Here is a 288,358-nt window from a genome sequence, read left to right as displayed (position 1 = left end):
CTCCGGAAAATCCCTGCCTTGCTGCTCTCAGTAGCTTTAGCATGCAAGCCTGAGCAGCTGGCATTGCCAATGGGCACTGAAACAGCTGGGAAAGGGCACACTCCTGGGACATTTCTCTTTACAAACGTTTTGTCCCACAGCAGAGAGGCAGTTTCAGGGACCCGTTGGTTTCCTGGAAAACCTGTGATTAAGGCCATTGGTCTTAGTAATTATGAAAATATAAAAATGAGAAAGGAGAGACATGTCTGATGAAATCCTCTGCAAAGAAAATCCTGGGCATTTTAACAGGCATGAAATTTTGGGCTGTGATCACCCCACAAAGGAGGGAAAAGGCACACTCCTCTGTCAGCATTTGTCCCTCTTACCTTGTCAAGTGAGACCCCTTCTACAACTCACAGGGATCCCCCAAAAGGCAGTGCACCTCACCTTATCACAGTGTCTAGGGGCAGCAGAGAGAACCATTCTCTACTGGGCCCTGTCTTAGGGGGGAATATGGCACAGAGCCAATACCTGACTTAAAATGACCACATTTTAGTGAGATGACCCCACCCACCCTTGTACACAAACATTTAGCTCACATGGCTGAAGCATATGGACTGTTGTGTTTATAAGTTCAATACACTCTGTACACCAAATAAGGCAAGTCTAGTTAAAATACACAGAGTAAAAAAGGAATATTTTTCTTCATGTCACCACCCCTCTTCAGCACCACTGCGAACACCACAAATATCACTACATACAAGTAGCTCAAGTGGCCCCAGGATGTCGTGGATTTACTCTCACCTCCAGCTAGAGCATTAAATCAGCAGCTGTGCCTCTGAAGTGAAGGTTAGCCATCACTCAAAAAGTTCCTGATGGGTTGTCATTGGCTTCTAAATCAACAACTTCCCTAAAGAAAAAGAAACTCTTTTAGGAACAAACAACTCCCTTGTCAGCAGAGGCTTGGCCAGCACACAGGCAGATGCTAATGACTTCCAACAGGGAGAAGGGTCAAACTCAAAAATCCCATAAATTTCCTGACCTAGATGTGACCAGGCTCATCATGGTTGAGAATGGTATCACCATTAAGACCCCAAAATAGCGATTATTGTCATGTTTAGCACAAGTAATGAGAAATATCTGTTACATCTGTTTATATTTCTTTGAATAAAGCATTCTTGTCGGCGTGTGTGTAGCAGGAAATTACTTAATCTCTGAGCAAATTGCAGTATGAGGCTGGAGTATGACTTCCCCAGGTGGGAAAGCATTTTACCCTAACAAAGGTTAATGACTTGCTGGCAGTTCAGCCAGGTCATTATCAGTGATATCTGGTCGCTGCCAGGCTGGGAAAGGATGGCCAGTGCCCACGAAAAAAAGCCATCAGCATCCTTAGACAGCTGAAGGCAGACACTAGCCTTGGGGCAGCAGTGTGGATAATGTTCCCGGATAAACTAATACCAATAATCCCGGGAGTGAGAAGTGACTTGAGGAGAAGCCTGGAGTCCCCAAGGAAGGGGAAGTAAAAGAACTGAGGTTTTCTGTCAGGAAAGAGTATTAAAGATGTGAATCTTAAGTAAAAAGTGGGTCTTTAGATACGGCTCATTAAGTGAAAGTTCTTGGACCTGATCGGCTGATAAGCAAATAAGTGCATGTGCTTTTGTCTTCTTCCCCTGTTTCTTGGTCCTTTCAGGGTGCTGTTTGCATTTAGGCTCTGTAAATAGGCACAAGTGTCTGCTATGTGTTAGACTGGTGTTAAGGATGAGGAGAATGTGTCTGAGGCGCCTGGCAAACAGCAAAGCTATTCCCTGTTGTATGGCTGTTGCAATCCTTAACCTTAAACACTCAGTGCCCCAGCTGTGTGCTGAAGTCATTTCTGTGGGCATGACTTTTTTTAGATGGAAAAAGAGGTGTTCTCCACACAAGTGCAGGGGCTGTATATTTAGGAACAAGAAGGAGGAGGATCTGTCTGGACCTTCCCAGCGACCTACATTAGCTGGGGAAGGACGTAACGTAACGCTCCAGCAAAACAGTAGGAGAGGGTTCACACCCCCAGGATTTTGGTAACAGGCACATGTTAGCAAATAATATTGCATTTCAAGTAACAATACTCCAGTTAAAATGAGTAATCATGCAGAAGTTTAGGATCGGATTATTTTCTTTCCCTATAGGAATTTTACATACAAGAATTCTCCATGTTGCCATGGTTTAGCTCATCACAGGTATGTCAACATCTTTAAGGTGGGCATGATTTCCTAAGTCTGTCTTTAAATAAAAGGGCTCTCATTTGTAGACATAATGAGTACATACAGCTCTCAGGGAAATGCCTCTGAAAAAATACAGATCTTCATACCTGTACTGTGAGTTTATCCATGCACACGGGAGGGTATTACAGTGATCCCAGCCAGCCAAAACTTCAAATTAATCTTAGTTCCTTTCCTCCTTTTCATCAGGGACACATCAGCACAAATCAGATGAAATTGTCCCACATAATGTGACCACTGACACCCAGGTAGTGGCTCTGGCTGGGATGGGGTTAACATTCCTCTGGAAGTGCTGTGCTTCGCACTTGTACCTAGGAGGGTGTTGGCCGCTGTGGGCAGCACCCACACAGCACCAAAGCTGTCTTTCCAACACCCCCAAGGGCCGCCAGGAATTCCATTGGAATATTCCTATGGAATATTCCATACCATATGGTGTTGTGCTTAGCAATAAAATGTAATAGAAGATGGGTTGGGGGGATGATTCATTACTGAGGCGTTTGTCTTCTGAAGCAGCCACTTTGCATACTGGAGCCCAACTTCCCAGGAAGCATCTGGACACTGCCTGCTGATTGGAAGTACAGCATACATCTCCTTTGCTTTTGCTTCACTTCTGCATGTAATCTTGGCTTGCCCTTTTTTTTTTTTTTTTTTATTTGACTGCCTTTATCTTGACCCATGAGTTTTTCCACTTTATTTTCTCCCACCCAGTGTCCTGCTGAGGAGCGGGGGTGAGAGAGCAGCTGGGTGTGCATTTGGCATCCAGGCAAGGTCAGCCCACCACACCAGCCGTGGCACATTTGGCCCCAGAAAAATGAGTGTGGCTTTTTGTCATATTCCCAGATGAGTGACTGGGAAAAGTCTGTGTTCAGAAAGACAACTTACAGTTCTTTAAAAATTAAAACAAATGTATGAGGGAGAGAGTACTTCCATCCCATGTTCAGTGGAGCAAGGCTGTCTCTATAGGATTGTATTACTCACTGACTTCTTCTCCTCATGACAACAGGATGAGCAGCCACTTGTGCTAATAAGGCTGCCAGAGGAATGATGTGAGTGGGAGCCATCCTCTCCTGCAGACCTGTTCTTGTGACCCCGTGGGAATTCTCGAGCACCCACCTGTGCCCATGTGTATTTGCCCTGACCAAAAATATGAAGAACAAAATGGGATTCATGTTCAGCTCAGTTAAACTGAAGCAATGTAAATCTAATACTGTCAGTGGCAGTATTTAGTACAGTGACCTGAAAACCTAATCCAAATTCATTTTTTTTTTACATGTTGTATTGGAATTTTTTTCATTTTATAAATCATCTTCTTCAACCCAGATGAATTGTTATGTGATTAAGGGACCTGCTCAGAGATAAGAGATGAGAAATTTGCCAGCCCCATAAATTGATGTGCAATTAACTGAGTAATTTTAGCATCTTAGTGCCGCGGGTATTTTTATTTATAAAGGGATGGTATTTTCCCCTTCCTTCGGTGGAGGGAGTTGCATAGAATGTAGCAAACACCTGTAATGATCTTCAATTATTTCAGCTATGAGCTACAAAACCCACAGTATTAATGGAGCCTCAAAATTTCATCCCAATGGAAGTAAAGACTTATTAAAAAATGACATTAAGGAGAGCATGTCTCAGGCTCTAAGATATATTTAAGGCCTATATTAAAGACTCCATTAAAATTCTATTGATATTATTGGTGATTTTCCTTTTCACTTAGTGGGATTGACTCCATACACAGAGCATACAGAGTATGCTCTTTCAGCTATTATCCCAGGCTGGAGGAGCTGCTGCTCTTTCCTCTTTGCCATAAATACGTAGCTGGAGCTTGTGAGGTCCTTGGCTGTCTGGCAGGGCTTCAAATTACGGCAGGTAAACTGGAGGAGCGTAGCTTCTTTCTCACTCTTCTTATGTAGCCTTTCACGTTTGGATTCCCATGGCAGAGCCAGTGGTGGTTACTGAGTTTTTTCTCTAGTACAGCAGTCCTAGCAAACACTGAAAGCTGCCAGCTGCCTCTGCCTCTGCATCTGCACTGGCGAAACTCACCTCAAACCTTTTGGTGCCTCTTCCACTCCCCGGAGCTTTAGTGACTCATGGATGCGCATGGAGAGGAAAACACTAAACATAACAGCACTTTGGGTATATGGTTTCAAACTTATATCTCTGAAAAGTTACTGGTAGCAGAAACATCAAGGAAATTCAGCTCTGAACTCACTCCTCAGGTCTCTGGCTTGCTGTGGTGCAATAGTCATTGTAACGTGTACAGCCCTGGAGTAACTAAGTGGGTATGAGAGAGTCTGTGGCTCCTGGACGCCTGTTGGATTCACTGTCAGAACCAGAGAAGGCTTATTAAAAGACATGATGTAGTCCATTTATTTTAGTTTGAGGTTTTCAGGCATGCAATTTGATTTGCCTATGTGCGACAGGTTAAACTGGACAGTTCCTTATTCAGCCTCAGTTTTCTAATGTTAATCACAACCTTATCTTGCTTGTTCCAGAGCCCTCCTCCCAGTTCACTCTCCTACACCAGCATACAGTTGTTTTATTTTTAGATAATTAACCTTTTCTTTTGCCAGCAGTAGATAAAGTGCAGGGCTTCATAATTTATGTGCTTGTCTCTGACTTCTCCACACCCCAGTGGGGGCTTTCAATCATTGTTAGAGCTGGAGTCTCAGTTTGAATCCATGACACAGGGCTGTCTTATTACTTACCCTGAGTAGAAATGCAGCAGAGATTGATGAAATGAATGATTTTTAGTACCCAGAACTGACTGGAATTGAGATGCTGAATGATGAACCCAAAAGAAATTTTAAAAAGGCAGAGGTGCACAGAGGCTGTGTAACACCAAGTATCACTCAAAAACACAGTTCTTGTTAAAAGGCAAACATCTGACTGCGACTGGATTTTCAATGCCTAGTTTACAGAAAAATACGAGAGATTTTATTGACTAAAAAATTTCTCAGGAGGCATATTTATAAAAGCAGCACCTAAATATTGCAATAAAACTCTTCTAGTTGAGCCAAGAAGATAAGCAATGTCCTAGGCAAGTCCTGTCCCACAAGCCTAATTTCAACAAGCAGGCCTTGGAAATCAGTTTATTGGATATTGGCTGAACAGAACTTTTATCCAGGGCTGCAGGGGCTTTTACTCTTCAGATCATTGAGGGGTTTGCCTTTTATGAAAGCTGTAAATAGAACATGATTCAGGACTGCACATCATTACTTCTTTGTACTTGTGAACTCTTGGAAAGTCAGTGTGACCTGGGATTGCATCTGATTTTTCTAGGAAACAGGATTCTGTACTGTATCAGGGTGCAATGTCATAAAGTGTGCAGATATCATAAAAGCGAGTTCTTGCTGTGCTCCCTTAATTTGAGTTAATCTGCACTTTGATTAGAAGTAAGCATTATGTGCAGAAGAGAGGAAAGGAAGTCCTTTACTTTCTTCAGCCACAGAGAGGGAAATTCACAGATTGTCTTCAGATTCCTTTCCAAACCTATCATCATTCCCAGTCCTCTGGACAAATACATGATTTTGCTGCAGTGGTCAGGGCCTGTATAGACTTTCAAGCTCCATTTACTGGAAAATGAAGGTGAGATTGTCAGAACAATTGCTTGATGTCCAAGAGACTGAAGTGCAGTCCTTGTTTCTGCTGTGAATGGTCATTCCCTGATGCAGGAAAGGGAGAGAAGACTGTTCATTGGGCTGACCCAGTAATGCAGTTGAGCCCTCGCACCTCACCCCTAAAACTCAAACGCTCTTTCCTCTTTTCCATGCCTCTGCAGAGCAGCAGCTGTGACCTGGTGAAGGTGTCAGGTGGGAAAGCAAGGAACTGCGTGATCTGTTCTCCATCACCTCCAGGTCTCTCCATATTCTTACCCCCTCCCTGCACCAGCCCCGCATCAGCAGCAACACACAAGGGCAGGGGGCAACCATGCAAATGGGAAGGGAGGCAGAGGGCCTTGCCCCAGCCTTGCTCTGCACAGCCTGTCTGGATTTTTATTAAGCCATCCAGGGGCCTGCCTGCCCACACTGGTAATTGCATTTTGTTGTGGCTGTTATAAAATACATTGGAAACATGTGGGTCTAGAAGGGCACATTAAACTCCTGCATCTCAGTTAGTGTGCATTTTTTCTACCCTGTTTTATTCTGATTTAACAGGACAAAGGAGACATTTCAATGAGGAGCTCTGGCTCTCTTGTATTTCTGTTTTCTCCAATGGGCTTCAGGAATGTGTATCAGCTTCAGTGCAAACACAGGGCTTACAGCTTCAAAGGGACTATTTTGTTCTGGCTAAATCACCCCAAATGGCAACCCAGGGTAGCATCCCCTCCCTTTATGACATTTCCAACTGACTTGTGAAAAGGGGCTTCATCTCTAGGGGAGCATTTGATGTCAGGACAATACCTGATGAGGAATATCTGTGGATATTCTATCTGTCAGAGTTGCATTCCTATATCTACTCATGGGACAAGTTTTCTGCATTGCTCAGGGCTCCTGGCTACCTATCTGAATGGGTTATCTCTTGGTTATAGGCAGTGGCACTTAGAACCTGGTTCTATATAAAACACCAAGAAGCTACCTGAGGTTCTGCAGGATCAGTCCCTGGGTTTATGGACAGATCCCATTTTGCCTTTGTTTGGCTCCTCTTTGTGCAGCCCTGAAATCAGGAGCTGATCAAGGAAAGAAGCCAGATATGTCAGGTTTCATCATGTCCTCAGTTCCTGATAAAGGATGAGGATTGAGCAGCCCAGTTCTCACAGTTTCCAGCTTTAATTTACCATTGTGCACAAAGCAGTGTTTAAAATGTTGCTTACACTCTCCCCTGCAAATAAAAGAAGTCTGTGCCTCCGACAGAAGGTATAAAGTATTATGTTTATTCAGTGAAAGATAGCAATCATGAACGTTAGGCTGCATTTAAAAGCCTTGGACTTCATAAGGGAACTTGACTTCAGTTTAATAGGAAAAAAGGGGAGATACGGAGGGGGTGAGAGGAAAAAGAAGGAAGTTTCAAACAAAAATGTTCCAAAACCCCTTGAACAAGAGTTTAATTTTGCCTGTTAAGCTTAAACAACTTTCCATTAACATTCCTTATTGAGTACTGTAAATGGAAAAAGCAAATAAACATTAGTCTGTGGCCTGATATGTCATCAGTGATGCTGTTCATGATTTTTTTCCTCTGTCAATGACAGGGAAGGTGCCAGCAGCACCACTGCTTGCCAGCCTGGTCAGACTCTGACCTGCATCTCTGTGCAAAGCAGGCAAGACAAAAAGCCTTGTTTCACCTCCATGCTGCCTAGAATGGGGATTGATGTGGGGCCTCATAAAATGCACCCTGATGGTTGCCAAAGGAAAGCCTTCTGCCATCACATCCTACATTACCTTCCCTGAGCTGGTCATGTTCTGCTTTGCAAAGTCAGTAGGGTTTTCTGGTACCCACCATTTTCAACTTCACAACTGTAATAAGCAAGGACATCTCTTTAATTTCCAGTCTGCATTTTATTGATTTACTTATTCTTATGCCAGGATTCACTGCAGTAGTTCCATGCTTGCTCGCTCTCTCTTTCTATGTCTCTCTCTCTCTCTCGTGTTTGACCCTTCCTCCTCCTCACTGGTTTAAAACACGTGAACATCAGTTATATCCCCTTTCAAGACTTCACACTGAACTAGATAAAATCCTCTAGATCCTTCTCACGAAAGGTGTGTCATCATTGTGCTCGTGTCTGTATCATGACTCAGCAGACTCATATCACTAAGTACTTAACCCACTTTCTCATAAATACTTGTACTCTTCATCTCATCTGGGAATTTGTCCTACCACTAACGATGCTTTCTCTATTGCTGTATCTTTCTTTGCCTTTTTTTCCTTGCCATTGCTGTGTCTTCCTTTGCTTTGCTTTCCTCTTGCAGTCTGCACAAACTGAGGTGTAGGAGAGATGCTTTCAGACTTGCCCATTCACCTCTCAGTTTAAATTTCTTCTTATCAGGAACAATATTTGAAGGCGAGCAAAAGAAATTTGCTTATGCATAAAATACTTTCAGGAACATTCCGAACTTGTTTCAGTCTTCTCCACACTCCCGACATAAAAAAGTAAGTGTATGAATGTATATGTCTTCATGTGCAAAATGTGACAAAGCTCCCTATATATTTATTGGAAAATCAGAGCTTAATTCTATTGCTTAAGTGTAGCTGTCTGGTGCTATTTGTGACACCAGAGATCATCTAAGGCATCTTCACTAAGCTTGGAGATATGACACAAGAGCACCACACCTTTCTGGAAAAGCATCTCAGACACAGCTGGGCTCCTCAGGGGTGTCTGGAGCCTGTGCTTTGTTAGCAGAGTCAGAGCAAGGAGCACAGAGTTATTCAAGCCACCTGCACTGTCTTCCAAACAGCTCTGCTGGCAGTGGAGCCTGGTGTTAATGAGCCACAGGAGCTGTTGGCAGGGGCAGGAGCTCTGACACACAGTTCCCACGTATGCGTCCAAATACCTCGTCCCTTGGCTGAATGTCGGTGTATGTGCTTAACTCAGCTTGCGGGGCTCTGGGGGGGCATTTCAGAGCATCCATTGACTGGGTAAGGAAATTCTGCTCTTGGGATCAGATGCCTCCAGTGAGATGGTATTTCTGTGGAAGAGTGAATGTGGAGAGGAGGAAGACTGTGAAAAAAACCAGGAATGGAGGAGTTGTATGGGATCTTGCATTACAGAACAGGTGCCTGTGTCAAATATTTATGGAGGGGGGATTATGAGTCAGGCACCTTTCAGTTAAAAGGCAGTATAAGCAAAGAAAAGCTGCTAAGTAAGATTCTTTTTTAATGATTTATTTAAAAGGAAGAAGTCCTGATGGACTGAAGGAGCTAATTATCAAAGACAGTTAATCTGACAAATTGAATATGTGTGTGTGAGTTTCAATCAACTGTAGAAAATACCTTAAACTTCTATTCCAAGAAAGAAGAGAGAAGAACCAGCAGAGAAGGATTGCTATCGTAACTGGATGAATAATCCAAGATGAAGAATCCTAGAAACAAACAGGAAACAGAGAGAGAAAAATAGGAAAATGAAAGCAAGGAAATTCTCTTAAAAGTTATAGAGGTAAAAGCAAGATTTTGCAAGCCCCGAGTAAATTTTAGACTTCAAAAGTTGTGAGAAAGGATGACACATTCACTGGTTATACAAAAAATGGAGAAGTAAGAAAGTTGAGCATTATGGGGCGAACATTAAAGATGTTGTAACTTGTTCTGAAGCCTCTGTTTTCAAGAGCTTGGGGAGAAAGGCAGTGGTTAATGCAAATGAGGTTAACTACGTGGAGCTCAGGTGTTTATGAATTCATGAAGGGATAACTTCCATCGCCGGACTTTGAAAGAACCAGCAAACAACACCAGGTTTGGTAAATAAAATTCACCAAGTTTTTAAAATTCAAAGGTTTTAAATCAAATTCACAGTTTAGGGGTGATATTACAGAAATACAGAACAGCAAAGGTTATATCTATGTTTTAGAAATGTAAAAAATGTGACATGGAAATACACAGGCTTATTTGTCCCATCTCAACCCACCACAGGTCCTTAGAATGAAATAAAAGAATGTGGATAACAGGTAAATGAAGAAATGCAGCACATCAGACTTAAGTGACCTTTCCTTGGAAGGCCAATGAATTTTCTGAGACAAAGAAAATTAAGTGAATCATGCCTGTCTATACTTAAGTGAAGCATTTGAAGGAGGGCTACATAGGCAATTGTTAGGTGAACAGGAGGAATATTGTAGAGAACTGGCTAAACTTGGGCCATAAATGGAGCTAGCATTGAAAGTCAAAGCATGATAAGGAAGGCACTCTCTCTGATGGAGCTGGTGATTTAAGAATTTCTTGCTAATGTAGAGAGAAATCAGAGAATCTGAATAAAAAAGGATGTGATTCAAGGTTCAAATAACAAAAGATTTTGCTGTCAGCGGAGTGTTTTTCTGAAGAAAATGTCCAAAAGACCAGGTGACTAGAAGGCAACTGTGGTGAACAAGTCATGAGAAAGACAAATGTAATCTTAAACGTATCAGTATATCCAACAAAAACAGGAAAGCAGGTATGCAGTTTTAGAAGACAGTGAAATTTGAGGTGCAGTATCTCAGTTAGGTACAACTAGGTTTTATTTGGTTAGGGGTTTTTTAGGCTTTTTTTTTTTTTTTTTTTTTTAGCTTAGTTAAAGCTTTACAGCATGTTAGCTTTGTTTATTCAGCAAAAGGTAAATACTCTCACTCCAGTTTTTTTCATGTGACTCAGAGTCTCTCCTTCACATATCCCAGCAGGTCCTGCCAGCGCTGCCTGGCAAAAGCCTGCCACCTTTGTCCTACCTCTGCTTTCTGCATGATTTTATGTCCCAGATACCAACCATGACTTGTCTGGGAAATGGTAAATCATGACTCTGGACTGACACGTCGTATCTGTAACTGTAATTAAAGTTATTTTAAAAGCATCCCTGTCTCTCCTAGGCGAAGCATTTGGGGGAGTACAGATTACAGTGCATCTGAGGCACAGTAACGGCAGTGGGCTGGGCTGGTTCCCACTCAGGCTTTTGCCCTTCTACTGTTGTCTTGCTCACCCACCGTATCCTGATACAGCTTTGCAGAAAAAACATCTGCTTTGGCTGGCTTTGCAGACTGTTTGACCTGATTATACGTGGTCATAAAACCATCCTAAAACCTTTGCTACTCAAGATTAGTGTGTGAATTTGTGCTAGCTGTTCCTGAGCAACTTCAGAGAAGAGAAAATCAAAGGACATTTCCAGGTTTTAAACCTTAAATTGAGACTCTTGAGGTCAGACCAGAAATAGCTATGAAATCACTACAGATAAAAATTAATGACTGGCCCAAGTTTGGGTGCAAACACTAAATCGCAGAAGATTTTTCTGCAGGCTCTTCTGATCCATCAGGCTTCTTAAAACAAAAAGCATTATTATATTAGAATATTTTATTTATATATATATATATATATATTAGAATAGACATCAAGAGCAAGATTCAGCAAAATTTACCTACAAAAACACAGGTTCTGCCTGAGAAACAGAGGACAGTCTTCTGGAAGCAGTGATGAGCTCTCACTGCAAGTGTGGGGTAAGGAGAGCTAAAAAAACAATTCTTGCTTGTATAAACAGGCAGGTGATAAGTAAGGAACATGGTTCACCCCTATGAAAACACATCTGGTGCTGGTAGACAACTTCAACATCAGTTTCATAAGGGAGGGGACAATAAAGAAGGGCAGTAAAAAAATTACTCCTGGTCTGGGAAAAATGCCTGCAAATGTGAGGTTGAAATTTTAGCAAAGAAAGGGCTGGGAAGTGACTGTACTAGAGTAGGCAATTATGTGGAATCAGTAAAAGATGCTTCTATCTAGTTGCAGCATGAGATGGGAAGAGGTACTCGAGAGAAGTGCAAATTCCTGACCCCATTGCCAGCATGTACGGGTGAACTGATGTATATGGTGCACAGGTAGCACAGCTACACAATCTAATGGTTTTCTTCTTAATCCTAAATTCTGTGAATCTTTGAGTCATAAAGCAAAGACCTTTCCCCATTCAGGATTCCCATCCCTCACCAGAGGAGAGAGCAAAAGTCCTCTGGAAGGCTTTCCACTGGCTTCAGGGGCTGTGGGCCAAGGCCACAACATAGCTGTGACAAACTTCTCTTTAGAGAAATATCAAATTACAGTAGTAGTCTAAAAAATGTCCGTGCTTCCAGGGAAGTGAAATTAAGATTTTGAAAGAGAGATCAGTGCTGTCTTTTCTACCCACACAGACTCAGAAAACCTCACCCAAACAACCCTTACCGATCCTGGGTGTCATGCTGGGGCACTGCTGACAAGACTCTGAGCATCTCTGAGGAATTAGCCCTTCACACTAATTTTCTGGCAGGCAGCTTAGGACCAATCTCTTCTATATATTACCTTTGATCTGCAATTTTATTCCTTTTGCCAGGGCTTAGCTCACTGCACTGCCGTATCCTCAGGTAAAAACCATGTGAGCTCCATTGTGCTGCACAGCTAGAGAGATGAGCTTCTCCTCTCGACCCTTGCACAAGGCTCGAAGGTTAAAGCAGTTATGAGCTCCTCACTGGGACTGACTAGCTAATTATCAACTTCAATTTCATGCACTGTTTTTATCCATTTAGCTCCTAATGAAAGGCTTTGATGCTGCATTTAACAGAAAAATTCCCGTTCATGCTCACCGGCTTTTCAAATCTCCTTTGCCATGTCAGGAGAGACGCACTTTTTTTTTCAGGAGGCTGAGACCTCTCTGCTGAGCTGTTAAATTCAGTGTTAGGTGCTATAGCAGCAAGAGTACATGGTGCTTTTCACCATAAGGGCCTGAAACCAGCCAGATTCTACTTACATATGTGCCACAGAAAAAGACAAGGATGGGGAAAGACCCAGGCGCAGATTTCTCTGTCCAAGTGCTGCTCTGTGGTGGCACATGAGAGGTGGGCAAAGGAGCACAGTCCCTGCTGTGCTCACTGGTGGGAGATTTCAGTGGAGATTGCTCTTCTGGTGGTCCCTCACTCTCCACAGCCATTGTAGTTTTAGATGGCATGCCAAATCTAGGCCGTTGGATTTGGTGATAAAATTGTTAAACCACACAAGGACAAGAACAGCAGTTGGAGTCTGGTGCATTCTGACTCCATAAATCACACCTGAATTTCACCAGACTTGCTTCTTTGAGGAGCATCTTCTTAGGGCCATGTGTAGGACAGCACAGGAATAAACACATGTTTAATCTTAAATGCATAGTTCCCTGGGTGCATCAAGGAGGGGAAACCGATCTCCTGCAGCGCTCTGGTGGATGTGGCCAAGAAAGATTATGTGTAACCTCTGTCTGGCAGTGATCACTATCCAGGCTTGTGACCCTGATTTTCCTCAATTATGTCATCAGGATAATTATTTTTCCCCCATTCTGCCCGAAGACATTTCAGTTCCGATCTGTCCCAGCTGAAACAGCGCAGCTTGGTCTGGCAAAGAGCAGCCTGAATATTTTATTATGCTGGAGGTTTAAATCTGATACTGAGTATCTGAATGAACCCTTTCTTTCTTTTTATGTTTTCAAACACAGTGGAACCTCCTAAATACCATCTTCCTCTACCTCTACAGCACTGCAGGAAGAGCTCTTGCCAACTACATCATCAGCTGATAGTGGGAAAAATGTCCATGTGATTTCATAGAAGCAGTATGAAGGGACAGAGACTCTCCTGCTGTTCCCAGGAGAAGATCATGGGTGCATCTGGAGACTGAGATAACCAAATGGTAGAGTGGGATGAACTTAGGCTTGGAGAGGTTTGGAGCTAGGTTGTGCCTGCACATATGGCACAATGATCTCTTCTCTTTGCTGGGTGATTCTTTACTGGGGGTTCCTCCCAAGAAAATCTCAAATAGAAAGCACAAAAAATTGGGACCTTTTTTGTCCCTTGCTGCAGAAAAGAAAACAGCCAAGCAGCACAGACAGCTCAGTATCAAGGCCTCTGAGCTTACTTGTTTCTAAAACCAGACCACCTGACTTCAGTAAATCCTCCTATTTCAGCATCATTTCAAAGCAAGAGTAAGAATCCTAGGGTTTGACTATGACCTAACTGCTGAGAAGTGCAATTTTGCTCCCCTTAAAATTCAGGCTAAACAGTTTCAAGCCTCCAGACAATTTACTTTACTTGTCAGGTTCTGAAATCACTTTAAAAAAGGTAAATATTCTCTACTAAAGTGACTGCACATCCTGAAGAGGTGTTTACTAGGGCCAACTAAAAGCAGAGCCATAATAGCCTTGGGTAGAACTCCCTTGACACCCCACGGAGCCCTATTCCCCTCCCAGCTGACTAACACTATTTGAAAGTCTACTGCATCCTCATTTTCTGTGTGTGCTTCTGGGGAATAAAGGACAAAGGAGAGGCAAAGTGTGCAATGAACTGCTCCTGAAGATGGCTGGAAAACTGCAGTCAATCTGTCACAGCTCACTTCCCACACAGACCCACAGCAAGGGTTAACAAAAGCAGAGTAGATCACAACCCTCCTCTGGAGTGCCAGTGTTCTGCCATGCAGCAGCTGTACCTCGTGAAGGGAAGGTTTGAAGCTTTAACTGCAACAAGAAAACCTTCCCTACGAAGAAAACACACAAGCAAAAAGGTGAGAGCCTAAACTCTGACACCAGTGACTTTAAACCATGTCTCAATAAGACAGGCAGATTGTCTGGCTGCCATGCTATTCAGAGGTGATATCAAGTATTGATTTATTTCCATGAAACCTTAATTACATTGTTCAAAGTCTTGAAAAAGAAAGAAGGTCTTGGATTTATCAGCAATTCAACACCAGGCAACTGATAACAAAACCCATCAGTGATTTTGAACTGTTTTCATACACTTCTTGATATGTTTCTTAGGAAAAAAAGCCAAAAAAAACCAACAACAAAACAGAAGACAATCATCAACAGATAAGCCCTTTTAATCTAACTAACCAGTGCAGCATGCTGGCTGCAGCTTGTTCCATTACCTCCTCACACTGTCGAGGCTTTATGCTTCACTTATCCGAACAGATGAGCAGACAACCTCTATTTCCAGAGCATCCTTTGGATTTTTTGATGTTTTGAATTAGTGATGCAAATCTAATTTTGCCAAAACAGGCCTAGACTTCATTACTGAAGGAGCACTTTCTACGTGGATCAACAAGGCTGCATTGTGTCGCTGTCTGATGTAAGGTGCAGAAATGCCCGATTTATCAGAATATTAAATGCAAGAGCCTGATGTGATTTCTCTCTGGCCTACAGAGTGTAGGTTTGCTGTTCTGCAGCTGAATTCCCTTCATCAAACACCTCATTACCTTGGCAAAGTGAAGGGAAATAACAACTTAAATACTTCAGTAATATGCTGCTCATATATTAACCCATGAGCTGTAGCCATAGGAATCAGACAAGCACCACAGCGTATCTTTTGTTTAATAGAAAATCAAACCAGAAAAATATATATTTCTGTTGAGTCTGGGATGTCACTCCTGACAGAAGTGAGTGTGAGGGAGGAGGAATGATGTTGGTAAGGAATTCAGTCTATTTCTATTCTGGGGTACCTGAGAGCATGTCTGAGGTGTGTGCTCCCACTCTGTGCCGAAATAAAACACGGGTATGTGCCACCCACCCCCGCCAGGCTCTGGTGTCCCCCGTGGGTGTGCAGGCTGGACAAAAGCTCTGTCAATCTGAAAAGTCTCTCATCTGCACTTCCAAGGGAGTATTGTCCCACAGTATCCCCCCTGCTATTCTACTGGCCAATTTAAAAAAAGATCAGGTTTGGTTTTCTTTCTGATTGACTAAAATCTGAGTGACCTTGTAGAACTGCTTGTTCCTTCGTGGATGAGCTATCTTATGCAAATCAGTGTGGGTAATTTTTGTCTATTTAGCAGAAGTATTTGTAATGGAACAAACATTGGAAATTACAGATGGATACTCCAACAGAAGGAAGCACCTAGGAACACAAGAGCAATCCCCGGGGTCTTGCAAGCCAGCATACCATCCCTTGTGACATTGTCCATTTGCAGTGAAATTGCCAAATAAGAGAAAACTAAATTGCAAAATATCTGTGTGCAGTGAGGATAATGCATAATCCCTTTAGCACAGGGTCACTAGGAAGAGGAGATAGGTCTATTGAGGCTTCAGAAGTTATATTTCATCTCAAAAAGCCTCTTCCTCAGAGGAATGATTGCCCGGAAATTCTGCACCTCTCAAGACAGAAAGTGCTCCCAAATTCATCTTGAAAGCCTTCGTCATTGTTAGCTTTTTAGCTGTGGCAAACAGGGAATGGTTGCCAGCAATCAGCTGAGTAGCTGAGCACTTTGATTTTGTGGCTCATGCTGTAAAGCTCTGCTCTGCTCAGGACTGATATACCTGCCACAAGGCGTAGGAAATATTAGTGCCACGGGCCACTGTGTGCAAACCCAGAGCTGTTATGCAACACTTAATTTCCAGAGAACTGTAAACTCCAGTGAAATGTGTATCTTCTCTGTCTGTTGTTGATGTTGCCTGTTGATTTATCTATCCATCCATCCATCCATCCATCCATCCACCCAAAAGTAACTCACAGCTAGAGACTTCTCAAATGTGGTACGAAAGTTTCCATGTTCCTACTTCCATTCTCCCAGGAGTTATTTTTCTGGCAGTTCACAAAACTCTTTGTCAGTATCTATAAAGTAAAAAAGCTTAATTGTGCAGAACTGGTAGTTATATGCTGATGGAACTCTGTCTACTGGGTACAAAGATGGCCAAAAATCATAAGTAACTTACTTTTGGAATAAAAATTGAAACAGAAACTGCGGATTTTTTATTACACTGTAACAAAAGTCACTGTATTTTCAAAGTGTACCTTCATTTGTACATACTGCTAATTACACATTTAACTAAAGGGGAGAGCTGCTGCAGCAAACCATATAGGGGTTTGAACAACAGGAAGAAAAGGGTTTTCTTATTATGGAAATAATAGGAGTAGGTATAGTTCAAGTTCTTTGTTCGTTCTAGACTGCCCTACACCATATTCTGTAGGGATGCAAAGAACAGCGAGCATCCTCAAAGATACCTGAATCTCACTTTAAAGCCCCTTGAAACATTTTTGAAACTTTCCCAGTGCAGAAACCTTTGAGCATCCCAGCAAGTCCTGTCTGTGCCAGCAGGCTTTGAAGACCTGACCTTGAGGATCCTTGGCCCAGATTGGTAGACACATATAACTCTCACTGAAATGGGACTAAGCAGGGGTTAGCGAGGTGATGAAGAGTCAGATCCTCATTTTCACTGTCTAACTCAAAAAGGTATGGGGACATAAAACTGGGCCACAATCATTTGCCACAATTGCAAATCATTATGTGAGATCAGCACTGAAGGCCAAATCTAAGACAGGCAAATCTAATGATGCATCACTCAAAAGGACCAGGCAATAAAATGTTCTCGATCTTTGAAGATATTATATGCTCATACATTTGCATAAAAATTGTCTTAAAGGGGATGCAATTATTTTAATGATATCCCTAAGCTGTATCTGGGCAGGTGCAAGTGGCAAGTTGTATTTCTGCAAGTGCTTCAGACCTTTCAAAATAATACATTTTTGGAATTTGTGATTATACTGAGAACATTGGCTAGCTGGCTGAAAGATCAGGCCTGAGTAGAATAAAATCTAGTGACTTTGGAAGTCAAACAAAGCAGTTAGCAATTTCTGCTTGAAGAAAGGAGCCCAAGGAAGACAGAATGCCTTTTAATGGGTTTTAGGGTTTTCTTGTTGTGTGCTGTTTTGGGGGTTTTGTGTGGTGTTTTTTGTTTGTTTGTTTGTTTTGGGTTTTTTGGGTTTTTTGGGGGGTTGTTTGTTTGTTTTTTTGTTTTGTGGTGGCTAAATTGCAATTGATCCTTATCCAGATTTAACCTCTGTGTGTGGCTTTCCTCAAGGAGGTTTTGTATTATGCAGACCTGAGTAAGTGTGCTCTGGCTCCCCTTCTTTCTTGTACCTGGTGTGGTTTCCAGTTGTACCTATCTGGTCAGAAGTAAAAGATTACCCAAGCAGCAGCACAGCTTTTCTTCATTCAGCCGGTGTAAGAGTAAATGATTGAATGAAATTAAACACAATTAAACATAAAATTAGAAAATAGTCGGGTCACATATCGCATTTTGTTCCCAGTCTTCAAGCTCTGAAAAATAAAAAGAAATTACGTTTTCTGAAACCATGACTCTTATCTCAATTGCCCAAGATTAATTTCTATGTTCCCTTCCTTCCTCCCCTGCAGCCTTTTGGGCCCAACTGCCTGAAATTTTTCTTATCTCTCTTCCTAAAATGGACCATAACTCCTTCCCACCACCTCTTTCTCACAAGCATTTGTACCACCGTTCCTTTCCACAGCAGGAAGCCCAAGACGGGTCTGCTCTCATGATGATTGTCAGAAGAATCAAGTTGTTTAATTTCTGCTTTGAATTCATTGCTGACCCTGCTTGACTGTCTCCTGAGGTTCCTCCCAACCTGAGTACTTCTCTGAGACAAGCCCTGAGACCCTGACCCCAGGATCACCTCATCAGTTGTCTGCAATTGTGCCCAACATGAACCAAAAATGCACATCACAGCATCGCACACAGAAAGTTCAGGCAGAGGTACAGCTGCCTAAAATCTTTCTGGAAAGGCAGCGGTGGCAGGCCTGAGAGAAATGCTGCCCAGCCCCTTGATCTTGTCAGCTCTTTACACACAGTGAGAGCTGCCTGCATTGCACATCTGGGAGAGCTGCAAGGTGGAAAGACAGACCGGACTCCTCTGAAGTCAGCTACGTGTGGGTTTTATTGCATTCAGAAATCTGGGAGTCTGCTGCAGCATGCGTGCTAGAGAAGTCCGCTTGTAAACACACTCAAAATGCCCCTGCGTCCAAAGCAGGCAGGAACACGTGCACCCAAAGCACTTATTCCGTGGAAAGGAAAGGAACACAAACAAACAGCCCCAGGGCTTGCTTGCCTATGGTCTAGAAGCAGACTTCCTGTGAGATAAAGAAAACTGCTGAGAGTTTATGATCTGATCCTGACCTGCTTGTAACTCCAGGTTCCCAGGAACTTAAGGAGTGATTTGCAGAAAAGACTGAATTCTCTGCCATCACGCAGGTACACAAATCTGTATTATGTTAATTACTGCATTTGGCACATTTGAGAGGTTTTTCAATCATCTCTTCTGCTGATGATATATATACTAAGTCAGAAGTGGAAAGGCCCCAAATTAGCTAAGCGGTTCCCTTCATTTGAGGATGACCTGTTATTCCCCCTCCTGCGAGAAAACACAACATCCTATAGAAGATAGAGAAATAAGGTTTTTAAAGTCACTTCTCAAATCCTTTTGAGCTCCTGTTAAGATTTGAAACTGAGAAGCCCATTTAAAGTCATTTTTTTTCACCCATTGTTAATTTTATTTATGCTGAAATACTTTCAAATAATGTTTAACCAGTGTGCAAGCAATAGATGTGCAGATGGTAGGCAGGTAGGTAGAAGGATCATTTATGTCCCAGAGGAAGCTGTAAGCCAGTTTTACTAGTTATAAACGATGCTCTTTGTGTTTCAGATCTTTGACACTTTACATCCTAGTTAACATATATGATGATTTAGCTCATAAAACAATTTTGCCTTGAGACAATGCATTTCCTTGATTAAAGGGTTCCTTAAGGGAATATTTAATGTATCATATAACAGCAAAACTCTTTTACTTAGCAAATAGTTCCAGATATCCAAAACTGCCTCAAACCAAGGTTGCACTGACAATCCCATATCTGCTTCGTAGAAAGCACTTTTCCCCTGGATTCTTAGAAAGTAATAATAAAATTTTGGAAATGTGAATGAATAAAAATATTCAAGTGTTTCTTGGAAAAAAAAAAAAGGCGTTTAAAGGTAGCTGGTCATATTTTCAGGTATATGGATGCATGCCATTGTTTCACAGAACCGGGGATATGGAGCTCTGGAAGGGATCTCAAGACATTTTCTGGCTTGAGTGTACCAAGACTGTGTGACATTCATCACTGAGGATATATAAAACCATTTCTAGGATGTTCATGAAGGCAGCTCATCTATTTCTTGAGATAAACTTATCCATGCAGATGGTTGCAAAAAACCCAGCAGACAATGCTGAAAAAATAGGCAACATGAGAGATACCAGGAGTGTAAGAAAAAGTGGTGAGAAACCAGATATAATGGCACTGGGATCTTAATGTGCGTTAGGTGTATGTATATATGTGGTAAGAGGAGGATAAAACACCAGAGTAACTATCTTGCTCATTACACTATTGTGACGCCAGGAAACTCACTCAAAAATCTCTTAGGAGACATGTTTCTAAGAACTGGTCTCTAATCAGTTCTTAGAGAACACAATGAAGCTGATTGCTCTACTGCTTTAGCTGTTTTCTTTCCAATGCCTTTCCTGCTGATGTCTTATTTCTCAGGGCTTGATGTGGAAAAACATGAGGTTGGGGAGTCAAACAGATTCTTCTACCAGCTCCTCCTGTATTTCATCAATTTCTCGGCTGTACTCATGCATCTGTGAGCCACTGAGTGCGGGTGGTTTCGTGGTTCTCTTTGCAGCGATAGAAACACAAGTCTCCCGCCCTGCCCACTTCACGGCTCTGTCCTGCTGTCCTGTGCAGGGGTTCTGCCTGTGGAGCAGGGACCAGACCAAGTGGCAAGCTCCACGAAGCCTTTGTCATAGGTGTGCCACAGCAGCAGCAACCCCGGGCCTCAGTGCGTGCTTCAGACAACTCCTGGCACGTCATCTTTGGTGTCAGAAAGCTGTGAGAGGTGATACATGTCCATGTGGAGAGACAGTGTGGATCTCTGTAAAGACAGACACAGCAAGAGGTCAGATCGGTCAGCCAAACGAAATACATTTTTTTTCTAACCACTATGTCTTCCTCATTCTGTTCTTGCATTTACAAAGTTCTGATTTCTTCTTCTGTTATTTTAGTAACCATCTATGTCCATATTTACTTTAAGCACTTAATAGTGCCTTTTTCTTCCTTTATAGAAAACTGGATTGGTATCCAGCCCTAACTGAGGGATTTTCCCAAATCTCTTTTCTTTTAGTGATTCTCAAATGTAAGCCTCAGTCCCATTTCCCACTCTGTATTCCCTTTTCAATCTCCAACTCTGATGTTTTCAGTAATTCCTATCTTTTTTCCCTCTTAACATTTTGAGTTGCATTTATGCATCCTTAACTGCAGTCCACTACCTTTTGCAGACTCTGTAGTATTAATTTATGAACCATAAGCTGGAAACTGTTGCTGTACCATCTTCTCCCTGTTCTAGTAACTGCAAAATTTGATGCATTTGCACCTGAGATTGTGTGTGTTACAAAACACTGTGGGAGCAGAGGTTGTCAGAAATTGCCCGGGGAGCCCAGTAATCATATAGAACAGTCCTTTTTTTTTTTTTTTTTTTTTTTTTTTTAAGGAAGAAGGAAAAAAAGCTGTTTCCAATCAGATTTGGTGCTGTGAAGGTGTTCCCTAGTTTATGCTGCACACCCATCATTTTACTCATACCCACAGGTTTTTTAAAAGCCCCATTCACAGAAATCTAGGGGTGGGATTGCAGAGGTCAGCACTGGTGCTCCTTGGCATGGAGAGAGGTCGGCCGCAGCTCTCTCCGTGACTCAGCCTGCTGGAAATGACAGCCAGGCTCTTGCTCTGTCCTTCCCATGACACAGCAATCTCAGAGGGGATCTCGGATGAAAAGTCAGCAATATTCAAAAGCCCGTGTTCTCTGTGCCCACCCTCAAGTGGCTGGCAGAGATGAGATTTCTTGGCTCACCAGCTGCCTGTTTTCTCCTGCCAAGTGGAAATGCACCCAATCACTTTCGTGCAGGCAGGCTTTACCTTGGCTGTGCTCCTTTAAATCCAAGCATTTGCAGCTCAGTAAGAGCAAAGTACAGTGAAAGCCAGGAGTTTCCTTCAATATGGAAATGTTTCCCAAAATTACTCAAATTAAATTTCATAAGAAGAAATCCATAGTACCATGAAATTTATAGATGCATTACGGACAAAGAAGTATATCACAGGTTAGTTGATTTAGGGTTGATCCTTTGGGCGGCACTCAGCAGAGTAACGGAGGAATGTGATTTGGAAATACACTGGAGGGGATTCATGAGTATGCTGGCAGCACCAAGTTTCATCCAATTTGAGGGGATTTTCACTCTGTTTGGATACTGTAACTAACTGGGTTTACTATCGAATTACATTTCTCTGGATCTCCTGTAAATCTGAGAACTAATGAAAATAAATGCAAATACAGCGGCTTTTGCCTCACTGAGCTGCCATTAAGCCTTCAGCTAGTCTGACATAATTTGTTCCTCTTTTACCATCTCTGTTTTCACGGGTTGTGCATGGAGACCAAAGCTTCCATACTGCAGGAGGACACATATGGAAACAGCCCATTGGGGAGCAGTCCGAAAAGCGCCGCTGGATGCGTTTTAAACAAAGCCTTTTGTCTGGGACCAGTTACTGTGTCTGTGCATGCATGGAGGTGAGGCTGACCTCAGCATCAGGGTTAAAGGAAGGCTCTGGGAGTTTTGGGTGTATTGGGGCCCTTGGTCAACACCTGGCATTTGAAACCAGGACCCCCCCACCTCGGAGGTACAAAAGTTTTGCATGTCGTGTCTGCAGGACACAGCAGACGACACAGGCACCAGCAGGTTACATAGAAGGTGTTGCTGGCCCATATAACATAAACTGGCAACAAAGATAAGGGGCAGTCTGGGTGACTCTTCCTGCTCATTCTGGTGGATGCATTCAGGAAAAATAGAACAGGAAAAACATTTCATATTCCCATGAATTAGATGCCTTACCTTCCATTAGGCACCAGAAGGAGTCTAACCCTGGTGATTGCACACAGCCAGGCTTGCTTAACGTAGCGTGCAAAAAACTTGCAAAAACCCACCCTGAAGCCTGTGGCAGAGGTATCGGTAAGCAGACACTTGAAAAGGCTGGGTGCTTGTTAATGTTTAACAAGCACGTCCTCATCTGACTCAGTGGCGTTGAGCTTTGTTTATCTAATCCCTAAATTCTCCAAGAGAAAAAACCTCTTTTTATTAGCCTATGACAAACAAGTAAAGTGGAGGACCTGGAAGAATCTTGCTGAATTTTCTGTGTCATAGGAAAGCAGCCTATTCTACACAGGCTTCCCTTTACGAGATGAAGTAATATTTTTGACTGATTTAAGCAAATCTTATTCTCTCTAACATGATGGTGAAAGAGACAATATTTGTCTATCCTGGGGTATGCAAATAGATTTGAAAACTGTCTTCAAATTGCCATTTCTGCCAGAGTCATGTGTGGCGAAACTCGGGAGCAAGTGAGGCCCTGTTTTGAGCCACACTTAGTTTAATTTTAGACAGGAACTCATAGCTCAAATCTAAGGCCAAACCATGCCTAAGTGGAATATAGCTGTGGGAAAGGTGGGGAATGTAGGTTTTTCTGGCTACTTTTCAATAATCAGACTTCTGTTCTATTCTAGGGAAAATATAGGTTTATCCCTTCTCCTGAAAGTAATCCTTGTGGAATTCCGTGGGTTCATTCTCCCAGTTTAGTCATTAGGGCAAAGGTTCTTTCTATGGGGAATGACACCAAAATCCTGACTTGGCTGACCAAGGAGTTGCTTTAAAACAAAATTAGACAATGGGTCTCAACCAAGTCTACTGGAATAGGATCCAGTGTCATATTAAAGGCCCAGATTTCAGGGTTTATTTAAGTCTTCATGGCTCAGGCCATGGCTCAGAGCAAGTGCCACAGCTGCTCACAGCTCTGTTTCATAAAATTCATGTCAAAAGTGGGACCATGAGTGGTTTTGCTTGGAAGCAGGGTCGCTGCAGGACACATTCCCCTGTGAAGCAGCATGGAGCAACACCACTCCAGTCAGAGGGAGGATCCCCCACTCCTGACATCTGCTCTAATGGGGTTTATGAGAACCATAGCACTTAATGAAGCTGTGAGTGCTATTTTTAGACTATGGCACAAGTAATTCTGCCAGGTTTCTTTGATACAGAGCAGTCATTTCCTTTAAAACCCTATGCCTGGTTTTACAATCTCACTGCCCATCATGCTTCAGCCAGTGGTTTTGATTTTGTCTTTTGATTCTGACTTTCATCTTTTCTGGTTGCTGTGGTGATAGCAACACAAACATCTCCAAAGGATGAGCTACTTCCCTTGGAAGAAGAGCATCCTACTGTGCACATCAGTACTGCAGAAATGTTTAATGCAACTTTGACCACATGGTAAACTAGTTTGGTCGGTCATAAAGCAAAAATAACCAAGGGTCCAAGGCCATGTCAGTTCCATCAAGGGAACTTTTTATTTTATTCTTTTCCATTCTGAGGACTACATTTTTTTTTCTCACTCAGGCCAAAGCAGGGGTATAACTTATGAAGAGTATTTGGTAATCTAAAGAACTATTTATAGACTAAGTAGAATATTTACTGCCAAAAGAAGTTTCTCCTCAGATTCAGATCTAAATCAGCTTGATTATATCATCTCAGAAACATCCTCCAGTTCATGGTATTTTTCACAGAGAGGGTTGAACAAAACACCTCAGCCCCTCCACAGAGAATTTATAGTTGTCAGCACACACTGCAAATGCAATTCCACATCTGATGAAACTGGGGAGACACTGTGCAAACAACTTGATCAGAGTGTATGTAGGAGATGAGTGCCAGAACCCAGAAAGGGGCTGTCCATGGACTGCATGGTACCTGCTCCCATGCTCAGACTGCTTGAACACAACATTTCAGCAGACATAGTGCTGGTCTCCAAAGCAGCTTTAACATGATCAACAAGGGTCTTTCAATGCTCCTGTTTTGGAACATCTCAGTACTGGATGTTTCGCACAAGGTGGTGTGTAGCAACCTTCGCACCTCGGAGATTTTGCAGGGTTAAAAATTCCAAACAGTGCTTGGCGATGGGCTTCTTCTGAGCTGCTGCATTACTTTCCTGTGGGAGGGAATTGTTGGACTACAGTTGTACCTGTAAAAAAAGTTTATGGCAAGTAAATATTCAGGTCAGAGTCAGTAGAAAAATCCTTCCAACGGGAGGATGGGCAACTTTGTCCATTGTAATCCAGAGACAAACCCAGGATGGTATCCCTCCTCTTTTTCAGCATACTAAGAGTTAAAGCAATATGCTTTCAAATGTCCCTAGCTTCAGGCTCACCTCCTCCCACTCCAGGTACACGTCCTGTATTCTGGAACTGTAACTGCTGACGAAGACTCAAAAGGAAAAAAGGAAGGGCAATATTATTTGCATTTGGAAAATGTAAGAATAAATGTTGTTCCCTTGGGGAATCACTTGAGTGACACAATGGAAAAAAGCCCCGGGGGCACGTCTTCCTGCACCATCTGCCTCCACACCCAGTGCAAAGGCCCCTGGGCTTCCAATGGAATTAAGTCTACATTTCGTGTTGCACTAGCAGCACACATCTTGAAGAGATCTTTCTTAGCCATGAATATGTCCCAAATCAGCTGGTGCGGCTCAGTGTAGAAAGTTAAGCTCACACGGTGCCAAATTTTGCAGCAAATGTTCTTCATTTATCTTTGCAATTCTGAGATTTATAATTTTATCATAAATTGTAAAAAAAAAAAAAAAACAAAACAAAAAAAAAAAAAAAAAAACCAAAACCCAAAAAACCAACAACCTAATAAATGAAATATTTTTGAATATAATCCCAAAGATAGAAAACGTTCTTGGACACATGTACATGTAACCATAATCTGTATATTACTAATATATTTCCTGTCTGTATTACTTTGAGGCACGTATACAGGGTAAAAAGGAGCATACTACTCAAAGGTTTTAAATATTTCAAAAATAACTTCAAGAAGGTTTCAGTTTGGTATTGAAGTGCTTGTAAACTTCCTTATGTATTTGTGAAAATGGCGGTTAGAGGGTGGCTTTTTAAAATTTACTTGGCAAAAATTCTAATAGCAGCAGCTGTCCAAACATTCTGTAGGACACCCTTACACAAATATACAGCACCTACTGAGAGGACTGAACTTTTGGATTGGTATTTTATTTACAAGCAATTGCTCTTGTACTCCCATCACATACTGCCTTTTACAGATGGTTGTGTGGTTTTTTTTGTTTTAAAGAATTTTCGGGGTTTCTAACTCCTATGGTATCTAGATCTATTCAGGAGCTTTTGCATCTCTATGAGCCTTGAAGGACAGAGAGGATCTTTATTTAATCGGTGCTTGAAAAAGATCTTGTGACATGCTGGATGCAAATGAGATGTCACTTATATTCTGCTCTTCACACTGGCACTGGGACATATTGGAGCAAGTCAGACCGTCATCATCTCGGGAGTACTGGAGTATCCAGGCTGGCTAGAAAGGGCTCCAGACTGCTCTGAGAATTTGGCTCTGAGAATCAGCTAGTTTTGACACCTAGAGATGATTAAAATAATTTCCTCTGATATTCACATTTCTGTCTCTCACACGAATGCTGGATTCGGCAGAATCTCTTTCAGGTCTGAAACTTTCATCTCAGTAAGGTGAACGAACCAAACTGACGGGAACACTTTGCACCTGCTGGGGTAAGCAATGACTAACAACTGCCATACTGCAAATAAGCACCATGCAAAATCCCTACTGCCACTCTGGTGCTGTTATTGGCTCCTTAAATTCTTTCAACTTCTTTACTAACCTGTCACACCATACATAATCTTTATTTTTTATCTGGACCATGCAAAGTTTTTGCTATTTAACCATATCATGCAATCTCTCTGCTAGTCTGCTCCAGGCATTTATTACTTGCTGTACTCAGGAATCTTTCAGAGCTGAAAAGTGCTGTAAACAAGACTGAGAGCCAGGTGGCTACCCTGGGAGTTTTATGGATCTTCTGGATAGAAAAGGCCAGAGTGGGTAGATGACTGTGTCCTTTCACAGATGAGGGCTCTTAGGTTTCCATGGCATGACCCCCTGGCAGCAGCTCTCCAGCGATTTCTCTCTCATTTAGAAGTCCTTGTGACTGCCAACTGGAAGTGCTCTGTCTCTCACAGTCCCTTGTACAATGGCCTGGGGAGTCACCCAAGTTCCTTTTTTAGGAGGTCTGACTGGTGAAAGCTACTCCTGTGCCTACAAAAGGAGGGCCCATGTGCAGGCGTCTCCCAGGAAAACCATGGAGTGAGAGGAGGCTGTAAAGAGACTCTGGTTCTTGGAAAACAGTACTATGGAAATAATAATTTATGAGGGTCTCCACTGAATCAGCAAAACCACATACAACTATTCCAATAACCACTAAGAAGATAACTGCTTTAGGAATAACAAGGGGAAAAAATAAACAGGGAAAGAAGGAAGCAGAAATAATTCAAGAAAAAGCAGGGAGAGAACAAAGCAGTGAACTCTGGAAAGAGAAGAGGAAACAAGTGAGCCAGAGTCATACAAACATCAGTTTTAGTCTGTTGCTGAGAAACTGAGAGTGCATCTGGTCGACTCCCACTAGACATAAGTGGTGGTTTTCCCAGAAGGAATGGAAGTGCAGAACGAAGCAGCATTAGGTTTAAAAGTAAATTCTTGAAAAGAATTAAACTTAAGGCATTGAAATTGTCTACCAAAAGTATTTTGCCACCACCCCACTGCGTTTTCCACACTGTCATCCAGTGTCTTCCTTATACAAAAGCGAGAGCTGTCTGAAGACCATCAAGTAGTCTGCTTGGTGGCATCTGAGTATGATCTAAATGCGAGCATTCACCTACTTTTCTCATCTGTGGAGCTGAGACCCAACATTTCCACAGAACTAAAAAGATACATAGGCTAGACATCCACGTGTGTTCCCACTCGTGTGGCCTGGTGTCCCCTCTCAGCCATGTATCAGCTCAGACTCAGAGACTGGCACAGAGGTAACCATAGTGATATGTGCTTTAAAATGGTTATAGTCATGATAGACCTAAAAACTTAGAACAAGCAGTTGCAAAAGTCTGGCCTAATCCTAATGAAATTCTCCCAAGTCTGGCAACCTAAAAATAGAAAGATATTTTAAAAGAAAAAAAAAAAAAAAAAAAAAAAAAAAAAAAAAAAAAAAGAAAAGAAGAAGAAGAAAAAAAAAAAAACACACAAAAACAACAACAAAAAAAACCACCACAACCAAAAACCATGCACCTACTCAAAACTAGTTTTGCCTTAAAGAGAGGAGAATTTGTGCTTAGATCTAAATTCCACCTCCCCAGGAGACAGGGCCTTTGTGTCACAAGTTCATTGTTATATTTTTAGACCCAGACACTGAAAGGTGGGGCCTCAATATAAACCTTATTGTACTTTGCCAGCAAACAGGAAACAAATGATACTGCATGGAGGTCAAGCTTGACTCAAGTTCTCTGGAAGCCTGGGGTCTCTCAGTTCATTTGTTTGTTTTGGTTTTCCCAGACACTATAGTTTTCTCATTACCTCCCTTCACAGGAAGTTTTTAGTAGCTCTTCATGGGTCTGTTATGGTGGTCTCAGTGTAGAGGGTTTTAAAAGCTTCACGTGACTTTCAAGAAGAGCATCAACGGTGGGTTAAATAACCACTCTGCTAATTTAACTTGGGTGTTCTGCCACTGTAAGCCTGCAGCCATCTTTTGTGGGTCAAGACATCAGTATCCACAGCTGCACTTAGCTTTGGAGAAAGGTGTTTGCACACCTGTCAGCTTTTGCTGTTATAATAGGACAGGGTTGTACAGTACAGAGACAAAAAAATGAGAGAATATGCAAAAAGGAGAGATTATGTCTGGATCTGGAGCTTGTGTGCAGGACTGGCTCCTCCCAAGCATGTACTGGCAGTACATTCTCCTGGCTGTCTAGGGAGATGTGTTTATGAGGAGATAGTGTGTTTTCCTGAGCTCTTAGGAGCCCACCAGGCTCCACTCTTTCCACCTCCCAGCTCCATTTATATATTTCTTATGTCTGAGCATCCAAGAGGACCTTCAACTTCCCACATGTGAAAAAAGCCATCATAATGAGGTGTTGATATGTTTGGAAAACTATCTGCTGCTATAATAGAAATTATTAACTGTGATAGATCATTTTCCACGCCCGCATAGATAAGATAATCGCATCTCTCCTGGGACAGCTGACAATCTAATTGGGGCAGAATGCAGGGAGGCCTGAAGCACATTTCATTAGTAGTTATTGACTGGGATAGTCTGTCTTGTCCTTCAGGGGGAAAAAAATTACAAAAAACACCTGACAGGAAAAAGGAAAAGCCTGTGCAGTGCTTTTTAAAAATCAGCACAGACATAATTAAGGTTAACAATGCAGCAGCGAGTCAGTGCAGCCGGTCGGCATTCTCTTGTTCCACCCTGCACGACAACATATTTTCCCCAGGAGACACTTTGTGAGGTGCAAAAGTTCACCTGCAGTCTGGTAATTCACTTTGAGCTGGGACTGTGATCACTTAATGGATTCTTCTGTTCTGGCTGCTATGGTAACTGCTGCATCATGCTCTCTGTAGGCTTGTTTTCGGAGGACAGTGTAAACTGTGAGAGCAAATCTCAGATGGGTTTGTTACTGGAATCAAAATCCCAGGGCAAATTTGCAAGTCTACACATAGTCTTGGCCCACGGTGCTCTCCTTTTATGGGCATGTTTGCTCGTTTGGCTTAATTATAAACCCAGTCCTTCAGCATTGTGTGCTCAAAAACACTTCTTAGAATCTAATTTTTTGGGGTTTGGGCTGGATTGGAAGCACGTGTGAGATGTGTTTAAAAAAAAAAAAAAAAAAAAGAGAAAGGCACAGAAAAATACTAAAAATGAGACAAATAGAGCAGAGATTAGGTTAAAATGTTAAGCCCATCTTGCCTTGTCATCTAGCTCAAAGGCTGCAGAAACAATGCCCTCTCCAAAAACGAGCAAGGAAATATCCTTAGGAGCTGGGAAAAAGAGATAACTAGTGTTAACCAAATGTAACCAAAGCAGGGATAAATATGGAAACAGTTTGGAGCAATGACTCAGAGACCTGGGGGTAGATATTTCTGATCCATGTCCTTGGGACAAGCTTCACCATGAAAGGTGACATTTGCCATCCCACTGCTGATCTGTTTGCAGAGAGGGGCAAGGCTGGGTGTCAGGTCCGGGACAGGATGGAATATTGCAGTGAATGGAAGAAGTAAAGTGCAGTAGGAAAGAAAAGGAGAAAGGGACAAGAGAAAGACAAGTGGCAGCAAGCTGAAGTGGCTTCCAGTGATTTGCTAGAAGCTGGCAAATATGTTCCTGCAGGAGGATCAGCGAGTGTAGGCTGAGGTCAGGCTGTGGGTGGCACACAGGACAGAGGTAATAGCAGAGGATGCGGGTTCATGTCTGGGCAGGAAGTGGACCTGGAGCTGGAAGGAGCCTTAAGAAATCAAGGGTATTCCTCTGCCCACAGCAGGACCCTCCCTGTCAGGATCGTTCCTCATAGATTAATGCCTGACCAGTTCTTAAAGGCCTCCAGCGGCAGATGCTCCAGGACTATCCCAGATCTTGCAGAGTTTAACCCTCTTCATTAATATGTTTATCTCAGAGATAATGTCTAACCTTCCCACTCTTTCCCAGAAGGATGAGGAGGTGAGATTGATCATATCTTCTTTTCAGCCGTATTTGAAGACAATTTAGTCTATTTGCCTGCATCTTCCTCTAAGATTTCTTAAAGTGTAACACTGAAGAATTCCAGCTGGTACCTTACCAGTGAGCTTCAGAAGGATCTTCTCATACATGCTATACTTGTCATTTCAGTGTCATACTGTCTGTTTTTGTAACAACATAAAGTTCCTGACCCACAGTCTGATTCTGATCTACCATTACATTCATACGTTCCTCTCCCAAACTGCTACCAACTCATTTTCCGCCCCTGTATAATCATACAGTTGATTATTTTAGCCTGAGGACAGTACCTTTTGTACCTGCTGAATACCATTTGGATTTTTCCTTTCAGACCATTTCTTCAATTTGTTAAGGTAATTCTGGATGTTAACTCTTTCTTCCAAAGTATTTCCCATTACTTTGATCTCCAAATTCACTGTGTGTCCCTTTTAGTCTCTGACAAAGCCAAATCAAGTCTTCTCACTTTAACATGGGTCTTCTTCCTGTAAAAGTGCAGCAGAAGAGATAGGAGAATAAAGGAGAAAGTGGGGTTAGGTCAATTAGGATGAAAAATATTGGGGGGGGTGGGATACATAAAGTTAAGTAATAGGGAAATGGTTAAGTAATAAAGAAATGGTTTATTGAGATATTATTCCCTAAAGCTAATAAGGTAAGATACAGAAGAATGAAAGGACTAAACCAAACAGGCCAAAAATCAAGGCAGCCATAATTGAGCTGGTGGGTTCCCAAAGCATTCGATAAAATCAGTGCCTTAAAACATTCTTTTAAAAAAATCAATATGACAATCAACAAAATACAGAAATTATGCATGGTGGTCGTTCAATCAGCCAAAAGGAAAACACTGTTTACGAGTAGGTATAGTAGAGGTGTTGGTGGGCTAGTCCTACAACCACGTCAGCCAGTCTGGCGAGGGTAAAAGTGCTGGAGCAGCAGTTCATGCAGGACTGGATTGCACTGTTCTCTGAGGCCTGCACCTGCAAACCGCTCTAGTCATATCCACAGGATAAGCCCAAGGAGAAAGGAACATGGTATGAGTTAATATCCAGTAAAATGCAGAGCAGGAGACTGAATGGCTGTCAGGCATCTGATATTAGCCATCAGCAAGAAAATTATGGAGAGTTGCATATCTCCTTGCATTTCTGCAACCTGCCATGTGTAAAATCAAGGCTGTCAAAACAGGATCAATATGCATAGCCCTGAGGAAGACAGACAATGGAGAAAGATGGAGGCATATCTCACATGCTGCCCTTCTTTGCTGCCCTTTTCCAGCTGTGGCTGTCAGACACTGAGTCTGCTGTGGGTTTGCCAAGCTGCAGTATCTGGGATGCCCTGACTGCCTTCATCACGTGGCAGGTGCTGTTTAGGCTGTGCAGTGATTTCTGAGGTGGTAAAAGCAGCCCACTGTGAGTGGGAGGGCTGGAGGGCTGGCAGGGGTGGACCACCATGATGAGGTTTTCCTGGTGTGGGTCACCACATTTGCCACTGTGAGAGGGTAATGACAGGTCACCAGGCAGGCATTAAGATCATGAGTGGGGAAATGACCATTCCAGTGTTCCCAGTAACATGCACCTGCTCCTGACTCTCCCCAAAAATGCGCTGCCTCAGCAAGGACAAACCTCAGTCCCTGGAAGTTGGCCCAAGGCCACGGTCACTGATGGTGATTCACATGCTCACCTCCTCTTGCTCACCGTGCATGTGAGTCTTGATCTGATGTATATTACCCAAAATAGGAATTCCTTTTTAGCAACACGGTTTTCTCTGGAGTCACGTTTGGGCCTCACAGAGCTCGGCTCCTGAGACAGCAGGTTCACACTCCTTGGAGATACAGAGCTCCTCTTCCTCAGCCTCCAGACACTGCAAACATGCCAGGAAGCTTTCAGCCATGCAGAGCAGACAAGCTGTGATAACACTCTCTTCCCATCTATTTTGCCAATTGGTAACTCTTCCCAGGTGCCACCAGCAATGGTTTTGCTGCTATGTTGTCCCTCTCTGGAAGTTCTTCTGGTGAGGCACAGCATGAAACATACCTGAGCTTGGTCTGCAGCTGCAGGAAAGACTGTGCTTGCATGACTTTTACTCAGTGGAGAGGCACAAGAAGATGACACTGAACAGGCACCTTCTGTGGCACTGAGAAGTACCACTCCAGCATTGCAGTCCTTCAGGGACTCGACTGTTTTACATCCTTCCAAATGAACTTATGGAAAGGGACCCCTCTGCTCTGGCAACTGCTTGTCACCAAAAAGAAACCCCACACCTGTTATTTCAGAGACCTTGAACTTTCTATCTTCCACTGTCTTCCAAAACAAGAGTACATATAATTATGCAAACACACAAGGCCTAGGCTTCTTCAGCCTCTGATTTATACTTTTATGCATGAATTACACCTCAAGGTACCCAAAAGAAACAGTTCGTCTGAGGTGTCTATTTTTGAAGGTACCTGAGCAGAGTTTTCTGTAAGAGAAGTATGAGTCTGAAGCTGTCTGTTATTTCCTGTGAAGTATCTCCCCTGTCTGACAGGGCTGACTGCTGCATTTCTGACTTCCTTTACACACGCAGACAAAAAAATGGCAGCTCATGGCCACCCGCACTTTCAGCTCTGTGTACTGATCTCCGCAGCTTCCTCCTGAGTCGCTGCCAGAAAGGCAGTTCAGCTGACTGCAAGCAGTTCTCATTAATCTCCCCTATCTAAACAAGATGCAGAATGGAAAATTGCAAAGCAGGAAAGCCAGCAAATTACACCAAAGCAACATTTTGGGAAACCTAAGCAAGAAATCGCTTTTTGCAGCACACCCCTATTGATGAGCAGTTGTTTCTGAGGAGTTGCTTTTTACCAGACTAAAGCACAGAAATTCGTATGCTGTGAGGAAACTTGGAACATCTCTGGAAGGGCGCTTCCTTCCTTCCGTGTACCCGCTGCTTTTTGCTAGAGTTTCCACTGCACTCAGGACATTTATTAGCTGACTGGGGGGGCACTGACCCTTCTTATTTCTTCCCTTTTTAAATTGTTTGTGTTTCAGAGGAGCTGATAAAAGGCAACCGTGGCAATGCTGGAAGAGAAACTCTGGCGCTGCTGCCGCACTTCCTAATGCCTCCTTTGGCTGCCCTTGTGTTTAAAAACACAGCAAGAGGGACGGGAGGGCCTGTTTTCCTCTCCATTCCCCTTAGCCAACGCTGCTGTGGGGAAAACCTCCATCTCTGCAGGCTGTTTGGCTGGTTCATTTCCCTGTTTGCATAGCGCATGGGTGAGACAACATGGGCAGAAGCACGCTGTGGCTGCTGCATTGCACAGGCAGTCTGGAGAGCAGGCTGGGCTGCTGGCCTGGAGGAGGTGGAGGAGCAGGCAGACCCCTTGGCAGGTTCTCCTGGCATGACCGTGTTCCATTGTGTCCCGTGAAAAGGGGGAATCTTGATGGAGAGCAAAGCCATTTCATGGGATCAGAGGGTAATAGGTGGTGTTGACAATGACCTATGCTCAGAGCAGGATCAACTACAGCAGGTTTCTCAGGGTCAAGTCAGATTCTGAATATCTCCAAAGCTGGAAAAACCACAACCCCTCTGTACAACCTGTGTCGGTTTTCAACCTCCTTCATACTGAGAAAGCTTCCTGTATTTTGATTTGTGTCCATTTCTTCTTGTCCTGTCACTGGGCGTCACTGAGAACAGTGTCTTCTTTACTCCACTATCAGACATTTATGCATATGGATATGACCCACCTTAGCCTTCTCTCCTTTGGGCTGAGCAGTCCTGGCTCTTTCAGCCCCTCCATGTATGAGAGGTGCTCCTGTCCCTTCATCAGCTTTGTGGCCCTTCATGAGACATTGCTGATGGGGATGGCTGATGGCAGTTCAGAGTTCTGTATTCTGCCTTCTCACCAGCTCCTCTTGTGCTGTAACCACTCTGTCAGGCTGGAGGAGCCCAGCTGAAAATTGCTCATATGCTGATGTCTGTATGAAAGATCTCCCAGCCCATGCACATGACGCTTCCCTGACAGCATGCCAGGGTCAGATCACTCCACTTGCTTTTTGTTTCCCTTTCTCTGCCAAACTCGCAGACTCAGCAGTCACAGAAATATAGCCTCCAAGGCATGAAGTCAGGTTTTTGGTAAAGACACAGAAATCAGCGTTCATTTATTTTTTGTTTTGTTCTGGCAAGTGACATTGCCCATTGCTCATATCCCCTACTACCTGTCTCCACTGGCAGCATAACACAAAGGGAGCTGACTCTTTGACTCTCTGTGTGCCTAGAAACTCATTCCTTTTCTGAGCTTAAATATTGCAATTGCTGAGACCTGTAGGACAGCTGGTCCTTGTAAATGACTTGGAAACAAGTGGGCAGTATTTCAATGCTTCATTTAAATAGCAGTAACCCTGATTCTTTCTCTTTTATTTTTCTTTTTTTTTTTTTTAAGTTGCAGTTTCTGCAGAGCATTTGTCCTCCACTCAGAGTTAGCCTACAAAAAGAAAAATCTGTGGTGATATGACATTGTGGTATACATACAATATATTAGAATTCTAGATAGATGGGTTGTGATGTACTTGCACACATACATACATACATACATACATATACACACGCTATGAAGTCTAGCAACCAAATGACAGGGTTTTTTTCCCTTGAGATATTCCTGTTAGAGGCTCCCAGAGCAACTTCTTCCTGCCTTTTCTTAAATGAAATTACCAAAAGAGGTTTCTGAATTTCTTGCCTTTACAGAATAATGGTCATGTACCAGCAGCAGCTTCAGGACCTTCCAGCTTTCCTGAAATCCACATCTGCACTGCTTGCAACAGCATCCATAATTGCAGGCACGCTGGGAAAGGGGTGCAATGAAACTGCATGTTGCTGAAAATCCAAACAAAGCCAAATCAGACTGATCTTCTAAGAGGATGTAATTTCATGGCATTCAACACTTCAAAAAACATTTCAAAGTTTTCAGGCAAAAAAAAGGGGTGGTAGTTTGATAAATAGTGTTAAAGCCCTATAAAACCCTGGCAAATTTTCCCAAGCTTAGCAGAAAGAAGGAAACAAAAACAGTTTGTTCAAATAGAAAGCAAATCCCTTACTAGTCAATCTTTCTGGTGGGAAAGAAAATTATTGTATAGACCTGGCCAGGGACAAACACATATTCCGTCAGGGCAATTTCTGTGGGCAGAGACCCACAAACCTACAGTGAGAAGAGGCAGATGAAGAGACCACCGTGGCCGCTGGAAGGAGTACAGCCCACTGCTTTATAGCTGTATGCTGCTTTGCCAGCTCAGATGAAGTTACAGCATTTCCTAAATCCACGTAATGCACTGCAGAGCTATTAAGTTTGGGCAGACCAAACAGCAGTGGGTGTGACAGCTGTGTGGTAAGTACTTGACTCAGATGTCTACCACAGAACTTTAGTTTCTCATATATTTCTGTCCTCAGTGAGGACAACAAGCAAGGCTGGAACTTATTGGTCAAGGGCTCAGCATGAGGATGTGTCAGGATGACTAAACACTTGTCCCGACTGCGGCACCAATCCCTGACTAATCTCTCTGTGCCTGAGGTTTTAGTCTTTCCAATTGCTTTGTTCTTGGGAATTGCTCACAGCAGGAGAAGAGTAATATTTTTTCTGGAATAATTCCCCTAGCCTTCAGTTGATCCAAGATTCAGTTAAATGTGTTGTAAGCGATATAGCAATAAAAAAACATGAGGAGAAGAGGAAGTTGGTTAAATTTGCTACGAACGACTATTGTCGGCAGCCTGCGTGCGCTGACAGGATACAGCACAGCTGCTGGCGGGACAGATTGGATGTGTCCTCTCATTCTGCAGATCCAGGTCAATGAGTCTTGCAGCATAAAGTGGCACACACGTTTGGTTGTTTTAAGGAACTACATCTTAGCTGTGATACTGGGAATGCTGAGATGACTGTACTGTTTATATGTGGGGCCATATAAACAAAGAACGTCAAGAAGCCCAAAGATCTTGGAGACGAAGTGACGCATAGCACAAAACCGCTCTTGGATGTCCTGCCGCTTATACGCTGTGTCCATTCAAGCATGGCAAAAACTCTCTTTCTGGGACAACTGTTATTCTTTAAGCTCTCTTAAAGTGTAACTCTCTTAAGGTGTAACTTGCCTTCAATAATTAACTTCACTTATTGATGTGGCTGTTTAGATAAGTTAAAAATCTGGGGATTTTTTCAGACTCCTTTTGGTGTAGCAACTCCCAACTCAGTAAAGTGAAGGATAGTTGGTAACTTCCAGCTAAACAGTCTCTAAGTTTTTGCTGTCATTTAAGGAAAGTTTTGCCATAGCAAGCAGCAACAGAATTTGGTCCCCATTCTGCAGTATGAAGGCTTGTTGGCTGTTACTACCAAAGCTGTGGCAGTAGGAAAAAAATGCATAAACACAAGCCTTGTTTTTCTTGTGTGCAGATATGTATTCAATAAAGCATGACCCAATTGTAGCTGTTAGAGTACACAAGCAATCTAAGTACCCTAAAATAACTAAAGCTCATTCTATTTCAGACCAAAATAAAGGCTTTTGAGCCAAAAAAAAAAAAAAAAAAAAAAAAAGTCTTTCCAAATGGAAATGGTCTAAGAAAATACGCGATCACTATCCATAAATATTGTTTGTCTGTGGATTTGGATTATCAGAGCTATAATAACTCTACTAATAAACTTTATTTTGTGTTGTAAACTTTGGTGTCAATCTGAATCTTGAGTTGAGATGCAGATTGTGCAGTGAGTGGAATGTTTGCTAACAGAGAATGTCTCATAATGAACTAATGCCTATTAGTAACAGCAGTTACTGATTTAACCACGTGATTAGCTGCCATCTGTGAGGAACTACCTTTCAATAAGTAGCTAGAAGGAGGACTAAAGCCTTTGTCTGTGGTTTGTTTTTCTGTTATGCTCTAAAGGTGTTTGATTCTCCTCCGCCCTTGTACACACCAGCTAAAACAAGTCTCACTCTGACGCTTATGTCTTTGGAATGCCTTCCAGTAAGTAATACCTGCAAGTGATGGGGTTAAAAAACCAGCAGTTGTTAGGGGGGAGCTGTTATGCTGACTTTGTTCTTAAGAATCCTTTGATATTCTTAATGAGATGTGAAAAAGTACTAAAATAAGAAAGAAAAATGTTCTGAATACATCTGCAGGTCCCCTCGGATTCTTTCTGTAATATTGGAATGTAAAGAAAACACTGAGTCTGGGACATCAGACACCATTATCTTCCCGTTATGCAAGAAAATGGCTGCAGGGCATATTCATAAGGAGGTAGTCATTATACACCTAAAGTGAACCTAACCTGGCGTTTGGGAAATTTAAGCTGCCATTAGAGACTGAAGCTCAAGGCAATACCAGGTTTCAGCTATCTTCTCACACAGGCCACAAAGGAAAATGTAATGAGTGAGTTTTGTCTGGATCTGTATGCTAGGATATACAACAGAGATGATTCCTGGCATGGCAAAGATGCAATGCCAATCGTGTATCCAGGAAAAGAGTATCTCTGCAACAAAAGAGATACTTCTACTTGAACCTCCAGGCCTGTTTTTTCTACCTTTTCAGTAACTTGACGCAGCCTAAGCTGTGTCAGGCATAAGCAGAACTTCCTGCATTCACTCTTGCTTGAAACAAAGAACATTTCTGTCTGAAAACCAATCCAGTCTTGATATGGAAATTGCCAGTGATGGAAGAATAAACCACAAGACTGGATAAACATTTCTAATGGTTAATTATCTCTGTTGTTATAAAACATTCCTTATTTCTAATCTGAATTTTCCCAGCTGCCACTTTCAACCACTGCATCTCATTATATTGTTATTAACAATGTTAACTAACCCATTTGCTCTTTTCTCTCATACATGTAGGCATTCACAGGCGGGATTCCACCTATTCATTTTTAGCAGAGCCCTCAATCTATAATCTAAATTAATCTGGTAGGTCTCTTTTCACTCAGTGCAGTGAGATGGCCATCCCTCATCCTCACTCCTTGCTGCTAGCTGGCACGTCTGCTTTATGTGACATAGCTGGGCATTCATTCGCCTTCTCTCTGCTCCTGTTTCACATTGCATGTGGCCCCTGTGCCCCCACATGACTCTTGCCCTGACTCTTCTGTGTTTGGACACTCACAGAACAGAGGGTTTTGTACAGGTGATGTCCTTGTTGGAGCTTTTGCATCTCCAGGTTATTGTCTACCCCCCTTGAAATCCCAGATATATTTGCCAATTACCTGATTTCTATGGCCTGCTCACTCAATATTTCATAGAATCATAAAATTATAGAATGGTTTGGGTTGGAAGGGTCCTTAAAGATAATTTCAACCCCCCTGCCATGGGCGAGGACGCCTTCTACTAACCAGATTGCTCCATCCAAAGCCCCATACAACCTGGCCTTGAGCACTGCCGGGGATGGGGTATCCACATCTGGGCAACCTGTGCTGGTGTCTCACCACTCTCACAGTAAAGATTTTTTTCCGAGTATCTAATCTAAACCTGCCCTCTTTCAGTTTGAATCCATTCCCTTCTGTCCTGTTACTACAGGCCCTTGTAAAAAGCCCCTCTCAGCCTTCCTTGTAGGCTGACTTCAGGTACTAAAAGGCTCCAGTTAGGTCACCCTGAAGCCTTTTCCAGGCTGAACAAATCCATTTCTCTCAGCCATGGAGACATGGTCCATCCCTCAAATCCCTGTGGTGGCCCTCTTCCTCTGGACTTGTTCCAAACAGGTCAATGTATTTTTTATGCTGTGGACCCAAGAGCTGGATGCTGATTGGTGAAGAAAGCTAATCTGCCAAATTTCAGGGCAAGCATGCAATTCCAAAAAAGGTGGCTGAGCTTCTTCCTCTTGAGGAAAGAAGCATGATTTTCCCTAGTAGAGTCCTCAGCTCCACAATTCCCCAAGACTCTCATTTTCCAAGAACATCAAGAGCTATTGGAAGAATTTCCTTCTCTTTCCATCTCACTCTGGCCAGCTCAGCACCCAAACAAACTCCACAGCCTGCTTCTCTTCTTAAGGAGACAGGAAGATGTTTTCTAGACTTGACAACTTCCATCTTAAGATTTCTTACTGATCTGAGAGGGAAAGAGTGCTCTCTTTCCTTGGCTCCATTAACTGGAATCATGTCGGTTTAGTATCACTTTGGCAGATCCAGAACAACGGAACCAAACCAAGTCACTAAGCCAGGGAATATCAACAATAAGGATCTGAATGACCAGGAACTAATTTGTGTGTGTCCAGCTCAGAGTAGCATATTTCTGCTTTTGCAAAAATTAATGTTTAAAAGCTGAAAACTACAAATGGAGTAATTCAGTGCTGAGAACTTGAAGGTTTCTACCACCTGTATTCTTAGACTAATAAAAATTATTTGTACTTTTAGTGTCAGACATACAGCAGACACTGGAGCAAAAAGAATTCTTTATGTAGGGAAGAATCTCCAGCCTGAGAACATTTAAAAAGATGAGCTGAGGTTTCAGTCCTTGTGAGTAAACAGACTGGGGTCTGGGAAACTCTGGAGTAGTAACATCATGCTTCACCCAGTGCCTAATGGTAAGGAATTCCACTGCAGTGGCAATGTGGTCGTGGAGACCACACTGGAAAAGTGCTGCTGTTTACAGAAAAATTCACCCTGAAACAGTGAATCTGTCTGTGTTTATGTGTGTGTGATCACAGGCACAGCCCATGATGGATATCACATTAACAGAGTACTTTCACCACTGCTCGTAGAAGCACAGATGTGCCAAAAGCTGTGATCCAGAGGGAACACGTCAAAGTCTGAGTGAGAACACTTAATCCTTCACATTTATCCCATTTTTTTCCACTGTAATTGCCTGCAGGAATGTTGCCTATCACCAGCTGTGGCAGGGTGCATAGGCAAAACTGAGCTGGGGGATCTCAGAGCACCACAAGTCCCTCCATGAAGGCTACTACACTGTGATGGTAACATGCTGCAGCTAACATTAGCCCAGCCTGCATTTGCATTGTAGTCAGATGTTATGTTCAGACAGCATAATTTGTAACAAATCTGCATTCCTGTCCACCAAATGAGTGTCTTAGTCTCTGCTCCAATGCCCACAAGGTTAGCTTCCTCCTGGGTGGCACTTCCCTGACAGAGTTAAAATAGATCACTCAGATTACTCTGAGGTATAAAACCATAAAGCCTAACAAAGCTGGGATTTAGGAAGTTTTTTTAGGGAAAAGCTGAATATGACCTAAACTACTTCTACTTGATCTTCACGTTTTGATACTGAAAGGGCAGAGGGTTTCTTTCTTCATTCACAGAGATCTGAGCTATGGGCCTGTGCCCAATATCCTCACAAGGATATTTATGTTTTGTATTTCTCTGGAACACCTTCACAGCTTACAAACATTTGCACACAATGGAGCTGGAATAAGACTTTTAAAGGTTTGTAAATAATTTAGGCAGATAACTCACATCCATTTAACGTAATTCTCTAGGAAGCATTCAAAAAAGTCCCAGTCCCCAGTCAGGGGTTTTAGGAGAAATTTCCTTCTGTGCTAGAAAACCTTTACACAGCTACTGCCAATGCTACTGTTGAAATAACAACACTTTAATATTTCAAAATCATGTTTATAAGCAGGAGCTGCTACCCAGTGATTCACCAGCACTGTTGTTATGGTTAATTTCCCTGGAAAAGTACCGTATTGCAATAAGTTTTCTCTCCTTTTTTATTTTGTTTTGGTTTTGGTTTTTTGGGGTTTTTTTTTGTTTGTTTGTTTTTTGTTTTTTTTTAAATCATCACAGTCTTTGTTTCATTATCTGTTTGTTTTTACTGCTCGATCTTAGTTTGGCACAGAGATCCTTGTATCTAAAAAGGGTTTAAAAAACCACCAGGATTTTGAAACATATACAAATTGCCAAGCCTTTTTTTTTTTTTGGCTTTTTGAGTAATGTTGTGTTTTTGTGCTTTTTAGCAGCAATGAGCAATCCACCCTCTCAAATGGCAGAGTTTTTAAGCGATGTTTCAACTTTTTGTGGCTGCGGTCCACTTTTTCATAATGTGGGAAATGCCCTGCCTCTGAACTGTGTACGTAATACGTCACACTCTCCACAAGTCTGCTTTTCCACGGAAAGGAGCAAACACCTCTGAGGTTCTGAGGATGTGTTTTTAAACTGTGTCTGGTGCTTGCCGAGATTGAGTTAACAACAACTGAGGAGTCAGTAGAGAGAAAACACCAGGTCAGGAGAGAGTTGCCGAGGACAGGGCAAGAGGAGCAACTTGAAGTAACAGCATAAAATGGAGCAAAGGAAAATTACAGTTTAATTGCCCAGAAGCTGCCAGACTGCCAGCTGAGCCTCACGGGGAAGGTGGTCTGAGTCCCGGAGGATAAGCCATAAACATGGGCCTGGACAAAGCACTGAAAAATGTGCTGCTTGCTGGCAGCCCTTCTGCTACATGGTGGAAATAGGATAAGTGGCCTAAGAAGTCTCAAAAGTCATCTGTGAAGCATCTCTAGAGGCAGATCATGAGCTGGAGGTGGTGGCCAGTCCCTCCAGCTCTTCTTCTTACTGTAGCCCTCTCTTTCTTTCCTGTCCCTCCTCTTGCTGCTCATTTCTCCATCTCTTCCTGCTCTCCCCTGAAAGACCTCTCCTTTACACAGCTCTCTAGTCTGTTGTGACGCCCTACAAGCAGATAGATAGCGTGGTGACAGTCTGGGTAATCACAGTACACAAGAGGTATCAAGGTCACTCATATCACCATCGCTGAACGATGCTGGCTGTTACAGACCTTCATCAGCTGCAGCTTGTAGAGATGGCCACAATTCAGCTTAAGGTTTTCCTGAGAGAAAATGGGTATGGATGTTCAAAGCAGGGCCCTGCCATCCTGGGATGGATGAGACACAAGGGTGCAGCGTGCTCATGTGCTGCTCTCTGCATGCATGTGGATTCGTGCTCATGGAACACAGGCCAGAAATTTCAGTGTTGTGATGGATGTTTTCAGACATCCATCAGCAGGCTGTTCCCATATGACAGGAACACTAGGAGACCTTGGAATGAAGAAAAGGACAGGAAAAACATCCTCCTTTTCCATAAAGAACAAGCAAGGAACAGACAGAAGCCTTTTAAGAATGGTGTCAAATTTTTCTCGCCCAAAAGCAATCTCTCTGGGTCAGATGTCTCTGAGCAGATTAAGACATCTACATTTCGGCATCCTGAGTGTCTCAGCATCTGCAGGAATAGTAAGTGTGTCTAAAGGTGGACTTCTCATCTGTAGGCAGACATTTCAAATGTGCTGTGTATTCCTTTGCACTGACTCAACAGGAATCCAAATGATTAGCTCAGATGTAAATAGTTGTTTTGTATTCACACAGTAGCAGGTGACATGGATGCTGCCTCCACGCCTTGACATGCCCTGCTTTCCCTCTTTATCAGGGCTGTAGGCAGCAAAGCTTCACACCACTCCCACCTCGATAGTTTAATTTCCCTTTGCCTTTCAGTCCATTTTTTATTCATGCCTGGACTTTGTATCTTCTTCCTTGACACTCCCTATAGGCAGAGCATTCCTCCAGCTGAGGTTTGACAAACATCTTTATTCTTAAAACAGCCCAGACCCACCCTGGGCATGGTTTGCTCAGCCCTGCACTCCACTACTGGCACTGCCAAGGAAGATCTCCCCTTGCTCCTATTTCACCTGATTTTGATTTCAAGGAGGTGCTACATCCCACAAACATTATGATAAATTTGCCTCTCTAAAATTTGGAAGGTCAGCTCATTCCCCTGTACAGACTGGAAGATGGGGGAAAAGCAAAAGGAAACATGGGAACTGTCCCTTGACTGTCACCAGATAAACGACTCCTGCCAAAATGGGGAAAGAAATTGCTCTCTGCAGCCACTGAAGGTTGGAGGAAAGTAATGTACTTAAATAACAGCAAAAGTTAGCTGTTTGGGAAGGATTTCTGAAGGAAAGTGTTGTGGGTATCTGCAGTACGTTATCTGGATTGGAGATACCCTCTTACAGCTGATTTTAAGATCAAGTGTGAGAAATGTGTCACACTGCAGTCACAGCTAAAGAGCGGAGTCAGGGGTTACATGGCTGTTCGTGACCTGATTTCCAGAAGCAGATAAGGATCCCAATGTGACGAACCACAGGGCAGGAATCTCAGCTCATCTTGGGGCAGGACAGTGCCAGAGTGGGAAGGTTAGCAAATGGTGATGTGGTTTTGTAGCCCTGGGGAATGTTGTTGTCGGGGTCATGGCCCTGTTTGATTTTTCATGAACTTGCTTAATTCTGCATAGCACACACAGAGAACTGCTGAGGTTAACAAGAGTTGAAGTTCAGGAGAGGATACAGATCTGGTAAAAAAGGTAAAAAGACCCTTCAGATGTGGTTGTTGCTTCTACTTATTGCTCCAAGGGATCTAAAAAATGCAGATGTGACAAGTGATTTTCTCATTTGGAGAAGTTTTCAAAGTATTCTCTGAGCAGTTATGAGTAGTTATGAGTTGCATCCCATTCCTATAGGACAAAGAGCTGCCATTTGAACAGGCTTGCATGTATACTGGAGAAATATGTGGTTTGACCTGGGAAAACCAGGCTTAAGTTTAGCGCAGGAGGTGAGAAACTACCAGAGTTGCAGTAAAAGCTACAGTGCTAAGGTAGAATGGTTCCTTGTGGACAGAGTTGGAAGATAAGGTGAGTGCAACAACCTGTTTCTATCTCCCAGCCCAAGAACCACTGCAAGCAGCAGCTCTTCTCATTTTTTTTTCCTGTTTCTTCAGCAAATTCTTAGGTAGGTTCAAGTGCTCTGTCAGGCCCTGATATACTTCTTGATCAAAGCCAAGCATCAAAAGCAAATTAGAGGAGTATAATATATATATACTCCTCTAATGAGTTCTGCAGTCTACCCCAAGGACCATATTGAAGTAGGTAAGTGGTAGCAGTACCAAAGCCAGGTGGGCTATATCAGATTTATCTCCATGGACTTCCATTACAGCCATATGGATATAGATAGTCTTAACCTAGCCCCACACAATGATCTCATCAGGTCTCTTCAGTTTCCTCTGTGTCATTGTCCTTTCCCAAAGAAGATTTAATGAATTTTGTGACAATAAGAATTTGATAACATGAAGAAAATGAATATTTTTCCTTCCCATTTTCCTCAGAGACCTCCAACACCTGTTAGATATCTAGCCTGTGGGACAGACATAAGGAATATCTCATGCTCTGGTCCCTCCCAATCACCAAAACCAGGGGACTACTTTGAACATTTCCTAACTCCCTTCTAACTCAGTTTCTCTTAATGAAAGCACTTCTGCTGAGCCACATCCTAATGATGAGCAGGGGTTTGACTAGGGGACACAACTGGAAACACGAATGGAGAAATATGTAAGGACGCTGACCCAGCAAGCGTGCTTTAGCAGGGTCTACACCTGCTTTGGTTCCCTGTCAGGTGGTCACCATGCAGCATTTTGCTCTTTAGGTAGGTGCCCAGTTGCTCAACTTCATCCTGCTATAAGGTCCCACCTGGCCTGTCCATTTCTACAACCCAAGGGCAGGATCCTGGCACTGTTCCAAAAGGGGTGTCCTCTCTGGAGGCACGGTTGTGCTGCTCGTGTGTGTCTAATGAAGTGTGATGCCCCTCACGTGCCGTCAGTGCATGCCTGGACAGGCAGTCAGACTGCCACATGCCACAGCTGTCCCTGTGGTGCTGGGACAGCTGGCACAAACTGCACCAAACCATGCTGCCACCTCCTGAGCCTCAGAACGTGACATGGGAGTACAACTGACTGTGTTGTTTCACCACAGGAACCACACCGTGAAGGGAAAGCTGTTGCACTGAGGGGAAAAAAAAAAAAAAAAATCCCAGGATTGGCTGGAATGAACAGGGATACATGCCCTAGGCTGGACTGGTAAAGTATCCTTTTGCATTTGGGCATAGACATAACTGGATGGGTCCAGTGAAGCTCATCCATATAAAACAATTTGCACAGCCTCCTTAGGGACTGTAAAGATGTCGGGGACACTCTCCTTTGCATCACATCTTCTCAGGTATCATCTCCTGCACAGAGGTCTGAAGATAGATAAATAGAACTGGGATTTGTTTCTACCCTGTGCAGTCAAGCCCACCTTAGCCCAAACTCATGGACATGGGAAGGTTCCAGCGGGGCTGTAACCTTGCAGTCAGTCCTGCCTGGACTGGCAGCAGAAAGCCCTCTGAGAAAGGGGTGTGAAGCAGCCTCAGGAGAGGTGGGAAGAGGGAAGGACTAGCAAGGGAATTGGCTGAGCAAGGCAAGTCAGGCGAGGCAGTGAATGAATGTGTCATTCCTTGAGCAACCACAAGACAACTTCCCATGTGGTTGCCCTTCCCAGGCAGGAGCGTGTGCCCACACAATGTACGTGGATTGCTGCTGGGGATGAATCCCCTCTCAGGACCCAGGGCATGAGTCACGGTTCACTCAGGTCGTTGCAGTCCTCCTTGCTCAAGTGGTGCTGGATGGACAAGGGAAAATATGAATGAAGCCTGTTAGTATTTTTTTCTTCGTGACTGCTGTACATTTTCTTCGTGACTGCTGTAGTCTTGCTGTACATTGTAAAAATCTCACAGGGACAATTTTTTCAGGACAAACTTGCCTGCTGGTTGCACACATTGAGCTGTAAATCCAGGCTTTCATAGGAAAAAAACAGCATCTATTTATAAGCATCCTATTAGGCAAGAGCATGCTTCATTATTTGTGGGGAGACCGTTCTCCTGCCCACATGCTGAGGTATCTTGGAAGCAGCAGGTAGGTCTTTGAGGACCTATTATTAATTTGAATTTATTGAGTGCTGGCAGACATGCGTGGTGATTTATGGTCACATAAGGGAACCCTTGTGGCTGCAATGTTTCAAAAGAAAACTCTCATGAAAAGGTGGAAGCCCTCTTGGCTTAAGGAAGCTGAAAGACTCTCTTCTGGTTTTTGAAATGTTGGCCTCAGAAGCACTCTGCAAAAAAGTCCTGATAAACACTGACGGGAGTAAGCAGGGACTTTCTCCTCTGCAATCAGATAAGTAACATTTGTGATGCTGATTCTGGTCTGCCTGAGCTATATCTGAGGAACACAAACATGCCTGGTACACAGAAATAAAATTTGGGTTCTTCTCACCTATGTAACCAGGAGAAGATTTTATATTCTCTTTCTGAAACCAGTTTTTTTAGATTTCACGTTTTCTTTGTTCTTCCATTCTCCCATCACTCTGTCCTGCCAAAAGGATGACAACATCTGTAAGTCTGTGGTTGCTAAAAAAGTTGTAGTAATAAAGAAAAAAGTATATTCCCAAAATATTTTATTTAAAATTATTCTTCTGTCATTCTGTTTCAGCAGGGATGAGTCAGAATTCAGTTAATGGATGGACATTTGATCATAAAATTCTGGGTCTGGGCTTGACACTACAGAGTAGTAAACCATACAGACTCACACAAAATAACAAATTTTCTTCCGTAAAACAAAACTGAGTGTTCTACATGATGTTTGGGTTTGCTGGCTATCTATTTATGAAACATTTTTGGTAGCTTCACAAAATAAAATCTCACCAAACTCTCTACCTGATGAAAAAAGCCTTGAGATACTTACAATTGCTAAATTGTTGTAAAGGCAAAGAGCAAACAGGCATGTTCCATTCTTGCAGTAGGTGGGAGGAGAGGTGAGTCAAAAGGGCTCCCCACACACATGCTCTTTAGAACTAGAGAGTCAATGACGTGCAGGATGGAATCTAGGAAACCATCCTGCTAACCTTTTCCAGGTCCTGGAGCTTGCTGTGTGATGGTGAGAATGATTAGAACAAAAATCTGTTATTTCTGGGGAGGTGACATGGCAAATATTGTCATTGTTTTTTTTCTTTCCCCTCCCACAGGTTAGATTACGCTATAGAGAAAGAATTTACCCAGAGGCAGATAATACTTAAACTATTTAGAAATAATTATTAGGCATTAGAGTCATTGCACACTACAGAAAACTGTGTCCTGAAAGACTACACAATAACTTGCTTTGTTAAAGTAAAGGATGTTTGTTTAGGCTTAGTTGGTTCTTCCGACTAACTAATTACCAAGAAACGAGGTAGCTGTGCTCTTAAGGACTTCAGAAACACATACTGATGAATGCAACACAGGCCACATAATTTTCAGAAAAACATGCAAATATATTGGCAAATTAATTTTGCAGGTGGGAGCAGTGGGTCTGTTTACTTCTTTGAATGTCTTTCATATTTTCCCAAAAATCAATATACCATTTGTTGAGGGTTAAGTTTCCCGTAGAATTTTTCCCCCCCCTAAGTTGCTAGGAGACTAAATACTGGTAGTTAAAGGGTGCTCAACCCGGACAAAGGAAGTTGATGACTTAGTTTTGGGGGAGGAAAAAAGCTCCCGGAGAGCTGAGGGTGGGGGAGCTCGCTGCTCTTGGCTTCCAGGGAGCACGGATCGGGCGACTTGTAGCTGCGTGGAGTCCACTGCTAACGGAGGAGTCTGGTCCTGGGAATTCTATCATCTGTTGGAGAGCCCAGGAATTCGGAGTTTCTTCGCTGTCCTGCTGGATTTTTGGGTCAGCCCGGGTCCAGCCGCTGCGGCTTCTCCGGCACTGCCAACTTTGCCTGCTGAGGACACCCCCTGCCTGCCGAGGACAATCCACCGCGCCCAGCCATCAGCGCCGGAGCTTCCACTGTTTGCCCTCGGGGTTCTTGGTTCTGTTTTACTATTATTATAATTGCTGTCGTTGTTTGTCTGTCCTGTTATAGTTACTAGTAAAGGACTGTTATTCCCTTCCTCATAGCTCTGACTGAAAAGTTGTTGTTTTTTTTAATCTTCCAAATTATAATAACATGGAGGGAAGGATTTAAATTTCTTATTCCTAGAGAGGCCTGCCTCTCCAAAGCAGACACCTGTCTTTTCAAACCAAGACACTGTTGCATTTCATCCACAGAATCAATTCCTTCCTTTGGTAACATCATGCACTAAAATAGTACCTCAGAGATGGCTGATGCCTCTGCTCAGAATGCACCAGAAGGCCATGGCCAGCAACAGGACCCCCTTGCCACTCATGGGTAAGCACCATTCCTCTTTGGGACTGCGGCAGCAGGAGGAAAGAGTGGATTGTCTCTGAACACCAAGTCCCCAAGGCAGTCTCTTGCAGAGACTGTTATTGCACCACTTCCCCGAGCAGCTTGACCATCCTTTCAGAGAAGAACCTTTTCCAATTGAAATTTTAGATTTTAGATTGGAACTATCCAATCTAAACCTTCCCCGGTGCAACTTGAGGTCTTTTCCCTCATCATGTCACTAGTTACCTGGGAGGAGATTGACCCCCACCCACCCTCCTTTCAGGCAGTAGTAGACAGTGATAGGGTCCTACCCTGAGTCTCCTTTTCTCCAGGCTAGGCAACCCCATCTCCCTCAGCTGCTCCTCATAGGATTTAAGCTCCGGACCCTTTCCCAACATTGCTGCTTTTTAGACACGCTCCAGCACCTCAGTGACTTCCTCGTAGTCAGGGGCCCAGAACTGAACACAGAATTTGAGGTGCAGTCGCATGCATGCCAAGCACAGGGGGAGAGCCCCATCTCCTCATTTTGGCTGTCCATCCTCCCAGGGCATGAGTAGTGCTGCTGCTTGGCTGCTAGAAACACTCACTCTGCAGGGGCAGTGCAGCTGGCAGAAAAAAAGGCTAAACAAGTCCCAGCTCCTTTGCTTGTTAAACAGCACCATGAGGGAGGAAGGGGATACATCCGCTCCTGAGGTTTTGCCGGGGAGGTTGGGAAACATCCCTTTTTCCCCTGAGATTCCTTGCAGCTGCAATCCTACAGCCCAACCATGTCTCACACTGGCAGCATGGCACAGCTGTCTGTACCACTTCCTACCTCATGCTGCTCACAGCTCTGGCACACAGGTCTTGGTTTGGCTTGGAATGGAAAAGGTCTGTCCCACGGAGCTGGGATGTAAACAGGAGCTTAGCCTTACAGCAGCTCTAAGCCAGCTTTCTGGATTTGCTCCTGTTGTTTGCCAAATACTCTCTATTCATGGGAAGATGATGAAAAACATTTAGGTGAACTTGTGGCTGTCTAGCTCCTAGCAAGCTGTAAATACTAGGGAAGGGAGGAAAATCCAGCCTCCAAACCCAGAAACCTGGAAAACTTACAAACCTTCTCTACAGTTTAAATACAGGCTTGGTCCAATTCCTCTAGCTGGCGGGAGCAGAGCCTGCCATTTCCCAGACAATCACTTAAGTGCATGTGGCCACTTTAACTGCTATGCCTGTTATTGTGCTGAGTTCTTTTCAGCCTGGTTGACATAGGGCAGTGAAATTACCCAGGTTTGACATTACAAACCCAGACACTGAAGCCAGAGAATGAATGTAAAAGGCAATAAATACCCTGCTAATCTCTCCAGCAACACAGAAGCAATAGCAGCAGCTCCAGAAAACTCAAGATGGTGTTTATTAAGGGTTTTTTTTTTTTTCATTCTCAGAGTTCACCTCATTCTAGTTTCTGAATATACACATTTATTTGTGTCCAAATTATTCGTACTGCTAAAGTAGGACCCCAACTTTTTCCTGAAACCCCAGGACTGCATTTGCCTGTGACTCTGACATGTCACTTAACATCTATCTCTTACTGAGGTCCCCATCTATGAAATAAGGTTGGCACACTGTACTGCATTCTCACCAATGAAGTCTCTCAACACCTCTTCCTCTTGAGTGGTTTTTAGGAGTGTAGCTATGCTCAGTTGGCTTTCATGGTGAAGGTTTCCACCCTTGTGGCTGAGACCCAGGTCCTGCTCTTGTGCTCTTGGAGCACTCTGACATCCTCCTTTCCCATCCTTCTGCAGGGCAGGGCAGGGCAGAAGCCTAGACTAAAAACTTGCCTGGCCAAGGAAACAGAGGGGTTGTGCATTGTCTGCTGCTCCTCCAGGGCAGGTATGCTTGTGTGTAACTCAGACTGCCTGCCACTCTAGCCCTCCTACACCGACGTCTTTCCTTGGGAAATGGAAAACAAAGGCTCATGCTGTCTGGAATCCATGCATGGGAGCACAACAGGATGACATCTATAAATATTAAAAAAAAAAAAAAAAAAAAATGGCATCAGTTAGCTTTAAGGGGAAGGCTTATTTATCTCTGAAAAGATTATGCCAAGGGTTTTCATGCAGAGCAGAGCAATGGAGTAGGTATAAAGTCTTGACAGGAAATTTTTATACATAAAATAAGATTGTAAATTTCTGGTGGAAAAGCTATGGATTCCGTCCATGAGACAGTGAGTTGGATAGTTCTGGTTTTCATCCACTACAGATTTGCCCTTTACAGCCATTTGGAATTGTGTGAAAAATAGAAAAGAAAGTAAGGTAAAGCAGCATGCCCCATCCCCACCAGGACCAGTTGGTGTCAGGAGGCACGGCAGGGGACCCCAGACTGGCAAAGAGCCTGGCTTGCCATCCCAGGAGCTGCACCCATGACCAAGCACAGAACCTGAGAGGAAAGAATGATGGCTCTGTGTAGCCTGGCTGCACTGTGTGATCTGCTTTGAGCAGTGCTGCTAGTTCTGGGTGGCAAAATAAAGAGCATGATCAAGAAAAAGCCTAAATTCACAGAGGCTGAGGTTGGAGTTGGCACCCTGGTGTCTGCAGGCATGCCAGGCATGCAGAAAGTCATTAGCTCTGGACTGGAGAATGGTCTGGGCCATGATTAACTAGTGGAGCAGATACACTGTTGTTCCAGGAACAGTGGTGGTTTCCAGGCATATGTTCCATGAAGTTGCATAAAGCTGGTGAATAACCTTCAGGACACAGGGCTTGATTCTCATCCTGCTTTCTACAGTCTGTTAGCAGTAAGACACGACTCCTGGAAGCCCAGTGACTTAGAGAGTGTCCCAAGTCAGTGAAGAACCGGTCCCTACCCTACTTCTCCAACAGAAAGGTACTGAATTTATGGCAGCAACCACTGGGTTTCTCAGGCAGAGAGGGGGACCCTTGTCAGGAGAACGTAAGAGGAACGTCAGGCCAACTATCCTAGGAAAAATTCAGCAGACAACAGATTGACCAGTGCATACTGGAAATCCCCAGAAGCTGACTCCAAGAAGTTCTCTGCAAGCATCTCCTTCCCCCTTCTCTAATACCACTTCAATTTGCATTAAATAGCATCTTGTGTTATTGGGGTCAATGACTCAATCCTTGTATTTGGGATCAAAACAAAACAAAGTAAACCACAAATAAAACAGACAAGGAAAAAAAAAACAAAAAAAACCAACCAAATAAAAATCCCACAGCCCCCAAAGAAACCAGTCAAACCTCAAAACAAAACAACCAAAAAATCCACACCAATCAAAGCCCTAAACAAAAGTAAACAAAACAGAAAAGGAAAGGAAAAAAGAAAATAAACAAACCCAAACAGTGATTCTCCATGGGGCAACAAAAGGGGTACGAGAAACATCATTACAGTTTTTGGATGCAGGTTGAGTTAGATAAAAGCTCTAGGTGTTTTGCTGAGCCATCCTGACATTATGGGCTCTGCAGCAGAAGAGTAGATGTGCTCCAGCTGAGACAGTCTGGAGTCAGAGCAGGTGGATTCTCTGTGATTCACTCACTGGGTAGGTAGAAGAGACGTTGAGACAAAGGCAGAGAGAAGAAGAGATCCTGAAGGGGTTAGCTAATCGTATAAATAAAGGGCATGCTTTGGTGTCCTTTCCAGGATGTGTTCAGTGCTGTTATTTAAGAAGAACCTGGAACCCAAGTACAGTGGACATTTACAGTTTTTGTAGTGACACTCATAGGTCTACTTTGACTTAGAGCTGAACATACACACAAGCAGGTAACAACACATATTTCCTGTCCTGAAGGAGTTTTGATTGAAATGGAAATGTCAGGGCAAGGATGGGAAGAGAAATGAAGGTCAGATAAGCCTTGTGTCCATCCAGCCCATGGAGGGGGTACAGTCAGGGAGGAAGGGATTCCTGTTACTCTCCTCGTGCTGGTGCACAGTTATAACCTACACCACTTTGATGGGAAAATTCTGTAGGTGAATTAACATCTGGCCTCTGAACTCCTTGGAAACAGATGATGAGTCTGGAGTCACGACTTCATGGAGTTTTGTCCAGGTAATTTTACTTTAGTGTTTACTGGGAAAAAAAATGGGTGTAATTAAACTTGTTAACTGAGTGTCTCTATCAACTTAAAATTATAAATGTGTAGACCACCACAGTCACCCATTGCTGCTGCACCCAACCAATACAAATGACTTGAGGCTTACAAGGCCCCTTCAATTTAGTGATGGTTTAGCAGTCCTGAATTACACTGTGGAAAGCGAAGGACCAGATGAAGAGACAAGCTTTGTAAAAGCCATACTAAGTAAAGCAGATTCCCTAGAATCCATTCTGCATGCTGGGTTATCTCCCCAGGCCCTGGGTGCAGCACTGCCATCTCGTCCCACATGCCTTTGCCAGTGCAGGGCAAAAGTGAGATTTTCCCTCTTGCTCTCTGCTGCAGTTAAGCTCAGCTGAGATTAGAGACCACAACTCCTGCTTATGCAGGTGCAAACCAGAGCAGTCACAGGGAAGTGCCTTGGGTCTTGGCAGTGTTGCACTTTGCTCCGTTGTGCAAATGGGTTCCCAGTACACAGCAGGCTTCCCACTCCTTATTCGGTCAGTGGCTTGTCCTGGGCTGACCTGGATGCAGCAAGTGAGAAAAATACCGGACGGAGCCTCGCTTAATCCTGGGTTCTCTTTTAACTACTCACCAAGCCGCCTCTGTACCAGCATGTTACATTGAGAGGATGTGGACAAATATATCTGTGCTGAGGAGCGGCAGAGGCTGCAGTCTGCATTTAGAAATGCTGAGCAGTATGTTTTTCTAAGCTGGCTAATTAGTATGGGCTTGAAACTAATGGCTGTGTTTAACTGACAAGGCAATATGGCCTTCACCCATCCCTTGAGATGTCAGGAGAATTACTTCTTTCAAAAAGCGTGCCTGTTAACTCATTCCTCTCTATCCGCTTTGATCTTTTCAATACAAGCCTTTCCCTCTGCACTTCATTTCTCCCTGTGGAGGAGACCATGAAAGCAACTCATGCTGATTTGCAAATGGCTCTTTCTCCCTCGCCTGCTGGGCTGCATGGCTGTGTCTCCCATGCCAGAGACCCTGGTCTCATGAGAGGAGCTGGGGAAAAGACAGCACTACGATCACAAAGTGTTACAACTGGTGCAACCTCAAAAAGATGTGGTTAGAGAAACTGAATTGCTGCAGATGCCTCTGTGCTCCTCCAGTGCAGCGAGATCAGGAAGAGGCAATGATTCAGCAAGTCACAACTTTCCTCCCAGGTTGTTCCACTGGGCTCTGGATAAAAGTAAAAATCAATGACCTGGCATTTAAATGGGAAGGAGGATAGAGTTTTCTGACAAACCTTATGATCCAAGTACCATGCAGCCCTAGTGTAACATAAACCCATATATCCAGATATTTCCCCACATCAAGAACCTTGTTATTACTTGATGAAACCAGGTCAGAATCTAAAGAGAAATGGTTGGAAAGAAAAAAAAGGAATATAATAATAAATATAGACTGATGTTTAAGGTCAAATCTTGACCTCAGAACTTCAAAGGGTTCTGTATAACAGTAGGAAATGTATGTGGATATCTGCAGTTGGATAGACACTGTTGAATATATCCAAGGATTGACAAGTTAATTGCCACACTGGCAAGTGCTACACTTCTCACTCAGGGTGCCAGCAGTGAATGTGTACTTGCCCAGGAGTTGGGAAAGGTTTTCCCAGTTTAGGTTGCCCTTGCAATACAAGAGGCATAATTTTGCATGATAAATGTTTATCTTTTGCATTTCCAGAAATATTCTTGAAGAGACTCTCTTCCCTCCCACAAGGGTTTGTTTGGCACTTGAAGAGACTCGCTAGCTTTGCATTTCCAAATACAGATGCCTCTATTTTGGCTTGCACATTCAGGGAATGGACTAACAGTAGCTGTATTCCAGAAGTGCTGAGCACTTCTCCACATTATTTGCAGTTAGTGCAAGATGCAGATTTTTAGGTCTTCACAAGGTCAAGTCACCCGGACTTAAAACACTGCAGCGTGGAATTACAGTCCTATTTTGAGCCACCAACATTTTTGTTAATTTTGTTTCAAGTCAGCAATTGTCTGCAGTATCATACCAAATTAAGAAAAAAAAATAAAAAAGAGGCAGAAAAATGTAAGGGAGTTAAAGAGGTTTGGCTGTAAATAACATTGCTAAACATTGTGCAGCAAAAGGAGATGACTTCAGGGACAAATGACCCTTGTGACAGACTTCCCAAATCACAGGATGTCAATTTGTTTTTGGAAGGCACCTACTATGTATTGCAAAGGACTGATGTGAAAAAGTGCATGCTGTCCCTAGACTAAATAAGTGTCGCTCTGTTTCCAACTTGGAAAAGACAGAAAAAAACCAGAAAGGAAGGGAGAGAGAGAAAGCATGTCACAGATGAAAGCACATTCTCAAAGGTCAGGGCAAAGTGTCCTTACTTCAGCAAATGCTCTGGCGTAACTTCATAATGAAATAATCCTGCTATCTGATACTGCCTGAGAAATAAACAGTGTTTTTTTATAAAGTTCTTGCCCATTTCACAGCACTTCCCTGTGACACTGTAATAAAGTAGGTTGCAGCAAATATCCTGCATGCCATGCCTCCAAATGTACCAGTTAATTACTGAGCCCTTTAAACCTACTAACAAGACAAGCCTTGTTCTTTCAACCTATTGCTTTTTGCCAAAAAAAGAAAAAAGAAAAAAGAAAAAAAAAAAAAAAAGAAAAAAAAAAAGTCATTGGGCAAATAAATCTTTCCAGAGAAAACAGATTTGTTTCCAAATCAGTCAACTGTGCTGAACTGGGAAGGAAGAAATGTTATTTTTTCCAGGATGAAAGCAAAACAAGATCTCTCCCTGTTTATCCTGTCTCACCCATTTCTAAAGAAGGTCAGTTTAATTTCTTCATTACTTTTTCCTGCTGTCTTATTTATCTTGAAGTCCTCTAGTCTTTTTCAATTTCACTGTCAAAGCCCAGCCTAGTTGGTCCAACACAGGAGTGCACTGTGCTTTGCTCTTCACAGCTAAATGAAGATCCTGAATAGAGTTGGGTGAACTGTAATCATCCAGACATTCTCCTTTCTTACTTGCTTTCTCCATGCTCCTGAAAAAAACCCCATAAATCTCAAGCGCTTATTGTAGAATTAGTTTCCTTTTAGCATCTTATTCATTACAGATGCTCCAAAGTCTGTGAACACCATCACAAATTCAGTCTGCCTCAGCCCTATGTGTTGTGCTATGATGAAATACAAATCTTTGTACCATAAGCATCTTTTAATACTGGTGCCTGAGTCTGGAAGGAAAGAATGCCAATACAAATGTAAGATAATAAATTAAGCCAGAGAAAAGAGCTTTGCTACCCTCAAAACAGGTAGCATTTGATCTTTAACTCAGAAGGAGCCTAGAGCAACTTTTTGTGGGGGTGGCTGCATTTCAACTCCAGGCAGCAGAGGCCATCATGTTTGCTTGTGCCGGCCCAGCTAGAATACAAGGGGTGTTTTGCATGCCGCAGACTCAAAGGAAGAACCAGATGTACATTTCTTTTAATAGCCATGGTCTGTAGGAGAGGGTCATTAGATCAGCTGGTGTGATCTCCTATATGACACCTTAAGGAAAGAAAAATGCATCCTTCTGAATTCTCCTCTGAGCGTTCTCACTGTGCTGGGTTGGTTACACCAGTTTAACCTCTTCTGCAGTCACGTACACTCCACTGACTTTGGAGCATCAGCAAAACAGCCTGAAGGGAGGAACACGCCAGCTGCCGATATGCAGCTCTTGGAGTGAAAGGCTCCGGCACAGGATGGAGTGGCCAAGCCTTATCTCCAGCCTCGTCTGGCCCTGTGTTACCTCACTGCTGCCTCGGGTGCTGCGCATGCAGGCTCCACACCAGGAGCAGGGAGCTGGGAAGCGATGACTCAGGCACCGAACCCTGACCAGGGGCTGCGCCCCAAATGCGTCTGGGCAAGTCTAGAGGCAAACCAGGTTCATGCAGTGCGCACACTGAAGAAGCTGGGAGAGCCACCACAGCTAAAGGCTCTTTGTGAAACTCGCCAGTGATATGTTGAACACGTAGCTGAATTCAGTTCTCAGCTTGGTCTGTACACAGCTCTGCTCACAGCCCTGTTGTACTAAGAAATGTGCTACTTTTAAAACCAGAAAACTACAGGATGCGATATATGGCAGTGTCTGCAGGATTTCATGGCTTTGCTAGCAAAATGAGAAGCAATTTCACATCTTTCACTGCAATTCTAGTTCAAGTGCCAACATGAGGTTCAGCAGTCCTTTCAAAAGAAACGAGTGCTCCTTCATGACCCTCTTTGGTCTCTAGTCAGATTTTATCCACTGTCCCAGAGCTGGCACTGGATTTGTTTTACTGTGTTGTTCTTCATTTGCTCAGACACTAGAAAATTAGTTATGCTTTTTGCAATTTTCTGATTTTGGTGGCACAGGATGCAGACTGTTTCATCAGAAATGCTGATGCCTACACCCACACTTTCATCAGAAATGCTTTCCATCTTTCAGTGTTTGTTCCTTTTAGAGGTGATGCAGGTCTTTCAGAAGTTGCCTGGGTGCTCCTTCTAGAGTGAGACCTTTCAGGATGTGATCACCTGCTTATTTCCAAGGGAAATGTCATCCCAGGAATCACGAATAGTCTTTCTTGAGGTGCTGCATTTCCCAAGGTGCAATACCTCTGTCAGAGAGGGGCACATCTGTCTCTACACATCTCTGGCACATAATTGTCTTGGTGGATCTTTCTCTATACTGGATTCTGTGATGAGAACAACTGATCCCATAATACCAAAGCCATTTAGAAAATGCTACCTAACTCAGCTCAGGCACTCACTGCTGGGATATACAGACTTGTTAAATGTCAGCTGATCCCTTCTGCTGACTATCATGGGAATGTATCCATGCTCCAGTTCATGTTTTCGGTTCTCTGGCCCCCTCAGACCTCTGGGGGTTGTCATTTTGAATCATTGTTAATATTAAAGAAGGTATTTCCACAAAAGCAAATGGAGTGGCTGTGAAAATTGTCACACTTGCATTGAAGTCAACAGGAGTTACCTGAGTGGGAGCAGATGGCATTGGCTTTTTCCTCATAACCAGTGTTTATTCATTCCCTCTAGGTGCCCCTAAAAACTTTCCACTGCCAACCTTTCTCTAGATAGATCTAGTCCAGCCTGCATGAAAGCAGCATTTGCCAGCTGGGCTTCCAAGAAATAAAACTGCACAAATAATTACTCTAGAGTAGAACAGCCTTGGCAGCAACTACCTAAGCACTGGAGAAATGCAAGTAGTCAAAGGGCAAGGCTTTGGAGAGCACTGCCGCAAACTATCTAGTGGAGCGTGTTAGGGAGACATTCAGCAAATGTGACTGAGGCCTCTGATTCTCTGCCAGCTGTCAGGTTTGGAATTACAGCCACAGCAATTAGCCATGATTACTTCCCGATGTTGGTAAGTACAGTGCAAAGATCACCAGTTGCAGTAGTTTATTTTTTGTGATATTTAAGTGCAGTGCCAAAGAGGAGTATCAGATCTCAGGGGTGAAGACTAGGAATGCATTGGCAGGTGTGCTCGGTGAAGAGACAGGAGGATCAGTATTTACTGTTTATGCTTAGCAGGTCCCCTCTTCAGACATGCACTGGCAATATCTGTTAAAACATTATTAAACAGATAACTAAAGATAATAACCCTGAGTAGTGTTGTAGAGGTTACAAACTCATCCCATGACGGTAGTAGTCCAGCCAGTTGCCCTGTAGTTTGATCATAAGCTATTCCCTTATCAAAAGCATGAAGAAAAATCTTTTTTGTTGCACAACCAAAAGCATTAGATGTTAATAAATTATTGGGGTTTACCTACAACCTCTGTCCATCTTTGGAAGGGCACTGGTTTAGACTGCTAAGATTTCATAGGTAAAATTGATGAGCAAGTGTCAGAACTGATTATATGTATTAGCACCCTTCAAACCAGTTAGTTAAAAAAAGAAGTTTCCAGCTGAGATCTGGAGATCATATCCAAAACTGGAAGAGAGCACCTCTCTAGGTAGCTTGGGCTACTGGTTGCTAATTACATCAGTAGTAACCTATGCAAAGATGTTGTTATTTGAAGCAGAGGTAAACAAAATATTCTAAGCTCTCCACACCTTAATTGTGTATTTCAGGTTTACAATTTCAGTGAGTATAGAATGAGGGTTATTTTCTCTGAAGGGACTGGGTAACACCGTCATAAACGCTCTTTTCCCTCTTCATTTAAATACTCCCATACTCCTACCTCATATCCTCAAGGCTTTTCTGAAGACTTGGAGAGTGAAGATAGGATCTGTGTGGAGAGATGAATCAGTTCAGCAGACCATTTTGGAAGACTTGCTCATCTCTGTTGATATCAAAACCTGTTGAAATGTCAAAGTGTTCACCTAGGGATGCCATGACTCCAGTCATGCCTAGTTTGCAAAGTCTGAAATTGAGGTGTTTGAGTTCCAGCTACTGTGGTCTGTAAAAACACTCAGTGCACACAGAATTACTGTTTTTAAGACCCAGCCAAATAATGTGCCATCAGTAAAAAATTCAAAACTTTCTTGAGTACCTTGGCTGCTGGACACCTACTATCCAAGAGGTGTGATACAGAGCTGTTCAGTTTCAAGTGATTACAGGAGGCAAAATCATTGTTTACCTTCCCCAACAGAACAGATGTGACTTACAATCAGACTTTGGTTAAACACTTAGGAAAGAGCATTTCTGCCAGATCAAATGAACACCCATGGAAACCAACCGTGGCAGAAATTAATTTAGTTAAACATTTGAACTAATCCTCTCTGAAATTCTTTTGGTACAGTTTATTCAGCTTTAATTGTTTCATGAACACACAACAGTTTAAACAGGGCCTTAGGACCTATGTCAAGCCCATACAGTTCATTTGATACAATTTAATTTGACCACTTGAGAGGCATAAACATTCTTAGCATGTGAATTAAAGGTGTCCCTGGAAGGCATTCAGCTTTTTACTAAACGTTGTTAAGAAGTAGACAGAAGCCAAACAGAGCACTGTTGTACAGAGTCAGTAATCTGATATTCTGCTATCATTACCATGAAGCTCTTTTTCACAGTAAAAACACCTTAGACTTGAGATTCCAGGAAGAGGTGATTTTTTAAATATGAAAGAGTAGACGCTTTGTTCTTCCATAATTGATGGAAGAAAAATCTCGCTGAAGTTTGCGTAAGTTTCAGTTGCGCAAGATTTTGAGTTATATTGCTCCCTTGCAGGACACAACCTCGTAAGTTATTGTTCCCAAAGTTACTAAATATTGTGTGGTAGTGTAAGGTTAGCAAGTACAGAGCAAACTGTCTGATTTTCTGCCTTCTCTGGAGACAGGAGGAATCAGTGGATTAAAAAAAAAAAAAAAAAAAAAAAAAAGGAATATATTCTCTAAGCTCAAGTAGGAACATTTTAACTGTACACCAAGGTGAAGGCTCAAGTTTTCATTAAGTTAAATTGAAGAAAAAGCCTTCAAAGACTTGTCTGCAGCTGTATTGTTCAGGAAATAAAGATCGTCCTATGACTGCCCAGCAAAGTTTGTTGTAATGGAAGAGTGTACATGCACAGCTCAGGGAAAAACCTTGTGCACACACTAGGAGGTACAGAACAACCTTCACATGGATGCCTTCAGGTTCCTGATTTCCTGTTGGTTCGTCCCTGTTAACCAACATAGATGGAGAGATACATCTGCTCCTGAAAATCCCAAGCACCTGCAAAGCAGAGGTGCCAAAAAGGGCTGACATCCATAAGGCATAAAGGCCATTGTGGGCCAGCCTCATGGAGAGTTCTGGATCTGCTGGGGAGAAGCAACTTGGAGCGTGAACAAAATGCACCCTGTTCCTTTTCTCCTCTGGTAGGTTTGGGTATGGGAGAAGCGAGACACATGTACGGGGTGTTTCAGCCTAAGAAAAAGTGATTAGTGAGGGTATCTAAGGGCAATTAGACTTCTGCTTTAAATGCCTCCGCACGGGCTGAAAGACAGGATGAATCTTGTTTCCAGAGTTCACAAAAACACCTAGGTAAGCCAGTGGTTACCACTTTGATTTATTATGCAAAGATGAAGAGAAAGGGGAAAAACCAGCACAGAATAATAATCTGCTTTCTGAGCTACTTTAAGTAAAAGTGAAAGGACACTTGTCAGTCAGGCGTTTGGAGAGCAAACTCAGCACAATGTTGAAAACTGGGAGACAAAAAAAGTTAGGAAGTTGTGTTCATCAATTTAGCTGCTGTTCTCTTCTTAAGAACCTTTTCTTGCCTGCTCTGGAGCAATTCCTGACTTACAGTTTGCTACCAATAAACACTAAGTGAGTGGCAGCAGCACAGTTTGTCCACAGAAATGGCTGTGGGTATGCTCCAACACGGTCCAGATTTCCTAGAATCTTATCTAAACAAACAACTCTATCTTGATGTAGTACTTCTTATCCCCAGATTAGGGTCACCGTTTTCCTCCTAGACACATTCTAATTTTCTCTAGGTCTGGATGGGTGGATTTCTGTCCCTGGGTAGGGGAAAGATTAGGGGGAAATGTGTGCTTATCTACTTTGGCCAAGGGAAGAGCTGCAGTGAAGTCCTTCAAGGATAGGTACAGGGTGAACCTTGTAGGGAGATGGACCTCAGGGAGCTGCAGAATATAAAAAGGCTGACTTTGAGGGTCTGGCACAGCCAAGGTTAGAGGGGCAGGTAGCAAGAGTAGGAAGTGAATGGAAGAACAAAGATACTGCAGTTTGGCAGGCAGTGATACAGCAGAGGTAGGATCGAGCAAACTCTGAGATAAATGCTGAAGACACATTAGGAAGGGTAGATGGGGATGAGAATGGCAAGTCCAGAAGTCGCAGGCTGTGTCGGGGACCGGAGGATAAGGAAGAGAAAAGCAAAGTACTCTGGTCTCTCAGAGGGAATAGGCTGAGGACAAAGAAATCACAGGGTAGTTCTCTCCTCCTCCACCTTTAATAGGAATTATTTTTATGAGGAAAATGACATGAATGCATACTATCTCTCTATCCACTCCAAATCCATGATAAAAGATGCCCACCTACAGTCTCTTTTTACTCTGACCACTGTGTTAATTTAATTATTTTTAATTAAAGTACTTGAATTTTCCAAGGACTTTTAGAAGAGCAGTACTACCACTGGCCTACGGGAACAAGAAGACTATCTAGAGGTATTTATCAGTTCTTTAGGGTGAGCCTGCTCTACAGACACCTCTGAGGCTGCAGGGAATATACAGTGCTTGCTGCTGTTAGCTGCAAACTCAGTCAGCAAAAGCACAGTGCTCAGTTCAGGCTGCAAAAACTCAAATGGGAGCTTGAGTAACTGGAACACCTTGCAGCACAGAGACACGGGGGGTCTCATTCTTTAAACAGGGACTTGTAGTGCTGTTTCAGATCCCTAGGGGTACCCAAGAGATCTGGTCAGTCTGACAAATACCACACAGGTCTTAAATGCAACATATCCCTTTGGAAGAGAGAGGTGAAAGCCATACAGGACATGTTTTGGCACCTCAGATAGCACTAGATGCCTCTGCATGAGTAAGCTGTCCTCATAGTTTCTATAAGATTTCATCTCTACTGCTCAAGAAAAAAAGGCAAGGACCACTGCCAGGCCAAGCAGCACAAACTGACTCCTGCCCCTACTGCTTAGGGCTTGTGCTTTCCTGTCTAGGCTGCTTGGTCTTGGATCTCATCTGAACAACATGTAGTCTTCCTGTGATTCTGAGAGAGAAATACTTCTTTCAGCTTTTTGTCTTTTTCAGTAGGAAGTGTGAGGAATACCCTGATAGCTGTGCCTGGCTCACCTAAGGGATGCTTTTCCAGAACACGCACAAAGATACATTGCAGCCTGGGGCTATGCAATTAGAGCATGAGTGTGAGGACAAAAATCTCTTGGCCATGGTGGAGGGCTGTTTTGGGTAGAGGGAGCCAAACCTGAAGCATTCTGACCTATCCTGCATTTGGGAGGGCTCCACAGGATTTTTTTTCAGAGCAATATGTATGTGGGACCAGCACGTGTGTGACCTTTGGTCAGCTGATACAGACCACCGCTAACATCAGATGACATTTGGGGTTTGAAATGAACCACTGCCACTGCTGTCCAGTTTTCTTACTGCAGTCAGTTTCACTGAACAAACACTCGGTTGTTTGGCTAATTGGGCAGCAAAAAAATGAAAAAGGAAAGAAAAAGTGGTTGCTTCCGAACGACTGCTTTTTGAGGGATTGTGATTTCCATAGCTTTTGCTGGTCATCAAAAGCTGCTAAGCAGAACCCACAGGCTGTGACCCCTTCCCCCGCTCCGTGCACTGGTGTTGGTTTGGATTGGAACATGTTCCCTCAGCATCCATAACCCAGCCGTGAGAACAAGCCTAGCCGCCCTGCAAACCCCACCAAGCCTGCTTTTCAGGGCTTAATGTAGTTCTTGGCCTGTTGTCATTTTGGCAGCACGTCGACTGCAGACCTCAATTTAATGCAATTATTAAATCTAAGACAAACGCTGTGTAGGATACTGTCATCAAATCCTAAGCTACAGGTCTGGATCTTAAGAAGTGGCTTTGCCAGTCCCCATGCCCAGAGTCAAACATACCCCATTGTCCTGGTTTGGGACAAATTTGGGAGAAAACCCCTGTATAGGATCCTTCCAAGGAAGCAACTCACGTGGCCCCTCCCTCCAACCGGTCCGGAAAAAAACCCAAAACCCTCTTTGGAGAAAAGTGGAAAAAACTATTTTACTAAACAAATGAAGTGCATACAAGTATAAAGAATGAATAGTATGAAACAATAAAACCTCTCCTTCTGAAGTGAGATGGCAAATTGAGAAAGTCCTTGCCGTGGGTGTAGTTTGGCTCTCTCTCAGTGCCTCTCCTCAGTCCCAGTCCCTCCGGCGCTGCTGGAAAATGCCGAGGTCCAGGCCCCGGTGGGCCGCAGGTGCAGCCCCCAGTGCTCCCCTGGGCTTTCAGTCCAGAGCAGGTTTAAACAGTTCCAAGAAAAAGGAAAAAAAAACAGTCCAGGGAACTTCTCTGCCCTAGCTAGCTGAAATTAACTAAAAGCAAAAAAAAAAGATCTCTGTCCCGCAGTCTCTCCAAGCCTCCGCCGAACACGCTGTCCGCAGAAGAATGTGGAGGAGTCGGGCAGTTTTCTCAAAACAAACTCCGCGCTTCTCCTTGCTCTTAGAACCAGTCTTAAAGGCACAGGACTCAATATTCAGCACAAACAGAACAGACAATTGGGGATACAGGCATCATAAAGTTACCCTAGGACACCCATGCTAACCCAAATGATGTTTATCCTACTTATTCCTAAAACCTCCAGCTTCAGAAGGAGCTCTGATGGCTCTGTAGGTCCCAGACCTACAGCAATGACACAGTGAGCCACAGTACCCCTGTGCTCACAAGCTTCTGCTCTGGGAATCAGGAGGACTAGGCATTGCTTCCCAATTCACTCGATGATCTACCTGGTGACTCTTACAGATTTCTCAAACTTAGGAAAGAAGAAATGATGACATTGACTTTACCATGACAAATCATTTGTATGAAAAGCACTTTTAATAATGATCTACAGACTAAAAAATTCCTAATATTATTAGCATCTAATAGTGTTAACAATTTAAATTAGTCGCTATTATTAAAATCACATAATAACTCATTTCACTTTAATATCCTTGGAATACAAAGCCTCAGCTAAGTTTTTTGGTTTTGTTTTTGGTTTTTTTTTCCTTTTTTTCTTGTGGAGATGAAATTTTAGGGGACTGGTCACCTTTCCCCAGTTTCCATAAGATTTTGGCTGCAAGTTGCTAGATGGCGAGGGAGGCAAATTTCTGCTCTTCAGTGTATTGTTTTTACTCCATCTCTATAGATAGTTCAGCAGGAAAGCAAATGGCTCTTTCTCATAATCAGCTTACTTAATTCCCTCTCTGAAGGACAGTCTGTAGCAAACTGTCTCCAGGTAAGAACTAATGAGCATGGTGAGAGCACAGGGTCATCATGCACACAGTCCTTTGCCTTTCCAGCCTGGAAGTTTTTCATGGCCCTGGGGATCTTAAAGGTCTTTTCAGAAGGAAGGCTTCAAATGCATTCCTGACTCTTTTTTTTGCGAGAAAACTACAATTACATGGGCAGAATATATAGTGAAGGGTTTTGACTGCCAGGCACTGGAGAGAAGATCTGCAGGAACACTTGTGTTTGTGTAGCTTGGGTTATTTAATCTGGAATGTCTTTTGACTCGACTGCCCTGTCCTCCTCTCCAACAGTGTGCACAGAAGAATGGGGCTCTTGGGGGACTTCCACTTCCCCCACACGAGAATTTTGCCTCTGACATGTATGAGGAGTAGGAACAGGACTGCAGCAATAAATAAATACCAAAGTGATTAAAAACAAATGTGTGAAGCATTATTAATGATACACTGGAGAGAATGGGAGTGTACTATGCCAGAAACACCATCAGTAACAGAACAGATATCAAGGGCTACACAGCCTGATGTTAAAACAGCAGAAGGGGACAAAGCAGTGATTTACTGTACAACATCTGAGCCTGCAGCTGGATGGTTCAGGGTTGATTAGTGGAGTTTCTTTTTGAACTAGCAGGTGAGGTCAGACTCAGGTCTATGCAGGTAACCTACTTCTGTCAACAGGAACTGCCACATTTTGCCTTGTTCTCAATATTCAGCATACCCCCTGCCCTCCTTCCATCATGTTTTCTATACTCACAGCTCTTGGAGAAGTTTTGACAACTTGCAGTCCATATGTCCTTGCTTTGAAAGGGGTTCTGGAAAGACAGCTGGACTGTCTGGATGCCCAGCAAAGCCCTCTATTGTGCAAGAGTTTGGTGATACAGAGGGTTCTCCTTTCTGTAATTTTCCCCATTTTTCCCCTGATATATTTGAAATGCAACCACCACATCTGCAGTGCTTTACTCCAGTAAGTAATTATGTGACAGTGCTCCTGTTCTGAGCACTCATGCAACCGCGTGCAGATAGAGAAGGAAACAAGTCATTTGCATACAGAGCAAATATTTTGTCATCACCTGCTGTTCAACCTAATGAGATTTTGCCAGACTCATTAGAATGATTCCACGCTTCTTAATACCCACTGGGATTGCTTTATTATTTGATGGAGTCAACAGTTGGCATATGCCACAATGTCTCTGTATTCAGGTCTCTTGAAACCTCTGAAGGCAGCTAAACAAAGGCAGTGAATAACCAGTTTTGTTTTCTTCTTTCTCCCAGGATATCTTAACGCTGACACCAGTGACTCATAAGCACCACGGTTAAAGGGATCTCTTTATCAGCCCACTCCCACTGGCTTCTGAAGACAGTAGGCATCTTTTCACTAGGGACTGGCTTGTCTCTGCATGGCTGAAAGCAAGGACCCTGACCCCTCCCTGCAGAGGGCTTGCGGGGATTTCTGTTTTTCTACTTCCCCTGCTGGTTTTAAAATTTTTTTTTTTTTTTTTTTTTTTTTTTTTTCAAAAAATCACTGGTGGTGTTTTTTTCTCACCTCTTACTCTATCACGAAACTACATAAACAACAGGAAGGAGACCTATTAAGAAATTACAGAAGATTTGGGGATGGCCCAAATCCACATGATCCTTTTTGTGTGTAAGCTTTCCATACAAGTTGGTGATCACGGATTAGCTCTGTTGGTTAGGACTGTGCTATTAGAATACAGTGCTAATAATGCCAAGATTAAGGGTTCAGTCCCTGTATCAGACCACTCACTTAGGACCTGGACTCGATGATCCTGTAAATCCCTTCCAACTCAGAATACGAAATTAGTGTGCTAGGAATTTCAGTAAAAACAACTCAAAAAAGAAAGAGATTAATGCTTTTTCTCTACTCCCACAACTGGAACGTAAGGTGTTCCAATGGGATTAGTGGGATACAATTAGTTTGGGTGTTACTTACAACAACCTGGAGTAAAAACCAAAAATCCTGAAGTGTGATACTGAAGTTGACAGTGTCACTTTAAACAAATTCACTCTAGATGATTTTTGCTTTGGGAGTCTCCCTTTACAAACAAACCTTGCCAGGAGCCAGAGTAAACACCATGTTAATCTTAGATCAGCCTTTAATTTTCCTACTTCCTTTCCCTTCCCCTTTCCTTTCTATTTCCTTCTGAGACCGTAATATTATAGACAATTTAAATCAGACATGTCCATAACTGAACAGCAAAATCACCAGCTGAGGACAACGAGAATAACAACAAACTCAACATAGTAATTATTTTCCTGTCACACAAGCAATTACAAAAGCCAAGAAAGAACAACAGAGTGCTCTTAACCTGATATTGATCATTTAATTTTCTCAAGCCATGTAATATTAAGCAGGCTAATGCTCCTACAGGGAACCCTGGCAACAATTAAGCATTGCTATGAAAAAGTCAGACTCATTGCAGGCTTGAGCAAGGGGGATAACTCACTGTTTGTGCCAATGGTAATAATTATGAGCAATGGAAATAGTGAAATGAAAGACAGATTAATACTTGGCACAAGTTCACCATTTCAGTGAGGTTTGTATCTGGCCAGGTTTGTGTAAACATGACACGCTCTGCTCACCTGGCATTCCAGCAAGGCCAACCTGTTGGTCAGCGGTCGCCACAGGCCAGCTGGGGTGTAACTTCCGTCTACAAGGTGAAAAGAGAACTTGGCAAAAGTCTCACTCGTGAGCATTGTGACGCACAAGCTCTTCGTTCACGCTGTGTGCTGAGGCACCATCAGAGCTTAACACAGGAGGAGCCAAGTTGGAGCTTTTTGATGTTGGTTCTAAACTTGAATCGTCTGTTGTTCATTCCACAGAGCATGAGCCTCTCTTTAGACATGGAAATTTGCTTGCCAAAACAGAGGTTCTTGTTGGCTTGAGTATCCTACCTGGTGTCTAACTGCTCCTCCTAGACACTATTAACCAGCAGATTCAAATCATGTTTGCCAGACCATGTGAATACTTGAAATATGAGAGAACACCTCAAAAGAAAATTGATACCTGTGTTTTGGCAACTGGTTTGCACCCCGGGATTTAGTTCCATGTGTAGCTTTTAGATGCTGTTGACTGCACTGACTGGGTTTCAGCTGACTACACTGGGAGCTCAGGCACCTGGCTTATCTGGTGGGTAACACACACCAGGTCATCTGAAACTCTGCCCGCTGGAGCTGTCCTGCAGTGTTGTTGTTGGCCTCTGGCTGCCTCTCCAGGCAGAAGTGTACCTCCTGTAGATACTGTGCCATGTCTGCCAGATCAGCCTGCGCACCCCAGCTCTCTACCTGCATCTCAGGTGCCTCGTGGCTCTGTGTGTGAGCAGCTTAACCCACCTCATGGAGTTTCTGTCAAGTGTTTCCAAACAGGGAGACCTTCCAGCGCTGCCCTTGAGATTTAAACCATGAACAAAGGATAAGCCTGCTTATGAGAGCAAACTCAGACTTGTGTTTAATTTCAAGCACAAATAAATCCCACAATGAGTCACCACAGGAGGAGAAAGAATGGTGAACAGACACTGTGGGGTGAGGTTTTCTTCTCCATGCTTTCATGGTGGGTGCAGTAGCAGCTCCTCAGAAGCATTCTTTCTGTAAGGATTCTGTCAGATACAGAGGAAACACTGAATTGTAACCATATGTGGGGGCCTTGTACAATGCAATCCCATTCCAACTCCATTAATTTTAGTGTCTGTTATTTCATGTTGTACCACTTAAAAGTCTCTAGGAAAATCATCATCAAAGTCCCACACAAATTAGCAAAATGTTGAATTTTTCCTTTCCTGATTTATGTCAAGGAAGAGAGTTCTGATTTAGACCGGTTAAGAAACTCCACCTCAAGCCTTCCGCTACTTCTGCAGGACTTTAAAGAGAGTTCAGAATGTTTGAATGGGTGTGCTTTTGTTTCCATTTCCTGAGGGAAGCTGGAGTAATTGATGTTTGCAGTATTTCTGACCATCACCAATCCGTCTAGCCGGTGAAGCGAAAGAGGGAGAGAAAGGATATGTCAGAGAAGTCAGATAATCAGACGTTCCCTCTAGTAAAGGATCATTAGTGAAAGATAAATGGATTCTAATGGTCGCATGGTGTTGTAGGAAGCAAGCACAGAATATTTCGGCTGTTTATATTTTTATTAAGCCTTCATTTTTGTTTTATTTTCCTTTTATTTTTCCTAATTTACATATAGATCTCATCTTACAGAACTCCATGCTTTTCATGACAACCAAAAATCAAAGAAGCCATTAGAAAAAAAGTTGCCAGTGACATAAAACATGGGCAGACATATAAAATCATGCCCTCTTGAAATTCTTGCAAATGCATAATCTGACTGTGGCAAGAAAAAAAGAAAAAAAAGGAGAAAAAAAAAAAGGGGGGGGGGGGGGAAGAGCACAAATTGAATTTTTTTTCCTTTAAATTAAGATTTGACTTATTTTAAATATGAGCCCATCTAAAGTTGTGATGAACACAAGTGAAAGCCTGAATTTACTACATTTATTGTACAATTTGAGTTGTATTGAAAGAAATTTATTTTGTACTTAGCACTCTAAGTTCACGTACCAATTTTGAGGAAAGGTGAAAAAAAATCTGAATTTGTGAAAGTCACGGACTAAGCAGAATTTATGGGTCTGCTCAACTAGTTTTTGAAACAAAACTGTTTGTTTTGTTTATTCTGCTCAAGTGTCCTCCATAGTATATGTGTTATTGCAATTAGGACTTAATAATCATCATCATCATCATCATCATCATCATCATCATCATCATCATCTGCTAACCAGAGGGTGTCCTCTAGAAGAAGGCACACCCGAAAACATATGGCACTGGCCACTTGGGCAGCTGTGCAGGGAAACAGTCTGGGCCCCACAGAGTTTATGAGCTTAAGCTCACTTCTGTGCAAAGAGGACCATCTACCTCCTGAACCTTCCCTGACCTTCAAATCCTAATGCTGCCTTCACATGACACTGCGCCTGAAGCCATCAGCCGCACTGCACTCAACCAGCTCAGGTCTCCGCACCCACGGCACAGCTAATCTGCATCCAGATAAACTCACCATGGGCTTGGACACATGGATAAAGCTCAGCCTGCTGTCTTACTGACTTTAGGCTGAGTGTATCTGAAAGTTGGAGAACCAGGACTTTTTTCCCACCTCTAGACTCTGTGGTGAGAGGATCAGCTGTATTCATCTAAAATCCTGAAAACCCAAGCAATTAGTTCAATTCAATTGCATCATTTTCACAAATGCATACTTGTAAAATAAGTGTATTTCACTTTTCATTTAATTCCACTTTCTGTGGGAGTAGAATCCAACATAAACAGAATAATAACTACAACAAAAAGAAGATGAGTGGATCACTTACCATTTTCTGCTCAAAAAAAACCTGATTAAAGCTATGTTTTCATATACCATTTAAATCGGGGCCTCCCATGCTTTGTATCCTCTAGGACCTCTTCTGCTCCTGGCTAACATTAACAAAAAGAACAGAATGTAGTTTAAAGCAGCCATACCTTATTTAAGAGATGCAATTTAGTATTTACCAATAAATAAGAATTTGTTCTCTTTAAAGAAATCAAACAAACATAAATTCAAAACAAGATTAAAATAGCTACTACAGACCAAGGTTCCTTGCTTGATGGTTTAAAACATGCTCACTTTTATATACCTTATCCAAACATTCATTCTGGAAGCTATCCACATCGGTTCAGTCAAAGGATTCCTTAATTACACTTACTGCCTTATTCTGAGCCACGGATAGTCTTGTCAGTCTTGAACATCTTTATTACCCTTCCTTCTCAGCCTGCTTCTTGCAGGAAGCTATCTCCATCCAATGTGACATTTCAGGAAAGAGGGCTCCATACAGGCTCCTTATTGACCAGCAAGTCAATACTCTCTACCTCCCATTTCAACCCCTTCTACACAACAGAAACAGAGGAAAGTCTTAAATGGAAATCTCCATTGTCATTCTTGTTTTCTGTATTTTCCAGGAGGAAAAAAAAAAAAAAAAAGCCAAATCACGAGGTCATCCATACCTTCCTCTAGAAGAGACATTTAACCTCCACCTAAAGCTTATCATTATTTAATTGTTGCTTTATGCAAGCAAATTCTCTCAATATAACCCAGTATCTGATCTTGCTCTACCTTGAACATGATAAAAGCCCTTGAGAAGGGCTGGTCCTATCTCCATCTCAATCCTGCAAGATCCTGGACTTCTTCCAGTTCAGGATCTAACTGGCATGTGAAACAGAAACAGTGCCTGGTGACACTGATGAATGGTCTGCTCTTGCCTGTTGCCTGCATTCACACTGCTGGATATCCCTACAGTGTTTGATTGCATAAACCCTGAAATCCTTTTGTCCACATTAAGGATGTTTGGCCAGCACTACGAGATCTAAATAATAATCTCTAGAGAGAAATCTGGCAAACTAGTGTCGAGCATAAGCAGAGAGTATGCAGAGAAAGTCCACCTGTTGAATGGAACTCACTGCTCTCTCAGGACTATGGCCATCACGTGTATGGAATTTTTTGAAGTGAACTAATGATTAAAGACTAAATAAAATTGTCCTTTTTTCTACCCCTTCCCACCAAGCCATGGAGGAAGGAGAGCTCTTGAAGCAGAGATCTCCCTCAAAATCTGTGCTGTATTTGCAAACCCATCTGAGGTCTATCATCATGTGAGTCCCCACCCTGATATTTGCCTGAAGGCAGGGGAGATATTTTTTAGGAAAGGGGAAAAAAGAAGCAAACAGAAAGGGACCCCTCCCTTTGCAATACTTTTTTGCCTGCTTATCATCAATAAATTTTGGAGCCTTGAAAAGCAGCATGAAAGAGACGGGTCCTTTGTGCATGTCAGGCCTGCCTCTCTGCAGCACAAGCTGTGGGGCTGCCCTCACAGTCCCCCTGGCAGAGGGGGCTATGCCTGAGTGAAGTCTGATGCAAGGACATCATCTTCCCTGAAAGGTCTGAAAAAAGCATCCTGACCTCTCCATGTCCCCTTGAAATCCAGGGTAGAGGCAGGAAGAAATGGTGAAAGCAGAGGAGGAGAAGGAATCCAAGCTGAATTGGAGCTGAAGTGGGGTTTTTCATATCCAGCACATTTTGTTAGGTTGTCAGTAGCTTGAGGCAGCCACTTTAATAAAAAAACTAGTCAAAGTTTAGGGAAGACACAGAGAAAGAAGTGCATGTGTGTGCATGCTTTTACCAATACCATTGCTGACAAACCGAGGTTTGATAAAGTACATTTCTTGCTTGCGGGGGGATCTGACTGTACACCTTTTGCCACTGCAGAAAGAAAATGCAAAATATGTTTACAAAGCCACAATAAAGACATGCTAATGTGTCAAGGGGCCTTTTTTGGCACTTAAATCCTGAGAATCTGCCTGCAAACCCCTTCAGTAACTTCTGCATTGAAGGTTCCCATATGAGCTACCCCAGTTAACATCAGAAGGAGTTAAGGAGAAAAAAAATCCCAGCTGCAACCCCAGCTTAAGCCTGCCTGTGTAAATTGGTCCTGGATTCCTGTGCAGGTGTGTCAGGTATTTTTCTGTGCTTCTGGGCCAAACACCTCTGTTCTAGAAGTCATGTGCCTGCCTTTCTCACCCACTTCTCCACCACACCGATTTATTTCATGATCGTTTCTTCAGCCCATCTCTTCAGGGTGTTCTCAGTAGAGAGAGGTGAGTGAACATCTAATCCCTGGTAGCTGAGCCAGGTTTGTGGGAAGGTTTTTTTTTTTTCCAGGAGAAAATCAGGAACGCTGCGTGACGCAAAACAGTTTGCTGTGATTAGAAAGTAGGCAACAAACCAGGAAGGCAGAGGCTTTCTGGGCAAAACTTCTCCAGGGAATTGCTGCAAGCCACAGTCCCACTATGAAGATGTTTTTCATTTACAATCCTAGAAAAATTCAGGTTGCCAAATCCACCAATAAACCATGCCCCCAAGTGCCACATCTACAGTTCCTCCAGGTACCAGTGTGTGTGCTTCTGCTCTTGATAGAGTAAACAATAATCAGGCTGTATTTTACTTCACCCACAACATATTCCTAGGGCTTTACTTGCCATTAACAAGCGGCAGAAGCGCAAGGAGTGTGTGCACATTTCAACACACATACTGGAAAAGTTCATCCAGCATCCCAGTCCTGGAGCTGCCTGCTGGCAGGAAATAGACATCAGCACCCAAAACTTTAAATTTTCTTTCCCAGAGTAAAAACAGAAACATTGTTCCACTGACACACTGTCCTCTTCTGCTTGTGCAGGCAGCTTAAGGCTGGGGCTGGTAACTGGAACCCTTGTGACAAAGTGTCTTGATGGGTGATGCAGCTGGCAGGACTTGGATAGGATCCTTCCCCGCAAAAGCTTCCTCAATTTGGAGCTTTAGTTCTGTTTTAGCATTTGACAAAACACACGGCATTATAGTCAGGAGAGTCTGCCTCTCCCCCTGAGATGCTGCCCAAGGAGTAGACAATAACAAGTAGCATTGATTTATTGCTGCAGAGGAGGTAAAGAAAGAAGAATGTAATAAATGCTGAGGAGATGAGAAATGCACCCATTCCCTCACCCCCTACACACTCACAGGCACTCTGGAGAGGGAGAGGAGGTTATCTGCCATGAACCAGCACATTGCTGAAATTCTAATGAAACAAGAGTCAAAGCAGGTAGGAGGTGGTAGAAATGCTGAGCTTGATGCCCATTTATCATCTTCAAATGCTGAACCCAAGCTGGAGAGGAATGTCAAGAGAAGGGCACTCTATTATTTGCAAAAATATTTTGTAAGAAAGATAGAGCTAGCTATTTCCTATGCATAATTAGAACAAAAAAGCTTTATTGCAAAACAAATCAAAACCCCTCTTTGAAGGAATACTAATAAGCTTGGTAGAACAGGCACACAGATGTTAGAAAACACTAATTTAAAATTACCTTTGATAACTTAATGCATCTCCCATACATACAAGAATTATGCATGGTTTGGATTGTCTGATCAGGCAGTATTTTCCCACACAGCTCCTTCCTTCAGTACACAAATTAGACTCACTTTGTGGCTATGGCTGCACCCCTACTTCATGTTATTCCAAAAGCTAGAAGGGAATAAGGAACAGCACTGTGGGACACAGAAAGTACAAAATTACATCCTTGGATATAATCCTTTGTTCCTGAGAGCTGGGAAATATTGTTCATCCAGGCTTCTCGTAGATGGGTTCTAATAGTGTCCATTTATATTCTAGGTGCCTAACTTCCAAGCCCAGTAGTTTGATGTGCAGAAATGCTGAGCTCCCTGTCTCAGCTGAGACAGGCAGAGAGATGCTTCAGTGATTCACACCCTCGTGTCATACAGTAAGAGCTCTGAGAAATCAAGTCCCGGTGGGTTCAGGCTTGGCAGCTGCAGTGCTGACTTAGATGCCCATTTGCCAAACGACAGTATCATGATATCTCATCACAGAAAAGTTCTGCTAAAATGAACCAGCTAATGGCTGGGGAGCTCTTGTTCTGCAGTGGCAAGCACTGCAGAAAATCCCACGTAGAAAACATTTCAGGATTCAAAGAGTATGGTGTAAATCAGGAAAATACTGGAAAACAACAGATTGAAATAGGTGTTTGCCCGCTGAGACATGTTTTTCTAGTGCACAGTATGAGGCTGAAGGACTTTAAATACATGAAGAAACCCCAAGTACGTGTGTGCAATTATAGATAAAATTAAAGGGAGTTAAGTACTGTTGCATGACATCCACATGACTTATCAGCAGGGTAAACACCACGATGTTGAGATTTGCCAAGGCAGCTAAAAGACCACACCTGTGGGGTGAGAGCTGGCTCTTACAGCATGTGGGAGATAAAACATGCTGTCATCAGTGGTTTCACACATAAACACTTATGACAGTGGACTGGTGAAGTTTAGGAACCAGTCCAGGTTATCGACTAGTGCCTTCTCTTGGGTACAAAACTTTAAATGGCTAGCTTGTACCTTCTGCCTCACACCCTAAGACTTGGCCCACTATGAAATTTTCCCAGTCTCAACAATTTAGTCCAGTTCTGTAAAGTCCTGTGCTTGTTTTGCCCATTCTCCCAGTTTAAATCATGGTATACTGCCTGTGCCACCACACCCAGACCTTCCATCCCTCTTCTCACAGTAACCATCGATTTGAGTTACGCCCATAGAGTCCAATTCCTTGTCTGCTCTGTTTTTCTTTCTCTCATACATTGATTTTTTCATTCACAGAGCACTGGAGAGTTTCAAAGGGTAAGTCATATCATTTTTATACAAACCAATCTTTTCCCTCAATCTAAGTCTTGGCCATGAGGAACTACTACACAAAGTGTTTCTCTCCACCCTATCTGAAGTAATTCAGCCTCAGGCAAACACCTGGACTGGAAAACTTTACTCCCAGTGGTCAAATTTTGGCAACAATGTAAATGACTGGTAAATGAGAAATCTTAATAAAACGAAAAACTGTCAGAGCCACCTGTAAAAACCTTCAACTCTAGGCAGAGCTGAGCTGTTTTAGTGTCCCCAGATCAGATGTCTGTCCTGGCCATGTGTTGTGTATTTTCAGCTCAGAGATGGGTATGCACCAGCCGCCCATTCAGCTCCGTCACCCTTGTTTCCACCAAAAGGAAAGTTGCAGTGTGACCTGGATGACTGTAGGGCCAGGATCTCCTCCATTCCATTCCCTGAACCGGGTAGATATGAGCCCCAAGAGACACTCCTGAACCCTTGACAGACATACTGACATGCCCCAGTGAAGACAGTGGTGGAGCAATGGACTTCTCATCCCCAGAGGCAGGCAGGAGATGGTCCCTCAACCCCTAGGGACCTGCTACCCTAACAGGTACCCCAGGGGTACGTGGTGGTGACCAACATGCTCAGCAGGGTCTTGCTGTAGGGTGTGAAACCAGTGCCCATCCATTTCTGACAATGTGACCACCCAGCAGTGTCGTGCTTTCAGCACAACATGTTACATGCTAATGTAATATTAAACATTAACTGGAAATAAGTGAAGGTCTCCAGCTCTTTCTCCTTACTGTGGACCTACTCTCTGGCCTTGAGCAAAATGTTAAATTTTTCTGGGAGCCAATTTCCTCAGTTAATAAAGTCTGTGGTCAGATGCAACGAAGATCAATTTATTAATGTTTGTGTAGCATGGGAATGTCCTTGAGGGGAACGCTCAGGGGAGAACAGCATTGTTACTCTTATCTCCTCCAAGTTAGTATCTACCACATCTGCTCAGGGTGACTCAAGCCCACCTCTAGCCTTTTGCTTACTGGAATGTATAGCAGAGTTCCTATAGCACAATGAAGCATTGGAAACAAACCGAGACAGGGATTTATAGCTGCACTTTCTTGCAGCGTGCCATAATAGCCAGCATTATTTAATCACAGAAACACGATCTGACCACAGCTAACTAGCTTTGCTCAGGTGTGCTTGTAAATTTAATTTGAGTTCTTCTACCTTGTGCAGAAGTTGAATGCAGGCTAATGTGTGTGCTGGAAAAATAACAAATTGTATTATGGTATAGAACAGGAAACTTTCCAGTTCCACAATAAAATAACACAACTCAATGCATGCAGTATTTATATAGGACCATTCAGAAATATATATACAAGATTTTATATAGCACTTTTATGCTATGCCATAGCCACATGTCAAATCCTATTAAAGAAAAGAAAGCCATTGTAAAAACAAGTTCTCAATATACATTTAAACAAAGCATTCATTGGAAGAAGAGCTCACTAACAATTGGACCTATGTAGCTATTTTTAGGTCCTGATAAGAAACTGAATCCATGGCATAAAATATTGATCCATTATATTCTTCACATAAACACTAGTATAGTATGTTTTATTTTTAAAACAGTGCCTTGAATGGCAGAATGGATGGGTCTGGGTGTTCTTTTCCACTTGCATTATCCCAGAAAATGAAAAATGAAAAAAAAAAGGAGGAAAAGATGGTGGAACAGAGGCGAAACATGTGACAAACTCAAATCCTCTGCCTCACTCTACTGCCTGTGTTTTCTCCATGGTATCCAGCGCCTGCAATGCTTGCTGCTTACTCCATCATGTTCCCTCACCCACCTACTGACACATTTCCATTGATCACCCACATAGGTTTAAGCATTTCTACCCGCCCCCCAAACACACTCAAAGCTTTTGCAAGGCAGCTGAGGTACCAACCACTGTAATAGTCATGTGGTAGGAGGAAGCATGTTTTGGGCCATGCACATCCCTCTGCATCATTTCTGGGGTCTGAAAGACCCCTCACAGCCACCTAGTGAGGCAGAGGTCCCTGCTCCTGGGTATAGAGGGCTGACTGCTCTTATGGGGCTTTGGCTTGGAGAGGCACAGGCTGCTTGGCTGCTGCATGATGTAGCTTCTACCCTTCTGCCTTGGCAATGCACCTGTGGTAGGAAACATGGGAGAAAGGCCAGAAAGAAACAACTATACTGGGAATGTGCTGTTCGGTAGTACAAAGAGCAGTGAGGAGAAGAGAGGGCAAAAAACTGCCCTTGAAGTCTCATCCTGACCTGGTTGTAAGCAGCCTTGCTGCTGCCTTCAGAAATATTTTTGTAGTCCAAAATGACTGGAGAGTATCTGTGTTGAATTTATCATAAAAACACAATGGCATGTGCCAAAATAGTATGTCTAGCCCTGGGAACAGAAACAACCAAGCTTTCCACCAACTAAGAAGTTGGAGAATAGTACACAAACATTGAGTATTACTGACTTCTTTTCAGAAACACCTTATGAATAAAAACTGGATGCTGGTTCACTTGGGTTCCTGGAAAACCTTATCTCTAAATTTTAATGTCAAATTAATACAGTAAAGGAATTTATAACTTGTGTTTCTCAGATGTTGTTTAACAGCTTGATCACTTGCCAGCAATGCTTTGTCATACAATACTTCCCACTGGCACTCTCTTAACACTAATACCAACAGCCAGTTGTTCCAGAGAGCTTAACTGAAATGTGCAATACTGGGAGACAGAGCCAACACAGCAGTTCCCACTTCGTGTGCATTTAAAATTAGACAAGAAGTGGTGCTTATGGTGCATTCAGCTGTGGTGCTCTCTGAGATGATTCACCTTCTCTCACTCTGCTATGCCATGCTCACTTTTACATATATCGTCTACCAGCATGGGTATCCAGACTCATCCTCTCTAGCTCTGAGCTTTTTAGCTGGGATCCTTAAATTACAGCCTGTCTTTGCTTTGGGCTCTTCCTGTAGTCAGAGCAGGGAAACATGCACCTCATGAAGGCGGTTCTGCTCCTTGGTGGGCTGAATCATTGCTGGAAGGCTGCACCCCCTCTCCGTTGCTTCATTGACTGGGGAAGGAGCCCCAGGCAGGGCTGGCAAGCCTGCTGTGTTCCTGCCCCAACCAGCCCTCCCTGCTGCTGCCGGTGGGCTGAGAGGAGACCTTGGAAGGTGTGAAAGCCTTACTGACGCTTGTCGGGGGTGACTCAACCGCTGGCTTGGGCAATTCAGTTAAATAAATAAATGTACACAACCAAGCCCAAGATGACTTAGGTGGCAGCCCCGGTCTGAGTTGGAGCGGTGCCCCACCAAGCCCCGGAAGCCGCAGTCAGGCTTTCCCAGCCTGCAGTGGCTGAACTTGCACGGTGCAAGTCACACAGCCCCTGACCCCACACAGGGCTCTCCCCAGGCTGTTTCCAGAGAGAGCCCTCATTTCACCTCTCCCTCCATCACAGCGCTTCGCCTTTGCTTGTTTCCAGGGTTCATTCCCAAGTGCTTACAGTCTCCCTGCTGCCTGTTTCCTCAGCTGCTGCCTCACACATGCTTCCTCCAGTGTTCTCTGAGTACACCCTCTCCCTCGAGCATTTCTCTCCTGCATTGCTGCTGCTCTTTCCCACCAAGCACGATTTCACCCCTGAGTTTCAGACAGCACGCCAGACATTCACCAGACTCCAATTCTTTGGGGTCATGTCCTGCAGAAAGCATCCACTGTCTCCAGGGACCTCAAGCCCCTACCTCAGCCATGGGGAAGATGAGAATTAATCATAGAGCTGCAGCACTGGCTTTTGGCTCCAGCCACAAACAAGTCTATGGTAGGAGAAAGAGACTGGAGCAGCCCAAGGGTGTTACAGATATCTTCAGGAGTGATGGCTCCCCAGTACCTTGATACCTGGAGTTACCTTCTCTAAGCCTGCTAAATGTCTGATCTGCACTGTTCCCCCATCCTGTGTCTTTTGGGTGTGAGGTAGAAATCATTTTCCTTAACTTTAAATGTCTCTAAAATGAAATAACTTGTAGGCTGGAAGTCTCTGCTTGTTACTCAGAAGTTACAGATAGGGGCCAAAGGGTTTCTTGTGTAGCTGTGCATGCTTCTTGGCAGGAGGCATACAATCCTAAAATGCCAGCCGATTAGTGAAGTGATGCGGCAGGCGTCCTGGTCCACAGGGTGTAGGATACTGCAGGCATGTGGCAGCCCAGTCCCCTGGATCTGGGATCCAACGGGCCCTTTCCACAGCAGCAACAAACCAAACTGTGTACTTTCCACCCCAATCTTTACTCCTCGTGTCATCAAGCCTAGAGCAACTCAGATACTCTACAGGCAATCTCCTGTCCCCATGAGGGCTACGTTTATGGTCCCAGCATTATTTCCCCCTTCTGGTCTGGGCAAAAAATGCCAAGAGCAGGATTTCTGCTTCTAGCTGAAGAGACTAGAGTCAGACTTTTCATCCTTTCTGAAGAGGAGACTACTGTAACTATACACCACAAGGGGGTTATTGAAGTTGCAGAGAAGGAACTCAAGACTCAATGTTTGAGGAGCATTGCTCTCAGAACTACAAAGGGCTCTGTGGGGCCTATTAATAGATTTGGTCACGGCCCAGTGCAGCTGCACGCCCACTGAGAAGGACAACATGTTCTAATGTTGTTTAGTTGGCTCATTACAACATCTATTCTTTTTTTTTTTACCCCCATGTTATTGCTTCGTTTCCCTCCTGCTGTTTCACGCTGCTGATTGATCCAGAGCAGTGGGTAGAGGAAAGAAATGTATTTATGTTATAGCATAACTATATTGCCAAGTTAAAGGCATGTAATTAAGCAGGGCTGCAAACAGAGGGCAGGTGTATTTCACAGCAGCTTCATCTCTGTTGTTTTGCTCCGATGAGGAGAAAAGAAGTGTATGTGGGTGGGTTGGGGAGTGGGAAGGAGCAGGTCAAAGCACTGTTTGTGTGACATACCAATGACAGCCAGTCGACTCTTGCACCTGAGTGCCAGCCTTGGGCTGTCGGAAGCACCAGAGCCTGAAAAAAAAAAAAACCCACACCCAACCAAAATGCAACAATTTCTGCTCTAGTAGGGCATGTATGTGTGCATAACAACTTAGCAGAGAAAAAGTTCATCTCTGATCATGGATGAAACTGGACCAGTGTGGTTACTAGTCCAAAATACAGCACAACTATCCTCACTATCCAAATTTGTCAGAAATATGTATGTTGTCCTCCCTCACTTCCAAACCAGCTTTCCAGGTTTGGAAGGTCTCTCTCTAAGCCTGCAAAGATCAGCCTTGCCCAGCCCATGCAGAGTTGAAAACCCCAGTGTCACCATGTCGGGACTGTGGAGCTCAGGCTGAGGTGGCTTGGTTGTTGGTGATAAAAACAGAGGGTAAATCCAGTCTTGTGAGCAGACTGGGGCACACAATTCACTGACAAGGCAGGCTGGTGTAGGCCAATGGTTTGTGCTTTTTTGGGTCCACTCCCTCCACGGGCAGAGCCAAGAAATCAGAATCACAGAATCACAGAGTAGCCTGAGTGGGAAGGGACCCAAAAGGATCACTGAGTCCAACTCTTAAGGGAATGGTGCATACAGGGATCTAATACCCTGAACTGGGACTATGTCCCAGTTCAGAGGAACACCCAGGGTCACAGAATGAAGCTCTGTGAGCTGTATCTGGCTCACGTTGGTGTGCAGGCTCTGTAACTTTCTTTGGTGCGTCAGAACCCTTTTGCAAGAACCTCTGACTCAGCTATGAACCTTACTGTCAAAATCCTTGCACCGCATGTTATCCTTAGGAAAACAGAGGTTTAATTTGGTCCCAAACTGGATATTTTTGAATCCACACACCTGGAATCTTCTGACAGCAGCACCCATGGCGCAAAAAGCTGCAGAGCTGCAATATCCAGTAGTTACCTTTTTAACCACTTCTTATATGTGTTGGAGAGCATCACAGCACCAGGTCAAGGTGACATTTTGAAGAACCAGCTCCAAGCTCCTTTTGCCTTTTCAGAGCTGAAGGAGTAGTTCGAGCAAGAGAGTCACAGAAGCCACAGCAGCAGCAGAAATGGATGGTGGTGCTGAGGTCCTGCAGTAGCAGAAGCACCAAGTGTCACAGCAAGCATCTGGCTCTGGCACACCACCATTAACAAAGCGAGAAGGCACAGAGTAGAGCTCTGTGGCAGGTTCTGGGCAGCAGAGCCAGGATATGGCAACACTATGAGTTAGCCCTGCTGTGATAACTCCACAGATGCATGCTCCTCCTCTAAGACAAACCTAAGTTTGTCAGTGCACATGGGATAAGCTGCCTCACATTTTCCATGCAGCAAGATTTCGGAGACCAGGCAATCATGCTGGGAGCTGTTGCTGTTCTAGAAGGTCACACCCAAGTTTGCCACAAGGTCATTTTTTCACATTGCCAAGCCTACACAGGGGACAGTGGCCAACCCAAATCAACAGAAGAATGCAAACAGAGTGTCTCAGCCTGGGCGCCCTCGTAGTCACCTCAGCATAACCCCGTGGGTGAAGAGTGGATGAGAAATGAAAAGAGAAAGGCGGAGAGAGAGAGAAAGTACTGTGAAGTAGAAAGGGAAGGAGTTTGGGGCTTTTTTCAGTTGTTGCATGGGGCTTTTTTTTAAGATAATTATTTTTAAAATACAGCTCTGCAGCATGAGATAAATGTCCTGTTGTTCCTGTGGGATATTTAAAAGTGACTCATTAAATATTTCAATAACAATGTATTGTTCCAGAGATGGGAGGCTTGACAGTGAAAGAGAGACTTCACTAAAAATTAGAAGCGGGCGGCAGTGTGTCTGAAAATTCTGCTCTACAGCCCAGTAGGCATCTTGAAATTTAGCTGTATATCTGTTTTTAAAAGTTTGGCTTTATTTACTGGTATAAGTTGGCAGTGGTCTCTTGATTTCCACTGAAGTAGACTGGTTGACACTGGAAAAAGGAATGAATTTCATTATGTGTGTTAAAAAGGAAAAAAAAAAAAAAAAATAGAAAAAAGAAAAACCTGGAGGTTTTTATGTGGAAAATGTCTTCTCCCTGACATTAAGAAATACTATAACACTGCCCCTCCCTGCAATTCCTGTACCAAGACCACACTTTGTATTTCAGGTATAGTATGATGTCTGGAAAGATGGAGTTCAGAGACTTCAAGAAGTGACAAAGTCGTCATACCCCCTCAGGACTTATTTCAGTGCTTAATTAATTGCTGTTAAGATGTGCACCTTATTGCTAGCTGAAATGCAGCTATCTTCAGCCTCCAGCCATGGGATCTTGTTATGTGTTGCCTGGAAGATTAAAGAGTCTCTGCAATAAAAATCTATGCAAAAAAATCACTTGTTACAGAATAAAAATTGGGTGAGGCATATCAAATTGCAGGTTTATAGGTCACAGGAAGGTTTTTGGATTATTTTGTGCTGATTGCTTGTAACAAATGCTGACACCACATTTAGAAAAAATGATAGCTCTTCTCGGTAATTAGGGAAGCATGAAGGGCCTGAATATGAGTATGGTTTCAGATGGATTGTAAGCCTTAAATTTGGAGGGTAGTTTCCAGCACTATATTTTTCTTGAATGTTTCTTCTGGGTTTCTTATCTTCTTTGCCAGGTGAGTCACTTCCAGTGAAAAGTACAATTGTTACAAAGTGCTCAAGAAGAACAAACAAAAGACATGGGATTGTTCTCCTCTCCCTAGTGAGCTAAAATCACAGCCTTCGCCTGGTCAGGGTTCGGACACATTTGGAACATATTCACTCCTCACACTCTGCATTCTTCTTGCAAATAATACGTAATTACGGAGATGTAGCCCCAAGTGGAAAAGGCTGTTTACACAAGCACACACAGCATACAGAAAATAATACATTTTACATGCCTGCTTTAGAGATATTTAGAGATAACAAGTTAATTTTTTTTTATTTCACTTAAGGTCTGTCCTAGCATGCTAGTAGCTGGGCTCTAAATTGCTGCCTTACAGGGATTTCCAAGAGCATTGTGCTTTTTATTGTTGTTTTCTGAATCTCCTCCAGTTTACAGATGTCTTTTTTGTTCTGAGGCACCCCTTTGTCAAACCGCCATGTAAGGAAAACCAGTAACGAGGTAGTTGCTGTGCAGCATAACAGTTTTCAATTCCTGATGCAGGGAAAAGGAAAGCCAAAGAATAGGATGTGTGACACTCAGCACTGCGAAGCCTCCAACAGCCAGAAAACATCATACAATAATAGAATAGTTTGGGTTGGAAGGGACCTTGAAGACCATCTGGCTCCAATCCCCCTGCCATGGGCAGGGACACCTTCCACTAGACCAAGTTGCTCAGGGCTCCATCTAGCCTGGTCTGGAACTTCCCGGGATTGGGCATCCACAACTTGTCTGTTCAGCCTCTTCCAGTGTCTCACCATGCTCACAGTAAAGAATTGCTTCGTAATATATAATGTAAATCTCCCATCTTTTCCGTTTAAGGTCATTCCCCCTTGTCCTAGCAGTACAAACCATGGTAAAAAGTCCTTTTCCTGGAGCCCCCTATAGGTACTGGAAGGTGCCATAAGGTGCTCCTGGTGCCTTCACTTTTTCAGGTTGAACAACCCTGATCATCTCAGCTTGTCTTCACAGGAGAGGTCCTCCAGCCCACTGATCATACTCACAGCCCTCTCCTGGACTCACACCACCAGATCCACAACCAGTTAGGCCCCCCAGAGCTGGATGCAGCACTTCAGGTGGCATTTGACAAGGACAGAGCAGAGGGGCAGAATCCCATCCCTCACAGTGCAGCCCAGGACATGGTTGGCCTTCTGGGTTGCAAGTGCACATTGCCAGCTCATGCCCAGATTTTCAGCCCCCAAGACTTTCTCCTTGAGGTTGCTCTCAAGAGCCTACCTCTCTCCTTCAAATGGGGCATGCAATGAGCTCTGCCCCCCATGTGGAGGAAACTGGGTTCTGGTTCCCCATCACCTCAGGAGCATCTCCACAGTCTTCAGTGCAATCCTAAGCACCACAGTGTGAATTTGGGGCTGATGTCTTTCTGAGACGCTCACTGACTTGCGTCCAAAAAGGCAAGGCTCACAGAGCTGCCGAGAGAGACAGCAGGCAAGCCAGGAAGTGACGATGCCATAGCAGGGGAGTCCCTGCCCTGGGAAAAGAGGAGTGCCAGGGCCAACTCATATATGTTGCATCACTAGGTAAAACAAATAAATAGTGTTTAAAGTAAGGAGGGGAGTTGGTTGGACTCAAGCATTGGCATGCTGCCTCAGGTTTTGTGGATAAACTGCAGGGCAGTTTTGAACCTGAGCCTCTTCTTACCCTTAAAATGGGGACAAGGAACTTTTCTCGTACATTGCAAAACAAGGCTCAAGTGGGAATACTTCCACTAAGTGCATGTGGCCCAGGAAGTGCCTACCAGACATTCCCAGTGACAAGAAATCAAGCAAAAGGGGGAGGAGACCTGCATGGATGAACAAGGAACTGCTGTCAAAACCCAGACATAAGCAGGAGATATGTGAGGTGGAAGCAGGGACCACCCACCTGGGATGAATATCGGGATGTTGTTAGAGTATGCAGAAATGCAAGTAGGAAGCTGAAAGCTCATTTGGAATTGAATGTTGCTAAGCATGTCCAGGATAAGAAGGTCTTCTTCAAATACATCAATAACAAGAGGAATTCTAAGGAAAATGTGTGAAGTCTGCTAAAAGAAACAGGGACCCTCAAAACATAGATTCCAGAGAAGGCTGAGATACTGCATGTCTTTTTTGTTTCAGTCTTCACTGCCAAGGTGAGCCCTCAGGAATCTCTGACCCAGTGTACCAGAGAGAAAGTCTGATCCCTCCCATCCTTATCTCTTCCATGATTCTGCTGAACTTCCAGCATTTGCTCAGGCAGGATGAGATATCCTACCCAGAAAGATCATTCCAGGTGACCACTATAAGATGTGCTCCCATAGCTGGCAAATGGCCTGGTGACATTTCTGGTAGTCACATCCTCAGATACTTTATAGGTGATGCACTCTTGAAAAGAAAGTCTAATTAAATGTTAAAACCACCTGTTGGGTCTTGTGGCCTAGCAAAATTATCTCTTTGGCTGCATACTGATCTTCCACTGCAAGACACAAGAGCAAGGAAAAGAGAAGGCAACCCTGCAAGGACCAGTGTGAGAAGCTGATGCATCAACTAAGCTGCATTAACTATCTTTGAGAAAACACTGTGATTTACCTGGAATGTATTTGTCAGGCTGCTCTCAATACTATGGACACCACCTATAACATTTAAGGTCCATATCACACACAACAAAACTCTAAAGACTACACTGCTGTTGTCTTTTCTCACTATTTTATTCTCTCAGAATTCATGTGTTAGTACATGTCAGATTTCCAGGACTGTGCTCCTCAACACAGAGGAAAGAGGACACGGTAACATACAATTTAAATTGAGTGCTGTTGTTAAGGAGATATGTGAAACTTGCATTGGGTTACGAAGGAACATTGAGCTCCCTCTGATGGGCCCACTGCTTACTTAGAGTTGTTCAGGTTCATCCTCACCTGTCTTTAAACCCAGTTCATGAGCTGTGAACCTCCTGAGTTTGGGAAGTCAAGGCTGCAAATCCCAGGAGAATGGGCATTGCTAGTTTCCAAGCCAGCAGAGACTGCACAGGAATTGCAGCATCTTGTGGTGCAGGTTAAACATGCATTCATCAGGGGCTTTGAGATCACCCACTGATAATGGTCATGAGAGGTGATAGAAACCCTGCAACCCCTCTCTCCTCTTCCTCTTCCCATACAATGTACACATCTTTATTTAAAACTGAAAACATAGCAGGTACATGAGAAGGAGAGTTCATCTTTTCTGAGCATCACCACGAGCATGACACCTGCCAGCCTCTTACCTGAAAAAAAATCTTGGCCGGGATGGGAAAATATCCTCATGCACGCCATTTTTAATGAAGACAACAAGATTGATAATCTATGCAAAAAAAAAAAACCACCAAAACAACAGAAAATATATTATTATCTGAGCCCTTTGCAGCCAGCCAGATTTGGGAAGAAGAATGTATCAGCACAGTGGGGACTCTGCAGTACTGCCATGCCTGTTCTGTTGCACGGTCCACAACTTGCACACCTAAACAGGGAGTGTTAGCATTTGGGCAGTGGACATACAAAGGAGGTGGTGTTAACCCTTTCAGTCTCTCCCACATGCACAGATGTCTATTAGCTCTGCCTCTGTTTAAAAAAAGAATGCTCAATAAATGCAGAAATAGAAGAATTGCTGCTGAAGAAAAACATGGAGAGACACCAGCAAGGGGCACATAAAACATCTGAAGAATTACTCCCTCGGGAGAAGAAAACTTGTGATGACGCACTACTCAAGACTCCAGTCCAGGCTGTTTTTTAAGGCTTTTGAATTCCTTGCTCCCTTCCTGACCTTTTATGAACAGATCAGGGCCTTCTTTGCAAGTGCCATGGGAGGATGCGTGTGTCCTCCTTGGCCTTCTGCTTGCAGCTTTTAACAGCAGGCTTCTCACACTTGTGCTAAGTGGGATTTAATGATATGTCAACAAGTGTGCCAAATTAAAGGAGAAGATGACCCATTAAGTGGTGTTGTTTCAGAACAGATAATCTACAATTTGGAAGCAATATGCTGTTTTAAAAACAGGGTAGTTTGTTTACAAGTCATGTCAGGTAAATAAGGTTCTTGTCTCCTAAAAGATCAGGGCATCACAACAAATCTTACCTGGCTTATCTGATTTCTTTGCTATTGTGTCTATGTAATTAGGCAGAGAAATAATCATGCCAGGGGAAAGCATCCTGACTCATCTTCCATGACATATCCCCTTATTTCTTTTACCCTGAGAGTCTGTAGGATTTTGAAAGACTCAGCAGTGTTTGAGTCACTGACATTCGTTTTCATCGCTCAGGTCAGTTCACGATCTCCATCAGAAACTCCTAATGCATGGGAGTGCCTGCTCTGTGTTTGGTTTCCAGAGGAAAAGGGCAAGATTGGATTATGACATACTGGTTCTCACATGTAAGAGAGTGAGCTCATTTTTCCCAGCAGTGAATAAGGGGACACTGGTATATTTTCAGAGGAGCTGCGCACTCCTGTTTGTTCCCTGCTTGTACAGAGTTGATCACCCTATACTATGCCAGCTAAGAGAGGTGTGAGCTGAAGGGAATGCTGATGGCATCCCTGTAGGTATGAGATAACCCAAGGTTATTAGCAAGCTTAAGATAACTGGAGCTCGAGCCCCGTCCTGCTGAAGTACTAAGGAAAGCTTACTCATGACTCAATATGGAAAGTGGAAGCATAAGCTCTCCCTTAACAGTCACAAGATCGGAACCACTGTCAGCAGAATGAAAACTTATTGTTTAGGGCAACGTATTACAACAAAAGAAGGGCACAAATCAGGTGCAGCCAGAGGCTGAGCCACCCCAACCCTCTTCTTCCCTCCTTATTCATCTGGGCGTGTGCTCACGTAGACACAGGGCGGTGCAGGTGTGGACGCGGCGGGGAAAGCTGACACGCTGTTCATGGGATGCTGTCCCGAGGTCCATAACGTAAGTGCTGCTCTGCTCCCTGTGACGTTTCAACTGACCCAGACATCGCTGCTTCCACCACGTCCCCTGGGAGCTGCCCTCGCAGCCTGCTAGCATTACAAAGGCTATTCAGTTTATGTTTTGCTTTGTTCAATTTAATCTAATTGCTCTTAGCCATGAAAGTCCTTTAACCACACTAAACAATTCCTCTTCCTCACTGGAGTTTACACCCATCAAATACTTGTAGATAGTTATCGTGCTTCCTTTAGTCATTGTTTAGCCAAGAAATACAAGTCTAATCCAACTTCTGCTGGTGTAATGCTGAACATGGGAGGAATAAAGCCTGCCTAATGGAGAACATAAGGCAGGCTGCTTCAGCATAAAGCTTTTTAAGAACTTCCCTCTGGCAGATAATTCACAGCTGGCCTCAAAAGAGGCATTACTAGCCAGGAGGAGGGCAAGTCAAGAGGAGCTAAAAGATGATGTGATTTAGGGCTTTGTCAGTCAGGTTTTAGTGGTTATGATGCTACAGGACAGAATCAAGTATTCCGCAAAGCTGAGTCCTCTCTAGTCCAGACCAGTGTTGGGATTGGGTTTAACCATCTGCAAACCATGGTGATGCATTGCCCGGAAGAATGCAAGCTGGACTGTGTCTGCAATTGAATGGATACCGTAGGAATGAATGTGCGACACTGTCCAGGCTCATGCACTGACCATTTTCACTTTACTGTACGCACACAGCCTCTGCCTGGTTTAAGCCCTGGCTGAGTGAAGTGGTCATATAAGACCTGTGGTGGACACAACGTTCAGTCCCTGCTCTTGGGCAAACTTGCCCCTGCAGGTTCTGGGGACTGGAGTTTGGAGCACTGGTTTGGAGGATGTACTTTGCCACTGAATTCATGTGCCCGTAGGACCATAGGACATCATACCATTTTTGTTTCTTGCCATGTTCTCACCTCACCTTCTGTCTTTTTTTTTTTTTTGGTATGAATTTGCAGCCCCTGCATTGCTCCTGATGCATTTAAAAAGATCGCTTTATGAATATTCAGGATTCATTTTTGCAATACTAGGAATAGCACAAAACTTCAGAAACAGGAGAGACACCATTAACTGGTTCCAGGACTGTCTGGAGAAATGTAGAAGAATGTATTTCACCAGGTTGCAGCAACCCTTTGGCCATGTGCCTCAATGCTCTGGCATTTCTTGCTAGGAAAAATTGAATCTAACTGGAATGCTCATATTTGAACTTTCCCACCCACTGAGGTACACGGTCATTGGGACACTTAAAGCAAACACCTGCTCCCTTCCTACACAGCATACCTTTCTTCCTTTGCCAGGCTACAGTGGGGACCAGCCTGGTCCTGCTTTGCATAACACACTTTCTGGATGGGTGCAGCAGTCAGCCCTGCACCACTCCTGGGCCATCTGTTCTGCTGGCAGCAACCAAGACCTACCGCACTACCTCCATTTCCAGCAGCAACAGATTTCTCCTCTGGTCTTCTGGACAGCACCATGAAAAGCGATGCTTCCAGCAGCAAATTAGAGTGTGAATATGCCAAAGAGATTCCTTGCAGTCTTTCTTGGCCACAGTTGAGCATGCCTTATGGACATAATGTCATATTTCAAGATTCACAGAATGCTGGTTTAGTGCTGGAGGGCTTAGCCAGGCTTGGTCTCACATCTTAGTGCCTACTAGGAGCAAAGCCTGGAGTGAACTCCATAGCTGTACCTGAAGTTTATTTCAAAGGAAACCAACTCGCTTTCCAAAGACAACACCAGCTGAACTGTTAGCAGTGCGAAGTGAATAACTGGAGAGCCTCTGAGCAAGGGTGGTACTGAAGACACAGCTTTCCCCAAACCAATACATGTTTCCCTTGAGAAGCACCTGAAAACAAGAAAGTATTCACACCATGAGATCTGTGGCATGCTACTGTGTTTCTTATCCCCTTTTCAGATAGCACTTCAATATTTCAAGGTAAGCATGATGAGCTTCTCCAAGTAAAGAGAAATTCACTGTGTCCAGGGTAGCTGTTCATGTAGGTTCCAGCTTTTATTTTTCCTGAAGATGTCAGTCTTCCATGTCCATACCTTGTGGTGAGTTTTGAGAGCTGCTGCTTGCACTCTTGAACAAAGAGACCCTAACCCCATCCATGTTCATCAAGGATCACACAAAAGTCCTCCCTCATATGCCTCTTGTACAAGCCAGGGAGGAGGATACTTGGACAGAGATGAAGTGAAATGACCAATTCTCCTCTATAACTTCTCTCCAGCTACTGGCTTAGGCCACTGGTATCAGTTAGGCTTGGAAAGGCACAGGTGTGGCTCTAGATTTGTCCTGAGTGATCTTTGTGTCTCTCTCTGTGGGCCTGGCCTCTCCTATCCACCACATTCCTTCCTTGGCTTGCTAGGGCAGCTCAGCCTCAAAAACCCATCACTTGTATTTGGCTTGCTTTAGCCCCTCTAAATTCAAGCTGTTTATTGCACATGACTTCACATTTGTCTCAAATGGCTCCGTATTTGTCTGGATATTCTTTTCCCTCTGTGCTCCTTAATAGTTTCCCCAAACATTTTCCTGACTTGTGTTTTTTTGGGGCATGGCTGTGTTAGGAATAGGAAGGAAAAAGAATAGTTTGTTCTGACTACAAATGTACTGGCTTATCCAGAACTAATTTTGGTAGGAGTCTGCCAACACAAGATGTCTGAGCCAGCACTTTTCATGGTGTCTGCTGATTTTTCTCCGGAGAGTCATTTTTCTAGACAGTGTGCTGGAAGTGCTTCCCCTACCCAGAGGGCACACGCAGGTTTGCAGTATAAAGGGGAGACAGAAGGTGCCTACACTGCACCAATCCTCTTCCTGCAGAGCCAAGAAGGAGTCATTTTTTTGCTTGCTTTTATTCAGACAAATGTTCCTGGAAACTTTGGAGGCATTTGTCTTGGTCATAACCACATTGTACACGCTGGAGAGTTCCTAATAATGTAAATCCATTAAGTTTAAATGATAAAAGCAGAAAAAAACCCATCATAAGACAGAAATGAAAAAGAGAATGGCTATTATGGGCTTGACCTATATTTAGCACCTTGGACTCAAAAGCACTGTAGAATCATGGAAATTAAAAACAGACCAGAGCATCCACTCTATGCAAATGCGAAAACTATGGGAGAAGGCAGAACAAACTGTTCTTGCTTTCTCCAGAATGTCTCAAACACAAAGGTAGCCGGGGGTGGGAGCAAAGGGAACGGTAAGCAGTAAGTCCAAACTGAAGAGAGATCTTGGGAGGCAAAGAGAGATCAAAGATGATCTGCTCAGTTGTGAGTGCAGGGAGGGACACCTAGGAACACAGCAGCCCCACTCACTGTTCTGTCTCCTAGCCATATGGGAGTAAACAATATGTTGTTATAATTAACTCACAATAACCAGTCCGTTATCATCTATTCATATCAAACAATGCTGAGGAAGGAACTGTACAAATTAAAAGCACAATATTCTTTAATTACAATAATAAAAAATTATAATAATAATAATGTGAGGCCACTCTGCCTCCCTTACATAACATAACAGACAAGGTATTGCAAGGAACTCAGTCGGGTCAGTTCCTTGTGTGTCAGAGCCTCCAGATGCCTCTACATAAAAGGTAATATGCCAGAAACATGCCTCCTCTTGCAGCACGGTAACACCTAGAGCGTCCCAGCCATGCACCCAGGACAGACCCAGGGGCTCTGCCAAGCCAGCTCTGAAGCAGCAGGACCAGGCTCTGTGTGGTGTAGGTGCGGTTTCAGGGTCGCCCTGGCGTTCTTGCCCACAAAGACAAGCTTTCCCTCTGTACCTGTCCAGCAACAGGTGAGCTGGAGGAATTGGATTCCACCAGTGACTGGGAGATTTCTCACTGCATGAGTCCTGGATGCATCTCCGGGAGGTTTCCCTCTCCACTCTGCTCAAAGGACAACAGCTGGAGGCTCTTGCACAGGATGCTGTTCTCACCTTGCCACAGGTGCCTTAGCTCTCCACTGACCAGAGGCATTGCAGTGACATCTTTGTAGAGGAATGATGTCCAGGATAATCAGAGCAGACAAAACTATTTTAAGTTAACATTTTTAAAGAGTTTGAAATTACCAAGGAGTCATGAATGACTAAATGAGACTTGGACAAAATGCAGAGAAGAGTCTAAGGCTGAGATAAAGCCCGGAGCTGTATTTTTGCTAGTTTCTCTAAGTAGGATAAATTCCTCCAATTAATTAGTAGCCTTCTGTTTCTCTGTCTGACTTTAATGATGCTCCCTTTGCCTAAGACAAGCAAAGCCCTATCCTTCCTCACTCTCCTTCTAGAAATGATCCCAATAACTACAATCATAGCGCAATGAAGTTATGCCTACATAAAGGAAAACATCTGATCTTTTACAAGAAATCTTACTTACCAGAAGTTCTTAAATCCTGCACAAATGGAAAATCAAAAGAAAGAAAGAAAAAACAAGAAAAAAAGAAAAAAAAAAGAAAAGAAAAGAAAAGAAAAGAAAAGAAAAGAAAAGAAAAGAAAAGAAAAGAAAAGAAAAGAAAAGAAAAGAAAAGAAAAGAAAAGAAAAGAAAAGAAAAAAAAAAAAAAAAAAAAAAAAAGAAGTCTTGTGGGTGGCAATGGTGGGTATCCACATTCCTGTGCTTAAACTCAAGGGTGATCATTCGGTTTAGCTGTGCATTGTACTTTGCAAAGTTCTTCCACTGTTTCCCGCTGGTTAATTAGAAAATTTTAAGTCTCAAGCAATTTGGGCTGCTCTATATTTAAGTCCAAAAATGACAAGGAAGTAAACATGCCTCTGGGATGACCTATTACTATTTAAAACAGGGGTGGGGATGGAAAGTGAAGTTTATATACCCTTGGGATGCAGACAAACATCGAGGGCAATAACAATGGCATCTGCTGATGGTTTGGGGTCATGGGCTGTAAAGTGCTTGTCTGTACAGAGAGAATTCCTAGGGACAGGGCTTCATGTGCAGCTCAGGGTGGCTTTCTTGGCAGAGAACATGTGAAAAGGGTGTTTGTGGCCTCATTTGGCTTGCCTTGTACTAATACATATGTATATACATAAAATTACAGTTTGTTGAAGGAAAAAAAGAAAAGAAAACAAGCAAGTCCTCTTCCCATCAGCTGATGCACCTGTGACACTGCCTGACAGCACAACAGAGCCTGCATTTGTCACCCTTCTCTGAATGGCTTGCACTTTCCTCATCTCATGGGTGCGTCTACCAAAAAGGTGGGTGCTTAGATGGTTCCCACTGGTTTTCTCATTTAAAATACCATTTCTTACAACACTTTCTTCATTCTTTACTGAGCACTCACCACATCCTCCTTACCACTGCCTGACATCCCCCCAGTAGTCATGGCCTGATAGAGATTCTCCAGAGATCACTTCTGCTGAAGCAGATACTCAGTAAAATTTGGGGTGACCTCTCCCAGTGTGGTGTCTGACAGCAGACAGCTCATGGGAGAGAGGCCACAGTAACAGGATGAGATGAAGATTTTTCTTGCCCTCTCACCTTTTCACCCCTCATCCTCCAGGGCTTATTTTTTTTTATTTTTTCCCCTGTCAGCTCTAACACCAAGCCCTCACACCAGAGCCAGACTGGAGAATTGATACAGATTAAAAAAACAGGATGAGGGGGAAGGGTCCTGGCAGATGTTCTTTAAGCCAGATCAGTTCCTCAATTCAATTCAGTATTGTGCAAAGTGTGCCAGGGAGCTGGAGGGACTCCAGTGCCATGCATGGGGACAGGGGCAAGGACAGGTAGTATGTGTCAGGAACACCTTGTGTCAGCGGACACTGGAGACTTTACCTCATGAAGTGGCACTGTGTATTTAGGCATCATGAAGGAGAGGTGATAGTGACTGCTTAGACATGCCTTTGGCTCCCATAAATTAGATTTAAACAATGTGGTTTGAAACAGGTAATTTAAAGTGACCTTGAAGAAAAACTAAAAGTACTGGAAGAGATTTGAGAAATACCAGCTGCATTGCAGGTATGCTGAGGTAGCAGGCTGCAGTAGCTTTTCTCCAGCCTTGCTTCTTTAGGAGCAAAACTCTTCCAACGGTACTTCCAGGAAAATAACCTGTAGAAAGGTCTGTGTTGGTTTTGGACGGGATAGAGTTAATTTTCTTCTAGTAGCTTCTGTGGGGCTATGGCTTGGATTTGTGACCAAAACCAAATCTCTGTGCTGATAACACAGAGATGTTTTTGTTACAGGTGAGCAGTGCTGACAGTGAGTCAGGGTCTTGTCTGCCTCCCACCCCACCACACAAACAAGAGGGCTGGGAGTGCACAGGAAGCCGTGAGAGGGCATGGCGGGGACAGCTGACCCCAAGTGACCAAAGGAATATCCTAGACCATATGGCATCATGCTCAGTACATATAGCTGGGGGAAGGAGAGACAAAGGACATTTGGACTGATGGTGTTTGTCTTCCCAAGTCCCCATTACACACAATGGAGCCCTGCTTTCCCGGGGATGGCAGAACACCTGCCTGACCATGGGAAAGAGGTGAATGGATTCCCTGTTCCTCTTTGTTTGTGGGTGGCTTTTGCTTTGCCTGTTAAACTGTCCTTATTTCAACCTCTCTCACTTTGACTCTTCTGACTCCCCTCCCTATCTCATGGGGGAGGGAGTTAATGGCTGTCTGTGTGGGGCTTAATTTCCAAGTAGAGTTAAACCACAACGAGATCCTAGCAAGTACCAAGTGAGAAAAGGTAAAGATAAGAAAGTTTTGCTTTGAACTATCAGCTACCTTTGATGGCACTGTTTCAGCTTTTTTTCCCCACCTGGAATGTAGTTAAAGCTGTGTCCTCAGCTGGCTTGCTTGTGTACCAACAATAAGGCACAATTCTAGTCATCCAATGCTATGGCTCCAGCACAAATGAATTTTCATATCCATTCATCATACTGAAGAACATCCATACAGCCATAAGGTTTCTGGTTTTCATTATGCAGGCCATAATTTTTTTTCATACTGTGCAACCAAGAAGGCAAAATTCAAAATCTGTAGGCAAGAAAATGTCACATTTTCATGGAAAAGGAAGGAGGATGATGTATGTATTTTATACAGTTCATTAACACCAGAGATTCAAAGAAACTGCTGAGCATAAAAATATTCCATGTTTATGAATAAACAATATTAATGATTTAGAAACTCTCCCATCATAGTGCTTGTGTCCCACTACTGCCCAAGGCACCATTCATGCCCAGGACTTTGCTTGTGTGGGGGAGATCCCAGCTGGACCAGCTTTTCTGGGAGCCTGATAAACAGCTTTCTGCACAAAGCTGAATCACAGCTTTCCGTATTAAACCTGAAAGCAGAGGATAAAATCTCATCCAGTTTTTGAAGCAGCTGTTTGATAGCAGAATGGGTTCTGCCCTGATGCAGACAGAGCTCAGCAGCTCCACCGAAGGCACTGGCCAACAGCGCTGTCCCTCATTAAGTCCTGCTAATTATATTAGCTGCCTCTCAGCTGTTGCGTGGGCAGTAGCCAGGAAAGGGATAGTGACAGAAGCAATTCCCGAGGAGGACTCTCTAAACGCACTGACACATGTTAATCCTGCCTTGCCACGGGGCCAGACCAAGTGGCCTTTGAGGTCCTTTTCTCACATTTTGTAGCCCTGGCCAGACTCGCTGAGCCACCTAATGGAGATTGCAGCAGAAGCTGCTCTCAGTTCCAAATGACAAAACCCACCTTGCTGAGCTGTCACCAGCCGACAGCACGAGCCTGCCCGTGCTGAGCCCGAGACTCGCTGCTCTGTGCACATATCTCGAGGGCTACCCAGAGCATGCTACTCCTTCGTGCCGCTGTCAGCCACAGCTGTCCTCGCATCTGACCTGCTCGGGGTCTGCCGGCGAGGCTGGGTCTGGGCAGGAGCGCAGAGCGATGACGGTGTGGTTATGGTGAAGCCGGCCTGCTGGCACACGATGCACCACACAGCAACAGAGGCCAGGTGAGCAGGGCTTCCTCCGGGCCGGCAGAAACCCCGACCCTCCGGGGAACCCTCGTGTGCCAGCTCTGTCACCCCGGCAGGCGACCAGCCAGAGCCATGGTGTCGTTCCTTGTACCAGCGCTTGGCATCAGGCTGCAGTATCCCTGCCTCTCCCCAAGCCTGCAGAAAATGAAGCAGCTAACGGCAGGAGAGAGAAAAAAAGCCCCACATCAAAGGCATCCTGATAACAGAGGAGCTGATACCCTCTCCCAGGATGTGGTACCAAGTTCCTGCCATGATTGAGCCAGAGAAGGTCTTCCACATCCCAGGAAGGACCCCCTAACAGGGATCTGAGACATGAGTTGACCAGTCTGAGAAGAATTCAGGCTTAGCAGCAGAGACTGCTGCTTGAGCAGCAATGGGTGTCCAGAGCTTTTCTGTGTCTGCTTGGAAGAGCCAGCAAAATGTCCCCAAGAGAGCATGGCCACTGGAGTCTCAGCTCAACATTATGGCAGGGAGAAATTTATTGGTGCACAAAGGGGGGCTAACTGCTACATTAATTGAAAATGACTCTAGGGGAATATAGGTCAGCAGTTATATATATCTGTCCTGCAGTTTGGCCGGAGCACTCTGTTGATACCTTGGCCACAAACGCTGCCAGGAGAGGTTCATGGATTGTGCATAGTTAAAATACAGGATTGTGTTGCATCCTAAAAACACCGGAGCGGTGCTAGCAGACAGAGTTAATAGTCAGAGCCAGATGCTCGCCCACCTCCCACTCCTTCTCCCCAGAAAACAGGATGCCTTTCTTGTCTGCTACTCGCTGTTCCCAGCGCCAGCTGATGAGGCGTCTCTTCTCCCCCGGCTGGTACAAAATAGGCGTCCATCTTCCAGGAAAGGCACAAATCTTCTTTGACAAGCAGTGATATTAACAGGGGTTAGGGAATGCAAGAGCCACTGCCAGAATTGAACAAAGGATGCAGCCCAGGCTGCCTGGTCCTGGCAGCTTTTTAATCAAGATTAAAGGTTACACTGAGGACAGGGCTGTACTTTCGACCCACCATGAAACTACCCATTTACCCATTCAGAGCAAGGATTTCTGAGCAACTGGTGGCCTGTGATATGGGGGGCTCACACAGCATGGATACTAATCTTGGGAATGGGGTGCAGTGGTGCAAAGGGAGCATTGTGGCTGACAAGGCAGCTAGTAAAGGCATCACCCTTGCTGGCTTATATTGCTTCCCAAGCTTAGATGGCATCATGACACGAGATATTCTCCTATGGTACGTGGATGACAGGCAAGCCATGCCTTCAAACCCCACAGAACCCTTTTTGTCAGGTTTTCCATTCTCTCACAAGCACTGGGTTTGGTAACTTGCAAATAACATCCATCCCTACCCCTCATCTCTACTCATGTCCTCTTGCAGCAAGTCCCCACTGTGTACCCAAGGCAAGGTCTGGACCTGCACAGGCAGTAAACAAAAGCTTCTGGAAATAATAAAATTCCACATCAGTGGAATTTGTGGTTTTCGGTGTTTTACCAACATTATTTTCTAGATGCATTCAATTAATTTTTTTTTTTTCTTATATCTGATCTCTTTTACTTTTAAAAGACCCTCAGGAAATTTGCCATTTGTTTGTGGAATGAGAAGAGATAGATTGAACTCTTTAGCCATAGCTGCTGTCTGAGTACCATGATCAGAGTTGGGGCTTGGACACACATTTGTGACACTCGATACTGAAGTTTCAATGCCTTGAAGTCGTGTGTGCATTAACATAGCCACAACATCGTATTCAAAGATTAGGAAAAAAAGCAAACTCTAGTTTTTGCAAGGAGTAGAAAAATCGCTCTGACTGACACCTAGCTCAGATAAACTCTTTAAAATAACCAATTGTCATAGCCATTTCAGCTGTGGCAAAGTGGGTGTCAGCACAGGGAGCTGAGAGAACATTCAGGCTGAGCTTTCCTCACCACAGCAGGGCTGCTGCTGGCACCACAGCCAAACTGGGTGCAGGGTAAAGCATACGCACACCGAGGGATGTATACATTACTGCAAGTGTGGGAGCAATCCTCTGTGTGTTTTAAAATGCCACCCCATCCATGTGATGTGCTGAACGATGAAAACAGTAACACATTAAGTTACATGCTGACTCTTGTCTGGATTTGAAGCTGGTTACACCCAGCCTTTGGTTTCATGCGGTTTTAAATGAAGGTTTTCTTCCTCACCCTTAGAAGCGCCACTATAGTCAAACAGGAAAGAGGAGAGGGAAAGAAAACAGACAAAGCCAGGGATGATTCAAGGCACCCACCAAACCCAGCTGTCTCTGGTTACTAGGTGTCTGTTATCCTGTATCAGTCATATGTGGACAGCCATTAGGTACATGTGTAAATAATCACAACTGCTGAGCCCCTTATGGGTTTTAGCAAGAAAAATTGCCTTTGTGAAATTGCCACAGGATGTGCCTTATTCTCTGGTTTGTATTCATTATTCTCTTGTATAAAAATTTCATTTACGTAGTCAGAAACAATGCCATGAGATCTAGGCCAGCAACCGCACACCCTAACTAACCAGGAAGTAAAGCCAAAGCAAATATTCCTGGGCTCTGCAATACACAGCACACACTGGATAATTACCCACCCCAACTATTCAGAGGATAACAAATACAGTATTAAAAAGAAATAATGTCAGGACTGGCCCAAGAGGCAGCCAGCGGCCAAAGGCTGAAGTAACAAGTTAGGGTTTGGAATCAGTTGCCCGCTGATGGGGTCTGTTCAGTGCCACGGGGCTGCGGGTCCTCCCCACTGCTGGTGCCCGCCCCAGGGCTGGGGGTGCCGGAGCAGAACGCCCTTCCTGCCGGCTCTCATCACCACCCTGCCCATTTCAGCACAGCCTACAATGCAAGGAGACCTCAAAAGCCAGCGCTGAGGACAGCAGCTGCCCTGAGAACCCCAAGCTGTCACCCTGCAGAGCAGCGCCTGGGCTTGTGCCAGCCACGTAGTGCTGGACCCGCTCCCATATGTGTGTGGACTGACTTCCTTCAATGCAGTACATTTGGTCCCTCCTCAGGATGCTGAAATAAATAAGGTCACTTGCACAAACACACCCTGTTTATCTTCCTCGCTGCCACCAGCTCTCGCCCTCTTCAAATATGATTGCTGTGCCCCCACTCACGTACCCTGCTCCAACACCCCTACTCTGCTCTTCCTCCTGGCTAAACAATGCTGGTTTTGCATTGCAATCAAACTGAATCCCAAGAAGTGGTCCTGCAGCTGGTAAGAAATGAAATGTTATGATGACTTAAAGGCTTAGGAGAGATCAAGGGTCAAGTGGATTATCCTCCTCATATAGCTCACAGGTCTTCTATTGGGAAAATCCCCCTCCGGTTGTCAAGAAGGCAAGTTATAGAGATCACAAACACATTTTCTTCTCAAGTCTGCACCTCCTACCTCCTCCCTCTGTCTCCATCTCCCACTGACCTCCACCAGTTAAAACCTCTGGGTGGTTTACTTTAAAGCAGGTTGCAATTTCTAACTCTAGTGCTCTTTCATGGACTCTGGGTGCCGGTTACCGTCTGAATGAATAAATCACATAAGCGGACACAGTTAGTGCCGGATTACTTTTGAGAAAAGAGAGGTACAAAGGCATTTCCCTAAGATATACACTAAGGTGAATGGAAAAGACAGGATCTAGACTACAAACAAAGCCACAAACAAAGGAAACCCAGCAAACAAACACAAACAAATCCCCCTACACCCAAATCATAGATCTTATTATTCCAATGCATCTCAGCATTGATATCTCAACATTCCAACACAAAAATTTCACTGCCTGTCCATTTTCAAATCATATTTCCTCCAATTTGAGGGCAAAATTTTCCTGAATTCTGCCATGAAACTGTGGATAGCTGTGCCAAAGCCACTGACCTTGAATGGAAGTTACCAGTGAATAGATGTGAGCTGATTTGGTCTCACGCGATCTGCCAAATGTACAGAAGCTTATCCAATAGAGCACTGTGATCATTTGTATTTAACACTCCATAATAGCCCATCGGGCAACCTGTAGCAAAGAGAAAAGAGAATAAAAACTGACATGACAACAAAAGATCATTTTTCTCCTGACACAGGCATGAATCTAATATTGTACATCAATCAAGGGCTGCCAACTGGCCAGATCTGCATTCAGAATGTTTACACTGATATAACTGAAGGAATCTTCCAGCTCAGTTTACTCTTATAATAGACCCAGCATGTGCAGCTTTTGTTTACCTACAAACTTTCTGGTGAGAAATATGTTGGGAAGAGGCTTTGTTTGCTGTGGTTTGCTTTTACAGGGCTCTGCTAGTATGTGTTTTGCTAGTATACAGAGGAAAACTTCCTCGCAATCTGGCATGGCCCCATTTCTCAGTTTTCCTCTTCCAGAAGAAATTCTGAACTCAGCTAGTTCATGGTTATTCCTGATTTTCCCAGCTTATTTTGTTATTTCTCAGGGCTTCAGCTTGGCCCTAGTCTCTGAAAGAAACTCGTGCCTTGAAACAGGAGTGTGGATTAGGATTCATCTATCTCCACCAAGGATTATCTATGGAGGGAAAAAGCAGGATTAAGCTATAAGACTTCATCAAAAACCACCTTACTGAGACAGTTTCACTGCAGATGAAATACCTCTGAAATGGGTGGAATTGCACGTGTTCAAAAGTGGAATAATGCAGCAGAGTACTCATCTCTCAGTAACCCAGCTGAGGGCTGTCCATGCACACTCACCTTTGAATATCCACACAGGGAATGACAGATCACAGTGCTGCAACTTGCAGTAATAGGAGAAAACAACAGATCAAAGGTGGCCTCTTAATCTGTCTTGATCTGTGCTCCCCTACCTCCGTTCATGAGGCAGTACTTCGTGTGCATGGCTGGAGGGGACCATCCAGCATTTGTGCTTTTATTGTCTAGGAGACTTACTCTCCAGCCTGAGTGTAGTCCAGCGCACATTTTACCATCTGCTCTGTTCCCTATGTGCCTATGAGATCATTTTTCTACACGTGAAATTATAACATGAAGATTCACATATGCTTACACAGCTTATATCTATTATTATTTGTTAAACACTGAGAAGTTCCTTGGCACAATACAGGGCCCAGCATGAAGACATATCAAGCCCTGAAGCCATGCTTCATGTGAAGTACACCCAAAATGGCCATTCTGGCTGAAAGAACGCTGCTAGGAATTTCAAACCACTTCCCTTCCTTGGAGTTCTGAGCAGATTCATGACATTTCTGGCAATGCAGCTTAAAGAACCATTCACAGAAATTTGTGCTGTAGTCATCACAAAAGCTTTTTTTTTTTCTTTTTTTCCCACTCATGCAAAACCTGGTTTTCAGTGCAAAATATACATTTCAGCAAGTTTAAGATAGTCCATAAAGATTTTGGAATGCAATTTTAGATCAAAATTATAATAATAAAATGTCACTCTTCCTTTTTCAGCCGATCGTTATAATAATATTTGTTGTTCATGAAGAAGCTCACATCTTAGCAAAACTTGTAACACACATTTTCCCATTTCTAATTTGTTGTGTTATTCTCCTCAGCCTACATCTCTCATATTCCATGCAGGAGCATTTTATGAGAGCTGAAATAACATGGCTGAAACTGAGCTCCCCATTCTCTTTCTTCTCTCTTAATTTTTTCGTTTCCATCCTCTCTCATTCTGGTTCCTCATCTCTCCTGAAGACAAGGGCAGAGGGTGACTGGATGCTATCCCAGATTCACAGGGTGCCATGTGGCCATCCATGTCCTCTTTCACAGTCCCACTCCATGTGCAAAGGAGGGATCTCACCTCCCCTGACGTGTCTAAAATGCAGATGTCTATATCTAGGCTATGTGCCTGAAGCTCTCTCAGTACCGAGAGGAAGAAACAGGCATGGATAAAGTGTAATTTACCTCATCCTAGGTAGGGTAGTGCCCAAAATAGGTCAGATGAATCATGGCTTCAAAGTGCCATGTTGTGCTGACCACAAAGAAAGCCTAGGTGACTAAATGTTTAGTGTTAGCTGAGACAAAGCCTGTCCTCAAGAATCTTTCCTTTATGTCATTATTCTGTCTATTCCCCTGTTGCTCCCAGCACGTTATCCTCCTGAACTGTCTATCTGGCTTTCCTTCTTGTGAGTGGCAATGCCCAAAGAAACAGTAACTTTGCTCCAGCTGCTGCTCTGAAGCAATTTCCCAGCCTGGGACTTCCTCTCAGATATCTCAGTGATGTAGCCTTTCATGGAGTGCCTTGCAAAAATCATTTACAAAAGCTCCTAGCTTGTATCTCACATCCCACTTCAGAACTCACCTCTACCACGATGCACACACTACAGATTGACTATTACTAGTGCCTAAGTAGGTGGTCTGTTGGGAATCATTAACATTCTTCCTCTTCTGCATTAACCCCTCAAAAAAAAAAAAAAAAAAAAAAAAAAAAAAAAAAAAAAAAAAAAAAAAAAAAAACCACCCCACCCCACAAACTTTTAAGAGTGAAACCTGCTATTATCCTTTCACCAATATTCTAGGGCTGGCAGAGCCATGGACTCGAGCCCCTCAAGTCTGCAGGGTGGGTTTATACAAGGGTTTACAATAGCTTTCTGACACTGTGTGAATGGCAGCGTAAGTTACAATGCAGAAATAGATTAACAAGATAAAGTGGTTTTACTTCTTCTTTAAATAGCCCTCACAGGCACCAGAGTTCCTGTACAGATTTAAAGGAGGCTTTTCTTCTTGTCCCTCCACCTTTCTCATTTTAAGCAGGTAACCGTGAATGGAGTACACATTGTGCAATGCCATTGCCTCATCATCAGGTTACAGCACTAGAGGGGAAAAAAAAAATGAAAATCCAAATGAAAATCACTTCTCTTTCCAGTCTCACTCTACCTCAGGGTTCCCCCTAATAGCTGAATGGGATTAAGATCTTAACTAACTTGTTGACAAAACCACTGTACCATAGGACCAGTTGGTAACGTTGGGAGGAGATGTTTAGCTTTGTTTTTCTTCATGCTTATAGAGAGTCTGACTAAAATCAACTGTGCTTCTTGCCCATAAATAAATGCAAAGCCTGATCCAGTTGCAGGAACTCCCAGCACAGGGTTGAGGCTTCTAAGAGAATGATTTCTGGAAGCAGCTCTTCCCATGTGGGCACAGCGGGTGCCAGCAAATATCTGCTTTGGCAGGAACAGAGCTCGTTAATCTGAAGTGTCAAATGCCCACACATCTCATGGAAATCCACGAGATCCCAAAATCCAAGAAAATGGGAGATGGGAAAGATCTTTGCCTTTGGGAGTAAGCCCATTTACAGCATGCTTCTGAAGAGGCTGGGAGCTCACAAAGAATCTGATTGCATCTTCTGCAAAATGTCAAAAATAAATGTCCAGTGCTATGAGCGTCATCCTATCACTGCAGCACCTACACAACCCAGCTGGCATTAGGACATAGCTGTAGCAGCTGGCAGGGATCCCAGATCAGAGTGAGCATGCAGGCACAAGCGTGAAGCTGAAATAGTGCTGAAACTAATAGGCAAGGAGCAGGACAGCAGAAGCACAGAGATCTGTACTGCTGCCCTTGTATTCTAACGTGCAGACTCAAACAAAAGCAAGCCAACTCAATTTTGTATACAACAGAGGAAGCAAGTAATTATAGGAGAGAGATTAAACTTCTGCCTGCCAGTCTTCAAGAGTAAAAAATACCTGTACAAGGCACCCAGAATATCCCTTAACATCAGCAGTTTTTGCTTTCCCTGGTGCACAACCTGGTGTAAAGTAATAAAGAAAAATCACTGAGTTGCTGCCAGTTGCACTTCTGCTACAATTTGGAAAGCCAAGACCAGCTCCATGGCAGGATCAACAGAACAAGCCAAGGACCAGTGTCCATTGCTCCTATTTGTAGCTCAGATTGGTGGTCTCCCTTGTACCTGGGTGGTAGGAACCATCTGGTCCCACTTAGACATTTATAGGAAACACGTCCAGGTCAGAGCAAGTTGTTTCCAGGATATTTTTCTAATTGAGAAGTGGAAAGAGGTAGTTCCATAGAGGAAGCCATCACATCCTAAGGTAAGCTCAGCTAAATGAACCTCGCTTTCCATGGGTGGTAAGGAGAGCCTCAGACTTACGGAACTGCCAATGAGTGGCGTGATAAATCCTATTCATAGTACCTAAGCCTTCCACACCTTTACAACACCACTGCTGAGCCTTTTAACTGCAGTTGTGGTTTGGAAACTACAACCCAAATAGACGAGATTCCCAACATCAGCATCTTCCACTTATTACCAGCCGCACATGACTATGCCTAGGTCTGTTTCACAACAAAATCCTTATTTCTGCCTCAGCTTTGGAGGTCTGACTCCTCTGTATGGCTATCCTGGTGCACGTGCTGTCCTAGTTAAAGAGGCCCAATGCTGGCATTGAAGAGGAATGGTGTCCAAGTGAGTGTTGTCCTCAGCCTGTACCTTCCTATCCTTTCCTCTCCACTCTGACAGTCTGGTGGCTCCTATGGAGACAGCAATTGTAAGGATCACTTTTCAGGTTACACCTGGCACGGTGTAACATACACTTCAACCCTCACCCAGAGCTCAAGATATGGCCTTCAAAATGCCTTGCAAACACACATCACCTGGGACTTCAAGCTGCCCTGGCTTGTGCCCCTTTAAGCTGCACGGTGATAACAGCCAGTGATAACAACTGTGAAGTCCACGTCTGAAGCCAATTGGTTCTTGTGAAATGTATTTTTGCCACTGGCCTTATGCTGCCTGCAAAGAAACACTAGGTTAGAACAAACAGAAGACCAAGAAAGCATCATTACCAGGCAGGCACTGAGCAGGGAGTGCCTTCCCCCTGCAGTAATTTACTCTATAGTTTTCAGATTTGCTAGTGTGTTTCGGGTCATGTTGTTTCAATGTCTTTTCCCCAAAAATAAATACAGCATGAAAAGTCTCCTAATGGACCCCTGTAGACAGAGTCTAACTCCAGGTCATAGAAGCAGCTGGCAAACATACTCACAAGCTATAATATCCACATGACAAACCTCAATATTCACTCAAGTCCCATTAGCTCCACCATCAGCACGAGCCCTGTGCTTCCAGCAGCATGGGTGAGGAGCCCTGGGGAGCCAGGTGGAGATGTCCCAGCAGTGTGCCTGGGTACGCCCCACAGTGGGGACCAGGGCTGGACAGCAACATTCAAATGATGGTGCTTTCGCACTCTGTACAGAGGCTAAATCCTGCACTGGATATTTAGATTCATAGAACCATTTAGCTTGGAAAGTACCATCAATGAGCTCAATCATTAACCCAACACTCCTAAGGCCACATCCTACATATCCTTTAAATACATCCAGGGATGGGGACTCCATCACTTCCTTGCACAGCTTTTTCAATGTTTGATAACCCTTTCAGTGAATAATTTTTCCTAATATCTAATCTAAATCTTGCCTGACACACCTTGAGGGTGTTACTTCTTCAAGCTTGTTACTTGAGGGAAGAGACCAAATCCCTCCTTTTCGACAACCTCAGATAGTCATAGAGTCATACGGTCCCCTATAAGTCTCCTTTTCTCCAGGCTAAACAATCCCAGCTCCCTCATCTGCTTCTCACAAGACGTGTGCTTCAGCCCTTCTCTGGACTCGCTCCAGCCCCTCAATGTCGTTCTTGTAGTGAGGGGCCCAGAACTGGACAGCGGATTTGAGCCGTGGCCGCACCAGTGCAAACTACTGGGGCAATCCCTGCCCTGGTCCTGCTGGGCACACTGTACCTGATCCAGGCCAGGATGCCGTTGGCCTTCTTGGCCCCCTGGGCACTGCTGGCTCATGTTCAGCTGCTGTTGTCCAGCACCCCCAGGTCCTTTCCCACCAGCCAGGTTTCCAGCCACTCTGTCCCCAGCCTGCAGCGCTGCCTGTGACCCAGGGGCAGGACCCAGCACTGGGCCTTGCTGTACTTCTTACAATTGGTCTTGGCCCATCGATCCAGCCCACCCACATCCCTCTGCAGAGCTTTCCTACTTGCCAGCAGATCAACACTCTCACACAACTTGGTGTCCTGTGCAAATTGACTGAGGGTGCACTCAATCCCCTCACCCAGATTGTTGATAAAGAAATTAAACAGGACTGGCCTCAAAACTGAGCCCTGGGGACACCACTTGTGACCAGCCACCAGCTGGATTTAACTCTATCCACCACTCTCTGGGTCCAGTCATCCAACCAGTTTTTTACCCAGCAAACAGTGCATCCATCTAAGCCATGAGCCATCCTCCACGAGGATGGAGATTCTCCTTAGTCCTCCTTGTGTTGCTCATGAATTGACAGAAATATTTTTATTGCTTTTATCTGTCAGTAGTCAGATTGACTTCTAGCTTGGCTTTAGCCCTTCTAATTTTCTCCCTGCATAATCTCAAAACAGCCTTGTACTTCTCCTGAATTTCCTGCCTCTTCTTCCAAAGGTCATAAACTCCCAATTTTTTCCAGAATTTCAGTCAAAGCTCTCTGTTCATCCACACTCTTTCCCCACTGACTCATCTTTCAGTGTACGGGGACAGCCTGCTCCTGCACTTGTAACATTTCCTTCTTGAAGGATGTCCAGCCTTCCTGGAGCCCTTTTCCCTTCAAGGCTGCCACCCAAGGGACTCTCTCCACCAGTGTCCTAAACAGGCCAAGCTCAGCCCTCCAGAAGTCCAGGGTTGCAGTTCTGCTGACCACCTTCCTTACTTTCCTTACAAGAACCAAAACCTGTGCCATTTCATGGTCATTGTTTCCAAGGCTGCCTCACAGTGACCATCACATCACCCGCCAGCCCTCCTCTGTTCACAAAGAGCAGGTCCAGTGGGACACCTCACCTTGCTGGCTCCCTCACCAGCTCTGTCACCAAATTATTGTCTACATACTCCAGGAAACTCCTGGACTGTTTTCTGCCTGCTGTGTTGTATTTCCAGCAGATGTCTCGTAAGCTGAAGTTCTCCACAAGAACAGAGATTGTGCCAGAGGTTGTGAGACTTCTCCCTCCCCTGCTTACAGAATATTTCACCTGCCTCTTCACCCTTTTCAAGTGGTCTGTAAGAGACTCCCACCAGGATACCTGTTTTGTTGGCATTTCCCCCCGATTCTTACTCATGGGCACTCAGCTCTCTCGTCACCATCTTTAGACAGAGAGAGAAGACAAGCAGAGCCTGGGACTGATGCTGGTACAGTAAACTGCAGGAATAGGTCAAGCTGTCAGCTGTTATTAACCTTAGCAAAACCCATGTCTTCTAGTTCAGCCTCAGTTAATTCATAGGGTATTTGAGAGCCTTCCTGTTACACTGTGAAATCACTGGCCCTATCTGCAGCCTGACTAACCCGCCTGTCTCTCCTACTGCACCATTTAAACGTCAGTTGTGTTTCTCTGGTTGAGTGATTAGTGAAAGGATGAATGAATAAGTGTGTGTGCTAACTGATCTATATGAAGGTGCCTCATTAAGCAGAAATGGGCATGGTTTGATATGATTTTGATGTGGTGTTGGCTTACTTTCAGAAATTTATTTTCTGCTAGAGAAGTACTGAGAAACATGAGATGTTAAATTTGATCCTGTTTTCATCATTTTGAGCACCTTGCTCAAAATTTATCAAAAAATGGAGCACTTCCATAAATCAGAGTTATGGTACATTCAAAACAAAAACAGTGGTCTGAATTCCTTTACTTATGGTGATCAGCATGGTGCAAGCAAGTTGTTCCATCTCATTACTAAATGGCATCATATTCCTGATAAAAAAATCTATCCTCTTACTTCTTCAGGGGAAAGAGGACCCCAGAACACAGATGCATCCGGGTGTCGAATTAACTAACATAGTACCAAGGCCAGACACCAAGAAACAAGTCCCCATGTCCACGCCAGCACTGCAGTCCCCCACTCTTCCTCATCCTACTGCTGCCTGGAGAATTCTCTGTCCTCAGACCAGAACACAGGCTACCCCCATAAAGGCCTGAGGGGATCTGAGCATGACAGGTACATTCCTTGCCCCTTCCAAGGACCAGGTAAGAGCAGACGTCCTGGAATCCAGCAATACTCAGCTCCTAGCTCTGCTTCAGTCACTTCAACTAACTCTCTCCAAACCAAATCTACTATCCTGGGAGACAGCACTGAACAACAGGGCTCCAAACCAGCCTGTCACCTGGGACACCAGGTTCAAGTCCTGACTGAAAAACATAGAGACAGCCATCAAAATGCAGATGGTTGGACTGAAAACACAAGGCTAGACCAAGAAAAGATCTTCCTTTGCTTGGGACCCTACAAAGAGTGTGGGAGAAGTCCAGGTCCAAACTTTTGAGTTGGGTCAGAGCAGAGGCTTGACATGTCTCTGAAGTGTCCACTGGTCATTACCAGAGCTGTGTGCTGTGGCTGGGGAGAATGGCTCCAAATCTCTCATTTCGAAGTTATTTATATACATGATTAAATAGTCATTGAACCAAAGAGGAAGACTGATCAACTGATGAAGTATTAAGGAAACTCATGAGAGATGGGGCTGGTTTACACTGGTGAAATATGATTCAAGATGTGCATTTAGATCATAACCCTGTCCTAAAGAGAAAAAAATTCTAGCAACAACCTGTCCTTTTTCCTGCCAATCTTAAAAGGAAAACCTGGGTCTTCAGGCCAGAGAACCGTCACTGCAGACTTTGGCCAGAGTCCTGCTGATGACAAATGGATTATCAGAATTTGGATGGATAATCATTTAGATCCACAGGTCAGCATAGGAATTTCAGAAACAACTGTCTCAGTAGCAGTTCAGTGCCAACGGGCACTGAGAGGACTCCTTTCTCTTCTCTCATTGTTGTGGGGTGTCTGTCTCAGACACCCTCTGAAAACAGGCCCAAACAGATGACTTTTACAGCTCACACAAGTGACCATATTTCAGTTCTTTCAGGCCATGAAACTGAGAAATTTTGCAAGGTCTGGAATCTTCCTTCAGAAGGAAAATAAGATGTCTCCAATACTTCTGGAAAAAAACAAACAAACAAACAAAACAAAACCACTTCCATCCAGGCAAAGCACACGTTAACTTGCATGAGAAAGAATGAGAAAAGCCTTCAGGAAATAGCTAACAGTTTCCAAGTCTTTCATTTTCACAGACTCTAGCTTTCTTCAGGGGAAAAAGTGTCCTTTTTGAATGTGCCTGACCTTGGGCTCTGTTCCTACAAACATTGATTCAGGGAGGTACTTTGTTGTTATTTATTCTCAACTAATGACTGAACTGGCACAGCTCTGAAGAAAGGGTATATCAAAAGCCCAGTGTCCACAGGCTTGTTCCTGTTCCGTGCCCAAATTCTTCCTGCCCTTGGCTAATGCTGAATCGCCACAAACCTCCATTTTGGCTTAGCTGGGGTAAAAGCAGCCCCAACATCTCTTCTGTCCATGCACTCCGAGGCAGCACGTAGGAGTTTGCTCCCTTCGTACACCTACTGAAACCCACACAGATTTGTAAGGCATGACCTCGCTGTGCACTTCTGGGAAGAATGGCTGCCCGTGTTTATGCGTACACACGGAGCCCTTTCTTCATCTGAGTGCACCCACCACTTCCTAGAACACCGAACGTGCCCACGCACGCTGTCTGACACCAAAGCCAGCCCGCACTGAAGGGCCCACAGCACCTTCTTAAAGGCTCGCATGTGTCGGCACTGTTGGGGAGGGCAGTAATTCATGCAGCCTCCACCACTCCCCGGACCAGCCCAAGAGTTTTGCAGAATAGACAGTCACGCTCCAATGCTCAAAACAGTCCGAGGCTTTGTTTCATCTGCCAGCCTAGGGACAGCCTGCAAGATCCAAGTCACAACCGACTCCTAACTGAATTCAATCCAAAGCTCAACATAGCTGAAGAAGCCAAGAAAACTTTTCTCAAGAGACTGGTGCCATTTGCTAGAGTGGGAAATGTGGGTCCTCAGCTTTTTTGGATGGTGGGGCTCAGTGCAGCCTGCAGCACAGCCTTATAGTTTTCATACTTGCAGCTCAACATGTGGCTGCCAATGTTTGTGGCTAAAAATGTGCTTTCTCCATAATGAAACTGGAATCAATAACCAATCAAGGCAGTATGCGCTTCTGTGGAACAGCTTAAAATAGGCTTGCTTGCTTGCTTGCTTAGCAACTGCTCGCAATGAGCCCAACCTTTCATTTCTTCCACTGAGCTGAAAAGAGCTCTGCAATCACATCATCTCAGCACAAGGCAGTCACAAATATTCCACATCTTTGAAAGCCAGAGAAGTACAGGGAGCTGAAAGGCAGCAAAACACTCTATACAATAAGAAAAAAACCCACTCTTGTGCCCAGAGAGCAGCAGCAGAATTATCAAGTTGAGTACTCCAGAAGTACGGCATGTGTAAATTAAGGTTGCTGGTGTATGTCACTTCACTCCCCCACCTCCCTCTTTACATTTGCATCCTGAAACAGGCTTTAATTTTAAGAATTGCCTGCTACATTTTACCACTGTACCTCTCTCACTCTGTTCCCAGCACTTGATTAATGAGCAGCTATTCAATATCTTGTTTTCTTCTCCAACACGTGGTCTCGTGCTTCATCTTTACTGCTCAACCCCTGCTCTGGAGTCTCCATGAATCACGTAGGGGTGGACTTTTCTTAAGAGACATTTACTGCTTGGCCAAATTTGGGTAGCTTATCCAAAGAAGGGAAAGAGGTCAGGCATATGACACAAGCTCGCTGAATCCAGTTCCCTGTTCCAGATTGTAATGGCACGAGCAGTCCTCAGGAAAAGACAGCAGTGGTTTTCCCTGAGGACAACACAACTTGCTTTTCTTCTAAGATGCGTGTGAGATCATCCCAAGGTAGTCTCCTGGGAGGATCTCACCCGGATGGGTCAGGTAGAAATGCTGGATCTGCAATGGTACCCTGGGGTTTGCTCCCTGCTCTGGGTGAACGTGGCATCAGCCGGTAAGATCACATCTAAGTCCCACTGGGAAATGTGGTACAGGTGTGCTCTTGACGGTTCTTCTTGGAAAACTGCCACACAGCCCTGCCTGCGGATACAGGTTGTAACACTCTCAGTAGAGGAGGCAGTGACGCTTAAAAGAGAAGGGAAAATATGTATTGAAATACAAATATGTTGAACAGCACTGGCTATTTTTAAAACTACAAAAAAAAAAAAAAAATTGCTTTCATTCTGCTTGGGATCAAGGGCCTGTTTATAACTAGCTCCCTTCGTTAAACCTTTGCTTTATAATATATGACTGTGTCATATATATGACTGTGTACTAAATACCATTACCTTTTTGTGAAAAGGGAGGAAAAAACCCCCAGTGATACTGATTGGATGGACCATCAAATAAGCACTTAGTGGATGAAAAGGAGAAATGGAAATGCCATCTGCATTTCCAGTACTCCCCAGCTGATCAGCCCACTAGGAAATAACAAGGGAAGAGGATTCAATATTCCCTATGCGTCTGCAAATCACTATTACACACCAAATTTTGCAGGAGATAATACCCCTTTAACAATTCTGCCACAGATGCCAGAGTTCATTAGTAGGATGTGAATAACTATGGAGGTTGAAAATCCTATTTTACTTGTCTGTCTGAAGGATTTTGGTTTCTTACCAGCTTAGCTGGGGATTTCATTACCAGATTTTACAGTCTATGTTAAGCTCTTACTCAGGTAAAATTTCCTTATCTAAAAGTGGAGTTTTGCCTCAGCTGACTCAGTAGGAGCCTCAGAGTCCTTTCTTCATTAGCTATTACCATTCCACTTGAATGAAATGCACAGGTGAGCACACCAACCTAACCAGAGCTACTGGTGGTACCATTCTGGTCTGAGAACTGCTGCTTTCGATCATCCAGGATTTCTTCAAAGGCCTATCCTGCTGAAAACAAACAAACTCAAACAAAGACACTAAACCTAACACATAGTCACTTAAAAAATAAAAATTAAGGAGTGAAACCAAATCCTACTTCTGCATTCTTGCCGTGGTATTTGAACACTGTTTTTTCTTTTTTTGATTATACACATTTCTCCCTTCTGCCTCTTGCAAATGCAGATTCTACAGAAGTTGTGTCATCCTGACTTGCATCCTTGATTCAGCTTTCAATACAAAATATGTTTCAGAAGCCATTACGGTCCCAGAAGAGCTATGAATAGGATTTTTCTCAAATCTGGTAGTAAAATATGATACTTCCCCTTTCATTACGGGGCTCATCTGTCCTTTAGCTCTGGGTTATGAAGGAGCTTTGAGAGGAATGCACAGGACACTCCAGTGGATTAGACCAATGAGTCAGTGCTGGTCAGCTCACTTGCTGCAGCCAGGCTGCTCAGGATCCTGCAGGATGCTGAGCCTCCTGCAGAACATCCCAAGCCAGACAGAGACACCGAACTTTGACAAAACCACCCAGGTCCACAAATCTTCCTTGGTGCCAGAATGCTGTGCTTGAGGAGCAAAGCCTAGCTGCCAAGAGCTGCTGTGGAGCCATGGTGCCCAAAGGGCAGGGACACCAGCCCAGCCAGGGATCTGCACAGGGCTGCAGCTATGCCATGGTTAATCCATTCCAGAGTATTGTTTAATCCCACTGCAGAGCTCCCAGTGCAACAGCTTGCACTGGGGGTGGCTGGAGGATATTACTGACATGTACCCTCATTTTGCAATGGCTGGGAGCATTCACCCTTGCTGCCTGTGTTGCTCCCAGAGGAAGGGCCTTTCCCCATCGCTGATTTTTTGAGCCTTTATGCACTTACAGGAGTTTTGCACAATGGGGTGGGGCTTCATTTTCCATGTCTGCAATGTTTTTCTGTCCCTGTAAATAACTGGCCTTCCCAGGCTCGTCCCTGGAAAAGAGAGCACTCGGGATTTTGGAATGATGGTAAAATTGCCCACCTAATGGTGGTTCCTCCAGAAGTTCACATTGTGCATGCATTTCTGGTCTGCAAACACACTTAATATGAATGGGAAGCAATTTCATGCAAAAATCAAGGAAAAAAGGAAAGGGAAAGGGAAAGGGAAAGGGAAAGGGAAAGGAAAGGGAAAGGGAAAGGAAAGGAAAGGAAAAGGAAAAGGAAAAGGAAAAGGAAAAGGAAAAGGAAAAGGAAAAGGAAAAGGAAAAGGAAAAGGAAAAGGAAAAGGAAAAGGAAAAGGGGAAAGGGAAAAGGGAAAAGGGAAAAGGGAAAAGGAAAAAGGATTAATTGAGAGACCTTCCATAAATTCATCCATACACATAACCAGAATGATCCAAAGCATACATTTTGGACAGTAAGCTATGTGAAACCTTCACTCGAATGTAAATATTTGCTTTATGCAAATGGGATGTTTTAATCACAGAGGCCAGCAGACAATCTGAAATTACTTGGTTTTTTGCTGCTTGTATTAAAGGGAATGAGAAGGTAGATACTGTGAGGTAGATTTTCAAAAATATATTGGCATTATTTGCATAATTACTTTGAAATTTTCATCTAGATACCTTTTAAAATCCTTCCGAGTCCTGGTATAGACTCTGCAAGTCCTGCAACTTAAACTTTCTTCAGAATCCAAATCTCACTCTCCCAGTTTCATAAATTTAATAATTTTAATTTGGCCAGGGAGCTTTCAAATGCTTCTGGAAGGTCTAAGAGCACAAATTCTAGGGAAAATCAAGAGGCTGTGTTAACCTAAAAATCTTACATTTTTAAATCTTTCCCAGCTAATCTCTTTCACATGCCTAGAGGGTTTTGCTCACATCAGTATGAATCTGCTCTTCTTGGACCTCAAAACCCTCAAGAGAATTTTATTTGATAATAGACTTTTGAAATTTTGTATAAACTTGTCTAAAGTCCTGGAGAAGCCTGCTTTTACAAGCCCTGTGAGTGAAGAAGTGTTTTGGCAGAAGTACTCCTGTCTCTGAGGCTGGGATTAATTTAATTTAATGAAGTTAGTTAGGCTGGCAGTCTCAGCTAATCACCAGGGCTCCCTTGTCTGGCTTCACTGGTTAGAAACAGGCATCTACTGCAGACACGGGATCAATTCCTTTCAGATATTCCTACCCGCCTCTTTTTCTTACTTTAATAATAGGAAGAGTCCACCTGAATAACCTAACTGGATGCTCAGCTTTTAAGCAGCCAATGTTAAGGCAGATAATCCCAACATATGTTGTTACTTGTAAGGCATTAAGCACTATGCTGTGATTGAGATTTTTGAATAGTTCAGAAGTTCCCAGAAGTGCTCCATGAACAAAACTTTAGGTCAATGCCTACCATCTGAATTTGTTATCCTCTCTGCAAAAAAGAGTATCAACACCATCTTTTCAAGAACACTGTGCCTGTAGCTCCCAGCTCATAAGGACTATTTTGTTCTCCATATAAGCTGTTTCAGGAAGAAATTTGTCTGAACCAAAATCTGAGGCTCCACACAACATCTGCAGAAACTGTGAAGCTTAGTCTGGAACAAATTCTCGCTCCATCAGCAAGTGTGCTCATCTGAACACCAAATGTGTATTTGAAAATCTGAGAAGCAGGCAGGTTCTGCCTTGACAAGTGTGTGTTTGAGGATCTAATACATCTAGTAAGATTCATCCAAGAGTAAATTTTTCATTGTTGGGGCAGGACCAAACTGACTAGGAGTTTTATCATATGTTCACTACATCTTTTATTTTCATCAGCTACAGTTTGGCTTGCCACAAGTTAATGTGCTTATGCATTAGGTCAGGTTTCTTCCATTCAGACTGTTTTAGCACCATCCAAAAAACCAAGGGTAAAAATAATTTTGGGAAAGAGAAAATCAGTATAAAACTTGTATTTATATTTGTGCTGGTGCGGCACATTCAAGTCTCTCAGAAAAATCTTCAACTGCCAAAACTGCGAAGAAAAATGCATGACCTTCTGCTACATTTCCCATGTTTTTTGTCTTAATTAAACTTGTCATGAGTCATGTTTACAACACCCAACTTACTGCAGTCCTAAACAAACAAAGGCATTCAGCCTCTGATGTGCGTGTCCAAACTCACCAGGGATTACTGCTGCCGTTCTCATCACTTCCTGTACGTGGAAAATGCAAAGGCCAAATTTAGAAACGGATCACAAGTCTCTGGACAGGTTGTTTCCAAGAAGGCCGATGAAATCTGCTTTCTTATTTAGCTTAAACCTGTCTTCCCAAGTATTATCTTCCTGGAGACTTTCAGACATGTTTCCATCCCCTAAGCTGTTAACTCCTGCAGTATTAGGACAAAAAGAAAAAACCAACCTTTCCAAAGGACCGAAAGACAGATGGGGGATCAGAGCTGCCGTTTTTAGCTCAGAACTTGTTTGTGTGACACCCAAGAGGGCTTCCTTTGTGTACTTAAGCCTAGGAAAATTATATAAAGCAAGATATGCTTACTATCGTAATAATATTCAGCTTGAAAGAGTCACTGCTCCTCACATCATGTTTTAATTTGTCCAACTTACCTACTCAATAGTTTCAAACTTAAAATCATTAATATGATTATATTGAGTTGAAGAGTTGGTTTGGTTTTTTGGGGTTTTTTTTAAGAGTTTAATTTTTTTTTCTATTTGGTCAAAAGACCATGGAGCTGTATCTGACTTATCCAAGAGTCAATCCACACACATTTGAGATTACAAGGGCAGCTACTTTTTAAAGACAGGCTTAACACCAGTCTATGTGAAGCAAAGAAATGGGATGAAGTGCAAAAAGAGCGGTCAAAAAATGTCAGATATTATAGACATATATTAAATTCTTATATTAAGAACTGTCATTAGCCTGGGTATTGCCATGATTAGCAAAGTCTGCAGATGCTCTCTCACTGCACAAGACAGAAGGTAAAACCAACCACTATCATAAAGAACATAATTCTCCGCATGAAGAAAAGAAGGAATAAAAAGTTTGGGGAGGTTAATTCTTATTGCTTGATTTGTATTTTTAAATCCTACTTTAAACTCTTCCTTTTTGTAATGGTTATTACATATATAATTTTGTTTGTCATTTATTAATGTGTCTCCATCTTAGTTTTAACTCCGGGTGTCGTTATCCTTCTGGAAGAGGGTTTGGGTTTGCCATGCCCGACCAAGACCAGAGAGCTTGGTGGGCTCAAACCAGGACAGGGCGAGGGAGCACCCGATCCTGGCAGCCAGCCCCCCGCAAGACCTCGTTCTGATTTTGCTTCACCAGCTGCATCTTGCAGGGATGCGTGTAAGCTGCAGGGCTCGGAGCCAGGCGGAGCCATTCCCCGAGCATCCCCCGGGCATCTCCAGACCACGTCCACAGCCAACATAGGAAATTCCGGCGAGACCGGACCCTCCCTCGCTTCCTCTGGGGGCCTGGCGCCGGTCGCCAGCAAATCCTCTCGCTTCTCAAGATCTTTATGTCAGGCTACAGCTCCTATTTTGGAAGTGCCGTTGCCCGGGTTTAATCCATTTAGCCTGTGACCACCTTCCCGAGCTTCCCGCAAGCGCGGCACAAGGCGAGGAGGCTGCGAGATCCTGCTCGCCGTCCTCCCCCGCCGCCCCCTCGGGAGCGTGTATTTATAAAGAGGTGGATTAGGAACATTACCAGGCAGGTCACAGGGTGTCAAGCTGCTCTTTCAGGGCTTAACGTCGGAGGCTCGCTCGAGAGGGAGTGCGCGGCTCCTGTGAAAGCGGGCTGGGATGATTGCTGCGATGTACTTGCAATTTACTCTTATTAGCAGCACCGGTGCTTCAGCCTGGAGCATTTAGAGACACAGTTCCTGTAAACAAAGCAATCAGGATGTGTAAAAATTATTTGCTTTAATTTTTTTTTTTTTCTTTCCCCCACGTTGGGAAAGTAAAAGGAGTGTTTTTAATTGCAATGAATGAAATTCGTAAATGGTACAAATCCACCTCGCAGTCAGTGAGCACTGGGTGACGTATACCTGCCAAGGAGCCCGGACAGTCATCATCCCGGAGCTGGGCACCCCAAGAGCGATGATGTCCGTTCTCCTCGGGCTGGGGAGAGAAGAGAGGAGCTCACAGAGCTGCCACCTGCCAGGTCACAGGGGAAGCAGAGCCCAACACCCGCCGGCTCCACGATGACACCCCAGTGCCTGAGACGATGCGAACTGTATTAGCCACCGTCAAAAGGGTGTCAGGCCGAGCTGTGGCTACGGGCTGCGGAGAAAACCCCGCACTCAGTGCATGGCTCTTGCGGCTTGCAGATCAGAAGCAGCCATTTCCCTCTGGCGCGCTGCGGGGATCCGCACGAAGGCAAATCCCAAGTGCTTCGTCATTCTGCTGAGCTCTAATCCCATCAGCATCTCTGTCCGCTCCATCAATCGGATTAGAAGGAGGCCGAAAGTCATAATTCTGCCGGCTGGCCGCGGGGAGCCGGCCCTGCGTGGGCAGATGCCGCCATCGCCACCCGGCCGAGCCCCGTGCTGCCCGCAAGCGCCCCGGGCTTCGGCCACCGCAGCGATTTGGGGTGGCCAGAGCTGCAGACCGGGCAGCCCCTGTCCAGCACCACCACGGAGAGGAGAGGTAGGGGCTGCGCCTTTAGCCCACTCCTGCCCCTCCAGAGCCTCTGTGCTGTTAAGGGATGAAGTAACTGTAGCACACCTGTCAGAGCCTTTCATGTTCGTGCCGAAAGTTAGCCAAAAATGTTCCGGCAGAAAATATTTTCCGTGAGAAAATGCTGCTTTAACAGAGTCTAACCCTCCTGGTGGAAACCTGTCAACTGCTGTATTCTGTGGTAGAGACCAGATGGGTGCATAAATAAGAATCCTGCCTTCATCCTGGGACCACTCGCAGTAAAAAAAAGGTCCATTCAAGGTTCTCTCTCTTACTTTCTTTGCCTTTTCTCAACTACAAAAATAATTTTTTTTTTTTTTTTAATCTTTCTGTCCCATTCTTGAAAGTTTTAGTTCCTTTTGCCACCCTAAGAAAAGCACAGCATATGTGAGAACAGGGTTCTGCCTCCAGCAGCTCATTTCATGGGCACATCCTTTCCGTCTCAGAAAGGAGCCAGGTCTATGACCTCACACCAGCTTCACCAGCAAGCCCTGCCATCCCAGAACACCAGCATGAGCACCTCTACTTTAGCTTTTCCTGAGGGTTTCGAAAATGGTCAGGGGTCAAAAGTGATCTCCCATACATGAATACAAAAGCTGAGACCACCCCTATTTTATCTGCTCCCAAGGGGACACCATATGGAAACCTGTCAGCTCTCAGAAGCTCCAAGGATCTCCATGGCACTGTCTTAAATAGTTACCTTGAGACTTCAACTTTTCTGAGGGCACTTAGTGACAAGCAGAGTTGACCTTCGTGGTGTTCACAGGGGACAGCCCTTGCTTTGCACAAAGCACATAAAGACAAGATTAGACAAACCACCGCCTCTTAATGGCTTACAGAAACCCTCACTCTTTCTATTTATAAAATCACACACTCTTGGCAATAGGAAAGAAGGAGTTGGCATAAATTTTATATTTTCTAGATCTGTCTAAATTCAGCCTTACTGCTTTTTCCACTGTACTTTTCTCCAGAAATCAGCCCACACTTCCCACTCACCTATAGATTTTTCTTTCATTAATTTTCCCAGTAGGCAATTGCTCACAGAAACCATAGGAAATACGAAGCTAGGAGACTTCTCAAGATGTCATGTGAACCGTAGCTTTCTCCAAAAAATGCCCAGACTCTACCAATCTACATGCACTCATCACCTCTGTACAAAGACCACAGGACTCTAGTGCCTTGAGGACTGGGCTGTCTGCACAGTATGTAGGTGACACCCTGGACAGTTTGGGAAAATCAGATACATCCCTCTGTTCCTACTTTCTAAAAAGGCAGTATAGAGAATTAAAGGCTGCAACTGAAAGGAGAGTTTTCCACAGACCTGTAAAAAATCCTGCATAATTCACTTGCAGGGAGATAAATTCTACCTGAATTTATTCCACTATGTTTATTCAAAAGTTGTATTAAAGAGACGATCGAAGAGCGATACAGATTATGAATCATTCCACCCAGATTCCAGATGTCATATTCTTCATTATCTCTAATTTGTCTGAAGTTTCCCCACCACTTCCCCTCTCATTTAGGAGACCTTTTGCTGTGTAAAACGCTCCTTCCCAGCTCTGCCCTGTAGGTAGAGGCGGTGATCCCCAGTGCAGAGCGACAGGCCTTGCAGGTGACCTGGCAAGCTCCCTGCCTGAGGTCTGACACTCACCCCCAGTGCAGCAGCCACCCAGTGCCTTGTATACCGGGGAGAACCAGCACAAATGTGTTTGATTTGTAACTTTACAAGGACTTTCACATTGAGGTTTGAGTTTCTTTTATTAGTAGACCTAAAAGAAGGGTACCATTAACACATAACAAAGGAGGCAGAATTAAACTATTACCATTACAGCAGTGTTTTAAAAACCCCACTACTTAGAGGTTTATAAGGTTCCTTGGAAAGGTTATTGCAGAAGCCACAAAACGGAAACAGAGGAGAGAGTTTCTCAGCTGCGCTGTGCCTTCCCACGTGCTTGCGACCCTATACAGAGAGACCTGCCTGGTTAAAACACAACTGAAGCCTCTCTTAAGCAACCTGCTCATCTTGGGGCCACCCAGGAGCTTTCACTGCACCAGGAGGATCCCCTGTCAAGATTTAAGAGCCTACTGTTCCATTGCTCCAGGAGAGCCTTAGCAGAAAAACTGACGGGATTATTCAGCAGCTGAGACAGCCAGTGTTCCTCTCCCAAGAACTTTATATCAAACAAGACCCTCTGTTCAACTCTTTTTTTTCTGTTATACTTTTCATGTTTTACTTTCTAGGTATTTTGAATGAAGTGTATCCAGGCCCTGAAAATTCACCAAACAAAACATCACAGTGTTTCAACATGTCTAAACGAAATGCTGTATCTTTTCTAACACTTTCATATTTGTTTAATACCCTCCACCAGAAAAAGTGTTCCCAACACTGTTTATCCAGTACAAGGTCCACGCACACTCTTAGGCTGTCATAAAATAAAGACATCAACAAAAGCTGTATTATTTCAAGACATTTCCTTATAAAGCAATGACACTGTGTATTAGCAGCCTTTATTCTCTGCAAATCCCTGTCTCAGCTGCAGAGGAAGGAAAGGGCTGGCTGGTCCGGGTGAAGGGACCTGGCTTAGCCTCTGCTAACTCGTGCCAAAGCACATCCCCATGCCTGCACAGCCAGCACAGTGCTGTCCTCACTGGGGCTTTCCTCCCTCCCCTCCACTAGCCAGACAATTCTGTCACTGCCCTTGGGGCACTGAGCCAGGGTCCCCTCCCTGGCTGGCCCAGCTGTGCTGGAGATCGGGGAGGGGGAACTGGAGATTGGAGAGGATGAGTAACCATCAAGCAGGCAGCAGCTGCCTTTCTTCTTCCCAGGAAGAGTCTTTGCTCTGAGGTGGCATCCCTGCAGGCAAGCCAGATTTCCAGTCGATTAAACCGACTACTTCCTTCATCACCTGTATTTTCCCTAAGTTTTTTTCGGAGTTGCCTTAGCCTTTATGCAGCATGACTTAATCCACCACTTCTGATGATCTAATAGATTCCAGTCCTCAGACCTCTCTCCATTTCAATGCTCTGCTGTCTCCTCTTTGCCTCATCTCCATCTGACATGGAAGACATCGCTCTCTCAGCCCTTTCTCCCCCTTGCCTTGTCTCCTGACCCCCCCATGTCCCCAGACCTGTTCGACAGAAGTCGCGCCACGCACTCCTTGTCTGTGTGGAGCCTTACCCCTCCTGGCCCCCCAGAAGAGGGAAGGACTACAGCCCACGCCTTCTGGCTGGCGAGAGGGCTGTCTGGAACGTGAGCTCATGTTTTCCTAAAATAAGCAGGAGCCGTGCACTCAAACTCAGCACCTGCAGAAGGCGGGAGCGGCTGTTAACGCTGTGCAGCGTCCAAAGCGCTCCTCACACGCGGTGTGGCGTGGCACGGCGCGAGCCAGAGGCACGGAGCAGCCAGCAGCCTTCCAAGGGTGACTAATGCCTTGCTGCTAAAAACAGCTTCCAGGGGTTTTCCATGAGCAAATCCCACTACAGGTCGAGTATTGGCTTTTCACCTGCTAAACACAAGAACTTCACTGTAAAGTCCACACTGATGGAATTTTTTTTTTTTTCTTTAACTGGTGCATAGTACAGCTGGCAAAGGAAACCTAGGTCTTTCCTAAGTGATGGCAGCATTTGATCCTTGTTAACACCGCTCTTAAAAGCCAAAAATATCACCCTTTAAATAGATTATGTGAGAGTGTAGAAACAAGGATGTGTGGTAGACATGCAAGAGATGACTGGAACATAAAGTATATTGCACGCATGGACGCAAATGTACAAGGGCCAGAGGGAAGGTATGGAATTGACATCCTGATATGGCTTCCCAGAGAGGCACAGTGTTACATCAAATAGGTCAAAAACACATGACACTCAGCTACTTCACAAAAGGACCAAGCAAAATTCTTCAGAGCCTTGTTTCAGAACGAAATCGGTAAGGGCTGCCATCAGTCCTTTGGACTTACCAGGGTCTGTGTCCCTCCTGACCTGCCGGGCTTTGCTGCTCCTCTCTCAGGCGGCTGGGTTATTTCAACTCTTCTGTATGAATCAAAGCCACATCTCCAAGAAAACTGAATGAACACACGGCTCTGCTCACTGTGGGGACAGATGTATATACAGTGTGAATTTCTGGACTTATTCAATTAATGTCTTGCCTAAACAGGCTCCAGAGTCGTGTTTTCCTGCATATTTGAGGGTTTCAGCCAAGCAGCTGAATCGTGTAATCCACCATCTCAGACATGACATATTACTTGCCAGTTTCTGACCGTCCCTGATGAGTTGGTCCGTCTTATAAATCATTTGGGGCTTCCAAATGTAATATAGATTGATCTTATTTTGCTTACTTCATTTTAGGAGCAAGCAGCCCGGAGGTGGGTGTGTCAGAGTTCCTTCGCAATACTGCTCCTAGGAACAATAAAGCCCTCGCACAAACATGAGTGGAAAGTAAAAGGCGAGTTGTGCAATTGCAATTGAAATCAGACTGCCTTGAGAAGTTGTCAAAGTATATATGAGTACATCACCCCCATTAGCAGTGTTATACCAGCTGCTGAATTTTGTGGGAAACACTAAAAAATTCTAGTTTAGAGGACCCCCTTTCCCACCTTAGAACTTCCTATTGTGACTTTTGTTCAATATTAAACACCACCGGGGCCAATGTGAGCACGACGGCAAGGACCACCAGATCTTCTCCTAGGAGGCTTCATTTAGTTGATGCTGCTGTTAAGGTTATGAAGAAGAGTTACAAGATGTGGCATTTGACAGTGCAAGGGGCACTGCAATATTGACAGAGGGCAGCTCACTGTGGCCCAGGTCCTTGAGAAGATGGCCAAGATTTGAAGACACTGTATCTTCATCCTAAGGACTCCACAGAATCCCAGTGTGAAGAGAATCGATGCCATCAAGTGACCCTGTCCTGGTCTGAGTAGAGAGAGAACATAAATTTTCTAACATGGTTTTGACTCCAGAGAAGGGTCAACAAGCCCAGTGTGGCAGAGACAAGGTTTCAACCCCTTGAAGCAATTAATTGTCTCATTCCCAAGGGGCAGGAGACTGCCTTCAACTTACTTCTAATTAATTTACAAATTAGCCTGCTGGCCCAGAAAGAGCATCATGCACTAATTAAGCCCAGCTGCTTTATGGGAAGAGCTACAAGGAAATCCGTAGATTTCGGGTACCTAAAGGAAACGTCCTATCTGCAATTTATTCAACTAGCACTCATTGCTCCTGGAGGTTGTAAAAGCTGAGAACATGTTCAGTCACAAAGAGTTAAGCATTTATATTAAATCCTGGGGATATCCACAGTTATAATCAACAGGAGAAATAGATAGCACCATTAGTGCCAGTGGCTGCCTATGATTTGCATCTCGTGTTGATGGAGAGCCATGATTGAAGCTTTTCCCACAGATGGAACACTTAAAAGATGCTCTCCTGTGTGCTTTCTCTGGTTTCTAATGAGGTGTAAGCTCACCTTGAGCTGGCATGATTACCTGTCTCTGCTCACTAGGGAGCAGCTTATATTCATGAAACCTGCAGGAAATTAACTATTTGTGAGACCTGCTCCTCCCTGCTCCATGTGGCAGAGTTTGGACGTGTTCAGAGGTTGCTGGAGGCAGGGGAGTAGACAGAGAGGGAGAGAGTCAGAGATTTGCACAGTCAGGCAGCACACTAGTTGCATAAGCCCTGTGTCTGTGGGAAATCAGACTAAAACCTTTTCAGAAGCAATACAAACATGTAGCCTTTTAGGACTAAAGTCATTTATGCAGAAATTTCCCCTATGGTCAGACTATTTCATAATTATCCACACTGGGATGTCTTGCATTTTGCTTTGAAGCATCTGGTTCTCAGCATGCCACCGTTAGTTTGATCTAGCAGTTCCTATCTTATATAATAGCAAACCACTTCATGGCTATTTCACACAAAATGTCTCTCTTTTTGCCCACTAAATGACCTGGAACTAGAACACAAACATTCTGTTTGTACAGTTTTACATAACATTCACCAGAGTTTTCACACAACACCATTAAAGACTAATTTGTTTCTGTTCCCAGGCTGATGGAAAGCAGTTCTTTTGGTAGCTTGATTGCGTCAGTGCTCTTTGAAAATGTAAATAAAGATACTGAGATAAGACCTGTCCAACTGCAGAGCTCTTTTTCTCTTTATATTTACCAGATACTTCAAGCTAAATAAAATTACTCTTTCCACTTGTTCTGCCTAAGAACATGCTCAACAAATAGGTAATCAAATTTTCTTGGCTCTCACAAGCCCTCCTGAACATATTGTGGTCACAAGCAACATCTAAGAGGATTTACAATGACATGTTTAAAAAGGCATTTGAAAAATGGCTCGGGGTCCCAAATACACCATTTTTAAAAGCAACATAACTCCTGAGGAATGGGATTTTCAGGGAGATTTAGGTTCTTGAGCATGTCATGGCCAGCTTAGAAAGAGGAGCTTCTACTTCACAGCACATGAAAAGTGTTACCTTGCCAGCTCCTATTGATCTTGACAGACATGCATTACTGGTTGGCATCTGACAATGTCACTGAGCACCCACCCTCATCTTCATTGCTACAAAACACCCCTGAAAAGTGATTGAAAGATACTTCTCTAACTATCTTCAAATATTATTTGCTGGGCAAAGGGCAGAAATGTTTTCTCTGCCCGGTTTCTTCAGGTGTAGTGACTTGGAGGTCCATTTCCGTGGCAAGACTTCCTGAACTCCCTGAATTGTCAACATAGACAGATGATCTTGGAACAATATATTGCAAATCTGACCTTAGTCTATTTAAAAAGGATGTTGATGTGTCCCGTCCAACATATGAGCTGCTCTCTGGAGATGCCCAGTTTTGAAAGACATGGGAAATCAGTCAGCTGCATGTTTACTTCTGGTGCTCCGGGTACAGGATGAATGCAGCCCTAGAGCTCAGACATGTAACCTCAAAATATGAAAAAAAAAAAAAAAAAAAAATATTAAAGATTCATCAAATCAGCTCATCAGATGCTGGGGACATGGAGCAGGTGTGCTAAAAGGAAAAAGACACTGGCTTTCTCTGTCTTCATCTGTGTCCCTGCCTCCTTTGCCAGCTTCTTCCCTCCTGGACTTTAATTCACCAGATGCTATGCATGGATGTTCTGGTCTCTGAAGCAGGGAAATCACCACCTATTAGAATAATATGATGATATTACACTCATTTTGCCAGAGTTAGTTTTAAACAACTGCTACAGGTTAAAGTCTTTTATGTAACATCCCCAAGAAAAAGCAATGCCAAGAATATCTTAGGGCAAAAATAAGTGAGAAGAAAAGTAAAAAAATTCAGGAGGCAGAAAATAATTCAAATTGCATTTTACTTTTTTTTTTTTTTAATAATAGCTGAACAGAAGGCATGTACCAGACAGTTACAGGAGTGAATTAGAAGGGCTCAGGTGCCCTTCAGAAGGGCACATGAGCTACTTAGTCTTTATGGTATGATATGAAAATGCAAACCCACATTGCAAAGGGAATATTATATAGAGCAATAGAACTTTACTTGCCCAGTCAGTCCCTCTTCTTACGTTTCTTGGGATTGTTTTTGTCTGTATATTTTGGTAAGTCAAAAGAAATGTCTATTTGCAATTGCTACCTTACACCACACCCCAAGAATTATTATTTTTTTTTAAAAGATCAGTCAGAAAAGAAAGATTATTAGTCACTGGTATTAGTCATTGGTAGAGGAACAAGGTCACTTTACAGGTCAGAATATTTCAGTAGCTACAGGAATTCTGCTTAAACTATTCAGCATCGCATCCAACAGTCAAGAGGTTCTGGAGGCAGAATGGCCCAGAGAAGCATTTTGCCACCACCAGGTTTATGATACTGCTTAAAGCAACACAGAGCCTGATGGTATTTCACGGCATTAGCTGTTGATGGAAATGCGTTTATAGGAGCTGAGAGCCCACCAAAGCTTTCCCAGAGTACTCCCACTTCAGAATGCAAAAAAACCCCAAGCTCTTAAAAAATATTTTGATGCAATACTGCCTCTGAAATCCTTTATGAGGAACCCAGCACTGCCCAAGGCTCTCCAAGAGCTTGCTCTGCCCTCCTCCTGCCTGTGAGAGGGAAAACCCACGTGTCCCATAGAGGCATGGATAGCTCAAGGAGGCAACAAAGGCTGTTCCCTTTCCACCTGTTTCCCTCCTGGGACAGCCTGGAAATGCCACCAAAGATCCAGCAGCAGATGTTATGCCGTGACTTAGAAATCCCCACACCTTTTCCTCTTCTTTTCCTGCAAAGCAGCAGGAGGGAGGAGAGCTAGGATGTTTCCACCACCCTCTGGGTCTGAGACACCTTTTCCTGACCATTTCTGCAGGCATCATTCCTCTTGCTGGGAAGGAAAGCACAGCGCCAGGGTCTGAAGCTTCTCCCGCTGGCACAGTGCCCCAGGCAGGCCGTGGCAAGTCCCCACCACAGCCAGCTCAGCTTTATCTCCATATTGAATAAACAACCAAACATCTGCTTTAGTATATCAGCTGGAACAAAAGCACTGGACATTTGAGTGCAATTGAACAATGTCTATGACCTCAGACAATTTGTTGTTTCTTTAACGCGTGCGGAGTGTGACCCCATTCACATCCTCTAAACCCTTTCGCTGTCTTCTTCTTTTCCTGCCCTCAAAAAGGCCACAGGATGAAAACAAACGAAAAAAATCCGTGGGGAACTAGTATTAAATTTTAAGTAGCAACAACCAAGCACTTCATCAGCGTGAACACGATATTCATAAATCTTTATCACCAACGATTTTTTTTTAATCTGGAATCCACTATCCTGCGAATTAGTCCCATTTGTCCACTCAGCGCTAATGCCACTAAAATCGACCTCATTTGTCAAAGCATATGAATCCAGAAATTCATGGACTTGTTAATTTCTCAGTTTGAAAACGTAATCTTGATTCATAAACTAAATTTTATGGAAAGAAATCTCGTTGTATTTGGAAACTACACCCTTCTCACTCCAAGGAAAATTAAGCACAGACCACCCTTTGTTTAGGTTGGCACTGGAGGACACTTTAACACCTGTGTTATTTTCTTATAGCCCAAGAGCAGCCACTCATTCCTCTCCAATCCAAGCCAATATTTTTCACCTCTGTCTCTGGCTGTGGTCGCCACAGAAATTTCAGAATGTTTGAGCTGAGGTGACAACAATATACATGATTTATCACAGCTTCCCAGAGACTATTCTGAGAAAATGGGATCCTTTTCTTTTTCACAAAAGGGTAACTTTGGGTGTGGGCAAAGCATTCTGAAAACTTACCAATGTTTCAGGAAAAAAACAAACAAACAAAAAACAACAACAACAAACCCACAAAACAACTACAACAACCGCCAAACGTTTTCTTGAAGTTCATTATTTTTTATTATTTTTTTTATTCCATATTTCTTTACTAATTCCACCGCCTCTTAATTCAACCAGTTCTTTCACAATGAGATCTAACTTCTAGTTTCACTTTCCCTTTCTGAAGTAACTCATTAAAATTTGTCTTAGCTGATTGTAACTGCTAAAATGTTCAGCTCTTCACCAATGGGCTGCTCCGGGAAGAGATGAATACGAATCTTACTTTGGAGATGATGGAGAGATAATGTGAGTGGGTATCACCTGTAGTGCATAAGTGTGGGTGTGTATTTGTGAAACAAGGAGAATCATAGACTCATTCACCTTGGAAAAGACCTCCGAGATCATCAAGTCCAACCATTAACTGCCAGGCCACCACTAAACCATGTCCCTAACCACATCTTTCAGCTAGACGAGCTGGAACTAAAGGAAAGACAAGACAAGGATGAAACAAACCAAAACAATGCACCAATTTCACATCTACTCCGCACCCTGTTTGGTGAAGAAAACTCTGCCGTGTCATGCAAGAAGCCTTCAAATGGGTATTGATGACAGGTGCAGTACAGCCAAAAGACCAAGCTTTGATAACAAAGTATTTCACAGCCTGCTGTTGCATTTAAAGAGCATCTGCAGCCCTCACAGTTTGCTGAGGATGCAGCCAGGTAGGTGAGATGCATACAGTGCATGAGAACAGTCACAGAGAGTGCAGGCAAGAAAACAACTCTTGAAAAATGAGCTCTTTTTCCTAGGGGCTTTGGCAAGAACCAGGAGAAAGGGTTAAGACCCCACTGACCTCAGCAAGCTCCTATTTTCTTCCCTCTTTAGGGCATCTCTTAAACAGTGACTTAGGTTTATGCAGTCACCAGCACTGTCCTGATGTAGGTTCATGCTGTGAACAGCACTGTCCTACAACTTCAAGCCAAATGCCTGAAAAAGTGTTTGGCATCCCTCTGAAGTGCTATTTGTCTTGATCAGAAATAAATTTTGAGTTGCTGCTTCAGAGACTACCAGGAGCTGTGGAAGAGGGGAGGAAGACCCCAAGGACCATAGCTCACAGCCACGGCTCCAAAAATCTGCCCTCTGATGCTGCATGGGCGTCACATCGCCCATCCCTGCTGCGGGCAGCTCACCATCCCACCAAACCTGAGCCTCAGCATCGCTCCCATTCCACCTCCCGCCCATGGTGCCTTTGTGGGCAGCCATAGCACAGCGTGGAGAGCAGCTGGCAGGCAGACAGGGCAGGAGGCTTCAAAGGAGCTGCCAGCCATTCCCAGGTACAGCAGCACAGCCACAGCCCACCACAGGCATCAGAAACCGATGGGCTTTCCTGGCCTCATCGGCACGTCCTCCTCCAGATACACTTCCCTTCCTGCCCTCCACCAGGGCAAATGGGAAGAAGAGCCCCCACCAGGACTCATTCTTCTGGGCAGTGTCATGCAAAATACAGGACAGCAGAAGATCCAGCCAGCCCCAGACTGGGACATGATGGTAGGATGCAAAAGGAAGGAATCCTCCGATGTGCAATTGCTCTTTGATGCACACAGATTGGGGAGCATGGAAATGAGGCCAGGACTGTGGGGATGTGAAGAGGAGAGAGCCACATCCCACGTAAAAGCAGTCTGTTGGAGCTGGAGAGATGTCTCACTAATGTCCATGTGAGATGGAGGAGAGTTGCCCATCTGGGAAGCAAAATATGACGGATGGACAAAGGCTCAGCCACGGTCCCATGCCCTGAGTTGTGATCCAGGGCAGCCTGACCTGCATCATTGCTGATTTTCCCCATAAGAACCCCAGCCCATGTCCTGCTCAGCCCACCCACAGGCAGGTCCCACGCTGCTGAGCCCTGCCAGCCAGGTCAGCAGGGCTGGGAGTCTCCAGGACAGCCTTCACCTGGCTGCTGCACTCAGCCCCTGTGCCTGCCACTCCGAAGCCGCCTGCTTCACGTCACATTTCCCTGCTGTGCTCCAAGGGCCATGTCTTTGGGAAGTATTTTTGCAGCAATAAAGCATCATTTTCACTGGGCAAAGCTGCATTTTAATAGTAAGAGGAGAGGACTGTTAAATGCTGCAGCAGGCCCCATTTGGCACCAGTCACTGCTTTTTTTTTTCTCTCCTCCATATGTACCCCATATGCAAGTACAGCTGAGGAGCTGACATGGAAATTTTTTAAAAAGGAGAGAAATATCTGAAACTGCCCTGAGAAGGAGGTTCAGGGCTTCTTAGCTCTGCTTTTCCAAGAGCTGTGAAGACCCCAGAGATCTCTTACCTCTGTACTTCCTAATTCCCTCCTCGTAGGTAATCAATAACACAGGTGCCTGTGATGTGGCTGTGGGGGTGAGAACTTTCCACCCTTTTTGCCCTCTCCACAGTGCAGCTGCTTTGGTCCTGTGCTATGAGAATTCATCTAAGGCTGGCACATGCAGGGGCTGTCTCAGCAATAATAGCCCACTGCTTTGCCCACGTTTGGATGGCTCTGATGGGTCTCAGACAGCAGAGGTGAGTCTGTGATGGGTGTCCTATCTCAGCCTCTCCTACAGACCCTCCACTGTCACGTGTCTAGGGTATCCAACACTGCTTAATGCGTCAATTTACTCTTACCTCGAGTTCCTCCTGGTGTAGACCACCACGTCAACCAGAACCAAAGCCCTCTCCGGACTGTGTTTTCAACCACAGAACAGACATGGCTGTGCCTTGCTGTCAACAAGGAAGCCATGCTCACAAGCTCCTTCTTAGTTTCAGCTGAGAAATTCATTGCCCACAGATTCACGTGGATGGTTTTGTCCGTGTCCCTTGCTCCAGGTGTAAGAGACAGAACTGTTAATGGATAATGACTCAAAATATTCCCCTTTTTGTGGAGATGCCTGCAGTGCTTTTTTGAAATGGAGGAGGTGAGATTTTGGGTGTGTAATAGCCAACCTCTGCTCTGGTATTTCAGAGGGTGAATGATGGGCTGTAAGTGGGACAGGAGGCAGATCCTGCGGAGACGTTGTGGTGCCTCTCTTCAGGCTCCCTTGCACAAACCTTGGGGTTGTGGAACTTCCCCTCCTCCACTGGGAACATACCAGGTCATGGGCTTGAGGGTTGGGTTTTCATCTCTGCTGATGGGCCATAATGGACTCAGCTGTGCTGGTGTGATGGGCAGCTGCCTTGATTTAGAAGGTGTCAGGAGCCCCCACAGTGCCCCCCGATCCACAACAGTACATCACCCAGTATGAAGCTCCTGCCCCAGGGGAGGTCTGTGGGCCTTCCCACCTGAACCTGAATAGAAACCCACTAGATGTTGTATTCTGTGGGTTTTCCCAAGGCTTTCCCCCCACCACTCTTTTGGATATCCCCAGCACCTGATGGATCAGGTCTGTGACCACCACTTCAATCAAGACTGCACAGCAACCCAGTCTCATCATGGGGCCTACAGGTGGTGAGATCTTCACACTCTTGTCCTTTCTCTTTCTTTCTTTTCCCTCCTCCGTGTCCTTGGGTGGTGTTGCACATTCCTTTTGCAATGATTTCATGTTTTTATATTGCTATAGACAATAATAACCGAGTTGGCTACATACCTGTTTTCTTTTGCAACCGAAGTGTTCCTTAATAAGCCCTACACGTGTATATTTGCAAACACTGATCATCCAGTGTTGTTTCACTCTAATGCACCCCAAGCAATCTATTAACAAGAACCTGGTTACCCTTGTCTCCTGCAGTGTGTCATAACACCCTGCTGCTCACTGCAACATGAAATTGCTGTCCTTTTTCATGTATACATGTGAAATTTATCTTGAAATTTAAAAATAAAAATTACATAATCTCTCCACTAGGACAAACATTCCTTGGACTTCTTCCTTTCAGACCTTGAAGCACTCCCAGGATTCACTTTGATTTCTAAACAAAAATATGATCTTTAATCAGGTAGCCTAAGAAACATATAGATCTCGGAGGGAATAAAATCTACATCGTTACATTTCTTTGTTGTACTTTTCTCATCATCCTGGAGAACTCTTTGGCATCAGGTGAGAGTCCCTGCAAGTATCCAGAATTCTACTTTGGAAACATCTGGCTTGTTCATCACATCTCCAAATCTGACTCAGGCTAAGACATCCTTGTACTTGCTGTAAAAGGGGCCCCTCCATTCATGCCTCTTCTCCCACTGTTTCCTAAATTTCATTGTGCATACTCCACTGAGCAGACATCATTGTCATGTGGTGGCTTGCCAAGGACTCAAGGACCTTTTGCTCCCCAAAGGCTGCCCTGTGTCGAGGCTTCTGATCCAATGTCCTTCCATGAGATTAGTTGGGGAGGAGGTTGGTTCTTGCATGCATTTGAAGAAATGGAGGTCACATTGCCAAAACTAAATATATCAAGCTTGCCAGGAGTATTTAACATGTGGACAGGTTCTATGATGTCATCAATTTTTAAAAAAAATATTTGTCAAATGTATGTTAGCATAGAAGTCTGCTGCTAAGGCAGTCACAGTATTTCCCTTCCCCATGTCCTAGACTGAGATTCCCACACTTGTTTGCTGCATCCTTCATCTTCTGAAACTCCTCTGGGAAGTTATTTGGTATTGCTTGTATTTCAGTTGTGTTCAGCACTAACATCATGCCAGACACTGTCAAACTAGACAAATCAGATAAAGCAAGAGCAAACATGAAATCTGCCTCCCATTTTATACCTAGGTCAAGAGAAATTATGGGGAGGTCATAGCATGCCACTTAAAAGGACCCAAACTGCAGCATGAAAAGTTCTTTCTGAGCAGCTCAGGCTCCTGGGTGGCCACAGTGCCTCTGTTTCCCTCAGCAAACATCTGCTTTTTTGAAGTTCTGGTCCTTGTTCCCTCATGGACCGCAGGGTTTGTGGCCCTTTCAACGCCATGCACATGAAGAAGCAGGCATCCCCAGACTCCCTGCCACCCCTCTCAGCTGGTCCCTATCCAGAAGGAATGCCTGCTTCCCCAGTCTCCCATTTCCCGATGCTCTGTGTCAGCAGCACCCAACTCCCGGCAGCATCCTTGATGGGGCCGCCTGAGAAACAGCTGCTGCCCTTTCCCTCCTCACAAAAGCCATGAAGAACAACAACCACCTGCTGCCTGCTCTTTTCTGCAGTGCATTTTAAAACATTTAAAACATCCCTTTTCATGGCCCATCAGGTCCCCTAAATCCCACCCTGCATGTTAAAATGTACCAGGAGGATGGAGACGAAGATGTGAGCCCTCTTGGCTTGCTTCTCAGATAAGAGAAACTGGGGGCTGCTGCTCCCTGTGCTTTTCTGCCCATGGGAGAGGAGAAGGACTACCAGGGACAGACAAGAAGACCTTTTCTAGGACCAGATCACTGGGGAGCATCACCCCCTCTCTGCAGTAATATGGCAAAGAGAAGCGGACAAGAAAGGAATATGCATGGCAGGGAGCCAAGCCGATGAGTGACGGACTTGGGAAGTGGACTGTGGCAGGGAAAAGGCACTTACAGGTTTCTGTATTACCTCCTGCAATATTGCCTACTGAAAAAGATCATTTTGATCCTACTTTAACTGGTTTTTACACTTCAGTAGAGCCGACAATGATGCAGTATATGATTCTCTTATGATGAGTGAGTTTTCTGCACTGTAATAAACACTACATTGATGGTACCTGGGTCACTTTTCTATGGGGAAAATCAGAAAAAATATTCAAAAACCTATGGCAGTATCTTTTCTGTAGCTTTGGGGACTCAGAGACACAATTCACTTGAATATCCTCTAGGGTAGAAAAGATAAGAATTGTTATTTTTCCATTAAAATATTTAGGGCATTTTCTGTAAAAACTCAATAAAGCTATTAGTCTTTGGGAGATCTGAATGACTCTGAGTTTTGCTCTACCACTTGAAGTGTTGTTTTAGAACTACTTCAGCCCTTTAAACGTGTGTCCACCAGACAATACATCTGATAAGAATTTGCTGTTAATTGGAGAGTGGGGCATGTACCAGACTGATTTACTTTCAAAGTGCTGTTATTATGGTTGTAGACTGCATTTGGTTGCTTAGAAACCACTCTTATCGATGATTCAAGTTTTCTCCTGATAGCATGGTGAACAGATAGCACCTTCCTTTTTCCCCTCAGCAGTCATCAGAAGGAACTATTTTGTAAAAGCCTCTGCAGTATCCCTCCATGGACAGGCAATAGTATAGCTGGTGTGTTGGTTTTGGTCGATTTGATCCTTATTCCAGAGGATCAAATAAGATTTTTAGAAAACAGCATGCAGCAATAAAAAGCTTAGAGACCTATTGTTCAGCTGGGGGAAGAGGGAGAAAAAATCTTGCTCATCAAGTGGGAAGATTTATCTGACAAACAGCATATCTAACTAGCAAAAAATACTGAGATAAAGGTCTCTGTAATGTTTCATTAAAACCACAGACACATTACCAATGTGGACTTTAAGGCTGGAACTCATTAGTAAATGAATTCTATCTGTGACAGCCTTGTCAAACTCAAGCTTTACTGATTACATTTGGCTTTCAGGCAGTAATCCCCAGGGAAAATTATTTATTTCAGCACTTGATGAGTTACTTCATTGAGGCAGTGATAATGACATTATCTTGACTTAGGTTAGCATTTATAGGCCTCTTGGAAGGACTGAGTGTTCGAGGGGGATTTGAATGAAGACAGGTGGGAAGTCAAGCATGATGGTGCACGAATAGCTAGAAATGTTTGGAAAGAGCAGCCCACCCTTAATAGCAAAGGGGTTCACCAAACTGGGCTGAAGCAGGGAACGCTAAGAGGAAATGACGCCCAGGTTTGGCAGCAAGGCCACACTGGAGAGGGACTTGAGGCTGCCTGCCTCCCTCGTCCAGCCCAGTGCCCTGCTGGTGTACCTGGGCTGAGCAATGCTGGCTCTGACTCCTGTCATCTCACAGCTGAGCCTGGAGCTGCAGGGGGAACGGAGCCCCTCTGACAGGGAAGGGCTCCCAGATGTAATGGGAAAATGAAGCTGAATGGGTGATGACCAGCGGGTAATGGTGTGCAAAATCAGAGAGTGACAGGCACAGGCAGAGCTGAGTTGGGAGGCCTTGAGGAGTAGAAGCAGGCTGTTAATGGATCAGGCCAATATCAAAGTGCTTTCTTAGCAGTCAATAAAGAGAGAAAAAGAGGGAGGATCAGAGCAGCAGCAGCAGCAGCTCTGATGTCTCTTTAGACAATCCTTGTTTTCCTTCCACTGTCCTCGGGTCAACAGAGTTACACTGGAATCCTTGAGATAAGGGAAGACCTCCTTGAACTCCAGGCATTAATGCTACCAAAGGAGCCAAGTTCTACCTTCACACATCTGCCATGGCAATTCATACAATACAGATCTGTTGGCCCAACAGACCTGTCTTAACTGGCCAGACATGGAACAGGAACTCCAGAAGAAATGCAAGCTACCTTTGGGACAGGTCTGACGCAGGTACCACAGGTGAGATTGCACCACAAGATCCCAAGCTTTGCCAGTTTGAGCTATGAAGATATTTTCTGAAATGCAGGGACAGAACCTGAGCCCAGGAACAAAAGCTGTCCCAGCAACAGCTGTTTGGAAACCCCTTCCTTTGGGAAATCCTTTCCAGTTTAGAGGACATCAAACGGGGATCTGCAGAGTCTTGACAGCCCTTTAACAAAGGGTGCCTGATAAGGGTTCTGTTGTCATCCAGCTGGCCTGGTAAGGCTCCTTCTCTGTGAGGAAATGCACAGCAAACCACCCTGGGTGTGCCGGGGACATGAAGTCAAAGCAGTAACACATTTGAGGACTGATGAATTCATAACCCCTAAGAGAACATCACGTCACCAGTCTCCTGATCTGTTTGTAAGGAAACTTACTCTGTGGCAGGAGAGTAAGGCCTTGTGCAAATGCAGGAGAAGGTTTTATGTCTGCTGAAATTGTTCTGTCAATTTTCACTGGAGAATGTCTCTCAAAGTGCAATGAGCATGTACCAAGTCATACTGATCCAGTATCGCTCCAGCTGTAACAATGAAAGAAGGAGCAGCTTATCTTTCCCAGTAATTAACTCTACTCGGAGAAGACATAGGTAATTGCAAGAATAAAGGCTATTACATCTCCAAGAAATGAAATTTGATCTGCCTTTTTTTTTTTTTTTTTCAGCTTCAGCTGGACCACAAAGTTGTTTCTGTTGCAAATCAGAAGTGTGATATGATTAAACAGCAAATCTACTCTTACTGCTTTTAAGGCAATGCTAACTTTTAATACCCTAAGCAAGTAAGCTCGAGATAGAAGATGCAAAATTCAATTACAATTTCTGGAACAGAGTCTAAGCCATAGGGAGCAAATGGCTTGACTTTAGGGAAACTTACTTTCTTATTTGGGGGAAAAGGGCTGGGTATTAGGCTAGAACACAGTCCTGAGATGCTGCTTCAAAACAAAAAATCTGCATATTAGGTCTTTCACTCAGTATCATACATGTTGTCAAAGGAAAGGAGAGGGCTTATTTGCTAAATGACCACGGCTGTCATAAATTGCAATGAAACCTTCTCTCAGGGAGTTTGTCAGTAAAGAGGAATTCTGCAGAAACTGCAGGAGGAGAAGAAACAGTGAAGAGATGTTTCCTCCATCACACCTGGTTCTAACTGGACCCTCTATGAGCAAAACCCTGAGAGGCACCACCTCCTAAATTCCCAGGAAAACAGTCTAGAGAACAGCTGAGCTTATAAAGCCCTTGGAAGTGCTTTGTGCAATTTAAAATAAAAACTATAAGGCTAAATGAAGCAAATTGTTTAGCCATAAGCCTAAATTAGCAAATAATGCAGAGGATAATACTTTTCACCATGTAGCCATATTAATTTCTGTCCACAACAGTGTATTTTGAAAGCAACATGGTTCAGAGCCACCAACAATACGTGGCTGCTGTGCTATTTCAAATGGCCTGTCTGTGCTGAGGACAATGCAAAATATGATTTTATTAATCTTTCATTCTAATTTCATGGCACTCAGCAGTGTTTGTGACTGTGCACAATGGCAGGCACCAATCCAGAGCCTGTACTGGCACAGGCTGGGTCTGTTCCATTGACCCCAGCAGAGCCATGCTGATTTACACCAGCTGAAATCTGGCCCATGATTTCTGCCTCGGAAGGATTAAACTTAATTCGTTCTTTGTGTTTGACCCAGAGCGTGGGGATACCCCAGCATCACAGACCCGAGGCTGTCCATCTCTGCCCTCAGCTCTAGCAAACATCCCCATTCCAGCCAACCTCATGACAGCTGCCTGGCAAGAAGCAGAAACTCTGCTGGGGCACCAGGACCACTGACTGGCTGGGATGGCCATGAAGGGTCACACAACAGGTTTTTTGGAGGTGGGAGGGCTCCATGGGAGTCCCAATTCCTGCCCTGACAGAGACAGATTTCAAGACCAGCTCTCCAGGACAGCAGCCCCCAAAAACCAGCTCCTGAGACCTTCTCCACAAGGAAGAGGGGTTTCACCCTTCCAGGGGATCCTCCTCATGCTTGGTCTGGATGTGGCCTTCATCTGGTGGTGCCGGAGAGAGCGAGTGTGGGGTCCTTGTCTGCCTCACACCTCGGCATATGTATACATGTTGGGTCACTCCATCACATCACACTCCTGCTGGCTGACTCTGCCTCCCTGTTTTTCTGCTGTTAAATTTCCCTTCTCAAAAGCTAATACGGAGTGGGCAGGCTCACACAACTGCTAGCTTTGCAGTGTGCTCTGAAAGTCTCCAAATCTCTGACCACAAGGGAAGTGGAGAGTGAGCAGGGGATGATTTAACACCCAGGTCCTCCCACCCAGACAGTGCCCCTGCTGCTTTGACCAAGACACTCAATGCAGACCCTCTGAGGATATCAGAAGCCAAATAATTTGGGATTTTAGAGGTTAAAACACAAGCACCTTAGCTTCCCTTGATGTGCCAGAACCCAGCAGCGGTCTGCCCAGTTCCCAGCCTGATCCATCACCCATGGGAACCGCTGCTGAATGAGGACACATTGCCACACTGTCCTGTGCTCACTGCAGTTTGACAAATGCTTATAAGGAGCAACTTACATAGGACCCATTGTAATGATCATTGCCTTGGGGCTGTGTCCTTCCTTTCCAAGCAGAAGGAGCTGAAAGCATGTATGGAAACTATTTCTCACTGGGCACACGAGAAATCCAAAGGCCTTTATTCCCTGTGCTTCTCAGCCTGTGCACCCTCACTCACACTCCTCACAGCCTCCTGGTTCATGAATCACAGAATCATTAAGGCTGGAGAAGATGTCTGAGGTCAACAAATCCAACCATTAACCAGCACCACTGCTCAGTATGCAACTATTATGCACAGGACAGCTTAGGGCACCTGCTGCTGAGCGATTTGCAGTTGAGGGATTATTTTCTGGACCTCAGTTGAACAGGTTCCTTGGTGATGGGGCTACAGAGTGAACAGGAAGAATAATAGATGCAAAACTCATGGCGTTCACCCTGCCCAACCCGAGATGAGGCAGCACATGAGGGAAATCCTAACTCTGATGAAGTCAGTGGTCATCTGTTCCTACTGCATGAGGATTTGGGGATTTTGCCTTTCTTTTTTTTTTTTTTTTTTTTTTTTTTGATCCTCTACGGAACTGAGCAATCTGTTATGCCAGGAACGGGTGGCTGTGTTTGTTTTGCAAAACATAGCTAGGAAATTCACAATACCTGCCTTCCACGTAGGCACAAACAGCTTCAGTATAATCATGGAAAAATCTCCTGCTGCTAAGCTGTACCTATAGGGAGTTGATTTCACTGGGTCCCTTCACTTGAAGACTTGCTGAAATGCAGCTGTTAACCCTAAGGTATATCTCCTTACAGAACTGAAGAGGATACACTGCTTCAGTAATTTTGTCATTTCATCTGGGAAGCATCAACTCTGGAAACTTTTTTTTTTTCCCTCTGTTCTCTTTAACTCGGTAATTACACTGTCTGTGAGAAAACAGAGCAGAAAGGAAATTGCTTCTAAAGGACATGGTAATAAACGTGTCACGTATATCACTTAGCTGGGTTGTGTTTATTATTAACTCAGAATGGAAGAAGACTCGAGCCGCGGCGCGGGAGCATGATGGACTGGTTCTCCCGAGAGTGCAATTCCAGACTGCACTGATTATCCCACATTTGCACCGAGGGGACCCAGCCCATGCCGTGCACCTCATTAGCTGAGCGAGGGACCTGGGAATCCTATTTCTGCACGCATTTCTCCACAGTTCAGCAGCAGAGAATTCCCTAACATTTCCCTCTTTGATAATTTCCACTGACTGAGGATACGACTAATTGTAATTAAACCAGTATGTACTGAGGATAGCTCCTCTGACTTCACGCTAATGCCAGCCAACAGAGATGAAAATCCTCTGTGGGGATTGTGGGGAGTGGTGGGGACTCCTCTTTGGGAGTTGTCAGCTCGATGAACTTCAGCTGTGAGGTTCAGCTGTGAAGATGAACCTGAAGATGTTTGCTTGATGGTGAATCTCAGACAGGACTCACAGGGTAGTGAATGCAAACACTCATAAATTTCACTGTAACCAAGATTTCCCCTTTATGTCTTAAATATGTGTGTATGCAGGATAGGTATGCTATGCTACTCCTTTAGATCAATCCCAAGCTGTAAAATAGAGATAAATGTGTTAAACAACACATTTATTATTATTAGTTAGCTACTTTACTTGTGTTTCCCGCTACTTTGCGTAAATGAAATGGCAAAAAGCAGCTTGGATGTGTAGTTGAATCTGGCCAAAGTTGCCCAGAATTTTCTGTTGGAATATATATGTTCCTATAGAGACAGACCATGGGTGGGCAATCAAGTAGCTGGGCTTTTGGCTAACACTAGAGCTAGAGAATTGTATTGTGGACATCCTTAATTTTTAGCAAAACCTGAAGTAGTCCTGCTCAGAGGTGTGACAGTCAGGCAACTGTGCCAGGGCATGCAGAGCAGACACTCTTGGGGTTGGAAAATGGGAGAGTCATCCCAAGACACTGAAATATCACTGAGATTTAGGGAGGACTTGTAGGTCAACTAGGTTTGGGTCACTTCAGGGGGGTGAGTGCAGGACCAGTGGGAGGTGAGGAAACACGCTCTTATAGGGGCTGGGTCACAGTGACAATCAGATCAAACAGGGCCAGTTTAGTCTCTGTGCCCAGTCCTGGGGCAAATACTAGACACCATTAAAAAAAAAAAAAAAAAAAAAAAAAAGCACACAGATATCTATAACTCCTCCCTGGTCACATGAAGCACGTCTCTCAGGGCACATATTTTGAAAGATGTACATTGGCCTTTTTTTGGATTCTTCCCCCAGGAAATTACGAAGGTGGCATCCATTCACAAAATCTCTTTCAGTATGATTTAAGTTAATAAGCTCCACCAAGACAGCAATTGTTGTTGCTGTTTGGCTGCTGCCTGTATCCGTTATGTGTGTGTATATTATTGCTATTTATCAGCAGTCTCCTTGGAGCTGTACAGTGACACAGGATTATGACATTCGCTGCTCCCCGAGCTCGCTACACCAATTACAAATGATCAGCAACAACCAGAACTACAGAGCCTCTGATACAAGTCAGCCAACTTTTGAGCTGTGGTTGGGGATTCAAGGAATCAAACTGTGGCTTGTCAGATTATCAGGACCTTGAGTTTTTATATGATCCATCACAAAAAGCCAGTGCTTTGACTAGAGCACATTTGTGCACATTCCTTTGAGGATGGTAGGGCTTTTTCCTTGTTTGGTTGGGTTTTTTTCCCCACACATGGCATTGGTTTTAAAGCATTTAAGTGGTGATTATCCCCTATTTTCCCACTTTACTGGCAACAATGAATTGTGGGGATAAACAGAATATATGCAATGGTTAAAAAAAAAAAAAAAATGAAAGCACATTTCTGAGCTAAGAGAATGAACCATGGAGCAAAGACCACAGCGCAATTACACAAGCTTATTCACTGATAGAAGTAAGTGCTGTGGCAGGCAATTATTTCCAGATTCTACCATGCAATAAAGGCAAACTGTTTGCTGGAGAGCATTCATGAGGGTCAGATGATGGAGGGAAAGGCCAGGAAGACAAGAAGGAAAGCTTTCACATCCCTTTTTCAAGCTGTCACATGAAAGAAATGCCTGTAGTAACATTCAGTGGATGTGAACAGGGGGATGTTTGCAAACTGCCAAAACATCCCTCAGTGGGGCAGAGAAAGGAGGGAGAAGAAAATTATCATGAAATAAAGCAATAGGAGAATTGTCACCATTTTGTGTTATTTTTGTCATCTGGAGCTGCGGGAAGAGAAGCGAGCCGTGCCTATGCAGCGTGTTCCACCCTGGTGCTGCTACAGCTACTGCACAGACTCCTTAGGTGCTGCTGGTGAAGGACATCCCAATGTGACTGCTGGTGATAAACCTTGAGTGCTTGATGGCAACAAGGAGAAAAGGAGAGAGCAGAGTTAACAAAGGTCTTAGACCTGACTCACCACCACAGGAGATAAACAGGTGTGTTAAAAACATGTGCCCTGAGCCCCGTCCCAGCTGCAAAATCACCTGGGCTCGTTCAGAAACCACACTGGTGCTGGTAGCATTACACCAAATTAACCACATGTTCCTACAGACTTCTGCTGGGCTGAGATAGTTGCTATTTGCTGTTCAGCCCGGAGTTGGTGGCTGCAGGCCCCCAGATGACGGCATCTGCCCTGGATGATGGGCACAGCCCAGCCCCTCGGAGGGTCTGGAGTTGTTGCCCTGCACTGACTGCAGGGGGGACCCAAAACATGTACTTTTCCACCAAAGACGCCAGGGTGGTGGGGTGGCTCTGGACCTGCTGGCACATATACCACCAGCGCACCACCACTGTGGGCACTACAGCTCCATTAGCCCGGGAAGCTGCTCGGGATTAAATGAGGCTGCAGAGAAAGCTCCTCAGGAAACGCAGCCACTCAGGCGTAAGAAAGCAGGTCCTGCTATCTACAAATAATGGGCTGAAAAACAGGAAGCGGAGGTCAGGAGAAGACAGCCAGTTCTCATATAGCCAGCGTGATAGCAGTGACCTTCCGTCGGGGTCTGGGTCTGTGCAGTGACCTCGGCTGCTCAGTCCTTCGTAAACGGCCTGGAAAAGGGGTGAGGAGGGAGGGGAGAGGGTTGGCCACCGATAAGGAGCTGTCTGAGGACAAGGACAGGCTGTGAGAACTGCAGACGGTGAGGGGTCAAAGGGCAGAAGAAACTCAACACATACAACCGCAGAACTAGATATTTTGAGGAGGAAGAAAGAGTCCTGGACTCACATGGGCTCAGCACAGACCACCTCTGGTCCAGAACCAGGTCCTGGTTTTAGTGTTCATCAAAGCACGAGCTCAGCCCTTCGGCAGCAGTCAAGAAAGCAGGTCAAGCACTAGGAATCTGCAGGAAGCGGACAAAGGTCTCAGAGCCTGGCAGGAGAAGCACAACAACCCCTGTCCTCCCTCCTCCCAGAACAGCTGGCCACATCTGGAGATGGATGCTGGGCTAGATGCAAAACCAGTCTAACACACACAACCTGGCCTTCTCCATCAGCCACGCTGTCACCTCAGTGCGTAGCCCAGGCGGGAGGTCTCTGCACCACACAGGGTCACGGACACAGCCTTTCCCTCTCCACACCCAGTAAAATGAGAAGGCATGCAAATAATATGAAAAGGAGGCCCCTGCGCCTTTCTACAAAGATAGCTCTGTCCCAATCAATAACTGATTTTTTTTTTTTTTTTTTTCCCAGCCCTTAACAATGGGATATGAAATGTCAATACCCAAAGCAAACACCAGAATACCAGCCTTGGGAAGGTCCATCACATTCCTTGTTTGCCAGCCAAAAGTTGGCCTAAAAAGCATGTAGCAATCCGTTTATTGCTTTTTGGTTGTCAATAACAATCTACATTAGTTACAGTAGAAGTCACCTGGCCATGGAACTATGCCATGGGGCACCCTCTCTCTCCTGCCATCTTTAGTCATATTTCACAATACAGATCTTGTTGCAGGGCTACTGCAAGCAGCTGGACAGCTTGCCATGTGTTTTCTTGCTACAGCTTGAAATGATTCCTGGGGACGTGTTATATCCTGAAAGCTGAGACGGCCCCAGACCAAAGCAGCCAGTGAGCCGGCTTCACTCTCATTTCAGGAACCAGTTTGTGTGTCACAAGCAGGCAATTTGCACCAAAACACTCAAGATTGTGCTCACATGGGCTTGAAATAAGTAGTGCTTGTCACAAGAGGAAAGGGGTTTTGGCTTTCATCTTAGATGGTAAGCTTGCTTCTTCTCCCAAAGTCAGGAAGTGACGCCTCAGGGTTTGGTAGCACATTGTACCAAGCTGTCAGCAGACTCTGCTGCCCAGGGACAGTAAGGAATGGGGCAGCTGGGAGAGCTGGTGGGGAACACACAAGGAGGCTGCGAGGGACAGGCATGGAGCCATAGTGGGACAAGCACTGGGGACCACTGGGGACACGCAGGGCGTTTGGCGGGACGTGTGAAGGGTGCGGGAAGCATGTGTGGCACACAGAGACACTTAAGAAGGCGCAAAGGGACAGGTGGGATACGGGGGAGGTGCACGTGGGGGCAGAGGAGACCCATGGGCGTGTGGTGGGGCACATGCGAGCGTGGCAGGACACGTAAGAAAACGTGGAAGGACAGATGTGGGAGGACAGCAGGACACAGGGAGAAGTAGTGAGAGATGGGGCACATGGGAGAGCATGTGTAAACATGGGGACATCTAGGGGTTTGGGGGCCAGGCATGGCATGATACAGGCGGCAGGAGGAGGGGGGGGGGGGTCACAGAGTGGGGACGCACTGGGGATCAAGGGGGCTCACAGGGCTTCTCTAGGGAAGTGCCCTCACCTCCCTTGGGGCCCCCCGTGTGTCCCACTGCCACGGCCTGTGGAGGGCAAGGGGACTCAGGGGCATGTGCACACTCTGAGGGCCAGAGGAACAAGCACCAGCAGCTCCTTCTGCACCAGCCCTCCACAGAAAATGTGGGTGCGATGGAATTATACCCAAAAAACATAGATAACGTATGTATGTGTAATTATTTGTGTATACATACTTACAAAATTAATTAATATATATGAAATAACAAAGCAAGGATGGCCAAACAGTGGGTCTGGAGGACAAGTGTGAAGCACTGTGAAACCCTCAGCCCCGCAGAGAGGAAAGATAGCCCGGCCCTGGTAAGGCAATGTTGAGGTGGTGTGGGGGCTGGTGGGGGCATTCAGGGGGCTCTCTGAGGGTCACCCAAGTATGCTCCCCTGCAGCCTGGAGAAGGCAGGGCTTCTTTTCCCAGACGTCCTCTTCAAAAGGGAGGAAAACCTCCTGCCTGCTCATTGCAAAGTGTGTCTCTGACCCAGTGACACCAGTAGAGGAAGCGTCACACCACACCCTGCAGAAAAACAAACCCCTGTGGATGTGTACATCCATACGTCTGTGTACAGACAGATGGCTCACGGGGAATGGAGGCTTGGTGGCTGAAGGGATCCACAATCTCCCCTGTGGCTGCGGTGGCTGTGGGCAGGCTCAGACCCTGCTCCACGGGCTGAGAGCCCATCCAGCACCAGGGCCCACCAGCTCACCAGCACTCAGGCTGCCGGGGCTGGCAATAGCCAAAAGCTGGCTCATGGAGGAGAGCTTTTCATTCCAGTCTGGTGTGCCTTGAATCAAAACTGATTTGCAGTTCTTCCTCAGTCTAAATCCACCGAGAAAAGGGGATAGGTGGAAAGTGCACGGATGTACTCCTTTCCCTTCCCTCGACCCCAGCAGTAAAGTTTTCCCCCAGGAAGGGAGGAAAGGAGATTTTCTGGTGTCCCAAGGGGGTGGAGGGAGACCCACAGCCAGAATTGTAGTGTGGCCAGGCAGAATGACCCATTACACCATGGTAAGTGGGACCCTTCCTCAGATGTGTTTGGCCACAATCCAGCTTTACTGTTGAATCATCCTCACATCTCTGAAGACAAACTTTAAAAGAAGTATATTACAGCTCTTGGCATTTTCCAGTCCTTAGGAAAAACTTGTTGATTTGCTTTTCTTACAAAAAAATGCAACTTGAAATCACCTATTACATGCTAATTTAACCCACAGGATTCCTACAGCCTGGCACCTTTCTGATAACACGGCGCGAGGGTTTGGGTGGATTTGTTTTTCTCGTGTTTACTTTAAATCAAGTCAGCCTGTTTTCTGTTTCACTTCTGCTGCTTGTTGACGTGTGAGGCAGCATTTTTGCTCGAAGTGCCCATGCCTAACAGCAGGAGCTACCTCTTACAGCATAAACAACCTGGGATTCTCCATTGCTGCCCCAAGACCCCTCTGCCCACAGCCCCACACAGCTGCCTGTCTCACCCCTTGGGATTAAGGTGATGTTCCTTCTGAGTTTCCTTGTGCTGGTTAGAGGGATTTTGCACTCCCTGCCCCAAAATTGTGTTTGATTTTCCGTGCTTGGCATCAAGCAGACACGTTGTCCTCAGTGGGAGGGGGACCAGTGTTGGTGACACCCCTTAGGATTGCTCCGAACCTCCTTCCCTGCTCGGTGTCTGCCTTGGGGAGGGGGTGGCATTGGCAGCTGCCAGCAGGGACCTGCCTCCGTGGGGTGGGCACCCAGGGCGGCGGGAGAGGAAACAGAGGCTCTTGGAAAGCACCAATGAGGCTGAAATTAAAAATGGCAAGGAAAATGAAGAAGAAAGGGAAGCCAAAGTAGAAATTCAGATAGTCTCTGGAGCTGGGGGAAGGAGCCAGTGTGTTACTCAGCCTTTACTCTGCTGCTGTGAAGCTCTACCCACTGAACGAGTCCAATTAGTAATTATCAGTATACGCCAGATGTTATTTCAGTCCTGGCAACATCTGCATTTACAGAACATCTGGTTTTTTTCTGTGAAGCTGCAAGTGCTATAGTTAACGTATTGGTATTTAATGTTTTTGGTTAGGTTTTTTTTTTAATCTTCAACCTGTTCTGTAGTGCCGTGCTAGCAGTACACATGAAAATGAAACTTAGCAGTTCAAAATTACTTTATATTATTGAACTTCTCCTTTCCATGTTTTTCCCCAGCCTCAGGGTCCTGCCTCATGCTGCTTCATTGTACTCACTCCAAATAAACCCAACAGAAGTTGCAACATCTTAGCACATTTCACATTAGGCTATTCCTGGCACGTGCTGAAAAGCATCTATTTTAAAGGGACTTGCGGAGGGTGGGTAAACCGTCTAGCCCGTTGTTGGGAGGAGGTGCCTGTATCAGTAGCAACTGAAGCACCTCTGTAAGAGAAAAAAAAGAAGAAACCTCCTGACAGATGCTATTGAGTTTTTGAGGATTTCAGATCTCAGGGCATCTTCTACTTTATTTATAGCTCCTCTGTGACTAAATATTATTTTTCAATTACTATATTGTGTTTTTTTCAGTTGAGCTTCTTATCCTTCCTTCGAAGCAATGTGACCACATAGTAAACTGTTTTTGAGGAGTGTTTGCTGTTTGAGGTTACAAGATGAAACCACAGAGTTCCTTATCTTGTCTTTCTGCATCTGTTTTTACATGACCTAGCAGAGCAAAAGAGCAAAGCAGTAACAACCGAAAACTCCTTTTTCTCTCTCCCCACCCATATTTTTGAAGCCACGGAAGAAGTCCCCCGTAGGATCCAGCTGCTGGCTGTCTTTGGGCATTTTGTCTGCAGACCAGGTATGAACACACTTCTGAAGGGTGGGCAGCGAGGGAAAACAGGAAGGTGGAAAGCAGTCACCAGCCTGGAATGGTTCCCCCTGAAACTTGTGTTTGTGCCTTAGGTAACAGCTCTGAAACAGCAATAAAGTTTGTTTTGCTACCTTTCCTCCCCAGATTTTCAGGGTTCAATATTTAGTGGCTACTAAGTCTTGATAGAAAACATGTCAGGACAAGAAAGCTGGTGGGAGTTTTGCTGGTACTTGGGATCCTGGGCAGCAGTGCCTGCAGGGGGTTTGGAGGGCTGCTCTCCTGAGGGTTGTTACCTGGTGTTGAGGGGCAGCACTGTCACTGCTGCCATCTGGAATAGCTTTAATCTCTCCCAAGGGAAGACTTTTGGGCGAGCCCTGGTGACAAAATCTGTTCCTGTATTTACAGTTTTAGGTTACAAGCTTGTTAGAGACTTCTAATAGGGATGAACTGGGCCACCTTTTCAGGCAGGGATGTGGGGTTCGGGGGCTGGAGCATCTGGTCCCTGAGCTGTGCTGTGCTGTGCTGTGCTCTGCTGGTACCTAGAGGCCCTTCCAACCCACTCAAGCTCCCACAAACCTTGAACTGCTTTCAAAGGCATGTTTTACACGCTCCAGTGATCACACTGCGTATCCTAACGTAACTTGTATTCTATACAAGCGTGCTGGTACAAATCACTGTGCAAGGCTATCTCCTCTCAAGGGTTCAGCAAAGTCTGACCAAGCTGGGATTGGTGCTTAGTCCTGAGCTTTAAGAACAACTGTACTTGGACTGCTGTGGCTCTTTGATCCTGTGACATTTAACTAAGAGAGAAATGATTTAAAAAAACACCATCATAAACAACCTCTTAGACATATGTTGTAAGTTATCATTATCTCCAAACTATTGTTCCATGTCACAATGAGGTGCCCAGCCACTTCAAGGATCCTTGGGCTGACAGCACAAAGCTGCCTCCTATGCTCTCTCCCTGCATGTTCATCACACTGAACCAGTCCTGTAGGAAAACAAAATCTGCCCCAGAGCACCTGGAGCACTGGGATGCCAAGGAGGAGGAGGAGGCAGTGGAGGAAGCAGTGAGCACAGGAGCTCAAGTGCGTTCTGACAGAGACCAAACCAACAGAGCACATCTGACTAGGTAGACTCCGCTCCTAAGCTCACAGCTGGATTTGGGAGACAGCACAATTTTTCTAGCAGTAAATGACCTCCTCAATCAACAGATTGATTTCTGAGCAATAACATTTGTAGCATCGAACTCTGAGGGACGTTCGTTATTTGCACACAGCCTCCAGCAAATCACATGTAAATTTTGCTTGAGAAACAGACTTAGTGTCATTATCTAGAGACCCATCTTGAGAACACAGTACTGATAATGACATACGTTTAGTGCCGTCCCTTGGAAACTCCAACTTTCTTCTTGAATAAGATGGCTGGGGTAGCTGGGTTTAGACAAACCTTTCCTGCTGGTAGAAACCATTTCTGAATCACTTGTCAAGCTCCATGTAAGTCCAGGAAGCTTCACCTCAGTGGGCGACTTCTCACTGCTTAGCCCTCATCTCAAAGTCTAACCCGAGCCCTGCTCCTCCTTCAGCTCCAAGCCATTACTCCTAACCTGCCACCTTCAAGAGTAGAGCAACAGCTTGCTTTTGTTTCTGTTGGTGTATGTCACTGAAAGCTATTTCCCATCCTCCTCCTGCTCACCTCTTCCCAGGGAGGACCCTAAGTGATCCCAGAGGTTATGTGCACAGGCCTGTATCTTTTATGCATTAGAGCTGGTTCTTACATGCCTTTTCTAAATACCAAAGGTGAAAATCACACACTGCGTCTCAAGCTGGCTGCTACAGGTTCATTAACCTTGTGGCTTTTACCCATAAACCCTTTTTCATAGAATGATAGCGTGGTTTGGGTTGGAAGGGGCTTTTAAAGATTGCCTTATTCCAACCTCCCTGCCATGGGCAGGGACACTGTCCACTAGACCAGGTTGCTCTGAGCCCCATCCAGCCTGGTCTTGAACACTGCCAGGGATGGGGCATCCACAGCTTCTCTGAACAACCTGTTCAAGTGCCTCCCCACCCTCACAGGAAATAATTTCCTCCTAATACCTAAAATAAACCCACCCTCTTTCAGTTTAAAGCCTTTGCCACTTGTTCTGTCACTACATATCCTCATAAAAAATTCCTCTCCAACTTTCTTTTCCTATGGGGCCAGCCATCCGTTCTCTTCCCAGTGCTTTTTCCACACCGCCATAGCATTTCACCTAACATCCTCTTCACCGGTAACTGCTCCTCATCCCATCCCCCTGGAGCTGGGTTCACAGCCCCAGGGCCCCATCCGGCAGGGGTTTGTTACATCCAGCCCCAAATGGTGAGGGTGACCCGGGCTCTTGTTAATAGACCCCTTGGGGTGGATTAGAGTGGAAGGAGACTGAATGATCAGCGTTTGTAAAGATACATATACATACACACACATAGGGTTTATTTTAGAGCAGTTTGGTTGCAATGGAAAGCAGGCATGTAGCCGTTTTGGTTACTGTTATCTACAGTAATATGGCAATATGAAAGCTTCAAAATATCACTCACTTAAGAAAATGTGTAAGGGAAAAAGAGGAAGAGGAGAAGAAGAGAAGAGAAGAGAAGAGAAGAGAAGAGAAGAGAAGAGAAGAGAAGAGAAGAGAAGAGAAGAGAAGAGAAGAGAAGAGAAGAGAAGAGAAGAGAAGAGAAGAGAAGAGAAGAGAAGAGAAGAGAAGAGAAGAGAAGAGAAGAGAAGAGAAGAGAGAGGAGAGAGGAGAAAAGTGAGAAGGTCGGTGGGAACGCCCAGGTACCTCCCCTGGTGGAGAGCTTTCAGTCCTCTGGGGAAAGGCCTCAGAAATGAGTCTGAGGGCACTTTGGGGATCTTTGATGGCTTCTGACCTTCTAAGATATGACAGCTGCTTCTCACATCAGCGCAGTTGAGCCAGGAATGCCCCATCAGGAGGGATGAAAACCCTCAGGACCCCTCCCAGGAGAAGGCGTGGGGGGTTTTACAATGGAGTGACTTATAAGGGAGGGCAATTGGCATGATGGAAAGCACCATCCCACCTCACAGGATCTGCCTCTTATCGGCCTGGCTTGTAGCCTCTGGTGGTGATTGTTCACCCCCTCTGGCATGTGCAGACAGAGGTTTGCTATTACACACCCAAAACCTCTCCTCCTCCCCCTCGGGGGGTGCAAAGCACCCTGCCGCCTCCACAAATGGGTCATTGTTTTGAGTCATTAACCATTAACATTTCTGTCTCTCGCAGGGCTGGCTGATTGCAGGACCTGATGGCATTGCCTTCACACCAGACATGAGTGGTAACCTTCCCCCGTGGACACTCCTGACACACCCTGTCGCACCTGAAGGGCATCTTTATCATAAATACTTCATCTCCTACGCTGAGCAGCTTCTCTCTTTACTTTCTGGTGGGTTTGTTTGTTTGTTTGTGGGGTTTTTATGGTTTTTGTTTGTTTTTTTGTGTTCCCCCTGATTCACCTGTTGCGTGAAGGGAGGGGAGGCAGTGAAGGAGGCAGACCAAGGCCACTCTTCTCCCTGCTTCACCCTGAATGGTTGGGGGCAGAGCTGACCGAATTGCTTCTGCCAGGCCCAGGGGACATTTCCCCATCTAGCCCCATCCACATCCCTGCTGTACCTCTCCAAGGGCACCCAAAATCCCGTGCTGGTCGTGGGCCCGCATGCAGACCTGAGCTCAGTGCCCTGGCCTTGCCAGAGGTAGAAAGCATCGCTTCCTCCACGTGTCCTCCTTGCCTTGACCCATTTCACTCCCTTTCTCTGCTTTACTTCCTGTGACAAATTTGCTGTGCCGGGTCTGTGGAAAGCAGCTGGAAGAGTTTCGTGCCAGCACTGTTTTTCTCCTTTATACCCCTCAGCAGGCTTGGATCCATTCAAATCTCCCTTTCTTTTCTTTTTTTTTTTTCATCTTTTCAGCGCAGCTTCCTACAACTTCAGCTTTTTGGCTGACTCGAGGCTTGAAATCTGTCTTTCCTCTTCCCTGTGCTTCCTCCTTCAGTAACTCTTCCTGTGCCATGGCCCTGCTTTCCACAGGCATGTGGAGGTCTGCTATGAATACCAGGGCGGAAAGCTGCTGGCTTTCCAGCATATATGTGACCCAACAGAGTCACATATAAGGAATCTCACGGTGAAAAGTGTTCAGGACACACTGCAAGCTGTGCTGGCTCCATCCTGCAGGCAGGTAAGGCAGGTAGATACCCAACATTTTAGCAGACAGGACTGCAGGCTCAGGGACAGTCAGGAAGCAGAGCCATTCCATGTCACAGCTGCCTCTGCTGACAGTACAGCTGTGCCTTGTGGGCGTGGACACCCCAGTTTTGATGGCACAAATGCTAAGACATTTCTGGCCATCTCGTGTCTTCTGAGGACTTGCCACAGTCTGATGCAGGAAGGCCAGCAGTCGGCTGCTCTTCCATTTGGCAGATGCCTGTGCAGCTGGAAGTCTGTGGTAGGACACCAGTGGGATGTCCCACCAGCAGGCTCAGCTGTTGCTCTATGGTTGGACTAGATGATCTTTCCCAACCTAAATGATCCTACAATCAGCAGTGATGCTCACATTACTGGATAACAGTTAAAGCAGGGCAGGATGAGTTATCAGAGGGGAATGGGAACCCTCACGGGGCTTCTACCAACCTCCCTAACCAAGGACCCGCAACGCAAAAGGACATTTTTGTTTTATACTGATTTTACCCGTATTGGTAAGCCAGCCTGAAGCTGGTGTGATCTCACACTGCTCTTGCTGGGGAACATTTGTGTGATGACTCTGTGTGTTTATTTCTGAATTCTGTTCACTGTGTGCACACTCTCATATGATTCTGTTTGATGCTGGGGGAATAATAATAGCAATAACAATAATAATAACGATTATGATGATGATAATTAAAAATGATAACAATAATAGTAGTGGTTATTGTTATATGCTTACACGTATGGTGTGATGCTGGCACCCAGTTCCCAAAGAGCTGGAGTCAGACGTGGAGCTCAGCACACTGTTTCCTGGAACAGATCCCCAAGTACCACACATAACTGTTTCGAGTTTATGCTCCAGATCAGGCAGCTCTTTAGGTTTTTATTTTTTATTTAAGAAATATATTTGCTAAGAATAGGCATATTTGCTGATCAGGAATTTTTTCTTGGACATTAAACGAGCCAATGGCAACAATGCAGGGGTCACCCTTGTCACATGGGTCAACCTCATCTCTCTTTATAAACAAGTTAGGCATCTCCGGCCTCACAGCCCTGCCAGCTCCATTCCCCCATCCCAGCAGCAAAGTGCAGGGCAGACTCAGTGCCTGGCAAACCGAGCCCAGTCAAAAGCAAATGACAAAGGAAAATACCCTTACCAAAAAAAAGGTCACTTTCTCTTAAGATATGCTCTTTCCTGCTTTTAATCTCTTGTTAAGGTTTTTTTTCATATGATTTCGTGGCATTTCATTTGTCCTGCACATTATATAGGAAAACCGTTTGTTTTTTTTATTATTATTCTGTTTCATTTTAAAACTATTAAAACCATCTGCCACTTAGTAAACACTAACATACTTTCTTTACTAGATCAAAGTGTCTCCTGTCTGTGTTGTAATGGAAGTTTGACTTTTTTTTTTTTTTTTTTTACAAGACAGACAGGAGAGACTTTGATCAGGTGCCAAACTGTTTCACTACAACAAACAGGCAACACTCTGAGCTAGAAATGATGAGATGTTATTATGCGCCGTGATGATTTCATGACATGTCAGCCATGATGTTAAAAACCCCTACAGAACATATAACTTTAAAAATGTCACAATGAAATTCCAGGTTTTTTAAAATGAACAACTTATGAATTGAAAGCATTTCTATTATATTTTTCCTCTACAGATTTAGGACCATTTTGTGGCATTTTTGCCTTTTTTTTTTTTGCAATTATTTTAATTTTGAGCGATATCTTCTGTCAAAAACACTTCATTGAAAAAAATTCTGATGGGTTCAACTTAAAAAGCTTTTTTAAGAAGCCTTTATAGACAAGATATTATTGTCCCTGTCAGAGAATGAAGGAATCACCTGCCAGCTCTTTTGTCATTCCTAAATAAAGGAATTGCTTGAGGATTATTTCATCCACGTTTCTCAAATGCACTGCTCCAACCAGTCCCCCCCCCCATGCATGTTTTTCTTTTATCCTGGGGTGCAGGATGACTCCACAGAGAGCCCATGGCTTTCCAATAACATAAATACTGCAGCTACACACTGTGGAAAAAAAACCAAAACAAACAAAACCATGCACATTGTAATTTCTGTCTTAATTTGCATTCTGAAAAGAAGATGAGCTCTTCCGTAGTCACCTATGCCAAGCACATGAACACCACAGGCAGGCTGGGTCCCCGAACACAGGAACTGCAGGTGGAACAGGTAAAGTCAACCAGCCTCTCTCTTCCTCTCCCTAAAAGCAGTTTTTTTCCTGCTTTGTCATCAGAAGCTATTCCAGCTTTCCATGTGGACAGTCACAGCTGAGGAAGGGTTGGTTATCTCTGATGGAGACAGCAGGTGAAGGAGGTGTCTGCAGCCCAGGATAACTGCAAGTAGAAGGGAAGCAACATGCACAAGGAATCACCAGTGGGAAAAGATGGGCACTACTCCTCATCTGCAACTTGCAAATAATTTCACGCGAAATGAGGTGAGAACCTTCATGGGCCAGGACAAAAGTTGCATCAAAGGGAAGTCTGATTGGGTATTAAGAAAAAAACTCAAACAACATCAGAAGAGTGTCCCCAGAAGGACTGTGGATTTTTTGTCCTTGGAGGTTTCCAAAACTCAGGTGGACACAGGCTTGAGTGATCTGGCCTCATGCTGAAATTAGCCCTGCTTTGAGTGAGAAGTTGGAGCACATGATCTTCCCAGGTCCCTTAAAGGTTCAGTTATCCTACATCTATGCGACTATGTCCCTGCAATCATGTGATGAATCCCATGCCAGGAGACAACACGTCTCAGCTTTGCCCAGGCATGGTCTTGTATCCTTACCCACAGCAGCAATGGCATTTGCTGTGCTGATGGTGCAGGTCATCATCTCCCACTCCAAGCATGTGCCATCAGAGGCACAGCACCCAACCCTTCTAGAAGTCCTTGGCTTCCCAGATAACTGCATTTCAAGCATGCATTTGAACCAGTCTGTAGTTGAAGGACTCGTATCACACCACCCAAGGTTAGGCGGAGACCCAAGGCAGCCCCAGTCTGGGGGCATTTTGGCACAGCGAATTATTTGTCCAACACAACCACATCTGTGTGGCATCAGCACACAGAGCATGTCTGAGCACAGCACAGGCCGCTGCACACCGGGGCTGTGTGTCAGTATGTGCAGCACAAACAGGCACCAAGCACAGGTCACTCATGTCTGGGTCTGCTTCCATCCCCTGATGCCTCGGGTCAGCAGGTGTCACAGCCTGGAAAATGACTTTCCAGCACCAGTGGAGCAAAGGTTGCTCAAGGAACAATTAAGCCTTAGATCAGCCTCTTATCTTTTAAAAGCAAGTTTTTTAAAACCAAAAGCCATAGGATTGTGTACATTTGTCATTTCAACCCATCAGTAAGTATTTGCATGTGCAGTAAATCATTATTCACAGAATCACAAAATGCACTGAGTTGGAAGGGATGCCCAAGGATCATTGAGTCCAATCCCTGGCCCTGGACAGCACCATCCCCAAGTGTCATACCCTGTGCCTGAGAGCATTGTCCAAAAACTTCTTGAGCTCTATCAGGCTTGGTGCTGTGACCACTTCCCTGGGGAGCCTGTTCCAGCGCCCAACCACCCTCTGGGTGAAGAACCTTTTCCTGATATCCAACCTGAACCTCCCCTGAGACAGCTTCAGGCCGTTCCCTGGTGTGCTGTCACTGTCACCACAGAGACGAGATCAGTGCCTGCCTCTCCTCTTCCCCTCCTGAGGAACTTGGAGAGTGTAAGATCTCCCCTCAGTCTTCTCCAGGCAGAACAGACCAAGTGACCTCAGTTGCTCCTCACAGGGCTTCATCTCCAGGCCCTTAAATCCAGAGCCTGGGACGCTAGAAGTTTGGCTTGGGCATCGCAAACCAACCAGAAGCAATGCTATTATTCTGTGATTCCAGTTTTTCAAACAACTCTCCTGTCCTTTGCTATGCCCCAGGTGAAGCTGTGAAAGGATGACGTGTAGTAGACTGGAGATGGGACCATTACTGCTGCTGGTTATTTTTGCTGGAAATGCCTGGTGCTATTTTTCAGTCTCGTTGACTTAGCCAGCAGTTTCTGGAACAAACAGAAAAGTCCGTGCTTTCTCTTGACCCTTCAAAACACAACCTAAGCTTTAGGAAACCTGTTTTTGGAGAGTTCTGGATCCGCAGACCTGCCCCTACTGTCGGGGCCGCTGAGAAAGCACCGCTGGCTGTAGGGTGGCCGTGCCCCTGGGCACTGAAGGGCGCTAGCCCTGGGGCCTGGGCACAATCTGCAAGAGCTCCAGGGAAGCAATCTTCTCAAAGCATGTGGTGCCAAACACTGCCCAGGTTGTAGAGCTATAATAAAAGCCCTCCGGATTCTTTTGGGGTGAGTGAATGAACAGCGCTGCCTCTGAACTAAATGCTACTTTGAAAAGGCTCAGTAGAGCTGTAGCATTCTGTAACCCCAATCTGAAGGCTGTTTCTCCTCACCCATCTGCACGGCTGAAAGGGAGTGGCCCCTTGCCTTCCCCGTTTTTGTAAACAAGGCTGCAACCTTTATTCCTGCCTTGAGGAACAGATTGAATTGCTTTTGATGATCCAGAACAATGTCATCCTTTATTCCCTCTTCATAAGCAATTAGTATTTCAGCTTGATTATTTGCAGATAATATGAGTCACCAGATAAAACACACTGAATACAAAATGCTCCTTGGGAGGGAAAGAGATAAACGGTATTTAAGGTTAAAAATCCAGCATATGCTTAAATATCACAAAACTGTCGCACATCAAGGAAAAAATAAATCAATCCCACTTTGTGAAAGATTGATCCTGTGTTTGTTTATAACCCCAAACCCTTAATTAATTTGCTGCAGGATCGCGGCACCATGACACCCAAAGGCAGATTGTGTCACTGTCACAGCACAAGAACAAGTTTGGTCCAACACGATTTCGGAGTTGTCAAACCATCCAAAATTTCAGGCCAAAAAAGTCATTTAATCTTAAAAAACAATTTTGGATTTTTTTTCCTCTTATTTCTTTTCTGATTTCTAGCTTGGTGTATTGCAGCTCCTTGATATTTTCAGCTCTTTTACCCAGAAACCCAAGGCTAGAAGCTGACTCATTCTTAATAGAAGGTACAAGTCCCACAGGAGCAGCATTATTTCAGGAACTCATATTTTAATGGGAACATCAAATCTATCTGGCATTATGATAAGGTCATTAAAAATTAGCAATACTGAAGGTTTATCCTGGGTTTGCTTCTAACATAGATGATAGGTGATATATCCTTTCTCTGTACTGATGTTGCCAAGTAGCTTCATTGGCAAACTTTGAAGTATATATAAAAATGGAGCCTTGTGAAAATTTGGACCAAAAATAAAGTTTGCTTTTCTTCTCACTTTTTCTGAAAAGAAAATTAATGTCTGAGAGTTTTCATATACAACATCTCACAAGGGTGTAAGTGTTTTCATTTCAACCTTTCCCTAGATTGGTTGGTCTTCCAGGAGCTGGAACAGCCATGAACTGCCAGGCTATGCTGGAAGGATTCTTTCTTCCCCCTGGGATGTACAACCCTGTCTGCAGAACTGCTGTAGCCTTCTACAGTGTGTTTTATATTTATATTAATTTTTAGCATTGATACATGAATTTTTTCGTCTCTAAATTACTAACAACAGATACTTGTATTTTCACATCCCCAAAAGGAAACATTTTTAAATAAATGGGTGCTTGCCACTGAAGCAGGGTGGTGAAATGCAGAGAGAATTGTGGTACAAGATAATTTTCCCTCTAGATTGCCTATGAGCAGTCATGCTGAGATGTTGAAATTAGAAAATCCATGGAAAGTGGAAGTGTTTCCCTTGGGCTACAGGGTGCAGAGGTGCAGCCCTCTCCTCACCTCATATGCCTTACCAGTGGCTGGAGGCATAACCCTCATGAGGAGCTCCTTGAGAGAAGGGTGGGTGGGCCGTGGCCAGCTGAAAGCTCCTGTATCAGCTGTCTTACAGGCCTTCCACCTCCTGATCCAACAGGCTTGGCAGGGATGGCCTGGGAGGTCTAGACACATACATGTGCTCTGCCAAAATCCAGATTGTCCAGGAGCAAGTTAAAACACGGCAGGCTTTGAAGGATGCTCCAGCAGAAAAGCAGCCCCGAACCTCCTCAACTGTCAATTCTTTAAAACAGAAAGGGGCCCTTGATAGACTAATTCCTTGCTCTGTAAGATTTAATTTGATTTATTAAAAATAATAAGAATAATAAGAATAATAACGTAAAAGGCATTTGGAGAAAACCCATGGCTGCAGGCTTCTCACCAAGGCTTTGCTAAGCCCTATACTCAGGGGCACAGACAGGTACAGCACTCTAACCCATCTGCTACACTCAGCTGCATTGTTCTGATCCCCATTCTCTCATCCCAGGTAAGTATTTGGTCTTCCCCTCTATCAGCTGGGGGCCACTTCCTCCTGCCTGAAGGCAGGGGAGCTTGCAGTGAGCTGCAAACCAAATCTACTCTTCATGCTCACCTTCACTTTTCATTTCTCCTCAGATCTGGGGTTCTCATCAACTGTATCTTTTCTACAAAGGACCCCTTCTGGCTTCTTTCACTTGTGATTTTGCAAGTCCTTATAATCAGTTCTTACAAACGCTTTAAGCAAGACCACTGAAGCACTCTGTAGCATCCTTCTGGAGCATCCTTCTGGAGCATTTATAAACAAGGTTGTGGTTTGTGTCAGGGACTAGCCTGACATCACTTAGATACCAACATTTACCGCTAAGGTCATGGAAATATTTCCAGAGAGTTGTTCCTTGCAGGAGTTCAGTGGTCTGGCCTGCCCAGATGTTTGATTCACACCTCAGACACCTCTTAGGGTCACTGCAAGCAGGAATGGTGGCCCTGGAGCAGGTGGCACCAGGGACCATGCCAGTTACAGCACCAGAGACTGAATGAAAGTCCAACTTCCTTTGGTATGGACATTCCTATAAATTCATCATGCTTTCACGTCTATGCAAAAGATGCAATAAGTTACCCCTGGAGCACCTTTAGAACTCTTCAATATCCTACCTCCCATGGCAGAAAGATTCTACTCTGCAGCAACCACCTTCAGGACATTATAAAGCAGGTTTCACGGCTCCTCAGCGGTACCAAGTTCCCAGCTTCTCTCCGGCTTTGCAAGGAAGAGGAAATGAGCTCCTAGAAGCCTCCAGTGGGGAATGACTCCTCATTTCAAGCACCTGTAAGCGGGGCCGGCAGGGCAGGAGGGGGTGAAGCGCAAAGCACCGCAGGCTGCAGCCCCAGCGAGCCCATGGAGGGCACTCTGTTCTGGCAGCGGCTGCTTTCACAGAGACCAGGAGCTTAAGCACTCATCTAATTGAATTGCAGATGTCTTTTCTGATGGCTATCTGCTAGCAAAGCTTCAATTAAAGCAGGAGCAAAGAGGCAGAACGGGGGAGGTTCTCAGTAATAAAACTAATGGAAGAAAGAGTGGTCATTTACAGCAGCCTCCACAGAGAGCATAATGCAGGTAGATTCTTTTAACGAGTTTTTTTTCTTTTGGGGGGTGAGGAGAGATATCTGAGCCCTCAGCACAGACACCCAGCTTCCAAATCCTAGAGATCCTGAGTATATGTTGGACTGAAGAGCAGCTAACAGTAATTTAAATAATGCACAAATAAACTCATCTCTTTTGCTTCCAGTACTCCCTGATGAACAACTTCATCTGCTCTCCATTTTGAAGGTCACTGAGGTTTGTTCTTCTTGACTTTGATTTTAAAGGCTGAAAAGTTTTATTCACTGCTGTTTTGTTACTCCCAAGATTAAGGTGGATTTGCCCTGAGCTCGCATGTGCTAGATCAAAACTTCTCATCATTTTACAGTGCCTTTAGAGCTCCAGAGAGGGAGAGCTTTACCAGAGCTCTCAGTGCACCCAAACTACAAGACTATCAACTGGAGCATTATGACCTTTTTTTTTATTTTTCCTGTAGCTACTTTCTCATAATGACTTGAACCGCATCCAGCATGTACTACCACATACACATCGCTGAAAAACCACCCCCACCCAACGCAGCTGAAGAATCAAAATTAAGCTTCAACGTGGCCTGAGAATCTGGTTTAGCTCAGGAATAAGGTTTTTGAGAACTGTTTTTCCTTTCCTCAGCCGATTGTTACTCTGTACCCAAATTCCTGTTGTGCAACAGCTTGGAGGCCTCTTGGCCATGTCCTACCCAAACTCTCTTGCTTCTTGGCGCAGCACAACTCTCCCGGGGGCATCTCAATGGACAATCACCCCCTGGGATTCAGTTTCAAGGAAAATAATCAGTTTTGCTCATTTTCCCTTTTGAACTGCTGCCCTTTTCCGATATATTTACAATGTAAGGAAGTCAGTTTATTCATGGTTTGGCTTTTAACTTTGTTGTTGAGCTTGGCTTTGGTCCTGTTGGAAATTGGACCCCAGTTGAGGAGGGCAGTTGCCAGTGTCTGCTGGAAACTCCTTGCCTGGGATTTTCAAGCAGGCCCTTTGTTGACCTAGCTCAGCACATACTAAATAAATGCAGTCAGAAGAGTCTGCTTACTCATCGCAGGAAAAGGACTGGCCCAGTGGCAGGAATTTTTCAGAATATCCCCAAATATTTAAAATGCCTAAGCTCACTCCAGACTTCTCAGGAGGTCCCTCCGCCACCATCCTCCATTTGATGTCATACATGAAAAGGAACACTGAACAGCAAAGGTTGGAATTGGGCTGATTTCCTTGAATTTCTAACTTCTTTCAGGTTTACTCCAGCAGAATATTCACCAGGAAGTTAAAAAACCATAATCCTAAAGAGAGAGGAGAAAAGTGAGAAATAATGCATCATCTGTAAGATGTGACCTGTTACTAACGTGCTCAAGATGCTTAACAAGACATTTTTCAAGCGGCACATATTAAATAAACAAGCGTGCCTTCAGCCAACAAGTTCATATTTCTCCCTGCAAAGAATAAATAATAATTAAAATTCTCTGTATTAAGATTTGTAGCAAAACAAAAAATCATGGGTGGTAATTCCCAAATAGCCTCGTGGGGTTCTTTCTGCAGCTGAACCACAGGAAGCTGCCTCCCAGGCACTGATTTATTCCGTAAGAATTAGGGAGAGGCATCTCTAAGGCACTGCATTTACTCCCCTGCTGCTGGGAGGTTTTGTCTGGGTGCTCTCTGGACAGTTTCCAGGCATATTATTGAAGAGTATTTCTCTTTCCTTCCACAACAGGCACTTGGTCAGGGCCCCCACAGGGATGGGGTGGGGATTCAGAGAAGTGAGAAGACTTACAGGTAGATATCAAGACAGTTTAACAGATAAAGCAAAAGCTGTGCACACAAGCAGAGCACAACAGGGAATCCATTCATCACTTCCCGTGGGCAGGCAGGTGTTCAGCTATCCCCACAAAAGCAGGGCTCCATCACATGTACTGGTGACTTGGGAAGAAGAACTCCGTAATTCCAAACATCCCTTCCTTCTTTCCCCAGCTTTATGTGCTGAGTATGATGCCATATGGTCTGGGATATCCCTTTGGGGTCAGCTGTTTCAGAAAGGGCCCTGACCCTGCATCAGCCGTGCTCAGCTGTAACAAACACATCCCTGTGTTACCCACACTGTTCTCGGCACGAAACCAAACTATAGTCCCACACTAGCTCCTATGATGAATCCTAGCTCTATCCCAGCCCAAACAAGGATATTCTCCATTCCTGATTCCATACCATTTACATCATTATTCAAGTCCCACACTATCCAGTACATCCTCATTACCCAGCCCCACTGTCACCATCCTTTGATATAATACACAAGTATCATTTCCTCAGTCTATGGATCACCCCTGTGAAATGTCTGTCAAGCATCCACAAACATCCACGAAATGTCCTCTGAGCTCATTAATCCATGACTTTGGTCAGGACAGGAGACCTGGTGTGGAGTTACTGGGCACCAAAAAGCAGGTCAGGTCAGGCCACTGTTGCACTTGCACTTCTTCCTGTAAGGCTTGTCTTCCACTGCTTTGGGTGATTCCTGCTGTGGTAATTCCTGTAACACGCAACTCAAATTCCACATTACAACAATTTCAAGATGTTTGCATTACAATTTCCACCTCTGGTTCTTTTGGAACAGACCATGGGGGTTTAAAATTGCAGTTAACTCTTCTGCTTACCCTGCTCTGGCTTGGACTTTTCCACAGACCGCAGTCCCTTGGTTGACTTGGAGTAGTACCTGCTCCAAGTGAAGCCTTATCCACAAACCAGACTCTTTGGGGGTCTACCTGCCACTGTGGCGTGGACTTACCCACAGCTAGAGTTGCTTTGAGGTAGACCAATTTCAACATGGTCTTTTTCCATGGGCCACAACGCCTTGAGAGATGTTCCTGCTCCAGCACGGCCTCACCCACAGCCAGTCCCTTTGAAAGTAAACCTGCTCCAGCATGGCCTTACCCATGACTGCAGTCCCTCCAGGGGTATATTTGCTCTTTCCTGGGCTTATCCACAGCCACACACTTTGGGGTACTCTTGCATGACCTGAAGCACAGCCACTGATATTTCAAGGTGTGTCTTCTCCAGCATGGACTTACCCTTGGGCCACGATCCCTTCAGAGGTCCAGCTGCCGTGACACAGACACAACCACAGGCACAGATGCTCTGAGATGTACCTGCTCTGGCACGGCCTTATCCAGGGCCACAGATGCCTCAGGGTGTCCAGCTCCCACATGGACTCACCCACAGATCACAGGCCCTTCCACTCGAGTTCACGCCGGAGTTCCAGCCTGCCCGGAACAGCAGCAGCAGCTCTGGCCATCTGCCAGCCCGACACATGGCCATGGCTGTTATCGAAATGTTCCCAGGCACCATAGAGTAAGGTGATAAGGAGCACAGCAGTGCAGCGAGCAGCCACTAATGAGCACTAGACTCAGGCCAGCAAGCCCCATGGCAAACAGGAGCCTGTCGATTAATAGCAAAACAGCAATAATAGCTATAAAATCAATCGAGCACATTCCAATCACATCTGGTGGTACTTCGAGGCCCACAGCAGGTGACAACAAGGACCGTTGTGGTTTAACCAGGCAGCTGCTAAGTGCCACAATAGCCACTTGCTCTTATTTCTCTTTCCTTCCACAACAGTCACTTCCTTACTCCCCCACAGGAGGATAGGGGAGAGGATCAGCAAAGTGGGAAAACTCGTGTGTTGAGATAAAGACAGTTTAACAGAGAAGCAGAACAAGGAATCCATTCACCACTCCCCGTGGGCAGACAGGTGTTCAACCATCTCCAGGACAGCAGGGCTCCACCACATGTAACAGTGATTGGGGAAGACAAACGCCATCATTCTGAACTTCCTCCCCTTCTTACCCCAGCTCTACACACTGAGCACACCACCGTACATTATAGGATACCCCTATGGTCAGTTGGGGTCAGCTGTCCAGGCTGTGTCTCCTCCCAGCTCACACCCCCAGCCCTCTCTGGTGGAGTGGGGTGAGAGGCAGAAAGGGCCCTGACTCGGTGTCAGCCCTGCTCAGCTGTAACAAACACATCCCTGAGTTACCAACACTCTTTTGGTCACAAATCCAACTCATGATTTCATACCAGCTACTCTGAGGAAGATTAACTCTACCACAGCTACAGCCAGCGCTCTCAACTATTTATAGAGACCTCAGAATCTGAATCACCCAGACTTGCCTCAGAATTATTTGCCAAAAAAGTATTGGTTAAAAGAAAAAAAAAAAAAAAAGCTGTAAGAAGAAAAAAGACCACCAACCTGGTCTCAGTGATAATTTGCTTTGATCAGTTTATCATATTGCTGTTAAAAATAAAGCCAGCAGTGTGCAGCTAATTGACAAAAAGAAATTAAATGACAAACAGCTTGAATATAGCCTGAAGAGTTACTGAATTGGAGATATGCAGAGAATAAAAAACTAGACATATAAGATAGGTTACGTTTAATATGACTTTCAGTGCGGATGAAAACGTGAGCATCTCAGAGTTTGTAAAAAGAAAAAATTTGGTGGAAAGATACAATGCTCTTGACCACTGATAACATTTGATTTAAAGTTCTCTGAAAAATTATTTGTTCTAGAACAAAAGCAAAAATCAAAACAATTCATTCCAGAAGTATTACAACATAACTGACAAACACATCTACTCTTTGTCCAGATTTCAAGCACAATTTTTGTAAATTTGAATCCGTTTCATGAAAAGACTGCAGCTTTGACAGAGCTATTGCTAAAATCATCTCAGCAACAAAACATTGCTTGGCCACATTTTAGCAATTAATAAACAGCTCCAAGAACCAGCTCCACAGTTTCGAACTAATCAGTACATAAATGATGAGATTTGCCAGCATTGATTTGCCACTGTTTAGTACAGTGTACTAAAATTATTAATGTATTACTTGACCAAAATCCTGAAGCCTTCCAAATCCTCTATTAAAGAACAGTTTAAAAACTCCCAAACTTGAATTTAGAATATGTTGACGGTATTTTTCAAAGAAATAAACCCAGAGGTCAATTTCATTTTTAAACAAAACGAAACAAAAAAAGCCCCAGAAAAATTCTTCACAAATTTTGATTACTGAAGCGGGTGAGAAAGCTGACCTGTGTAAGTATATAAAAAAGTCAATTTTCACAATGTTATGGCCTAGAAGCACTAGAGCCAGTCAGATTATAAATGCAACTGGAGACAATTAAGCCCTTTAAAAAGCACCAAAATTAGCATTCCTTTTGTTGGATCCAAATAATTCAAGTGTTGTTCTGCCACAAAGGCTATCAACAATTTCTAATTTTAGCTTGATCCATTAAAAAGAAAAACCCTGCATTTCTCTCTGGTGTTTCCTCATTAAGAACGCTCCTAAATTGAACACTGAAATCTCAAGAACACCAGCTACGAATTCAAGATCACACTCCCGTGAAGACACGCTCACGCAAGGACTTTAATATGGCAATCCCAATAAAGGCAATTCAACTACTTGTGATTCAGCTAAGTAGTGCCCGAACTGCTACATGCTAAGTATCCACCAAAAGCAAACACAAGAGTGACCTGTCCTACCTTTGAACCTTCAGCTTTCTAGTTTCCTCTGCTACACTTGATTATTCTCAGTAACAAGAAGCTCCACAAAAAGCGTCAATTGATTTTCATGCATGGAGTAAGCAGTCATAGGACCCTATAAAAAACACTTTGTAATTAACCCTTAAAGTCAAATTAATTTCTTGTATTCACATTTTAAGTCACTGCTGTGAAACTGCAAATTCCTTTGCTCCCCTGGTTGCAGGGTATCGATCACACCTTCACTACTCATTCACCTAGAAACTCGTAAGCTTAGATTCTGTTTTAGTCAGTATTACTAACGAAGCATTTTTCCCAAACTTACACACACAGAAGTGGAAATTATTCTCAATATTTTTCAGAAGGCAGAATTAATACAGTAATACAGGCTGACCTGTTGGGATAGCTGAAGTGCTTACTGCCTTTGTCACCCCATGTTAAGGGTGGGAACTGTACCAGTATGGGATGACCAGTGCACAGGCAAGAGCAGTTTGCCACTAGAAAACTACTTCTGCATTCATATACAACAGGTATCGGTAGCCCTACAGTCCTGACCATATAGGACTGGACTAAACCCAGCATTTTGCTTAGTCAGGCGCCCCACTCCCTTCTCCTTTGTTTAACTTCAGTATCTGCCTGTTTTTAAGAGCTGTGGAAAGCAGGAGCTGCATTTTTAGCTGAAACTAAAGATCTAAAAGGCAGCATCTTGCACCAAGACTAAGGCTTCCTGACCTCACCACCCATGTCAAACTGCATTACAGCATCCTAAAAGTGGCTGTGGTTAACACCAGTACAATATACAAACGGTGATTTATCAACATTGTATGCTTTATTGAAAGTTGACAAGTGCAACAGTTAAATACATTGACGTGTTACAACTGTAGAGAACATGCACAAAAACATATGCATACTACTATACAGATCATATGCAAAAAATCCATACTGGGAAATCCAATTTTTTTTTTTCTTTAATTCTTTGCTAGCAGGGCTTGATAATTTTTGGAGTGGTTTTTCCCATCTTGAACCAAACTACAATGAACAATGATTTACTTCGAGATAATCAGCAGCCAGGGAACTTCAGAAGTTACACAAACAGCATTAAATTTGCCAAATTCTGAACAGTTGCGTAGGTGCATTCTTATTCATGTAGCATAAAAAAAAACTTTTCAAACTTCTTCAGATCAGCCAATGAAACAACTAAACTTCAATCTGTACAACCTAAATAGTTACAGTTTTCTATTTTACAAAGTAATTACACTAAATACACAAATATACAGTAGGCAAATAACCTTCATTGTAATTATCCTATGAGCCAACAACTGTATTGTCACCTACCTGTTTTATATATATAACACAGCTTTATGCACCTGTCCACTGCTTCAGAAAACGGTGCAAATATTTGCACTTAAGGTTTCAGGTGACAATTAAGTGTTAAACACTGAGATTACCTTTCTCCCTCTTCCCCTTAGATCCTATGCACCAGTCCACACTTTGGAACCCCAATGCACTACTGGGGGTTGAGCCATCATTTTTCACTCCAGTCTATTTCTTCACATTTCCAAGCTTGAAAAGCACTTGTATCAGCTGTAGCACTGGATGAGTGGAAGATCTAAAAACAAACCAAAAAAATTCAGGCATGCAGCTTCGTTTCTCAGCCATCTGCAGAAGCTGCTCGAGTCCCCAGTGTACTTGTGCTAATTCTCTGGAAGAAGTTTATTTTATTCAACCAGCCTAAGAACTTAGACTCCTTCAAGCCAAAAGGGTAAGGGAGGTAACAGAGAGACAGATGAGCGTGTAATACAGGGGGGAGAAGCCTCTCCTGATGTGTGCAAGGCATGGAGTCCTCAGTCTGGGTTGCAATGTGCATTGAAATGGATGAAGGGCGGCTGTGGCGGATTCCCGCTAGTCCTCCTCACTCCGGGCAAGTCCAGAAGCCAGCGATCACGATGGCGATGACAACTCGAGCTACGCTGAAGGCCCTGAGCCCTGTGATGCCGGCTGAGCAGGCTGTTGTGTTGTCCCTTGTGACTGGGAAGAGGAAGGCGGAGAACCAGTCTGCAGCTGTGCTTGGAACTGGGCAAGCTGCTCTGGGCTGGCCAGCGTTTTCAGCAGAGTGTTTTCTTGCTCCAGCTGCGAGTTCTTCTCTATCAGCTCTTTGATTTGCTCTTTGAGGACCTCCACTTCCTCCCTCACTGCGTACATCAAGTGGCTCTTTACCAGATCCTGAAACGCAGAGGAGAGCGTGTGCGTTAGGACAGCAGCGCAGCGCCCGGCCGGGGCAGAGAGGGGCGGCAGCCCCCGCTCTGCAGAGGGCCGCTGTGACCCCCGGCCCCGGGCAGCGCCGTCCCGGCCGAGCCGAGCCGAGCCGAGCCGGGCCCGGGCTGTCACGGCCGACACTCACGTGCGGCCCGGGCTGCCCGGCGGCCCCGCCCCGCGCCAGGCCCCGCCCCCGCGCGCGCCGGCTGCAGCCAGTTCTGGGCGCAGGTTGCCGCATTTCCCTCCCTCCCGCCGGCGGCGCGCGGCCGCGGGTGACGTCAGAGCGCGGCGCGGCCAATGGGCGGCCGAGTTATTTATAGCCGGGAGTTAAAGGCTCGGAGTTTGCCTAGCAACAGCCGGAGAGGCTCCCGGGAGAGCGGCTCCAGGCACCGCTCCAGTAACAAAGGGCGGCCGGGCCCCCGGCTCCGCGCCGGGCGGGGGCCGGGGCAGCGGCCGCCGCGGCCCCCGAGGTGAAGCCGCCGGCTCCGGGCACCGCGGCGCCCGTGGGGAGAAGGGCACGGCGGCGGGGGATGCCCCGCCTGCAGCCCGCGGGGGATGCGCTCGCTAGGCTTGCGCTCGGCTGCGCTTCGGCGAAGAGTTAAAAAAATAAAATGAAAAGTACCCCCAAACGCCCCCTCTCTGGTACTATAAAACCTCACAAATACGCTCTGCTTTCTACCCAGCAGCGCCCCTCCGCCGCCGCATAGAGCCGGGATCAATAATTTGGGGAGGCAGGAGCCAAGAGCAACGCCGTCATTCCCTCCCCGGCATCAATACACAAACGTGCGCATTCCTCCCCCCGGGAAGCCCTTGATCAATTAAAAATAACAAATAAAAAAAGCTTCCGAAACCGACCCCGTGACTCCCTTTCCGTCCCCGGCTCCGCTACTGAAACGCGTCCCCGCACGGGTTAACCATCGCCGCCGCATCCCCATATTGTTTACTGCTTCAAACACTAACGAGGTTTTATGCCCCATCGGTACCTACCATCGCTTGCTCGATTTTGTTGTCGATAGCTACTACGCTTGCACCAGAGGAGCTGCAAGAGAGAAAGAAAGAGAAGAAAAAACATACATTAGCAGCGGCTGAATTATTTAAGAGACGAGAGACGCGAGCACTGGCAGCCAGTTGGCAGAGAAAGTCATCCTCACGCTGCCCTGCCGACGCCTCACCAGGATGCTCTAATGCAGCAAAGCAACCTGTAAAGCCGCGCCGAGCCCCCCGCCCGCAGCCCGACCAAATATCCCAACGTTTTGCCCCACGACGGACCACAAAGATGGAGCTCAATCGCAGGCTGCGGCAGAAGCGCTGGGCGCCGGGGAGGGCAGCACCTCCGGGGGGAGAGGCGGGCGCCGGTGCCGCGGCTGCGGCTCCCCCGGACAAAGGAGCCAGCCCGGCGCTCACCTGCCCCGCTACCGCCGCGCCAGCAGCGCCGCTCGGACACAACACTTATTTACCTACTGTCGAGCCTCAGAGACGAGTTGTCGGTGCCCAGCAAGGACGATAGGAACGAAATCGAGAAGTGTCTTAGTTGATAAACTCCTAGATCCATTGCCACCGGTCTACAACATTGGGCATTCATGCAACCGCGGCCAGAAACGCTCCCCGGAAAAAAAAAAATAATCGGGTCTCGTTCCTCCCGGAGGCGTGTGTGCGTGCGGGGCCGCTCCGCCGGGCGAGGCGGGGCCGGGACCCTGCGGGACCCTGCGGGGCTGCGCTCGGCCGGCTCCGAGCGGGATGAGCGCTCCGCCGCGCAGCACAAAACCCGGGCATCCCGGCCCCCCCCACCATTTATGCGCCGGCGCCGCCTCCCATTGGCTGCGCCGCCCGGGCTCCGCCCCGCGCCGCGCATCTCATTAGCGCGGCCCCCCCCCGCGACCGCCGCGCGCGGCCCGCGCCGGCGGCGCCCACGCGGGACGGTCCCGCACGCGCGGGGGAAGGGAGCGGGGACGGGGGGGCAAGGCTCGGTCCCGCCGCGTCCGCGAGCCCCGGCACGCGCGCTGCCGCCGCGCCCCACCCGCAGGAACGGAGCGGGATTTAAAATAATAATATTTTTAAAAATGTAAAGAAAAAAAGGAGAAAATAATAAATAATAATAATAATAATAATAATTAGCGGGCCCGGGGAGCGGCGGGGAAACCCCGCACGGCCCGGCGGGAGCGGGGACGCGCCGAGGGGCCGGCCGTGGCCGCGCCGACACCGCCACCTATCGGCGCGCGGCGGCGGGAAAGTCCCGGTGCCGGCTCCCAGGGCTTAGCCAGCGAGCCGAGCCGCACCTCCGCCTCGGCCCAAAATCCGCGCACATCAGCCCCGCAAAGCGCAGCCCGGACCCGGCAGCTCCGCTCGCGGCGCCCATGCCAAGCAGGAAAAGCAGGATACCCACACACTGCAGATGAAACTCTCTCAGACCCCTACGGTCCCCCTTTATCCCTTACACACGCCTTAGGAGCTCATGAAGCCATTTATAATAGAAAACATTCAGCCACGGATCGTCTACAAAAGCACATAGGGCACAAACCTGTGGATTTCTAGCAAGCCGACTGATACTATCCAACAGTGACAGGGAAAATGCCTATTCACTTATTTTTAGGTTGCACCATAAGGCACTTAAGTCTTAAAAGTTGCAGCACAATCATTATTAACAATTTAGGAAAAGATCCCTCTCCCACCTAACTGTGGTGTTTTTCTCAACAAATGTTATGCTCTCATGTGTCGTGGAACACAGCAGCTACGTTCAGTGCCTGTCCAAGTGATCTTCCCTACTAGTAACAGCTTCAAAAGAGAGCTGAGGCTGAACGAGACCACGAAATACTGTCACAAGAGACAGCCAGCCTCTACAACCACTCTTTTTTAGACCTGCACTTTCAGCAGGAGTTACGTTACTTAAAGACACAAAAATATAAAGTCAAAAACCTCCTCCATTCTCTATAGCAAACTTCTACAAGAGCTACAAGTCACATACATCACAGGTGCTCCTCCCAGAGAAGCAGGAAAGCCAGGAGGCACGGAATAATCATCTTAAAGCTAAATTTAGCATTTGCGTATCTGCATCATCCTTCTTAGTTTATTTTTATTGTCCTAGACTACTGTTCTTTCATTCAATAATGCCAACACAGTAGTACAAACTAATCCTGTTCACAGGCAGGTCACATTTAAGAATAAGAATTCCTCACAACTACATTCCCACTACCAGAGAGGGCTCACATCCCACAAGGGCACAGCTCACATCCCACCCTTTGGATATGTGGGGAATTTGCACAGGATAGCACCTAACAGGCTGAAAATTAAAGGAAGTGTTTTAGACAAACCCTTCCCTGTACGCACAAACGCGTGACAGCAAATAAGCTGAAGTGATGCGTTCAAACACGTGCATCGGGCTCCAGCTTCCCCGCTCCAGAGGGACAAGCACCAGGAACCACGTGCCGTACGTCCGCTTCCCCACAGCACTTCCCTGCAGAGGTAACTCCCTACACACGCTGCTCCTCATCGCGTGCAGGGATCAAGTGAGCCCTTTGAGAGACGGTGCCAGCAGCACATCATCTGAACTGGAATCTCTATCAACTCCTGTCCTTGACTTGATCTAAATTAATGTTTTATGACAGCTTGGGCTTCGAAATCAGTCATGTCTCAAATGACTCCTCCCCATGGCAGTTACTCAGCACAATTAACAAAACTGCAGTTGGACGGAAGCTCTGGGACAAACTCTGTCCCTTGTAGTTCTTCATCAGAAAAGGGGCAGAGTAGGAGTAAAAACAGGTTAAGTCCTATCACTGCTAATCGGCTTGCATAAAAGAACTTGAAGACAGCAAACTCAAAGGCCTGGACAGACACATCCTTAAAACTCCTGCTTTGCTGTTGCAGGACAGGCAGCAGACTACTGTATATAGTTTCATTCATACATGTAGAAATGAAGCCATGGATGCATTCCAAGATGGTTGTTGGTTCTGCCATAACCACTGGTAATTATCAAATGCCATTATTCCATTTACGGCAGAAAAATTATACCATTCTCAAACTAAATTAACAACAATACTGCTATCTTTATTCTATATTTATCTTCACAAAGAAGAGATAACACATATTATACTAAATCAAATTCCCACTAAGCTCATTAACCATCTTCCATTAACTTCAGTGGGCTTTTAACAAAATCTGTCATTTATTTTTAGATGCCTACAAGCAGAGTTGTGATTCAACAGAAAGCTGTCAGCTGCGTAAGTAGGACTGCTTATTAATATACATGTTCTGCTTTGCCCACTCTATTAAAAAAGCAAACCATAAGTGTCCCTTTATGGTTGAGAAAGCGGATCATCTAGGAAATTAAAAAATACCACACTATAAATTACTTTAATCTCCAAAATTGGAGTGAAATTTTTTGGGAGGTGGGGACAGTGCCATTATCTCCGATGTTCTCATTTCAACATCCCATCATCTGCCTGACAAGGACAGACACTGAGCTCTAAGGACTGTTTTTTTGAGTGTTGCTTTTAACAACTATCTCATTTATGAAATAAAAAAGTGCATGGAAGATAGTTCTCCAAACTCAGTTTTCCTCTAGAAGGGTGTCAAGATTACAACTGTGTTACTCAAAACCTTATAACCACCTCTTTTAACACCTCATTAACAGATAAGACACGATATTCGGCTCCTGAAAAAGCTTACATTCCTGGGAGTAGAGATGAAAAAGGCTGCAGAATTCCTCAGTTTGGTTAAGGCACTCTAGGTCTGCACCGAGTTGGACAAATTCATGCCCCTGTGAGCACATGCTTTGGAAGCCTGAGTACCCAGAGAGTACCCCAGGCGGTCACAAACTGCATAAAGGAACAGAAAAAGACTCGAGATAGGCTCTTGAGAAATCAGCAGGGTGGAGTACAACACAGCAAACGAGTAGCTCACCAGCATCTTTGATCCTCAAATAAACTGACTTCTTAAACTGAACATAAAGTAGTCAAAGACTTTTTAGCACATGTCACGTTTTGTAATATTTCAGCTCTTAAACACTGTTCCTCTCACTAAATAATTTCCTCCTGTCTCTATTTATTCATGCTAAGCACTTGAAGAAAGTGCTTTTCATCTTAAGCACACATTGAGGTAAACTACAGCACAGAATCATTTTGTCTCTATGCAAGTCTGGTTTGTCATATTTCTCCATGTGTGTTAAAAAGTTCTTTAACTTAAAACATTTACCTTTTAGTGACAATTACCTTGTCAGTGTATGCTCCCTTCAGATGACAACATTAAAAGCCCCTATAAGCATCTTCTGAACATGGAATAAATCTCATCTTTTGACAGTGTTACAAAGATACCACACCAGAAACCACATTAGAAAAACAGCAATTGCTGTCACAGCACACTTTCATCTTACACTCAGACAGGCTCAGATCTTGTGAACTTCAACTACAGTTTTGAACTGCAGAACACAAGTACGGAAGAGCTTAAAAATAAAACTTGCTATTTACTCAAGAAAAGGCTAAAGTAATTAGATTCTACCTGACATCTGACTGCGCATTACACTTGGCATCTAAAAATGGTGAATAAATGGCAGAGTACTATACTGCCTTAAAATTCATAGATTCAAAATTCTTTGTGTACTGACAGCAACACCCCAGCATACAACTTATGCAAAATTGTGTCAAGCTAATAACTGAGAGCGAAAGCTCTGACTGTACTTGACATCAAGGACTAAGGGTTTATTTATTTCAATAGGCCATTATTTTTTTTTCTTCTTCTCAGTAAAGGTACATAAGTGGACAAGCTGCCCAACAAACTTTCTTTCCCACAGTAAATCATAAAATATTTTTAACAGACTAAGGACCAAAAAAACAACCAAACAAAATAACCCCACCCACGTAAACCCCATCTTCAGATAGCCTAAATAAAGATCACAAAATCTCAGCCAACTTCCTTTTCCAGCTCCAAACCTTTAGCTAAGATCTTGATTTAAAGAAACCAAGCCACTAAGAACTTACTGCTCAGCTCCAAAAGACATGTTTTATTTCTAGAATGAATTCTGCTATTTCAATTTATGTACTTCTGCCAAATTGAAAAAGCTCTTTCTACAAGACAGTACTCTCTCAGTTTTCCTAAATGTGAGCTTTTCCTCCCCCACAGTAATGTTATTTGCATCTATAATTTAGTTTATTAGTTTGCTAGCAATTGGGGTTTAAGTTCCATGAAAAACAGATAAAAGGGAAAGCTATGCGAGATGCTAGTGAAATGAAGTGCTTTATTTGTTTGGGTTTTTTTCTTTTTTTTCCAGATGTGCAAGCATAACTAAATAAATATTTAGTGGAAAGAATATGCACACCCTACTGGGGCTCTGGAAATAACCAGTTTCTCTGATCATAGTGCATACACAGTAGTATCATGCTGTGAGCTCTGCACAACAGACAGAAGGCTGCATTTAAAGCAAGAGGATAACTATGTAAGATCAAAAAGAAAAACAAGGAGAGGTTCTCACTGGTTCCTCTGAGGATATCCTCTTTCTCTTTGACAGGCAACTAATTGCCAAGTCAATCCCAGTTATTTTTAATGAGAATTATAATGATTCTCCCAATTTTAATGCTGACAAAACAAAACATATTGTCTGTAATCAAGTACCTGCATACAGCCAAACAGAGAGATGACCCACTTGCTACCCCCACCAGAGAAAACTCTGCAGGGAAATATGAGCCATCTTAAAGCAATTTTGATGCTTGGAGAGGGATGTATGGAATCCCCTTTCCGAGATCATCCATAGATAACCATCTAGCACTGCAGTTGAGATGAAGGTCTGTGTTCTGTACGTATCCAATCAGTTTCAAAGTCCCCTCACAGAGCCAGCTGAGGTCCATCATAACTCAAACCTGAAATTGCATCCAGATGCTACTCTACTTTAAATTTAAAGAAGTTATACATTTGCAGTAATGAGCAGCTTGGAAATCACAGGCTTTCCTGATTTCAGAAACCTTTAAATGAGTAGGTGTGAAATATTTGACTTTACTACAGGTGAAGCCCTCCTCCTCAGTGTCCCAGAAAGTGTCCTTGACCAAGGACTGCAAAGGAAAGGATCCACCAACATGTTAGCAACCTGAAAGTTTTAAGGGAGATATCTGAGCCAGGAATTGATTATCTTTCCTCCAGAAAGCTGCCCACAACATCACACTGCATGCTGACATTGTCCCCAGGATAGATGTGGGAAAGAAGTTTAGTGTCATAAAGCAGCTTATATAGAAGAGTGATAAAATGTCACAACCTTTAAGTTTCACTATCCAAATTTATTTTTCCTTTACGTGAAATTTGACTTCAATAATTTTAGATTTAGTGCATATAAAGAATGTTCAATTCCATGGTCTTTTGTGTACCTTTCATGTGTAAATGCTTTTCTCACAGGCAAGAACACCCCAAAGTAAAAACCGCTTACACAAATATTTAATCCCACTTATTCTAACTGTACAACAGATTTTTCAACCACAGACTCCAAAGTTAAATGAAGAGGGAAGGAAAGAGTCACTGGAGCATTTTCAGTTACACTTAATATAGGCGTAACAAACACAGCAAGTATAGGGAGTGTTTTAGCACACCGACGTGACAAGCACTTGGAAAGATGCAATTCTCCGTATTAAAAGGCAACTCTGACCCAGGAGACAAACAGCCCAGGAGGGACTACAGGACAATGGCTGACACCCACCCAGCCCAGGTTACCTTCAACAGTACACAGTGGGTTTAGTAATCAAATTAAAACCCAGCCAAATTAACCTGTAACTAAGAAAGGTCATCTTCTATTATTTTTCAACTTGTACTATTTTCTGTTTCCTTAAGGCTGCAGAAAAGCCACATCACGTCTCATGAAATGGGAAAATTACATCTTACTGAGTACTGCTAATTGTGGATGGGGAAGATGGAGGATCTTAAAAGGCCATTCACTTCCCCTGTCGTCAGCCCCTTGTAAAGTTTACACCCATTATGCCTTTTTAAAAAACTCCTTAATCCATCCCTTCTTCTTTTCCAACCTTCTCCCCTGTTTCTAATTGTTACTCTTGAAACTATATTGAAAATCTTGGATCAGCTAATAATTTAGTCATGCTTATTAAAAAAGTATTTATATAGCATTAACAGCTGGTCTGTGCTTCCCACTGAGTATGATTTGCCCTTTGATGGCCATTTTTTTGGTGCAACACTTGAAATTAAGCCTGTATTTCCCACAGAAGCCTATCACATTAGAAGCCAACTCAGGGTGCCAGGAACAAAGCCAAAACCTCTGCAATTACCTAGAGTTGTCCTATGTTCTTCAGAAAGCTGGGAATAAAGTTCCCTACCCCAGCTTATACAGAAATTATTAAGAACAGCTGATGAAAAAGTACAGAAACAAAATGTAAAGTCCTCAGCGTGGGAAAGGAGCACCCAGGATGCGGAATCCGATCTGGCGTGAACGAGGATGAAAATCAGCCACTTCTCAGCTCCTGTGGTGGCAGATCCCTCGTTACCACCCCTGCTGTGCAGAACCATTTTAAGGTCGTTCTGTTAAATAATAATAAACTCCCAACACTGCAACCAGTTTACACATATAGAAAAATAAAGACAATAAAGCCCAGAGCTCAATGCCACTTTTCCTCTTCAGCAAGTATGTTAAGACAACAGCCCTCTAACCAGTTGCCCATTTACACTCCCAGTTTCAGTCCCTGCAATCACTACCAAATGGCTTCACATGTATCAGCTGTATCAATGAACAAATAGGTAAATGGTTTTTAGATTAACTCCCCTGGCTCCAATGCATGCATATTACACAGATTTGAAATACTGTATTTCCTAATCTCTAAAATACACTACTCTAGTAATGCCACAACCCACAGTTTATCATAATTTGGTGACTTCCTAAGAAAATATAGGGAAAATTCAAGACCTTCTGTACCATCCAAGAAGATCTGTACCTTAACAGGTTGAATTTAAAAGTCTTTTCCTACCTGAATGAAGATTTTCATTTAGAGAAATCAAACCCCATGTACCTCCAACCATCCAGGAAGCATGGGGAGAATTTCCACAAACAAATAAGAATGTGATCTGATTTACCGCACAGTGCACTGTACCCCAAAATCTTACTTTCCTTTAACAGCCACTGAGTTGAGTATTTGTGGGATAATTTCCTGCCTGACCTACACCTTCCCCCTGTGACCTTCCCCCCATCTGTGAAAACAGGCACGAGAGGAATTTGATGAATGCCCATGCTTCAACACAGTACAGCATTGAGAAACAGGTACAGCTCTACTCTGGAGTGGGAAAGTACTCCCAAGCTTCTTAATCCAGGCACAGCTTCAGTGATTTAAGAGACAAATCCTGCTGACTCACAATCGCAGAAATCCCAGCAGAGTATCTCCACTTACATTCTCCTTGCAGAAGAATAAATTGTAAAGCAATACTGATTTGAAATAGAACACAAGATACCTGGGAAAGTATGTATGACTATGAAAAGACGTGTGCTTCAAAACTTAAAAATTACCTTAAGAACAGATTGACTGAAATTTTAATTTGACCTGATTGCCTTGTGGCATTAGGGATGTATTACCTACTTTAGCGCAACACTTTGCTCTTGAAACCCTGCCTCACTGCAAACCAAAGAGAACAGAACGCAGATGTGCTGGCTCAGCATATTTTGAACATGTCCCTGGAGCGCCTTCTAGGTCGGAGACTGCAAACAGCTGGCATAGGTCCAGGTCATCTACAAAAGGCTGTATATCCTGAAGTCCTGGTTCTCCTTCCAATGGGATCCAGCCTTCGTCAGTACCCTACTGATCCTGTAAAGGAACCTCAGGCAGTAAGAAGCTCTAATTTTCCACAGGACAGCATCTTCTAGCTTAAATGCAGCAAGCACCTCGAGACTGTTGGATCCGTGGTGGCTGTGCAGCGCACACGCCACTGACATTTGGCCGCCCTTGAGCCACACATTCTGCAAACAGCAGAAGACGTTCTCTTTATCTTTTAATACACAGCTTGCGAAGGAAAGATTACAGCATATCGTTTCATACCTAATCAGTATCTGGGTAATCGTCTTCATGCAGTGATGGCTAAATTTACAAGTGGCACCCTGTTTATGAAGCATTCCTGTCCTCTCCCTAAAACTGCTGATGCATGTTTTTTGGTGGATATATACCTGAACTATTTAATTAGATGACCAAGGGTCTTTTGTATATACGAGGTCCAAGGCTCGTGTATGTATACACACACTACGTCAGGCACCTAACACTTCTGAAAAACAATTACTTCATCCTTCAGAAACCACTATCATTATAATGACACCCTGAACCTCTGTGGCTTAAAACAATTCAAAACAAAACCCAATCCCCACAAAAACAAAACCGAAACAACTGCAGTATCAGAAGTCTGAGTAACCCACTTAGTAATGCATGGGAGTCCAAAACAGCTCCCAGGAATGTTTCCTCATTCTTACACAGGGTGTTAGCCCAGTAGGCACTCTTCTACAGCATCAACCCGATGAGCTGCCACACTGCTCTCAATGTACAGGAAGGAGAGAAAATCCCTACTGCAACACAGAATTTAAATCCCCTCTTCCAGCTCCACTGATGGAGCCACTGCTGTCCACCAAGCACAGAGGACTGAAGGATCTCTTCTAAAACTCACAGTAGGCAACCTCCCATCTAGGGAGGCATGCCCCCTCCCACACAGGGGAATTCCTCTCTGACTCTTCCCAGCTACTGCTAATTGATAGAGGCCCTCACCAGATGGACAGTAACATCATTCAGCAGCCCAGGTACAAGCAATTATGACAACTGTAAACAAAAATATTTGTAAGTGAATTTTTGAATCACAGGGTAGCACTGCTTCCACTAAGATATGCTCCTGACATGAATTAGTTTGCCCAAACCTGTTTTTCAGCCCCATTTCTGAAGAACTCTGCATTTTAAAACAAACTGTCAATAAACTGAAGCAGGTAGAAAAGATTCCGAGTCCGGGGGAATTTACTTATACTGATAGACTGAAAGATGTCAAGGTACTTGAAAGGATCCTTGAAGTCCTTGGGAGGACTGAGATGTGACTTGAGTGAAAAATTACCCTTAAATAGAGAAAACTAGGTTTAAGGGGCTATCAGACTTTCATTCTCTTTCTTCATATTAGAGTACAACTGCCTAATATTTGCCTAATGATGAATTAAAGCCTCTTTTTAAAAGGAGTAAGAACATTAGCTCATAAATACAGTGGGATTTCTATCCCTTGATATCACAGAATCATAGGATCATTTAGGTTGGAAAAGACCTTTAACATCATTGAGTCCAACTGTAAAACCTAACATTGCCAAGTCTACCTGTCAGAGACTAGATGCCCATCACTCAAGTATGCTTTAAATAAATTTAAATTACTGATGTTCTGATAGGGATGACCTAAATATAACAAGACAGATGTTTTCATGCCTGCCTTCAATATTCATGTATTTTAACCAACTACAGCCCACCTTACTCATCCTAAGAGTTAGCAGGTGCACCCAGTGCTCCCTCCTTACAGTTAATACCATAACCAAAGGCTGAAGTGTCTTCCGACCTGTGTTTATTTCCCTCCACCTTCCCCACTCACATCTTCTGCACTTCCAACCAAGTTTCAAAAAGAAATATGGAGGATGCCACACTGCCATTCATTCGGTATTAATATGGAAAGACGGTGGTGTACGTCCGAAGTGGACGCAGTCACCTGTCTGCAGTTTGCACTGCACACAAGAGGCTGGAGCTCCTGCACACCCATACAATCACCATGTCCAGCTGTCTAGTGCTAGACAGCTCCCCAACCGCACATAGACATTAGGGATTGTTTTTCCAAAACAACTTGATAGAGCTCCAGAGCATAAACTCCAAATTTTGGACTTCATTCTGGCAGCCAAACTTAAAATTAAGAATATGAATGAAGTATTTAATTTTATTAAGAGTACAAGTCCTTCTCAGTATGCTGTAAACTGCCCTTGACCAAAGACTGTATGCAGGAAGGCTGACCAACTGTATCTATATCCTCAAGTTCTAAGTGAGATGCCTGACCCCAGAATTGCATTTCTTTCCTCCAGAAAGCCACATACAACTGCACTCACTCTCAAATTCTGCATCTACAACAGAAAAAGCTAAACGCTTCTTTGCATTTGATCCAAGTATCCAGCAGGGTCAGTTTTGGGGAAAAACCAATAGTCACATGCAAAATTAGCCAAGAAAGCCTGCCATTTGCAATCACTGTTTACCATTTGCTATACATGGTGACACGACAACCAGCCAACCTGAATTCACGGAAAAACAACCAGGAGAAAACCAGCACCTCTGCAAGAGAAACTAGAGGAAACAAAGGCAAATTAAAATTAAATAAAAAGTAGCTTGCAGAGTAAGACTACAGGAGAAACTGTCCATATTTTCTGAATAATGCTAACAGATGCAGACTTTGGTTTATGACTAGAGATGCTCCTGTGTGTATCAGTAAAAGTCAGCCACAACAAAAACTTTTAATAATGCATAAAGGTTCAAGAAAATTACATGTTTATTCCACCACACCTTTTTCAGTACATATTCCGTGGAATAGCTTGGTTGATGGTAGGAAACAACCTTCCAATACTACCTCCCTTGTTCAGTAATATATGATACCAGTCACAGCTTTATACGTGTGCTGTTCACACATAACATACCTGTTGCCATTATATATCAATTGCTATTATAGAACATTTCCATTATACTTAATTGCTGTCATAGAATATTTCCATTATACTTGTCCTTAAGCATTCAGACTACCTTACTACAATTTTACTGTTCATTTGAAAGTTCAATGTGTTTTCAGAAACTGCCAATTAAAAAAAATAAAATTGAGCTTTTAAAAGAGAGTTTTCCAATGAATACTTTTATATTCTTTAAAGTGACACCATTCACAGAAGAAAGCTGTTCTCCACAGGCAGTATCATAAACATAGCATAACAAAAATATGAAGTTAGATGTATTAATTGATATATGTAAACATTTATATAAGATCAAGGGGGTCAGATTTTAAGGGTGTGGCTAACAAAAGCACCAGTTCAGAGATCAGAAGTTAGGAACAAATTCCATGCTCCCTCCCACAGATGGGTATTTTCCTTCTGCACACAGAAAAACAGCTCTGCAACATGAAGAGTCAGGACATTTTCCCTGTCATGTATTTTTAACTCAGTAAAATAATTCTTCCACTTCACCAAGTTACTTGGCATTTATTTTAAACACTAGAAAGAACCACATCAAAAACATGCAGGTTATATTTCACTGTTAAACATGGAAAAGGAGGTTGCAAAAGACTAAGCTGTATTTCAATGCTCTCCAAACATTTTACAAGACTGATTAACTAAACTTTTCTTTAATCATGTGACAGTACAGAAGATAGTGCACATTATATATGAAAGGTATTTTAATGATTACAAACTTATTTGATAATGAGTTTCAAATCCTGTTTTTTCAAATTCTCTTTTTTGGTTTAATATTACATTACTTAAGATTTGTAACAACTGGAATAACATTTTTTGAAAAGAAGAAATAAAAGCACTGTGAGAGCAATGTTTTATAATATGGATTATTTTAAATACTGCAGTAAAGATATTTCAAGGCATGCAGATTTTCACTGAATAAGTAATCAACTCTGCATGACAGTACTCTCAACCAGCTTGAAATAGTTTTAACAAGTGCCAAGCACCCTGATTTAGAAGTACTAAATACTTGCTCAAACAAAATAAAGGAACCTCCCCCAAAAAGTAAAACAAATAAATCAAGCATCTACATATTAAAAATTTTACAAATACCTCTTCAAATGCTGTTCCAGTTCCAAGAATAACACTTTCATGATTATTTGGTCAGGTACTTTTTTCTGGAAAAGTGCCACTTTCATTCATGTATCTATTTAGTACCTACTGATTAGTTTCCCCCAGATGGAGGGTTGGAAGAAATACCTCTCAGTCCTCGGTGGCTGTAAGATTAGCATCAGCATTCCACTATCAACTATGGGTCCCGAATTCTTCAGCACTTTAAAGAATTGCAAAGCCTTGCCCGTTAAAGATTATCTACTTGCTTCAATTCAAAGTTTGCTGAGTTTAATACTGGTTGGTCACGATCAAGAAAAACAAGAAGGGCGAACAGTGACACCACAGATCCTCAGGTCACATGGTGTTCTGTTACATAAAGCATCAAAAGAGATTAAAATCTTCATGATTACGTTTTCAAATCTCAAACAAATGCATCTTCTCTCAGCAGTGCCAAATGCGCCAACTCTGAAGCTGATTCAACCTGCTCCCACTTTTTGTGAAGCATGTATTAATCACTACAGGTAGCTAATTCTGTTTAGAGAAAGGCAGCTCAGGCTGTACTGTTTCTCAAATCAAATTTCTAAGGCTTAATGGTAATTCTTAGACACAAAAGTGACAGTAGCCTGTTTGCCAGAAAATATTTTTCACAGACAAATCCTGTCCGTCACTGCTACTTTAAAAAGAACCAGTGATGAGTGCTGGAGACATGTATCTAGTTAGTCAGATAAAGATAGCAACTCATCATGTATCAAGCCAAAATTCAGTCAAATACTGCATATTCTTCCTCACAGAAACACAGATTACAGTAAGGAGGTTCTGGTGCATTGTAGTAACTCTCTGCCATGTAACTATGACCCTATATGCACAGATACCATTACACAACACTGCTTCAACATAGGCATGTTCCTTCCTTGATCCTGCTGAATGCTTTTCAGTGGGAAGAGAAGTTGACTGCCCACCGTACATTGTAAGGAAGCAAAGAAGATTCATTTCCTTACTCCACAGGGAAGCTGCAGAGTGAGAGAGTACCCCTCAGCACAGAAACAGCCAGCCACTTGCAGTATGTGTGCAGGAACTCCCATCACACCAGAAAGCATGGGCATTGATGACAATGGTTACACCCTTCCATCAGACCAAGACCACACAAATGCAGAGACAAAACAAGAAACCCAACCTAGCAAATGTTACTTGGGCTTACTGCTGATTGCTAAAGTGACGTCAGATGTGTCTCCTCAAGTAGATTTACCTTGCAAGAACACATTGGAAAGAAACCAAATGGAAGGGTTGACCAAGTTCCTAGAATCACAGAATGATTTGGGTTGTAAGGGACTTTAAAGATGACCTGGTTCCAACCACCCTGCCATGGACAGGGACACACCTTCTACTAGACCAGGTTGCTCAAAGCCCCATCCAACCTGACCTTGAACACTGCCAGGGATGGGGCATCCACAGCTTCTCTGCACCTTCTGTGTCAGTGTCTCACCATCCTCACAGGAAAGAATTTCTTCCTGTTATCTAATCTAAACCCGCCCTCTGTCAGCTGGCTCAGAGCGTGGCCATATATTATTTACCTGCACTTCTGCTGTGCCTTGCCAAGGAGGTGAAGAGGTGATTGACAGCAAGAGAAGTAGTTATTACACCAGAAAAAAGAAAGGGGTCTGGTTTGGGAGAGGAAAGGAAAGTTAAAACCAACTCCACTTAGAACAAAGTAGTCTACCATCACACACATGGAATATTTTCTTTAGGAGGTAGTGAGGAAGTGAAGAAAAGGAAAAATGCAAATTGTTTTCCCTTGGAAATGAGGGGTGCAGTGGAATTAGTTCCCCATTCCCAAAGCCCAGAGGGAATTCAGATAATTTAAATTGAGTTTCAGATGTACTTGGAAGGAGTGCAGAATATTTCTTAACAATCTTCCCAGATCCTTGTATGCCCATCTTACAAGGACAGAGCATAATGTTCCTTTCAAGGCTCACCAAAGAGTTGAAGCTGACAAGTTACACTTTACAATAAATGTTTCTCTTATTACATCAAGTCCATCTCTCTCAGCACAGCATGGGAATGGGTAAGAGTGAAGGCTGATTTTAGCACTCTATTCTTATTCCCACTGAAAAGGCAGAGAGGTGGGACCACTCAGATGGTGGAGCAGTTGTGTTCCTGGATCTTGGTCCTTGGACAAGAGGCAGACTGGCATAACAGCCCTAAAAGAGAGATGTTTACTCTGAAAGCCGAGCTACTCGAAAGCTTCAAGTGGATACAACCACACATAAGAGGGAGGTGAATCAAAGTCAACAGGCTTCAACTGAAAATAAATAAGGAACAAAGGAAACAGCAATCACACCAATAAACAACTAGTGAGAAAGTCTGACCCAGTATTATTTAGTAACTTCAGTATTCAAAATGAAATACTTCTTATAGCATGGCATTTTGCTTATTTTAAAGAGCTGAAGCAACAAGATGACTCGAAAAATGCTCAAAACCAATTCCAAAAAGCTGATCCAAACCAGAAATTTTACTGAGTGGCATCCTTATATATCCTTCCAGAGTTGGAGACTTGGTACAGCAATTACTCCTAGTGAATCCTGCTGGTTACACAATCTCATATATCATATGCTACAACCTCAGTGAGACATTCTGCACAGCTAAGCCGTGGCAGTGAGGCTCAGCTAAGTCTGCGTCCCACAGAATTGCACCGAGAGAGCGGATAGATTTTAAACTTCTATTCCCCTAATGATGTTTAACATCCTTCTTGCCATCTCTGTTGCTTGTAAAGCTGCACAGTCGACACCAGGTAGGAGAACAATCTTTCCCCATACCTACTGTGCATACAGTACCATGCACCGGTCACGGGTGTTTTTCAGGATGCCTGAAACTGTGAATACACACGGACATTTGTTGGAGTGGGAAAGGGACAAAAGCAGTGACACTAACCTTTACTTTCTCATTTCCTGTTCCAAGATGCCCTCTGAACAGGAGCTCAATCACACTAGCAGCTGTGTCATGAGAGTTACAAACAAGGTCTAGTAAGTTGTGCACATCTGACTAATACACTGCCCAGCTCCAAAGTTGTTCTGACACAAATCTGGGTTTCCCATATAGCCAGAAAGATCACTAAATGTTGGATTACAGGGGGAGAAAGGAATTTCTTAAGAGACACAAGTTTAAGCACTGAATAAAAATTATGGAAGATTAATAACTGCACTATCAACACACATCCACACACACAAAAAGATACTGCAAATAGTTATTTTTGCAGCATCCTTTTCATGAATTTCTGCTAAAATTATTGCAATTTGCTCTGCTTACTAGAAGAAGCCACATCAGAGTCAAGTTTGAAAGTGAAAAGCAAATATATACATACCCAACCATGTATGATGGGGGACTACAGCATATACACAGTGGCCTCATTCTGCAAAGCAGCAATTTCACTGCTGGGCCCACAAAAAAAAGCCACAGACAGCTCCATCTCTGGTAACACCAATCACCCTTCCTCATGCTTCAGCTCCAGTTCTGCTGATGTCTTTACAGAAAGGCAACACTCACAGACTTCATTTGATGCTACTTCTTTAGCTACGTCCAGGAAAATGGTTTCTATATCACTGATCTAAAGCAGCTGACTCAAATTAATCAGCTTTTTATTTGGGGGATGGTTGTGCCCCAGAGGAATCTTTATCAATTCCATTTCTCACCTCCACGAAAGACAGCAAAGGATATAGTCTGTCAGTTACCAGACTGAAAACAAATTAAAGTGAAAACACAACTGTGTCAGAGGCAGGCATTCTAACAACTATGCAAATTTTCTCATAAGCATTTCCCATAAATTTGACAAAGTTGGTTCCAGTGCATTCAAGTAATTAAAAGCATTACTCAGTTATGTGTAAGTCAACACCTTACAGGCAACAGAAACCACACAGAAATTGTAAACCAGTTGGATTAACTAAGAGATAAATATTTTTATTGCTTCGAAAAATAACCTCTAGCTGCAACTGAAAAATGCCTGAAGTGCAAGGATCGTTGTTCTTCTCCTGTCACATTCAAGAATTCAGCATCAAGCTGTGCTTTCCTTCCTTTGTCCTGAACTATCCTGGCTGTTATATAAAGTGACAGATTGTGCACAGATGAATTATCACTCTGGGTACACGAGAATGTCAGATACAGGCAAATTTTAACATTTAATGAAACAAAAAACAAGATTTCATGCATGAGAGCATCAGAGTACCTAGGTTCTCCTCCACCCATAGCTCTTATGTTCAAAGGGGAGAAAGGAGTTTATTTCAAGATTCTTGATTTGTAGTACTCCTTGACCATTTTGCTTTTAAAAAAATAAAGTAAAATTTAAAAATACATCAGCCCAAGTTTAAATCTAACCTATGAATGAATCTGGCATTCATGCAGCAGAATTTACTGTTAAGGTCAGTCTGAATGAAGTGTAGCACTTCAGCCCAAATTCCTCGGCATGTCACACATCACTGATTGAACTGCCATACCTTCACGGGGTAAACATTTTTTAAGTTCACTTTCCACATTCTATAGACGACTTCAGACACCGTTTGAATAATGCAGACTTCACCATATGATGATGAAGATAAAGCAAACCTTTAGACTACAGACATAAGGCACCCTACAGTAACAAGCATCAATTCTGATGTGATGCAACAAAGAATAAATATAAAATTTGGATGTGCCTATGAGTGCTGGATAAAGTACAAAATATACCAGACATTCAAGCGATTCTGGAAACTTGAAAGTTACAAACATGCAATCCTTAAGATATTTAGGGGCTAAAAAATACTTCACAAATACAGCAAAGAAACCTTTATATGAAGTTACAGTGCTTACTGTCATGGGAGATATCCCATACATGATTTGCATCCTAACCTACAGGATTTTTAATGCCCTGTTTCCTAGCACCTTCCTATTTTACATACATCTTTATGGAGTGCTTTGGCACAGGGTTTTGCAAGAGTGCTAGTCAGCAACAGCAGCACACAAAAACTAAAACTGACTTCAGAAAATATTATAACACAAGTAAAGCAATGCATGCAAGATTATCAAAGGAAATAGTTTTGATGACAAAAAAAGGGAAGAAAAAAAAAAAAAACCCCACCACAAAAAAACCCCAACAAGAAAAACCAACTGTATAAAGACATCTGCACTGTAGTGAAAACCAAAGCACTGAAGTGAAAGACAAGGACATGGACAACAAACTGGGAAGTATCTCATTCCCAAATGCTAGCAGCAAAAATCACTGCTGTACTTTTGCTATCTTCATATTTTGAATGATCATAATGAAGTGCAGTTAGAAAAGAAAGCTTTCAGTCCATCATTAAGAAATTTTAAAAAGTCTTTAGCTATTAACATCCTAATTGAACATCTGAGGAATTTTCTTACACATCCCTCACAGTCATCACCTAGCAATACCAAAGGTATAGCTTCCAGTTACACAGAGATAAGCAATACAATCGCACGTGTTTAGCCTGTTAGTTTACACTCCATTTGTATTTTCTCCTTGCTACCCCTACATATACTGCTGAAAAGCAAATCCTCCCTGTGCAAAAGCAAGAAACACACAAGGGGAAGAAGATCTCACTGGACTGAAACATCCATTTAGCCTGGGAGCCATTTCTAGGCACAGCCAGAGGCGGATATTTAGGACAACTCAAAAAGGCAAGCAGATAAACACAACTTTCCTACATATCTTCCAACCTGCCAGCAACCAACAGCTTGAGGAGTTCCTGCACAAGAAGAAATAACTTAGTGTGTTTAATGATGCAAGAGAATTTTTTTCCAAGAACCAGTCCATTTATTTTCCTTTCAAGAAATTACTTACATGACATAGTTCTGAAGTTTTCATAAAATTCTTGGCTGGTTAATTTGGAGTTAATTACCCAGAGAAGAGACATTTTTAGAATTATCAAATATGAAGCATCAATCACCCTGGCTTCTAAAGAGATAAGATTTTGAATCTCAAGAGCAGTCCTGATTTAAAAACACACCTTAGAAACACCTGGAAGCCAGCACAAGCATGAAGGAGCAGCTGCAGCAGTCAGTCTTCTCCCAGAACCACAGTGAGCCATCTGCAAGTGAGGGCTTTACATTCCCCTAACTGAAAGTCACTGAACTTCTGTCATTTAACCATACAGAAGAGCAAAAGTCATCAAAGCATATTCAAACTGTGGAACTGTTAGCATTGATACTGAACACACACTACCAATTAGAACAGTTACTAGTTACTGCTTTTTGTACTGTGGAGATGAGTAAAATCAGATTAAGCCTACAGGGGACAAGCCCAGTATCTCTTCCACTTCTACAAGTAAGGTATTTCTCTACCCTGGCTGTGCTCTGTTATCCTAGTCTAAAGTGAGTGCACCTTTCCTTTGCTGTAGCACCTGTGAAACACAAACCAGCGAAATCTGATTAACAAGAAGCCTGATGAACATGAACTGGCACAGCACCTCACAGCAGTTCAGCATTTTTTGCTGCAAGGGCTTGACAACTTATTTTGCATGTTACGTCAGCTGAATACAGAATTAAAAATGAAGGATTAGCAGACATTCAGCCAGACTGGAGGGGAAGGAACCCTGACCCCCAAAACATGTTGGCATTTAACTTAAGCATACCAGAGAGAACTTGAGAACACTATGAAGTTGTAGTTGCCAGTCATACAATCCATGAAACTGAGCCTCACAGTTTCAACAGACAAATGCACCATGAAGAAAGACTCAGAGCTTCCTATTGAAAAGGGCCATCCAAAACCTCCACAGGAAAATTGCAGACTAAATCTCTGTCCTGCCCAAACCTCCAAACTGAGATTCATTATTAGATGTGAGCTAACAGGAACCAGTTAAAGCTAAGCTTATGATATTCTTCCTCAGTAATATTGGAGCTTTATGAAACTCAATTATAGCAGACATTCCTTGAGCATTTGGTGACATCCATATTAAAAGAGTAAATTAAAGATTTGAATAATATAGTTCTAACCATTATCAAGATAGGAACATCTGGGGGAAGACAGCTGTAAAGTTAAAAATTCTTCCTTTATTTCAGATTTCAGAGAGCGGCCTGTACTCAAGCAGCAGTTCAGGCCCAATAAGCTTCAGGAGCCATAAGGCTACCGTCTTATTTTTAACAAGTCAGCCTGTTTAAAAAAGGAGGCAAGCAGAACATCACCTCTGAGACACTACAAAAGCACCAATTCATACAGGAGTAACCAAGCCCTTTTGGTATTGTGAGCAGAGCAGTTTTAACATAACCCCCACTGCTCGAAGCAAGCTGCAGAGGCCGGACGCACTGGGGTTCTCTCTGCTGTGCCAAGTATTTTCCCACAGAAGGAACAACACTTCGTTATCCTGCCTCGCTTCTTCAATTAGGCCAGAAATTCTGCAAGGCAAGATCTAGCTAAAAAGCGATTCTCTGATGTTTAAACCAGAATAAAGCCCTCCATTAACACATCGCTTCCCAAGAGAAGACCTCTCCATCAGGCCCAAACATTTGGCTCCTGGACCAGCCCAGGACCTCTCATGAGCAGCACAAGGCAAGTGCTGTGCATGCAGAAGAAAGAAGGGTGTAGCTTGCTGCTGAAACCGTTCTGTGTGTTACCTGTTCTTGTACAAATCACTTCCATCATGCTGTGAAACCTACTGAAATGCTGAAAGAGATCTGACAGGAAAACAGCATCAATGAAGGAATGCCACAGGTGGCAAACTAAATACCTTGCCATCTTGAGACAAGATGGCACAAGATACCACACAGGTCTTCTCCTGTAATGAATCCCATCAGTTGCCCACCGGGAATGATTAAGCCACATTAGTTCAAGTGCCAACAACACCCTAACATTAAGCACTGGCTCCTCTAGCAGGCATTGGAAGACAGCACTAGTCCTATACTTCATTATTTTTACTGTGAACATTTAACTCTTACCCCGTGTCTATTTCGGTATTACTTCTAAACTGACTGCCTTTGCCAATATTTCTTTCAGCAAAGACTGAAAGTCATCACCTTCAATTTTCTTATCTGGCTATGTAACAACAGCCAGCAATTCTGAAATTAGCTGCTTCTGACGAAGCATTTTCTTCAGAGACCTTCTGACGACATTTTCATTTCTTCCCTTATCAGTCAGAAGCACAGTATGTGACAACATTTCAGATGTACAGGAATGCCCCTCAAGCCAGAAACTGGGACTATAGTTCCATAACCAGTAATTATCAGTGATTTTCTTGAATTGAATTGCTGCAATCAGGTGAGCAAAAAGCTATGAAGGTTATTTGAGAGACCAAAATAAGCACTTGGAAGAGTATCACTGCATCTCAGAGGAAGAGAGATGATTTTTTTATATACACTACCCTGAGACTGAAAAATATATTTATAATGAAATTAAATGCTGAATAACAGAATCACAGGAAAACCATCAAACTACAGATCTGGAAACTAGGAAAATATGTCAGTGAACTAAACAGAGATGTAACAGTAAGAAGCGAAGATTAGAAATAAAAAAGCAAGTGGAAGCAGGGAAGAAAGAGCGAGAAAAAGTAATCAGGGCAAGCCAAACAGGAGAGCAAAGCATTAAAGAGAGAAGGGTCAGGAACTGCATGAGGGAGTGAAGAGGATAAAGGAATTATTGGCTAAAAATACCCAAAAGAAAGGTAATAGCAGATGTTACTTATTTTTTTGGTACATTTAATACAACATCTGAAAAACAGAAAGAGTATTTCTGGAAATGCCATATTTTTCAAGGAAAAAAAGAAAGAAATATAGGAAAGGAAGAATCAAGAAACTAAATCTGTAACAAGCAGCTGCCAAAGCCCTGCAGTTTCTCTTGGTAGAACATCACTTCCACTGATAAAGCGATGCCATGGGATCACTGTCTTATGATGACAACTTTTAGAAAAGAGGGAGAAAAAATATTTAGAAGTTTCATACTCTCAAGCTCCCTTTTCCATGTACATGATCAAAAGCATCCAGCCTGTGATGACTCTCTCCTTAGTTCATGCTCCAAATACAGTGTGCTAGAGAAATACTTCCAGAAATAAACCAGTTTCATTAGCCAAGACCCCTACATGGTTCATCTTACCCCTCTGGAAAGAGCTGAGGTGACAATGTTAGGGTAGCTCCTTCCAAAATGAGACATCCAGCTCTGATGCATCAGCCCTGATGATCCTGATGCTGCCTCCAGCACACAGAATATCCTGCCAGGGGCACTGCAGCTCAGGCATGCACCAGCAGCCCCTGGTGTAGCCAGCACAGCAGCTGCCCTTCAGTGCAGGTTGGTTAGACACCATCCAAAGCAAAAACCCAGCCTGCATCCATCTTTTCACAATCACAACTGATTCGGTCACTGCATGCATGAGGGTTTTTTTAGGAGAGCCGCATTCCCATGCGAGCCCTGAACAATATGCTATTTTCACTCCTCTTCGGAGCACAGACATTTTGAGTGGGAAGGACAGATGGATGGATGCAACACCAGTTTATTAACCTATGTGCATTTCAGCTGTAGTTAATAATGATTATCACTTCATATTGTTCACTGAAAAATACATCAGAAGTGGCAAGGATGATGGATTCTAAATGCATTCCAAAAGCTCTCTGTGCTTCTGAATATCAATTTATCAAGTTAAAAGAAGCAAGAGTTTTGTTTCCAAGGCAGCTGGGGGGGAGAAAAAAAACCAAACCCAACAAATCAGTTTATTACTTTCCCCTTTGGTGAACAGTTCAATACCCCATTAAATCTTTGTAGTGATCCTTATCAGTACATACATACTGAGCTAAGTCCGAAGATGTAAGCAACCTGCTCAGCATTCATGGCAACAGGCCTTCCATTGACAAAGGTTGAACTTTGTGTTTTATTAAAAGGCACAAATGCAGCTAACAAGACAAGCTGAATAACATTCCTTTACTCTCACTCCATTACACATATTCCACTATTGTATTTCACAACGGGCTCCAACTAACTACCATGGGAGGTTCGCCTACCTCATCCTGCCCACGTGTTTTTGCCTTCTCCTTTTCATTGGATTTGAAGGAAAACCAAAATTACCACCTGCTACTCCATGTGAGCAATATAAAAGTGAAGGCAGAAATGAGCGACTGGCAGAGTAGGAAGTGAGACTATATAAACGTTTTTCTTTCCAGGCTGCTTTCCCCCTCCTTACACACACACACCAACTCCATTATGAGCATAAAGTCTCCCAGGAAACACCAGGCAGGATACACTACCAGCAAAAAGCAAGTATGAAATTTTGTTATTGTCTACCAGGATATTTTACTGTTGTTAAAGGTGGGAGAGAAATAAGAAAGAGCAGATAAGGAAACAAATATTCCTGGCTAATTATATTTTCTAAAGATGCACATCATGGCAGCAATTCCCTTTCCCAGTCTACATCTGTGTGGCACGTCTGATTCAAGATTGATTGCACACTACCAAGGAAATTACAGGCTCAGTAAATACAGGTACAAACAGACTGGTATTTACCTGTATCAGAAGTTTATCAGAACAATTGAAGAACCACATTCCAATGAAGATAAGCAGGCAGGCAGAAATGACAGCAGAAAAGAGAGAAAAAAAATCTCAGTTATAATCTAAGTTATCATATTAAGAGTCACACAGGTACAATTAACATTAAATCTGTTATTTCAGGGTCATTCAAGAAGTGACAAAATCACTTTTACCTCGAAAGAGAGGCATTGACACAGATACATCATTATCCAATTATTTTATTCAAAAGTATTATTAGAGTAACGGATTTGTCACATGTGACTGTGTGTGAACCATTCAAAGGCACCCTGCAAGGTAAGTGCACGGTTATAAAAAGGTCTGCTCACAAGCTTAGTAAAAGTAATTCACATATTGGATATCAAGTGGTGTTTCTAAAGCTCACTTTAACATAGTCAAGGTTAGATGTCTAGAGGACAGCACCCAGGGTCACTGCCTTTTCTCCACTAACCACAGAAACAGCAATATGAATATCCTGAACTAAGGTAAGCATTTATAAATACCCTTTCCTCCTATAAAGCAGAAAGGAAAGCTCATTAAAAACAAACAAACAAACAAACCAAAAAAAAAAAGTCACAAAAAAAACCCCCAAATAATAAAATAATTCTGGTAGTTAAAACCTACTATGCACAGCAACCACTGGTACTATGACTTTACAATGCTATTCAAACGGAGACCCTTACTGGAAAAGATTTCAGTAGCACCTTTTGTGTTCCTGTGCTTTGTTCTGGCTTCTGAGCCCATCCACTTCTCTGTTCCCACCTCTCCTGTATCCTTTTCTCTGTTTTCAAGTACTTTTCCCTTTGGTTTACCAAACTGGCACATAGTAAGCCTTCCAGGTGTTCTCCTTCCCCCTGTTCCCAGAAGACATAGTTGGCAATGAAGTTCCAAGCATGAGGGAAGCGTAAGAAGGTGGGTAGAAGGTGACGGCAATGGATACCAAGCATACATAATTAATGTGAGCTGCAGATGGCTCTGCAGAGAATGCAGGAAAAGTCTGGTAGCACCCCACACTGTAAGGAAAGCTGAGATCTATGGCACATGCAAAAAGGTCAATCCGGCACCTTTAAGAAAGCCAGAGATAACAAGATTGGGGGCGGGGGGAAAGAAAATTAAAAAAAAAAACCACCAAGGAAAAATCATTATATATTATCCTAAGCTGCACAGACTAACCTTAAAATAATTTTAGTTTTAGATATTTTTACATTTATTTCAACAACTCAAAAAGAGTGCCCAATAGCTAGCAACTTCCACTGAGGATGAAAAAAACTATGTTTTTCTTTTTTAATTTAAACCTTTGCTCAATTACACAGCAAAATGTGTAATTGAGCAAAGGTTCAATTTTAAGTTTTAAAGGAAGTGGTTACTCAGGCTGATTTGAAACTCCGTTCACCAGTAAGGTGCCTACTTTTTTCTTCTAAGCTCCTACTGTATAATAATTCAACTGCCTATAAAACACTCATTTCTATACAACAAGCATAAAAGACAAATAATCAATTGTTACAACTAATACTCCCCTGTTTTATTTTACTTCTGCACCAACAGAGCAAGATGAAGCTATCACTAATATCAGCGCTGCAAGCACGTATCTAAAATACAAATGCAGATAAAAACCAAAAAAACCTCAAACAAAATCCCCCAAAACAACAAGAAGCCATCCTGTGACCACGTGCATGATGTAATGCTTAGAGAAAAGCAAAGAAGTCACACAGATTTTTAAACATCCCATACAGCACATTGTGCCCAAAAAGAATTAAAAGCGCATAAGGCTTGCTTGCATAACCAGAAATTCCCCACTCTCAGTGCAGAAAGGCTCAATGTTATCACCACCAACCTTGCCTACAGAGGGCTCCTTATACGTAGAATTACCTGCAACAGTCGTGCTAAGACAGAAAAGCTTCCCCTGTTTATTACTGGGAATCCAAACAAGAAAAATATAAAGTATAAATACACGTCTAGCCAATTCACTATTTTTCTCACAAGCTTCATCCAGCTTGGGAGTTATTCAACCACTGCAATAATGAAGGACACTATGAGAATACCGTATCTGAGCAAAATTTATTCAAATACACCACACTGCTGACACTGCAGACTCAGCTGAACACCACTCCACCCTGGCAGTTTCAAAGCTTTTTCTGCCTTGCCTTCCCTCAATGCTTCCCTCCTTCTGGGGTGTGGGGGCTTGGAGAAGCAGATGTTCCTCTGGTCAGACACACAGCTATCTTGCAGAGGTCAGGCAAGTCCCTACTGACAACTTCGCCCCAGAAGTCTAGCTCTAAACATCTTTTAAGTTAAAAGCTGAATCGAGATGAAATTTAAATAAGAAATACCAGACCAGGTCTCCGCAGAATCAATCTGTAAGAAAGTAGAACAGTCACTATGATGCCTAAATGCAAAAAGCAACCTTAATGCTATTAACTACTTCCATCAACCCCATCCTCCCAGGTGGGGGTCAGTGGAAAGCTCTGCCTAGCTTAGTGAGTGCCTTTCACAACTGTCACGTACAAACAGAGTCTGCATTCCTGTGAGGCATCACTGTTCCCTACCCTGACCCACTCCCCACTAATCTTAACCCCCGTTAGTTTGGCCAGGTGCGGATTCAGCTTCACTTCCGACTCGCAGACACCAGTCGTTTCCCCTGTGTACATTAACCGGACACAGCTCGGAGCAGCAGAGCCTGCTCCCCGCAGCTCCCCGCGCCGCTGCCATCGCTCGTGTCAGGAATTAACCGCACACAGCTCGGAGCAGCAGAGCCTGCTCCCCGCAGCTCCCCGCGCCGCTGCCATCGCTCGTGTCAGGAATTAACCGCACACAGCTCGGAGCAGCAGAGCCTGCTCCCCGCAGCTCCCCGCGCCGCTGCCATCGGTCACGTCAGGACAGCGCGGCGGCCCCGGCCCTGGGCAGGGACGGCGAGGAGGCGGCGGTGGCTCAGCCGCGCCACCTGCCGGCCGCACCCGCGCCGCCGCGGCGAGCGGGACGCGCCGCCGCACCCGCTCCGTCGCCGCCTCGCTCCGCCGTGCCCTGCGGGGCAGCCCTCCCGCCCACTCGGCACAGGGCCGGGGCTGGGGAGGGAAACATCCCGTCCCTCCCGGAGCCGCGGGCAAAGCCCGCACGGCCGCCGAGAAGGCGGCGCCGCCCCGCCGCGGCCGCCAGGGAGCGCTGCGGGCCCGGGCGCTACCGCCGCAGGGCCCCGGCCCGGGCCCCTCCCCGTGCGGGCCCCGGCCGCGCTCGGCGCCGCCGCACACCTGCCGCAGATAAATAACTACACGCACGAATCGTGAGACGCGCCTACAGAACGGCACGCAGCGGTCCAGGCTCCCCTCCTTCCTCCCTACAGAACACGGCTTTATCTCCCTGAAAGCAGCCTGGGAACGGAGGCACAACGATTCAGCTATCTGGCCTTCACCCACAGCGATAACGCTAAGCGCGCTGGCACAGGAATATCTCGGGTTCACACAGACACTGGGTATATAAATAAGAGCATCAGAGCAGACACAACCCGACTGACAGCGAAAGGCGGTTTTGTGGATGCCGGTGGAGCACAGCTGGATACGGGGAACCACGGCTTGCTGGGCACATCTGTCCCCCGCTACTGTGCATCACCCTCGGCCTGGGCCACACACCTCCCACGGGTTTACACATCCCCACCGAGCAGCCTTCTGTTACTACAGTCCCACTGCATAACGAGAGTGCCAAGGGAAAACTCACAGGGACAGAGTCCTAGCAAAATTCTGAGAAAGGCAACCTTTACCCTGAGACGTGTTCCACCAGCAACTCATTTTCACTGCCTGCCCTGAGACAGGGGGTGCCCCAAGGATCCTGTACCAGTCCCACTACCAGCCTCTTTCCCAGGGCATCCACCAGTCACTCACTACACTTTCAGGTCTAAAAAGATCTTGGGGCCAAAACCTCTGTTGGTTTTTCCCCTCTAATCAAATATTTAAGGCTGTGTGCATGGAGGAGAAGCCCAGAAAAATCTCCCTGGTGCAACACATACAGGAAGGCAGCACAGCTTTGATTGCTGGAGCTTGCTAGTGAATGGAGAACGAGACAGTGATCTGCATCGGACTGAGCACACCATGTTTTCCTTGGGAGAGTAACCTGCAGAACTCTGCAGCAGACAGGCTGCAGTACACCACGCTTGCCAATTCAAGTCAAACTAAAGCAATGCGCTCCCTTCCCCTCAGTTCTCTCATGAGCAAAAAAGCCACAGGCAGGGGTAGCAAGATACTGGTGTCACACCAGAAAATCCACACTTCATGAGAAAGGGGGGAAAAGATACTTTCAGTTTATGGAGGCACAATGTGTAAGAGATCTTTTTGTTTTCCTTTCCAAACACTGAATTGACAACATATTTAAGAAACCTTCTCTTTTCCCCCACTGTAAAGCAATTGTCATTTCTCAGATTGAAGCAATCCTTCTATCAACTGGATTACCAGGTTCCCTCTTATATTTTCCTGAAAACTCCCCCAAATTTAGTCCTTTCTGTTGCTAGGAGGTCATTAGCCAGTCCACAACAAATGCATGCCCACAACATTACAGCTTTATTGAGAGGACTCTTATCCCTTGGGCCAGCCTCACAGCATATGACAGGAAATAAAAACAACCCAGAGTTGTTTTAGCAGAAGCTGCCAAAGGGTCATCGCACTCTCACCTCCAACCCAGTCCAACTTTGGTAGCTTTGGTGGTTACCTGTGAACAAATACTAAATCAGTGAGATGCCGTGCACTCAAATCCTGCCACTGTTCCCAGGGATACCACAAGAAACAAGCTCTTGCTGAACCCAGCTTAAGAAAATACACGCAAGCCTGGGTATGTACACAGTGCACACAAGTGAGGCTTTATGTCAGAACACAGATTTTAGAGTCCTGATTTTCAAGACTTTTTACTGCTAAAATATACTTTTAAAAAATCGGGGGTTTTGTCCTTTTTTTTTAGCATTTCTTTATGAAAAACGTGAAGCTTAAAGAGAGCGTACTCCCCTGTGCAACCATTTTCAGCTGAACATGCAGCTTAGTGTTTTTCCTTTTTATGAATACACAAACCCTTGAAGGTATTGTTGTTTGGTTTTTTCCTTCCTTGTTTTTTTTCTGTTTGTTTGTTTTAACAGAGCATCAGCCAACATGGCACAGACTTGTTCTTCAACTGCCAAAAGCATCACTGGTATAAAAGTGATGTCAGTACTGTTTTGTTAGTAACACTGGCCTTCCCTCTGAACAGGCAGAACATACACATTGCCAGGTCAAGCATTAATGGAAACTATTGTTAGTTTTGTTAGCCCAGCAGTGTGAAAGCTTGTAAGACAAAAGATCATCAAAAAATATCTAGATTCACCTCAAACAATCATTTCAACTCACATGAAGAGCCATATGTTCAGAAACTCTAGTGACTGAAGAAATGGCAAAGGTAACCACAAAAAAAAAAAAAAAAAAAAAAAAAAAAAAGGGGGGGGGATCAAGCCTTGATGGGTTTTTGCCCTCCTTCACCTCATCTTCCCCCTGACTTACCTACATGGAACACAGTATTTTGCAGAAAAAGATGTGTCCGCAAGATTGTGAACTCAATGGAAAACAGATAGTTTATGCAACCTACTCTTCCAAATTTAGTACTGGATCAACTGTCATAACAGGATTTAATACAAGAATTGGAATCTTTTGTTACTCTGCCAGCCTGGAGTTTTGTCTACTATGGTAGTTTCAATACAGCAAGTAGACTCCACAAGTTATCTGATCAAATCCAAATGTATACTTTTAAATTACCAAAGCAATGCTTTATTCAATTATTTCACTGAAACATCTTAGCTTTCCTGAAGTAGTCAAGTTCTTTCTACTCTCCACAAAAAAGTGAAGCAGGCAGTGAGTTTTCTTCATGAGAAAAATCTCTGAAAATGGACCTTTGCCAAGATGCAGAAGGAAGAATACCAATGGGCAATTCTTAATTGACCAAATGTCTCTTGCTATAGGTTTTACAATTTAGAGAATTGAAAATGTCTGCATTCAACATATAGGAACAAATAATAACTCCTCAAGTCAAATAAAAAAAGAAAAAGGAATGAAAAGAAGTAGGTAAAATGTAAGACTTCAAAACCACTTAGTTATGTATAATACAGGTGTTACCAACTACAAAATAACAGAACATAATTAGACTGGAAAGGTCCTTTGGCTTTCATCTAGTCAAGCCTCCTGCTCAAATGAAGGTGAGCTTCAAAATTACATGAAGCTGCCTTCTGAAGCAATGGTACAGGAACAGACTACTGTTCCCTGCACTGCTACCCTGACAGACCACCACAAGTTGGAAGGTGCCATCCAAAAGACTCAGCTTTCAGAATGCTGAAGAGCAGTGAATAAAAACAGCGCAGACTTCATATGGACTTTGCAACAGCCACACCTTTGTGATCCCTCACCCTCAACTAAAACAGCACAAGTTATTTTCTGGAACAGCAGAAAGGAAAACAGAATAGAGTATCCAAAGAACCAGCAATCAATTCCCAAAATATTACAGCTCTAGGATATGAGAACCAGGAAAAACTGTATGTCTCATCAGAAGTGCAGTTACAAAACTGTAACTCGTCAGAACATACCTTATATTAAGCTGTGTTTGAAAAACTACTTCAGCTATTTGGTTTCTGCACTCCTGTTTGGAGAGCAAACCAGAATCTCAGATCTCCAGAAGCAGTAGCCTTTAGTATGTCATATTCATTTTCTTGTGACAGTTTAAGAGACCACATTAGCCTAAAAAAAAAGTATAACTCTCCTCCCTGATGGATGTTTTTAATAAGGAGGAACGTCTCATACCCTCAGACTTCTACTGGCAAAGATGATCAAGGCAACAGCCAAAGACAGCAAGAAACTCAGTACACAAAACCTTTTCATAAGTGCCCAAATTGCATTTGAACTAGGGCAGAAGGGGTATCAAAGAGAGAAGTGACAGTGAAAATACCACCAAATACACCACTCACACAGAAGGCAACAGCTTTTGTAGTACTCCCAGATGAAACCCTGCTCTCTTGCCTTGCAAATGTAAATAGGATTAGGTCCTAGCTCTGAAGCACTCTGAAACCTCGAGAATTCAACACGGTAACTGCATCAGTAGATTGTGCTAATTAGATCCAATTACATATTTAAAAATAACAGTCACAAACAATTATGTTGCAATTAGGTACAATAGCATGATCCAGGGTGCAGACAGCATTGAAAGAAGGCCATATCCAAACTCACAAGAGAGATGCTATCTAAGAAGGAACCCCAGAGACTGATCCAAAACATTCATGCCAAGTAGAATTCATTTTAAAAATGCCACACCTGTAATACATACATGTACCTAATACCACAAAACCATCTTAAAACACAGGCAAGAATTAGATACTTTGGTCTTAACTTAAAAACACACGTATGAATCTGCACGAGTTTTATATGCTTTGGTGCTATTCTGTAGTACTCAAATGACCTCTTTCACAAAGCTCACCACCTCTGTAGCTTGGGAATGCTTTCTAATTTATCACTCTGAACCACTGTTTCAGTCCAAGTGTTTAGATGAATGCTGCCTGAATTAAACCACTATTAACAGTTTATTAAAGTTTCAAGATAAATATTTCATTAGTAACTCAGTGGATACAGCTCCGTACAGTCACAAGTCAAAAGCAAAATACAGCAGAAAAGGAGAACAAGAAGCATTAGAGATGTAGAAATCAACATTGCTACAAGAGAAAAACAAGCAAGCAGATTACATGAAGACTGTAAGTGAACTGGCGATGTATCTTAACCTTTCATCATCCCATTTAACATTATTCTCAAAATGTCTGTGTCACATAAGTACAACATTAAGTGGTTTTGAAGTCTATTAAGATCAGTTACTTTTTTTCTGCACTCACTCCCAATACTAAACACACCTTTCTATACTATAGCTTCCAACAGTTAAAGACTGGTATTTCTAATGTTCCAAAAACTTGATGGTCACAAAGTTATGATGGAATTTTCCTTCTTTTTTTAAAAAAGTTGTACTCTAGACTGAGCTCTAACGGCAAGGTTAGACATGCTGGAAATGTTTGCAATACATGTTTGCTGAGGTTAAGAATAGCCCAAAGATAAGCAGTTGCCTAAACTTGGCAGTTATGAACTGGGACTCTACACAGGCACAAAACATTCTTCTGATGCTCAGACTCATTTGTTCTCAAACAGTGACTGTCCTGGCTCCAAAGCCATACAAAAGTTTAATGAGGTGACAATCCCCTGCTGTCACAAAGTTTTGAGAGATTCAGGTCACAGGGAAAAAAAAAAAAAAAAAAAAAAATAAAAAAGAAAAAAAAAAAAAAAAAAAAAAGTACCATGGGTAATTTGACACAACAGGAACTCACTGAAGAGAATTAGATAATAGGTGCTGGGACTTGGGTTTTTCCCATCATCAAGATAAAAATCTTATTTTCTTCCCAACACTAAATGAGAAGCTCAGACTTGGTATCAGAAAATGTGTGTATATTTGATCTCTGAATCTTGGGCAGAATCTAAAGAAACCTCTGATAAAACACATTCTTTTCAGGGGAGTCACAGTCATTTCTTTCCCAAAGCTTTCAGAAACCTGAAACATCTTAAGGCAGACTTACCTTTATATTCATCCACGTAAAACCAAACTTGAAGGAGTAGGCTAGTGCAGAAAGGAGAGTTTTAGCAAAGCATGCCATGTTATTCGTGGCAATTAAGTCTGCCTTTCAGCGGCAATACTACCATATTAAATCTGCCTTCATTAACAGCATAGAATTTCCCATTTTTGTCAGAAATATAGATTTTGCAAATTTAGCATTATTTTATCTCACATTCTGTACCATTTCTCCTGAAGCCACTGTCTTATACTGAAAAAATAAAGTGATAGCAGCCAATAATTCTCCCAGTCCATAAAACACATCCATCTTGTCAACAGTGAAACATGTTTTTCAGTTGGGGGTGGAGGGTTTAACATTCCACTTTGGAAAATAAAGACTACTGAATGCCTTATTTTATACTCGTAGAGCCCATCAGACTCATTATTTCCATTTGAAATTTGATGAAATAACACTTCCAAACACCCTGAATTCAGGCACTCTAACAGTAATTTAAGTAAGAGTAATTATACCTGCCTGCTCTGGATTAATTTTACTTAACACCAGTTAGCATGGCATGTAAGGATCCACTAAGTTCAAATGATTCCCTGTTAGGAAGCTGCACTGAATCATTTTTCAGCCAATTTTAATTGAACAAAACTTTTCCCTAGAACTGGTGATCAGTTTCTGAAAGGCACAATTGTGGACATTCTTCATCTAAATATATCAGACATTAAAATATTTCATATTCTTTCTTTTCATCATAGATTCTTTCTAGGAAGTACCCAGGTTTCCATCCATTTTAAAAGCAAAACCAGAAACAATGGTGTTTTGGTCTCTGAAAATGTAAGAGGCTTCTACATTCAGTAAAACAGAGCTGCTTCACAACAACATGCAGGGCCATTGCAATGTCATTATATTTCACAATCATAAAGAAAATGGAATTTCCAGATTTAAAAAAGGACAGGCACAACAATCTGGATATTTCCTCATCACATGTAATGGACAAAAATTATATGATAACAATTTAGACTCAAACTTTACATCAGAAACTGTCTACGCACAAAAGACAGCTTTTCATTCTTTTCTAAAATAACTTTCTCCCAGAATTAGCTTTCAATGGAATGTTCCCCTATCTGTTAAAGGGTACTACCACTACAAATACTTACTGGAAATAAAGTGTTAAATAAATTGTAAAGGCTTAATGGAAGACTTGTTTTCTTCCTCGGATTGACTCTCAAACTAGCCATACCCAACAGTATGATCCTCAAATATTATCTAATAAAAATGCTAACAGAAGCCGTAAGAATTAAGGAAAAAACTTACCAATCAGAAAGGCAGAATAAATATTCAAAATATACCAAAACACAGGAAAGTATCATAAATACAAAATAATCAAAATTATTTATATAGCTTGAAAGAACCTCAAAATATTTTTATTCCTTTCTTACCCAAAAGAACATGGAAAAAGAGAACTTCAGCTTCTCTCCCCTCCATATCATGGGAAAAAAGTTTTTTGTTTTCATCTTCATAATTACTACTTTTATCTTTCATGAACTACAGTCACCTGTTTCCAACTGAAACCAATGCATTTATTATTAACTTATGCAAGGAGGATTTGGATTTCAAGTCATTAAGGATTTCAGAAATATAGGCTGGATGATCTATAATTAGCATTCCTGATGATTTAAACATGGTTTGATGATTACTAAATTCATCATCTTTAAATAAACACTTCTGACTCAGCATCAGCAAAGTAGAGACGTTTTCATCAACTAATTTAGCCCAAGACTTTTTGGCAAACAAGAATAGGAAAGAACCAATAGCTTTATAAGATCAGTGAAGGCAGGAATAGACATGCAGCTATGTTAACAAGTAGAAGGGAAAATATTATCATGAAACTGAATCCAGAATCACTGCAGACATTTGTTCCCATACCCCAGTGTTTTGCATTTTAAAGTGACTAATCAGAAAGCAGACACTACATAGACAAGAAAAAAGTCCTTATCTAAGTTTTCAGGTAAGTAACCTACCCTTTTTTAATTATGATTAAATACTAACACACATTAGAAGTCAAGCCGTATCTTGTAGAAGCTCACAGAACATAAAATGGAAAACATTTATTTCAGTACTTAGTGGTCAAAGAGGATGAAGCAAATGACTTCTGAATCAAAGTTTTAATCCTATAATGGAGCCATAGTGTTCAATTGCTAGTGATGAGCAGGAGACTTCTCAGGAAGTCACCTGCTAAGTGAGCCAGGAAACAGAACAAATTAAAAGTGCTGTGTACCCATAGTGGAAGAATGTACAAAGGCTGAAAGAACATGTGCCCATTATGATCCTCAGCAAACAAACAAACCCAAATCAGGCACCACAATTATTTTGTCAGTTCACTGTTGTCCAGAACTCAGACCTTCCCACAGCTCTCAAAGATCTGACCCATATTTAACAGCCAGAGCCAAAACATTACAGGCCATCTGAACTTCAAAACCTTGTTTCCAATATACTGGTGTCACACAAGGCTGACTGTAACTCTTTCTAAAACTCTCACACAAGGATCTGCTCAAGGATAAATATAATCCTTTACATTAGATAACAGATAATGCACACACCCCCAATAATTAACTGCACTAGAACATCAATCATTTTGTATATCAGGTCTTAAACTCTGTTTTTCCTACAGACTCCTTAGAAACGTGGTTTGTATAACATGTTCTTTCCAAAAGATTCCTCTGCCAAAATTAGTATCTGTTTGTTTGGCTTTTTCATTTAAAGATAAGGCACTTCTAGTTTTCAAAAACTCATCCAAATTATTTTATTTTAAGTTCAGCAGAGGACCCTTCCTTCCATCTTCATGATGCTGGCATTCCAACGTACATATTTTGAACAAACTCATTCTTTCCAGATTCAGTAACCCGCTCAGCTTTTACATATTGCATTAACTTACTCCACATTAAGATATCAGAGACCTTTAACTCTCTTTTCTACTGTGTTACATCAGTCTTCAGCCACTGGGCTACATACTGTTCCCCGAACAGCACAAGCCATTCCAACTTTTTATCAGTATGTATTTTGTATGAAGCAACCCATTCCTTATTTCCCCCCTACATCAGTTGCTTTAAAATAGATGAGACATTACAATGATACCAAATGTCTAATATGAGCTTCTTCAGAGGTCTGACCTCATTTTAGAAACAAAATAAATTAAAAAAAGGGGACAAGTTTATCTGTACTAGGTACAAGAATATGGCTGAATATACTAGTAACCTATTTACACAGTGCCTGTGATATTTTGAAACAGGCTTGCAGCACAGTATCTGAAGCTTCACAGAACACAACAGCATCAAACATCTATTCACATGATTGCTTCAAGTAGCTTTTCACTCTTCCTGGTTTTCTCTATCGAATTGGCTGAGATTTCTTATTTTGATTGATAGCTATTTCCACCAGCCAAACAGGTAGCTGAGAGAAGTCACCAAAGTATTTTTTAAAAACCTGTCAACTTACATAAGTCTAGTCAATATTACTAAGTAACAGTTTAAGTATCTAGAAGATCTTATGAATGACGGCATTTCTTCAGATGAAGTTTTGTACATCATTCCAGAGAAACTTATTACAGACTTAATATGATTTGCAGCCTCTGCTAAAACAAAATAGAAAACTACCTCAGCAAATGGAGACACTTCAATATATGCCGCTTGTATGGATTTACTTTAGGGCACACGTGCATGGAAAAGGTTTCAAGGTCAGATCTAGGACCATGAATTTGCCTAAGTTTCCTCAAAACAAAGTGCAAAAGCAATAAATAAATTACAACATACTACCAAAAAGTTTTCATTAACAGTCTGAAAATGGACTTAGTAAGGGTCTAGGAGGGGAACTGTGCTGTCCAACACCATATGCCATATTTAATAGCTGTATTTTAAACCAGATTTTGTATTCTAAATTGTATATATGTTCTAAATTATTTATAAATTGTGTATGCTCAACCTTCTGACTTTCTCTAAGCCTCAGCATCTGAAAGTCTTTACGCTGAAATTATTTCCCATTATACTACAGTTCTCTGACGTGTTTTGCTAGCACAGTACATCTGAAAACCAGAATCAGTATCTCCTGAAGTAAATTATCTCAGACGATCATTTTGAGTTTTGATAAGGAGAGATTTTTCCAAGAACCTCGGCACCTTTTCTTAGACCCACAGCCCTTTAGTAGTAGCTGCCGAATCCAGCAGCCCAAGAGAGGCGCCACGGCCCCAGCTCCCCGCACCAAGGTCTGGCCCGTAGCGAGGCCGAGCACGGTTCCTCACAGGCACACACAAAACACGTGCACGGCACACACACGACTGGCAGCACAGGTCACTGCAAACTCAGCACTTCGGTAAACACAGCCGGCACCGACATCCTCTTCCCGCTCCTCGCTGCTCGGGGTGAAAGTCCATCGCGAGAGCACGTACGTATGTGCACGGGCACTCACACCGAGTATCACCGGCCCTCTAAATGGCCCTGGGCTCGCCCGCAGTTTGCCCAGCAGCTGGGGTCTGCCCAGCTAGCAGCACAGGGCATGCCAGCCCCCGTGGCCCCACTCAGACACCTCACAAACATGCAGACACTAGTGACAGGGCCATCTGGGATGTGATGTGGCCTTGCACCCTCTACCCAGCAGCTGGCCTCCAGAGCCTCCCGTTACTTCATGAACAGATACACATACTAACAGGGGTCTCAGCCAGACCCCAGAGTCTCTGCAGCACTTGGCCTGGACTCCCAGCTCCTCCAGCTGTATCATACAGATGCACACAGGTTTTGTTCTGGACTTCATGGCCACTCCCAAGTCTCTTCCACTCCCTTCTCTTGCTTTACTGTCCTCAGTAATCACATCCCATGCACACCCCCTCACCTGACCCTGCCACGTGGGCCCCTGTGACCCATGGTCAGACTTAACCTGCTGGCACTGAGACCTCTATAGGCATACACAGTACTGAGCCCCATACACAATAAAACCATGAGAGTTTAATGAGACTGCACTGATGAAGCCTCACAAACATACCAACCACCTGCTTACACACAAGCAGCTCCCTTTGCTCCTCTATTTTACCTGTGATTCATTCCCCACAAAGTCACCGATCCCTTCTTTACCCAACCTTGTCCCTTCCCCGAACATCCCATTCTGAGCTGTGTACAATTCCAAAGTGTTCTTACCTGCACCTACCCCTTCCCAGTCTGCAAGTTGACCTCTGTTAACTTGAGTGTCTGTCACCCAGGTCCCCAAGGGCTGGTAATCCCCAGTGACAGCCCTGGCAGCAGCCAGGTCATGGGGCTCATTTTTCTGATGAGGTTACCAGGTTCCCCCGACTGTTCCTGTGCCTGAGGGCTTTGCTGTGTGCACTGAGACAAGCCTTTTAATCACACAACCTATCACCCTTAATATTTCCAGGCTGAACATCCAAAGCCATTACAAGAGTATTTATCAAAGACATGAAAGTAACATTTCAAAGTTCAAAGCTAGTGCATTCGGAAAATCGTCATGTTCACCACTTGTTTCAAGTTGTGAGGGTTTAGATTAAAAAACACAGGCATATAACTTAGCAGATTTACTTATTCAAGTTGTTGCTCTTAAGTGTCAGGTGCTGGCTCATGCGTAATCCTAATAAACGTTTTCCAACAGTTATCAGGACACTTAAGTAATACAAAAAGCACCACATACCTTGTTGACCATATCGTATTGTATTTGCTTTATAAACACTCATGACTGTTAATGTTATTGCTAAGCAACTGGATGATCTACTATACAGTATTTGCATAGCACTGTCTATCAGCAAATAAATGACTTTGAACTCTTTTTTGGTTCACAATTCACAGAATTACACACCTAACTAACACTGAACAGGTTTTTTTAAGACTTTTGATAAATTATCCAAATCACTGGATGACAAACTCATTCACTAGTATTTAAGAAATCTGAACTGTAAAGAGATAAAAAATATGAGAGGTTTGGGTTGTACAGGAGATAAGAGGATAGCTGAAGCTTTAATTAGACAGTAACTCAGCATGGCAGAACTAGAATTGCAGACATTATCTGGAATTCATGAAACACCATTTTATGCTTAGAAGGTGAGAGAACTCATCACTTCTTACCTAGTGGTTACAATAGCTGCAAAATGCAAATCTGTTCATGTGCAGAAAAAGAGAGTTTAGTCAGAAGAGAAAGAATTAATTAGAAAATGGAAGAGGAACAGACAAAGAGGAAGCAGGGCTGGGTTTTTGTGTTGCGAGTAAAAAGCTGTCCTCTTCCAGTGCCTCCTACATATTGCTTTCTCCAGTAAGTCTGTGCTCTCCTTTCACCAGTACAAGGGCTGATAGCTCTTTCAGATCTTTCTTCCTCTCCATTTTCTCTGAAAAGCAGAGGTTTTATTTGAATCAAAACCTCACTATTTCCAAGCTATTTGATCCCAATGACATAATGTACAACCTAGCAAAAGAACTACAGTTACTGAATTACTTTTAACAACCCCCTTCCCGAGTCTCACTGTTAAATGGTTTGTGCAAAACATTCTACAGAAATTCATATTCTGAGGGAGCAATGAGCTTGGCTAGACAAGCTGAGGGAAGAAGCATGGCTGAGCAAGCCTGCTAAGGGCGAGCAAAACAGGCTTTTATTTGGGAGCAAGTTTGTAAAGGCTGAACTTCAGTGAGGGGCTCTGAAAATGCGACTTAATAAACAAAACAAACTCTCAACACTGCAGTGATGAACTGAAACCCTATCTGTCACTGCTGTGGAAAGGTCAAACATACAGCAAGAGTCAGCATATAGTTTTAAATGCCCCATTCTTCCACGCGGAAGCATTGTCTCACTTCAATGGTGTAAGCAGCCATACACCAGCTGAACAGCAGCAGGAGGAGCTCACATATTCCCATTTGTCAGGTCAAACTAGTGGGTAATTTTAGAACTACTCCACAAGAGACACATTAAAATAGACAGATGAATGACAAGAATTTGGAGCGGTGGGCGTGACTACAAAAATTCTGATTACCAAGCGTCTGGAATTGAATGTTCTACTAGCTAGAGAATCATCCAAATATTAGTTAGGCAGGCAGGTTTTCTAGACATGGAGCTCCAAAAAGTCTATGGCCACCCACACAGCCATATGCTTAGGTTATACCAGACATTCCTAACAAACTACCTTATTTTTTTGTTTGATCTTTCCCTCATGATTATTTATTTCTCACCTGTACTACCACCAGATAAGTTGGGGCATCACTGTTTGCAGCCTTACAGATGTAAGCAGAAAAACCCTCAGGCACGAGGATAAGATAATGGATTTAAGCTGCTTTTGCAAAAACATTGACCTCTTAGCATAGTTTGGGAAGGTCCTAGGACAGAGAATCCCTTTTCTATATTAAACATGAAGGAGGAAGTTTCAGTTTGCTTGCAAAGCCAACATTACAACAGCTGGGGCAGAGGGAGGAAGAAGTGGCAAGAACAATGTCCTACCCACCAAGTGGAAGTAGGCAGCCAAAACAGAAGAATATTGCTACTCTTTTAAAAAGGAAAAAACTTCCAGAGCTCTTAAAATTCTGGCTATCAGCAAGAATCAGAAGTAGAAAGAGTAAGGCTGAAAAGAAAGGACAACTCCCTACCTCTCCAGCCCTACAATGTCTAACCTGAACTGTGCATTAGGAAAAACACATTCCAAGCAGAATAATAGCTTCTTTAGATTAAAGAGTTTTATAAAACAATGCACATTTATTATGTATACCATGGCATTACCTGGCATCATACAGGCCTTAAGTCTCTGTGGATAATAGACTATAGAGCAATTCTGTCTCCAGGTTAAAATGTAAGATATTCTAAAGACTACATCTTTGAATTTTTCCAGGGAGAGTCAGAAGAAAGTGATACAAGACAGGCAGAAGCTTTTAAGTACATTATATATGCTTATTCAGATTAACAGTCATGGGTTTTAAATCCTATCGTAAACCTACATTATATTTCAATATAACAATAAAAGAGAATGGAAACAAAGCTCCCACAATCAGTGTCAATGGAGAATTACTCACATACTGACAGACTAGGATAACTTTAGATTTTGAATGTGATAGCATCGAATTTGTACCAGTTTAATGCCATTATCAAAATAACAAGTTGGACCAAAGTTAATGCCAAGTCCTGACACATCCAATTATGCTAGAACTTGGATATCACCATTATAACATGAAGCCATAAAAAGAAGCCTTTCAAGAAATTACCTTTAGATGCATGTAGTAGTTATGCACGGCCTAAAATTCTCAGAGAGAAATATTACTGAAAAAAAGATACTGTTATCAATTTCTGTGATAATGATCAGAGAAACACAAACTTTAAAATTCTCAAGCTGTTGAGATTTCAGCACTCAGATTACAGAGGAAATGACTGAACACCAAGGGTCTGTTATATCAACTTTATTTTAATTACTGTTTGTGCAGACTCTCATGTAAAATCGTGAGTGTGGTACTTGGTTCAAAGTATACGTATGATGGAAGGAAAAGAAAGTCTTTATGGCTCAGAGACCACTTCCTATACAGACTTACACTTTCAATCCTATTTTAAAAGGCAGTCAGCAAGACAGCAGTGGATTTCTTCAGTAAACTGTGATTCCTTTCTTGTAACAACTAACCTGTTAAGAACTTTTAGTTGGTCTACATAACAGCAAAATAAGTTTTAGGAAGAGGACTGGTCAAACCCAAGAACTCCAATCCCAGATGCGTGCTAGCACAATTCAAAAGTTACAACCAAGCTGTGTAACGTTGTCACATATCTGCATAAGCAGAAATCATTTATTTCTGCATGCGAAGCACCATCTGCAAGCAATAAACTTCTCTATCTTATTCTGGCATCCAGAAACATGACTAATGGCCTTTCACACAGAAGATACACAGCTGGAGAGGGTGCCAAGATAAACCTGGAGTACTTGTGTTTATTGTACCAAGTCTTACACAACTGTTAAGCATTCCCAGGAACTCTCAGTCTCTCCTGAAGTCTGTGTCTTCCTTCTCCCTACACATGCCCCAACTTTAACATATATTCTAACATGCTGTAACAAATAGGTTTAGTATAATCCAAAACCTGTTAATTTGCCCCAGATCTCCAGATGAAATGTTAGAACAGACCCAATTAACAGCACAAGCAGGACTGCTCACCACAGCATTTGGGGGAAAAGCATTGCCCTATGCACTGTCATCCTTCCAAGGAACAGGAACTCTGCTTAAGCATGTATTCAGAGTCAGAAGGTACCCCATAATTTGCAAGACATACAACAGGTGACTTTGTCAACCAGAAATACCAGCATGTCATTCAAGGGTACATCAACTCACAACAGCATAAATCAAAACAAGGCGTCCTAAGAGGTCAAGATGCTACAAGTTGGTAAGTGTTGGATAGTACCTGCCTATCTATAAGCAACCTCCACAAAAATTCAGCAGCCATCTCTCAAGGAGGCTGCCCTGCAGTAACAGCTCCTATGTTAAAGCCATACAGAATTCTTATGTCTTCCCCACAGAGCACTCAATGATCCTCGTGGGTCACTTTCAATTTGGAATATTGTACAATTCTATGAAATAAGGAGTGGTATTAATGAATCCTCTTGAATTCTTAGATGAATGTAAGATCTTTTTATGAAAAATCTTTTTACAGATGGCCTCAGGACTAAAAAGTACCTTCTCAAACCAGAAATTTTTAGTTCATGCTCTTCAGCATTTAAATCTGCTTCTAAAGCATAAGGATTTAAAATTATTTTCCCCTCCAGTGGGACTTTTGGTCTTAATCTTATACAGTGTTACGGTTGTAACTGAGAAATACTCAAAGTCCACCATATCTGAAGTTTAGAAAGCATGGAAAAATTAGGCTGTAGGTAATGTTATTTCAGTACCATCTAGACGACATGATTCCCACTTTATTTTCAAGCTTCTCTGAACTAGCACTCAGGTACTAAGCCATAGGAGTGGCATAGCCACCTCTTGCCTAGTAAGCCTAACGTGGTTTTACAAAACAGGAAAATCCCTTCTAAAAACCACATTTACAGAACACGGCTTACACACTCAAACTCATTTAAAACCTTCACTTTTAAACAAGCTACTAACATACCTGTTCATTACTGCAACAGCTACCACAAGCAAGCAGATTCAGCAACTTAATTCCTGTGAACTCCAAGTTTCAGACTGAGGACTAAAACCACCAAAAACTCCAACTGGTTTAGTAATCCACACTGCTTACATAAGCCACCTCTAACTTGTAATGCACATCAGTGACCACCAAAACCACGTTAATACTTTATTTAAAAATGAAAGAATTAACTGACTTAATGCCTTGTTAATCAGTCTGTGCTCAGCATTTAAACCTCACCACCCTCACAGGGCAAGAGCATTCAGGTCAAGTCAAAAAAGCAGCACATAGGAGTAAAAGATGCAAAAAAAGCTTTGACAGCCCTATCTAGTGACAGGGGGACACCACTGCTGCAGAGGCTGATCACTGCTCCTAGTGGGGACAAACTCCTTTGATTATAGATTAGTGCAGAATCATCAAAAACTAGATCGCTGTAGTGTAATGCTGTTTTGAAAAGGCAGGGGAAGTTATTTTAAAGCCCTTAATACTTAATTATTAGAGGCTGGCTTTAACAGTCTTTAAAGTCAAATGGAAGAAATAGAAGGTCTGAATTTCCAAAGCTGTTTACAAAAATTGCATTCCACATCAACTTGCTCTATCTAGCTATAGAAATAAATAGACATAGCTATGGATCTGTTTATCTACACACATATAATCTCGTTTCCACAGACAAAAGAGATCCAATACTCCAATTTACTCTTACAAGCTGCAGGAGCTTGGAGTTGACACAAATTCTTCTTTTGTAACTTACTAAGCACTTAAAAAGATACCAAAAGTAATGGGTTTGAACTGAAGAAAACAAAATCCTCTCTCACTGAATGATCTCACTTTAGAAGTAGTCATCTGCATCCTTCACCCAACCTCCTTAAGACCACTGGAATTGCTTCTCCCAGTACCCTCACAGAACTCATTATCTTTGTTTTTTTGCAGGCAGTCATGTTAGTTGCTTTATTATGCTATATAAGTTTGAGCTGATTTGGGTTTAGCTTTCATTTTAAAGGTAAGTATGAGTGCCTAATACCATGAAGCAGCTCTTTAATAACATCTGTATTTAACTTACCCCTTCTACATACAAGATCTCAATGTTTATTAAAAAACACTAAAAAGATACACCTAGTTCCTGTATCTGTAAGAATGGTTTCATTTAGCAAAAGGTTAACAAACTCACAGCTAAAGCTGTCACTAACAGTAAAAAACAACATATAAACATTCAAATACTTAACAAAAAAAAACTTCCACTGTCTTTAGATGAAGAAGACACTACAAACAGTAAAAAAAATAAGGTCAGTGTGTTAAGTAAGACAGCAACTAGGCAACAAGGGCAGAGGGCTTATTAAAATTTTGTGGTCTGTACTACCAAAGCTTCAGATCGTTCACAGGTACAAATTACTCCTTTCTAAAACACCTCAAGCTGGGAGGAAAAAAAAAAAAAAAACCCAAAAGGGTACAATCCCCAGTCTCTGAAGGTAATTATTTTTGTGTCATATTAAAGAGAGATGTTGTATCACATATTACACCATACTACAGGCCCCAAAACTCTACCTTAAGGGGATTTCTGTCATAGCAAAATCCTTCTATGACTGACTCTGTTTAGGTTAGAATTTTGAGGGAACAATCATCAACTTTAGGTGCAGATGAGGAACTGACATTCATTTGGGGTGTAAATAAAATCCCTTGCCTTATGAAACAAATTAGTTACATTTGTACTGAAACACCATTCAATAGTCTCATGTAATAGGCAAAGTCTCCTTCTTGGCATAGAGAGAAAAAGGAAAAAACAATTACATCCTGAATTTTATACAGACTAAGCTGAAGTTCAGATTTGAGCGGGTATGTGGAAACAGCATTTATAGCACTTTACAGTCACCATAATTTTAGGCTGAAAGGTATATTCCTGCATTTTGATACAGGGTGAGGATTTATTGATATCAATGTATTTTGTAAGTTAAGTAATGGATCATATTGAAAGCAGTGAGTTTTGCAGGCTTATCTAACCTGCACGGATTCTCCAAATGGTAGATGGAGTTTGTTATGTAAATAAAACTCTTAATTGTATCAGAAATTCATGAGCAAACACTGGAGCAAAGAAGGGGGGAACAAATACAGGGCTTTAGCAGTTTTATTGCTTTTTCTTTTAGGCAGTGCAGAAAAAAATTCCTTCAGGCAACAAGAACACCTGGCTCGCAGAAAGCCAGTCACTATATCATTTGTTCCAGTGAAGTCCACTTAAAAACAAAGTTCCAAAAAGTAGCAACATGAGAACTAGTAAATGTCACACATCAATCAAACTGATGAGACTAGTCACTAAACCAAAGGATTATGCAATGTCATTCTCAAACATCTCCAATCTAATTCTGCATTCTGTGCTAAGAACCAAATGAGAACAGCTAGTCAAGCCATCACATAGCCTTGCATATACTTTGGTATTTGCAGAAAGGAGAATTTCTTTAGAAAGTAAACAGAATCAAAAAGCAAGCCAGATTTTGAAACAGCAGGCACTTAAGGAGGGACACAAAACAGATGGCAGTTCAGGGTGACAAAATGTGGCAATACAAACCATTTCCTGTTTAAGTGCAATGGCAAGTGAAGATGTGTGATTTATCTCATCCATTCATACGTGGTGCTAAAGCCCAAAGAAAAATGCTGAACTGGCAAACTTGTATAGAATGGGCAAGAAGCACAGATAGCCTTTTGTATCATTACATCAAGTATTTGTCATCAAAATTAGCTTTTAAAAAGCCTTTGAAGAAGGCAGAAAATTAATCTGAAACAGTTACTAGACTTCAACTACAAGCAGGAATTTGGGTGTTAACATTGCCTGGACAGACAAGCAAAATGTCCTGTAGCTTCAGTACTGCCACAATGGAAGCACTGGTTTGACTGCTAGCAGTGGAGATATTATTCCAAATAGCATGTATTTTTGGAGAATGATGTGAGGACTGACGTGGGAACAGAAGTTTATATTCTCTGAACAAATGTAGTATTACTGTTCATCGTTCTCATTTGCAAAGCTGCTTTATTAAAAAAACCAACAGTTCTGAGCTAGTTAAAAAGGCAGCATCAAAGACCTGACTAGTGTATTCACTCAAAAGGGATAAATGGGAGAAATCTCCAGAGCAAATGAAAGTATAGAGAAGAATATCTAGAAATTTTTGATAAAATTTAGCACTAATACAAGGGAACAGATACTTGCATGGTATCACCTGCACAAGAGAAAAAAATACATCAGTTCAAAAATCACTTCTTGGAACATCCTCAGTATAATACATAACAGAAGAAAGCACTAGTGTTCCCTAATCTCTAAGAAATCAGTTACTTTGCATGCTTACAACACTGCTTACGAAGTTCAGAGACCAATTAAGCAATTAATGAAAAACATTAGTTGTACTCTAGGATAATAGAAAGGTAAAATTGAGCAGGGATTAACACATGAAAAGCTAGAAAGTTTGATGAGAATGTGCTACAACAGACGTTTTAGCTCTTGATGTATAGCATATTCTCATTTTTATCACCACTCAATTTATTAGGAAAGAAACTAACTACTTTCTTTGAATATCCTTACTCCTATGCTCTTATCAATTTTTTAAGCTGCTCCTGATTTCAAGCAGCTGCTAGTGTTGCAGTTGCCAAAGATATACAAGGTCTTAAAAATTTACGTAAGAATAAATGTACGAGTCTAGAAGCCCTTCTAACGTCTCCCTGCTTTCTTCCCCTTAAAAAAAGCTGCAGTGTTAACTCCGGTTTTAGACACCACTAGGTGATAAACACAAGTGCCCGAGACATAACAAAGCTTCAAAACAGCATGTCTACACCAGAGAACCTAACCCACAAGCTATAGATCTATGAGTCCAGACTTTTCTATCATTGCTTATACGGGGAAAAAAGGCTTAGCTGCTCCAAGTGATTTTCTGTCACCTCTACTGCCTGTTAAAGGAGAGTTCCTACATTAGCTGACTGCTTGCTAGTCCAGTTCCTGTGCTGTTCCAGTATCCAACTAAGCTGCAATTTCACCCTAATCCTGAAGTCACCCAGGAACATTCCATCTGTACACAGCAGCTGTGCTGATGTCAGCTGTTCTTCATTTACTCTTACATACTTCAGTCTGATTTAATCTCTCCATTGTTTATATATGCACACAAAGATTTTGCAAATCAATTTTTCATGCTTTCTCATCTAATACAAAGTACAAGCAGACACCAGGAAACCATTTTAAAAAATAGTTCACATTTCACTATTCTGAAAAGTTCTAAACATATCAGCAGCAGGTATGTGGAAATTCCTGGGAAGCATTCAAATGGATAAGGATGCTTTAATGTGAGCTCTAAACTAATTCTATCTAATGAAAAAAAACCCAGTTCAAGTCAGGACAAAGTTATAGTTTGGGAAAATCTATATAAATCACATTTCTATCTTCAGAGGTCTATTAGGATCTCATTAAACCCATTTATAACCATACAAGTTGTTATTTAGTCAAAAGTTATCTTCTTCAGAATTACAGGTGATAATTGACCTGAATTTGGCAAGAGGAGGTCAGATACCGGTATGGTTACAATTGTTGAAGTAGTTATCCAGAAGAAAAGCATGAAAAGCCATGCGCCTCCTTAACTGTGCAACCTCCTACAACCCTCTCTCAAGACAGTATTTTATCTTGTCCCCATGAAAGTGACACCCATTTTACAAGGTACAATTTCTTCACTTACTGTTCTTTAACACCAAGCTAAAACCCACACATTTTCCTGACCTCCACTTCTTCAGTACAGGGGAAAAGGCAAAGCCACTCTTGTGAGAGCAACCAAGGAAATGAAACAATACAATACAGAACAGTTCATGAGAACAGTAAATTTATATTCTTTAAAAAAGTTAGCAAGTGATCAGGGAGGTGTCACTGTCATCAGCAAAAGAATCAAAAACTTAATACGGGTCTTTAAACTGACAACCCAACTTAAATATCAAAACATAGCAATTCCTGCAATAACCCACCAACTCACCTCATGTTGCTGACATCAACTTACGGACCTGTCCTAGGAGCCATGCAGCCGCCAATTCTTCGCAAAGTCCATGCAACAAACAAAACTGGAATGGTTCAACCATTTGTCACCACTGCTTTCAGAAAATGCCTTTTTTCAGCTTTCAGTTAAAACCACTTTTTCTAAACTTACCCCTAAATCACCTTCATTCTTTCAAGACTCAGGGGTCCTTTCTTATCTGATAAACCAAGGTATGAGCCAACTTTCTTTAATTAAAAAAAGATCTGAAAAAGATATTTTTGACACTGTTACCTGCTCAAATCCCCCTGTCCTGCAAACAGGACTGAAAGAACGAAATCCAACTTAAAGCACACCATTGCTGATGGAACAAGTCTGGCTTTCAGAAAATCATAGAAAATTATTCATATTTTGTTACCCACCTCCTCAGTGTAAAACAAGGGGATACAAACACCCCAGAACCTTTAGTCTCACTTTCTTATTTATAGGATCAAAATAATTTTCTGATTTACAAAACTAACACTTTTTGACTCATCTCCCTTCCCGAAACTAAACTGACAAAGCATCTCTCACACAAATGACAAGTTTAGCTCTGGCTGACGTAGCAACATCAGCAAGAATTTCCCCCAAATTTCCTGATCTTCACAGGGTATTTCTTCAAAGCATCCTGTAATAGAGAAAAGAGTTGCAGCATAAGCCACAGAGGGTGGACAGAAGGTGAAAAGAAGAAAGCAAAACTTTCAAGTTAAACAAGATAGCTCTTTTGGGACAGGAAAAGCAGTGTCAAAAGCCAGGATTCTATTGACCAGCTATGAAACAGTTAGGAGGAGCTGGTATCTGGTCAAGAAGACATTAAGGATTACATGAAGTGAGCTAGCTAGCTCAAATGCTCAAAGAAATCTTTAAGAGAACAGAAAGAAGAAAAATAGGAACATTATATGCCTGTTTTTCAAAATTCCTTTAGGACCAGGCATTAAAAGCCTCTGAAATCATTCAGTGTTTTTCCATGTTTCCTGGCATTCTGGAGTTTGTCAGAAGAGTCACTCAATACATACACTTATGGCAAGTACAATATAAACAAGAAGAAAATTGTTTCAGATATCTTTATTATTTAATAACACAAAGGCAGGAGTTATTGTTCTAAGGATGTATCAAGAACCCAGGATTCCAGCTGTAAAACTCAGAGCATGACAGAAACACGCTAACGCAACGGTGACAGACAAGTATCAAAATACTGACTGCAGAATTGCAACAGGCTTTTTAGTTTGGTTTTTGCTTTTGTTTTGGTGGTGTTGTTTCCTAATTGTGATGGGGAGGAGTAAAACCATTTTAGGAACTGAGACAGTAATATAAACAGTTCTCAGTGCCTGTTTCATGAGTATTTGACAGTCCTAAATTTACCTACTACAGAACAAAATTACCAAAAACTGTGGCTGAGGCAAGTGTAAGTATACCTACTAAGGCACAAAGGATATCAGACCTTAAATGGACTAGAAATTTGAAAACCAGGTATTTTCAACTAAAAGCACTGCTGGTACAAAACTCTAGTCAAAGATGTTAGAATTCATTTCTGAGATCCACAGATCTTCAGCTATTAAAGTCTAGATTACTTCTGTTCAGTACACAATTCGTGTCTATACCTGTAACAACTAGTCAATTTTCAGTTCATCACATACATATTTCCACATATTATAATAGGATTGAATTTGATACATTAAACTGATTTCTTTTTAAACTTCAAAGTTAACAACTGTTACGGTGCTTGCATAGTTTAACACAGGCAAGTGACTATCATTTCTCTAAAAATACCAGGTTATAAATTCAGCACTTTACTCAATAACCACAGAAGCAGCAAAACAAACAAGTTTGATACTCACAGCAAAACAAGATATTAAAAAGCCATCCAACAGAAAGCCAGTTTCAAAAAGTCCAGTGAAAATGGCCCACTACGTAAGTATGTACTTGAACAGCACCATCTGAACAATTATTTTTAGAATGTACTAGGACTGTAATGCATTCCAGAATAGTAAGAAGTCACAACTGCTATGAAGGAGTAGCCTCAGGGCTATGTTAAGACTGCTGAATAATTTAAATAAGCTGGTGAATTTAACAAAAGATGTAGGCATTAGTTAAAAAATAATATTTTGTGGTAACTGATTTAAGATATTAATTGAATTCAAGTACAAGCATCTGGCTAGTTTACTTCAACTGCCAGCAGCAGAAAACAGAAAAACAAAAGTGCTCTTCACCTACTGCCAGAGGGTCTGGTACACCCTCCTGCCTTCTATTCTCACACTCAGCCTCAGAACAAAACTTTCCCCTTTCCTAATCTGAACATTAGAAGTAAGTCCCATTCTTCAAAACTAATTTCCCATAGTGAGAACAATACAAGTACACAGGCATGTGTGTGTTGTTCACTACTGCCAAACATAAGGTTTTTATTTGAGATCTTGCAAGACATTTAATTAAGTTTGACTACAGAATCCCTTAGGGGGAAAACAATTAAAAGCTTTCTGCTTTCTAACAAACAACTTTTCACTCTTAAAGAAAAACCTAAGATTTCCACTTTTACAGCTCTCAACAGTTCCCTCAACAGTTCCAACATGCTTTTTTGTGACACAAAGCCACAGTAAACCTCAAAAGATGCAGTACTTCCCATATTGCCCATTATGACATTTTGGCTCAAATTTATTTTTAACTAAACCCGGCAAGGTAGAAGTCTAAATACCACTTTCACAAGAACCTTTATTATTATTATTTCTAATAATTTGAATGTAAGTAGTAAAGGCTTTACACATATAACATACTGAACTACAGTAGAACCCTGTTTCACAAATTCACGTGGCACCTCCTATGCAAGGGACGGCAAGACCCGACCATATTATTAGACCTGTAAACTCTTAACCTTGGATTTATTGACTTGATCTTCAGATAGGAAGACGCCAGGTTTAGATTTTATAAAAGAATATCTATATGACATTGTAACAAAAGGACCGTGGGAGGCCAAACACATTTCCTAAAAAATGATGCATTAGAAGTAATTTTCTGCCTAGGCCTCCATTTCTAGGGTAGTTCTGTGTGATGGAAAAAGGAGTCATTTCTTTCCCAATCCCATTTTTTGCCAGGAGATCCTGCTTAGGGAAGGCCAAGATCCAAACCCAGTCATCTTCCAGCAACAAGAGATCTTCTGCTGAAGGCTTGTGATGCAGTATAAAGGTTAGAAGGTGTCCTGAAGCAATTTGGAGGGAATGAAGAGGGAGAAAGAGTCACAAGATGCACCAAAGTAATAATGCATGTAACATAGTTCCAAATGACTTCAACTCAGCACGAACGAAGAACTGGTAAAATCTCCTTAGAATTTCATTGCCAGTTTTCAAGTGATTTCTTTTGCTAAAAATCAAAAAGGAATTTAGAATAAACTTCCGGTGCCAGCAATGACATGGCTGGAAAAAGAAAGGTCTGACTGTGGGCTACCAACATTTGCAAGGAAGAGGCTGTTGCTCTGCACAGCATGAAGTGAGAAAGGCAGAATTTACCTGAGCTGATTCCCTTTTTCTGGGCCTGAGGGATTGCTGATTGTGTGGGTTAGCAGCATATTCCCTTAATCAAAGTATTCCAGTCTATTTCCCTCACATGGACAAAAGAACAGGACTTTACCAACCCAGCAGCCACAGGCTCCCCTAAAGGAAGAAATGTATTTACATGTTTAGAACTGGGGAACTTTTTCAGTGCTGGGAATCAAGTCAGATTTCAAACCCATTTGATGATCTCCACCTTACTGCACATTCAAATCTAGCACTAGTGTAAAGAGACAGGGAGGAGATGAAAACTGTGTGGCTATGGACCATATGCAATCATTGGCCTTATCTTGGCTCCAGCCACCAGTTTCTGCTCTTGACTTAATTTCCTGTCCAGAGGAGGGTCACACCAAGAATGTCATTAGCGCTTCACAGAACTGAAGTACGAATATGACCCATGGACAGGAAGCTTACACAGAGGCATTCTTTCCAAGTGCCCAGAACATTTTTCTCCTCTCTCTCTCCCCAACACTTTTTCTTTACAATGTTCACACTCTTTCCCTCTCTCAGCCTAGAGAAGTGGAAGACAACATCAACAACAAAAAAAAAGGCATAGAAAAACAGCATAAAGTCATCCTTCACACCTGAGTGGATGGCACTTCAAAGGGGCCCTACCTACCTGCAACCCTGTTGTTTGCTTCAAGAACTGTTTGCCCAAGGAAAAAGAGACGAGCAAATCCTGGAAGCAGATCCTTCCCCAAAGGAAGTTTCTTTCTGAGTCTGCAACCTGGAGCTTTTGCTTGAGACTCAGTCCTCTGAGCGGATTCTTTCTTCAAACTCTCACATTGGTTCTTTACTTTTGTGGGCAGCTGGAAAAAGAATGAAGCCGTAGGCTGAGGCAGGGACTCCATACTTCCAGGATAGGGAGGCAGAAGGACTGGAGGGGAAGGAAAAGTGCTAGTTGGTAACTTCTTGAACAATGATCTGTATTCCCTCATTTTCTGCCACACAGAGACATACACAGTCACTGCAATAGGGGAGGATGACAAGAGATGAGTACTAGACATGCAGTTTTTTCATGCTCTGATGCCAAAAAAAAAAACAACCCCAAAGTGCTGAACTGTGAACTTTCAAGACTGTTAAGACATCTAGCAACAGATGAGATCAATCGTAAGATGTTTTGTCCAGAAAGTTCTCTCAGTTTGTTACAAGTAGATGTAGGTAGGGGGGAAGGGGGAATTTAAGCACTAATTTCTTGGAAAAATAATCCAAATATCTCCTCTGTTCACTTTTTCTTGAATGAATTAAAAATGGCATCTATTGCAATGCAGTGAATGTCTCCCCATAATCTCTTTTAAGAAGAAATGGTCATACTTACCTGGATGTTTCCCTCACCAGTGACTTCCTAACACCACTCCCAACTCCTCTGTAAAGGACTTAGTCCAATATCAAGTCTTCTGCTTTATTTGCCAAAATCAGACTGATTGAATACTAACAGCAGTTTAATGCTGTTGTGACAATCTTTGATTTAACCTAGGCAGATGATGATTGCTGTGGAAGCTAAGAACCTACTCAAATTCCTGCATCATGTTTCTGGGTTTCTAAAATACTCCTCTTTTTATTCCTGAAAACCCAAACGCCCTGTGAGTTGTCATTTACAAACAACAAACAAAAATAAAGTGTAAAAGTGCTGAAATTTTCTTCTTCACAAATCCTGAAAGCTGGTTAAAACTCTTGTGAAATGTTATCAGTAGCATGGAGCCCACACACAATAAAACAGAACCAGAAGTCACTGAACTTCCAACAGCTATGGGGATAGCTGCTCACATGTGCATTTACTGGTTATTATCTACTGCAGTACCTTCTGCACAACAACAGTGTCATGCATTTGCACATGGGGCAGTCATTGTGCTGAAGGCAAGCGAGGCACCATCATTTTGCCAGGAGGGCTCTTCTTTGCTCTTAAGACATCAGGTAGAGCGTGATCCAACAGTTTACTAAGAAGGTACATTACTCATTGTGTTTGAAGAATTTCACTTATTTCATTTTGGGGCAATTGGTGGTGTTTCTTGATCCTCTCCTCTAGAGCACACACCTAAACAAAACAGCTTCATATGGTTAGATACTTCATATGTTGTTCAAATACAAGCTTTCCCCTGCTCAAAAAAATCTTGCTTTCATTGTGCTCAAAATAATACAAGAAAATAGGGGGGTGGGGAAGGTTTTTTCATTATAGCCACAGCAATTTTGCAGTTAGAATGGCATACTGGAAACATTTTTGTTTCTTAAACAAGTGACAGATAAAGTCATCAAGGACAAACTCTGGTACTCCAAAGTAATTAAAACAGAAAGATCAGCAAGTTCTTTGCAGAGAAACTGCTGGAGCATGCAGAAGGATACTCTGCTTCTTTATTCCTGAATATGGTTACAGTATCTCAAACTAAGGTAAGAGGTTGTCTAAACAGAAAGAGTGGTTCAAAAACATAGGGTTCTTTTTTATTGTCATTTCATGACTTTTCATCAACTTAAGATCAAGATATGTTCCTATGCCTTTCAACTGGACACAAGACTGTCTTTCTCATTATTTCAGACCAACTTTCAAAGATTAGAGAGTAAGGCTCAGTCTTTTCATCCCACATGCATGTTCTTGTGAAAGGAGGCCTTCCTATTCAGAAAGAATAAGTGATGAACACAAATATAAATGCATTTGGCCAAGAGCTGTCTCCAGGCTGATGCTTGTACTCTCCTCTTCCAGTAAAGAAGAGAGAAGAAAAATGAAAGATACAATGAGCAGAATGTGTTCAATGCAAGTTACTAATGCTCTGTATTGGCTGGCTAAGAAAAATGTTATAAAAGGACAGTAGCAGTTGAAAGCATTATTTATTCTTAAAGACTCCCTTGTGAATAGAAGGTTCTTTTTAACCAGATAATTTGGTAAGTTCCTGAGCTTCATGGCATTGTTAGTTGCTCTAATACTAGTTATCCTTCATAACTAGTGCCATACATAGTACTACAGGCTTCATTTCAGGTGATGCATTGAAGCCTACAAACACTACTGACTTCCAAAGTCAATATTATTTTCCAGCAACAGAAGGTATCCAGATATTCAAAACAGAAGGTGGCAGAGCAAGTAAGTCCAGACGAAGCAGCATGACCCAGCTTATTGCAGGTTCCTTTCAAGAAGGAATCTGTCTAGGACCTCTGTAAGAAATAGTCTTTCACATGAAAGACCCTATGCAATGGAAAAAACTCCAAATCACTTTCGATACACCAAACAGTCTGACATCACCTATCGCAGCTTCAGCAGAAAAGAGTACTTGGTCTCATTTGATTCATGTCTCTTCTTTACCAGAAGACACAAAGATCCAAAGTAAAATTTAAGGGAAAAATAAAAGGCAATATTGAGGATTTTGTCCATTAGTGTTCTCACAGAAACAGCTGAACAGTTTCTGGAAGATCAATCTGAAACAAGCTGTTAGGAATGATGTGTTTTTAAATTCTTTTTATTACAGCAAGATCATGGCATCTCTCCTACAATCAAGAAAGAACTCTTCTTTTTATCCTTTCCTACATAATTCTTCCCTTGAGCAGACTTCTCTTGAACTGTGAAAAATAAATGAGGTTGGTAATTTTTGTGTTCTAGCTATCAAAAACCCTAGCCTGATTGATTCTTATACAGAGATATCTATTTCAGGCTGAAACAACTAAATCTTTCTGTATTTCGAGATGAGAAATCTTAATGAATACTTCATTGCCCTTATGAAGATTCAAAAGAATGAACAAGTAGTCTAGAAAAGCCAATCCAAAGTAGCTGAATCCCTCATAGAGGAATTTTGGGGAAAGTTCTTTTATTGCCTCGCATCCATCTCCAGAAATGATTTGTACTACCTAAATGGGATGTTAAGTCAACTTAAGCAGTTGAATATGCAACAGCTCTTCTCAGTCACTGTACTGTAGTTTGTTGATTTACTGCAAGGGATCGTTCAGTCTGAAGCAGAAAGAAATTATGGCCATGATGACACAAGAAAAACATGCTGGTGATCTACAGATACAGATGAAGTCAGTGAGGAAAGCACCAATTGCTCTGTTTCTGAGCATATGGATGATGGTAAGGAATCCTGTAATCAATACCCTCATCTTCTTTGGGCAAAGAGGAATCTCTGCAATGCCCTTCCATAGTGCGCTGCCTGCTGAAAAATACACCGGGAGGAAAACTCCCTTTAGTGCTTTCTTCCTTCTCTATAGGGCATGTTCCACAGCCAATTCACAAGTCAGTGAGGAGTGGTGTCCATTTTTCTGCATCAGTGAGTAGGAGCTCAACAGCCAAGAAATTGAAAGTCTAAACAACTGTGAGTAAATTGTACAGGATACCATCTGCAAAATAAGCAAAAAACTGAATCTCCATATTTAGTTAATGATATAGAATATAAGCAACAATACTTTTCATATTACTAATACTGAAGCTCCAACAACTGCAGAATCAAAATGCAAGAACATAGAAAACAGGACAAATTGCCCTATCTGATTCAAGTTACCTGCAGTCAGGTCAAGGACTTCTCAGCCCTCAAACTGAACTTTTAAAGCATTATGCAATTATTTTAGATGCAAGGTGCAACTACCCCTGCAGAGCATTTGCAGCTCCTATAGTTGTTGTCCTGCTGCCATTAATTACGCATCCAGAAGTACGTGCAGGCTGCAAACCCACGACAGGATCTACACATCAGCATCCAGTTGAATTGTTATACAAAATAAACATTACAAGAACAGCAAATTTTAGTAAGACATCTTTTTTCCCAGAAAGTAGCACCAACATGGCATGTGTATGAAACTATCAACAAGAGTGATATAAGCTACAAAAAAAAATAGTTTTCCAAAACTTTCTGGTTTAGGGCTTTTTTCAGGGGGAACAGGAGGAGGAGACTTGATTGGAGAGAAGGATAGAAGTCATTGAATATTATAAGAGCTACATCAGATCATTTTATTTAGTCCCAAGACAGAGAGAAAAGGCAGCAAAAACCTTGGGCAAAGTGTTATTTTTAAGGTTATCAATCTGAATATCATGCAACTTACCATTAAAATATCAATATGGCAACAAACTGAATGGTAACAATCTTGACGCTCTGAATTTTAGAGGGTGTTTAAAAGCATTTGGCCTCTCTCCAGAAATGTTTTGTGCTCAGCTTCTTTAAAGGCCTACTAAAACCCAGAGAGTCACAGCATTGTCTAGAGTATCAGACAAGGCATCAGACAACACCTACTTAAGACTGGCATAGGTACCAATCCCTGAAACACCCTCCATACACTCCTAGTTTAGGAGTGGCAAAAAGCCCTGGCTTTTCTGAACTCAGCATGACACAGAATTCCAAAATGATATATAGCTATCACTACACCACACATTTGAGAAACACAGCCAATATGTCTTGGCACATATACAGCAACAGTAAAACACTAGAGGTATAAAATTGAATGACTGCTTGATGATAGAAAATACTACCTTGTAAAAATAATTCCTATTAATAGATACATCAATTTTATACAATTAAAGAAATAGGTATTTGCTAAACAATGATACATTTATTTTTTCCTTTTTAAAACTGTCTACACTGCAAGAATATTTTTAAATGTCTTCATTAACATGCTTTCTATTTCTTGTCAGCTTTTATGCAAAGTACATTTGAGAGCAAACCTTTTTTGGCCTAACTAAACCACATTTTAATCAGATTAACAGACTTTATTGGCACTAACATACATTTCTGTCATAAAAGCGGACCTTTCAGTCTTAGGGAAATTCTCTGCTTCTGGGCAGAGTGCATGAGCCAATATTAAAAAAAAAAAAGGTTTTTTTAAAGACATCATATGATGACTATTTGCTTTTTTTTTCTGCTTAAGAAAGCCAACTACAGAAATAAAGGCTGCAGTATTTCTGTCTACCTTGAACTTACTTGAAAAAGTGACATAAAACCTGCAGTTTCTTAGAGTTAACAGTGGTTTTTGTACTTTGTAGCTCTTGATACATGGCTTGCTTAAAGTAATTTGATTCCATTTACATACAAATAGATTACAAATTTCTTACGAAGTTTTTTTTAAAGCACCATTTCTCTTACTGAGTTTCCAATCTTCACATAATTCCTGTCCTTCTCTGGTCAGAGTCTTCTAGACTGGCTATCTGTAGAACATGGAAGCTGAAATACCACACACAAGGGATGTTAGGAGGAGTGATTTCAGTGCTGTTCCAACAGCCACATCAGACTGGATGCTTTGATTTTGTAGGGATTTGGGTGGGTTTTCTGATGGGATTTCTCGAGGTAGGGTGAAGTCCTATCTGAATTTCCAGATGAAAATACTTCAAGACTTTTCTCTGTAAATTCTGACACTTCATCACTTCCCTCTGGAAGCAATCAAAACTTGTATTTCATATTTGAGCACTTATGTTACTTTCCATATCAAATCCTGATTTCTACAAAGGATTTCCTTACTCCTAGAGTTTATAAATTTAGCATACACTCAGAGCAACAGGCTTGATCCCCCTTTTTCATTTTCAGAAGCAGTAAGAACTCTACAGCCAAAATTGGCTGAATTTTCTAGTAGCCATTCCTGCTCAGACAAAGTGATGTCAAATGCTATTGTAAGCTGTCTTACTTCTTCAGCATTAATAGGTCTGTGATGCAACAGAGGCTTATTATTGTCTAACATGAGGAGCTGACAGTGGAGATGAACTGATTCAGTCATGACTTGCAAATGATGTGCAAGCACACCATGACATCTCTGTAATACAGTCTAACTCTCAGGTTCAAGACACAAGCTTAAAGTCTCATGTGCAGTCAGTGATGTTTTAGATCAGAATTACGTTTTTATATTTTTACCTAGTATATGTTAACAGTACATGAAAAAAGCATTCTAAATTGTCTTGTACTGCTACCACCATACAAAATGTGCTGTCTTTAATCAGCTAATTAAATGTTTTCTAAAGCTTTGCTGACTTAACTTTCCTTATTGGACTAGTGCCTCAGTTCACCCCCATTTCAGGATTAAATTAAAACTGTAATTTTTTTCCAAACCGCTTAGAATAAGACCATCACAAGTTTTATCATAAAAATGTTTCAGTCATCTGAGGTAAAGGCCATTTGAAATGTATAATTTTGTTCTGCTTATGTAAAACTATTTGCATTGAGTTGTCCCCTTATCTTCTCTCCATGCAAGCACCTTCACACCTACCTGCTTTGATCAGCCAGACCTCCAAGCTTTTGCACTAGACACAATTAACTTTGGCAGTGCCTCTTCATAGGCATACCAGTGTGTGGTGTTTGACTGTCATTCTGTATCTGTTGAAATATTAGCACTTGGTTTAGGTTGTATACAAGAAAAAATAAAACAATACAAGTCACACATAAAAGAATACATACAAAAAACACTGAGGTCTACTTCTAGGCTAGGCCTACTGTCTTCACAAAAATTATTCAGAACAGGGAAAAAGACAGACATCAAATAACCGTACCAAAATAGCAACTTACCCCACTGACTGATTTGGGCTGGAGAGTGTTTAACCATACACTGAATCTCACAGGACCCTCCTTCCTTCATCCGAGTCGAGATTTCATTGATAAAAATAACCACAATCCAGGGCAGATAAAAAAGAGCTTCCCACGCACTCAGGCAAACACACAAGACGGCATCACAGAATCATTACGGTTGGGAAACTTATGAACCCTCTTGAAAACAATGCTACCTTTTGAATCATTACTTAACATTTCTGTCTATGATTAATATCTACAACAAACATTGCTTATTTTGAAGCAAGTCTGACAATAACCTACAACGAAAATATTCTTGACATAACTATTTTAGCATGAAGCTCGTTGCCTGTTCTCTGATTTCTGTACCAAATATATGTAAATGTCAGTGTTTCCTCAAAGAGTTGTTATATTTATTAAAATGCTTCTGCCTAATCCCAAGACTTAGGCAGATCCTAAGAACAATTCTGTGGAAGCCCAACATATCTCCTCCCATTCCATTTTCTTTTTAAGGCAAGATTCAAAGATAGGTTTGCAGCAGGACTGAAAAGCAATCTGCATTTAAAGTTACCAAGTTTTAGCTGCATACTTTATGCAGAGTATACCATTTTCTACTCAAGAGCTTTTTAGCCACCTAAAAAAACCTTCCAAGCATTCCATGCAGCTGTTACTTCTCCATATTCTTAAATTAAGTCAAACTCCATCTTCTAGTATGTTCCAACAGCAAAGCATAGTGGATGTGACAAAGCTTGGCACAGCCAACATAAAGAAAACTGCAGAGATCCTTAAGAAAGTGGAAGTCCCTAACTGTTGGCATGTGTTCAAAAGCCATTCTTTAGAGGATGCAGTTAAGCATTACATTCTACAAAATGCAACCAAGAATGAGTCTGTATTCCTTAACTGTAGTTATTCTTACAAGCAGCTATTTCCCCAAGTTTCAAATTATTCTTAATTCGTAGTTTAGTATCTGCATAACTGAAAGCCCCATAAGCATTTTGCAAACTAGACCAGAGTTTAATACTGCATAACTGCTTTTTTCCTCCTTTTTTTTTTCCTGGCCAAGCATTATATTATTACTTCATGCATTTTAAATGTGAACATCGAGGCATTTCTATTCTTTTATTTCTTAACTGTTTTTATTGTAGACTTCAGTCCAACAGGAACACAACTGCCAACTTCATACTTCAAGATGCAACTTATTGTAACGATCTAGCTGGCCGATCTTTGAATGGCCTATTTCCAAGTCAGAATTTCTATTTACCAGTCAATTTCTTTAATTTTATTTTTAACAATAAAGCATGTATGTATGTGTATATATATATATCAGCATCCTACCTGACAGAAAAACCATATATGCTACCCAAAAATATGCATTCTAACAGTACTTGCATAGGCAACTGCACAACTTCGTTAAAGAGAAGCTATAGAAAGTATTTGGCTGAGCTCACAACATCACACTCAATACAGCATTAAACTTTTTTCCCCAGATGAAGTGAACACAGATTTCAGAAATATGGCATATTCGTCCTATGCTAAAAGTCTGCTTTTCCAGCAGTGTAGCATGACTCAATATTTTCATTATTTTCTCTCTTGTACATGTAAAATACATAGAACAAAGGGGTGCCACAGAAAAACCAAAAAGCACTAAAATACCAAGTTGTTCACCACCACAATCACGTAATTTGTTTTCATACTTACTACAGTTTATTACAATAATGTGCAATAAAACATATTCTATATTTAAAAAGTTACGTGGAAGATGCTCCAATCTCCAAAGCTGGGACATACAGCACTGGGGCAGGGGAGGACATGGGGAAGGGTACAATTCCAGAACTCCAGTGGAATCACTTGATCACCTGTTAGGAGCATGTGGCAGACTGTTCTCAAAGAGCTAATAATTTCACCATGATAACCTTGGCCTTTAAGGAAATGAATCATTAACTGGATAGCACAGATTTTTGAACTTCACTATATCTAAAGTTCTTTAACTGCAGCAAAACAATACTGAGTACAGACTAAAAATATGTATGCAAATATATGACAGGCATTGGAACTATATTATCTTTAAGGTAGGTCCCTTGCAACACAAACCATTCTAGAGTTCTATGACTCTAACAGCAACTTAGTAACAGTGGATAAAAACATTCTTGAAAAAGCTTAAGTATTTTAAAGGGAAAATTAAGAGACAAAATATAAGTGTTAACATTCTTCTAACACACTACCTATCCATCTTTTTTCCCCCCGCTCCATTCCCCAGTATGTATTAACACATCTTCCTCTCGTCTTCTTCATCACTTAAATCTGAGCAAATGGTTATTCTGAGTAGTGTTCTAAATAATGTAAAAAAATTATGTCTGTGTAGCAGATGGCAATCAGAAATGCCAACATCATCTGATTACCCTGTCCTCCAATTATCATAAGGCAGATTCCAACTACCACTACACATTCATTTGCAGCATGAACATGTAGTGAATCAAAATTTCCTGTGATGTAAAACATGATACTCTGGACAAGGACATTGGTAATCCATCTCCTCATGGCCCAGGCAAAGCACACAGTTCAAAGGGAGGAACCAGAAGAAGAAGGCTACTATGAAGAAGCCGAACTCAAATAAGCTTAACAATCTGTTTCAGAACTGGAGCTAGCATTAAACACAGAAACGTACAAATTACAGGAAAAAGGGGCTCACAGCTAATGTAACAGCTAACTCATCTCCACGTTTGATTAGAATCATTAATTTTGTTCAGAAATTGACAAAGTTAATAGAAATTTATTTAGTTTATACACACCATTTGTAACTCCGTGGACTTGCAAATTTCTAGTTATAAATCTCTCATACTCAACAAGATTACTGCCCACTACACACAGTTCAATCACAATTCTGACTGGGTCTTCAAAAACAAAAACCCAGAATAACAAAAGAAAACAAGTATTTCTGCTGCACATTCCCCCCAAAACCACTTTTGAAGCCACTGTTGTATCCATTTATCCATATCCTGTTTATATCCAGTGTCTCACCTCAATGAACAGAAGAATGGATAAATGGAGTAGATCAGCATGGTCCATGTTTGCCTCCATCAAGTACAAGGCGAGAAACATCAAGAGGCATCCCCAACATTACTCATTCTGGTGCACAACCACCAGCTATCCAGGTAGTACACCTCAAATGGAGAGAGCAGCTGCAGCCCAGCCGGGGTTTCTTTTCAGACAGTCAGCAAGCCAAAATACACAAAACAAAAGGGAAACTACAATGGGCAACACGGGACAGACACACAAGAAGAACTAAAATACTGGGGGCGAAGGGAAGAGCAGCGCTGCAATAGGAAAAACGTAACTGCAGCACCACAGTCAACAAAACTTGTGACAGAAACCCCTGAAAGTCATGCACACACTTTTTTTAAACTCCAGTACTCACGGATCTTTTTGTTTCTCAAATATTAAAAAAATACCCAGGGGGGCAAACATATTTGAAAATAAAATCTTTCAAGGCTGGTTCCTACATCCTACACTAACCCTGAAGCAGAACCACTGATTGAACTCCACTGAATTCAATGCTCCTGGAGCATTAACTTATTCATTTATGAAGCCACTGGCAGAACTAGAGTCAGTGTTATGGGTATAACACTTAGGCTTCAACGTTAGCCTGACTACTGCATCAGCCACGCGAATTTAAGTACAGTTCAGCTGCTTTCAGGATCTGATGCAAGTCTATATGGTTTTTGTTTTTAAACACTGTTCCAATGCAAGTTGCTCAATACCATCTTACTTGCTAAGTATTTAAGAACCATTCTAATATCACATAACAGTATCTACTGATGAGAATATTTATTAACAGAAGTGACTACTATGCTTGACAAGAGAGCTAATATTAAAATTTATCCTTCTAAGTAACACAAAGCTGGCAAAACATTTTTTGTTATTACTTCCATGTTACTACTTTAGGCTGAATGAAGGATAGTATAAAAACATCTGGCATCACTGTGCAAAAAAAATTTAAAAAGCACCACAGGTACCCTGCAACCAAAACTCTTCTAACAGGCACACAATAAAACAAATAAAAAAAGGCCCAAGAATTTACAGTGGACGCTTGAAAAATCAGATTGTATCAAGGTTTAAACAAGTAAAGCAGGGGGATTCTCAGAAAGGCAGCTTTCAGTCTTTAAAATTTCCAACCAACACGTCTATTTGTGTTGTATTTTAAAGAGCCTGATCAGTTGAATTTACAGCTCATAATTTTAATGTATTTTTAATTCTGAATTTCTACACGCACTTTTTTGGATGATCAATGAACACATTAGCACTTACCAGAGCTGGCAATCAAGTACTTGAAGAAATGAGGCCCTGTCAAGAATATTTTGCAATAGATATAATTGCTCTTTCCCACACTTGTTTTAATTGCTCACATTGGGAGAGAAGAACATTAAGTTCCCAGTTTTTATGTACCCAACATTTTACAAATCTCTTCCTCCACCAACCAAAGCAGGGACAAATGTTTTGAGTCTCCCCTCCAACTACAAATGGTTTTGAGTGAAGAATCCTTGTCCCAGTTTCAGGAGAATTCTTAAGACCACCAGTACAAGTGCACTTTAAAAAAGTATCCTAGCACAGCCTAGTCTCACTTAAGAAGTATCATCCAAGAGACAGCATGAAATTGAGAATCAACTATAACTCAAGCAGTTTTATTAGGGGAGAAAAAAAAAAAAAAAAAAAAAAAAAAAAAAAAAAAAAAAAAAAAAAAAAAAAAAAAAAAGTAATGCAATAGTTAAGTCAAAAACAAAAAGTACAGCAGAACTACACATGACCCGTACTGTGTCAACCTAACTCAAAAAGTTCAAAATGTTTCTAAAGAAGTAAAATCACATGAAACATTTATGTAAGGTAGTGCCATACCCTCTCAGAAAGAGCTCAACATTAAGAAACACACACCTAAAAGGCTAGTTGAAAAGAAGAATTTGAGAATTCTTAATCTAAGACTGCAGCAGAAAGGCAACAGAATTCCTTTAGTCAGTTTTGCTGAGCTTTCCCCAGTTCCTATGCTGTGTACCTAAAGAAATGCCTTCCTACAATTTTCAGATAGTTTACAACCTCAGAAAACATTTTAGAGTCTGATTTGTCAGGTAATTTACTCTATTAGGAAGCTAGAATCATTGGTTTGATTCTCACGCTGACTCGATCCTTAGACCTGCTTTCCTTTCCTGGAAGGCACATTCAGGATGACACTTGCAACAGTAGCAGTTTATCATCCATAATGCAAATATCTTACAAACACACCATGGGAAAACACAGTCAGCATCTGTAAAACTACTGTTGTCATGATGAAACCCATAAAAAACAGAACCTGGCAAAGGGAAGACAGACTTCCAGGTACCTCCATCTCCTGCTTCTTTTGAAAAAGTTTCACAGAAGTTCATGAAAAGATAATCAAAAGGTTCATTACAGGGTATTTGAAGAGAGACTTGCAGCTGCCAATTCTTCCACCTTTGTTTTTCCTCAAGTTATCTACCAAAGCCACTTAGCAATTCAGCAAACAGGAAAAAGAACAGTTGGAATAAACCTGACCAATGGTTCAAAAGCATATTCCATTTCCTTGGCTCCAATGCACTCACTCTGGTCTGCTTACTGGCCAAAGCAAACCCACATGAAGACCTAACAAGTTCTGAATTACTGGTCTAACAATAGTCTGAGCATGTTATTTTCACTCCATCATGCATTTATACCACATTCTCTACCAAATCAGAAGACACACAATGAGAAAGTGATGGACAGAAACTTTCCACGTCTAGAATATCCAGAAACAGTAAGTCTGAAGTACCTCATTAGGCCTAGTGAACCCTTGAGAGTTAAAGATACACACAAGTACAATGGATGTCTCTCCCCTTGTGTGACAATCCTGCCTATCCAGCTGCTGCTTCCTCTGAAAGTAGTATTGGACCTGCACAGGCTGACAGCTGTCCAGAAGCCTGTAGGCTGCTACCCAAAGCAATGGGTTAACAGTGTACCACAAAAAGTGGAACTGCTGACAGACAGTGGCAAATTCTTGGCCATACTCTGTCAAACTTTACAATTCTTTACTTCAAGTTTCTGTTCCCTTCTACAACCACCAGTGAAAAGGAATTCAAAACACGGGGACAAAAACAAGACTCTCATTCCTTAGGTAGCTCCCAAAAAATATGTGTAACAAAATTTAAAATCCTTCAGTCCCAAAAGTTTGAGCTCCTAGCAGCTTTGCCCGTAGCACTGTAGATTCCAAGACTGCAGAAGCCAGAAAAGGCGACATGATACGGCCATAACCAAATAAAGGGTAAAACAAGCAAGCACTTGTACTAGATTGCAGAAGGAACACTTAAGTTTTTTCATGGACCTTCCAGAAACTTTAAAGAAAGCTAGATGTTCTCTCTCTCAAACTACACTGTAGTAAATTAAATTCATTAAAAATGTATGTTCACCATCCTAACATATAGTTTTACATACTGATGGCAAATATTTATTTTTATGATTTGTGTTATATAAACCACAAATTTTATCACTTCCTAAAACTCACTACTTTTAAGTTAAACTTACAATTATATAAAGTATTAGAATAATCTAAATATGGATAATAAACAGTGCCATAACCATGGGCTTAAGAGAGACAAAATACCACAGTGAATTCACCACCTCGTCTTTCCTTTCATCTTCCCAAAACATCCCATCTAAGCCTTTAAATAAAACAAACCAACAGGTCAGGGAGAAAGGCAAAGCTACAGACAGCAAAAAGAGAAAGGTAAAGGGTCCTTAGGAAGAAAGCAATCTGTTTGAAACAAGGCAGCCACTGGAATTTATAGCAGTATCGATATAGTTTCATGAAAAATGGGGGGAAAAAAAGAAATCAAAATAAAATACAGGTGTGTGTCTGGATTAAGTTAAAGGTGTTCCAGAGAACAAATAATTAAATGGAAGCTAAAGAGGATTAATAAAATTCCAGCTTGCAGTCCATACATCAACCTAAGGCACTTAAGGTTTCAGTTCTGTAATTGAGGAAGGACATTATGTTTTAGTGAAGCACGACCTTCAGTTCTGGTTTTACAATCATTGGTCCCAATATCTATGTTCATTTCTTTTAAAAATATATAATAGAATCAACAAAGAAGTATCTTATCTCCTTGCTTTTCAAGTAATAGAGTTTAAAAGAAAAATTTAAGGAAGTATACTGAATTTCTCTCAGGATCACCAACTAGCTGAGGCTGGAATGGATCTCAGGAGATCCCTAGTCCAAACCCCACTGCTCACATCGGGGTCAGCTAGCTGAAAGCAGTTAAGAACCTACAAAACAAGAACACACTGCAAGATGGCCCAGTGTGCCAACTTCTGGCATGCAGGAACAAACAGGGCACCTAACAGACCATCTTCCTCTCTTCCTGCCCATTTTTTAAAAGAGTGTGAAATAATGGTACTTCCTCATAAAAAACAGAAGCTTTCATTGAGAGTCCTGTGTACTACTTTTTGGGAAAACAGGCTTTTCTTTACAGGAACTACCAAACATTCAGTGATGCACAATGTGCCACCAGCCCACGAGGTAGCTATATTTAACATGGCATTCTGACACCTGATTATCAAATCGGTAAACTTCCTTGTTTACATGTGCCACAATTTGATATTTCCCAATTTAGGGGAAGTCTTTCTCTATTTGTCAACAATTTTTCCAGGCCATATACCATGCCTTCACTGTCAGGAACTGTCTATAATTGATTTGTTACTAAAGACTTATATACAATAGAATTAGGGTATCACATAAAAAGCTTCAAGTCTTAATTTCAAGAGTGTAAAATATTTAGTGAAGATGTTAAATTCTTTTCTGACTGATAGATTCCAGTAACTGTATTTTTATTTATAACTACTTGTTTTGAAACTGAAGAGCAAAGAGACAGCTACAGGAAATGCGTGATTTTTCTTCTATCTATCTGCAAGACCTAGGAAACACCAAAAGACACGAAAAAACAAAGTGTGATCAGACACATAAGCTTCAAAGAGCAAGTTCAAAAAAGTGCAAAGACAGCAAGGTATGTTTAGGGACACTATTTTGATTGACTTCAAGAGATTTTCATCAGGATGCTTTGGGACACACAGGTTTGAAGGGAGTACATGGCAAGACTACTAAATAAACCAAAAAAGCAAGAAAGCAAGTAATGTAACCACCCCAGAAGCATGAATATTAGCATGAGGGATCTTTTTGGTTGGTTGAATTTGCTTGTTATTGCAGCATTTGAGTGTTGAGTTGTATTAAATCCATAAGAAGAATTAAGGAGACAAAATTGCTCCTCCCTAGTTGTCAAATAAACACTGACAGTTACTTGGGACCCACTAAAGACAATGATTTGTTTAAACTGGACCAAAGACCGAAATTGTCATGAGCATTCCATATTACGCTTCTATATTATAAATAAAGTTTTAAAGTTTTCATAAACTAATGGCCACATTAATGATAAAGAACACACTATACTGCAAACAATCTAGGAGAGAGATGACATAGCAATCCAGGTGACTTCAATAAAATCTCTTGAAGTACATACATGTTTTCGACTGAAGTTACATTAACAAAAATCTTAAACATATAAATAGCTTCAAAAACTACTCAAAGGTCGAAGTTATGAGAAATCAAAATCTTCAAGGAATGTATCCAGACTCCTATTTTTGAGTTTCATTGTTACACGAGATAGATGAAGTTCAAAGAACTAATATAATCAGCTCTGTGTCAAAACCATGGCAATTCACATTTCCTTCTGTTGTGCTAATCTTCCTTAGAGAGGCATTCTGACCAAAAAAAAAAAAAAAAAAAAAAAAAAAAAAAAAAAAAAAAAAAAAAAAGCAGTCATAATACAAAATCTCAATGAATTTTTAGACAGCTATGAGTAAATTCCAATAGAAAATTCTTCCCTAGATACATCCTTCTTCCTCTAGGAAAGAATGGGCTCCAAATATCTAGAAATAATAGGCATTTGTCAAAGGCTTTGAAATTCCTGCTGCCTAGATACAGCACGGAAATAACTAATCACATACAAATATCTTAAGAATGCTTTTCCTGGATCTATCTAGGACTGCAAGAATTATTAAGTATCAATTAAAAAGTTAAGGAAAGTATTTGTTCACCTCCCTTCAGCTGGACTTCCATGCATTAAACATGAGGTTAATGGGATTTTATTAATTTCTAAGTATGCTTTCTAATACATAGCTAATTATTTGAACTGATTACATTAACATTTAAAGGACAAAAATTATTAGTACAAATAAAATAATTTAACAGTTTGTTTTGATGCTGGAATGAAATGTAAGATTTATTAGTGCAGCATCTAAAAACCTTAAATTACATGAGGGGATAACCAGAACAGAAAATCAGCATTACACAAATATGCGAATCAGGTCCCAGAGCTCTTAGAACTGGTCGCATACTCCATATGAATTTCAAACAATGCAAAAATATTTGCTCTTCAGTCTCATATTCCAACAAGTAATACATATATTGATAAACACAGTCACAGTGTTTCTACATCTATTCTATTTCATCTGATAACTCCTGAAGCTGCTGGATTTTAGCAGTTTATATTTTTTTCAAGAGACAGACTAGAATGAATAACAAGCTTTACAGTCAAGATCTACATAACATGCAAGCTTTTCTATTCCCTTTTGCATTTTTTAAGGGCAATGACATCAGGGGTCACCAATTTCAAAGCAATTTACATGGCATAAATTATGCACTGAGCTGTTCTGGCTTATTTTTTCCTCTGAGTTTTGTGCTCATCCTTGCTCTACTTATATGATTTCTTTTTTTAAGCTAAAAAAAATTCAGCACCATCTTGTTACACAGTTTTTAAAACTACTTAACCCACATCAGTTAACCAAACCTAACTATCTAAACTTGTCAATACTAGAAACTCAGCAATCCCTTTCAAAATGTTCCTCCATTAGTCTCAAACCCCTAATTACAAGAGCATGAATGTTTCCAAAGCACTAACAGCAGTGACAATTCTTTTCAAAGGCAAAACAGTCACTACAATTCTTGGTTCTAAGTAATTAAAAGGACAAGTATCAGGAGCACCTTAGCTTAAAGCCCTCATCCAGAAGAAATAAAATTCCATCCATCTCCAAAGCCTATTAACCAATATTGCATACTTCAAACACTTATGCTGAAATCCAAACTGATTGCATAATAGAAGGTTTTGCAAAAGGCACCTAATAAAATTCCTGGCACTAAATAATTAGACTAATTAGATTTATAAACTTATCCAACCCAGCAGCCACTGTTCTATGGAATTACATGGCTAGTTCAGAGAAGTTTAGCCTCTTTTATTGTTGAACAGTTCATCACAAGCATATCCTGTTGCATCCAGGAAGCAGCACATACCCAGACATTTCTTCCATGCACATCTTAAACAACATACAGTACCATAAATATGGAAGACAAAAAGACAAGATCAACACTTCCAAGTTCAGCACAATGCTCTAGTCAATGACACTATGGAAAATGTTTCTGAAATATGCTAGCCAGTCTGATTACAAACATACTCAGTACAGCAGCTTAAATAATAGGCTAAAGCAGCACATACTGCTAGAGAGCAATATTTGGAGGAAGAGTTACTTACAACCCTAGCTTTATCTTCCTACCTGCCCCTTCTCACCCACCAGTGTTTATAAACATTCCCCACATGAATATGTCTTTCTAAAGAACATACTCCTTTTAACCCTGATTATCAGCACCCCTTCTTTATCCTGTATGTTGGGTACTTAACCATCTTCAGCACAGTCTTCCCCTGCAATCAAGCTTCTACTGATCTTCAAAGGCCATGCACTGCTCAGCCATATACAAATTGCTGTCTCTTTTGTGATACAGAACAAGTCCAAAAATCACAGATCAATAGTCACAACTTCCTCAGACCCCTTTCTCTTAGGATGCTTTACAGAGATATCAACACAGCTGTATTAGAGGGGATCAGGTACATTTTCTTAAGGGTAAAGCTACACAAGTAGTTTACACGTGTAACTGCACCACCTTCCTCAATCTTTAGCAGTTTTTCTTCCAAGAATGTAAAATGCTCAAGTCTGTGCCTCTGGCAGTAGATATGAGCAAGATGTGGTACATAGTAAGGACTAACATAACAAGAACTTGAGCCATTATTCCTTTATGGGTATTTTATTCCACTTTCAGTAATTCTGCACCTATTTTCTGAAAAGTTTAACAAATTCAAAAACTACTGAACAAGTAATCCACCACCTTAGTGCTCCCAACAAACACAGCATATTATAGTATCACCCAAACAATAATCTGATGTAAATGTAAATACCCAGCATGAGGAAGAAAAATATCCTGAATAGTAGTAAAATTATAAATAAAACACTTGGCTAATCCTATTTTAGACATGTATTATTTAGCATATTCTAATTTCATATGTAAAATGCTTCACTAAGGCTATGGAAAGATACCACAGATCAACTTACTACATAAAATAGGTTATAGACAGAAAAAATGGATGAAGAATAGAAATTCATGCCAAGACACTAACACTAAGCAAAACCCCATTTGCTAACTGGCCTCATACATTAGCTGTATGTCATGCAAAGACTTGGAGTATATTATACTGGGTTTTGAATTTTGTATTTTCAGAGTAATTCCCTCCAATGCTACCTCACGTGGCAGCAAACAATATTTGAAGTAACATTTTCTATAAACTAAATACATGATAGGGTTATTTACTGACTTTAGTAACTGCAATTAATTTTTACAAAAAGCTTAAGTTTTACCAAACTTTTTATATTTAAAAGAAGATTGACAGGCTTCCTGCATTTCTAAATTATTACTCTTTTTACTGTTAACTTGCAACATCAGGCATTATTGCTATATAATTCACAGTACACTCCACTTTAAAACCTACTCAAACATCCTCTCTAAACGCCAAGTACAACGCCTGGAAAGTCTGTAGACTCCTCCAGCCTCTGAAGTAGGGGTCTGGAACAGGTGGTGTAGCTGAAACGCAATACTAACATCTAGCAGAGAGAAATGGCAGATCTGGTACCTGGGCCTTGCCTTTACCCAAGTTTTGACCCAAGTCCTTCCCACAGTGGTACCCTTTGTCTAAGCACAACACTCATTTCCACACACGGGACAAGATACAAACATCCTCCTTCGCTGTTGGACAGATTAAAACAAAAATACAGCACAATGAAGAGAAAGGTATTTTCAACATATTTCAAACTAGAAGTTATAAATAAAGTTAGAAAAAACCCCCAAACGCCTAAGTAGATTACTTGTCTCCTTTAGGGTTTAGTGACCTCTGACGTGCTTCCTGATCTGCAGAGAATATCAGATATGCCAGCAACTCTGAAGTCCTGGAAAACATGCTCCAGTATACATTAGTAGCATAAATTCAAATTTCTCCTCTATATTAATTAATTAAAACAGGAGTACTGTGAGGAGGGCATATTTTTAAAACATATACCAGATCTCAGAGGCCTGGTAACAAATTTTAAAAAAGAAACTCCTAGTGTCCTGGTTGCAAACATGACCACAAAGAGATTAATCAACTTAAAATGTCTAATTTTCTTTTTCTGGTTGTTTTGTTTGCTTGGTTTTTTACTGTGAAGACAGTTCACAGCAACTTTGGTAACAGCATTTACCCAATACAATTACACATGAAAGCAGAGGAACCATTTACCATCTTTTATTCCAAGTCCTTTCCACCCAGCAGTAAAATTGAGAACGTGGTAATATTAAACGCTTGCTTTTTACCTACTTATTCATTAGCAACAACTAGGAGTTAGCCACAGATGCTCAAAGAGGGGTTTTTACAACAGGAAGCAGCCTTCCTATCCCGAGGCAGGATGTAACTACCAAGAGTAGGGAAAAGCAGAGGAGGAGGCTGGTCAAGGCCATTCTTCCCTCTGGTACCAGCATGTTCTGCAAAAGGACAAACACATCTCAATTTCATCAGGTAACCACTAAACCTACTTGTATGTTCAGAAAGAACAGACCTCAAAAGGCCTACAATGTAACCTGACATGGAACTAAGAATTTGAAAAATACACAAGCAGGGAGAACAGAAAAATCCAGCTAATGGAATTATTTCTTTTTATCTCACTGGCACAGTGATCACTTGACTCTTTACAGTTTGAGTAATTCTTTGCAGCTACCTACCTACCTGCACTCCTGTAATCAATATAATTATTTTGTGCTGCAAATAAGAATTCTTGCCATCTAGTGTGTTTTCACGGGATTTTAAGCTCACTCTCAAATATTTGACTAAACAGGCATATAATTGGAATTTTTTAGAAAATTAAAACTTCAACAGAAATGAAAATTTAAATTAAATTTAAACAGAAGTTTTTGAAGCTTTAACATTTAAGGCATTTTCTTCTTTTACAGGCCTCTTGAATGTTTGCCAGTGAGGCTCTAATGCCAGTGCTATAGCATCCAAAATGCTATTTTGAGCCATTGCTGTGCTGACCATTACATTTTTCAAGCACAAGAACAGCTTACTGAAAAAAAATAATTGTGAATAAGTGTTTTTGTTCTTAATGAAACCTCAAGTATCTTGCTTCTACTTACACATCATCACCTTGATTTCTGGTGCATGCTTTGACAGAGTAGGGCAGTTGTTACACTTTTCCCTTCTTTAAAGGTGCAGCAATGTCTAAACTTTTTTTTTTTTTTACATACACACACACCCCTGTCAGTCTCCACAGGATCTTGGGGCAATGAGCTCCACAGACAAAATCTTAGTATTAGCCAAGGCAATTTAACCCATGGCCTCTTGTTCACAAGTTGTTTGAGGGCACACAGGCACATACAGTCTAGGTCATGATCTAAGCTAGTTCTCATTTATAATTTAAAGCACAAAAAAGCAAATATGCTATCATAGCTTCAAGGCTTCTTATGAGTCAATGTCTCAATCAGAAGTCTGATGTAGGTTTATCATTCAGCTTTAGAGATTTACTTCTTGGTTTAGGTATTACTTGGTTGTTTCATTTTGAATTCCTTCTAATCCCTGTAGATTATCTTTTGTCATTTAAGAAAAATACACCACAACTCAATTTTGAGATGCTGTAGGACAGGCCTCAGCAACAGCAGCTATTTGCTTTCAAGGAACCAAGTTGAAACACCTTCTTAATTTACAAGATGGACATTCTGTGCTCCATATCTGTCCACACCAAAACAAAACGACCCTTCTGACACATTTGGCAAGAGATTTGAAGTATCAAACATATCAATTCACCATAGTAATAGTGGGTGAGAGTGAAAAATCCTCAGAAAGGCAAAAATGACTGGAGTAAGACACTCCATTGTACTTGGAGAATGTATGAGCAATGTAAGTGGAAAGGAAAGCCAGTGACCCTGACATTGGCTCCCACTTCCTACAGACACCAGACGTCTGGAGCAAGCAAACCTAGTCTACAAGGACAATACAAAGGCCTTCTGGTTCAGCGAGAATGACTTTCTAGAATACAAAGAAAGGAAAAAATACAAATGGAGGTCTTCTCACAATCTGATGAGGAATTAGCAGCACACCCACTTTAGTTAATCGCTCATACCATTCTTTTCCTTACTCCCTTTTATTGCTTCTACTCTTCAGACTCACCAACGGAAGGGTCGCTTTCCTGAACCCAAGCATTTATCATTCATCAGGAGTCCTCAAGCAAAGAACAGCACATGCTGAACCAAACTGGACAAATGGAAAAAGCACAGGAAACAAAGCTGAAGCAGAAGAACTCTAAGACATCATTCCAGGCTTAGAAACAGGATGCATTAGTTCATGCAGCATAACCTAGGTCGGCAAGTGTTGCATTTTGCCAACATTATCAGGACAGAAGTAGAACGAAGTTTGGAGCCTGTACTTCATGCAAGTAAGCACGCATGTAAGCAGAACTAATGAAGCTAAAATACAAACAGTTCACACCAAGCAATGAAAATACACTGAAATCTTGACATGCAATTTATACACACATAAAACATGCTAACCTAGGAAACCTAAAATTAACATCAAGCAGTTGCTTCTATTGCTTATAAATCTGGATGGTCTTGGCCTCGGCAGTTAGGCATCGATTGAAACAGTCACTTTCAAGGACATATGGCATCCCCACAACACTCCGTCTTACCAGCCAGACTCCACAAAACCCATTCCAGCTGGCCAAATGCTTCTCCACTAGCCACTTCTCCCTATGGCAGAGGGCCTCCAGCCATGAACCATTAAGAGAATAAACTTCCACCCCCTCCCAAGAAATTATACTGAAGGTAAAAGACACGCATACATTACTAGAAGCCTTTCTTCTAGGTAAAGGTTCAAAAAGTTCTGGTAGGTAAAGGTTTGAAATCTACACAGCAATGTGCTCCAAAAGGCAAACCTCAATCCAGTATTCCCAAGTTCTTCCCCTCATAGGGCTCTTATTGAGCCTTCTCTTTGGCATCTCTTTTCTATTACTGTAATCAGTTACTCCGTTAGGTGAATTAACTGGATTATCCTTCAAGAAAATCAATCTGCCACATCAATAGCAGCCACACTGACATTTCAGGTGTTTATTGCCATGTTTCAAACACACCTTTTTTTCAGTTTTAATTTTCAGAACAACCAGAAGCAAAAAGTTCTCATTTTCATGTTTCCTATCTGTGCCATCTTTGTAAAACCCACCACATCATACTTAAGAGAAAAAATTGCTTACTTCAACAAAAAAAAGTTGCACATTTCTTCAGACACAGTATTTCAAACCATTTCTTATCAGTTTGAAATTAAAAACAACCACTGTCTACCACTTGTAAAGAACAATCTCACAGAAACTAGTCACATTCCCTGACAGACACTATAATTAAATAGTATTCAGACATGGCTGGATCTTCTTTCATGAAGAAAAAAGCCTACTTTTCCCAGCAATTATTTTTGGTACATTTCTCCTGTGGTCACATTAGGAAGATGAGACTACCAATGATAGTTACTTCTTTTAACTCTTACTTCTGAAACAAAACACAAATCTTTCCAGCAATCTCATGATTTCTAAAATGGCTTTGTTTCTAACTCTTGCCTCTTCCTCAGAAGCAGACAACATAAATCAGTGGTGAAAAACATGCAACAGATGAGAAAAAAAATTAAAAGAAGTGTTACACATATGCTTGAACAATTCTGCAATGGAACAAACCATTTTAATAATGTAATTTTAAATGCATACCTTGGGTTAGAGTATATAATTTAGGATATAAAATGCTACAGTAAATATGTTTCATTTAATATGATTTGTCATATTATAATTGAGTTTTTTAAGAATGGTATCCAAGAAAATTGAAGTTTTTAGTAGAAAATGCATGGTTTAAGAACTTACAGCATACAATTTACAGAAACTCTACATATACATACTCTACTACAGACAATAATATACATAATCTGCTATAGACAACCAATACTTATACTTGCCCAGTTGTGAGCACAGACCTCACACTGCCAAGTTGCCTATGCCAAGTTGTGCACAGCTACAGAGCAATATCATTTGATGAATACGTGTGACTCTGGTGATCACAGCAACAAAAGCATGAGAAGGTTTGTCTGCATTCACAAAGGGTACAGACCTAATCCAGACCAACTTGACAGTAACTTTGAGAAAGTATTTTTAAAGAGTACCCGCAAATTCACAAAATCATAGGATTTTAAAGCCAAGCTAGAAGGATGGATGTCTGGGATTTAGGTAACTGCATGGCTCTTATATTGATCTGACTTATCTTCTGGCTAACATATACGTAAAAATCATCATTCAACAAAAAGGTATCCCAGGGCTTGGGTGAGTTTTTGTTCTTTATTGTTTGTCTTGCAATATAAAAACATTTAGAATATTTTAGATCATTTTATAATGTATATGTTTCTGAAACATTAACAATGGTCTAGTCTACCATGTTCTGAGATTGGAATAGAAGGAAACTTTTTAAAAACAAAATATATTAAAAAAAAAAAAAAAAACAAACCACCCAACCCTGAACAGGTTTCCTTAAACATCTCCCCAGATAAAAAGTATTGAGAGAAGATTACAAGGTTTGCTTAAATACTTAAATATCTAAGTATCAAGAAAAGCCTCTAATTGAAAATATGTATGAACACTTCATACAATTCCAATGTCCTTTAAAAAATTCTTTGGAGAACTTTTTCAGTGAAAATATTTTTATTCAATAACTTCACAGAAATAAAAAAAAAAGGTCCAAATATTTTAAGAATCTGGAGAGTAAACACACATAATAAAGAATCCACATTGGATTCTGATGGTCAAACAAATGCAGAATGTGAAGACAACTACACCTGTCTGCTATAACATACTAGTGTTTCTTTTTCCCCTTCCACAGATCACAGTGCTCTAGAAGCTGAAGGTATCTTGATGCAAATCATTATCTTCCATTTACATGTTAAATTCCAGTGAAATAACAAGACTGCTCAGTTTCTCCTCCAACACTAAGCAGCACTACAGATCTACACACCCCAAGGACAGTCAGTGAGACCTCCTGAAGAGGCTGACCCACGTCTTCCTGGCAAAATGGCAGCTCAAACAATTTTCAGTGCAGTGCTGCTCAGGATATGATGCACTTCATTATTAACAGGGTACAACTGCACAAGAACACAGAAATTATTAATCCTGCTTTGCTGCTCTGTTTTTCCATAAATCACTAAAAGCACTGAGGGTTTTGCCTGCTTTAAAGCATCACTGTTTTAAAATCACTTCAGAAGTTGGATGGACATCAGATACCAAGTCCTTCAACATTATCTTTTCTGCTCTTTGTTATAAAGCAGCCAGCAAAACAGAGCACCAATTCACAACAAGGCCTTTTAGCTACTATCCCATAAATGGGAAGAGGCAGTATTGCCAACAACTGCATATACTTGACTGACGCAGTGCACGCCTGACAGTATTTCAAAAATTAAAATCCCTTTCCCCACATGAAAGAAAGAAAAAAAGAAAGAAGAAAACCAAAACCAGCATCATGAACACTTCTTTCACAACTTCTACCCTCCCTCCTCTCTCTCCAATCAAATACAGGCTCAGAAACTCCTCTTTTTCCACAAGTAATTACAGAACTGGAAGGAGTCTCATACACTTGGAAAGAAAAAAAATAACATGGAGGCACATGCACGTCCTACACCAATCCCTGAACATTTATGAGCAATTCGACATTTCACCCAATTTGGGATATTAGGCCTACTACAGAAACACTTGGCAGTGCAATATGCTGATCCATTCTTAACATAATAACCTCATTCAGCAGATTAAAGAGGTACATTTATACCTTGAATTCATTTGGGTGCTACAGTAAATTATTTAACAAGTACTTAAAGTACGCAGTCATTAACTCATGGTTCCTTTTATTTTATTTTCACTTGGTCTTATTTTGAGAGACTCCAAGAAATGAGACTATAAAGGCAGCAATTGCTCTTTCTTTCACCAGTAGGTTTGCTTTGGGTTGTTTTATTAAAAAAAAAAAAAAAAAAAAAAAGCTTTGTATATTCTCATATGTGTACATACAGATAAGGAACATTAAGCATTTCAGATTGAAGGATTTCAAAAACAAATTAATCAAGATGTTCAGAGACATTTCAAGTTGAGGGAAGATCAAGGTTCTTCACTGAACAGCTTATAACATAAACAAACCATAATGGTAAATATAAATATTATATTATTACCATATTATAAACTATATACTATAAACATAAGTTATTACTATAAAATCCTTCCTTGACAGATTTCAGGGATGCTTATAGTCTGAGAATCCTCTATGAAGAGTGACATCAAGGGAGAATGACAATTAATACCATGCACAAGTTGCATATCCCTTTCTATATGACAGGCATTACAGCAACCCTCAAGAAATCCTGAAGGGAAAGAAAAGCATTCCAATTCCGTCAGGCTCAATCTGGAAGTACAAATTAAAATGCTGTTTATAGTCCACAGACAGACTTCCTCAGAAAAATATGGAATCTTTCATATGGTATAAAAACACATTATGATATTTCAACACACATACATCCAGTAAAATTATGAAGCTTAAAATAATCTTCCAGGAAATCTACAGAAGCCTTTTTTTCCCTTTGCTTATCCCAGCTCAGTGGCAATATATGCCAAACAAGTCACTCATTATTCAGATTCTGTCTGAGAAATTTTTGCTTTTCTTTAAAAAGAAAAGTATTTCAAAACTGCAGTCACAACAGACATCAAAGCAATCATACATGAATTACTGGGTTAATTTTTAATCACAGTCTTCCTTAATAGATCTAAGAGCACTAAATATATAGAAATGCAAGATTAGTATCATTACACTCTGATTTTTTGATTTCTAAAATTTCCTATACATAAGTTCACAGCCAGTCATCATCTCTCTGTCATCTATCCATGACTGTGATGGAATTGTGTGAAATGAAGGTCAGAGGGCATTTAAGAGGCATTTAAGTTTTCTCTCATCCTGACAGGGATTTCATCCCTCTACATTGCACAGACTTCAAAGTCAATGGAGAAACATTAAGAGCTATTTCTATAGCTTGTATTTGTTTACAAGGATTTAAAGGAAAACACCATTTATAAACCAGCATAAGCAACATTTAAAGGATACCAAATTCAGAACTTAACACTTTATGCAACTAAAAGGACTACTGACTAGATATGTAAGCACCAAAGACAATTAACACTCAGTTATCAGTAACTAGGACCTACAAGACAATGGATTACAAATAAAAGACTAACAACATCTGCAAAGAGATGGTGTAACTTACATTTGATCCACACCTTGTGATCTTACAGGGGGAATGAACCAAGTGTAACACTGAGAATAAAGAATCAACCATACAGTAATAGCACTGCATGCTGAAATTATGTTACCTGTGTAACTCATCATTAAAAGCTGCACTGCAGTACCACAGGAAAAAAGAACCCTATTATTAAATGCATTAAGATGCTAAGACTATTGTTGAATGTGTCCCCACATTTTCAGCAGCTTTCAGTACTATCCCTAGCACGTAGCACAGTACTTTGACACTGTTGCTTAAACAGCTGCTGGAAAAGTTCAAAACTCAGTAACACAACACACCAAGAAGTCAGAGTCCTGAAAACTTCCTGCCGATATCCATGCTAATTAAAACAACCAAACACACAGAAACAAAAAAATCTAAACAAGACCAAAAAGAGGAAAAAAGGAAAGACAAGACATACAAACAAGAAGGCTGGAAAAATACTTAAATCACACAGAAGCTCAACCAATATGCCTGGCCAAGTCATTTAACAAACTTAAGCAGAAGGTTATAAAACACTCTACAACCAACTTCCAGCTGCTATCAAATCTACACCTTACTAGAAGTACTGCCTGTATTTTTTAAGACTATGGTCCCATTCACTTAGTAGTAAGTTTATCTCCAAGTCTAAACTTAGAGAAGATCCTCTGCGGCCGGTTTCAGCAATTTATAAAATAGTACTTCTCTGCTACACTAAAAAGAATGGATTATTCAAAAGTATGCAAACAGATGAACAAGATATCCCTTAAATTTAATTAAAACAACTACAAAGTCATTTTCTGAGATTCTCCTTGAGGAAAAAAAAAGTACCAGTGGTAGGTGAGTTCATTCCTCCTTGAGGACTTCAGTAAGCTCCAAAACTGTGTTAAATTTCCAAGCCATAATGATAAACAAAACCCCCCAACTACTTCTTACTCTGTTCTTTTAGTGTATTACCAAAATTCTATACCCATTTCAGTCTGCACAATACCTACAAGCCCCAGCAAGGAAGGCTAATTATAAAGAGTAGTTTGTTTTGGTAGCCATCCTCTGTTGAACAAAGGAAAGTTACTGCTCTGGACCACCACTAACCCCTGCGCTGCAAGAACAAACAAATTCGGACAAGAACCTCAAGTCTGAATGCCTACAATTCTTAATTTTTCATCCTGATTGTCAAATGCCATCAACATAGGAAGCCTCACCAACACCTCAAAACAGCATAATAAACCATTAAACATGAAGGACAAACATCTAACAAGACCCAGTGGAGAAGAGTAGAAAAAAAAAACTCAGGAGCCATTTCTGGTACACAATAATGCCAAAATAACTTAAAGGAAGCATAATCAAACTAATTGTTTGCTCAAAGAAAACATTGAAAAAGTTTACTGTGACTTTTCTGTTTTAGCAAAAGAGGTTAATGATCTTACTTTTCCAAGTATTAAAAAATCATAAAAATGAACAAGTTCCTTTTATTAAACCATAATAATGTGTTTGAACATGATAAGTATAATTCTTCATCTCTGCACAGCACCAAAATCAGAAGTCCTCATTTAGTAGGTACTAGCAGGACACTTAGTCCATAAGGTAACCAACAAAGACAGAACACCTAAACTACCACCGGCTCCACCACTAACATGTATGGCATCTTTACAATCCCTGCCTGCCAAACATTTATAACCTATAAATATCTCTCTTGGGGAAGTCAATTCAGCTTCAGTGGAAGATGGAGATTTTTGCATATAACTGCAACCACAAACCAAATCCTGCTTCCAACACTGACAATGCACAATAGGTGTTTGGAGGCCTGCACAAAATGAGCTGATAAGGATTTCTACACCACTGACCGTAGCACGGTTACTAGCTTTGTTACCAAATTCCAAAGGCAGACAAAGAGTTAAAGTGTTCCCAGACATTAAAGCCAGAAGGATGATCAGGTGCTCCAATTTGATACCATAATTATGCTGCACTTCCATCATGCAATTCCTAACTCTGAATGCTTTAGAACAGGCTAAAATAAATAAAGTGCTATGTCTATCTCCAGGCACTCAGGAACATTTTCCGTCTTAGCTTTAGGCTACAAATTTCTGTACAACCATGCTGAGAATAAACTAGTTTCTTATTTACAGTCATCATTACCATGAAATAATTTACTGAGTAATCTTACCCTTAGTCCACCTTAATAGCAGTGCTTTTGGTGGCATAAATGCAGTAAATGAAAGGTATGGACCCACCTTAAGAAGTTTTCAGTCGTTTGTTAAAGTATAATATGTATTACAGTACATTTTAGACTCATAAATTAATTAATCAAAAGAATAGACAAAGAACCAGTGCATTAAATCAATGAGAACAAAGACACACTATTCTTTTCTAGTCATTTTTATGTTTCACCTACATTACAGTGCAAACCCAGATCACAAATTATTCTCAGAAAGGTCATACCAAGAATACACTTGCTATAATTGCACTGATATTCAGGCATGTGCAGTTTTTTGTTTAAAAGACCTTACTAGCAATACTACTGTTTACAATCTGATGTACTTCCTAAGCTGTTAGGAGACAGGTCTGAAAGGCTTATTTACTTTATTACCATCTGTAAGATGAATAGGTTATAGGGGGTCTTTTTGTAGCATAGGTGCGCTGACCACATGCCTTTTTATTTATGCCTAAGCAAGAGACATCAACATATTGGAGGTTGCTAGGTTGAGCTGGGGTTGTTTGTTTAGAGTTTTTTGGAGGGGATGGTGGTGTTTGTTTTTTAACTGTTTTCCCCTCCTACTCTGCTAACTTTGCTAGCTTACCACTGACTGATACAGTCGTTACTCAGTTCCCCATTATCTAGATCACAGTAACATACAAAGGCTGAAACACTTCACTACCAATCCATTTGTCGGTGGTCTTAATTCTAATTTTCAGATTAGCCTGTAAAGAATGCAAACCCTGAGACAGTAACAGATTGTTTTTCAACATCAAATACTTTAAAATCTTGTTTGCTCATTTTCACATACCCATACATAGATGGTTTCATATTTATGCATTGCTCTAATGAGCAACCAAAACTGCAGTGCTAAGGAATGGTTTCAGGAAATCAGCTGAAAAGATGAATTTCTCAGCATCTGCTTTAAGTGCTAAATTACTACTTTTACAACTCCCTGGTATCTGTAGGTTCTTCCTGTCTTCAAAGACAATGCAATACCAAGTACTGCAGCAACCCCTAGTTCAAAGTGTATCATGGCATGCAAAAAATGCATCTGTAAAAGACACCAGGAAAAGCTGCATCAAAAAAGATATTGCCACCTACAGCTGGTCAGCAGACATACAAGGTGCAGACCCTAAATTCCTCATTGTTCTTTACTTTGAGCAGAACTAACAAAGCCAATTCCACCAACAACAGGTATTTTACTCCATCAGACAAAGTGAGAAACTGGACTTGGTCAGCATGACACAACAGCAAGTATTTTCTTCAAAGTTTCTACTCACTTGACTTGCCATTAGTGAGGTTAATACTTTTGTCAAGTTCCACAGAAAGTTCAGCTGAAGATATGAACAGATTTTTTAAACAGTTCGTCTCCTAGAACTCAAATCATGCAGTTTTCAAAATGGTGGCAAGACTATAAGCAAGTTTAAAATATGCAAGACAGAAAATAACACCAGTGCCCCTAAGATGCAACTAAAAAAAAAAAACCATATAAATCTACGCCATTCCACTAGAAATCTTTTGTTGTACAATATCTATTCCCTTTCTCACCTAATACAGAGCAGCAAAACTTCCAGCAAACAAAAAAGCCCATATAAACTCTAAAACCGCTTACAAAATCAAAATAAGTATGCAAAATAGAATTTTGCACCAGAAATATAATTGAAGTTTCCAATTATGTCTTTCTTACTTAATTCACTACTGCTTAGCAAAATCTTAAAAAAATACTGAAATACATCTGTAAAAATCTCACTTGTAGCTGGTCAACCTTTCCACTACACAGCTGCATACCTGATGAACATTAACCCAGCTTCCTGACTGTACTTCACTTTGATACTTGTACTAGTTACTACTGCTAGAGATTTCTCAAAGGCTGCTCACAAGTTCTTTGATTGTCATTTTCAGCTTTATCTTCCATCCCCTCTACAGACTCAGCAACAAGTCAAAACACATATCCTACATAAAAAAATATTTCTAAAGGAATCTTTTAGTTACAATTTCTCTTAAAAAATGATGAGATTGTAGGATAATAAAAAATATTTTAAATTTCTATGCCGGTTTTGTGTTTACCATCATCTTTTCCTCCTTCAGCTTCGTTGGATAACATGCGCAAACAGGTGAACATAACTTGCACCAGCCTAAAGAATGCAAACAATTCTACAGGAAATGTTTCAAGGACTGGGAGGCAGTTATTAGTTCTCTTATCCTTCATTCACAAAATCTGCTTTTGAGTAATGGCAAACAAGTTATTTTTAAATTCACTTATAGCAGCCTTTATAAATGCTGTAAAATACATTAACTTTTAAAGTCTTCACTTTACAGTGAAGTCTTTAAGTCTTCACTTAAAAATAACTTAAGTCCATACAAAATCTTACTGCAAGCATGTACAGCAAAACATTGTCTATGAAGATGTAAAACTGATTTTGCAGCACTAAGTATAAATACACAAAAATATTCACTGCGATATAAACATCTTTTCTTCCATGCTTAAATATCAAATACGTGAAAATAAAAGCAATCCTGCTCTACAGTTCTAAAGATGAAATACTAAACCCAAAGGACCATGTCTAAAATTAGCAAGATTTAATAACTGTAGTGAATAAAACAAGGTAAAGAACCTATGCAAGATCTATGCAATGAGTCCATACCATGGCTCAAGCTAAGGAAAAAGAAAAAAAAAGTATTTAACAATCAAAAAACTGGCCTGCATTTTTGTAGACCAAAAAATTACGTGATGATGAATCTACCAACACACAGACATCTGTGGCACACCCAACAGGCTCAAGAAAGGCTAGTCAGAAGAACTGCAGGTGTTTAGTGACTTTGTTGAGGTTTTCGGTTTTTTGTTCGGCAGTTTGATTGTTATTTTTTCAATACAGAAAGTACAGAGCGTATTATTTGTATCCTCTCTTTATTTATTAACATTTGCAAATTAATTTTCCATACGGCGTTCTGCCAAGCAGCTCATTCTTAATATCTAATCTTCACTATGACATCAAATAAAAGTCATTCATACTAGAGAAATAAAGGTTACGGTTCTCAAAGCAGATACACTCGACACTGTCTATATTTAAAAGGCCATGCCCTGATAACAGGCATAGAAAGAGCTGTAAATGGTGTTCTAAAAACTGAACAGACTTAAAGATACTGGCACGGCCTTAAATGCAGTTATATACAGGTTTAAGGAAAGCTGGGAGTTAATCTATACAAGGTATTACATGGGTCAGATGTTTTTTCAAAGGCACGCTAAATGGAATTTTACAGCTTCTTTGCTGGCCCAATTATGTCATCACTCACTTCTTTTCTCCTACCTTTTCCTTCGCCAGGTTTAGAATCACTTGGGATGTATTGACAGAAATCTTCACTGATATATGCATGTGCAGATAAGGCCAAGAGAAATGGGGATTTCAAACACACATATTTACAATACACCTGCTTCTGAAATACAAGTACACTACACTACCCTTTTACAGTACACTACCCTTTACCTCCCTGTAAAAGAGGGGATAATCTTACAAGCCAGCAAAAAAATCTAACTAGAGAGATCCCACGACCAGAAAAGTGGGGAGCCAAGCAGAATAACAATGTATCTTGCACTGCCTTTAGTGAGTAACAAACTCTAAATTCCAGCCCTAAATTCCAGTGAAGGTGACAATAGAAGTGCCATGCCCTGAGATCCCCTGGAAGCGGAAACAGAAGCAATTTCACTGGGTTTTTAATGTCACAGACAAATATACAGGGCGAGTGTGCTGCTGTAAATTGTCTGACTGTACACAAAAGTGATGGCCACTACTGCCATACAAAAAAAAACAACCCAATTATTTTTGGTCTCCATTTAATAGAGTCATATCCTGCTTTGTGTAAAGAATATAAATGGTTTTCCAACTGCAGCTAAACAAAAGTGTGGTCTACCTGGAGATGACAGATTGAACAAAGACGCAACGTGCACAGGAGAAGAAAGGATATGATCTTTGGCTAGCCAAACTGCAGAGGAAGAAGGTATTTCTGGCTATTGTTACCCTGAGGGATTTAAACATTCTGGAAAAACTACCAATCCTGTCAAACTGTTAACATATGCTCTTAAAATCAGGGTACAGACATATTCTAGATGTCATTTTCCAAAACACTGAGTATCAATAAGCTTATAATTCTCCTACTCAGCTAGGATCCCCTGAAAGCTTAGGGGGATTTTTTAGTTGATAAAAGAAAACACAACCAAAAAAACACAACAACCACACACCAACAAAAACAAATAACACCATCAAACACCAGTGAGACCTGTGAAGAGAAGAATTAGTGCCTTGGTTGACAAAATTCAAATGAAAGAAAACCAAAAATCATTTCTGAAAAACTGCTAGTAGCATAATGGTGACACTGTTGGGTTTAACACTTCAATCTGTCTTCTACCACCTTCATGTACTTATTGACTAAAAAAACATGATCAGAATGCAACAGTGTTGGAACTTGTCTTCTAGCACTCCTGGAAGACAAGCTGCTACTCATTACAGCTCTCTGGCATCTTAGAAATATGTGATGAAAGCCACTACGGCAGTCAACACCTTATGATCAACATAGTCAGAGACTGCTGATAGAATTAGGATTTTCAATATTAAGAAAATAATCCAGCCTCTCCCAGCAACCCATTTTATTTAAAAAAAAATAAATAAATAAAGTCTGGCCATTGGTATCACTCCTGATTTAAGTTATGGCATCAAGAAGATATTTAAAAAGTGCTTCACTTCCCATTGTTACAGCACTTTTCCCACCTTGTGTTTAGTGCCTTATTTTGTCTCCTCACCCTAGTCTCAGTTTTTCTGGTGTTTTCTGTTCGGCTTCACATTCTCAAGGCAGGTTATTTATCTTAAAAGTTACTTCTCCCATTAATGTAGCTTCCTAGACAGGAAGTTCTCTGGAAGAAGAACCAGTCTTCCTGGCCACCTGCAAACCTGTATCACAAGAGGTCCTCAACATATTGAGGACTTCCCACACATAATTAATATCAAACCATCACACTTAAAAATTGATGTTTCAATCAATTCAGCCTGTACACACAATGGTCTCAACTTCTCTGCATACACTGTCAAAGAAATGAGAATATTCACATGCACATACTATTAAGACCAGGCAGTGGTCATTTGCTTGAAAAGGTGAAGGTGAAAGAACAGATATAGTTGGAACTGGTGAAAATGGGAAAAGAAAATATGCAGTTTTCTTACTCTAACTGCACAGAATTGGTGCACCAGATTCAAAGGCTGACCACCTTTGGTCAACCTTTCAGGCTCCGGCAGGCCTGAGCAGATCTCACCACGCTTTGAAGGAAAGCCATCAAGCCCAGAAGTACCCCAGGTTCAATTCTAAGAGCCACAACAACGTTGCTGAATATCCTTTATCCCACCATGCTCATTTGCCTAAAGCTTCTCTTGGCTGTCAAAAAGGATTTAAATACACCACAGAAACGCAACTGGTTCAACTTTAGTCAAGTCAACAGTTTAAAAAGAGAATTTAAGGCAAGATGAAGTCTAGGCTTATGGGGAAAAAAATACATCTAAGAATAAATATTATTTCCATATAATAAATAGTCTAAACTGCAATCACCACTAGTATACCCACACTCTACAGTATTCTTGTCTTCTTCAACACAATGGGAATACACCCTCTGAACAGATTGTTAAGCACAGTTTACCCACATGGTAGTTTCAAAGCATAATCAATACAATCCACCCCTCAAGAGAAAAACGGGTTCTTTAATACAATATCTGCATGTGCTGAGACCTGAGAAATAGTGTTTTAATTAGACAGAAACATCACACTGCTTCATTTCACAGAATGGCTGTAACAAGACTTGCAAGTTAGTGCAAATCCAACTATCAGAGTCCATCTTTTAATAAAGTTACGGGCAGTCTTACCTCTCATCCTCACCATCTACAAGGGGCGTTGTCAACGGCAGCACCTTCAATGGGAAGAGGGACGCCGAGGAAGGCATGTTGCTGCTACCGCCATCTGAAGTGGCCGATGCTCCACCACTGCTCTCGACGCCAGCAGCTTGAGGTAAACCCACCAAGGAAGGTTCCGTGGGGCGTCTGCCGTCTTCGATTTGGCTTGCAATGGACTGAGCTAGTGATTGTGCAGGGAACTGGGTAGAGCTTAGTGGCATCTGCTGGGGCACACTCTGTGCCACTGGCATACCTATACTTGTTGATATCAAAGGAGGCTGACTAACGCTCTGAGCCAAATTGCCATTCTGCACAGCCGAAGTCTGTGCTATATTCTGTGGCTGTCCCAAACCTACAGAAGCAGAAGGTATGCCAGGAGGCACAGCTGAACCAGCTTGACTTGGTGCAGGAACAGTACTAGCAGAGGGTATAGGGCTTACCGCAGGCAGCTGCTGGCCAGTCATCCCCTGGACTACAGATTCCACTCCTTGTGCCTGTGGCTGTACAGGTAACAAGGTGTTTTGCTGAGCAATGACCATTTGTTGAGGAAGGCCTGCAGCGCTAGCCTGTAATCCCTGCTGCATTATTCCTGTCTGCACAGGCTGCACTACTTGGGAAGATGGAGGAGCAGCCGTTGATGGCATAACTGGAGGTGGAATTTGGTTTGCAGCAGATGGTGGTTGCACCACAGCAGCTACGCTTCCTTGCTGCCCAACATTTAGTATTTGACCACCGGCAGCTACACCTGGTATTGCTGCTGGAGCGTGCGCAACAGGCTGAGCTGGGGCAGCAGCTGGATGTGCTTGCACTGAAGGCTGCATGCCTTGCGCCTGGGCAACAGGAACCGGTTGCCCGGTTCCTACTCCTGTAGAACTCGGCTGCATGGCAGGGGCTGGAGTCTGAAGGATCTGCTGATGTTGAATGTAGTCTGGCATAGCCCCCGTGACAGAGTTCTGGTTCACCGGCTTAACGTGACCCGCGGCCATCTGCGTAGGAACCGGCTGCTGTTGCTGCTGCTGTTGTCCGTACTGCAACTGCTGCTGCTGCACCACTGGCAAGGTCTGCACAGGCTGGGTGGGCTGCGAATACGGCAGCTGCTGCTGAGCCATACTCTGAAGGGCAGGTTGCTGGTGGCCCAGAGATGGGGATACACCTAGGATATTAACCGGGCCTGGTTGAACCCCAGTAACAGTGGTTAGACTGGCCTGTGCAGGAGGTTGGACCCCTGGCTTCTGCTGTGGATAGTTTACTTCTTGAGAATGCAGCTGGACTTGTGCAAGCTGTGATTGAGAAACACTCTGTGGTATACTAGATGCTGGAATTGCTGGAGGAGCAGCACTGCTAAAATCCATCTGCTGCGGACCCACACCTTGAAACGCTTGCTGCTGTACCACAGTAGGTGCTCCCATTTCTCCACTTCCCACACTTTCTGTATAGTGACTCAGTGTGCTTACATTGCTGCTAACAGAACTCCCACTGGTGCTCTCCCTTTCAGAAGTCACTTCAAGCGGGTTTTGTTTTATCGTCTCTACTGCTTTGTTTACTGCTACTCCCTCCGAAACTGCAACAGTGTTTTCTTTATCATAGAATTCAGTGCATGTCCATCTACCTTTCTTGAAAGGTTCAGAACTAGAATCTAATTTTACAACCCTAAACCTTGATGTGCCAGATGCAGGCTGCTGCTGGCTGGATCCCACTGCCATTCCTGCAGTTGGATTAGTAACATTGTTAATGACACTAGAGGAAGCACTCGTACCATTGCCAACACCACTCAAGATATTCACATTAGGACTGCTGCTAGTTCCAGACAAAGCATTTACATTACCAGTACTAATGATGTTGCTTAAATTTATAGTACCAAGCACGTTGCTTGCCATGCTAGAACTGCCACCACCAATATTATTTAAGGTACTAGTTCCAGCAGCAGGACTTATACCTAAATTGCCAGGAGTACTTGTAGTGCGGATATTAGACATGGCAGATGCCGGGGAACCAGTGGATGATGCAGCAGAAACTGGTGCAATTGATATAACATTGTCAGAGCTTCCAGTTGTTGATAGTTTTCTAAACGATGGACTGGGCGGTGGTCCTCCAGAAACTGGGGCACTGCCCACCCCAGGATGTGATGGATGATGGTGTCCGTGATGGTGGTGGTGAAGATGGTGGTGATGATGAACATGATGGGGATGAACACTTCCATTGATCACAGCACTCTGCTGTGGGTGATGAGGCAGAGGAGCATGCTGCTGAGGAAGATGAGGCTGGTTTGGAGAAACAGCCCCAGGAGTCTCTGCCTCTTGGAAGTTATTTAGAGTCTCTTCAGAAGAACTCCTCTCAGGTTCTCCCAAGTCAGTGGCTCTGGATAAAGACACATCCAATATTTCTGAAGATGACAGGTCTTCAGTGTGAGATTCATCCAGGTCATCATAGCTTTCAGTATCCTCGGCTATGCTGTTATTAGAGCTCATACTAGCGGATATTTGAGCAGGGGTCACACTGGTAATTTGAAAGCCACTTTTCTTTTTCATTTGAGCTCCGGTCTGTGCAAGGGGCTGTGGCTGGAGCTGAGACTGCGAGAGGAGGTTCAGGCTTTGTGGATGAGGGGGAGTCGGCTGTGGACCCGCTGTTGAAGCTGCTGCAGGAGATGGAGGCGGCGGCTGAACCAGCAAAGGCGGCTGATAATCCTCGGCAGAGAGGGCAGCGCTCCCAACGCCGGTACCTGGTGCAGTGGGAGCAGTAACGCAGCTGCTGCCGCTGCTACTGCTGCTGCCCCTTCTAGGAAACATCGCCGGGTGCGCCATCTTCCTAGCACTAATGTCTGCGGCTGAGTCAGGCTGGTGCATTGTATCGGGTGTATTTTAAGAGTGCAATCCCCCGGTATGGAAAGAGACAGACAGACAGACACACACACACAGTTAGCCGCGCGCTCAGGGCAGGGCAGACACCACCACGCACAGCCCCCCCCCGACTCCCGCAGCGCACGGGCTGAGGCGGCTCGGCACCGCCGCTCACCACCAACCCCCTCCCCTCCTCCCTCCCTCCGAGACAGGGAGGGGGCGAGCACCGGTCCTCCGCCGCCTCTGAATGTGACACTTTCAATCCTCCGCCATTCACTTTCTTTCTCCCTACCACCCTCCCCCCCCCCGCCTCCCTTTGATTTCTACCACCACCTCCCTGCTCGGCCGCCCCCCCTCTTCCCCAGGCCCCCGACTGCGCCTCTCCCGGGAGGGCAGCCAGCCGGCCGCCCCGGGGGCGAGCCCCTTCCTCCTCGCCGCGGAGGCTCCGCCGGGCGCCGCGGCTCGCCGGCAGCCGGCAGCACCGCCCTCCCTCCCTCCCTCCCTCCTCGCCGGGGCGAGGGCAGCCGGCGGGCCCGCAGGGCAGCCCGGCGAGGCGGCCGGCGCCCCTCGCCATCACCGCTCTTAGGAGTAGAAGGAGGAGGAGGAAGGCGCGGATACGTACAGGACTGGCGCACAGCAGGGCGGCAGCGGCAGGCTGAGCCGGGCAGGGACATCCCCGTCAGTAGCAGCCATGGAGCTGAATCATTTTGTGTATTAGAGAGACGGAATAAGGACGGAAGAACAGCAGCTGCAGCAACCCGACAAGAGAGTCCATGAAAAGGAGAGGGAGGAAGGGGGAGCCAGCCAGGCAGCCTCTCTCTCCTCCCTGTGTCTGGCTGTCTCTGGAGGAGGCTCCGCTCCGCACGCTCTTCCTTCCCCCTCCGCCGCCTCCTCCCCCTTTATAACAGGCGGCACCCGCTCGTCCTCCGCAGAACCGCGCCTGGAATCCGTCCTCCTCCTCCCGCGTGTGCGTCCGCCCCGTCCTTTCTTCCCTCAGGGTCTACTCCCGGCTTCCCCGCCGCCGCGGGTCTCTCCCTCCCTGCGCCTGCCCCGTCTCCTCACGGAGCGCTGGAGGAGGCGCCGCGGGGGGGAGGAGGGGAGCGCTCGCCAAAGGGGAGGGCGGGCGAGAGACAACGTAAGATGGCGGCGGCGGCCGCGCACGCGCGCCCCGCCGGCAGACATAAAGCCCGTCTGGCCGGGGCCGGCGGAAATGGGGTTCGGCTCGCGTGGCGGAAATGGCCGAGCGGCGCCGAGCCCGCGGCGGGCGGGGGCGTCCCGGCTGGGGAGGGGGCGAGGCCACGGCCACGGCGACCGGCCACTCTGCTCCCCGGCCGCGTCGTGTACCCGCCAGGTGCCCCCTCTCTGCCCGCAGCATGACTGTGCCTCACATGACCTGCCGCCGCCGCCTCCCTCCCCCTCTCCTCAGCTCCGCTGCAGATTTATTCAAGTTATCCATCACCTTCTCTCTTTCCTCCCCTCCCTCGGTCCAGAATATTCCTGCTCGCTCCTTTCCCCGCGCACGGGGAGGAAAGCCGAGTGTGCGCGCATCCCCCTTGCTCGGGGCCGCCCTTCCCTTTGTGCCCGGGGCGGGCGGCTCGCCCGGCGCCCCGCTCCATCCCATCCCCGGCGGGGGTCGCCGCCCACCCCGCAGGCGCCCTCAGCACCGCCGGGCTCGGGGCAGCGGTGCCCGCAGGTCCTGGGGACTCGTTCGTCTGCATCCACATGCGGCGTGTCAATGTGTGTGTGTGTGTGGAGAAGCTTCTCATGAAAGCTCCAGACGAACCCTACCGAAACACTGATAGATAAAATAAAATAATAATAATAATAATAATAATAATAAAACACCTTACTACATGGGATCGAGGTGAAATCAACGGACCTTCCTTCACTGTTCCAGTGCCGGCACCCTCAGAGCCAGGCGGCAAAGCTCAACACGCCCACCACAGCGAGGCTTACTCCATCCTATCCCATTCCATCGTTCCATCCCATCCCAAACGGAGCTAGCTTCTCCCCTTCGGTGAGCAACATGCGGCGCACACATATCTGCCAGGAGATTTTTCTTTGTATCCTTGTGTCTGGTGGCTTGCACAGAGCCGCCTGGAAGGTATCTCATGGCCCCACCATGATCAGTGGAACCGGCCAATGGATCCCCACCACTGGCATTGCTCCACCTCTCCTGGCAGCAGAACTGTCTCCAGTCGGACTTTCAGAGCTCTGTAGGTGGGGTGTCCCGCGTTCCTACGGACACAGGACGGCTTCACACCTTCTGCCCTGTTTCTCCAGCAGCCTCGTGGTACACGTAGGGTGTGCACCATGCCTGGAGAGCTGCTTGTGTTCCCAACTCCTGGCAGGATGGTCTTGTCTCCAAACAGAGGCATCCACAAGCAGGCAGGAGGTGTCTCAAATCACTGCTCTGAAATTGGTCTGGCTTGCCTGGAATGGTGAAGTCTTTGCAGGATTTGAAGGGCTCAGGCTAATGTTGTAACTTGACTGTGGAGCCCACCGGTCAGGACAATCAACAGGGCATGGAGAAAGAGCAGGCCTTGGCTCTTGCTGCAGTGAATATTTAAGCATATAAGGAAGAGTAGTAGAGCTTTAATGGGGAAAAAAAAAAAAAAAAAAAAAAAAAAAAAAAAAAAAAAAAAAGTTGTGAGAGTCCAAGGTATTATATCATATAGCTGAGTCATTAGAGAGTTCTTATGGGAGATGTAAATGTTAGTTCCTTCAGGCAGAGAGGAGATTTGAGTCTCCCATGTTTAGTGTGCAGCATTTAATCACCGAGGAACTAAAATCCTGCTTTTCTTGCTCCATTTTGTGAAAAGGACAAGGATTCAAGGTCACACGCTGTGAGAGCTTTTGCTGCCTGTTCCTGAATTTCACCCTTCCATCTTGCCTCTCTCTGCTAACCTGACTTATCTACTCTCATTTGGTGTGGGAGTAGGGGTGGCTTTTGAGAAAACCCTGCCTTTTGCCGTTTAATTCCTTTTATCTGGAATGCAGGCATTCAGCTCAGGTCTCCAGGTACCTGAAAGGTAGACTAACAACCCTTGCTCCTTCCATGGCTGTACTGCCTTTATACAGGCACTAAAGAACAGCAGACATACTTAAATAAGATTCTTCTTTTCCTGAGGGCAAGGCAATATTATTTTTTTTGAAGCTGATAATCAGATAGAAGACCATACTACCTGAAAGTGAGCTGCCTACACGTCACCTTTGCAGATTTCTGGACAGCATCACAAAGGTGCCCACAATCTGTCTACATCTTGGTCTTTGGTGCAACACTGAAATCTTAGATTGTATTTAGTGAGATACTCACATCTCATTTTTGAGATGAATGCTCAACATTGCAAGTCATCTGCCATTAAAAATCCCTGTTCTGTCTGCTTATAACTTTCTCAGAGCAATTTCCTTTGAGGACTTGAGTCTTCTATGGTGAGATGCACCTCCAAGATGATTTTTTGAATGTTTGAACAAAGTCCAACTACTTTTAAAGCACATAGGCAATGAATACAGAGGAGTTGGTTTCTAGACTTAAAAAATTGTGCAAAAACAGCCTTTGTAAAAATTTGTATGCACTTAATATCAGCAAGGCTGAAAAAGAATTAAAAGAGCAGTACTGTTATTGACTAAATATTTGCTTTACCCATGCTAATTAATTTATATTCATTTTGAGTAGGTGGGCTGCTTCATAGTACAGTGTGTAAAATGGGAATTTTTAAATTGGGTCCATATAGTTCTCTTCTTATAAAGAGAAACTGAAGAAAAAAAAAAAAGAAATTTAGATAACAGCGTTAACTTATCTGCATAATGTGGTCACTGATCTGTTAACAATCAAAATAATGGTCTAGACTAGACAAAACACATCAGAAGTGGCATGTTTGAAATTAATTTTTTAATGCGGTCTGTAAATATGAAGGTTTTCATGTTACACTCTTTTTCTTTCCTTTTTTTCAGGTATAAGTTTGCTTCTCTTTCTTTCAATTTTTTGAAAGCATTAGTCTAAGCATAAAACTGCTCAGATTAACAATTTTAATTTCTTTTCATATCCATTAGACTGTATGAAATGAAAATGAAACCACTGAAATTTATAATTGTTTTGAATTGTGTTCTTCAGGGTGAGAAAAGAAATTTCACCATATAACTAATTTACAAAACACCAGATATTTAAAAATTCAGCCACCACACACCTAACCGTGTGTAGAAAGTAAGTGACATTACCCACTAGTTATTCCAAACAGGTCTACCTGCTATTTTTTAATTAACTGTATTGATCAGCCAGCTGGAACCAGAGTTACTTGTGCCATCGCTGGATGGACACAGCAGCTTGTTGGCCATGGTCACTGCTCACGGCTACAGGGCAGACAGTCCTGCAGCCCCATCATTAGCTCAGCTGCAGACTGAAGGTTGCTGTAGGGTTGCCAGGATGGAGGAATCCCTTTGGATTGCATCTCCTCCATGCATGCTTCCCAAACGAACAAGCACAGATGAGCTTGATGCAGTTCTCGCTGCCAGGCAGGGAGAGTGAGTGTCTGCAATAACCCTTATTTCGGCTTTAAAATCTTCTGATTCAGGCTAGTGTAAGAGAACAAGATCTTCACAGTGTAAATATTTAGAGAGATGTGTCTCCCGTATGTGTAATGTTTCTTCAGACAGGAAACAACAAGCCTTGTTACCACCACAGTTCTCCAAGGATACCAAAAGAAGCAGTATTTTAATATTTTCTTTCTTTGGCTCTTTTACTGTTTGACACAGTCGTGTGCATTCATCCTAGCATATGTGGTAGTTTATGTCTTTGTAACAAGTAATTATAAAGCCAACAAGCAGGAATACTGTGGGGTTTTTACTCAAAACAGTCAGAATCATGACAAATCAGTCTGATGCGTGCTTTAAATCCTGTGTGACTGCTTCATAAATATTTTTTTTAAAAAAATTAATGAAAAGAATTTTTTCCCCATGAAGCTGCCATTGTTGGTTTAGACAGAAAGCTTCTCTCTGTTCATTAATATTGCTGACTATAGTCTCTGAGTTGATTTGCAAAGATGTATGCAATTTTTTTTTTTCCTTCTAAGAGAAGTAGTCATAAGAAAATTCTCACCTTTCAGCCCTGAAAAAGTGGTAATTCTGCTTCTGCATTTTCTTACAAAGTTCAAGTCAAGTCTTGATCTTCCTTTCTTGTTTTGTTTTTAGTTGGCTGGTTAGTTGGTTGATTGAGTTTACTGATTCCAAAACGCCTACTGAGACATTTTTCATCCCTTATTTTAATTCTTATTAAATAGTGTTGAACATTTGGGAAAGGGAGGTTTACTCACAAGTTTTTATTAAATAAATGCTTGCAGAAATCCACAGTTCTACCAGTCTTGAAAAAAAAATCAGTTCTCTTTAGACTAATAAGGTATATTCCAATGCCAATATACACAAAATCATATCTTTCTAGATCACCAGGAAAAGTTGTTTTAAAATATTCATTATACCTGCACTTGGGGAATGTGGCCAAGTAAGTAGTTTTTTTTTTTTAATGGGGATTGCATTCAAATTCAGATTTAATGAAAGATGTTTAGGAGCTTTATCATCGCTTTAAACTTTATACGTGTGTAGACTACATACAGGACTATATAGACTGTACTGTGAGAGCAAGGGTTAAAAGTAAATCCTCCACCAACCTATGACTAATGAATTAACAGCCAAAAGATCACCACGATTTTATCACTGTCTTCATCTTGCTCTCCTTTATTCTTCCATTTTCTCTTGAATTTGTAGTCAACTGATGAACTTGCATCTTATAGAAGTGCCAAGTTATGGAAAGTATTTCCCAGATACCTCAACATGCAACTGTAATGAATGCTGTACCACTGTAGTGTGAGATCATTTATTTAATTAAGTGTTTGTAGAGTACAGGTCTTAGATTGCTAACTGTTTGATCTTTGATTAGTCAGCCAAATGGTATATATAATTAAGCTGAAGATAAAATAAAACAGATGATCAAATCAATGGAAAATGATCCAACAGTTAAATAGAGCCTCCCTTTCCCCCCCACCTTTTTTTTTTTTTTTTTTTTTTTTTTTTTTTTTTTAAATCTGGTAAATCAATTAGCAAAGTAGCAAGTCAACTTTTTTTTTTTTAAGATTAGTTTTAGTTTCTATGAATTAATTATAAACATTTGCATTGAACTGCTTAAAAATGCTGAAAACGTGAGCTCTTAGTTTGTAGTTCTCAGTTGCAAAGATTGTGTGGAATTGTTTCCTTTTGACTGATCCTAACCCTTATAGAGGAAAGCATTCAGGAAAATGCTTTGTTTAGGAACGTACTTTTGTGTTCCCTCACTACACTGGGAATTTTGTGACATCTAAAGGTTTTGGGATTTATGTGTGCTTTTCTTGAATGGTCAGGAGTGAATGCGTCTGTTGCGATAAAGCACAAATCTTTAAAATCTCAGCCTCAAATTGAATTTTGTTTTTCCCCTGAAGAGATGGGTTTCTGTGATGCTGAATTCCTTGGAAAAGGAGAATGTATAGTTAGTTAGTTAGTACTTATTACAGCCACACAATTTTTGTCACATCATCACACAGTAACTAGAGGCAGATAGGATGTCCTGATTGTGGAGGGTACAGAGAAATTCTTCTTGAACTTATTTAATTGTCTGAAGCTTGTGTATCTAATTTCCATCTCCCTTTTGGCTGTGTCAACAGTATTTCTGGCCATTTAAAGCATTCTATGGAAGCCAGTATTTGTTTGCAGAAATCCAGAATTTTCTATGGGACAGTACTTGAGCAAACTTCAGCTTTGTTTTTTATATGCATTAGTTGTAGTGTAACTGAACTGCTTACTGAAAGCAAGCACAGACTGGTCATGAGCACAGCAGGAGTAAGCAAAATTTTTATCAATAGTCACTTGGTATGTTTCCTGATAACTCCAATAATAAAAGTTATAGATACTGCACTGTTTCTCTGTTAAAGGACTTACAAACCCATTCACGATAACAGTAAATTTAATTCTTCTGCATGTGTGAAGTCTTTGGTTTGTTTCCCTACGTAATCATTTTTTCAGGCATCTTGTCTCCAATTATCTCTGCATTTTAAATACTGCATGTGTCACTTTTGCTTCTGCACACATACACTGACAAGCCTGGAAAATCATATTAAAAATGCCCTTGTGACAAAATTCAGTGGGAAACAGGTTTAGGATTTCCAAGTCAAGCACGAGAAAAAAAAAAATTGCCTTTATCGCTTTCAGTAGAACAAAAGTTATGCAAAGTCCTGACAGTTCAAACACATAGTCAGAGGCTTAACTTCAGTCATGTGAATAGTCCCTTTGACTATTAACTTTTGGTCACCAAACCCCTAAAAACTTAACGTTAAATGTGTAAATATTTGTAGGCTCAGAAGACAAAAAGATGAGGTATGTGCTAAGGTGTGTCTTATGGAGACTTAGGATTTTGTTTACCTTTAGTTGGTAACACTGTTGAGTCCCTATCAAGAAGAAAGTTACTCCTTATGCTGCCAATGTTTTTTTGAAAGTTGCTGACATTATTTCTGATGGAGCTTTGTGGCTTAATTTAAAAGCCAGCCCTGCGATATTTCATGGCTTTAGGATCAAGCCACATTACCTTGTTTCCAGTTTTGCCTGTTATTAAGGCATTTTAGCTGTTGTTCATAAGAAATTAGAAAATTCCCTATTTTAAATAGGTCATCAAACAAAAATGCATGTTGCTATTGATTGGAAAGTGCTTTATTCCCACTCAGTCTTAATACCTTTATTAGTAGTTTCAGCATGGAAGCACTGATGAGAGTTTAATCCCACTGGGGTTACTTGCCGCATCTCACTGCTGAATGAACTCTTAGATAACACATGAGGAAAGGCAGAAATAGTGTCAAAACACACCTCAGACTGTACTGATGGTGCCCATCCTACATAAATAAAGGGCAGTATGTCACTGTGTCTGTCCTGTGAGACAAAATATGGTGGCACCGTACATGAGGGAATTGCTTCCTGCAGCAAACACCCCCTGCCCAGTGTCTCCCAGTTGTCTCTTTTAAACCATCTGTGGGAAGCAAAAGAGGAATCCTGGTCAGCATGCATGCTAAATCCAGCTCAGTAGCATGCAGAACACTTGCGCTCAAATCGACAGGTGCCTCCTCAGCAGCCTAGCGGGGACGGTAAAGGGGAACCCTTGGTGAGAGGACTTCTAACAACTCCCTCTTGGCATGGGCTGCAGGAGATGGTACTTTTTTCTTGGTGCATAAAGGAGGAAGTTAATGGGGTACAAATGAAATTCATAGATGTGAAGATGAGAGATGGTGTGTCGATCACACAGGTCCAGGAAATGGCATGCAGGCTTAGTATTTCCAGAAGTATGTTTGCTTAGTTCACACGCTTAGTAAACACAAAATTAGACCTGATTTTGTAATACAAAATGGATGAGAACTAACATTTTTAATGTTTGGTGGTATTTGTGAAGATGGCATTGCTGGAATACCCTGTGAATTGTAATAAATTTGAACAATGTAGTACTAGAAGTATATTGGAGAACAGGAAATAGCCCAGAATAATGCAGCAAAAAAAGTGATGCTGGAAAAAGCAGGAGTTTCAATCTTAATGTGTGCTTGTTTGTGAACGTCCTCAGGTTGAGGCATTAAATCACAAGATAATCATCTGTGCCTATTTAAAGGGGAGGGGTAGTATTTCAAAATCCAAATTCAGCTCACCCCCAGTGAGGTACCTGAATTTAGAAGTGTTGCTGTAACATTGCTCGTCCAGAGCAGGAACATTGACATACAAGCTCTGCATCCTCTGGAGCTGTCTCCACTGACTACTAGGAGAATCCAGGGTAATTAGATGTCCACTGTGTGTCTATCAGTAAGGACCTTGGGTTGGGTGGGAGGTATGTGAGCCCACGGCATCAGAAAAATAATATTTAGACTGAACATCAGAACAAACAGTTTGGAAGGTACACTGGACACTAACAGTGAAAGACAGTCCATGAGAAAAGGGTAGAAAATCAATTACAGTGACACTCAAATTTAGCCAAGATAAATTACTAAAGAAATGCCTGTACAGAGTAATCCTATGCTTACCAAGAGAGGGTTCATATAATCTGTAAGATTATTCCTAACATTAATATATACAATACTCATATCTGGCAAAGGACAACAATCAATAATTGAAGACTTATACCCCATACCAGGATTAAAGTGCCAAGTGATTATCCAGAGCAGGAAAGAATGTGATTTTATTCTTTAACATTATGCTGGGGAATAAAATCACTTTCTTTATATGGATAAATCTATGCACATATGTAAACATGTGAATACATATGTGAATATTTTTACCTGTGATTTTATATGTGAAAATATGCATTGCATTTTTTTATGTGTATAAACCAAACATATGTTTCCTCACTGAAGCTTGGTGATGCTCTCAGTGTCTGCTAATTGACACTCCCGCCTCCTCCTGCTGTCATATGCTATTAGCCAAGGGTGCTCTGGGCTTGGGTTGGCCTGGCCTTGCAGCTGAGAGCTCTTTCCCGTATTTCTTGTCATCCTTCTTCCCAAACGGGACATCTTTCTAACAGTTCATGTGAACATGACCTCCCAAACCTAACACAGGCAGGTAGATGAAAGCAGATTTGTGGGTTCAGCCCTGGCTTCATGTTACTGATGTTGTCGTCTTTGCTCGGCTCTGGCATCCATTGTGTTTGGAGGCAGTGATGCTTCATGTTGTTTTAAAAAGTGTTTAAGAACACCAAATCTGTATTGTACAAATTCCTCACTGTACAGCTTCTAACAAGTATCTGAACATACCTTTAGCCTGTCACTTAAATTGTATACCATGTTCCTTAGCACACTTAAATACATTTGTTAAGCTGCTGACTCTGGGGTTTTTTCTTAGTTTGTCTTCTATCCTACTTTTCACTTACTTTCTGTGACTGTTTCCTTTCTGATGTTTGGAGTATTTTCATTCTCTGCAAAACTTGCCCTTAGTTTCAATCCTAGAACAGCTACACATAGCTGCCACCACTTTCAAAATACTGCTTTTAGGCTTCCAGTTAGACCAGCTTCTTCTCGGATAGGGTCACACAGAGGTTATGCTGCTTCTCAACTAATCCTCTGAGGCCTAGAAACAGGTTTTTCAAGCAGAATAAATAACTCTGCTGAGCCATTACACTCACTGCAAAGTGTTAAATAGCTGATTTCAGTGTTTTTGTAGACAATGATGAGTGAATACTGCATTTTGTTTCTTTTTTTAGCCTGCTTTCCTAAGGAAACAAAGCTTACACAACTGTTCTGCCTGGCTGTCTGTCTGCTTGTCTGTCAGCCCCTCTTTAATAATCTGAACCTGTTTGGTAATTTCAGACTGGAATAGAGATCCCAAAGGTATGCTAGCACTGAAGATCCTTCACTTCTACAGCCTAGGAAAGGATGAGGTCCTAACACAGGCTCCAGGGCACAAACAGGAGACCCCACTGCCATTTGGGGCGGCAGTGGCCACAACACCGCGGTTCAGCCGGCAAGGTCTGGCACCACACAGCCCTCGAGGGGGGCAAAAACAGCTTGAGGAGAGACAATGTTGTGGTGAGGAGAAATATGTTGATGAATTGGGAAGGATGGAGGCCTGCTCTGTAGCATGGCAAGCTTCTGTAGGCAAGCAAGTATCGTTATTGCTGTTATTCATGGAACAAGTGCATTTATGCCAAAGAAAGATGCATGCGAAGAGTTTCCTTCTCTGGAGTCTTTCTGTTCGTGTGTATGCACATCACGGACTCATGGTGCATGTGTATTCATTTTTCAGTTGGTTGGCTTAGTCTTAGATTTGGCTCACTAGGTGCCACTGAAATGCAAACAGATGTTAATAATATTGCAGCAGGAATGTGAGATTTCATTCTCTTGTACCCAAGAGATGGAGCCTACAGCTTGCAAATTTCAGAGTCCTCATGGGCATTCAAGTTTCCTGCTCCTCCAAGTCTTAAATCTTCTCAGCATTGCTACAATTTCCAGCTGTTTATCCTTGCAGGAGGCTGTTCTTCAGATATCCACTGTGTAGCTAGCTACTTGGTATTTGTCCTCTATCTCTCTTTGTGCCATGGAAGATGAGACTTTGCAGCTGCTGGTTAGCGGTCTTCATACTCTAAGATTTTTACATCTTCATGCTTTAGCCATGGAGGTCACGGTCTGAATTCTCAGTTGCCTCTACTGATAGCAAATAAGATAAATCATCTGATTCACATGTTAAGCAATAAAGGCGTACATAATTACAGTGTCTTAAAGAAACAATCGTGGTGGCAGCTACTACAAACAACCTAGAGAACAAAATTTGAACAGCTAAATGAATACTAAAAAAGAATACTCATGCATCTGGCATCCAGGGCTGAGTTTCTGTATCGTATCTGAAATAGGTTGCTAGTGGGAGTGAATTCTAAATAAGCTGCCATCAGCTAAACAAAGCATTCTGTCAAAAACAGATTTAATGGGGACTATGGGACTATTTCCTGGAGGTTTGTACTTCATACTTGGATTCTCCCTTGTCTAATATGGTAGTGACCTTGATCCAAGCTTTTCCCTTTTGAGTTTCTCTGCCAGTGGCTGTACTACATCAAACAGTCCCGGGGAACAGTTCTGGCCGGTCAAATTCCATGCTCTGTACTGTCAAATTATCCGATCAGTGCTTGGTGTGGTGCAGACCTGTTTCTGTAACAGTCTCCCAAGTGGATCCGGAACACAGTGTGGGAGTGAGCTTTGGCCAACACCATTTCCATCGAGTAGCTGGCCACCCTGTTTTGGAGGGCAAGAGCATTTAGTGGTATGTGGCTTGGGCTGCTCACAGCCTGCTGCCCTTAGTAGCAGAAAATTAATGCAGGGATATAGACATACACTACAGAAATTACACCTTTTCCTTTGGACTACTGATATACTACCAGAGCTTTTATCCATTAACTAAGTCCCTGTTTACACAGACCCATAGAAAATAAGCATGTTAGAAATCTCTGCTCTGCTGTCAGATTTGGCTGGAAGTGATTGAGAGCTTCAACATTACTAGTGGGTGATGGACAGTGATGAGGAGGGGAATTCATAGACATGCAAATGTACACACACATTTATGCGTGTATGTGCCCTTGCATGAAGGCTGCAATCACAAACCTTTCCTAAGGAAACCAGGCTAGAAATGTCATGGCCAAACACAAGCTGGTCGATCTGGTGGAGTGTGCTCTGTCACCAATCTTGGTTGTTTTGATGAGACTTAGGTAAAGTAAGCTGTAACCTGTGAACCCGCCTTTTTGGAGCTCTACATTTGCTCAGGTCCCTGAAATTACTTCAGTTGAACTGAATATTGTGTGGAAAAAGGCAGGTGAGAATTGACACACATTTTTTGAACACATTTGACTACATTGCTTAGCAAGCAATCTATGGCTGTGGGTGTACAGAGAGGTGTATGAGCCACAATTAAGCCATCTTGGAATCTCCATCAGTGTAGCAATCCAAAGCTTGACACAAGGTAGTAGAAACCACTTGAGGAATGGGGCGTATTCTTGGCTGGTGAGCTTGCCCTGAGCTAGTGCGCATGTTAGCATATGCAAGGTGGCTCATACAAGGTTGGGTCAAGGACACTGCAGTGTGTCAGAATGGACAACCCAGACTGTGCCAGCACTTGGCACGGTCTAGAACTTTTGTGCCGTTGCTGTTAATTACCAGTCTGAAGTACCCTCCTGCCCTTTGAAGTCGCAAAGAAAATTTTGAAAAGCATGACCCACTATAAACTTGGGTAGCAAATCCTTCTGAGTCTGCAAGCAGCTGAACCAAAGGTTGCAAGTGGCAAGAAAATATCTTGTACTTTCTGTAGCATGCCTTCTTCGAGGGAAGGATTTAAGGGGTCGATGTTAGCAGGTTACATCTCATCTTTTCCACAGGTATAATTTACATTCACAGCCCGAACCTGCTGCTCACGCTTCCCTTGATATACTATCCCTCCCTTCATCCTGCTTCCCCCCCAGTGCCGGAATGTGGAATTGTTGATACTCTACCAGCTGGGGGTGGTTTATTTATCCTGCACAAAGGAAAGACATTTGCACGTTGTTTTTTCACCCGCTTTCTGAGGAATTTCCAAATAATCTGTACTGGAAAACAAAAGTTGCCTCATGGACTTCCATGAGAACTCGTGAAAACCCAGGTTCTTCATGATTTGGATGGTGATTATTAATTTTTTCTCTCTTATCAACAATCAACAGATCAAAATGACAGCCTTAAGGACAGGGTGGTGTAGCTAGCTAGGGTACAAGACATTACAGGCTGTCAAGATGGTATTGGGCTGTCAAAATTAAAGGCAGTTTATGCACTGTATGGGCAAGCTAAAATCAAGGCCTTGCAACTGCAGAAGAACCTAAGCATTGTAGTAGTTTAGCTTCTAGAAATATTTCATTGACTGAATGTTAATGTGTCTGTGGGATTTTCAGGAGTGCACATTGAGGGCAGCAGAAAATGGAATGGAGTTTAATCTGGAAAGAGACAAGAAAATGATGTCTTTCCCTGTTAGAATCAAAGCCAAAGAGAATTTGGACACTTTCCATTACTTAGAACTGACTAAGCCTCTCTTTTGAATTTAGTGTAGTGTCTATTGCAGAGATGCCAGCAAAGCTATCCATCAAAAGCTGGGAGGGAAAAAACACAGGTGCTCTCCTGACCCAGCTATTTATAGGAAAGGCTGGCAATTGCATGTGATACAAATGCCCTGGTTGTGTTTTCACATTTCAGAGCTCTAAATCCAGCTCTTTGGCTGAAAACAGCTCAAAAATGATAATTGGCGACCAGTTGTTGCTGTTTAGCAGAGTTGAAAAAACAGGAATTAAATTTAGCTACCGGAGACTGGGAAAGGAAAAGAAAATTTGGGAATCTTTGTAGAAAACCTTCTGGTTTGAGACAAAGATGTAAGGGTAGCAAAGAATTTGTATGGTATATTAGTGTAAGTATAATAACATTTTATCAAAACCTCTGCATCCAGTCATATGCATATTTAGGATGCAGAAAGTGCTATGGCTTCTAGATACAGGCCAGGATTTGAATTGGCAGATATTTCACTAAACTTCTCAGAAATTTTCTCTTTGTTCTCCTGCTATTTGAGGAAATCGCAGGTAAACTATTTTTTCTAAGATGATGTTTGTAGCCATAGGTTTCTAAAAGTTCTCATAATTTGTTAATTCTTAAGACTAAAAATTATAATAAATGGGAGAAACATCTGGGTTTAAGTCAGAAACATTTGGAGCCTACTGAAGGAATCATTTAGAGGTTTGCATAGTGATACGAGCATGTTGCTTCCTTTCTCAACATGACTGCTATTGTCTCAGCTACCATAAAAATTGTTTCACTATATTTTTAACCACTTTTTAAAGTAAGTCTTAGCAGACTACAAGGCCAGCCACAAATAAAGCAGTTTCAGATATTTACCTCTCTCAGGAATCTTCCAGCAGTTCTGCTGAAACTGATGTGCGAACATATTTGACCTACTTTGGCAGAGATTTCCACAAGTCTTACAGGACTTAGAGTTCTCCGCTCTATTATTATTTCTTTCTATATGCTTTAAGCAAGGGATTTGTTAGAAAGTCACATAATCAGCAGCATAAACTGCTGATGGACAAAAAAAAAGAAGTGCATATCCATGAAATAAATAAATTTTTAAAACCCCAAACGAGCTCCTATTCTGTATTGTGAAAGAGATTCTGCTTGTTCAAAGGCAGCAGACTCTATGCAGACTACCTGCTCACCTGATAGGTTAGTGGAAAAGAGAGCATAAGCAATGGGTGTGGACAAGAAATACAAGGATATTCAGTTTTTTGGGAATACCAGAAATCTTAGAGCCTCTGCCTCAGCTAATGTAAAGAAACGGAAAGAGTTTAAATAAAATGAGTGTAGATTTGGATTGGATATTAGGAAGAATTTCTTTACTGTGACAGTGATGAGACACTGGCACAGGTTGTTCAGAGAAGCTGTGGATGCCCCATCCCTGGAAGTGTTCAAGGTCAGGTTAGATGGGGCTTTGGACAACCTGGCCTAGTGGAAGGTGTCCCTGCCCATGATAGGAGGGTTGGAACAAGATGATCTTAAAGGCTCCTTCCAACCCAAACCATTCTATGGGTCTGTGAAATCATATCCCAGCAGTACTCCATTCTGCCTTGTGCAAACCTGCATCTTTCATAAAAGCACTTGAATACATTCAGGGAACTAAAAAGGTGACTATAACTATACCCAGATTTTGGTCACAACGTGCCATGGACAGCATTTAAACCTGTGCCTCTGGTTTCTGGTGTGCCCAGTATCTAGAAACATTACTGTAGGGCAGCGATGGTGATGGGCATCCTACTCATGAAAGGCTTTTTCTACAGAGCAGAAGGGCCCCTTCTGCTCTGTAGCACTGTCCTAGCACTGTTTCTATAAATAATGTGCTGTGACCATTTTACTCGTCTTGTTGAGCAGCATGGTAGCAAGTGAAAGACCTACATCTTATGTAGTATTTTTTAACCTACTTTCCAAAAGATTTGAAATATCTGTGAGTGTATTTTTCCCATTTTTTTTCTCCAAACTCCAGCAAGTAAATGTATTGCCAAACAATATGGGAATTTTAATGTATTTGATAAAAAGGTAGAGGTCCCAAACACGTTTAGATTGCACAAACTTAATGAAGTAGAGAAGAAAGACTGTAGTGTAACTTTTACTCCTGATATGACATGAGGACGGAGAGAAGTGTGTAAGAAAGAGAGAGAAGCTCTAATGCATAAAAGACATTGCATAAAAGCTCTATAGCCATAGCTCTCCTGAGTTTCACAGACAGAGAGCTGCAGGGAGCCAGTCTCTCCTAGCCCTGCTGCAGACCAGCTTGCCACCCTGAGCAGCAGCAGCTGCAGAGGGAGGCTCTGCAGCCACTACTAATGCAATAGCGTATGTGATCATGATTTTATAATACTGACGTAAGGTAGGTGGGGAGGTGACACACCAAGCCCCACACCTGCCCCAACACCATAATGTCTCTGTGGAATGCCAGTGCTAGTCACTCACAACCCCAGAGGCTGTCAAAAACACTCTGAATGTAATTCTCTGTGAGATAAGTAATGTGTACATTGCTATGACACTATCGAAAGTTCTCCGTGCAAGTCATGCCATCTGGGAAGGGCAGTCTCATTCTGGGAGGTAAACCTGGCACTGGCTGTACATCCCACAGCCAGACCATTTATAAAGTGTGCTTAAATACTTGCAAAAATTGTTCAGGGTTCTTCAGTAGCTTAGTAGAAGAAAGAGTCCTGTGAACTCTGTAGTTTGTTGGCAAACAGTGAAGCCCTGATACTGTGGCAATGTGCAATAGCAGTCTGGGAAGATCAGGGTACCAAACAGAACAGCATCTCAGAAACCAGCTGCTCACCAGTTCTGGCCTGGACTCCTGTGGTTAACGCTTCAAAGAAAGTTTAAGTGACAGCTTGGGCATAGGCAGCTATCAAATCCACTTAAAGTTCCTGGGTGGGTGTGTTTTTTTTTTGTGGTTTTTTTTTTTTTTTTTTTTTTTTTTTTTTTTTTTTTTTTTTTTTGGTTGGTTGGTTGGTTTTGTTTTTGTTGGGGGTTTTTTTAGTGCTTTACTTCTATAGCAATATTTCCAATTCATAATCAAAGGTGAAAACATTTCCTTAGAAATAGCCAAACTACTTTTATTTGGAGAGTGTCCAAAACATCTAAAACGGATGTGAGTGAATCTGTTGGGGTGTGGCACCATTTTTTTTTTCCCTCTGGTGGAACCAAGCCAAGCAAAGAGGTATTTTAAGGCAGAGCCTGTGGGTACCTTCAAGCCCTGAGCAGTTCATCAATCTCAAGATCCATCTCCAATCATAAAAGTCAGTTTGAGAGCTGGTCTTGTTTTACACTGGGGAGAGGTACATGGAAGCCTTTTGTCTGTTTCATCTAGCTTGCCTGTGTGAGGGGTAAGCAGTAAAATGACATCCCAAAACTCTGAGAAATACATAGCATTGCACTTTATGTTCACAGTGTTTATGATGATTTACTTGAAATACACAGACCAAGAAATGCAGGATTTGAAAAAAAAAACAAAAAACCCACGAATATTGGTTTCTTAGTGCTGAAATAGCAGAAGATAAGCTTATCAAACGAAAGCCTAGCTCCACTGAAATCAGTAGGAGTTTTGTTTGGGCTTTCAAAAAAAATGATAACTTCACTGTGAGCTAGTTTATGACTTTCACTGGGTAGGAACTACAAAGTGAAACTATATCCTTATACAGTAGACAGGTATTTGCCAATCATGTTTGGGTTGGGATTAGGAAGAAATAAAATTTGCTCTGTTCTTTTTTTTTTTTTTTGTCTTCTAATTAATTTCTGCTTAGTTCTGCACTGCCTTCTTCTTCTGCAAAGAGCAGACACTGAATTGGGATTGTGTGTGTTGACAGTCCAGGCTTGAGCCTTCCCGCGGGTTGGCTGAGATTTCACAATACATTTTTTTCCCATGGTGTTTTCTGTCACATATTTTTTTAAACAAACACTATTCTGTCAGCTATAGAGGACACAAAGGAAAGATGTGCTGTAGAACAGCAAGCAAAAGGCAATTTCAGCTTTAGCATTTGCAAGATTATATAATGTTATTAGCAACTCTCCTTCCCTGTAATCTCTTTATAAAATGTATATTCTATTTATTAAACATGCTATCCAAAGGAATAAAGGCAATTAAGGAAAATTTCATTAAAAAGAATGACGCAGTTTACCTTTGTCCACAGAAGCATAAGCTCTACTGACATTACAGAGTCACTGCCAACAGATCTGGACTTTGGCTTCAACTTAGAGGAAACAGACACCTGAAAATGAGCCTGGCTGAACATCTACTTGCAGCCACATTAGCTGTGAAAACTATGACAGACATGTGGATTCACATGAAGTCATATGGCAAATATTTGGTGCCATTACATGCACTGTGGTTCTCCCTGTTCAGGTAATTTTTCCAAGACAATAGCCTTATGATGCACTTGGTATTGACAGCACTGGCGTGAGCTTGTCCCCTTTGAGATCACTGATAAAATTTCTGTTGTCTTGGACAGAAGCAGTGTGGGGCCAGGAAGCCATAGAGATAAAACACCACACACTACTTTGAAAGTTAAGGAAGCGTTAAGGTCAGAATAATAACTTTCATTAAGTATGACAAAATCAATGCCATTTGCACTGTCCAGCTATTGAACTTTGTACGTGCAGATTATCTGCATCTGGTTATCACACTTCATAATCCCAGCCTGGCACTGATTGAAAAAATGCTTTACAAAACATACAGCCCAGGGCAGAAGACTCTATAAAGTCAATGTTTTTACTGCTTTTCTTACTGATGTAACAACCCTCTTGTAATGGCGCTTTTTTTTTTTTTTTTTTTTTTTTTTTTTTTTTTTTTTTTTTTTTTTTTAAGAGAGGGGAAAAATAGATGATCTAAAATGATAGCATAAAATTGACCCCAAATTTGGAATGCAGCCAAGGAAACTGCTGAGAAGACAGATCCTTGGTATCATGTGCTGAAGGTCAGCATGGGACCCATTGCAGAGCTTGTCTGTGGACTCTGGCTCCATCTCTGTAGGCACCAGTGTCTCCCTGTATAAGAACCACTATATTAGACATCAGGAATCGGTACTGCCAGCTCTTTAGGTGGGAGAAAGGAACAATTAAAAACTGCAGAGAGGTATGTGTTAAAAAATAAAAAAGAGATGGAAGAACCACCCAGAAAGAAATACTAGTATTTCTACCACCCCCAAAGACCTTCTCTAACAAACCAAAAAACTGAGGATAGGAGCAGAGCTGAATCAAGTTCTACTCCAACAGAGCTCTCTGTTGTGGTGGCAGTGCATCTCTTGCTGCTGGACCATTAGCTAGCACACTACTGTAGTTACTGATGGCATCAACATTTATTTTGGGATGATGTGCATGTGGAGAGGAGGGAGGGAGGGGTGATTTTGCTCACGGCAGCTTGCCCAGACACTCTGGGTCTTGATATTCCTGTACTGCAATCCATTACTTCCAGAAGAAACATGGGACAATCATTTGCTCTTGGGCTTGCAGGTTGAAGAGGGATTGCAGGTCCCTTGGCCTGTTTATTAAAAGGAAAGGAAAGTGGCACGGTGCCTGCTGTAGACTGGCCACATGTGCTGCAGCGATGCAGCTGCCTCTGGGTTGCAGAGGACAGGCTGCCAGGATGCAGATGCCCCCCCAGCAGCAGCATCTGGCTCTGCAGCTCCCATTGCTGATTGCATGGCAGCAACCACAATCTCACCTCAGTTTTCTCCTTCCCACCTGCAGCATCCCAGACTTGACCCCCAGGGCTGATGGGGAGGGGGTGAAGGCTTGCTAGGGATGAGGGAGGAGAGGGACAAGCAGCTCTAGATACAGATTGCAGAGGAAGAGGGTGCATTGCAGTGTGGGATGAACAATCCCAAATCCCAGGTCCAGCTCTTGGCTTCTGAAGTCTGACTCTGTCCTACCCAGGAAGGTCGGCAATGCACAGCATTGCTCAAACTACAGTGACAGAAACCTAGTTAAACAGAAGCGATGAGAAAAGCCTGGTGGAATGAGACCAGGAGGAGCAAACTCCTTAAACTTATTGGGCAAAGCCTGACTTTCCCTGGGCCAACCATCTTCCCTGCTTAGCCCAGGAAAGAGGGAAAAAGTGCATCTGAACTCTCCTCCCAGGGGTGACATACAGAAATACTCTTCAAGGATTTAAACAAGCTGAAGAGCCATATTCTGTCTCTCTAATATTGCCACTATTTGTGCCCAACTGCCGCAGAACTTGTAGTATAAAATACTGTGGCACACCTCTCAGGGCTCCTCACAGCAATGAGTGTCCACGTGAGCTGGTTGCATTTTTATGTGCCAGGAACCCACTTGCTGTAGGTATTAAGTTGCAGTGAGCATAAGGAAATGCTGTTATGTATGAGCCTGGATGGATGGGGCATTTCCAAGCAGACGTCCCATCAGCAGCAAGGTTCAGGCTGCTAAGAGGCACTATGTCACAGGACTCTCCTGAGCTTTTGGATAAAGTAGCTTTTTAATTGCTTCTTCCCCAGGCACAGCGGAAAGTCCTTAGTGGTTACGTCTCTTAGTTGAATTAGGTTGGTACCTGGCCAACCTTGGTCACAGAATTTTTTTGAAGAAAGCTCGTGCTGTTGGCTGCAATAAGTGCTTCATAAGTGGGTAATCATTGCTGGCATGCATTAGATAATAGAGGAGTTATCGTTCAAACCCTGTGCTCAATAAATTTGACTAAACAGACATGGCTACAACATTGGCCAAAGTATAAAACCCTATCTCTTGCAAGTTTCACTTTTTCTAGTGCCATAAAATATGAGATTAAGTGTAACATTAATTTTACAGACCAGAAGAAAGATAGCTTAAATAGTAGCATACTTTAAAAAAAAAAAAAAAAAAAAAGAAAGGTTTCAATTCTTTCGAAAAACTAAGACCAAAACCTATCTGTTATTTATTACAGCATTACATACTGTCTGGCCATGCAGCACAGCTTGCCTGTGACAGCTTGGTTCTAAGAAGGCTTTCTTAGGAGATGGAAATTCCCTTTGGACCACGATCTAGAAGAGTCCAAGCCCACAGTGTCCACATCCCAGGAGAGAACACAGTTCCACAGGTAGTCCAGCCTCTGTTCTTGCTGAATATAAACCTCCCCAGAACACAGGTTTGTGGAAGCAAGATGGTAGAACTAGCTGAGAGCAACTTTAAAGGCTCAGGGTTTAGGAACACAGAATGTTAGGACTCTTTTTTTGCTTTACCCAAAATTAAATGCAGATGCTGCCCTGGGATCAAGGACCTGAACCTCAGGCTCTCCTTTCCTATTCAAGTTCTTTGCTTACTGGTGTTATTGAGAAGATGACACCAGGGGTTATGCCACTTCATATGTAATCAGCAGAAACAGGCTGTCTTTTCAAGGTCATTAATTGCAGTCAAGTTCAAATACTCAATGGTTTTTGGGGGCATGCTTATGTAATCTGGAAGTAGTATTTATTGAATTACACCTCCCTTAATTGTGGCTCCTAGAAAGTGAACATTCATTTCTGGATTTGAGGAAATCAACAGCTTGGTATCCTAACTACAAGCCCAAGTTTTATCCATAATGTTGCCCAGGGTATTTTCCATTTGTGCTGGCATAAACCCAGAACTGTTCAGTGAAGATGCAGCGATCTACAATAGAGGTTGCTCCACACGATTTTAACCAGTATCTCTCTCCAGCCCAGTATTCCACACTTCTGAACAAATGGTGCTGAAACAGTTCTGCAGGAAACTGAATATCCTCCCTTCCAGCTGAAGGTCCAGCCCACCTCTCACTGCAGTCTCTAGGAAGTATTCCATGGCTTCAGGATGCACTGGAGCTGGCTTGGAGTCTGTTCCTTTAAAGCAGCAAACTGGTTTAGCTAGCACAACCAGCGCTTTGCAGACAACTCAGCAATTACAGGATCATGTATCTACAGTAAGAGGCTGAGCTGCAAATTACTGTAATTATGAATATTTCTGTTGCAAGGCAAATTTGCAGCCAGATATGTCACATCAAAATTATTTTATTTTATGGGTAATTCTAATTTTGCAATACATTTCTAGAACTTCATTTTCCTGTTAAACAGCATTTTAATTTGAAGAGTCTACTACAGTGGTTGTGGTGGATTATTTTCGAATTCAGAGGCAGATTATGAAATGGAAGCATGCTAAATCCTGATCTGAGACTGAATAGCACAGTTGGAAATGGTGATTAATATCATTACAAAGATATTGGACAGTATCTCAGAAGAGGCTGAGTTGTCTCCAGTGCCTCCCAGATGAGGCTCCATCTGCCTTAAAAGGGAAGACACAAGCACCACCAGAGAGCTCAGCTTCTGGGGGTATTAATCTCAGAAAAGAGAAGGAATGTGGGGTGAGACTGCTCTCGTGTGTACCTGGTTTGAATACCAAAAGCAAGGCAGCAGGTGTTTTGTACGATCTTGACTAAGTCACTTTATTTCCCAGTGCCTGTTTTTATGTAGTTCTTCACCTGTACAGAGGTAAATACAGAGAGGATTGGGGAGGATATATTCACTGATGGCACTTAGGCTCCCAGAAACTTTGCAAAATGGTCTTGCTCTTTAGTAAGTTGGAAATTTCCCAACCATATTTTTTACTACAACATAATGTCAGGTAACCTGCATCACTGCTACCACCTCTGACTCTGGCTCCAGGATTCTGAAAGCAGTACAGACTGCAGTACAGACCTCCATATTTCTGGAACATCAGCCTCCTTAAGGGGGCTTAAAGGCTCCGAAGCTTAAGGCGCAGCTCAAATGTTACTGAAGGTGATGTGCAGCGCAGCACAGCCAGTCTTCTGGCTGCTCATGTTCTCAATGTGAACGAGTTCATGGCCTTTCCCTGCCCCATCCCTGATTGACATTGGGCAAGTGCAGCAGCTTCACCCAGCTCCCTGATCGGCACAAGCCTGTGACCCAGTGCCAGTGGAAAGGGCTGTGACCTGGGGCCGCCGAAAGCAGGAATGACCTGCTCACCTTTGTCTTCGTATTTAGTTACGTTAGGCTCCCTGTCAGGAGGAAGCCAAATCAACAATCACCTCTCTTGTCAGCTCTTTCATTAGCACTTACTGGGACAGGCTTGAGCCGGCTTCCCCCGCAGCTGCCCCCCTGTTGATTGCAGGGGGCTTGAGGCACGCATGGCATGCAGGGCCAGGCTGGGGGCACGCTCTTGTCCAGTCCCAGGTGGCACCAATGACCTGGACTGTTTTTTTCAAGGAACAGCTGCAGGCTGGGGCTGGGAGCTGGCTGCAGCAGCATGCTGTGGTTCCAAGGGCTCGCACTGCTGAGATGTGAGCAAGAGGTGCTGCAATCTTTCAGCCCCCTGATATAGTGATAGAGGTGTGCTTCTGCTCTCTGTGCCTAAAAGGTCTCAGCAGTCATCGCTGTGATACTCGGGAGCTTTCAGGTCTAATAGCCTGTCCCTGGGATATAAAAGCTTTGTTATGTCTCCTCTTCCTGTTGCAGGCATAAAGATGATAAAGATGTGGGGTGGATTTACTTCCACCTGAGTCTGTTTTTCCGATGTCTGGCAAAATCTCTCTTCTAAATTTTAGGTGCACGCAGACAGATCTAGAGCATGGGAGTGTAAAATCAGACCAAGATATGCAGCTCTGTCACAGAGTATCATCACTCGCTGCCTTCCTGGTTCACAGCTATTCCCTGAAGTTTTTGTTGTACTCCCCGATTATTTTCACATCCCCCATCTAGACTCTAAGTCGAGTGGCAAGGCACTGGCTCTGACCAAATGGTTTGCAATAGGATTTTCTCTTGGTGAAGTGTTTGTCCCGAGGCCAATACAAACGAAACCTCTGGTTACAGGCTTTCCTGATAATGGCTGTACAACCAGTTTCCCATCCAAAATCATGTCCTTATGTACAAACTGGTGCGTGACACTGAGCCATCCTGTTTCCGAGGTGCCATTGGCAGGATCCTGATCCGGAGCCTTTGTTTTAAAAAATAATTTTAGTATTTTCATTCCCAAATGCAGAAACATCCATGAAGCTTTGCAGTGGAAATAGCCCGTGCAGCGTCTCTCTTGCCTACACGCTTTTTAGAGAGCTGTTTTGTTCTAGCAGGAATGTCATGACACCCTTGTGACCAGGCTGCGGGGGTCAGAGGGCTCCAACAGCTGCAGTGGCGACTGGAAAGAAATTACTTTTCAGACGCTGGAAGGGTTTAATGAAGAGCAGAGAGTAAAATGGCATAACAAAATACTGTCAAGTCGTTAACTTCTGCATTATGTCACAGCCAAATTGCTTATCAACAGTATTGCCTATGGTCTGGCCTTGCAAACATCCCCTCCAATGAGGCTAATTCCCATCAGCTTGACGGCTGAGACGTGATAGTCCCCCTGGTGAGGTATCAATTATTTATTCTGCACACTCCAAAAGTCAGTGGGTCCCTTTGATATGCAGTATGACTGTTAAATTAGCTGCCGAAGGACTGCCGCTGCTTTTCAAGCTTCAGCCTCAGCGAGAGACATTTCCAGCTCATTGCTCCTTATCTCACTCATTTCCTCGTGGAGCAAAGCCCATTTCAGTGATTACAGCCCCGGGTGTGCCTTCCCACCTCCACACTGCAATTCACCGTCCCGCGCTTGGGCCGGTGGAATTGTTTTGTGCGGGCAAGAAGAAAATCAGGCCTCTGGAGTATTAGTGCTCCTCCATGGGATGCTGTCAGTTTTTTCAGCCGGGAGCTGACTGTCCCAACATTTCCTTCTGATGTTCCTCTGCACGGGCAGCTTTCCAGAGGTGGCCTTCCGCAACCAAGGAGGTCCACTTGAACCACCAGGCAAGACACACCTCCTGCATAACTGTTGTCCTTCTTTCTCATACATGGCAAACTAGATTAAATTCCTCATGAAATTCACTAGCAATTTAACTCAGAATTAATGTAAATAGCCAATTTAAAATATGCCCAAGAGGAGATATTTAAATACACACTTATTGGTCATTTATATTCTATTACATTACATTAGGCTGGAATATCCATCTGTTATTTGGCTTGCCCAAGACTTTTCATTAAATAAAAATTGTAACCGTTGTTATAATGCAGAATTTGTTAATGCTAGTTAATAGCCAAATATTTTATTACCTTTAAAAGTAAAGATAGAAAAAAGTATGTGATCTCTTGTGAAAGAAATATCCCCTCTATTTCTTTTAAAAATATGAGGTGAAAACCTATACATTTTTTTAATTTTTGAACAGTAAATGAGGTCAGTCATCTTGATTTTGTCTCAGACCTCACATTTTCAATGACTGCTTTGAACAGACTGAGGGATAGGTATCATGGTTTCTATTTCAGCTGTACAAAAATTATTAATCTTAAGGATGTGTCTACAACAGAGTTTGCACTGGGAAGTATTTCTGAAATGCATCCCCCTAGGCACCTCCACCTGTCCTGCTAGGGTTCACATCACGGAGTAGTCTCAGAGACACCAGCTGGATCCCTTACTGATAAAACCCAATGAGAAAGAGTTCCCTAGGTGTGCTAATGGGATGAAACTAGAATCAGACCAATATATATGGTGTAAGTGTCAAGCTTCCAGCATCTAATCCTCTTGTACTGAACTATTTGCTTAATTGCCCATGGCCTACATCAGTACCAATCCTCAAAGCTCACCTTCCATTGTGGAGATGTCTGGATACATCCTGGGTAACAAACTTAGGAAACTCAGTCCTTTGCAGCTCAGTTTGGAGAAGATGACTCCACCCCAGGCTTGCGTCTGTCTACAGTTCCATCAAAGTACCTACAGTTAGGATAGTGCCGGTGGAGGCAGCCTGACCTGCTTTCAGGCCCCAAAAATTCCTTTTGCAAAACATGTCTGCAAGTAAGAACATCTGCTCTCTAAACTGGAGTCACAGCTCTCAAGTGTTGTCCCTCTTACATCCCGGGAATGCCCAAAAACTGCTTCATGGCACGGCATGGCATGGCATGGCACGGCATGGCATGGTGTGCTGGCACAAAAAGTAGCTAGTACCCAGGACATGAGCAGAAACACCTCTTAATGATACTGTGTGCACCAGAAAGTAATTTCTGGAACCCAAACTATGTAAGTAATGTAATGTCTTCTACTGACCTCTCTCTCCCCTCTCAGCTCCCAACCTTATAAATAACTCTTACTTCCACCTTAAGGATTTTTCCAGAGCCCTGCTGAGGCTTTTGGTCTTCCTATTTTTAGCTTTGCATTTATTGACAGTGGTTTCCTCCTTCTCTGCCTATTCAGACTGCAACCTAGAAAACACAGGGGTTATTTGATTCCCAAATTGGCTTTCTGTGGACAGATCTGTAAAATTTCTGAAGACAAAAAGAGAGGTCATGGTTTCTTTCCATCACAACTGGCATATACAACCTTTGCAAGTCACCAGGGGAGCCATGTGCTGCCTGCCTTCACAAACTTCCTGAGACCTAGTAACACACTCTCTGGTATCCAGATGCAATCAATCATCTCTGTGGAAGCTAGCAGTGAAGTCTGTCGTGCACATTACTAGGAGTAGGAGGGCAAGATGCAGTTTAGATAACTCTAGCCAAAAAATATTGTCCCTAAATGCATAGGAAATTGTCTAGATTTCAATAATACAGGTAATTTTTCCTATTTTTCAGCAGGCATTATTAAATCACTAATCTTGATCTGTGCACATGTAGCAGTTTCAGTATATACTAGAACAAGATATAAACTAGGTATGAACTAGATATAAAATTGTTATTTGGACAAGTTTCTTGCCTTGTGTTGGATATAGTTCATGGTTGGCTTTGTGGGATCATATCAATTTAGGGTGTTTATGATTTGAAGCTGAATGGTATGCCCGTACAATTTATGGAGTTTAAGAGACAACATAGGAGTAAATACATCCTGTCAAATGTGGCTTTTTCTGATGGCCTGTTTTATTCTCATTAACCAAAAAGAGGAAAAAAAACCCTCAGACTCTGGAGTTTAATTTTAGGAGCAGATTTTTTTACTTTACAGGGGTAGTTCTTTCTTGTGGGGTAATAATCCAGAAAAAAATGGAAAACAGTGATAATATCACTTTAAGCCATAGGAAGATAACTATTTGACAAACATAATCATTTATAAGAACTTGTATGTTTCCTTGATGTTCTGCTTCAAGCACAGAATTCCAGACAAATCCATCAAGGGAGCTCAAATGACAGAAAAAGCCACAAATTGCGACAAAAATTGATTTTTCAGAGGTACGTGACATCAGACCCGATTTTCAGAGACGTGCCTAAAGTGGGACTCATGATTAAAGAACTTGCTGAATCAGAGATTTTGTGTACAAAAGACCAGTTATGCAGCTGACGGGCTGTGCAAATAGACTGCGTGATGTCCTCGTGCACTTGTAGCTACGTAGGGAGGAGCTGTGCCTTCATTGCTGCTGCAGCTTGCATGAACACTACCCAGGAAAATACAACTCACAGTATGGCAGCAGCTCCAAAGACTGTCAACCATGAACTGAATTTTGACTTCTACCTTGCCTCCACAGGTAAGATCTGCCGTGAAAAGCCAGCAGGTTAGATGTGGTCTGTGGTAGATTGATCCTCTGGGACTTGAAGTGACTCGGACACCTGATCTGAGGGAGTAATTGATAGTAGCGATAGGTTGCCATCCAATCTTTGGACCAGTGAGAAGATGAGGGTGATAGCACAGTTTGTGGGTGAGTTTCAAGGCTGTTTCTTGCCAGCAGAGGAGTGCCTGGGTGGCTTTTATCCAAGACCACGGCGGAAAACATGCTCCAGCCTCTCCCAGCCTCTGCTGTTTCTTTTCTCATCCATGCCTCCTTCTCCGGATCTCCTAACCATTCTCGCCCTAACTGCTTGCCAGCCTTTGAGCTGTCTGTCCTTCACCCAGCCTTGTCTCCTAGTCTGTGGTTCAGTCTCTGCAGCACCATGGGCGACAGAGCCAATGGCCTTACTTCAGTCATAGTCGTTGTTCCTCTTTCCCTTGCTCACCTTGTAAGGCTCCTAGTTCTCAGATGTTTTCACCATGACCTCCCATATTTGTGCTGCTGCTTGTCTTCTCTGCCACTGGAGCGGGCACCTCCTTCTCCAGGCAGCCTGGGCATCAGGGGAATGTCAAAAATCCAGGAGACACAGACATGCCCTCCACTTGTGCACTGAGAGCCACACTGGCCACCAACAGCAAAAAGGTTTGGTATGAGAGGTGGAAGCAGGTGAGACCCCAGGAGAATGTAATAACCACAGTCAGGCAAGATGAAGACATAACCACCATCTCCCCCACGAGCTAGTCCGTGAGAATAAATTGATTAATAACCACATCACAGTGATGAGTGACACAAAAGGGACCATGAGGAAAGGAACAAATCTGCCTCTGAGAAAGGCTTGGATCATGTGTCGTCAGTGGGCCATGCACTGGATAACAAGAAACAAAACACAGAACAGCTGTTCACCTGGTGGACACCATCCTTTCTGCACCACTCATCACAGTGACTGGAGGATGTCGCAGTAATCCGACTTGAAGGCAATTTAGAGGAAAAGGTTAAGAAATTTTGTTGGTGGGGACAGGTTGTGTCCATGTAGCCTAAGACAAGAGGAGTAGATACTCCTTTACCCTATATTTAATGAAGTCCAGAGGCTTCTTGCAAAGCTTCCAAACTAGAAATTTTGCCTCACTTTGCAGGCTAGTGTTCCTGTAGCATAGCTCTGTCTGCATGCACAGCATGGTATAGATTCAAAGCCGCACCTCCCACCACACCCTCAAATGAATAGCTGGGGCAGACGACAAGGCAGATGTGTTAGACATTTGTGGTATGAAATGCTACTGAATAAGCAAGCAGCTGTATACTTACCTAGCTTCTTTTTCCAGATGGTCGCAGCGAGCAGCATCCTGCAGGGAGCATTCTAATGGTCAAGTCCTGAGCTGACAAAGGCTGAGTAGGTGTAATAATATCTGCGACTTGAAAGAAAGGATTGTACAATTCTTGCCAAGAACGGATGGCAAGATAGTGTTCTTAGCCACAACTGATACCGGCCTACTAGCAGGAACCACAGATCTTTATTGCAAATATATCTTATAACAATTGATGCAATCCCTTAATCAAAGAGCATTGACTGTTCCTCTGATTAATTCCCCCATCCAGTCGGCATTACCGGGCAGAGTCTGGTATAAGGCTTAGCCACATAAGCCGCTCCTAGATTCCTATCTCGTGAAGATGCTGGCTCGTATCGTGCATTACATCAGCCCAGTCAGATTAGATAGAGAAAGGGGCTTTATTCTGACTGCCTATCAGCAGTGCCTCACGTAGGTTCTGTGACTCTTAAAGGATCAAAGGAGTGATGAGTGATCCAAAACCCAGACGTCATGGCATCAAGAGACGTACTTGTGGCACGAAACTTAGGCAGGCCTTCTGCTGAAAATGCCAACCAAGGCCGCAGCAACTACTCGTTTTGTACATCTTAGCATAAACTGTGACTCACATTTTGCACAAGGGTCCCCTTGGGGAAATTAATGTGAATTCGGTGTCATGGTGAGTTCACAGTAGATACGCAACCAGTACTGCAGGTCAGCTGATGAGGGAAACTCAATCAGCTACTACCACTGCTTGCAGTCTTGGACCTGTGACCTTAAGCTAGACAAGGGAAACTATTTTAGTACAGCTTAGCCAGCTAGAGCAAAGTTATCTCCTCATTAGCCTTCATTTCAGTCTGAGCTGTACCTTCAAATATGTGATAATATAAATTCAATATAAAATTAAATTAAATATATTCTTTAATATTAATGTTAAGAGGTAGCAGTTAGAACACACTAACTAAGGGATTTTACAATTATTCCTTTTGTCCCAAAGTAAGCAAGTACTCACCTGCCATAAGGACATCGCCTCCGGTGTTTCATTTTTCATTCATCCTAGCTTTCCTTTTTGCTACAGATGCATTCTCCCTTCCTTTCCCATGAGAACTTCCATATTTAGACTTGCTTCAGAAAGCTGTTGCTCTCCAGCCTACCATACATAATACCAAGACTGTGAAATTGGGTTTGCCCTTGACCATTCACTCTGAAGCCAGCTAAGAAAGAGATGGGAAAGGTGAAGAGAGAAGGGAAGAAGTATTTTTAAAAGAGATATAACAGTGCTGTTTTAAAATCCACCCTTTACATGCTGTTTGTAATGGTTAGGGGAATGGTGAGGACATGAAGAGGCACCCTGAAATGGAGTTGGGAAAAATGGTCCTCTCCAAGGGGAAAAGAGGACTCCCATGCAGAGGGAATGGCAGACCCAGGCAGTTTCAGTGGGCAACTCCTTGAGGTGTGGACAGACAAGGTAATTGTGGAGCAGTTTGACCTGGTACTCTATAAACATGCCTCAGCCGATTCCCAAGCATCCTCACTAAATCCCAGCACATGTTAGAAAAGTTCTGGTGACCTCAGGGAGAGCCCAGGGCTCATGTTTGCTTTAAAGGTCAGCTGTGGGTGCCTGGAGCGATGCCAGGTTGAACATACACCTCCTTTGGGCAGGGCTTGTTCCTCACTCAGCTCCTCTGTACACCACCAAACTTGCCCACTCAGCACAAGTCACCTCTTATTACATCAGTTGAAGTGCATTCTTCTCAAAAACCCACAGATTAAAAGCAAAACAGCCTCTGAAATGCCAATTGCATTTCATAGAGATGCCTTTTCTTCTTCTATCTGTATTGCTTTTCATCTTTACTGATGTACATTTATACAAATCATCGGGGCTGGAGGCTCTACTGCCATTGCCGTTTTCTTTTCAAACAGATGAAAAACTTTATCTTTGCAGATCAAGTGTAAGCTCAAATGCTCTCTGTGCTACCGGAGTCTAAGCCCACCTTTTTGTCTGTGAGCAGAGTGTTCGCCTTCCCTTTTCCTTAGCTCAGAAGTTCCTACAAACCCAAATAGTTGTGCTTGCTGCTCTGGTTTATTAAGATTCCCAGACATTACTGTTGCAAACACCGGTGGGGATAGATGGAGCCTTAACATACCAGATGAAAAATAACAAAGTGACCGTCACTGAGAAAATGAAACATAATATATCTAGGGGAAAAACAGATTAAAGACAGATGTTCAAGGGGATGAGAAACCTAGAAAGTCAGAGCTTTGGAGGTGATTTGGGACCGGCAGAATGAGAAGAATGAGCTCTGCAGGGACACGTGAAAGGAAATGCTAGGGACGATTTTGACCCAGTGTTGCATGACCCCGCGCGCAGACAGGCCGGTGTCAGTGGAACGTGCTGGAGCCGGCTGCCCAGTCACTCACGAGGTGCCAGACCATACAGCTGAAGGCACAGCAGGGCGAGGCATCCCCATGCCAGAGCCAGGCTGCAATTTGCTTTCCCCTGAAGCTTTTCAGCGTTATACACCTACTCTCCAGAAGTCCAAGTAATCCTGTCTTCACCCGGGTGTCTTCCCACCTGCCCGTCACTGGCAACTCTCCCAGCACTGACAGCAGCAGAAGTTCAACCAGACGAGTCCTCAGACTGGCCAGATCCTCAGAGGATCCTTTGTGCCTTCTGTTGCAACAAGAGAAATTCACTCAAGCAATAAATAGGACGTGCAGTTTCCAAATGTTTGTGTGCGGCAGTGCAGTTTCAGGCATCGAAAGAAGTTTGCCCACCTATACAGCTGCAGATGGAAAGGCTATAGATCCAGGAGTAAGATTTATGTAGCTCATAGTGCCATTACTTTAGGTTAACCTTTTGCTATCTCCCTTGTGCTTCTTGGAAGTGTTGGAAAGTACACTTCAAAGGGGCATTGATTTCAGTGGGACTCAAAGCAAAGCGTGTACTCAGGGGGTGGGCTGAGGCAGGACCTGTAACTTCTTTGAAGAGTAGATCTGGCATGTTGTATTTCAAGCGAATTTTGAATGCCAACAATCTACCACTCCTCAGGATCTGCGCTCTGCGCAGAGACACATTCCCTTCAGCCTTCTCAAACGGAGCAAAGACAGCTTTGCTGGTCAAAATCAGCTGGGGAAGTGTTGGCCTCATGCAAGCTGACATCTTCTGTCACCTCCTTCTCTTTCCTACATAACAAAGAAGCCCAAACTCTGTGCATGAGGTCAGCAGAGAGGCTTTTATACACTCCTCTTTCATAATCTAGCACACTGGAATCTTCTAGTGAAATCAGGCCACTGATGAACCACTATGACACCTATAGAAGTTAGAAAACTCCAGGGAATCCTGGCTTTAAGGAGCTGTTGGCAGGTTCCCTTTGCTTCCACCACTACATCTGGACTCCACACAGAAGGAGTGTGTATAGGTACTCACATTTCTCAGGCTTATTGTAGCCCGTTAAATAAGAGCATTTTTGTGACATGAGAGGAACAAAAAAGGAAAAAGCATACTAAAAGCTAAGTCACACGCATATTCTGTCCCTCTTGCACACCCAAAATATAATATAAAATGAATAAGGGGCTTTAGATTACGATTATTTTCATTTCTCTTTGCCAGAACCTCAGCATAATTCTCCTTCTGCTTGGTCTGTCCTTATTGATTCCCTCTATTCATAGCTGAGGTTCTCGTGTGATACAAGCAGCTCCCTGTGTCCAGATGTCTGGATGTCTTCCTCAGCATCTTTAACTTGAAAGGACTTTACAGCAGCTTCCCTTACAGCCCTGAATCTACATCTGAACCTCTTTCTGTGCATTTTCTCATCCTCATGTTGGTATTCCTAAAGACACATTGCTCATTTTGAAGAAGTATTTGAATCATTTCCAATGCTAATCTGCATCCAAAAGCAGAACACATGGAAGATGTTATGTATAAACATGGTTCAAGGCAGTTGATGCATCTACCTTTGATCTTATCTTTTTTCATACTTTCCTAGAGGAATCTGGATAAGGATGTCTTTCTGGTGGATGTTTTCTGAGATCTCTCAATTTTTTCTTGTATGATTTTATTTTCCAGATAAAGATGGAATCCTTTTTTTTTTTCCAAATCATTTTGATTTGCAGACATCTATCCTGTAACTCTAAAATAAAGAGTTCAAGTCTACTAAAGGCTCATCAGTCTTCACTGCTTTTTATTAACTCCTTTGCTGATATCCAGGAAAACCTTGGGCTGAACCATGTTTTGGAAAAAATCTGAAGGTTATTCCCTGTTGATAAATATTCAGTCCCAAGATGTTTGAAGGAACAATGTCCTCTTTCTTATTCCCACCATGGTTAGCAGTCGTCTGGCTGTGCGGGGCTCTGAGCATCCCCATGGCCCAGATTCCTTTCCTGACTTGCAATTGTTTTGCTGCGTGACCTATCTTTGTCATCAGCCCCCACAGCCCTTATTGCTGTCGCACTCCAGTCCTGGGAAAGGCACTTAACCTCTGTGAGATTCAGCCCTGACCTCTGCAAAAGAAGGAGTGCTCTGGAAACTGGAAATGAGCTGGTTTTGCTCATTAATGGGAGCTCAAAGGAGTTAAAATGAAGGAGTTAAAATGGCCTGTGGTCTTGATAATTCTTCTCGTTTTCTGAATCATTCCAAACTACCAAGGAGTGGTGCCTGCTACCTGACATGCATCTTTTCTGGCCCCATAAAAAATATGATGGAGCCACACATTCCCCTGCCACAGCAGGCAGCTGCTTATGAGGCATTTCAGCTTTTTGCCCTGTGTTGTCCAACATCCAAATATTGAACATTTTCATATGTTTTCCTTTGTCCTGAGACTTTGCTGGACAAGCTGAGTTCTTCTCAGCTGAGTTCTTCTGGTGGAACAGCATCTTCTGGTGTGCTGTTTCATAACGTGAATTAAACCCCAATGACCTACTCTTAAAATTTCAGAATTTCTGCATGAAACCCTCCCTACCACAGAAGACATCATCTCTTCTCTTTGAGGACTACAGCACAGTGATGTAGGTTCCATGTTAAAATGTCTCTTTCCACCTCATAACCCTTCACATTCTCTGAGACTCGTCTCTTCATCCAGGCAAACAAGGCGGATTTACTCATCACAGATTTGAGCATGTGGTTAATAACAACTTATTCATCTCCAAGGAGCAGACTGAATGCAAGCAGCAATTACCCTAAAATCATTTTCTATCAATAGTCTCAGTTTCTCTGTTTTACTGTGTCATGTACAGAAGTGCTCCTGTTTCTCCATTGAAGACTGAGGTGAATCAGCTGAGGGAGGGGAAGCACATGTTTAATTTTAACTCCTAAGTATATTTTGAATTGAGACACAAATACTTTTATTGTGATGTCTCAATACAGGGCATGATCTATTCATTGTTCAGGGGGTCTTCCACAATGTGAGTATGTGGTGATCCCTGATATAGACAGAATATTCCTTGAAAAGTTTTTGCACTATCACACACTTTTAACATTCTCTTTTTAAAGAATTTATAAATTATGCCATCAAGAAAGTCATAATTTCCTCTTAATGACCACTTACAGTAACAAGATGATTTTTTCTATTTTACTGGATGCCAAAATAAATATAAAGAATAATTTAGTTTTCCATGCATCCCTTCTGTGTGAATTGTAAGTGAATGAAGCCACTGAATCTGCAAGACTGCCAGAATATTTTTGCTAGTCAAGCAAAAGGAAAAAAGAACAATAATTATTTTAAGTGTCCGTTGAGCCACAACACATCAAAATGAGAGGGAAATCTCAAACAGAAAAGCAGTTTTGGGGGAACATAATGGTGCTGCTGCTAGAAAATTAACTGCCACATATATGCAGACTTTTCAATTTCTATTGTCTTTCTCTTATTCTTCACAATTTTATTATCCAGCTTCAAGTGAATATCAAGGAAGCAGTCAGCCCCATCATGAAGGCTAATACTGTATTAGATGAAAGACGCTCACGAAGATGCAACTTCCAGGGGAAAAAAAACACTATGAAAAATAAAATCCCACAACTGATAGATTTTCTTCCCACTTGAAATACAATGGAAGTGTTGCATTACTAAATAATCCAGTGGCTTATAAAGATGTGCCTGTTATAATTAAGAGATTAAAAAACAAACAAACAAACAAACAAACAAGCAAACAAACAAAAACTGAACAAAAAATACCTGTATAAACCAGCTTGAGGTCAATAAAGTATTACTTTACAGCTGGATGAAATTAAATCTCAGGATCATAGTTTTTATATTATGGAGCTTCTAATAAAAGTTACTGTGGTTTTTTTTTTTTAATTATATTGCCTATTATATTTCTAAGAAGGGAAGACTCAACTTTTAGAGCATTTCAT

General features: G+C 42.8%; 1 protein-coding gene and 2 long non-coding RNA genes across 10 annotated transcripts; 1 reads left to right on the top strand and 2 right to left on the bottom strand.

Moving 5' to 3' along the window:
* Positions 1-118,666: 118,666 nt before the first annotated feature.
* LOC120749676 (uncharacterized) lies at positions 118,667-128,859 on the bottom strand. Its single transcript, XR_005699727.2, has 3 exons — positions 128,420-128,859; positions 120,424-120,553; positions 118,667-119,976 (listed from the first exon to the last, which is right to left on the bottom strand). It is a non-coding gene; the product is annotated as an uncharacterized LOC120749676 (long non-coding RNA).
* A 15,462-nt stretch (positions 128,860-144,321) lies between these two features.
* On the top strand, positions 144,322-153,939 carry LOC120749677 (uncharacterized). Its single transcript, XR_005699728.2, has 3 exons — positions 144,322-144,437; positions 147,724-147,883; positions 150,937-153,939. It is a non-coding gene; the product is annotated as an uncharacterized LOC120749677 (long non-coding RNA).
* An 8,562-nt stretch (positions 153,940-162,501) lies between these two features.
* On the bottom strand, positions 162,502-254,791 carry TSC22D1 (TSC22 domain family member 1). 8 transcript variants are annotated; one of them, XM_040054536.1, is made up of 4 exons: positions 254,259-254,791; positions 250,773-253,633; positions 164,935-164,986; positions 162,502-163,914 (listed from the first exon to the last, which is right to left on the bottom strand). In XM_040054536.1, the coding sequence occupies exons 2-4, from the start codon at positions 253,598-253,600 to the stop codon at positions 163,657-163,659; spliced, it is 3,138 nt and encodes a 1,045-aa protein (XP_039910470.1). In that variant the 5' UTR covers positions 253,601-253,633; positions 254,259-254,791; the 3' UTR covers positions 162,502-163,656. The 8 variants fall into 8 exon arrangements, 6 of the variants coding, with proteins under 6 accessions (XP_039910470.1, XP_039910469.1, XP_039910474.1 ...); XR_005699348.2 differs by lacking the exons at positions 162,502-163,914; positions 164,935-164,986 and adding exons at positions 212,994-215,288; positions 216,096-216,285; XR_005699347.2 differs by lacking the exons at positions 162,502-163,914; positions 164,935-164,986 and adding exons at positions 212,994-215,127; positions 216,096-216,285.
* Positions 254,792-288,358: the final 33,567 nt, after the last annotated feature.

The sequence above is a fragment of the Hirundo rustica genome, chromosome 2 (assembly GCF_015227805.2).
Source record: "Hirundo rustica isolate bHirRus1 chromosome 2, bHirRus1.pri.v3, whole genome shotgun sequence".
Taxonomy (NCBI): Eukaryota; Metazoa; Chordata; class Aves; order Passeriformes; family Hirundinidae; genus Hirundo; species Hirundo rustica.
Note: the sequence above shows the minus strand (reverse complement) of the source record. Positions and strands in the feature narration are given on the sequence as shown.

Bases quoted from the DNA above. Each gene is read 5' to 3' on its own strand.
- TSC22D1 (XM_040054535.1), bottom strand. From the start codon at position 253,642: ATGCACCAGCCTGACTCAGCCGCAGACATTAGTGCTAGGAAGATGGCG. The intron at 164,987-250,772 runs GTAAGACTGCCC...TCTCTCTTGCAG, and splicing joins GTAGATGGTGAGGATGAGAG to CTCCTCTGGTGCAAGCGTAG. The intron at 163,915-164,934 runs GTAGGTACCGAT...TCTGCGTTTCAG, and splicing joins ACAAAATCGAGCAAGCGATG to GATCTGGTAAAGAGCCACTT.